This window comes from Gymnogyps californianus, chromosome 2 (genome assembly GCF_018139145.2).
Source record: "Gymnogyps californianus isolate 813 chromosome 2, ASM1813914v2, whole genome shotgun sequence".
Classification (NCBI taxonomy): domain Eukaryota; kingdom Metazoa; phylum Chordata; class Aves; order Accipitriformes; family Cathartidae; genus Gymnogyps; species Gymnogyps californianus.
Genome location: NC_059472.1, coordinates 94,818,594 through 95,076,631, shown reverse-complemented (window position 1 = coordinate 95,076,631; position 258,038 = coordinate 94,818,594). Strand labels below are relative to the sequence as shown.

At 43.1% G+C, this 258,038-nt stretch overlaps 3 protein-coding genes across 6 annotated transcripts; 1 reads left to right on the top strand and 2 right to left on the bottom strand.

The window, feature by feature from the left end:
* The first annotated feature begins 22,654 nt into the window (after positions 1 to 22,654).
* TXNDC5 (thioredoxin domain containing 5) lies at positions 22,655 to 49,369 on the top strand. Of its 2 annotated transcripts, XM_050891003.1 has the most exons (11): positions 22,655 to 22,716; positions 23,106 to 23,287; positions 29,814 to 29,963; positions 32,751 to 32,856; positions 34,152 to 34,248; positions 36,589 to 36,704; positions 38,963 to 39,049; positions 42,055 to 42,195; positions 45,103 to 45,185; positions 48,431 to 48,560; positions 49,163 to 49,369. In XM_050891003.1, exons 3-11 carry the CDS (start codon positions 29,875 to 29,877, stop codon positions 49,283 to 49,285), a joined length of 972 nt encoding a protein of 323 aa, XP_050746960.1. In that variant the 5' UTR covers positions 22,655 to 22,716; positions 23,106 to 23,287; positions 29,814 to 29,874; the 3' UTR covers positions 49,286 to 49,369. The 2 variants fall into 2 exon arrangements, with proteins under 2 accessions (XP_050746960.1, XP_050746959.1); XM_050891002.1 differs by lacking the exons at positions 22,655 to 22,716; positions 23,106 to 23,287 and adding an exon at positions 24,457 to 24,699.
* Positions 49,370 to 50,622: 1,253 nt separating this feature from the next.
* BMP6 (bone morphogenetic protein 6) lies at positions 50,623 to 146,270 on the bottom strand. Its single transcript, XM_050891000.1, has 7 exons — positions 145,826 to 146,270; positions 78,626 to 78,818; positions 64,166 to 64,314; positions 62,717 to 62,914; positions 54,718 to 54,794; positions 52,328 to 52,438; positions 50,623 to 52,237 (listed from the first exon to the last, which is right to left on the bottom strand). The coding sequence occupies exons 1-7, from the start codon at positions 146,268 to 146,270 to the stop codon at positions 52,088 to 52,090; spliced, it is 1,323 nt and encodes a 440-aa protein (XP_050746957.1). The 3' UTR covers positions 50,623 to 52,087.
* A 70,864-nt stretch (positions 146,271 to 217,134) lies between these two features.
* On the bottom strand, positions 217,135 to 256,477 carry DSP (desmoplakin). 3 transcript variants are annotated; one of them, XM_050890996.1, is made up of 24 exons: positions 256,092 to 256,477; positions 246,786 to 246,888; positions 244,920 to 245,068; positions 244,397 to 244,571; positions 241,593 to 241,721; positions 240,337 to 240,387; positions 239,220 to 239,381; positions 238,181 to 238,285; positions 236,846 to 236,941; positions 236,472 to 236,597; positions 235,444 to 235,596; positions 234,103 to 234,257; positions 233,578 to 233,704; positions 232,842 to 233,046; positions 232,110 to 232,327; positions 231,284 to 231,450; positions 230,824 to 230,962; positions 229,241 to 229,434; positions 228,205 to 228,367; positions 227,515 to 227,598; positions 226,493 to 226,600; positions 225,760 to 225,858; positions 222,617 to 224,908; positions 217,135 to 221,028 (listed from the first exon to the last, which is right to left on the bottom strand). In XM_050890996.1, exons 1-24 carry the CDS (start codon positions 256,283 to 256,285, stop codon positions 217,834 to 217,836), a joined length of 8,589 nt encoding a protein of 2,862 aa, XP_050746953.1. In that variant the 5' UTR covers positions 256,286 to 256,477; the 3' UTR covers positions 217,135 to 217,833. The 3 variants fall into 3 exon arrangements, with proteins under 3 accessions (XP_050746953.1, XP_050746955.1, XP_050746954.1); XM_050890998.1 differs by having other exon boundaries at positions 224,411 to 224,908; XM_050890997.1 differs by having other exon boundaries at positions 223,943 to 224,908; positions 256,092 to 256,331.
* Between the last annotated feature and the right edge of the window lie 1,561 nt (positions 256,478 to 258,038).

The window sequence follows — 258,038 nt, the reverse complement described above, 5'->3', positions numbered from 1 at the left end:
CTTTAGGTATTTAATAGTCAAGCAGATGGAAAATACTTCTGGTTCTGATTTAATGAGAAGATACACCTATCACATAGCTTTTCTAAGCAATGTTTTTCTTTTGTTAACTTCTTTGAGAGAACTTGACTGAGTAGTCCTACCAGCTTCAGGGGTGAGTGTGTGAGCACTTGCCGCATGCCAGCAGAGGTTGCAGAGGCGAGCTCTGTACTTAGCATCTTGAAGCAGATTCAGCATTTACAGGGGATCACTTGGCCAGAAAGACCTAGACTCAGCAGAGAGGTTTGCGTGTATCCGCAGTGTGTTCTGTTTGCGCCAGGGAAAACAGAAGGACAAATCCTGCTCCTGTTGAAATCTTTAGCAAAATTCCCATTAATTTCATTGCAGCTAGAATTTAGCTAGCGTTTTTGGAATCAGGCATGACTCTTCAAGGATGAAAGCAAGTAGTCCCTTTTTTTAATAATCACACTGAACTATGGTAAAGAAATGTGATTAATGTAATCACTATTCTCGTACCACTTAACTTTCATGCCAGTACTATTTAGATCTTTTTCAAATTGAATCTATTGTTGCAGGTTTGAAATTTATCTACTTATTTCTGTTTTATGAAATAACGAAAAGTGTAATCCTGTTTGCTGTATCAAGCTTTAATTAGTTCATCACAACTCAACACTAGCTTTTTCTAAGCATTTAAAATTTCTAGGCATCTCATCAATAATGAGGTCAAGTGCCTTTATCATGTTTCATGGCTCATGACATGCTTTGTGAACAGCAGACTGGTTGGTACTACCTGTAAAGTGTAGATAATAAGACTACCAAAATGTCACAGTGACTTTTATATGAACCAAAAAATAATTAATAAACAATAAAGTTTAAATTTAGTTTATTGTTAAATAGATCTTTCTTTTCCCACCTGCCAGCCCTGGATGCATAAACATGGATATATGAAGGTGAATTTCTTATTTTTGTTTTGCTTTCTGTATTCTTGCTCACGGTAAAAAGGTAATGTGCTAATAGTTTCCACAGTTGTTTTGGTGGAACCCAACAGGCTTCACTCCCCATCCTTTACAAATGGCCTCATAGTTGCAACTGATGGTAGGATTCAAGCCTGCCGTAGGACTTGATGCTCTGCTTTTCACAGGTACTGTCCCTTCGGCTTCGTTTCGGCTCATTGCCGAGTTGGCAATGTAATCTTAAAGGAGTAAAAGGTAGTAAACTATTTCTATTACTAAAACACCTTCAGTGGCCATTAAGCCAGTAACGGATGTTTAACTGAAAGGTCAGATAATTTACAATGTGGAACATAATTTCAGTTACCACCTTTCACAATTACAAGTATGTAGTTTACCTACATAATACTCTGAGTGTTCGTGGCTCCATGCAATTAGGCGTGCATGAACGATTATTAGCTAAAACCTGGGCTGAGAATCAGACCCTCACGCCATTATAGGATCATAAAGAAGAAAGAGGGAAAAAAACAGACTCAGAGAGTTGAGTAAAGCAAACTAAGAGTCATTATTATGTCTTGGTGTTCTATAATATCTTTATTGATATTTTGCTAAGCCCTTTGATCAGAAAAAATTGAACTGAGTGGTAAACAGCTAAAGATTAGATTAGAAGACTCAAGTGTCAGCTTCCTTGAAAACAAAGTATATTGTAGGACATATGGTCTGGAAACTTTAGGCAATCTATTTTTAAAAAAAAAACATGGAATTTATTAGAGAAGAGTAGAATTTATTATGTTATTTAATGTCTGTAGAAAACAGGATTGTCACCTTTTCTTACAGTGCAAATAATTGAGTCATGAAAGCTCAAAATTTATTTTCTATAAAATTGAAAGGGAAAGAAAAGGTCTCAAATAGTGCTTCTTTCCAACAGGTAACTGTACTGTGCATCCAAGGATAGTAGGGTTTGGGGGGGGGGGGTGGTTGTTTTTTTTCCTGAATATCTTACTGGAGTAGCTGTGTTTTGTGATAAGTATAATATCTTGCTCCTGGGTTCTGTATAACTTCTGTGTAAGGAAAAGGATAAAACCAAAGCTGTAGGAATAGTGGTACTACATAGATAGATAAGGCATTTGCAGTTAGATTCTCTTCCTATACTTCTTGCTATTAAATGCTATAAACGGAGAAGTGATGAAAGCTAATACATATTCAGAAAAAAAATTTCTTTCGCCTACCAAATGCATATTCATTTAATTTTTAGATCAGTGGTTGAGCCAGCATTTAAAATAATAGTTTAAAAAATTGAAATAAAAATTGACTTTCTGGGGGCTGTTGTGTTGTCAACCAGTGGCCGGATGCTAGGGCAGACTTTCCCCAATTAGCAGGTTGTGTGCCCCATCTGGTTGGCCAACTTCAGTGTTTATGCGTCCTACACATTACCGCAGTCGAGACTCAAAACAGTAAACGCCTCGGAACACCAAAAGTGCCAGAAGCCACCTTATTTTTGTTGTTATTTTCTGTAATTATACCTGGGAGGACTGGAGAGTTCTAGCACTCTTTTTTTTTCCCCTCACTTTGTTTTTTCTTTTTTATGACTTGGTTTTTGCATTTCATAAACCCTTGGCAATGGGTACAACAGTTGCCTTTGGACTTGCAGGAGACAAGATTCTCTAGGACACATACGCTTCCAGCAATGATCAGTCCGCTCTTTCACCATGCAGCGTGTCAGTGGTACGACCGAGAAAGTGGACATCATGTGTAAAGCCTCCTTGCGCGATGTGGGACTTGCCCTCAAGAGTTGTTTCCCAAGGGGTGTGTTCACTTCTGTGATTTTCCTCCCGTCGTTTCTGTTCTGTGCTTGACTTCCTAGTGAACAACGATGCCCTCTGAGCTCTAACATTCCTCTTTTACCCACCTCGTCCCTGACCGTGCCTTTCCTCAACAAGCCTAAATCAGGGGTTGCACAGTTCCGATTTTTTTTTTTCCTTCTTTTTTTCTTTCTTTAACATGAAAAGGTCAGTTTGGTTTACTTTATGGTAGAAGGTCTAAGACTTTATAATGGAAAAGGTGGATGCAAGTTGTTTTCATAGAGTTTAAGTAAGGTTAAGCAGAGTTCCCCCAAGGTTTGTACTGGTGCTGGCACTGTCTAATGTTTGATTTGGAGGAAGGCAGAAGCAGTGGGGTAGTAAAATCAACACATGACCAAAAAAAATTACTTGGTCACATTTAGAAAGGAAGAGAAGGAAATGTAGAAGGACCTAACAAAAAACAGGCAATCTGACATGACGATGGAGCTGCCATTGCAGTGTACTGTGATTTAGAGAACAATGTTGACTATTTATATATACTAGTTTTTAAATTTACTGAAACCAGCTGGAAAAAAGATACACACGTTGCTGTGAAGAACTGAGTGAAAACATCTCTTCATCGTGCAGTGTTGGCTGAAAAGCAGATAAATATATGGGAAATTAGGTAGTATTAACAGAAGAGTGAAGAACAATACTAAAAATAAAATAATATAATACCATGATGTAAAGTATGTACTCACATAGACTACTAAATACAGTCTGCTTCATCTCAGAAGGGATATGACTGAGATAGGAAAAGAAAAGGACAGTGAAAATAAAATGAAGTTTGGGGAAGTGTGTATGTAGGGAGAAACCTTTAGAGGTCTAACTTGGAGAGTAAAGTCTTTAACACAGTAAACAGTGCAGAGAAAGTAAATCATATGACTATCCACGTTTCTCTGTTATTCAAGAGTAGAGAGAAAAATGGATTAAATCTATTTGACGTTTACAACTGATTAAAGAAATTGTTTTTTACATAACACGCAATTGATTTGTAGTGCACACTACAGGTTGCCATTGACCGAGTGCTTTGTAAGTGAACTTTCTGGGAAAATTGCCCACGCTTCATTGAAGGACTCCACTTAGGAAACTTTCCATCGGCTTTTTTAGGCAAATTTCATCGTGACCTTTCCTAACTCTTGAGTACTATCCTTTGCACAGCACTTTCTAACACAGATGAGGGCATCTCATCAGACACAGCTTTAGGTAAAACTTGTCAGTGAGTACTGGGCAGGAAGAAGAACTAAGGCAGTGCTGTTTGTTAGAAATACTTTGTGGGAGGTGGGGTGGCTTTGGATCCTGCGTGGCTTTGAAAGGTGGTACAGGGGGTAACTACATGGTATGGTGACCTGGGGGAGAAAGAGAACGCGTGCTTCTATTAGGAAAATACAAAGAATCCCATTTTTTCCTGTAAAGCCAATACATCCATGACATTAGACAGACTTTCTGAGGCTTTGAAATAACCCTGCAAAGGTGCTGAAAGACAAGGTGGCTGCTGTCTGTGCCAAACTTGTAATACTTTGTTGCTCCTGCTTAATAGGAGTTCCCTGTAAATAAGCTTTCCACCTAGCTAGCTTTGCCTTATGTGGAACTTAGTAGTCCAGCAGCATATGTTTGTCTACAGCTAGTTTTGCTTCTAGCTTTTCTTCTAAAGTGTAATGTATCTGTCTTGCTTTATTTTAACATCACTGGAATAGCTGTGTGCTTGTGTGGGGACTGACTGTTGAAGTGTCTCTTGGAGAGCAAGATTGGCTTCTGATCATGAGAGAAGGGGATATGGCTGTGGACACCTCGCAGATGAGGAAATTGTGAGGCTTTCCCAATGCTGCTGCAAGAAAAGTGGTAGTACTGTCCTTAGGGGTGGTATAAGGAGCATCAAGCGACCTGAGAAGAGCCAGGCTTTCTTTTCACCACCGTAATGGTATTGCTGGACAAACACTAAGGCCCAATCCAAATGAAATCTTCCGTGGCCAACAGTGAGCTATGGACAAGGCTGCTGTTGTAAGGAGAAAATACAAAAATCCTCTCCTTTTTTTAAAAAAAAAACACAAAGCAACCCCCCCCACCAAAAAGCTGCAACCCCCCCCCCCCGCCTCCAAGTCCCATGTTCCTGAATCTGATTACATACTTCTGCTTCAACACAGAAGAAAATTTTGTGAGAATTTAGTACTTCAGTGTTGAGCTTCCCACAGAGCAGCTGGCTTGGGCTCCTGCACAGAGACAGGATAAGCAGTAGGTGATGGAAGGTTTTCCGGTTGGCATTGGCATACTCCACAAAGCAGAGAAGGTATAGAAATGGAGAAACAGATATAAATAAATAATTGAAAATAACCCACCTTCACCAGTAACAACACAGAAAATACTTTCCATGCTATGTAAGTAATACATCAACATTTAAGCTGATTAAAATTTGATAAACTACTAACTTCCCTGTTTTCTGATAGGAAGGCTGGGGCCCGAGATAAAGCAGTGTCATGCTGGGGAGGACAAACACCCTAGCATCCAATAAACTTTTTATGCATTTATTTTGTTAAGACTGATTCCCATTTCCTTTGTAACTCTTTGTTTATTAATGAGTTGACTCATCCAGAGTCCAGCAGCTTGTTTCCACACCAGAAAGATGGATTTGCACCCCTGCCAAGTGGAGTCAGAGGCAGAGATAACAGCCAGCAACAACAATAGTCTTCCCCGGTCCGTTTGCCAAGAACAATTGGCAGAAAGGACCCGGGGAGTAACTTATCACCAGCGCAGGGAGAGGCTGAAGCTCTGGAAGCACAGGGGTTGCTGCTTGCCTGCCGCAGATAAACAGCAGGATGCAACCAAGAGCCAAGCTCGCTTTGCAGGCTTTACCTGGCGGAGGAGGAGGCAGGCACCCATCAGTTAACATAACACTGTGATAACCAGCCGGTTATTTTGAGTAGCCTATGACACAGCAGACTAATGCAGCAGGCTTTTTTCAGGTGCCAAATCCACGCTGACAAAACCCTGAAGATAGTTTGGTGCTGAGGTAGGTATTGTTCGTGAACGCACACACGTCCTTGAATTGGTTAAGCTCTTCTCAGATGAAGCGCTGTATTTTTAAATGTGAGCGAGTCATCAGATCCTGCATTATGGGTGATGTGAAATATGCTCGCAACTGTTCATATTTGATATTTCAACCTGCTTCTCTCAAGTCTTGTTCTGCAAAGTGGTGAGCACCTGTTCACATCCACTCAGCTGTGTTTGATCCTGATGGCTCTTCTGCTTGAGAGTAAAAAATAGGAACACCTGAGGCAAATTCTCTTACAAAAATTATATCAAAGTTTGACCTTGTGACTGCATCATGGTTCTCTGAGAGAAGGTCCCCCTGCTAGCTAGTTAAATAAATTCAGACTTCACAAACATGGTAACTCTCAGACAGTTACAGCTGTACAGCTGTTATTTGCATGGCTTTTTGGGCAAAGCAGACATCTTATTAAATAACATTTTGAATCTAATTGAAACACCCATGAAGATAAAGTTCTATGTGACACAAAACTCATCGTGATTAATGAAATATGACTCAATATGTTTAATTTAACAAAAGAATATGGCAGGTTTTGGGGTTTAGAGTGGGAAGCAGCGTGAAATGGTATGTTGTGGATTGTCTACTACAGCTGGCCTTCATACTGCTAAACTCCCTTCAGGTTAAGGAGAAATTGGAGCGTGTTAATTTGTTCTGCGTTTCTTTATATGCCTTACCCAAATTTTCTTCTTGATCTGACTCAATGTCAGAAACCATCTTTCCAGTCTGGCTTGGTAGAGATTATTTTTTGTTATTCGTTCCTCTCCCCATCTATACAGCTAGATCATATTGAGATCCTTCCACTTCTTTTTCTGCGGACCTGTCTTTTCCATAACTTCAGCCAAATCTCTCATTTGAGCTTTTATTGTACCATGCGTTGCTCTTCAGCTCTTGCAACATGCTCTTTGCAAGTGTCACAGAGACACATGCTTTCCCCCCAAAACAGGTGTTATATTCAAACTCCGCTTTTATTTGTTTGATCATGCTACTTCTCACTTCAGATCTCAGAGCTGGCTTCCATGTAGCATCACATCCAATTTAGGACTCTAGTTCCTTCAACGCAAGGACACAAAATTACTGTTGCTTTTTAAACTTTAAATTTCCTGGTATTTTGAATTCTAAAGTTAGGCTTTACTGAACCATTAACATTATTTTTGGTTTGCAACTGGAAGGAGAGGGGTAAAAAAGAACACGAAGATGGTTTGCAATAAAATTTTTCAGAACCACTAGACCAAGAGATGAGAAAGTTACTGATCTGCAAGGTATATCTGAGTTCAGGGTGGCAAAGTAATGATTTCCTGTGAATCAATATTTTTATAAAATTTGAACATCCAGAATGTACTTATGCTGTAATCTTTGTCCATGAGCCCATCTCAACCTCCTCTCTTCTCACTCCCACTTTATCCCATCACATCTAAAGTTAGACTGTTAGTACTAGAGGAAGAGACCACACCTTTCCCATATCTTCTTTTTTTTTTTTTAAGAGCTTAGCCCATTTTTGCTTGCTCTATAAATAAATAATAGCCAGTGTGGTGCCAGGGAAGGAAAGGAAAAAGCTACATTAGATCACAAGGCAAAATAAGAAATTGACAAACTTAAAAATAAATATTTTCCTTACAAAATGCAACCACTCTTGGGAGAAATCAATGCATTAGGTGTTCTGTGAATGAAATTCAGCTCTTTGCTGTAGCACCCCTGTTCCTGACTAAAGAGTCTGCCATGATGTGCAAGGACATTTGGGGCACAGAAGTGACGAGGCAGACCAGCGCCACGGGCTGTTCGCTGAGCATCACCTTGCAAGCCGCCGGCAGGCAGTGGCTGCAGGGCCAAGGCTAGAGATGCTCCGTGGGCTGCCAAAACTCCGGGTGGGGACCGGCAGTGACCCCCACCTTCAGCTACTTGTTGCTGTGGTGTCCTTCCCTTGTGCTGGGTGTTTGCCAGCAGGATTAGTGCCCCGACGGGCTCTGCCAGGCGAGGGTATGCACAGTTGTGTCGGCACAAGAGGAAAGGGAGGAGCAGAGGAGAGAAGGAGCAGTGGGGCCAGGAGCTGCTCACATCAGCATGACTTTCTACTTACATCAGTGTGGTAAGTGGTGGTTGAGTGTCTGTTTGTCCCCAGTGTTAGCCCAGAGTGAACATGCCACCAACGTGCCTTTAAAAATCCACTAGTATTCATTTACCTTAAGGTATTGGTGTTTTCAGCCCATAATCTTACCTCATGTGTTTCTAAGCGTTCAGCCATCTAAATGTTAGCGGTGCTGCAACTTGTTTGGCTTTTGATGTACACCAACTACTTTTATTTTAATGATGTGCTATGAAATCAATTTGGCTGTTGAGTTTTCACTGTGCCTCTTTCCTTCCCATCTAATATCTCCTTAAGCCTCCCTTTTGTAGTGTCATATTAACCTTGCCTAAGATTCAATTCTGCTTTTCATTCAGATTCTAGTTGGTTTTCAAGGATTTGAGGAAGCTAGAACATGGGTCTCCATCCTGGGTAGATGTTATCTAATTCTTTAAAGTGTTGTAGATTTCTTGTCGTATCAGTAGCAAAATATAGATCAGGAACATGAACTACGTTGGATACCCAAGAGAACTGTAGGGAGTGAGGAAGCTAAACACCTCATGAGATCAGAAGGGAGCATTGTCATAAATGTGTTTATAAAAAGAGATCAAAATGTACGGCCACTTCAGGTGCAGCAGGACTCCGTGTAGGAGCGTGCTTGGAGCTCAGAAATGCTTTTGCTGGCCCTCTGACTTGGAAAGGCCATGAAACGGCAGTCAGTCCCGAGTAATAGTAGGAAGGACCCACACGAGAAGTTATGTTTCAGGATGGAGGAGATTTGGAAGCGAGGTGCCAAGACTGCCAGTTGTTTCCAGTGCAGTCAGGATTACCAGACGTATTGGACTGTAGTTTACCATTTCTCCCTCTATACCTGCAGGGTACGTTTGGCAGCTCATAGCACTTTTTATCCTCTCACAGATTACTGTGCTATATTCACACCAGAGCTGTCTCAAAGAGCTCGAGGGACTCTTCCTACCACTACTGGCATAGGGAGCATCCTGGTGTTTCAGTTTTGGGTGGATACCATCAGTGAATCTTCCACTTGGACCCTCAGCTGCTTCTTTTAGAGTTGCTTCTTCACGTACAGCAGTAACATTGGCTCAAAGAGGACTCTAAGCAGTCAGCTCATCTTCCTCCAAGCCCTTTCTCGCCACAAATGAGTTAAGATCACACCCAAAATGCATATCTGGTAGCTATGCCAGGTAGTAGCCTTTTGTTTTTTTAGAGTAAAGGACTCTAGAAGTTGGGTAACACTTACAGCTGCCTTCTCACTTCCTTCCCACATGGGCAGATGCAGCTGTTTGTGGTTTTTTTCTCCCCTCCCGGTGCGTTAATCTGCTAACACTCGGCAAATGCACCTGGTAGGTGTCTCTGAGACTGAGGAGCAAACAGCACTGAACATGCTCACTGCGCTGGTTGAGAAAGAGCACCTGGTGTTACTTCAAAATAGCATTTGAAAGTGGCAAAGGCAAATAACCCTTCCTCCAACTACAAGTCGAGATCTCCTCTAATTTAATCCAGCTCTGTAGGTTTTAGTGGAATCTGTCCCCTAACGGATCCAAACAGATCGGAGACCTAGAGATCTACGAGATCTCTTAACTTTTCAACAAATACTGCTATTCTGAGCTGCCTGTTGACAATGCCTTCCTATTAATAATTACATACTCTCCTGAAAAAGCAATTTTCTTTCTTGATGCAAGGGACACTGAAGGTTTCCCAGAGTTTCAGACATCATGCATACACAGCATCAGGACAGCCCCCAGCAAAAGAAAGCCATGTGTGGGATGACAGCTTGATTTGGAGGGACGGTTCAGGTGGTGATGGCTGCAAGCTGCTGAAATACCAGCTTGAATTTGGCTTCATTTCACAGAGTGTGTCCTTTAGTTCAGGGAGGACTCCTGTTCATAAACTATGCATGGTCCAGCATTGAAAGGACACCGTTTTACAGTGTTAAAAGGTATTTAGTTATTGCCATTGACTGTGCGGGGCTTAGCACAAGAATAATCTGTCTACATTGTTGTAATGTTCCAAGAAAAGTGTAATGTAGTGCCCTGATAAGATGGTGGGGAGGCCAGTGTTGCGGTTGCATTTCTGACACTGGCCTTAAGCAGTTGCTGTGGTTCCCTAGTACATGAGCATGCAAGGAGGAGAGATACAGACCTCAAATGTCTCCCTCACCTCTGAAGAGATGAGATCCCCAGTGTCAGGACTGCATTTACAGGGTCCTCTTGAAAATGCCCGTGGGTAGGTCAGGGCTGCGTGCTCCTCCCAGGCTGCCTTGTGGGGTGGAAGGGAATAAGGCTGCAAGAAGCGAGGGAGAAGAAGCTACTTTGATTTTTCTGCAGGTGTTCTTCTGGGACACTGCTGCAGACTTCAGCGTCTGATAGAGCTTTTACTAGGTCAGCCTGGGACTCAAGACACCAGCCTTATCCTTTACCTCGCTTTCCCAGGGTGTAAAGGGAGAGAATGATTTTTCCACCTCTTAAAGCGGCTTTCATTAATTAACATTTGAAAATGTATTAAAGATTAAAAATAATTGTAAGAAAGATTTTTAGTTAATATTTAGTTTCACCCTTGATGGAAATAAACTTTTGTGGCCAGTGCCTTGCTCTCTTGAATATTAACACTATTGTGGTGTATCTCTATATATTTTTCTATCTATATAGATAGATAAATATTAAGATATATGTATCAATATACCTGAAGAAGTATTCTGCTGAAGTCCATTAAATGAGATATTCCAGGTGCCTGATAATTAAAAATATTCCATTAATTTAAATACATGTACTTGTCTGAAAAATGTTAATTAACATATAACTAGCTGATTGAAGTTCCATGTGACCTTCTCTACTCTTCACTAGTTTAGGGACTTTTGTGTCATTTGCAAGTTTTGCCACCTTAGAATTCTTTTTTCCAGGCCACTAATTTAAAAGTCCCATCTGGAGGCTTTGCAATCCTAACTCATCCCAGCTATCCATGTTTTACCAGTACTTTGTATTGTTTTTTGCTTTATGCTACAGTTTATAATAGCATGTAAGGCTCCGGCCATGGGGCGTGTCACGTCTGTGCCACGTGCTGAACATACGGAGAAGCGCAGGAGGATGCCTCTGTCCCTCGACTGCTCCTCTCTGCAGACTGTTGTAGCTTTGAGCTTTTTTCCATCTCTTTGTTGGTTTCTGATTCAAGACAACAACATTTTTCTTCTTCCTCTGTCAGTGGCTAGTGTCTTCCATAGTCCCTTGAGAGTGCTTTCTGTCAAAGCCTTTTTCAAAATCCAAGTACGTTTTATGAACTAATTCCTTTCTCCTTTTCCTCCCTATTTCTTTGACAAAGTTAGAAAATTGTTCCTCCATCTGGCCTTTCTACCTACTATTTTAGTGATGGTCAGTGACTGGAAAAGCAATGTCTTAAGGTACCTGGTGCATCAGAGAGGTGCCTTGTAAGAATGGTTATAAACATGCAATATTGCACAGTATTACCATATAAAATTAATAGTTTACACCCTAAGAGCAGGTCCATTTTCTTCAGTGGGACTCCAGGCATGTCAGTATGAGAAATGCAGCATGTAAATCCCCACCTCCTTCTTCGCAGTGTCTCATTTCGGACAGCAGCTGAAGATGCAAGCAGCTAGAGGCAGTGCAGTACCTCTAAAGACGGGGGTGACACACAGCCCTTGATTTCAGTGTGCTCTCCAACTTTGCAGAAGTTTGAATATGCATCTCGAATTTATGACTCGGGTTCCAATCAGTAGTAATTGTAGTAATTGTAGTCCAACAGTAGTGATTGCTACGTTAGAGTATCCGAAATGGTAAGTCTCCTTTCACCATCAGATGTTGAGCATGTGAAGGCTTGAAAGAGTGACTCACTGTAATAAAGCCAATGACATGTGTTGACTTATGGAGCTGCATCAAGGAACTGCACTTCCTTCTTCTGGTATCTGAACTTTATCAGCAAACAGAGGTCCCAAGCCAGATCTCACTGTGATGACAGATGTTAATAGTAATAACAGATATTACAAAGCTTATTTTTCAGCATGATTTCTCATAATTATATTTTTTAAAATCCATGTTTTGCTCTTTCCCTGAACAGTAGGGATGTCCACAGTAGGGATGTGTGACAGCTGTAACCTCACCATAGTTTGAGTGAACGTGTTATAAGGAACAGGAAACAACAAACTTAAAGGAAGAATAAAGCAAAAGTTAATCATATGCTAGAAGTTGTTCCTGTATTTGCTAGCTGGAATGCTCAGCAGACCACATTTACTATTTATGATTTCCTTTTTCCAAAGTAATTTGCAAGCATTCAAAAATAATCCTCACATCACTCGTGGATCGAGTATAAATTTCTTTTCAGTGAAGAAAAAGTACAGACTTGTCACTGTACAGTGACTCACCAGAAAAGTTTTGAGTTTATTGTGCCTCTCCAAACCAGGTAGCACTGGAGGCTTCAGTTTGGATACTTCTGCCAATGATGAATGAGGAAGGCTCATGCAGGCAGTGCCTGTCCACCGAGAGTGCTGGAGGCTCACGTCAGCTGCCTGTCAGTCATATGCTGACAATAAAAGATCCACTTTAAAAGCAGGATCTCCCATTAAAAAATAACTTCCATTTCTAAACACGCTCTATGTACACAGCCTTATCTAGAGAACCCTATATTGCCTCCACTTTGAGATAACAAAGAAAGAAACCGTAGCCGGGACCACATCTCAGCAGATGAAACAAGCGCCCTTGTCACAAGTGCTGCCTGCTCAAGGAGGATCTGCTGTGCATCAAACAGGATCTAGAGCCTGTAAACACGTGGGATGAATGGCTTGTGCATTCCCTGAGGTACAGCCAAAATGTCTTTCTGTTCTTCTGGTACTTACACCAACCTGCTGATATTATGGTCAAAACAGTTTTTTCAGGCAGCCTTCATTCAGATCCATCGCATTCACACATGGAGGAAAAAGGTAGTTTCATCAATTGTTTTATGCCATTTCATTTTAATGTGGTTAATTCAAAGTCTGAGATTCCTTTTTTGCTGAAAACTTCTGCAGGTCCTAGAACCAGGTATATGTTTCCAAGCAAAGACAGGCTGTCACATGGGTCTTTAAGTAGAAATATTCCTTGACACATAAGCCTGAATGGTGAATGTTTATCACTTCTTCCCAGTTGTTTTCCCCGCAATACATTAAAGCATGGGTACTCTGTAGGCAGGAGACCCAGTTCTGTTCTTTGCTTGAGCTATTTCAAATTTACACTAGAATTGGAATAAAATATATGCAGAATGGATTCATTATATCTGAACTAAGTGTCACACTGACTAAATGTTGAGCGAACACGTTCTGCGTCTTAACCCTGGCTTTCCTCTCTCTCCTGCTCCTGTCATCCAAAACATGCTTAGCCCTTGCCTGTTGTTGTCCTAATGTTGGTGGAGGGCAGTGTAAAACTCCAAGATACTGTTTCAAAGCTGAGTCAGTCTTCCCAAAGGATTTCATATTTCTTGAAGATAACATTGTAATTTGGATAAAAAGTACATCCACTTTGCAGGGCATCTTGCTGATGTGTGAGAAAAGGTGCTTTCCTTTTTTTCTAGAGGGTGAGATGCATGCCTGGTTTACGCTGCCTCATGTGCCCTCTGCCAGTGAGAACGACTGTTAAATGCTTACGTTGTATTATTGATTTAGCGATAGGATCTGCTTGCCATCACAGACTCCACGTAGTGCTTTGTACACATGAAAAGCAAGTAGTTATGGCTCAGTTTCTGTTGTTTGCAGAGGTTGAGAGTTCTTTAGTGTAAGAGAAAGTCACACCCTGCGCCAGTTGCCGGTTTTGAGTACATGAAATCATCGATCAGTATAAATAATACAAGTTCAGTAAGCAATATGTGAGGATAAATACAATTTTAATATTGTAAAAACAGAGTAAGATTCTCCCCCTTCCCCTTCTCAAGCAGGAAGATGAGTAGTAGAATACGTGGAATAAAAGGCACTTTATTTACCTGGAAGTTTTGTAGAGAATGAAGCTTCAGAGAGGTGTTTGCTGGTGACTGACTGTCTTTAAAAGGAATCTTATGACCCCCAACAGAGCATGAGAAACTGACAGTAGCCCCTGGTGAAGGGTTTTCAGTTAAGACTGGGCTTGACAGAAAAAGGAATTTTGGTGGGTTATGCCACTCACTGAATGTTCCCAGGCTACCCTTGGTACCTCCCTGTTTCATGATCAAATGACACGTTCTTCTGCATGAGATGGAGGAATAAAATAGATTAAACTGTTCAAAGGTTGGTGGTACGATGTTCTGAGCCATCAGTGACTGCCTCTGCTCCAGCCTCTTCTCAAGCTACTGCTGTTTTCCTGCAGAATGCCACTGGAGTCTATATGCCTCAGCAACAACTCCAGTGTTATGCCCAGAAAACTGATTGTCTTTCCTTCATTTTCAGAATATTTCTCATCTCTCTTGAGGAAGAATTCATTGCCACAGATCCATCTGGGAAGAGGAAAAGAAGATAACTATGCAATTCTAGAGTAGCTGCCCTTGTGTGGTTGGCTGCTTAAGAGTTTCTACAAAATGTAAGTAAGTTGTTCAAAATGTATTGAACTATAACTGCCTCATTATAAGATTTTTAATTTTCTACGTGCAGAGCTTTAACAAATTGTGTTCGAGCTCATACCAAGGAAAAATATTGGATTTAATACTTTCTAGTAGCAGGCACACATACGGTCTATATATCTTGGCAAGATGGCAATCAAGGAAGGGTTTGTTTTTTATCACATAGACTGAGCCTTCACAGAAAAACTAGCATGTTTAGTTTTGTTAAACTGTTTGAGGTACCTGAGCTTTTCATTGAGAACATCAGCACGGAAAATTAATTTCTCCCTGGCTGAATGCCTAAAGCTACAGTCACTGATTTGGTCGTATTTACCCAACGATTAGATCAAAAATATAGGTACCTAATACTTTTCTAGCATGCTAAATGCACTAGAAACACACTCATGTTTCAGGAGATAAGATTACATTCTGTCTACAAAAAGAGCAACTTTTCTAGTTGAGAATGATGATTCCAAAATCTCTGATAGCTAAAGCAGTGTAGAGCAAACCGAAATGGCAAGGACACAGTTACCACTACTAAAACAGAAGTCTCTGCTTGGGAACCATTTGGATACATAAGGAGAATGACAGAAAAGCTGATGAAACTACGTTGGCTACAGGCATCCAAAACAAACTCCAAAGATCCTACCACAGCCCCTCTTCTTATCTCATGAAGGGCTAGTGGTAATAAATTTGTTGAACACAGTGCTTAACACGCATGATGTTTTGATTTCTTTCTCCACCAAGCAGGAGTTAAACAGATCACTCAGGGTGAGCTAGAAAAAGCTAATTTGGCTAAATCATTGTCTAGCAAAATTAGTAATATTTAATCACTGTTATCTGCAGTCCTCTCATTTTTTGTCTCACTTCAGAAATACGGTTATGCCCATTTCCAAACAGTTCCTAGACAACTGTCTGTCTTCAGGGGAATGATGGCATGCTTCTCTGCTAGCTTTGGCATCCTTGATGACTTCATCTTGTTTGAAGATTTGTCTTTTCTTGGGGTTTGTGACATTATTATTTCCCGTTTCCTCTCTCTTTTACTGCCTTCTTTGTCCACGAGTGGTGTTCCTTCCCTCTCCTTGGTTTCTAGGGAAATGTCTGACCATGTTCTGTCTTTGGCCTCGTCACCGTATAGCCAAATGCTTCCTGAGCACTTCGTGAAGCTCTTGCCTCCTGAACACCGTTCTTTACTCTCTAGGTTATGGCATGATCCCTTGTTTTAAAGTGCATGACTTTATATTTGACTTTGATAAAATGTCCAGCTTACCAAGGAATTAGCATCCTCTAAAATATTTGCCACTCTGACGACCTTTGCCTTATTCATGAGTATAACTATCAACAAACGGTGTAAGTATTGGCAGCCCCTTCTGAGAGCTCCTCTCACTGCAGACTGGTTGCTCCCAGTGAGTAACATTTTGCAGCGTGGAGTGCGGTGTGTCCTGCGGTCCCTGATTCACGCAGCAGACTCAGGTGGGGTCTCCCGGCCAGGGTAATTTACAGCTGCTCTCATGCTCTTAAGTTATGTGGGTGAACACTTGGCCTCCAGTCAGCTGACAGATCAAGAACAACAGACCTGGCCAGGCGCCATCTCTCCTGCAATATATCCTAGGTCCTGCAGCGGGCACACACAGGTTGCTGGACTCAGGTACCTTCTTTTAGATTGCTTCTCCCTTTGTCTGTATGGATAGACACCCTGGCTCCCCCAAACCACACGCATGTCTTCATGCCTTTCTACCTTGGATGTTTCTTCTCTTCCTCTCACAAATTCTTGTGCTCTGCTGCAGACCATGCCTGGTTACCTTTCTTCTTGTCTTACCCTGCTGCTCCCACCTTAACTATTTTACAAATTGTTTGCCTTAACTGTCGCCAAACTTTCTTCCTACCAGTGCTGTGCTGTTCCTCTGGTGGTGTGCAGTAAAGTCCTGTCTGCAGACCTATTCCTCTTGTGAACCTAAGGGAACCATGACCAGCAGGTTATTTTTCTCTGTGTCTTGGATGCGTTTGTCATGTGTGTGAAATAGAAAGGGGGTTGAATGTTAGCCTGATTTAGAAAGAAACACAATGAGTATTTAACATGTTTTTTATATTTCTTTCATTTATCACATGATATCTAGGGAATTAATGTTATAATCCATAGAATAGACAGTATAATACAGCAATTTCTCAATTAATACGCTTCCATAGCAAAGGAAGGGAAATACTGAGAAGTATGGGTATAAAGGTGTAATACAAAGCAGTAAGATGAAGAGCTAAAAATAAAGAAAGAAGCTGTTGGCTTGGTGAGAGCTAGAAAGAAAAAAGCCCTTGTACCAGAAATGCAAAATTGTAGATTGTAGGGACAGAAAAGCCAAGTCTGAAGGGAGTGAAGTGCACATAAGGAAGGCATTTGTGTTTAAATCCTAATCAGCTAACTCCCATTTAAAAGGTTGGCTATTTGCTTTATTCTTGAATCTCTCTCCATTCCTCTTTGCTTCTGTGAAACCGTAAATACTGCATTTGACATCAGCTGTTACAGGGAAAAGAAGTTCATTAGTGCTCCAAAACATCCAAATTGGATTATGTGACATACTGAAAGTATAAAACAAACATTAAGTAATGGCAGCCCTGTCAGTTAGAATTACAGTCCTCCATAGTTTCGGGTCTTCTTTTCTAGAGAGGGGTGGTGTTGCAGTTCAGAAGAGAAAAACGAAGGGAAAAAAATTGCTCTTATTGGTCCCCTAAATTGCAGCTGGCTTTGAAAAAGCAACATCAGAGTCCAGCTTTTCTTTGGGTGGATATTGGAGTATGCTGGTTATGAGCCACCAGAAGGGTACAGGGCAGATCAGGGAGGAAGTGCTGATTAAAAAATAATTAAAAACAGTTTTCTTGCTATACAGCATGTGGAGTTGGCCAGAAACTATGAGTGAGTAACTCTGTCTGCACAAGTGTTTTTAGGTTTCTTCTTTCCTAATCTTCATTCACCTTCTGGATATTTCAGGACACTTTAAAATTCTGCTCATGCCTGCAGCCCCTGTTTCTTGAGCTTCAGGTTGGGTTTTTTTAGGGTATGTGGAGAAATCACAGGGGCTCTGTAATGTGTCAAGTATCACAATGGACCAGCATTTGTACTGGCAGATAAAAGCAGCTGCAGGTTACTTAAGAGGGTGTGTGCAGTGTAATGGAAGAGAATTCAACCATGGAAAAAAATAGCCTCCAGTATTCCATCATTAAGAGGAACACATTAAAGCAGCTGCAGAATTAATAGACAGGAAATTCTTTCTTTATGATCCATGAAATCTTCAATCTATGTTATCCTATTCTTCCTAACAACTTCTAATTGCATAACTGAATTTCCCTGTTTATTAATTTTGCAGCATAGTGACTTACAATTGAGAGTAAATTGCCTGAAAGCAAAATTCTGTTTCATTTGACTGAACCGTAAGAATTGGAGGACCATGGAGTGAGTAGCATTTCCAGCAATTATATATTCCTTTCCTGCAGTCAGTGGAGAGAGCAACTATTGAAACCGGGGTTTGTGGCCACGGTGGTCAGAGTCCCACAGAGATAGTGGTCGGCCGACACAATGAGCATACGTTTCCTCCAGAAAGAAGAGCGCTCACTTGCCATGAGATTGCTCTTTCCTTACTGCTGTGCCATTTTCTAGGCTGTCAAACTCGTAACATTTTGTGGGTGGCAAAATGATGTCATTTTATTCAACAGCTTGTAGTAATTTCCACTCCTAACCCTTCATGAGAGGTACAAATTACCAAAGAAAAAGGGCTATAAGCTTACAGATGGCAGTATCGCTTTTCTTTTCCATTGAGATCACAATATCCTTCTTTCTAGCTGAATGACAATTGTGCTGTCACTAAAATTACATAATGCTACGTCCCCTGAGGGGTTATAGTTTGGGATTCAAAGAACAGCTGTCAAAATACAACTTACTCTATTCTGAGCTTTAAAAGTCTCTTAGGGGGTCGTACATATGAGTTTGTCTTTTTTTTTTTTTTTGAAGATAGATAGAGTTAACAGTGGAATGTAAATGAGAAAACTACATTTACATGGCAAGTTAAGTGATACACCTGAGATACAAGAGACACACTAAGATAACTAGTGTTTGCTGTAAATCATGGGGACCAAAATCAGGGCTAACACAAATGGCAGCACTATACTGACTCAGTGGCGTTTGGTAGCCTACGGTAAAACTGGGTTTTCCCTTTATTTCGTATGCTGTCACACCATACAATGTGTAGTAAAAGCTGCTCTGATTTTCCAGGTTTTTGTCTGATGTCTCGAAGTCAGCTGTGCTCTAATAGCCTCCACCGCTGTACACTGGCTCCGAGTGCCTGCCAATTACTATGAACAAGCATTAAACCAAAGAGTCTCAGTGCAGTCTTTGAATGTGATTGGAAGGGAAAAACTCATCTAGTTTTAGAAGATTTCCCCAAACAAGAGGAATTTCCCCAAAAAAAGAGGAAAATGGTTGGAAAAAGTATCTTGGTTTGGATAAGTGTTGTGGTTTAACCCCAGTGGGCAGCTGAGCCCCACACAGCTTCTTGCCCACTCCCTGCCAGTGGGCTGGGGGAGGAAATCAGAAGGGTAAAAGTGAAAAAACTCCTGGGTTGAAATAAAAACAGTTTAATAGGTAAAGCAAAAGATGTGCGCACAAGCAAAGCAAAATAAGGAATTCATTCACTACTTGCCATCGGCAGGAAGATGTTCAGCCATCTCCAGGGAAGTTGGGCTCCATCTTGTGTAACGGTGACTTGGGAAGACAAACGTCGTCACTGTGAATGTCTCCTCTTCTCCGTCTTTCCCCCAGCTTTTATTGATGAGAACGACATCATATGGTGTGTCATATCCCTCTGGTCAGTTGGGGTCAGCTGTCCCAGCCGTGTCCCCTCCCAGCCTCTTGTGCACCCCCTGTCTGCTCGCTGGCAGGGCAGCGTGAGAAGCAGAAAAGGCCTTGACGCTGTGTAAGCGCTGCTCAGCAATAGCTAAAACATCCCTGTGTTATCAACACTGTTTTGGTCACAAATCCAAAACACAGCACCGTAGGAGCTGTTATGAAGAAAATTAACTCCATCTCTGCCCAAACCAGTATAATAAGTCAATTATCTAGCCACTTTTCTATTTGAAGGAATGGAACAGAATGGAGCAATTTTTATGAGGGCCATAGTGACTCCTGAAATGTTTTTTTATTCCATCTAAAACCAAGCGTTGCAAAGAAGTGTGTACACGCCATTTTCACAAGATGAAAAATATTTAGTTAAAACATTTCTAAGTGACAGAAGGCAGCAAAGCTCAACATGGCCAACGCAGGTCTTAAAAGAGTAAACCTGGAGGCTCAGCTTTTCCTGCTCAAAGGACCGCGTTAGCTGGGCTGGATGACGTGTCTGGTATTTCTTCCCTGAGGGTCTCAGGCAGCTTCTTGTTTTCCCTCACTGCTTCCAGATATTAGCATCCTCTGCTGACACAACTTCAGCTGCTGTTGTAAAATACGTATCAGAAACAGGAAGCTCTTAAGAAAACAAGCCTGGCTCTAGCGAAGTCCTTGAAACAGGGGAAAATATAAGTGAGAAATAGGAAGCAGAGAAAAATAGAGCAACGAAGCTGCTTCTGAGGGGTCATTTTCCCCACCTGCAAATAGTCATGTATTACTTGAGTAGTACAGAAGAGAAAAAAGTGTGGCACTGAGGTGTGAGTGGATCAGGCCTTGGTTTGCAGACCACCTATTTCTGGACTCTGTCAAGCAGGGCAGTCACTTGCCGTAGATTGCTTTGGTTGCCAGTAAGCAAATGGCATTTAAAAAACCCCAAACAAACTGAATGCATACATAATACCATCTTTTCACGTCAGGGCCACAGAAGGGAAGTAGTTGTCTGTGACATGAATGGAAAGGGAAACATCTGCAAAATAGTCAAACTCTTAGATAAGATGCTAATCCCGTTTTAGGGATGCATTTAACGTTGGGCATAAGGCAACTAAGATGTACAGGCGTTGAAATGCATTTGCTGCTCAGCTGCATGTGAATGGATGAGAGGATGATTGATAGTTTTTATTTGCCAGTCTGGTTTGTGCAGAAGGTTTGTGGGATGGTACTCGTGAATGAATGGGAGCTGTTGGCTTGTTTAGTCTAGCAGAACAAAAGCCAAGAAAGGATGCCACTGCTACCTCTAAATACTGTCAGAGACTAAAAGAGTATTTCATCTAAAGGACAATGCTGGCACAGGAACACCCTGGTATGAATGAGCTATAAATAAATATAGGCTGACTATGAAAAAGGTTCATAATCCTCAGCAAGGAACTAACTTTCAGAGCAGTGTAGGCAAAAAAAACCCTGAGGCTTGTTTTAAAATAGAGCGAAGGCAGTTCACAAATAGGATTGTACGATGCGATTATCTGGCAGAACAAGGACTAAACTCTGTGATCTCTGAGGTCCTTCCCAGTCCTAGGCTCCCTTGGTCCTACAAAACGTTTACATCAGGCCTATGCAATGCACAGCCTCCCTGACCACACACTGCCCACCAAGGACTTTCTTTGGCCAAGCACAACATGTGGATAAAAGTAACTTGTTTGTACGATTTCACCTCTGCAGGCCAAAGCATCTGCGAGGAACGAGCCGGTGCCTCTTAGCCAGCGGGAGCTGATTGCCTGGGGAGTTAAGAGGCAGTGGGCTGGGTTTGAGGTATCAAGATTATTCCTCGGCAAAGATTTTGAGATTAATTGTGCTTCCAGAACTGAGGTCAAGAGCATGGAGGACCTTGGGAGATGGTGTACATGTACAGGGGCTGTAGGATTCACTGGGACTCATAATCAAAGTGACTGTTCACATCCAAGGAAGAGCCCCTCTTGCTGATAAACAATGCAGATTAATTTCTGTGTATTGGCAATTTTCTCTTGATTAGGCGGTTAGTTTAGATCAGTTGTTGCAAACATCAGCTACCACCTGTAGCTTGATGGGCTTTGATGCTTTTTCCCCCAGATGTATGTTGTCACCCAGAATGAGCTGCTATGAGCTGATCAGTGAGGAGCAATTGCAGTAAGCGTAAGCAGTTGCTGCTGGTGACTCTTTATCCTTGGGACCATTTGCCCCAGGTCCTGCCTGCTCAGCTGCTCCGAGGCGATGCTCAGGTGCTTACCCTGGGACAGGCAGCTGGGAAGTTCAGCTCCTGGGTGTCCATCACTTGTGGCTGGGAGGAAACCCCTGTTGATGAGCAGGGACTGATTATCCTTGGGAAAACATCTGGGGCACAGGAGGTGGAGGCTGGATGGCTGGAGAAGCAGGAGGATAGGTGATGTTGGTGTGCTGCACTGGGGGATAGTATGGGTGCAGAAGAAGGGTAAGAGGATTACAAGGTGGAAAATGATAGCGAGAGCGAGGGAATAGGGACGTCGGTCACTGGCTGAAGTCGTCTGCGTATCACCCCTTATCTGATGTACCTTCACCTTGTGTGATGGGACATGAGTGAAACCTTGAGTTGTGTGAAACCTTTGTGGGTGTTCTTTCAAGTAAACTTAGAGAGACAGCAGTTGCCACCAGGCTCCCTGCAAAGCTACTTCGACTGTTCTTCTCCCCGTCCTTGCTGTGTTCCCAATGCAGTTAATAGAAATAGGAGGACGAGAGCTAAAAAGAAAGTTTATCAGCTCCGAAGGCAGAGGCAGCAGGGAGCTGGAGTGAGGTGGTGGACAGAGTAATTGAATTTTAATCAACATCCAAATCAGCAAGCAGGAAACACTAATTTACATAAGCAATATTAATCCTATTAGCATTTTATGAAGAGCAAAGAGGTATTCTCAGAGGAAGATTTATTCTTATTGGCAGTTCTGACCTAGCAGTACTTCTTGCTAATTGACGAGAGCTTATCTGTAATCTCTACCTGTTTATCTTGGGAATGTTGAACCATTATACTCGTGTTTCTACTGAAAGTGATGCTGTATTTCTGTCATTTTTATGTGGTCTCTATCTTAGATAGAAACCTTCAATTCACACATTTATTAAAAATTATTTCAAAATAGCTTTTAATTAATCTATTTTTTATTAAGATAAGAGGATCATTAATTTAATTTAAAAGTCTATTTTTAAATGTGTTAGATGTACAGAGAAAAAGCAGACCAAAAATACACTTGTATGGAAAAGAAACCAGCTTGCTTAACGAGAAGAGGTACTTTCTGTGGTTAAAAAACTCACCTGGTTGTATCGGGACACTGTTCTTCAAGGTCTGAGAATTAGTCATTCTCACTCTCTCTGATACTGCCTTTTCGTTTAAGGAGGTTTGTTGGTATTTTTTCATATGCTGAAGTGGGGAAATAATCTGCACCTGTCTTTTTTTTCTTTTTTCATTCATGATTAGTCAATGACTTAATTTGAAGAGCACAGAAATAAACCTTGTTTAAAGAAAAGGCTACTGCTTTGTACTTAAGGTTACTGATTTGTACTTAAATTCTGATTCTGGTGATTAGCTACTCTTCTGGATAATCTAGGTTTGTCTTTTTTTCTAGCTTGGCAATAAATGTAGTTTGAGTCTTTTGTAATTGTTTCACATATACATAGTAAGGATTTTTGGAAGGCTGGTTTTGAGGCAGATAGCTTTGAAAAGTAATTTAAAAGTTTTAAAGAAAAGATATCTCTAATTTTTATTTTTACTTTTTTTTTTAATAAGTGATTCTTGTTGGCTCTAATGATGGCCCTTGCAAAGATGCTGTAGCATAAAAAAGTGAGCCGAGCGACCAGAGCCAACATTGGCTCTAAGTGGAAACCGACCCAGGCAACGAGACGGGTGTTGCACAACGTGTGCACGGGCAGTGCAGCAAGATCCTTCCTGGCGTTAGTCCTGCGGAAGAGGTAATGTTAAAGGGAAGCGTTCAGAGAAGAGATGATGTGGGGAAGGAGGAGTCTGGAAAACACAGTATGAAGTGAACTCTACCTGTCTGGACACATTAGTGCACTTGACTGCAAGCAGCAGCTTGTCAGAGAGAGGAACGGTGCCAGGCTGAGCCTGTCCTGCTGGGCGTAAGCCCTGATGTTACACAAGCACAGATGTCTGCAGAGATGGACCTGAGAGGTACAAAGGCCAGCCTCGTGTGCCTGTGTCTGCGTGTTTGTGTGCGTGCTGATTTATTTAGTTGCCTGACATTTTCATCAAAATGCGCTTTCCCGTTAAACTAGGTGAGCCACTCATTTTTACCCGCTTTGCTACCCCAAACTCAAGGACTTGTAGTTAAAATCTAAACTGAAATTAATTAAAATTGGAGCAATTACAGAAATACAAACCCCTCTCCCATGTTATATCAGCTTGCAGCTGTCTCATACTGATTATCTTTTAGTATTATTTGCTACTACTATTATTATTTACTGATTATTGTTATACTGCTGCGACTCGAGCATCTCCCAGTGGTGCCCGCACCCGTCCCCTTCCCTCAGAAGCAGGTGGGAAGCGCAGGGCAGGAGAGCCAAGGGACGGAGACCTCCCGGCTGGGCACGGCGCTGGCAGGGAGGACCTGGGCGGGAGGGCTTTCTCCCAGAGGCACAGCACCGTTATTAACCGGGCTGCTACCACCCTGCCTGCCTTTTTTTTTCACTGATTTACTTTAAGAAAAGCTTCATCTCGGTATGAGTGTGTGTATATATTTAAAAAATACAAAATTTATTATTAGTTCAATTTTAAAATATAAATGATATATTAATAGAATTAATATATAATATAAAATTAGATATTATATGTTATATATAAATAATATATAAGAGATATATAAAATATTAGGGTTTTTTTAAACATTTATTTCCAGAAAGAAGGGGTCCGGGGGGGGGGTGGGGGTGCGGGTGTGTGGGATGGGGGTGCCCCAGAGCCCGGTGCATGCCCGGGGGAAGGCGGGCGGCAGCAGGGGGCGGGGGCCGGAGCCGGAGCCGGAGCCGGCCCGGGCGCGGCGTGCGCGGAGGGCGGGCGGGGCGGGGAGGGGAGGGAGGCGGCAGCGGCAGCAGCAGGCGCTCGGGGCTTTGGCCGCTCGGTCTCTCGGCGCTGCGATGGCTCCGCTCCGCTCCGGCCCGGCCTGGTGGCGCCTCCTCTCCTTGGCTGTGCTCGGCCCCGTCCTCTGCGGCCGACCGGGGCGGGCTGAGCCGGAGCCGAGCCCGAGTCCGGGCCCGGACGCGGGCCCGGCGGCGGAGGCGGATCCGCACGGGCGGCACCTCTACAGCGCGGAGATGCTGCGGCACGGCGCCGCCGCCGCCCCCCACTTCGTCATGTTCTTCGCCCCGTGGTGGGTATCCGGAGCGGGCGAGCACGGCTCGGCCCGGCCCGGCCCGGCGCCCTCCTGCCCGCCTCTTCCCCCGTTGACGTGGCGGCAGGAGGCGGCCGGGCCGGCGGCGGGGGAGGCCTCGGGGTCGCGCCGCCCTGAGCCCCAACGGCTGGGGCCGGGCTGGGCGCCTTCCCCGGAGGCGGCGCGGGGGGGGGGGGGGCACACGCGTTAAATGGCAGCCGGGGGCTGCGGAGCGCCGAGTCGGGCCGGGTCGGAGGAGCTGAAGCCTCGTGTGTGTCTGGCCCGGGCCTCCGCGGCCGTGCTGGCCCTGTCGGGGGCTTCAGCCGGCCCGCGGTGGCCGCCCCCTTCTCCCAGAGCCCGCGGCAGCGGGGTGCATCGGCACCCGCAGCGGCCCCGTGGGCGTGGGCACCCGGCAGTGCCCCCCGCGTGGGGCCTGCGGGTGAAGTCGCTCTGCCGGGCAGTGAGGAGGCCAGCTGGGTCAGCCCCGGTTCTGCTGGGCTGGAGCCGGCCCCGGCCGCCGGCGGCTCTCCCTGTCCTTCCCGGACTGTGCTTCACATCGTTCTTCAAAGAGACGAACAGCGTGCAGCCTCTGTGTATGGCAGTAGTTGCAGTTTGGTGACCGTCACTGACCGTGTGCCCCCCAGTCTCACAAATACTTTCATTGCAGAAGTTATGTTCTCTTTGCGCTCACGGAATTTAAAGATAAATTTGCAGTGAAAGCAGTATAACGTAGTGCTGTGTCCCTGAGGCCGCAGGTAGCCGTTGCAGAGCTGGAGAGTTCTCAGATTTGCAAGAGACCTGCTGGGCTTTTTGTCCTGGACTGGTACGTTTGACACAAGAATGGTTGAGAAGAGTGGGAGAACAGGGCTTTGCTGGATGTTACAGCTGTCAAGAGGACAGTACTTCTTATTGCTGGGCCTTTCTAGTGGTTGTTCATATTCTTCTTTTTTCTTCGTGTCTTCCCCACCCTTTTTTATCTGACTTATTGATATCCAGTAGAGGTTATTGGGAGTTTTGTTGTTGGGTTGGTTGGTGTTTTTTGTTTGTTTTGGTTTTTTTTTCTCCAAGTTTTCTGAAACTTAGGTAAAATAAAGTTAAGGGAACAATGTGCAAAAGTTGTTTTGATCCTAAGTTATCTGTTGGTACACGGTGCCATTTAGGCATACTGAGTCATGACACTTTTTGAAATCAACAGCAGAAAAGGATTTCCTTTCAAAACTGAGGAACTACTACTTTTTTTGTTATTAACATCGACTTGTTTATGCCATACGAAAATGTTAAGCAAAAGCTTGAAAGAGCAGATGCCTGCCTTTGTTCTCTGAAGATCACAAAAGTGGAGGGTGCCTGACTTGCTGGTGAAGGACCTTTGCCTGAGAGTGCTGTGAGGCCTAAGAAATGTCCGTGCACAGCAGGAGTGCTTCTGCTCTGTTCTGTTTTCAGGTGGTAATATCTGTGTCTGTCCAAGCTTTGACTGACTGTTTCACAGGCATCCCTAAAACCAGATGAGCTTTTATATCTTGGCGCAGCCTTCGTAGGAGACTCTGTGCCAAATGGGATGTTGCAGAGTCCAGTGTATGCTGCACAGCCTCAGTGTGCATCAAAGAGATTGCTGGCCTTGCAAACCTGGACCACGCTGTGCCCTTGGGAGGGCTGAGGATCTCTGCCCAACTCAAGTGTGAGGGAGCTGCATCGTTTCCCAGACTTGTTGCGGCTTCTCTGGACGTTCTTCTCACCCTTAGCAAGCCTGCTCCAGATCTTTGGGTCTCGGCTTCAGGGCCCGTGGTCTGGACTCCTGGCTCCTGACAGGCAGCAACAGGGCCAGGTTTCGGGTTCAAGGGGAAGAGAAGGACAAAGGGAGTATCCAAGTGTTTGAGAGAGGTGCTTAGACATACCAGTGGTTTTATCGTCAGTGGGATCAGGCAGCAACCTGACAGCCCTGGCGTCTATATTGGAACCTCTTGCCCTGTTCCTAGGTGATGCTAATGTGCTAATCTCCTAATGCTTCTCACAGAGGCATGTGTTTTGGCACTCTTCCCTGTAGTTAGAAGGGAGAAGCCTGGCAAACAACCCAACGTTCAGCTAGGATTGTCTTTCAGATTGCTATGGATGCTGCTAATGTTGCATTGTCAATGCTACCAGTAGGAGTTGGGTTAGACCGAGCCGACGTAACTTTTCTCTTCTGGATTCTTGAAACAAATGTTGCTGAGGGCCTCACTCCCAGTAGGCAGCGGTACACGAGGTCCTACCTTTGTTTCAAGTATTGCAGGCTACTCCAAAAAGAGAGCATTCCAAGTCATTTGCCATCAGATGTCTAAGGTTTTCGATTATCAGGCTGTCCCCCTTGGTAGCTATGCTTGAGAAGGGACAGAACCATGAACAGGTTACTCTCTCAGTGGCACTAGGATAGTCTGAAGATGTTGGCCATGCCAGTTTTGTGTCTACAGAGGAAAGAGGTTCCCCTGGTTCCTTGGTTGGAAGGAATCTCAAATGAGTAGTGTCATTGTGTTATTTTGACCATTACAGATCTTTTCAACATATGTGGTCTCTTGGTAAACCTCTGGAAGTCCACTGAGCTGAAGCAGACTTGATCACCAGAGTTTGTTGCTGTTGAATTGAACTCTGTTGACTGGATTTTACCGTAGCTGGATTCTTTTGTCTAAAGCGAGACTGGTCCTGTGCTGCTTGTACCATTATACCTGTCTATCCCAGGGTCTACCAACATTTTTAATTGAATAATGATTTGTGCTATATCTTGCTGTGGAGCTGCCCTTGCTAGCTGCAGAGCTCAAGCTCTATTGGTGGCCTCCAGAAATGTTCATACTGACTTATCAGTAATTGCAGTTTTGACATGTGTGGTCCTTATGTACCTTTACATCCCTTCTTGTCATGGCCCAGGAAGTCCACCATCCAGTTTTCCAGATGAGAAGCGCTGATACTGTGGGAGGAGCACTGACCTGCCAGCGTGAGGTAGAGCAGCCTGGTACTCTTATAGATACTGCCACAGCAAAATGATCTCCAGGCATGAGCACTTGTGGCACACGGTTGCTCAGAGTTAAAATGGGCAACCTATCTGCAAACTCTTACAAATAACGTCCTTTCACCCATACCTCCTGATGTTAGTGGTGTACGAGAAGCAGGGTTTTGTTTTGGTTTTTTTCAGAAAGGTGGATCTTTCCTACGGCCTTGTTAGTCTCTTTTGGATCTTCATTTACGTCTGTAAACAGAGGTTATGAATGCTTGCACCTTCCTAGCCCCTATAGGGAGGGAAGAGCAGGACTCCTCATTGATGCCCAGGTCTCTACCGTCCCCAGTGGCAGAACTGGCTGCTCCTCCAGCCCCACTGATGTAATGTGGAGTGGTAGCAAGAAGAGACTGTGTAGGTACATGGGGCTAAGGGGGGGGCGTGTGATGTTGCGTGGTCTTGCTCTCTTTATTTTTGACTTCTCTGGTTTTATGTATTCTCAGCTACACCTTATGAATTTCAGAAAAAGTGTTTTGGGGACTGTCTTGTCTTGTATTTCCTTCTATGTAATACTGAATATTTTGAAAACGAGGACTAACTAGTTGATTACTGATTCAGATATGAGCATTTTTCCTGCTTTATTTTCAATTTTAGCTCATATAATCTGAAGAAGGAAGGGAAAGGGGAACTTTGTGTACAGCAGAGATCACAGTGTTAAATATGGACAAGGCAGCTCTGTTCTGTGCTTAAAAAACAGCGGGTTAATTACTTGAGATTGCCTTACCTAGTTTTCCATACTCTGTTCTTTAACACCAGTCAGTATTCATTCGGTGTTTAAAATCCCCACAACTGCTAGGGGAAGGGCCCAGGGAATCCAAAATGCTCCTCTTAATTCAAGCTCCCTGAAAGAGTTGACTATGCAGGGACTTCAGTCTGAAGTTAAATATTTAAGGAATATTTAATTTTAGTAATAACACATCATATCCCTTCGCCATGACAATTCAGAATAAGATCATATGGGAGGTCGTATTCCCGCACATAGTGGGAGTGTGTGTGACCCACTGCGCCTGACTGCAACGAGACCTTATTAAGGTCAGAAGACATTGTTTATCTTAAAGTAAATCTCAAGGTTATTTTTTTTGCCCTAACGATACCAGGATACCCAGGAAGGTATGAATCCATGCAGCTTTTCTACAAGTGGACTCAAAACCAGTTGTATAAGTGAAACTGTTTTAAATGGGAGCAACTTTCTCCTAACTCCTAATGGTGTTTTAGTTGTTACTTACAAAGTAGACTGTCTAGGTCATCTCAAGGGCAATAACAGCTTTCACACTGTCAGGCTGAGAATGTTTTCTGTTAATCCAATTATGTATTTTTAGATGTCTTGGAGGGTTGGTAAAAGCAGCTATTAGAGAAATTAAAATCCATTCCTTAAAATTTTTCATCGTAGTTACAGGAATAGGGTATTGCTATAATGACTTGAAAGACTAGGAAAACAATGAGAAGAATAATAGCCATTTTCTGCTTCTGGGGAGCTGCTGTTATAGCAACTGTATGAGGCCAGTTTTCTGTGTATATGCAGATATAATTAGTTGATGGTGTGCTGCTGGGGCAAAGCACGGTGTGGGAGGATTTTGAGAAACCCTGTTCAGAAATCAGTCCTGATGTGTTTCATGACTTGCGAGTTACAATTCGTGTGACGCACACAAGCACAACTGGCCTTACAAAGAGGCTAGAAACTGTTATCTTCTTACCTGCTGCTACAATATACAGTATTTTGAAATGCTAGAGCGGAAAGAAAGCTAGACAGCCTCGCAGGATTTTTCTAGAAATCTGGAGGACTGAGAGTGCTTTTCTTAATAGCCTCACTAGTTCAGGGGGTGTTCAGTAGGCTTTGTAATGTAAAAGGATAGTAGCAAGAAGTTTTCATCTCTTGACGATTTTTACATGAGATAAGTTTGCAGTGTTCTACAATTCTTAATAGTATTCACTGTTGCTTAGTGTAACAGTGCTCAAGTATGGAAGATTTTTGACTTAACTATTTTTAAATTTGTCAAAATCTCTGACCATTCTGCATATGACTTTTCCATAGATTCATTCCCCTCTAAACGTGAGCAACTATTAAGCAAATACCTTGTTCGTTCTGTTGCAGGTGTGGACATTGTCAGCGTCTCCAGCCCACTTGGAATGATTTGGGAGATAAATACAACAACATGGAAGACCCACAGGTCTATGTTGTTAAAGTGGATTGTACTACAGATACTCCACTGTGCTCTGAATTTGGCGTCCGAGGATACCCAACGTAAGTATAAAAGGGTGTCTGCTCCTGTTTCTTTCTTTTTTAGTTTTCCATGATCCTCTGCCAATTTGTTGAAGCTAACTTCTAAGCTATATTTTTTGGTGGGTTTCTTTGTAGCCCGTTGGACCTCATATGTTCATTTTAAGACTTTTTACCATGTTGCCAAGTATCATGTGATACATGCTACTCTTAGTCTTTTTTTTTTTTTTTTTTTTTTTTAAAAAGAAACTGTTCTGTGTCTTGGAAGGTGGCTGTGTTTAAATGAAGTCCAGAATTGTCCTTTTCTTTTCTCTGAGCAACAGTACATTATACAGCTGTGATATGTGTGATAGAACTGGTCTCTGGTGACAGTACTTTTAAAAATAACTTGTCACTAGTTCGTCAGTACACTGCACCATTCGTAATTAATGTATAGGTGATCTCTTAAATTTTTGAGTGAACTTGGTGCTCATAAAATGATAAATTAATAGTATCACTTAGCATAGCAGTGGCGTTGTTGTACAGACTTTTTCTAGGTAATTTTGCTTACATTGATCTAGGAGAAATTCGTTTGGAGTTTAAGGTAGTTAAACTTATCCTGTTATAAAGGATGTATGCCTTACTACCTCAGCTTTGGTAGGCAGAACATGATCTAGAATATCGATGAGAGGTCAGCCTGGATAGTGTTTTTGGGTTAGATATGCATGCTCCCTTTTTAGCTGCCAAAAAGGAGCAAAGGGATTTTTTTTCACTTGTGTCTTCTTTAAAGCTTCTTGCAAAAATGGATGGGGTCGTTTCAACTGCTTTACTAATTACTCGTCTTAGTGGGGATAAGTGGAGAATGTAATCATCTGTAGCCCTTCCACAGCCTGTATTTTTCAGTTTCCTTCCCTTTGCTCACTTTGTCTAGCGTTACTGCTGACCCCAGCAACAGCCTGAACTTGACATATGCTCCTGGCTGCACCCACTTAGACGCAGATGAGTGCGACAATAGAAGTTGAGAGTTATAAATAGCAAAGTCCTTGTTGGAATAGGAATTATCCTTAAGGGCAGTTTGTGGCTTAGTTCCACTAGAAATACCAAGAAACAATGAATATTACAACTCCATTTTTATATCCCCAAAAGTAAGCATTGGTCATCTTTGCATATTTGAATAGATTATATTGTGGTGCTGTTCCTTATAAAATAGAAAGAGTGGCAGATATTTTGAATAAGAAAAAAATGAATGGACGTGTAATTGCTTCCCCCCTGCTTTAAGGTCATTGAATACCTGGGAATAGTTAGTGCTCGCTTTCATCTACTTGAAAAGTATAAATGATAAGGCAGTCATCTGCTAGTTATAGAAATACAGAGATGAAGGGGAATTCATTATATCAATTCTCTTCCTGTCTGAGTCAGTTTTTAACTAGCCTGTTTTTAAAAACCTCCAGCAAGGGAAATTTCACAGCTTCCTCAGGCACAGAGGGATTGTCGCAAGTCCGGGATGTGCTGGTTCCTACACTGCTTTTCCAAACACCCATCAAAGGAAAGGCTGCATCCCCTTTCCATCCCCCTGAGAGTAAAACTGGCTGAGCAGGTCCCTGCGCTCCTTAGTACAGTTGTCTCAGGATTATTTGGTGCTGCAAAACACTCTCTCAACTGAACTAGAGGAAACCTACCCTCATTTGAAGAAAATAAAGGTGCAGCTGGCTCTTTAAGCTGATACCTTCTTTTTTTTTTCTTCTTGTTAATCTTCAAAAGTATTGCCATGAGGTGCATTTTAGGTGTTCTTCTGTTTCATTTTTGTTGTTTCCTTCTTATTACAAAGTTGCTTCCCCCCCCCCCCCCCCCCCCCCCCCAAATTTTGACTTTCTCTCATCACAAGGAACATTCAAGAATACCTTAAATAGAAAAGACGGTGGGAGCTCCTATCTCTTTTGAATTTGTTTGCATTATGTGGTTTTTCAACACTAAAATATGTTCATTTTTTCCAACTGTGGAACAAGGAGGGAAAAACATTTCAAGAAAAAGAAAAAGCAGTGCAAAATGCCAGCTTGGCAAGGGGAACTGAGGGCTAGGTGACAGTAGTAATTGAAACTATGATTTGCTTTAAAAAATAAATCTAGGTCAGAAGTTGATATTGCCCCTTTACCAAATATATTTCCAATTTTATCTTAAATATTTAATAGTAGAAGCTTTGGGTAGTTTATGGAAAAGTTTTGATAGCAATTGTTAAATGTTATAATCATGAAGAAGTCTTGAATCCCTACAAGCAGTCACTTATCTCCTTGTCTTATTGACTTGTTTCAGCGTGTTTTTAATCAGTTTAATACCACATGAAAAGTCCTACATTCCAAGAGCAGTCAGGGGACGAAACGTGAGAAAGAAATTCCTGGGAAAATAAGCATTGGATATTTTTCCTTTGGTGATGGAGAAGGGTGAACAAAACACGATTCATGCTTTTTGACAAACTGAAACAGGATTCATAGGCATAATGAATAATTAACCTTAGAACTGAATGCTGCAATGTTTTATTTGCTCTTGCTTATTGATCAAAGTAATATTAGGCTATGTTGATTTTTAACATGGTATTTCTTTTTGCTATTTTAAAAATCTCCTTTAAAAGCTTACACGGGAATGGAAAAAGTGTCCTAAGTTCTAGCGATGACCATTTAAGTTGAGGGAGAAGCCTGATGCTAATGTAAATAGTCAAGAGAGCTGTTACTGCAGCCTGAGCTGCGTTACTGTGGATTAGCAAAGCGTGTTAGCTTTCCAAGAATGTTCCTGTGTGAAAATTTTTGGCTCACTCTTTTCTACATTTTGATCCTTTAGCCTAAAGCTGCTTAAACCAGGACAAGAACCTCTGAAATACCAAGGCCCTAGGGACTTCCAGGCACTGGAAAACTGGATGTTGGAGAAACTAAATGAGGAACCATCTGTAAGTGAAAAGGAAATAAAAAAAGGAAATATTGCCTTCTGCAGACTTGCTTATCTATAATTTCTATAGGTTAAGTTTCATTTTCCAGGAGGAAATCTGCTCCTGAGAATAAAAGTCAGGTGGCAATAACAATATGGAACAGCTTCCACATAAGTCAGAATAGTAATTAAAACTGTCATCCTGTGATGTACTCTTTGTTTCCTGTATTTAAAAACTGCATTATGTATTGTAGTTTTGATGTTTAGCATTTTGACATTTTAAGATTCAATTCTTAGTGTCAATTCAGTTGACACCTGTAGACCATAACGTTTCTAGAATAAGAAAAGTGATTTAGCTATAATACGTTATAAATTGCATTTATGTTGGGCTTAGTTACCTCTTAAAACATGGATGCCATCTTTAGCTCAGTTACTATCTGATAATGTTATAGCCTAAAGAAAGGGTTTAAAATAATCGGTTAGGTGAGTTAGGCTAATACCGTCACTAGGAAAACCCTTGAGTTTAGGGGTAGCACTTACATATAGTAGCCAAGCCTTGCCTAAAATTAAATTTGTGATTGCTGTTTGTAATCAAGATAAAGCTTTAGCAATTGCTGAACCACAGCTAGAACGTGACTGTATCTAGACAAACATGGTATTTTTCATAATTAAACATTAAATGCTAAACTATTTTAAGAAATGTACTTTGAGGTTCTTAAATTCTTTCCAGCTCTGACCCTGGCATCTAGAAAGTAGTCACTTGCTTTTGCTGAAGTGCCAGTGGGTTTGCTGCAAGTTATACGTATAAAGTGTTTGCTCTTTTCGCATTTTTGCTGCTTCATGGAGCCGTTAGGTCCCTCTTTCTGGCATTAGGGGAGCGGAAAATAGCTTTTTCACTAGCTATTTTTAAAGAGCCCAAAGACCACTGAAACTGGTGTGATGGCAGATGTGGCTGATGCGTGATGCTATGGAGGAACTGTTATGTAATCTAAGTGTATTAATATGTGATGATGTGATGAATGCCATAGCAATTACTGTGCTCTGTGACTACACTACAGCACGGTGAAAGACTCTGTTATTCCAATGACTGTGATAGCTCTTTTCTGTGTGGTAGTCTTTTTCACATTTTGCTTTCAAGCAGTTGTTTGTTAGGAAACATTAGATACCTAAATCAAGCTAAATAAGGATGTTGCTTTAGGAATTTAAAATTTCAGAGTACAGGGTTTACAACACTACCACAGAATGGTGTGATACAGGAATTAAATATTGTGTACTTACTGTACAAGGCAAATTAACTTTAATTTTTCTCATGAATAGGATCCAGAATCTGATGTGGAACCACCAAAAGCCCCTGAACCTAAGCAGGGAATGTATGAACTCTCAGCAGACAATTTCAAGATGCACATAGCAGAAGGTAACTGGTTTTTTTTCATAAGCAAGAGATACTTGCTTACAGAGACATCAGTAGTGGGAAGTCTGCAACAGAAATGTTAGTCTTCAAGGTACCTCCTTCCCACTTTTATTTTCCAGTAATACCTAGTGAAAGAGGATGAAACTACAGACTGTGTAAAAATGCAGTACTTTAATTAGATGTTGCACACCATGAGAAAATTTAAGAACGGCATGCCACTCAGAAGGCAGTAAAATTAAGGCCTGTAATCACATGGAAGAAGCTAGTGGGGCTTGCTCGACTAAACTGTCTCTTCCCCCGAGTTACTTGCTCAGTCACAGCCTTGCCACTCACTTTGTGTTTTTGCAAGTCCCGTTTCCTCTCTCCCTAGGTGCTGGCTTGTTCTTACTCTCAGACTGCTGTTCTGGATAAATATAATCCCACCTGCTTCCTCCTTACTGCCCCCATACCGCTCCAGTCTGGCCCCTTATTTGATATTGTTTAGCTTCCTTCCTCCAGAATTTAATGTGGGCAAAACGCTTCACCTGTTTGGCCGTTTTAAAAAATATTTTGTCTGTAAGCTTTAAAATTAATGCCAGGAGTGATACCTAACATGGGAAGTTTCACCCCCCATACCATGCATTTTTTAGAGAATGAGCAAAATCTTAAAATATAAACTTTGGGCTGCCATAACAACAGATGATCCTACCATCTCTATCTGTTTTCCTAAAAACAAAGGGTGGATTAAATGAACTGTGCCCATGTGATACCACCGGTGAGGTAGATACTAGAGCTTCTTGAAGTAACCATTAACTGATTAGAAACATTTTCATGTGTAAAAGAGCATTTTGTGCAGCTAACTTAAAATTTCCCAGCCTGTGTGGCTTAACACAGAATTACATCAAAATTCTTCATGGATTCTTCTCTAAGCCATCAGGGAGATGCTAAGCATTAAACAACTTTACAGTCTGAGAAGACAGTTAAGTTTAGTGTATGTGTAATATTTTTATTGTAACATTTTTATTATGTATCCATTGGCATTCGTAGAGGAGACATTCTCATAGTCATATCCAATGGTTGAGCAGGTTTATGATCATCTGTAAAGCTGTTGTCCTCTCTTGACTTCAGTTATGAGAAGTTCAGTGCTTAAATTTAGCAGGAGGCTTAGCAGTTCCAGCTGGAAGGTTGACTTTTGTTCTTAAAAAGTCTCCCTTTACCTTTTTGGTGCTCTAGGGTAAAAAGAATTTTATTTTTTTTCTGTCGGGGAGGAGAGTATATCAGAGTATGTGGTATAGAATAGCTGATTTTGACTAGATGTTCTTATTCATTCATGAGAAATTTCAATTTGCATTTTACTTGACCAAAGCAAAGCATGTCAATCAGTTTGAAAGTCTTCCATGTGCAGACCAGGCAAGTTAGAGTACACTACTACTACAGTTTACGTTTCCTGTTTATTTTGTGACGTCTTTCCTCTGACCTCCTTTTGTGAATAAGCCCTCAAGCTAGAAATTAATTCTAGTAATATCAGCCCCAAAGCAGTCTTCAAAGGATTATGAATAATTTTGTTAAAAAGAGTTTTTCTCCAGTTGCTGGTGTTTCCTTCAAATTAATTTGATTTTTTTCCTTGTTTTAATTAAGAATTTTATTTCATATTAACAGAGCCTTGCCTTGATGTGTGCAAAAGCGTGCAGCATCTTGAACTAATAGTAATCTTAATTGAAGGAAATTACATATTCTGGTACTCTGCAATTAAGATTATGCTTTTAACTAAACATTAGTAGGAGATAGTACAGAGACTGAACTCTATAAAACACTGCAAAAATCTGCTAAAGGCAGCGATTTCTGAATAGTTGACATGAAAATACAAAGAGCAGGGCAGAAGAAGGAGAATGGAAAGCTGAACAAAATTATTTAGGTAGTTCATGGACTTAATGCAGTAGTGTTTCCCAACCTGTTTAAGTTGAAGTCTTAATACTTACTTTCATTTATGCTGTTATAAATACGTGTTCCTTGGTGGTTCTTTCTACTCTGTAATAGGGCAAGTGATTGACGTGGTAGAATTAGACATTGTAGCAAATGGTTAGGTTAAAACCACCAGTTTTAATATCTCATTTGTTGGCTTGAGGTTGTGAAGCTGTTTGGATTTTCAGGGAAACTGGCAACACTATGGGACTGCATACAGTATTGAAAACCTAATTGCTGAAGTATTCTGTCCTGGCCTTTGATTCACAGTGTTTCCTATCTTTAACTCAGGAAATACCATGATAAATTTGGAGTCTGAGATTAGTACCTAGTCTTTAATTGCAGCCAAATTCATTCCAAATGAGCTAAATCTTTTTTCTTTTTTTTTCTTTGACTTAAAAGGTAATCACTTTATCAAATTCTTTGCCCCTTGGTGTGGTCATTGCAAGGCTTTGGCCCCAACCTGGGAACAGCTGGCTCAAGCCTTTGAACATTCAGAAACTGTCAAGATTGGCAAGGTAGGTGAAGTGCTCTTAGTCTGAAAATGTGTTTTGTGTGAATGAATGTTTCAGCCAAGTATCATGCTTTTCATGCTGTGATTTGCAAATAACAGTTCTTTTGTTTGTCACCTCTTAAATCCTTTTATAGTCATAGTTTCTATTTTAATTTTGGGATGGTTGTTTTTTTCCTCACACATCCACAGTTGACAGGACTCCCTCATTTTAAGCAAGGACTTGTTAGAAACACAGCTAGCTCCCTGTGTTTCAGAGAGAGCTGGAAATAAGTCTTAATACTTCAGATGCAGGGAATAATATTTTGAGATTTGTTTTTTATTATGCTTCCCCTTTGTCAGAACTTGATAGACTTCAGTATTTATTTTGAGTGGGAAAGTGACTTCTAATTTGCTCTTTACAGCATTGGATTCCTTAGCAAGCTTTAGACCTACAGGGCTCCTTATGATGAATTATTTCTTGGTGGTTTTTTTTTTTTTTTTTGTTTGTTTGTTTTTTTACTCTTTACCCCCATAGAGCTTTCTAAAGGTTTCAGGGGATCTTCCACCCTAAAAACTGATATCTTGTCCTGCTTTACTATTTCCTTAGGGTTGATAACCAGGTTCTGTGGTGTATTTACCATGGGAGCTTGTTACTTGTACGTGGAGTGACTTCTGTGCAGAGGTACGGAGGTGGTCTGGCAATTGCAGTTACTGGCTTTATTTGCTGACCCATACCTAAGTCCAGGTGGCTCATGATGTGAACCCCTCTGTGTTTGCCAACGGCAGAAAACTGACCAGGCTCAACTCCCATGTCCTTAAGCTTTCAGAGTGGTTCCACTGATCTGAAAGACTGCGTAACAGTTAGCAGTGTTGTCAGTCCTGCAGAGGGACAAAACCCCAGCTATCTCCCCTGCCTCTGCCCTCGTAGCACTTCCAGCTGTTACTGGGGGTGATGAGCCTGACTGCCTTTTTTTTTTTTTTAATTATTTTTATTTTTAATGCTTTTGCAAATCTGCTAGTTCAGGTACGCTGTAGATGTACAGAGCAGGTCAGCATAGTTGAACTTTACAGAAGACATATATATATATATGATTTTGAGACCTGGTGGATATAAAATCAGATTCCCTCTGAGAATAAAACATGGGAGGCTATTTCTCCTTTGATGCTGTCTGTACCAAATGTTGCATCTGCTGATTTACTTTTTGAGAACCTTGCTTGCTGTCTGATAAAATCTTTGGTTAGCTTAAGTATCTTCTTGAAGTTACCATTCTCTGATACTCAGAGAAAAATAAACAAAAAATTCCCCAAATTTCTGTTTTATTCAGTTGTCTGTCGTGTTCGCAGTTACTATTACTAATAGTTGCTGTTTAAGAAAGCCACTAAGATTTGTCTCGATGCCTAGTCAATTTTGTGTAACTGTATACCTTGTGAAACTATTTGAAACATGTCTTGGCTAAGATTGTAAGTCTGTAAGTAAACAGGAAACACAACTGTTTCTAAGAAGGTTGAACCATGACCTTCATGTAATCTGGGGGAATAGTGTCTTAACAGCAACGATACCTACTGGCAGGATGCTGTTTAATCTTTAGAATTGATCTTCAGTGATCTGGAGCGAAGTAATTCAAAATCCAAGTGCTGTCAAGCAAAGGCTCCAATGCTTAAGTTATCTTTTTTTCTGCTTCAAAAAAGGTTATAAACTGATAACTTTACAGATTGGTTTATGACATATTAGGATTGAATGTTGCTATGCACTTGGAACTTCCCTTGGAGTAAAGTTAACTTGCTAGCTGTTGACATGTTTTCTGAAGTCTTTAAAGAGTAGTCTTGTAAAAAATGTGTGAGCCAATATATCTTCACTTTAAAGCGCTCTCATGTTAGCGTTTTGTGTCTTACTGTCCATGCAGTGATTTTATTCACTGAGAATACCAAGTACTTTTTAATTGGAATATTTAATTATGTCTCATTGTTCTTTGTAACTGTTACTACTTCCTTCTCTCCGTACCTCCCTCCCCGATCCTTCTTAAAAAAAAAAAAATCGAACACACACACACACACACACACACACACACACACACACAGAGCCTCCCAATTAGACAACCAAACTACTGTTTGGAAGGCAGACATAATAATTCTCAAGACAGTACTTGGTACTGAGTTTTGTCAAGCCATGTATTGCTTGTTCCTGTATTTTTCTGAGATCTTAAACATAAGGCAGGCTATGATGCTTGTTGTATGTTTATTTTATGCACTGAATGTTTTTGGTTTTTTTTTTTCAAAATGTAGGTCGACTGTACCCAGCATTACAAAGTCTGCTCTGAAACCCAGGTTCGTGGCTATCCCACACTCCTCTGGTTTAGGAATGGTGAAAAGGTGAGTCTGTAAGCTCAGCAAAAGATCAGACGATTTTTTGCTGAATAATACTTGGACTATGCTTGCATCCTGGGGAAAAAAGATCCAGTGGGCATATACGAAAGTCTGCTTGTGAGAGAAAAGATGTTGGAGGTTCAGTTGGGTACTGGAAGAGGTGTACTTCATCCACAGATAAAAGTTACGAGTTTTTTGCTCTTTGTGCTCTGCAAGTAACTGGTATGATGTTCATAAATCTGTAAGCAGTATCTCCAATTATGCTACTGTGTGAGAGAATTCTGGGTTTACTTTATCTTAATACCTTACCTCCTATGGAACACAAAAACATAGATGAAATAGAAATGATAAAAAAGTATGTAATTTTCACAATGTGTATCAGAAGGTTCTCATCTGTAAGTGGTGCCTGTCTGCTGAGTGATGTCAGTGATACAAATTTTCCTTCTTATAAATCTGAACACTTCATATGACACTGTGAGTGAGAGTCCTGTGGGTCCCGTTGACATTTTTCCTTGTAGCAATTCAAAGAATTACAATATTCTGAAGTTACGGGGAAGTAAAATATTTATAAATACCACATACATGAACAGCAGCAAGTAAACATATTATAAATAGTAGTGTTACTTATCTTGTGTTTCACACTTTCAAGATAAATTAAATGTATTAAATGGATATTAAAAATAGGTCTGCAAGCAGAGAACCCAGGACTCCTCTTTCAGATCTTACCCGCTAAGTTTTGGGGGGTTTTGGGTTTTTGCCCCATTCATCTTGCATTCTTTTTTGAACATCTACAGTATCAGAGATGTAAGTTTTGCTGCTCAGTCCAGTTTAGTGGCTGTGGCTTGTGGCAGTTTTCTGGCACTCTAAAGAGAAAGTGGCCATAAGTACATACGAGTGCATGTGAGGTTTGGTATAAGCACCCCTATGAGATCGGACACTCCAGAGAATTTAAATGAAGCAGCACCTCGATTTTTAAATCCCAACCTGATGCACACAGGAAATACATGGCCTTGTTACTGCTCGAGCAGCGGTGCCTGGCACATGTCAGAAGCAGAACTGGAAGCTGAAGGAGTGCTCAAGTCAAACATGGTGGCATGTCCAAGGTTAGAGGTGTTTTCGATTATTTAAACTTTTGTCTCTATGTGGCATGAGTCTGAAGATCGGGAAATGTTCTGCTGTTTCTCCAGAATGGTTTTCCACCTGCTTTATTTTTATTTTTCAGATAGCTACAGATGGCAAGATATCTTGCCAGAATCATACTATCTTGATCTAGAAAAGTTAGCTCTGGTTTTTCTCAACAAGCCAGATCAATTTTTTTTTTTTTTTTTTGGACCCTTTGTAGTTATTGAAGTTTGAGTTGCTTGGAGTTATTTGAATCAAGAGTGTGGTGAAAGAAAAAGTCACATCACTGCTGTTGTATTTGGTAAAGCTGAATCTCAGCCATTAGTCTGAACAATGTATTTCTGTTGACATCAGACTGACTTTTCTCCATTGGCAGTGTGGTACTCCCTGGTGGCGTACTGCCACCAGAATCGCATGTTCCTTCGTGGGCCGATACAATATATTTTAAAAAAACCACAAAACAACCTCAACTTTCCAATAATCTGACCCAGAAATTCCTGGAAATCTCTCTGGCTGCTGTTGTACTGTTCAGTAAGGGGGAAGAGGAGGAGGAGAACTGCTTCAGCCACCCAGCCTTTTTGTCTGTAATACCATCATCCCCTTTGTCATAATTGAAGTCTGGCATCACACCATCCCTCTTGGTTAGATGCAGCAGAAACCCAGGGCGGAATGAATGGGCACTGACCCTGCCCTGCTGAAATGGATACAAACAAGCAGGTACAGGCTTCTTGCATCATCTTAGATTAATTCCTTTGTGATTTAGACCCAGTGTGGGGAAAGTGGCTATAGTTTCAAGTAACGTTATCAATGACAAAAGAAGGAAAGCGTGTAGAAAGAGTTCCAAAGGTACAGGAAATAGTTGAAGAGGAGTCTGTTCTTCCCTCCAACTGACGGAAGATTGTATGCTGTTTCTTGAAGAGTATTCCTCATCTGCGAGAGGAGATACATCATGTAGCCCACATCTCACGGGACTGAAACTCAAGAATTCTATCCGAGATGGATATGTAGTGTCTCGAAGAGATGATCTCTCTTTTGAACAGAGAAATTAGTACTAATTTTCGCAGAGAGTGCTGAGGGCAATCATGCAAGAGCCAGTTTGGAGATGGCCAGCAGTGGATTTGAGACTAGAAACTGCTCAGAGGTGCTCTGATTTCTTGTTCTCTAGAGTTGTGAAAGTACCTGAGATATGGGGAAGCATCTAAGGCAAACTGTGGCTTCTTGAAGATCTAGCTGGTTGAGAGCTTTATGTGCAGGTTCAAAAATGTGACGTAACTTCCGTGAGAGTGGTGCCGTTGGAAAGGGCTGCCCCACGGCAGGCAGCTGTTGTCTCTTCCTCCCAGGTGAACTTAGGTGCCCAGAGAGCATTGCCTTACTTTTTGGGTTTTCCGAGGATGTGTGACAAATGTGTGGGCCAGAGGAGCGACTGTGCAGTCAGGCGACATGCAAGTCAAATCTTTCAGCCCTGTCAAAGCACTGGACAGAGCTGTCATGGTAAAAGAGACCACCACCAAACAGCGATGGGTATTTTATTGTTCCTTGCAGTAGCTTTACGTTCAAAAAAATAAAGCCTTGAAAAAGCCGACTAGAGTGAGAGATGAAGGTCAAAGTGGAAAAGTTTCTAAAATTTGCTTCTATGTTTCTAAAATACCTTTCATTTCAAGGAAATTTTAGATTGTTCCCTTTTGGTACAGAAGAATCTATGACAAATCCTGAAGACATGGAGTGAATGGAATGCCATGGAGAGGTTTAACGACTAGATAATCCTATTTATTATGAATATGCTTACACTTGGCAATCTTGTGTTTTTCTGGTAATTATTTATTTGCTAATTATTTATTTGCTAGATTAACTGCATATACACCCTTGCACAAACTATTTGATAATTGTAGGGTGACCAGTACAAAGGGAAGAGGGACTTCGATTCCTTAAAGGAATATGTGGATTCCCAACTACAGAGCTCTGGGAAAGAGCCACCAGCAGATAAACCTGCCGAAGCCCCGCAGCCACCCACAGAACCCACCCGTGTAGAGGTAAGTGCTCCTGCGCTCTGCAGCGGTGTTAAAAGTGTTCAAACTGTTTCAGCAGGCTGTCTGAGTGTTTCATGTGTTTCTCTCTCTCTGATAGCTTGACATTTTCTAGATGTAAACTGTACCAAATACTTTCCTGGTTATTTTTTTAGTAATTAATGAGTGGAATCAGACCATAAATCCTAGTGATACTTTTACTACCCTGATGAATTGGAGAAGGAAAAAAAAAAAATCTGGCTGCTTTTTTTATGGTTGCAATAAGTTCTTTAGATAGAGTGGCATAAATGTGGTCTTTTTGGTCTGTGGAACTGCTGGCACCTTGGTCTGTATGACAGCATATTTCATCGCTATGGAGATGAACGTTTCTTGCAAGATTCTCACTTGAACCCAGGAGGATGGCACACGCTGCTAAGCCCCTAAAAAACCCCAGGGTCCTATACTTATAGACTATCTGCAGAAGCAACCAACAAGGAAAGATTATGAAGACTGATCTAAATGTGGCAAGGTAATGTGTCCTGTGACAAGAAAACTCCACAGGTTTGGAAGCTTATTCTAATCCTGGTTGTAGGAGCTACAGGGGTTATGAATGTTGCCAAGGAATTGGTAGGAATAACTTTATCACCTTTGCATAGTTGTACTTCATGTCATTTAGTTTTCTGTCTTTTTTAATCACTTTGGCATTTCATCTGCCATTTTCCTTGTAGCTGAATGTAAAATTGGTGAGGTTGAGAAATTAGGGATGGTTTTCAAGCATACTTTTTCATGAAATGTGGAAAACATACTTCTGCCTAGAAAATAAAGGATAGTGATTTACACTCCCTCGTGATGTAGAATGAACTTATGTAATTAAAAAGCATCGATATTATTAATATAAATACAGTTTATATGGAGCTTCTCACAGGAGAATATTACCTTTCCCAGTTGACTTTTCTAGCAGCATTACTCATCTTGCATAAAGTAGCTTACCAAACATTATAGGCAACATAGATTTGCAATTTTCATACCCCTCAAATTTTATTTATTTTTTTTTAAATTGACCTCATATTTGGAAGATCCTAACAAGCTGGTGTTAGTACAATGCAGAAAGTAATGAGTTGTCTTTCTATTTTTATAGAAATAACACAAACCACATGCGATGCAAAATCCCACTTATGCCTTGCATGCACCAGCACACATACAAACAGAAAAGGATTGTGGGGGGATTTTTTTGCCAAGTAATAGTAGACACAGTGTAGGACTCATCTTGTCTTTGCAACTTTACACTTCGCAGCTTTGGATGCCACCATTTCTTGGTCGCTCCTCTTCAGACACCTTGGTTCTGGCTTTGCTTTCATGAATTTTGAAACAAGGGGCTAGCCCATGTAGCCAGCAAACACTGACTGCATTTACCATCAGCAGCCCACATCTGGTACCACAGGCAGCAAAAGCAATGAGTTCTGACTCCAAATTTGTGTCCCAGTGTTGAGCCCCTACATGGATTCCCCCATGTCTTACATGGGCCAAGTGCTTGCCAGCCCTTTCACGGAAGCTGTACTTTGATGTCCGTGAGACTTGTCTCCTGCCAGACATCGCTAAAGTTACTCAAAAATGATCCAGATGGATTAAGGTAGAGTGAGCAGCAGACACTCAGATTATGTGATTGCATAAGATGTCTTTTCTTAAGAAGCCAAACTAAAATTGAGCTATCTGATATTAAACTTATTTTTGTGGTTATATAGTTCACATTGCTATTCTGATAATAATCTACAGATCTTTAAAATTTGTTTTACTGTGTGGATTGTGAGGAAGACGTTATTTATGGGGTTTTCAGATGTGGTATCTTAGATTGTAAATGATGTTTGGAACATCTGTTTTAGATATCCATTTAGGAAATTCAGAATAGAAGAATACGTATTTACTGCTCATTTTTTCTTCATTTAATTTTTTGTAATTATTTAATAATTAGTATAACTTCTAATTTCTAAATAATTCTTTAGAGGTAATAACACTTCAACTTAATGAAATAACTTAATTTCATGAACTAACATTTACAGAAGTGTTTAAAGGTACTGGATAACTTGTAATTCCAAGTTTCTTTTTGGCTTCTCTTCATAAAACTCTTACTGGGTTTAAAGTAGAATTGGTAATACTGTCAGTTGCGCTCTTGTTTTTCTTTGGCTTTCATTTGAATTTGAAGCTTTTATAGGCATGAGATTTATTTATTTATTTTTAATCCCTCCCACCCTTAAGAGTCTTACACAAAAAACGAAGTTTGTTACGGTTCTGTGCTCTCATATGAGACTGTGTGTAAGCAATGTACTATCCTCCCATCGCTCCCATGCCATTGCTCGTGATGTTATCAGGAGTAAAAATTCTTCCTGGCGTCCATGCAAGTGTGATGTGGTGATGTCCTCTTGACAGGCAAATGACGTGTTTCTGGTAAAAGTTTTTTCTATGTATGCAATGCAGGGATATAGCAGAGGGAGAATAGCTGTCAGACATCACTAGTATGCCTTGAATACCTCATTAAACTCTCAGATGGCCATTACGGGCTTTAAGCCAACTCCTCTCAGGGTTGTTCCTTGAAACATTTGCATGACAGTGTATTTAAAATGAAGGTGATTTTTTTCCAACATCTAAAAATTTGGATACAGGCAAATCCCCTGAAAATAGGGATGTTTTGTTTCTCCAATTATGGATGAGATTCAGTGTGAAATACGCATTTCTCTATGTCTCTCTAGGGGAGGAAAGTAGCTGAGGGGTAAAAGTGAGGTGTGCTGCTGCTACTCTTGTTTATATTATCAATAATACTATCTTTTCCAGTTTGAGTTTCCCTTTCAGGTAGCTAAAAGCTCATGTGGCTGATGTTATATATACCAAAAGTTTTGACACTTTTTTTCTTTTTTTTTTTTTTTTTTTTTTTTTAAACAGGCTGCAGTGCTCTCTCTCTCTGAAAAAGACTTTGATGCAACCATTGCTAGGGGGATCACCTTTATTAAATTCTATGCTCCATGGTAAGAAGTTCGCAGCTGTTGTTCAGGATTATTGCTGGTCTAAGCTGTCAGTTCATTAGTTGCTGTAGGTCATTGAGTTGTGTGTAGTACTGTACTGGTTGTCTGGATCTAAAACGTGAATTAACTGAAGAATGTGTGTGTGTGTTGGCAAGAGTTTCAGCAAAAAAGCTCAGTCTGTTTTAGCTTTCTTGGGATGCCTCTCTGTGGAAAGGCTAACAGAGAAGCTTTACTGTGTCAGCCTCCAGGTAATGCTGGGGCACAAGGAGAGTGAAGCTTTCTTTGCAGGCTTAGTGTGCTTCTGTCCCTTGATTAGGGTACGGTGAGGGGAACATATCACTAGTGTTGAGAAAGGAGAGCATGCTGGCCTTTGGGCCCTCTCCTGCCACAACCAAACTCACTTGGAAGCCTCATTTGAGCGCCTGGGAATTGGTACAGACTGTAGAGCTATGGATAATTGGCTGTTACTCTTCAGACAAAAACCTAATGCGCACAAGTGACAATTTTGACATGTTCTTAAGAGTATATTTCATGTAATATGTTCTTACAGTGACCCAAGGTAGAAATGTCCAATGCAGATGGTGTAGGTTTAGACACCCAACGGAAAGCACTGGGGGGGGGAAAAAGTAATGTCCTATCTGGCATCTGCCATTACTGGCATATCCAGCAGAGCCTGGGACCCAAGCTGGGGTAAGACGTCAATATTACAAACTCATAGAACAAATATTTTCCCCCTTTCCTTACTATGCCCTTTCTGAGACAAAAAGAAAGTTTTGCGTTTCTTTGTCTCGTTTATAGACTTCATCTTATTGGTGCCTGGATTGAATTTAATGAAACTTGCATGCCATCTTTCTCATCTGTTGCCCAGTCTCTTAGCCAACAGAAGGAAGCCTAGTGTACAGGGAGAGATTAAAATTAAGCTGTGTTTCACTGTGTGAAAGATAACACATCTGTGATTTCATCACTAGCCATCCCATTAATGCAGTATATAAAATACAAAAAAGATCTTTTGTTTGGGGTAGTAAAATGTCACCATTACAAAGCCAGACAAGCAAATGCAACTCATATTTAAATGTGCTCAGGACTATCAAAATATTGCAGTTTAACTGTGACAGTAGGCATGAATGTGTTTCTTATTGTAGGCAAGAAGTAGCAGGGAAAGTTTCGTTTTACGTAATCTCAATGATGCAGTCTTTTCCAGTGTTGTCACCCTTTTTACCGCAGTGCGGTTTGCTGCTTGAGAGACACTTCTATGCTCTCTTACGTCTGAAAGATCTGCTTTTGGATGTGGGCAAGTATCTGCCACCACTGTGTTAGGAAATACACTGCCCGTACACACACCCACTCCTTCACGCTTACTGCTCTTTCTTCACTCCCTTTATGCTCTCTGTACACTGTGAGAGACTGAGATTGAATCTGTGCCTGTGCCGCTACTACGCCACCAGCAGAACTGGCTCATAAATGCAGTTTACACCTGTGCACAAAGCAGCTTCTAGTCTGATTTCTGAACCCAGGGCTTGTTGGCGTATGTAGGAGTTCATTATCTAAGAAACTTTTTCTGGAAAAGTTTGAGATAAAGAAATGGTCTGTTTTTAATTAACTTTTCTTAATAATACTGCACTTTAACCATCTCCTCATCTCATGAGATTCTAATGGGGTGCTGCTGGGTCTCACAGATATGATCACTGTTGGATGGCAGGCTGAGAAATGGTGGTTCAGGATGCAGAGAGTCAAGTTCTTAAACCAGTGTGTGCTCCCTGGCTGCAATGTTCAGAAAGCCACCGTTTACGAAAACACTTCCTATATTTATGTAGCTGGTATCCTAGTTTTAGCTCTGAAAGTCAGGCTTATGTATACAGTTGTAGTGCTCTGCATATAAATGACCTTTTTCTCTTCCAAGTGGATTAACTTATGTAGGGCTCAGCAAACACTATTATGTTGCTTGCTAGTTCAGTCTTTCAGTTAGTTTTGGATAAATATTAATGTTAACTTGCATAGTAAGCATAAAATCATCCTCTTCTAGTAGTTTTTGTGCATGGTCAGAAATGCTTTTATACTGTCACTGTGTATTAACAAGGTGGTTTAAATATACACTGGCTTGCATTGAGAAAACTTTTGCTGAGACATCTTTCATTGTTTTTGTAAATGCCCTGATCCAGCCTCAAGGCAATTACGGGGCTGTTTTAATAACCCAATTAAGGTGCAGCTGGATTAGAATAGAATGAGCAATGCAGCTTTAAAGTCTAAAGTGCTTTGGGAATTCTTCTTGAAGGCAGTAAGAAGTTCAAGTTATGAACTTAGCTAAGCCAAGTTCAAAATATAAACAAAATTAATACTTTACAATAGTTCCTGCCATTTTATAGTATCATTTTCTCTCTTGAGACTAGTGTTTCATTGTGTGTACTCAGTGGACTGCATTCTCATGTTTCTATAGAGACATAAGGGAATAAAATAGAAATAGGCTTTTTGGTGTTACTGATGATATAACTGGAATGATGCTCTATTTAATGCAAATCAGAATAGGGCCTGATGTGTTTTTTTTCCCATCTGCTAAGTGAAGCTTATTGACTGTCAAACAATTCCATTGCAGATCTACCTGAAAGTACAGTGGTAGTGGTTAAAAAACTTCGAAGTACCTTCAGTGAAAAAGTGCATTAAGTTACTGGAGTGTTTCATAAAAACAGAATCTGTGTTGACAAATGCCTCTATTAAAATTGAGTTTCCAGCATTGGGCGATGTACGTTGGTCAAGCAGGCCGTTAGGAACTGGAAGAAATTTAATGGGGAAATTAAAATCTCATTTAAATAATTAAACTCGGGCTATGTAGCTTTAGCATAACTGGCATACACTACCTGAAAACTTAATTTGTACTACAGACATTCTATGCCTTACTTAAAACATGTTTGTTTCTAAGTGATCTTTTTTTTTTTTTTTTTTTTTAAATATTCTCTGTGCTCGACTTTATTTGGCTTCATATTCCACTGTAGGGTAAAATGTTAATGCACCGACATCCAGCATACCATTCCAGACAAGACTAACGAAGGCCAGAAACTACTTCAGTGCTTAACTTACATATAATCACTTGTTTTCTTAGCTCATTTACTGACATAATAGTGCAAGGGAGTTGGAGGGCCAAATCATTAGGGGATAGGAAAGGCAGCTAGTTAAACTTACAGTTCTTGCAGCAAGACAGTAGAGATAAACTGGAAGGTATATCTGCTAAACAGATCTCTCTCTTTTGTTTCTAGGTGTGGTCACTGTAAGAACTTGGCTCCAACTTGGGAGAACCTTGCCAAAGAGCAATTTCCAGGTTTGACTGATGTCAAAATAGCAGAAGTAGACTGCACTGTGGAACGTAACGTCTGCAACAGATTTTCTGTAAGTGTGAAAGATCTGAAATGAACGGGATAGTATTGTGTACCAAATGTTAGAGGCTCCAGCGTGCAGCTGAGCTGGCTGCTGCATTGCGGGTGCCTGGTGACAGTGCAGCTGTGTTCTCTGTTAGCCAAAAAAGAGGTAGTTCAGCACAGCACCTGGTGACACTGTTTCTTTCCTGGAGTTTGCTCAGACTCGGTCATTCTCACTATTGGATAATGCTGAAGAAGTCCCTAATTTAAGAAGCCTCCCTCTGTGGAAGCACCAAAGCGGTCTTGTGGTAGCTGATGCAAAGTTCTGTTCCTAGAAAAAAAAATGTCTTTTGGTGCTGGTAAGCAGACAACCGAAGGCAGAGCTGGAGCTGCCATTCCAAAAGCCTAGAGGAACATGTGTTATCCCATTCACTTACAAATGTTCAGAAATTGCAGGTTGGCATTGGAAGTTCTGGTATGGTGTTTGGGTTTGGTTTTTTTAAATTAAAATGGCTTATTGTTTTAGAGGGGTTTGGTGGCTTTTCAGAGTCAGGTAAATGCAAGTGAAGGATACCAGTGAGTTTGGACATTAGTAACAAGCTTCTTTTTTGTGTGTGTGTCTGTCTTTTGAAGGTACGTGGTTATCCTACACTTCTGCTTTTCCGAGGTGGAAAGAAAGTCAGTGAACACAATGGAACGAGAGACCTTGAATCACTGCATAGCTTTGTCTTGCGTCAGGCAAGGGATGAATTGTAATAAAAGTCTGGATGCTCCGTCCCTGGCTGTCTTTGTACAGTAGCTGAGGGATTTCAATCATTGCTAACTTTCAAATAGTGTATTTGGGGGTGGGGATTGGGGTGGGGTTTTTTTGTTTTTTTTCTTAGGAAATTGAATGTACTAAACATTGGTATCTTCCCTCTGCGTGTGTGTTAAAGGCATGCTACCCTGCGTGTGAAGGAAAACTAACAAGTAGTTACTGTGCAAATTGAGAATATTTTCAGCATTGGTAGCATTACTGCATTTCTGCGTTCCCACAATGAAGTGTAAATGGTTTCCTTTGAGACTAAAATACATTAAGAAAACCAACTTAAGGGCACCAGTAGAATATTTTTGTCTTCAGGTTAGATTTGGTTAAAAAGTAATCCTTACAAACTGCCCACCATTACTAGAAAGGTAAAAGCTACAGCTGTGTTGAGTCACTTTTGCCTCTACAACTGTACTTAAACCCTATTTGTCTTAATATAGCTGCTGGTTAAGAAATGGAAAGTCACGGGAGGCTGAAAACACACACACCTTTGGAAGATACCAGGCCACCATGAGCTGGTTGTTTCCTGTTAATCCTCTCAGCATGGGAGGTCTAGCCATAATGAAAGTGATGGTACTGTAACATGTGCCTGAACATTACTGATGCCATAGTGTACATGTGTCAGGTGGATTTTCGTAGGCTGCTTCCGTCCAGCTCCAGAGGAGTAACTATGCTCTACTTATATAGAGCCAAAGTGAATAGGCGCTATTATAACTGCTCCGTTAATATTAAATGATCAGTTAGACTTCAGAGCTGATGACATATGTTTCCTACCCTCACCTGAATCCGGATTTTGTGCTGACCTGCTCCTTATTCAGAGTACTTAGAGAACAAGTAGTACAATGTTTTTAATATTTTTTTTTTTTCCATTCAGCTGTTCTACAGTAGTGTAAAATAGTTCCCCACTATTCTTGAGCCTTAACCTTTTTCCAAGCTGTAAGTGTTGATAAGTTTGAATGCTAGGACCATGCACTCTGTGGTGCCTTGGATTATAATATGGATCTCTTCTTTGGTGCATAAGATGTTCCATGTTAGACATAAGTGAAAGCCAAAGAATTTACACTGCAGAGACCATCACGACACAAAGACAACAGCAAACCAAGGACTGAATTCTGCCGTCTCGTGTGCACAGAAACTCATGGAATGAGGATGGCTGCAGGCTAATTTGACTAATCTGTCAAGATGCTGATTTTTGTCCATCATATGGAGTAGGTTGGGGTTGTTTTTAAAAAAAAAAAAAAAAAAAAAAAAAAGGCAAAACAGCAATGAACTTTTAGATCAGTGAATTTCTCCTGGTACTTCACTTCACTGTCTGTCCAGAACTTTTGATTCTGTTCAATCTAAAAATGTGTAAGGGTGAAAAAGCCACAGTGAAAGCTAAGTGTTGTACTGGCAGATGTATTAGATCAATGTACATACTTCTGCCTTAAAGGAAGCCTTTATTATCACGTTTTTAACAACTTTCTAGTGAAGCACAATCTCATGAGTTTCTTGTATAAAATCAAAGTGGTACAATTGTTTACACTGAGATTTTTCTAAATAAAAACTTTTTAAAAAAGCAGTCTTTCTATAAATGATACAGCACAATGAATATACAGTGACAAGTGCAATAAATTATAGCTTGTATTTACAAGAAGCCTTTTAAATGCAAGAATTAGAGGTAAGTAAGTGCATTTAATACAAGTTTAATATTGATCAAAACAATTTGCTATTAGCTTCTGCTAGACAAACTGTGGCTACACTGTGAATGTATCCTTTATACCAGTTTGTTAGTTGCGTGAGTTGAAGGGGAAAGGTTGGCCAAAGACTTGCATATGTTGTTGACATTCTGTCTTCTTGTAAATAAATTGTCCAGCTAGAGAATGAATGGCCCCTAAACTTTTACATCTGAATTACAGCTGTAGAAGCGTCCCGACTTCCTTCCTGGGCAAGTGGTAGTAGATGAGGCGGCTCCGCGTGGGGAGTGGCAGGAAGTTGCATAAGAACAAGTGTCTAAAGTTACATTGCTCAGTCAAATAGTCAACTGGAAAGACCAGCCAGGGTCTGAGTTCACGCTAGTGTTTCTAACACAGGGTGCAGCCAAGCCATCTTAACACTTGCAGGGTCAGACTTAAACTGTGCTTGGAGAATAAGAGAACTGAAACATTTGCTTTGGCACAATTTAAGATGCTTACTGTCATGACAGATTTCAGGAGGAGTCTAACAGTCTAGGTGTAGTAACTGGTCCTTCTAGACAAAAGGCAATTCCTAACCTTAGGAATTTTTTATTATCTTGTCTTGTACAAGAGATATGCTCTAAGTCTGAAGTACTAACACCACTTTCTTTACTCTAGCTTCCCTGTCTCTCCCCTCGTCTTCCCCCCCAAAAACCCTCACTTGTTTTGGGTGTTGGGTGCCCATCTGGTAAAACTGCAGCATGCATCCAAGCAACTGCTAAGGCCAAGCTGCTATGTGAGATTAAGACCATCCCAGCCAAATAAAGCGTGTGTGGGCATATTGCTGCTTTGCGCACCCCGGCTCTACAGAGTTGAGCAGCCACCGGGGCATAGGGTCAGTCTGTAAGAAGTCCAGCGGTTTGCTCACACCCGAGCGTGTGGTCCCCACACCCCTTCCTCCCACAAGGCACATACGTGGTGTTCTAAAAGGTGGTTCATCAATTATTTTTTTTCTCCAAGGTCAGGTAGTTCATGAAAGCGTGGAAGGTAGTATGGAAGTTCATGGTAGAATCACAGAGTCCAGGTGAAGACTGTTTGTCAGTGACATCCACAAGCTCTTACTACCATATTCCTGTATTTCTTCAAGATTACGTTAGAGTTATCATCGAAATAAAGAACAGATATGGCATTTAGCTTGGTAGGTGCACAGCATGGTTTGGGAACGTAATCGGGATTCATAAGATGAACCTGTTGCCAAAAAGAAAACACAACTGAGACAATGGTAACTCGTTTACAAATTCACCTATTGCTTTGGCATTGAGCTTTCTGGAGACTTACCAGAGTTTGTACAATGGCATGATTGGTTGCGTTCATATGGGCGTTGAGTGGGAATGAGCACTCCCCATCACAGTAGTTGGCTGCGTAGCCCTTTGGAGCGATTATCCAGTCCTTTTTAGGAAACAAACAGAACGTGATTCAAATTTAAAAGTTGCCAACTTGTACAGACAACTGCATGCAATTAAAAGCAGCTGAAAATTTTCCACTAACTTTTTTCTTGAGGGTGAAAATGTGTTTTCACTGAAACTGTTAGGGTTTTTGGGTTGGTGGTTTTTTTTTTTTTTTTGGTGAGCCATGACTTTTCCATGGACACACTGATTTTAATGTCCAAAGAATGGTGCACGTCTATGCACAGCTAAACTGCCATGAACTAAAAGAGTTTTATTCCTAAAACTCTTGCTGGATTGCCTTGTGGGGATTGTGGTTTGGATGCCTTTATGTTCCAACGTTTCCTGCAGGTTAGTCCCTCTGGCTGAACTACCTTTTCCTAGGTTGAGTCACAGCCTCAACTGGCGTCCCCTCCTGGAGAAAATCGTGTATGTGCATGCGTGTGCGTGCACACATGCACAGTTCAACCAGGGAGCTCCAGAACAGGAATATAAAACATTGGTGCGGTGCCTCACAGACATCCTTATACACTCTTATACAGGGATGCTAGTCTGCTAAGGCCACTGTGGGAAGTTGTAGCTGCGTAACAGCTTCTCCACCTCTGCCAGACTCCTCAAGGAGGGGCAGGACAGCCAGCCTGAGCTGCACGTGCAAGCAGGTGGCCCCAGTGGCAATCATCTGAGTGCCGTGCTATGGAAAACGGTGACTCTTCACCAAAGGGCTAATAAAAAAAAAATTACAGCTTCTCTGCTGCTGACACAAAAGAGCCAAAGGTAAATTAAAAGCATCACCAATTAGCAGGAGACATTTTGCCTCCTGGGTGTCAGGCTCTGCAGGTCACCCTGCAGGAGGATGTACTGGTACGCTTCACATGCACATAATTCTTAGACCATTTCCCCTTTACCTGACAACAATTACATTGCATTTTGCTACAGCAGGCCTGAGCAGCCAGACTGTTGCTGCAGCTTTGCTAGCCAAGTTTGCTGTTTGATTGCTAACATGAGGATACCTGGGCATAGCAAACCCACCCCTCCATTTTACTGTACTAGCTCACCCATAATTTGCTCCCGGTAAACTGAGCTGCTTTTCATAAGATAGTCACTCTCCTCCTACAGAAGCCAGTACAGACCGTGTAATTAAATTTGTGGTTTAATGCGGTATAGGAATAAGGGAAGCGCTCTGCTAACAAAAAATTGATGCTAAAAAAATTGATGGATGTTCTGAAGGAGATATAGCAGTGCCCAACAACTGCAGGGGGCTGCCGCCCTGCCTCCATCATCTCCCTACAACAAGAAGGAGCTGGATTCAACTCCTGCAAAGAGCCCTGCTGGTCTGTGGCCTTCCTTTGGCAGCATCTTTCTTACCTTTCTGCTCAAGCCCGCAACTAGAAAGGTGAAGGCAGTGCCTCCTGGAAGCAGGGCAAGCGAGCTAAGGAGGAGGTGGAAAGACTGTGCACAAGTAAAAAGAAAAGCCACTAACAAGTAATGGGGAACGGCGTCAGCAGGCAGCCACAGTTGTGGCTAGTGGGCTGGAGTTGACATAAGCGACAAAAAATGCTGCTGTCCCATTAGCTGGGAGAGGACTTGCCTGTGTAGGGTATTACAGAAGCAGCAGGGGCAGCCCTGGCATCCTGAATTATAATCTGGTAAAAACATTAGCTGATAGAAACAGGACCTCCTCACAAAAGTGCTGAATGAAAGAATAATAAAAAAAAAAAATTAAAAATTTTTAAAAAAGAGAAGATGAAGGCATTCTTTGAAACGTGATGTTTGATGACACCATGGCCTGGTCCTAAGTAAGTAACTTACTCTAAACAATTCTCTGGCTTCACGGTGTTGCAACTAAACCCAGTCTTTGGTCCACCTACTGCAGCCAGTGCTAATTGTGGGGCAGGGGTGGAGGATTTCAACACAATGGCCAAGGTTAAAATCAGGCTGATCACTAGAAAAAACTTGATTTGGTTAAAATCACTGCTTAACATCAGATTTTTTTCCTTATCATTAGAGGTACACAGATATGAGCCCTTGCCCATTCCATGACTCCCATGAGTGACAGAGAATGACTGTATACTTGAATCTCATAAAGTATCAAGCTTCCTCTGGCTCTTATCAAATGTCACAACTATCAATATTTATTTGCCCTTCCCTGTGACCAGTTTTAGTGAGGAGACACAAGGGACATTTTCAAGCATAATGGCAGCCTCGAGTGGAATTACCGTGACACTGTTTAGATAACATTTCATAACAAAATGTCTAGTTTACCCAGAGAGAAACATCACACACCTGCCATCCCAAGTCTTGGAAGCTAACGTAAAGCTCATGCTTTCTGCATGCTGTTTTTAAGTCACTGCTGTTGTAATCTGTTAAAAAAAAAAAAAAGAAAAACAGGAATTTAGAAAGTAAAACAGGCAGAGCATCGCTGGAGGGCACAGTTGGCCAGATGTGTGCACGCTGCGGTCTCAGCAGCGAGAAATGGTGAGCTCCCTCAGCAGCCAAAAGGATAAGGGTGTTGAGGGACATCCAAAGCAGGACTGACGCTTTTAAGATGCCTATGGGAATGGAGGCACCCAAGTAACAGTGACTTGGTTATAATTCCTTCAGCTGCCTTTAATAACTTGACAAGCAGTGCTTGTAAAACACCTCCAGTAAAATGACTTCTTAAACATAAATCTACTCCTTCAGCCCGGCACAGACTACATCCCTGCTGGGTGCTCAAACTCACCCCACTTCCTCGGCCGCGGCTTCAGACGTGTGCCGCCCTAGGTGGTAATCTCAAAATGCACGCACTTACCGAGAGAATTACAACCCCAGGAAGGTTAATCATCGCCTTGTGCCCCTGTACCGGTTAGCAGAAGTCCTAAACAGCTAAGATGTCCCATAGGCAGTGAAGCCATGTCCCTGTCCCTCTCTGTGCCTTACCCCCAGCCTGCCCCGGACATCACACGCAGCTCCATGCACCACCTCTGCTCTTGGACCTTTACAAGTCACGCTCTGAAAAACAAGTTTCTCCTTCCCATAACCCGCTTATCTGCAGACAACACAGGATTTGACACCCTCTCAACATTAACTTGCTCCTTAGTGCCAATACTGCACAGAAGAGTGGGGGCGCAGGGTGCAAAGCCCTGACCAGAGACCTTCCCCCTTGCTGTGGCACAATGTATGAGGATGTTTCAACCATGCAGGAGCTGCTCGTGATGGCCCTACAAAATGCAGCTTTTGACAGTGAGTGGAATTTCCCATTTATATTTGGAAAGAGAGGCGGCTCTGCACGCGAACACCTGGAACCGCAGCGAGCGGAGGAGCTGAGCCGTGACAGAGGGGCCTTTCACCCCTGGGTGGCTGCACAAATCCAGCCTTGACAGGCGGTGGCTGATTTCGTCACGCCTCAGGTGGCTGCCGGACTTCAGCGCAGCAGCCACAGAAACCACCTTTGCAGCGGGGCAGCTTGGCCACCGGCTATGGCTGCCAAACCCGTGCTTCGTGCCCGATGCGAAGCCCAAGAGGAAGAGATGGCGGCAAATTCGGCCGAGCAGCATAGGAGCCCAGGTCCCCGTCCATGCAGTGACACGTGTGTGCTCATCCCAGAGCTGGACCCAGACTGGCCGTGTTTTCCTCCGGTGCCTTACCCACAGGGGCCTCCTCTCCTCTCACACGCCTCATTTGCAAGTAAAGGCGCTTCCGTCAGCAGGCAGATGCCACACGCTGATGATGTGCCTGCCTCCTGCTGCCCTGGGCCTTTCGGCTAACCAGCCCCCCGGCGCCCCTAAGGCAGCTTGAAAGGGCACCCTCCCAGTGTAGCTTTCCCCCAAATGCGGCAGCTGGGATAGAAAAATATTTTTAGTGACTTTTTCCTTGGCTCTGAATAAGCCTTTCTTTTTCTTCCCTCCATCACCCCCCCCAAAGTTTGGGAACTACAAATGCAAATATTTATTCAAAAGAAAAACTATAATACTAAAAGCACATCCAACTGACATTAAGGGCAACACAACATTACAGCTGGGTACAGTTAACACTAAGGTCTGAAAAAACCCTACACCTCAAACCTAGCCTCCAAACCACCAAAGATTAGAGAGTTGTTTTTAGAAGCAGTTTGGGTTTTAAATGTTAAGGATTACATTTCAGACTTTCAATAGCTTCGCTTCAATCACGGATTTAATCAGGTGAGCAGAGCTGGTTAACAGCCTGCTGCAGCATAAACATTCGCTCTTTCAGCAGCACTCAGTAGCAAGGACAGAGGCGAGTCTCTCTATTCAAGCTTTCCATTTTCAAACCAGACATACCCGGTAGAAACCAGGGTGTGGTGGTTTTTTTCAGATGAAGCTCTTCAGTCCCTGGCTCAGCCTAGGAGCAAATTTCTAGCATGAGATGTTTCTAAATCATCTGGTCATAATGAGGGGAAAAAAATGAGCAGAAGATACTTTTAGTGGTCAAAGGCTTTCATTTAAGTACCTGAAAACACAACTTCATTGTTCTTCAATGGGAATATGTTGTTTGCTTAGGGGAAAACCATCTGTACTTGATAGGGAGTTACAGTGGAGTTGATCTCTTCACAACCGAGTGGGCAGAATGATGCTACGTTCCAAATCCAGCTACAACTTACCCAAATCGGCTACGGGAAAGAGGAGAAGGCAAGGGAGGCAGAGAAAACAGGAGTGGGAAGGAAGGCTGCGAGCAATCACAAGTTTAAGAAAACACAGGGGAAAAAAATAGAGCTGCTTAACAAGCTACATGAAGCAGAACATGTTATGAACGTGTCCTCTCTCACACTGCCTGAAATTGGCCCCCCAAAATGCGCCTCAGCTCGCTGGTTGGAGTCACCTGATTCACACTCTGCATTGAGCGCTGGCTACTCTCCATCCAAGGTAGATGCAAACAGCTCCACCTCCTCACTTGCCCCAAACTCGGCCCTTGCTTTCTTAAATGTCAACATATTAAACATCCCCTCTCCCAGGATTTGCGCTCTCCCCTTTTTTGCACTCCCCCCAGCTCCCCTGCCCTCTCTTCTTGTTACATGTTTGCCTACCATGCCTACTTTATGGAATCTACTTTAGCCCAGCTTTAGGGATGTTACAAACCTTTAATCAACCCTTAGCAGTGGCTTTCTGAATTGGGGGAAAAAATGCAGCAATACAGATGCGCATAATAACGATCCATTCCCTACAGTTTGGGGCTCGGCATATGCCCCAGAGCCACGTACGTTGGACGTACATCCAATTATGGGCCTGAAAAAAGAGGAATCCACACAGTAAAGGGTTTCTGGCGGTGAGCTAAAGCTCACTGAGCTACTGAAGTTGGCCTCCATGACACATTTTCCTCAAAGCCTGGAAAGCAGTATCAGCTACCCGAGGTCCAGCGTGCCCAGTTGTTTTAGCCCGAACTGCCGTTTGAGGTGGTTTGCAGTGCAAGATCCAACTGCCAAGAGGCAACAGGGTACGTGCCCCTTCCTGCCAGCCCTGCAGCGGGGAGCCAGGAGGGCCGAGAGGAGGCAGCCTGCAGCGGGGGGACGCTGCAAACAACTGCTGCAGGGCCAGCTTGTGCTGCCACGCATGACACCATTTGCAAGGACTGTTTGCCAGAGACCTTCAAAATCTCTACGAGTTTAGGGAGCTGCTTTAGGAGCTCCTACAGGCTCATTGTGGGTTTAGCAAAATCATCTCTTTTTTTCCCCTGAACGTACCAATTCAGAAACACTAGCTTGGCATTTACAAGGCACTGCATTTAATCACACCCCAAACTATTTTGTCTAAAACAGAGACTTAAAAAAACCCCAAACCCCTAGTTCTGCACTTAAAAATAACTTCCAGGGCAGCGCAGTTGAAACAGCACAGTTAACATGGCTTGTCTCTGCAGCTTGTTTGCACTGAACGTTGTCTGCCTTCACCAGAACCCAAGTCTGACTGTCTCCAAGCACAGATGTTTCTCTTAAGGCTGGACACTGGCATTTGTGTTGCTGAAAGGGGAGAGAGAATAGCCTGACCCTAATGGTCTTCCTCCTACAGATACTTATGCACCCACCTTAGATTTCCTGTAACCTCTCCCACGTTAAGTGCTGGCAAAGAATATATAAATATTTACTGAGGTCTGAGAACACCCTTGCTGCTCCCAAGGTGCCAGCTTACCAAATTCCACACAGTAATTAATTGCTTCTGTGATTCAAAATAGCTTTGACAGAGGTCTCCAAGGCCAGCCCCTCTTCTTGGTGTTTGACTTTGGTGATTTGTCCGGATAAAGCTGGTGTAAACCGATCACACAGTTAATAACAGCCCACTTCACATGAAAGCGATCTGCTTGGGTGGGAAGAAGGGGAGATGTTGGGCTGACGTGGACCCGCATGTGAAGGCACATACAGAAATGCCGGCCACACCGCTCCAGTTTGCATCCAAGCACTCTACTAAAGGGAAGATTGGCTGCAAGATAACAATGTTTATTAACAAGACCCTTGCCACCGTGAAAGCATTTGGCCTTATTTGCCTTCAGTGTTTGCGCGTGCTACCCTTTGCGGTATTTAGTTCCCGTACATGTGGGTACACGCAGGGAAATCTGCCTGGTGCCGTGCATGTCTGCTGGAAGGAAAGGCCACTTGGAGGGCCCCTCCATTTCTCATGGAGCACCTCACACGAGTCCCAGAGGCCCTGGGGTGGCTAAAGAGAAGGACCCCAAAAGGGGTGTTGCCTGAGTTTCACTCAGAGCAGCAAGTGCAGCCCGAAGTCAGACGTTTAAATGCCACTCTCTCCATAAGGAGGGGCTGATGGGAAAGGACGTGCCTGAAGGCTGACTCGCAGAAGAGGAGGGTTATCGTCACTGGACAAGGAGACAGCCCCGTACAGAAATCGTAACTCACGGAGGAGCTGGCTGTATGGCAGTAAAGTCCTTAGGCTTGAGGGTCACCGTCTGTTAGGTTGAAGAGAGTCCCCATCTCTTCAGGTTAACTAGAGGGTCAGCTTGGAGTCTGAGAGCACGCGCCAAACCCACTGCAAGACACGGCTGAGCGAGGGCCTCCAGATCTTGCAGACAACAGCAGAGAAACACCTGCGTGCTCCTCCCACCCACCTCGTTCCTCCATGTCCTGGGCCAGAGCTGGCGTATGATTTTCTGCCTCAACAGATGAAAATACTTCCTTTTCTTCCAGTTCATCCTCCCTCTGCAGAAGAACAGAGCTTGGCTCCAGGAATGCATTGACGCAGGACTCTATGTCAAAGCAGTTTATAACCATGGGGGTTACTCAGTTCTGCTTTATATAAACCAGTCATAATTACGTGTTTATAATACAGGGAAATGAGTATTCTTGGTGAAAAAATACAGACCATTGAGATTCTTATGCCACCGCCATAACCTTAGCATCTGGGCACTTGGTACTGACTGCAGGACAACAACTGCACATCAAAGGGAGCACAGTGGGGTCCCAATCCCGCACGTAGCAGCATGCCTTCACATAACCCCCCAGCTCCCCAGATCCAGTACCAGCCCAGCAGCACACTTCATGCGCTCTGAACGGCGGTACTTGAAATGCTTTCCATATTTAGATAGTAATTGGGACTCTTTTAAACACACTGCCCCAACCCAACTCACAGCATCTTTTGGGAAAGGGGTTCATTTTTGGACTGAAGGAAGAAAACCCTGTGTATTCACTAACATAGAGGAAGGAAGGTTCAATCTACAAAAAACCATCAACACCAGCCAGCTGCCTTGCTCTCCAGGAGAGAAACTGCCCTCAAGCCCTGATAGGCAGCAGCAATTCTGGCTCAGGGAAGAGTACGGACCAAAAATCTGACAAGACGTAAGATACAGTGAGAGAGGAAGATGCGCAGGTGGGGAGATGCACAGGAGGGGACCGCAGCATCTCAGTCATGCACCCACTTTGGGTCCAGATGCATCAGGGCACCCTCAGAAGAGCAAGGCAGCCAGGGTAACCCCCGGGCTTGCCTCCTGCTTCATCCTGGGGCGAACACTTCCCCAGCCCTGCCATGCATCATCAGGGCATGGATGTAGGAACTCACACAACTAAAAAAGAAAAAATCCCTGTGATCTCTTTAACGCTAAAAACGCGTATCGGTCATCGGTGCCTCTTGGGCTATTAAATCAACCACTTCTTAAGGAGAACAGAGTCTAAGAGTGTCACACTTAGCAAGGAAAATAAGCTGATGTAGTCTCTCTTTTCTAAACACAGAAACCAACCAAACATACATCTTAACTTTAAATTCCCCTCCTTTCCCCCGCCTTAAATCCACAGAGGCTCAACTATACCTTGTTGACTACTGAACTGCCAAATTCCAGGTTTTAAATTAAAGCTGGCTTTGAGCTAGAAGAGCTCAAAAAAGTCCTTGAGACCACAGAACGACGAGCTATTTTTTCCCTTTTTGTCGTTTTATAATTTTACGACCTGATGTGTGGTGTAGTCAAGAAAGCAGCAATGTAAAAATGGCCCTTTTTGACCAATATATCTGCTCCCTCTGGAGCTTTGAGTCACATTGCCTGATTTAATAGTAGTAAAAACTTGTTTTTAGCACTGCAAAGCTTGTGGAGCTGGGGAGAGAAAGTTGGAGCCTATCCTGACTCCGCTACCAGCACCACAAAAGAGCGACACAGCGAGTAACTTTCCTGAAGTGCTGTGAATGCCTTAAAAAATTGGCTCTCATGATGAAGGGAGCACAGCAACTGAGCCCACCTGAATGGGAGAATTGCATGCCGCCTGTGTAAAAGCTGGGCTCATTGCTTATAATGCCCAGAAGAATAAACTACCTATGCCGTTGGCAAGCCCATCACATGGGAAAGTAACCGAGCGAGCAGCCATGATGCCCGCCTTTAAAACTGCAGCTTGGAGGCCCCCAAGGAAAACCAGGACCGAAATCGGTCCCAGCAATTGGGACCAACAGACGGCTCCACCTGCGGGGCTGGCAGAGTGCTTTCATGCCAGATTGGACAATAACACCTCCAGCAACGCTATGCTGGCACTGGCCGGCCTCCCTTGGGAACAGGCTGCAGGACTGAGTTGCTTCTCCTGCCCTTAAAATCCATGAAGCAACATTTCACACCCAGCCGAGTCCGGCACTTGCACGGCATGGCATGGGAACCCACGGCCACGCTGTGGCACGCACCACGAGGACACGCAAGGGCCGCTAGTGGCCAACTGCTGCTGGCACGCACTAGCCCAAAGGGCAAGTCCATCACCATGCTGGGCTGGAGCAATAGGGCTGCATTGGCACACATCCATGCCCAAAGCCTGGCTGCCAGCCCTGCAGGGGCTCCCAACCTGGCTCTGGCGCCCTGCAGATTCCCAGTGCCATGGCCAGCACAGGGCCACCTCAGGTGCAGTGTGGCTCACCCACAACCCGGGCATGCAAGAGCAGGGGACAGCCTACGGATTCACACCGGCTAAGTTTCGGCAGTGCTGGCTCATCTCCCTGTGCTGTGCCTGGACACAGACTAAAAAATACAGCTGCCTCTCTTCCTTGGGGTATAGTCATTTCTAGACACGGGAAAAGCAGGGATCCTATTGGAAATGAAGGGGGCAGCATAAGCAAATTAATCAAGTAACTTGGAACGGGCTGAAATGTTTGAGAGGAAAGAAGGTACTCAGTGAATGAAGGACTTGTAGCACTGTGATACAGGGCAGAGTGGCTGGAAAATAGACAAGACTTAGAAGACAGGACACTCAATTTTTGTCAAAATTTCAGTTATCCTATTGTCCCACCAGCCCGCAACAGCACTCACAAGGCTGCTGTACAACACCTGCAACATGCAACCTTTCCACAGCAAACAGGCAAGCCTCTTCGTCTGCCTGGAAATGCAGTTCACCGTGTATACACTGCTGTTCTCACAAGGAAAGAAAAAAAAAAAGGATCTCGTGCTGTTCTACCAGGGTTTTTCCAAAGAAAACCAAAAGAGGACTCTGCTGGAAATGCATATGTGCAATACCACAAATCTCAGTGTACACAGAGATGGAATCTTTTAAATATTGCATTTCACATGGCATAATTCTAGGCAAATACTGCATAGCAAGCAACCTACAAGCACAAGAGTCAGGGTTAAAACACCTCACCCCCAATTCAATGGCTGCAATTTCACATGGAGGTCTGGAGTCCACCCTGGATTCAAGAGGACTCCTGTATGTGTCACTATGCGAGACCCCCTCTTCCATCCCCTTGCAGATGTAACCTGTTCCCCCAAGGAAGAGCATCCCACCTCACATCCCCCTTCTTGCTTTTGCACTCCAAAGCAAACAGAAACATTACAAGAAGTGGTCCCAGCTTGTGTCGCACGATTACCCGTGTTGCATGATTACCTGTGACACTAGACACCCTGGAAACATCCTGAGCCTGGGTGGAGCGGTTTCGACTCTGCTGCCTGCGCCTGCTCGTTGCTGACCTAGTGGTCCGTACGTGAACTTCGCTCACTTTGAAGAAGGCCACCATGAAAGGCTGTTTGTCGTAAGGGCCATCTCGGCCTATAAGGCCTGCTTCTCTAGGATTTACGCTGAAACCTTCAAGCCAAAGAGAAAAGCGAGTGTTAGAGAAACAGTGCAGCTGGATTGCGCCTTCCAGCATCGCAGCATCCCCATAAGCAGTGTTTCCTTTCTGCTTGCTCACACTCTTCTTTAATCACTTAACATTCCCCTCCTGCCACCATGACCTATGGACATTTTTACGACAGCACCCCATCCATGCCGGACAACAGGCTCCACCGCAGCACCTGGCTCCTTGGTACCCCTATGGCATCTCTACTCCGGTTTAGGCATTGAAGAGGTATACAGATAGATGTATAAAACACAAAGCCCAGATGTGTCATGAAATTAGTTCTGCTGCCCATGAAACACAAGAAGCAGAGACGGGATTAGAAGACCTCTAGGGAAAGCAGAGGGCAAAAAGATGAGGTGCTTTTGTCAGGAGCACAGGGATAGGCTCTTAGCCCATTTGGGGAGGTGGAGGTTGGCGCTAACATTTCCTCAGGGCGAACAGTGGACAGCCCCCCTGGTCTCACTTGACCCCACAGGTGTACCAAACTTCAGCATTAAGTGATAGGAAGAAAACATAAGGTTGGAGGCTGGCTCCTACAGAGGACAGATGTCACTGTCATCTTTTTGGTCACCTTCTGCTCATCTCGATCCTCTCCTTCCCCACTGCTTATCTTCCAACACTCAATTTCATGCTCTTTTGCAGTCTCTTCTCTCCTTTTCCACCTTTCGAAGTTTCTGTGGGCTGTGAAATGCTATCATTGCAGCTGCCCTCAGAGGGACCAGCCCCACACAGTGACCGCATCGCTTCTCCAGCACAGGGCTCCCAGCTCAGGTTTGATGAGATCCAAGCAGTGACGGCAGCTGCAGCAGCCAGGAGGGCTGCCATAAGCCCACATGGGGAGGCGCATACCCATATACCTGCCCTCTTCTCTTCCTTTCACCCCTAAATGTCACCCCACCTGGGATTCCAGCTCCATGCCTGCTTCCACCTCCAACCCAGGAACTGGGGCCCTACCCCAGCCCACCTCCGCAAGTTCATCCTGGTACTGTTCAGAGACACCTTACCTCACTCATGGGGAAAGACATGTCCATCATGGGACAGCCAAGAACTGACAGCCCTCAATCTGTCCCCTCAGACGCCTTGCTCATAGTGCTAGCTACAGCTGCCTATGAAGGCAGGGTGCTCACTCCCCACATCACAACTGGACTCTAGCACCACTTCTAGACAGCATCCAAGAGACTTGCGAGGTGACTTGCGTTAACTGGCCCATAACCTACCATCCTGGGTCACCACGCTCAGCTGCAGTCCCATGTTGTGCTGAGGGTTCATCACCCACATGTTACTGGTGGCAGTGACATCAAACTCCAGCCAGCCCTCCTCTGAGGCCCACACCGCCCGCGTGTCCAGCAGAAACAGGTCAGAGGCCCTGCAGAGAAGCATAATGACAAGATTGTGAGGTCTGGGATTTTCTCCTCTGGCTTTCGCTGTTACAGAAACAAAACCTGAAATCTTTAAAAGTGACATTAATAGCTAGAAAGAAAACAATGCCCAAAATCTGCCTGTTTGTATGCAGAGTTTTGCCATGAGATGCACATGCTTCCCCATGTGAAATTCAGGATTACAAAGGTTTTTCACCATTTTCTAGGCTAGAGGAAAGCAATCCTACTCCTCAGGTCTGTCCATTTCTCCACTAGCAAGGGATTAGTAAGGCACTCTTCTTCCTGAAGAGTGTAATGTTAGCCCTGGCAGGACAGTGGTCAAACTACCAGCATTTCCAGGCATTCAATGGTTTTTGTCAAAGGGGTTTCATGGTTTCAGCCCACCTTCCACAACACAGACCTACCACAATTGACCAAAATAAAAAATAAAAATCAACTAACAGGCCAACCACCAAACAGTGAAGGAAAATGAACCTCTAAAGGCCTCTAAAGACATTTTTCTGAGGCTTATCAACATGGATTAGAGCACCTGGTTCCAAGGCTATTGGTACTGGGTCTCCTTCATGGGCTTCAGGTTCAAATGCTATCAAGTCTATACCTTTTTTGCAGCATCAAATGCCCACCAAAACTCAGTTCAATGAAATCAGCTGGAGAAGCATCCAGAGAAATCTCATGTACATTTTCTCACTGTATTATAGGCATAACTTCCCTGTGCAAGAGAGCTACAGTTCCTATCCTTAACCTGTGGCCATCATCACAAAATGGATACCAGGTGTCAATCCCATCTTCATCTATGTTTGCCCTCTGGCTTATTTTTTTCTAACAATAACTTAATGGAAATGAGAAAACAGGGTACCTGCCCCTTCCACCCATCAAAGGTTAACTTCAGAAAAAAATATTTTGATTGAGTTACATTTTATTTTTGGCCAACTGCTATGTCATACTGCCCAGCAGCTTGGTTTGCATGAGATCACACATGGAAAAATAAGCACTTAAGTGTATTAGGGCTCCTAGTGCGGCTATTTTTACAGCATGGAGGCTTTCCTCCGCCTCACTGGTAGCCGCACGCTCTGTGGTTGACTCAGCAGCCTTTCCCACAGGAGTCTTTGCCACTGCTCCTCCAACGGGAAGAGGGTTCAGGAACAACTCTGACCTTCACCTCCAACAGCAGCGAGTAGCTGGGGCTGGCCAGCTGCTACATGTTTTGGAAACCTTAAGGTTGAAAGATTTGGGCTTTCCCAGGCAGGGTATATAAACTGAAGTGCTGCTTAAAGGAGACCGCAAACAGCAGCTGCAGCTGAGACCACTCTTCCCCTCTCCAGGTTTAAGAGAGGAATGAACTGCTGTATCATTCCCACCTCTGAATATGACTTACACATTGGTCCTCTCCAATGCTCGAAATGGACTATAGCTGAAAAGGGGTTTTCCTAGCACCTGTTCTGACCTTCCCCCTCACACCAATTGCTTTTTGATCTCCTGTCCCACCTCCTCTCCTCTAAATGCCATACTCTCCCCGGCACTGGCCCACTCCAGACAATGTCCCACTGGAGCCTCCAGACTACAGTAACTTTGGCGTTACGTCCCCCCAAACCAAACATGTCTGGCTGCAGAGCCGCTGGGAACTCTGTAAGAGCAAACCTTCATGAATACTCAACCACATGGGATTAGTCAGGTCTACAAAAACATGAAGAGGAGGCTCAGAGCTGGGTTTTTTTTGCCTTTCCCCATAATATCTAACTTAAATGCCACAACAATCTCCCCTTCTTATTAAAACAATGTCTTCAGTCTTTCCTTGCAAGCCACATTTTATAGACTTTGACTATTCTCATTGCTCTTTATAGACCCAACTCAGATCAACTGATGCTGAGTACAGTGGAAGGGTAATCTTGATGTGTCTCACAGACTATGCCTCTACTCATACGTCTCAGAATATGATTTTGGCTTCTTCACAAAACTCACACTGTTAACTCATGTTCACCTTGTGATCCACTATAATACTTAGATTCATGCTGCTGAACCGCAAAGGACCCAGTCACTTCCTAGGGTGTATTTGAATCACTGATTTTTCATGTCCAAATGCAGTTGTTCTTTCTACCAAATCACACTTTTTTTTCCCCCCAGATTGAACCTCCATCATTATTAGATTACTTAAAATACGGACTTGCCTTCCAGTGGGTCTCCCCCATCTTAGTGTCCTCCACAAATGTAGTAAGCAAACTGCCTGACCAAGGTACAATTCTACCAAATGAGAATGCTCCACTTTATCCCAGTATGTCACACTCACTTTGGAAAGATCTCAATTCCTTTGTGAAATGCAGAAAAATGGACAACCAGGCTTTCCAATCCAGTTAACCCTTTGCAAAAAGTTTCATGCAGGACTGGTTTTCAATCAGCTCTGCTATTCAACTGAGTTTTGCATTGTTGGACCGGATGAAGCCAACAGTGAAGGTTCACCCCACAGGTATTGTAGGTCATACTAGTAATGCCAGCAGGTAACACATCCTAATACTTTCTGCTTAAGCCTGTTTTCAATTAATGTTTGTCACCCAAACCTCACCAGGCTACACAAAATTGCGTATCATTTCTTACTAGTTTTGGTTTTGGCATGAAGGTTTTAAAAAAATATTCAGTCACCTATTTCCAAAGACAAAATTAGGGGGAAAAAAAAAAGAATTTACTCCCATAGAAAAGAATCCCAACTATTTAACTGAGAGTCTTTAACCACTCCTTTATTTTTTCAGCATAGAAATGTTGTATGTCCTTCCTCCTTTAAGAAAATCACCTCAAATTTGGCCAAGTAGTAAGTACTTGAAAATTGCTGCCCACACAGTCTCAACAGAGATTCAGAGCTTAGCAACAAAATCCTCTGGACTTTTTGTATGCAGGGAACATACTTTCCTCTCCTTTCCCCCTTGGTTAACCAAATACCATGTATCACCTGAGGGGAATCTGCTCTTCCCTACAACCATACAGCCGAGAAGAAATGTTCTTGCTACTCCTGCAAAAAAGCCATATGATGTCTGATCTTGGAACAGAGACTGGGAGATCTCCCAGGCTGGCCCCAGGTAGGAGGGAAAGAATAGCAAAGAAGGTAGCAGCGACCTGCTACACCTCTTAGACACACACAAGTCTATGGGGCCAGATGGGTACTAAGGGAGCTGGCGGAAGTGCTCACCAAGCCACTTTTAATCATTTATCAGCAGTCCTGGATAACTGGGGAGGTCCCAGTTGACTGGAAATTAGCAAATGTGACGCTCACCTACACGAAGGGCCGGAAGGAGGATCCAGGGAACTACAGGCCTGTCAGCCTGAACTTGGTGCTGGGGAAGGTTATAGAGCAGATCATCTTGAGTGCCATCACGCGGCACGTACAGGACAATCAGGTGATCAGGCCCAGTCAGCATGGCTTATGAAAGGCAGGTCCTGCTTGACTAACCTGATCTCCTTCTATGACAAGGTGACCCACTTAGTGGATGAGGGAAAGGCTGTGGATGTTGTCTACCTAGACTTTAGTAAAGCCTTTGACACCATTTCCCACAGCGTTCTCCTGGAGAAACTGGCTGCTCATGGCTTGGATGGGTATACTGTTCGCTGGGTAAAAAACTGGTTGAATGGCCAGGCCCAAAGAGTGGTGGTGAATGGAGTTAAATCCAGTTGGCAGTTGGTCACAAGTGGTGTTCCCCGGGGCTCAGTATTGGGGCTAGTTCTGTTTAATATCTTCATCAATGATCTGGACGAGGAGATCGAGTGCACCCTCAGTAAGTTTGCAGATGACACCAAGTTGGGTGGGAGTGTTGATCTGCTTGAGGGTCGGAAGGCTCTACAGAGGGATCTGGACAGGCTGGATCGATGGGCCAAGGCCAATTATATGAGGTTCAACAAGGCTAACTGTCTGGTCCTGCACATGGGTCACAACAACCCCATGCAACGCTACAGGCTTGGGGAAGAGTGGCTGGAAAGCAGCCTGACGGAAAAGGACCTGGGGGTGTTGGTGGACAGCCGGCTGAATATGAGCCAGCAGTGTGCCCAGGTGGCCAAGAAGGCCAATAGTATCCTGGCTTGTATCAGAAGTAGCGTGGCCAGCAGGACTAGCGAAGTGCTCGTCCTCCTGTACTCGGCACTGGTGAGGCCACACCTCGAATACTGTGTTCAGTTTTGGGCCCCTCACTACAAGAAAGACATTGAGGTGCTGGAGCGTGTCCAAAGAAGGGCAATGAAGCTGGAGAAGAAGGGTCTAGAGCACAAGTCTTAGGAGGAGCAGCTGAGGGAACTGGGATTGATTAGCCTGGAGAAAAGGAGGCTCAGGGGAGACCTTATTACTCTCTACAACTACCTGAAAGGAGGTTGTAGCAAGTGAGTGTCAGTCTCTTCTCCCAAGTAACAAGCGATAGGACAAGAGGAAATGGCCTCAAGTTGAGCCAGGGGAGGTTTAGATTGGACATTAGGGAAAATTTCTTCACCGAAAGCGTTGTCAAGCATTGGAACAGGCTGCCCAGGGAAGTGGTTGAGTCACCATCCCTGGAGGTATTTAAAAGACCTGTAAATGTGGTGCTTAGGGACGTGGTTTAGCGGTGGACTTGGCAGTGCTAGGTTAACAGTTGGACTCAATGATCTTAAAGGTCTTTTCCAACCTAAATGATTCTATGATTCTATGATAATATCTAATTAGATGGGGAAGGGTGAAGGATTTGCTGCAGTCGTGGGGGACACACGAACATGCAAGGACGAGATGGAGAGACCCTAGATAAAAGGAAAAAGTCTGCAGAGAAAAGGGAGTAGAAAGTACCCATGGCCACCACACCTCTGTGAATCAGGACTATTATTCCCGACTCAGCATCCCTCTGTTTCCAGAAGTAGATGGGAAACTACTGGCATCTTCCTGCACTGATGCTTCACAGAGGGCTACAACCTGCTACTGCTGCCATTTGCGGCAACACAACTGCCAACAAACACAGTGACAGACATCAGTGATGTGACTCTCACACTTCCAGTCTTGCCCCAATGTTCACAGGGAAACGCAGCCACACAATCGAATTTTTTTTTTTCCCCCAGTTCTGCTTTCTGAAGACCATGGAAAACACATTTACTCCATTCCTCTCCCACTACGGCTGCAAAAGAAAGACGGGAAGCATGAGAGCTAAAGCTGCTGCATAGCCTTATTACCACTCCTGATACTGGACTGTTGGTTGATTTTGGCAGGGACCATTTTTGCCATCGGTGTTTGCTTAGCAGGTCCACGCTCTATGGCTCTACCTGTTGCAAAAGTTGGAGCGCGTACAGCAGATGAGCAGAGGATTCCTGCAAGCCAAAGGGCGGTGCTGGAGAAAGCAAAAAAACATCTGAAAGTGGCAACTAAACCTAGCAGAGACAGTTGACCCTCACCAGTATATGCATCAGCTTCTCATCTGCACGACGAGAACAACGCCACTAGCTTCGCCTTATAGCTATGTCAGAAAAAGAAATAGTTTAGGAAGCAGTCAGATAGCATGCTGAAGAGTGCTACATACAAGTAGATGCAAGCCCATAGTCAAAGCAAAATCTGAAGAGTGGAAAAGAAGGTGAGAAACGGATCATATACTAAGCAAGTCGCATGAAACAAAGTATTGAATTTCTAGTCATTAAGTGATGACATTGATCCTGTGCAGTGAGGCGGGCAGCGGCCTTCCAAGAGAAAGCACGCAACCATGTACACGGTCACACTAATGGAAGGATATCCACAAACTTCAGCATTCGAGAATAACAGAGGCAAGATGGGACCTGAGGGAAACAGGAAGGGAGCGTGAAGAACGGGAAAAACTAGAAAAAGAAAGGCTGGAAGAAATGCATGAGCCAGCATTGTTGACCAGAGAGGAAGGAATATCTGCTCTCAGCACACGCTGAAGAAAGCAGAGTCAGTCTAGAGGTTTCATGCCCAAGCAACCCTGCATGTCAAGGACATCACAGGATCTCTGGCACCTGCACAGTCGGATTTTCAAATTCAGTGTACAGAAGATAAATTTCATCACCAAAACAGGCAGTTTCTTAACATCCTCTCTGCCTAAACCTGCCTCTGGGTTTTTATACAGCTACTATCATCTCATTGTCACTATGGTGCCCGACAGTCTCATCTTTATTTTCAGTGTGCTTAACCATCTGGATGAGTTCAGTTAATGATTTCCATAATAATGGTGCTGCAGGCATAATATGTATTAACCTTAGATTATTAAAGGGAAGCAAGTGAATGGGAGAAACTGAGGCAATGAGCTGAAACAACTTTCCTGAAACAAGAGAGGACTTTAAATGGGAAGATGCAAATTAGAGATTCCCAACTCAAAACAGGAGCTCTTTGTTCTGGATCAGGGCCCTGAAGTACGGTCTCAGGTCCCAAGAAATAAATGGAAGTGTTTCCATGGCCTTCAGGAGACTCTGGAGGAGGATGGAGAAGCAAAGGTCAACAGAGCAATCACAAGTGGCTCCAATAAACAGAAAGAAGTACACAGTTTACTGGAGAAATATGGCCTGTGTAATTCAGAAGGCAGGATTTAGCTCCAGTGTCCTCAGAGAGAGAGCTGATTTGTCAGATATAAATATCAAATATAGCTACTATTCTTAACGCCGGCATCCCAACCATGTACTCAGGGCATTTATAGGAGAAACAGCTTGCATTTAACTTCAGTGCTTTTCCCCCTGTAAGATAAATATTTTGTTAACTGAAACCTCTGTGTAAACCTTTCAACGAAATGTCTCTGGGTGTTAATTCTATTTAATTGAACACTAATTAGATTAGAATTTAGTCAAATTAGTAACCAGGTCAAGTGGTTAATCTTAGTTACTATACTTAGTGAAATGTTCACATTAAAATAATTTCTCTCTTCTGGGTACACATTACAACATGGAACTTTGCTACAGGAAAAACACCAAAGCTATAAAAAGCTAAATTTAAAGAAGCATCTGTTGAACTAGGTTTTTTACTTTCCCACCCTCCCTGGCCTTCTTTCCCGAAACAGGCAGAAGTTTTACCAGGGAGACAGTGAGAACAAACAGAAATCTCACCTTCAAAATGACCAAGTTAAAGGTCTCTTATTTTAATTACAGATCTCGGAACAACATTTTTGGCCCAACTTCAAAGCTCACAATTACCCAGGTGTTTAAAGGATTGTTACGCATCAACAGCCATTTACCAAAGCATTAATTACTATAAGTCTCTAAAACTTTCCTCAGCTGAACGTTTTTGTTTACTTTTCTTCAAAGACAAGTTGACATAATAGTCTAGACTGCCTAGCAGCAGTTTCTCAAAAGGGAACTTTGCACAGAAGTGTGTGGGATTTAGATTTTAATTAACGCACTTTCAAAATACTTTTCTCTTCTATGTACCTCAGGATCTGAGTCTTTAGCTTGCACTGACATCAACCTTCTGTAAAAATCATCCTGTATAGCAAACTAGCAGGATTATTTGCTCTTATCCACTAACGACGGACTAATAACTGCACTCACAACTGACTCAGTCTTACAGAGTTGAACAGAGCTCCACATAGATAAAACTTTGAAATCACAGCCTTTTCAAACCTGTAGATCCACCATCTCGCAGTAGATGCAAGCACTACTTTGAATGTAAATGTGTTTATTACTTATAGAACAGACTGTATGCAGAGCTCACACAGCATGACATACTGCCAACAGATGCAATACAAAACCTTAGCAACTTAGTATGTCTAAATGACCATTATTCCAAAGATTTAAAAGCACTGTACAAAATTTAATCAATCAGCGCTTGCTCTTACAGAGAGCCTCAGGCAGGGGAATGCCAGCACCTGGAATGAGCTGCCACAGAAAGCAAAGGCAGTCTCTATAATTTTAGGAGAAGAAGTAAGGCTCAGTTTAACTGTCTGGAAGAAGCTATACCATCTGTGGGCCAGAGAACCAGGACAGACATGCACATCCTGTAAGAGCTCCTTAGAAACACGGAAGGAAATATCAAGAGCTGTCAGCCTACAAATGAAGTTACTTCAAAGGTGAAATAGAAGACCAGCAACTGGGCACTAATTTGCAGGGACTGACAGCCAGTGGAGGAAAAAGCACAGAACGGAGATGCTGGGACACTCTGGAGGGGGTCTGCAATTCAGCACAGGGAGAGGAGAGCCACCCTGGATGCATCCAGACATGGGGACACACCAGAAGGGACAGGTAAGCTCAGCCTCACACCACCACCGCTCTCTCTGATAAGAGCTCCCCTGTGCTGAAAAGGATGTCCCACTGCGGGCATTGCCCTGGTGGTAAAGTCTGTGAGGACAGGGGTTTAAGTCTTGTAGACTCACTGGAAGAGCAGCAGCGTGAAACACTGGTTTCAAGGCTGCATCTGGCAAAGAGTGGAAGATCAGAGCCTAGAGCTAGAGGATGTGGTCTCCCCGCGCCAAGACTGCGGGAAGCTCAGCCTACAGGTCCATGATAATCCCCAGCAAAGCCAACACTGATATTTGAGTGCAAAGGTGTCCCCCCACATCCAGCTCAAGGTCTTGAGTTTCACAGCTTTGAGGAATTTTACCAACATTTTACCAAGAGGAACAGTGAAAAAAGAAAAAATCGTCCCAAGTCACAGGGATAGGAGATGTATTTCTCATTTCCTTGACTATGATTTAATGATACTAAGGGGTATTCTAGCTGTAGTGATGGCTACAGTACTACACCTCAGAGTTTAAATGCAGTTTGAGGCATGAAGATGGGGGAGAGGGCAAAGCGGTAGTATTTATCTTTGTCATTTAAGAAAAGAAATGAGGCACTGAGATGGTATTCTTTAGTTTTGGTAGAAAAAGCCAGCTGGTTATGGAACCAGTAAGTTTCATCCAGAATAACTTTGACTTTTAAACTACTAAAAACCAACCACCCTAAGACACAACAAATCGCATACCCACAGTGGGAGTTGAACTGAAATGCGGACAGACGCTCCTCTATAGCATCATGGAAACAGCTCTATCATATACAAATATATGCACACTATATACAAATCTGACCCCAACTTGAAACAGATTCATGCTAGCTTTGTCATTTGTATTACACAACCCATTCCAAAACCCAGTTGAGGACAGTTATTTATTTTCTAAGCTATAAACACTGCCGGCAAATCAATTTGCCCTTTAGATTAGAAGCTCGGATCACATTTGTATAAATATCCTGTTGCAAAGAGGAAGACTTTATTACCACTGTAACTGGCAGCTAAAAACCAGTGACTGCCTTAACCCTTACGGAATTGTGTTCAGCAGAAGAAGAACATACTCCCCAGGCGGTCGCTCTGCAGGGCACACCTATGTCCACACATGTCTTATCATGTAGGAGGAATCTTTCTGCACATCAAGTCCTCATATTTCATTCTGGGTGCAAACGAAACTGTTTAATAAACTTTGACCATTAAGGTACCGTATCTTCCTTTGATCACTAACACAGGCCACTGTGTTTTTCATAGATCAGTTGTTTGGACAGTGTGGGAGTGTTTTGAGGTCTGCATTAGCAGGATATTTACACTTGAAAACATACTGATGATCCAAACCAAGGACTAACATCTTTGATCAACCATAAACTGCCTTCCCTAGTCCTGACCTGACACCTCTCCGGGTGAAAGCAAGGAAGTTTTGAGAAAGAAAAAGAAATTAATGAGCTGTTTCCAGGGACAAACTCATTTCTCCCCTTCCCTTGTAAAGGTCTCTCTTACATGGCAATCCACTTCCAAGAGGTATCAGAAGTCACAGAGGGCTTTTGCTGGTCCTTCCACAAATCAACGCTACACCTTAGACACAAGCCCATGTGCAGGGCTCAGCTGTGCATCGATACCACCGAAGGGAGGAGAGTCGAGGCTGTGCAGCTCCTGCCTGCTGAAACTAAACACCCCCTCAGATATGGCCAAGGTGGGACAAGCACCTGGAAGCTGACACCACCTGTCTTCCTAAACTGGTGCTTTAGCAAATCTCCCCACTTTCTTCACATACAAAAGGGAAAAAAAAAGAAGAAAAAAAAATCCCACCCTAACCTTCAAACAGCACAGGCTCTTAAACTCTGGACGGTCAGAAGCTGAAGGGCAGCAGCATCTGGCAGACGTATCACCCGTTCCCTCTACCAACGTCAGCCCCTACAGCCCACAGCCTGTTTCAAAACCCAGAGTCATCCCTCTCAGAGCAAACGAGACGTCACCTCAGCCCTGTTTGGTGAAGCCTCTTCTCCACACAATCCAAAATGCATACCACTGATGGCTGGCCACAAGCTTGACCCATCCTGAGGATTTCATTAATCTCTTTGGAGTGTCCCACTGAGAACTCCAGCAGTTTGTGTTATGACAAAATGTGGCCATTAACTGCAGTTTGGTTAGAAAACAAAAGCCTAGTTTCTAGGCACTATTTTTTTTACCTTATGAAAGGGTGGAAGGAATGGGGAGGTGAAAATGTTACTGACACAAGTGAGTCAGTATTAAAAATGTTTTCTTTTTTAAGAGAGAATGTACTTAGACTACACTGTCCTCAACATGCATTTCACTGCCTGGAGCCTCCACGAGTATCGTTTTCATATTTCTGATGGCTTTGAACAAGGAGAGGGTCAAATTTCTCCCCAAAGGTTTTATGCTATTTCAATCAGCATTGATCTCTGATCATTCACGCTCTCTCCGCATACATCCCTATGTAGGAGACAGTCTTGAATGGGCCCATATAATCCTTGCTTTTAGCCTTGTCTACAGTGACAAAAATCAGTTTGATAATTCAGTAACTGGTAGAAATTTTAGCCTCAGGCTTTGTTTTGTTTTTAGCCATCAGGGAACGGCCAGCAGTGCCTTGCAATTCCGTTCAGCAGTGCACACATCTGGGCTGGAGTCACATGCTCATGCTGTTACTGTCCAGATGAACTTTTTTTTTCTTTGCTCAAGTAATACTGAATTAAGCCACTTCATTACACTTAATTGGAGCCAAGGGATACTTCCAGGCTCTGAGCTTTGGTGAAGATTTGTATTTACTGAAGTTTTCTGTTATCTCCTGCCCTCCCAAACTAATTTCTTTGAGAGGAGCGGGCAGGTTTCTTTTTCTTTGTATTTTTTCCCTCAGAGGTGCACACTGCCTTTCCCTTGTGGACTGCTGGTTTAAATCCATACACGCCAGATGCCCTGTTAAGAATTATTTGCACCCCAAAGTATTTTATTAGCTACCAATAATCGCCTCAGACAACTGTTAACCTCATAAAAGCCAAGATTAACATGGTGTCTTTGAACTTTGTCTGGAGACTGCCAATGTTGACTGAACAGGCACCTTCTGTGGCCTTCAGAGATGAATTTTCCTGACCAGAAGGAATATCTGTCAGCAGAACAAGGTGAAAAAAGGTGCTACGTCAACTCCTTCTGTTTCACCTGCTAGTTCACCAGCTAGACTTCAAGATCTGTATAGACTCTTCCTTATGCAATAAAATGTCATAAAATGTCAGGAAATATCAAGCTGTTATTCAAACCATTAGTCCAAAGGAAGTGTGACACAACTTTTTTTAGTATTTTTTTTTTAAGTCAAAGGCAGCTGTTATTTTCTGGCTCATAAGATGTCTGCTAAAATACAACAGAAGACTTACAAATATTTAGCAAGTTCCTTCAAAATATAGCACTTTTTTTCTTGTAATTCAACCTTCTAGTGTTCTCAACAGGAAAAGAAAACATTATATTCCAAATTAATCCACTGAGACAAAAGGGGGAGAAAAAAGCACTTTGGATTTTTTTTCTCCCCAGTAAAAGCAAGTAAGTGAATTGACGATCAAAAACCAAAACCACTCAAAGAATACAGCTCCTTAAGGCATACCAGAAGAATCTGAGGTATTTTTCCCCTCCATGCAGAGATATTAGTGAACAGCTAAATACAACTTTTTAGTATCTGTTTTCAAGAATGTTTACATGCCAAAGTCTACCCAGGTCACCAACGTGGCTGCATGTTTGAATCTGCAGCAGCAGTAGCCTATGGAGTCAGAACCTCAGCTGAAAGTAACACTGAAGAGCGGTAAGCAGCTGCTAGTATCTTACTTTAACTGTCTTTTAACATCTGCATATTTTTAATCTATAGAGGACAATTAATATAGATGACAATTAATATATATACACTTCTATATACAGATACAGAGAATACATACATGTGCATGTATTTATACACAAGCACACATGTTTTCTTATGTGCTTTTGTATTTTACATGTACATGAAAGAGTCCTTTAAGCTGAAAGGAAAAAGGGTGGAAAAGGGCACATCCTTTTTACAGCTCCAAGAATCTGTGAGCCACATCTTGCCCACCTCTGCACAGATGATGTGACAAGTCCCGCAGACTCACCCAAAGGGCAAGTTTCTTTAGCCAAATGTCTCCCTCCTTCCCACCAGTAAAAATAAATAAATAAAGAAGAAAAAGAAACAAAAAGGGAGCCTTGAGGGACTGGATGAGTCAGAGGTTAGTAATGAACTACAGACACTCATCCCTGGGTCAGCGGTTCACGCCTAGCCCATGTCACGAGGGACAGCGAATTGCTGGCAGTCTGGACCTGGAGGAAGCCGCTTTACGATTCCCAGTCCCAACAGCGGGATCCCCTCGGCATGGCCGCCAGCAGCGGCAGGAGGAACACGATGGAAGGGAACTGAAAGACCCGAAATACTCGCCAGCTCTGGAGAGAGACCATCCTGGTGATCCCCACCCGAGCTGCTGCCTCTGCTCCATCCGTAGGGAAGTCTCTAGCACCCAGTGATGCCCAGCATGTGCAGATTCCAAAGTGCCCAGCGCAATCCGATTTTGGCATGTTTCTGGCATGGTATTCGAAACAAAGATACAACGTGCCAGCATCATTGCTGCACACAGCCACTTTCAGAACAAAGAGTTTGCAAATTTGTCAGGAACAGGGTACGTTAGGGGCCATATCCTGTACTTTATTCTCTTTCCTGCATTGCTTTACTTGCTTGCTCAGTTTACTCTGAAAAAATGTTATATACACATAAAAGTTGACAGTTCTCCTACTCTGTGCCCTGCTTTGGTGACCGTCAGAGAGCAGCGTATCGATCGCTTCCATAGACACTTGGCAGAGGTCTTCCTCCAGCTCCAGAGGTGGGATCTCTACTTGTGAAATCTAAAACAGAACAATACTCACCATTTTTTATTCAATGTGGCTTTAAATGAACAATACAGCTAACATCTATGAAATCTGCGTGACCGTCTGGACTTCCATCAGCTCTTCAAGTGGGCATTGATGTAACATCCTAACCAGCAAGCACGTTACCCCAGGAGGCACTCCAGCAACCCGCAACTCGAAGTACAAAAGGAACACTGATCTTCTAAAACTAACACCTTCTTCCCCACCACCTGTATACCCAAGTACTTCTCTTCATTTCCCCAGAGGCCACACTCCCCACAGAACAACCACTAGCTATTTGATGTTGCCCTCACAACAGCAAATCATCAAAGGCAGATCCCCCCAAATGGTATCCATGGAAAGGCTGGAGAAAGAAGGACCAGAAAGGAAAACACCCAGGAAACCTTCACAGAGAAAAGAAATTGAGCTTTTTTTAAACACTGCTGTTTCTGATTTCTTTTTCTCTGCCTGCAGCAGAGGAACAGTTACAGTCCTGACATGTTTCAGCAGAAGTAATGAAACACTTTTGTACCACAGCATTACTCTGACATTTAATTGACCATGTATTTCCATCTTTTAGCCTTACGGGTTTCCCCATCTGAAACATTACCCTTTTTAAATTAATCACTCCTTTTACACTTGTTTGGATTTTTGTGCCACAGTTTCTACCCTGCCTCTCTCTTTTTTGCCTCTCTCATTGCCACTGAAAGCCCAGGCGTGATTTTGTACCTGTGGTCAGCATGCTGAATTTTCTTCTGCTTTATTTACTTCAATGTAAGTCCAGCTGAGAGCAGGTCAAGTCTGCACTAATTACCAGTATTTTTCAAACAGGCTATGCTTTTTATGCTGGTAGTATTAAGTTGAAAGGGGATATGTGTATTTCAGTACACAAGAGCAATGCCAGCATAATAACTTCGGTTTAAAAATCTACTACCTCCCATCAGATTCTTGCTCTATTTAAAGACAACACAAAGGTTGCAGCTAAGTGACACCCTGGGCTACGATACCGTGGACTTTCTCCGGCTGAGGTCCATTTTGCACTCTACCATGCCCATTTCCCACAAGGAAAGGACCATGCAATAACATAGCCCCGTTAATGTGAACAAAACTGACATTTATTTATCAGTCCTCTCAACATGAATGCACAAGCTCAGCCTACCCAAAGACAGCAGCTGCCGGCACGGAGTGAGCCCCCTCTTGCATACCTGTTCTGATGTTCCTGCAGCACTTGGTAGATGCTGATAAGGAAGGTTTGGTTTTTAAAGCTCCCCACAACGCAGTCCTTGTAGATCCGAAACTCAGCGGCTGTGACGGCCTCGCCCTCAGGAATCTGAGACAAATTAAATTTGAACTCCTTGTGGTGCCGCTGGTGAGGTGTGAATTCCTTGTCATACTCAACTGCAGATGGGAAAAGGAAAGAAAAGGAAAAAAGGAACCATGACTAAAATTTAACAACAAAAGGTTTCCACATGCTGCTACCTGTTCCTTCAAAAAACCAAGAATCCTATTTTTTTCTCCAAAGATAGCCTTGGCAAGTGCCAGGAAAGCTTATGCAGCTAAAGCCTTTCAAATACAGTACTAAGAAAAGATGAATGTTCCTCTTCTCTAGCCAATGCCTTTCAGATTTCCTATTTTTTAAAGAAAAGCCAGCTTTGACAGGTGAAATGTGACCATGCATTTTGCTCCTGTGTAAAACTCTGAAGCTGTGACTGCCCCCAGCATTTTCCACCTGTGGATCTCCGTGTTCTTTACGGCATTTTCTTAAGCTTCGCGCCTCTCTTGCAACAGAGGAGACAATTAGTTCCATTTTGCTTTAGCACATAAAGACACAGACAGAACTAAGTGTTAGCACCAGGTCAATCAATTCCCTAACTGTCCTAAAAACTGCTGTTTTCTGGCTCCTGGGTTTGTGTGTTAGCCATCGGACTGCCTTGTGAGCAGAGTAAGATTAACATGACGTTTATTTCAAGGGTTAAAGTTAACCAGAGCTCCCCTTCCTTTTGCAGAAGCTTATTTGAGAATGAGAGAGCTGAGGAGGAGTGACCCCTTTTGCTTTCTGGTCTTAGACCTCCTCAAGTACACTATCAGGTATAGGGTTTAACACAGACGCAAACCAGAACCTGTCCTTCTTCAGGCCTCAGGATTTGCATTTTCTCTGTTTGAGGCTCCCTTTGCAAACTCTACTTCTAGTCCCACTCTTGTATTACTTGATTACATCTTGGTTTAGTCTGACTTTGATTTATTGTTCGTTATTTCTTCTAATTTTCTATTAGAAATTGCTTGAAACATTAACATATTATATAAACATACAAAATTACATCTTTAAAACCCTGAGGGGAAAAAAAATAAAACCAAAAAACTGTTCCCACCACTGCAACTGAAGGAGTATGTGTCAATGATGAATAAGTCACCATTATATTATCATTAGGAACATGATTACATTTAGAGAAGGCGGCGAGGGAAGTACAGATCCCTTTTCATGTTTGTCTTTGTGCTCACTTTTTGTTGCTCCCCCCCTTAATACATCAGACTGCAAAGGCGTCCACGAGCTTACCCTCACAACATCCCATGAGGCAAGCAGCCATCCCCATTTTACAGCTGGGATACTGAGTCACCAGGAGAGTGACTTGTCCAAGGACAGGCAGTGGAGGCTCGCAGCAGAGCCAGGAACGACGGCCAATGTGCTTGAGGTTCGTTGCTTTACCCATGGGTAAAGCAGATACCCAGAGAGCAGATACGTCTCCCGGCTGCTGGAAACAGCCCACGGAGCTTTTCCCCTCTACCTTTCCTGACTGCCTGTTCCTCCTCATCCCCCAGTCCCAGTTTCATCTGTGTCCTCTCCCTTTCCTTTGGCAGCCCATCATGTGAGCTGCCTCATCTGGCTGGGTCCACGTCCTGGCTCCCTGCGAGACAGTTAGTCACATCCTTCTCTCTGAAGCTCGCCTGGAAATCTTTTCACCTCCGCATGACTGCTGCCGAGCGTTTTGTGGGACACCGCACTTGGAGATGCTGCATTAAGAGCTGCCACGGGACAAACAGGCAAACTTGCAACTGTTGTCAGTCTCGGATGCCGCTGCCAATTTTGGCAGCCTCGTGTTGCATCTGCCTGAGCAGTTTAGATGTCAAACAACTGACAAACGCGGGTGATAGGACCCTATGGCTTCCAGAAATGAGGTGATGATGCCCAGCATCTCCATCAGAGATTGCACCAAGGCAAACGATGGTACCGCTCACTTCCAGCGCCACCTAGGAATTACCTTGCTGGCCATCAGTTACCGGCGATCTGGGCTTCCCTTTGAAACACCTGCCCCTGCTCTTAATTGCGAACAACTCTGGCAATACTGGACTGGTTGGCGTCACTTGCATGTATGCTCTCAAAGAAGGGGCCCGAGCTGCCCGGTTACTCCCCATCCTGAGGTGAGCCCTGCAGGATACACCTCCCAAAACAGAGTGGCCGTGGACTTTCAGAAACTTGCAAGCATCCAGCCAACAAGAAACCGCGTTCGGCTGCTTGCAGCAGGACGACGTGCCCAACTTGGCCTTTTTACTTGCTGCTACAAGATGAGAGGATGTAATTAATGGTGAGGGAATGTCTAAATCCACGGGTTTGGAGAGACATGTGTATGAAGCAACGATTCTCAATTTAGAACTCGCTAAGTCCTTGCTCGTGGGTGCAACGACGAGCCGAAACCCACGTCCCCTCCCATGCTGTCACAGGGACGAGCTGACCTGTGGGCAAGATGCAGCGAGGCGGCTTTCCCCTGGGCTCACAGCTGAGGATGATAAAGAAGGATCAGGAGGATCAAGGGGAAGGACACAACCAGGATGAGCAGCAGAACTCCATCAGGGTGCCAGAAAACTAAAATTACACCAGAGAGAAACAGCAAAGGGAATATTCGATGCTTCCTGCCAGCTATGGCCCCACATCAAGATGCAATGTGGCCTCTCCAAGCGCACGAGGGAGAGCGTGGAGCCGTCCCACCCGGCACGGGGCTCAAAACGAGCCTAAACGTCACTTTTTGTTGCTCCTTTCTGATCTCAAGTGAGCTACGGTGGCCTGACCTCCACTCACCTCCACTACAAAATACGCAGTTTAAAAGCGATATAGCCAGACTCTGGTCCTTTAAATCAGTATTTTCCCATACTCCTCTTCTAAAAAGTCAAACACAAGCCACAAGAGGAAGAAAAAACCACCAAAACATCTACCACAGAGCATCAAAAGTAGCAGCAGGTATGATGCTTGACTCCGAGTACCCTTTCCCAGTTTATAACTTGCCCAATATATTTACAATAGTATTTTCCTGTTTTTTAAAGCTTTCTTCCTTTATCCCTGTCCTTGTCCGAATACCCTACACAATCACAGAAGCTGACTAAACTGATTACAGGGGAAACATTCAGACTGATTTCGTTATCAGGCTTGGCAGAATAAACAACCTGAAACACACAAACAAGGAAATCTTTTTTTAATCCTTCAGAGATTAAGTAATTTAGCTTTTTCGGTTTAAGAAAGGCACGTTCAGAAAGAAACACTATTAAGTTCATGGTGTCCTCCTCAGCTGTGTTCAGAAGCATCCCTACAACATCACAGGATGGAAAAAAGCCTACATTAAGCTTGTATGAAGCAAGTATAAAAGTTTAACGAGTTGGAAAGTTTTTCTGGCTATGTATCTTCCCATGATACAATGGAGGGTGGGTTTTTTTTTCGTTGTGGGAGTGGTGAGATATTTAAGTTCTATATACTCATTGTCACCCCATCAAGTTAATAATCAACTGTTTTCATTCAGCAAGACAGCTTAAAAATATAAAATGCCAACAGTTCTTCTCTGGGGGCTTTTTATCCCCTGGAAACTGTTCATTTTTAACAAAGAAGTCAAGTTTTAGAACAGTAAAATTTGGAAAGGCAAGATCCGAGCTGCCGGTTCCCAGGATTACCCAGTCTGTATTGCTATCGCGTTACAATGCATCAGATGACCTCGTATTCAAAATGCAGAGAGCGCATGCCAAAATGCAAGGCAACAGCAAAAAGGAGACATCGTTTCTCAAGCTGCTTTCCAATTATTATTTTTTCCACATGAATTCGTTCAGGTCGGTCTGACCAGTGACATGTGAAATCCAAAGCTAATTTCTGTCTGAAGAGGGACACATGTATGTCCCAACTGCGCAAAGCCCTTGCAGGGAAAATCAGGCAGCTCACAGCTGGGGCAGGTTGAAAGCAAGCAGCCCTGAGTGTGCTGGCCTCCCACAACCTCTCCCCAGTGCCAGCCGGAATGTCAGGACCGAGCCAGGCAAAACCAGGGATTGTAGGGTCATGACACGAACTATAGCTGTATGAAATTCATCCTCATGGTCAGACTATATTATCCTGAATATTATTATTCATTTGCCGGGGTAGCTCCTTGGACACTGCAGATCCAGGCATGCATGTACCAGGACAAGGTGGGAAAAGAGATGGCAAACAGGTTTTAGCCCATCATGGGTGTACATCCTCTGAGCCAAAGGGACTGTCTGCTCCACCATGCAGGTCTCTGCCCCCATCGTGGCTGGGGCTTCGGCTGTTCCTTTGCTTGCAACGCAAAGGAAGGTCTGAGCTGTGGACACCGGGAGTACTCACCCCTGAGTTTTCATTACAGCTCATTTCTGAGCAGAGCGGCTGAGCATGCACAAACAGTTAACAGAGAAGCCTGCCAGTAGCTCTTTACATTCCCCTTAACAAATATTTTTAAATACTACACAAACACAACACTATTGTTGAGCAGTTAAAAAGGCAAGAATGGCAAAATTAGGGTTACTGTGGTTTTGAATTTTGTGTATTCTAATTCTAACCCAGTGTTGCAATAGCCAATTTCAGCACAAAATGTCCTTGGTTTAAAAATAACATACTGCTTACAATACTTGTTACTTTAAAAACACTGCACAAAAAAAAAAAAAAATAATTAAGAAATTAACACAATGCATCTATTTTGGTAACTATACCATCCTACCCTAATGACAGTCATTGAAATAAACTCTCCTCGTGCATAGGAATTTTCAGCATTTCTTTTTGGATCTAAAGTAACTGGTATGCAGAAATAACAGGACGACAGTCTTTCCTGAGGAAACACAACTTTCACTCATAACACCAGCACCAAGTGTCATGATATTCCATGGTTTCCTCCAGTTCTCAGCTGTTGAGAAAAGTGTTAGGTCAGGTGCTCAGGTGAGAATCTCAATGGTGGCTTAAGACAGTCTCCAGCTCATACTCTAGGAGCTAAAGCCAAACATACTAACATGTATACTCATAATCTAGAGCTCCAAAAGTAATTTTTTAAAATAAATTGTCTATATAAATAATAGTAATTTCCACAACAACCTGGCTCCTTGGAGGGGGCAGAGAAGGAGGGGGGTTGCAAATGAATGAGGTATGATTATTTGGGATGGGACATTCTGCATCCTTCCTGTCCCCAAGCAAGGCTGAAACTTCTGAAGAATCTTTTGCACCCCAAGGTCTTCAGTGATGACTTGGTTTTGCAGGACCACTGCAACCACACTCCAGCAAAAGCAACCAGTACTCATAGCCTGCTTATGCAAAGTGAGTTTTGCACAAGTGTTCATGAATTCAGTTTGAGTACAAATATAAGCCGTTCCTACTCATTTCTTCTCATCCTTCATACATGACCCCCTCCCTAATAAAATGAGAAAGCCCCTGAACACTGGAGTTGTTAACAGGAGATTCACCACCATAGCTACATAATAAGCACAGAGGTAATTTCTCTGTTTTACGTCACCAATTTCTGCATTAAGTCAACAGCATTTATCACATCTGGAGCAATGAAGCAGTGGATTAGGCCTCATATACTTTAAGCATTACCACAGCTCCAACAGTCCCCTCTAATAAAAGGACCATGTACATATATGACTGATCTACTGCTGCAACCTTACAGCTGCATCACCAGAATTTCTTCAACAACAGCTGTCAATAGTTTGCACAGGACAAAATTTATGTAAGCTTAAAAAAAACCCTCAACCTTGGTCACAGTTGCTGTAAAAAGAAGCAAAAGGCAGTAAGAATCAAAGTATAGGGCAGAATTAATATAGAAGTTAGTAGTACTTTTATAAGACTAACTGACACATGGTCAGGGAGGACAGAAGACGAGCTTTCATGCATGCAAGACTTTTGTACATCCAAGCTGAGGGATGTCCAACTTCAGTGCAAGACTCAGTCTTCCTTTGGGTCTTACAATTTGCCTCCTATTTCACAAGAAGTGCTTATCTAGACCATCAGACACAGGGATCTACGTGGATGGGACCTGCAGCACATCCTTTTTACTCTGAAGAGATGCCCAGGATATGCCTGAAGGCTTGTCTGTATTTTCCAAATCTATCAGGTCAACCTAAAAAAAGCAAGTCTCCCAAACAGCCCTGCCTCACTGGCAGATGATCATGACTGTATAAGCAGTGTTACTATTAAAGATTAAAGCTGACCTTTATTACTAAAATAACCAGTATTTCCTAAATACTGTGTAAAAAAGAGCAAAGAGTACAACCCAAAGAGTAGAAAGTACCAGTTTAACATCTTAAAATGGGAAGAACAGAAGACTAAAAGGCTTCACAGCTACTTCCTGCTGTTTAACAAGGAAAGAGAAGTTAAGTTGTACTGAGTGGACCCGCAGATGCAACAGGAGGCCAGCAGCAAAAGCAGATAGCTCCTGGAAGTAGTAAGGATGCATCAGGGAAAGGATCGCTGCTGTCTGGTTTTCACACTTACATATAGTACGTGTCATTCTCAGTTGGATACCAGGCTAAAGAGGCATGCAGTCTAACCCACTGCAGCAACATCCTAAATCCACTACTGCTTAGAGATATGACTGACCACTTTCTTTTTACAGTAAGGACCCAAAAGAAAGCAAAACCTTCCCATTCTCCAAACTAAGATTTATTAGCATGCCATTTCACAAGTAGAGAGCAAGAAAATTCTTTAAAATAGAAGAAACTCAGGTGAGACATTAAAATAAAAGTTCTGAAAGCAAATCTTCCCCTGCCCAACATGCGCAAGGGTGGGGGAGATCCTTTCTTCCCACCTTGCTCTCAGCCCAGTGACTTCAAGTACCTTCCATATTGCAGCAACTCTACACAGTCCCTCAGGATCTCTAAGAAAAGACTGTTTCTTTCCATCACCCCGATCGTGGTGACAGATCCGTCCCCTACGTCAAGCACGTTGCCTACTGCTCCTGCTGGCACTCTCCTACGTGCCAGGTCTCCCCAGATCCCTCCCTCTTCACTCCCTTCTGAAACGAAGAATGAGCAAAAATAACTAATTTCAAAAAAGGAGCAATCCCTCTGCTTCCCAGACATCTCCCCTGGATTTGTAGTACCACATCCGCAACAAACAGACCAAGGTTTGTTCTCATAGATAAGATAAAAGCTCACTGGACATCAGTAATGAACTTTTGCCACTTGCACTCTTGGTGATAAAAAGCAGTTTTTAAACAGAAAAAACATCAAGATAATTATGGTTGAATCTGGCATTGCACCTTTTGTTGATCCCTCTGGGTCCAGCTGAGGTGGTCTAGAGACAATGGCTAGCTGTGCTACCATAAATATAATGCAATTGGAAGTTAAGGCCTAGACAGCTTAAAAATAAGATGATGATTCATGGCCAATAAACTCCAAAAGGGTGCTTTCTTCGAAACAGCTATAATATCACATCTGGGCCGCCACAATATAAAGTGGAATTATTCCACTAGCTTCAGTGGAGCAATGCCAGTTTACATCCAATGAAGACCTGGCTTTATGCTCGATAGCTGTGAGTGCCAGAAAATAATGACTCAGAAAAATAACCCGTCATTAATCCAATCCCAATGTAATTATGGAGATTAAATTTAAACAATAGCAAATCACTCTCTAAACATAACACTCTACAGAAGATCTTCAAAGGAGGAGGGCCTTTTACTTTTGGACGAAAAATACAACTGAGCTGCTCTTTGTTTCTTTGTGCTGGGAATCAAGCTGGAATTGGCTTGTAAAATCAGATTAAAACAGTTGCACAACAGCTTCCTTTCAGGATTCTTGAACCAAAGGCAGTCTAATAATCAAAATAATATACTAACCAAATATATAATACCCACGGGACACCAGCAAGTACTAAAAGGCATTTTCACAGTATCCACAAAGATGCCTACTGTATGGCCAGTAAAGCTTTTCCACTCTGCACTGGGGGGCAGGCAGCAGTGGGGACCAGCCTCACTCCGGCACACGATGGGAAGAGCTAAAGCGAAGGTGAGGAGGAGGAGAGCCCTTGGCAGAGAGCTCTGGGGGGAGCCAAGCCCCGGAGGCTGACTGCAGGCCACCGGCATCTCCACCACCAGCACTCACTTCTGGGCTTCCTGTGCTGTCCCCCCAGGAATAACAGAGATCGCTTTGCAACCGCAAAGGCAGCCGCCTCCTTCGTCCCCGCCCCACAGCTTCCGAACACAAACGTTAACAAAACCGGTGTTTGCTTTCCATATGCTGCCACATACGGCAGGTCCCTGCACTGAAAACAGTGTTGTATCTTAGGAAAACAAAACATCTTTCTGCTTAAGAGATGCCAAATTGCTTTATCAAAGGCACTACTGTTTGCATTTTTGTGGCAATATTAATGCAGTTCCCACTGAGAAGTTGATAAAGACCCTGACTGCAAAAACACCCCTCTGGAAGAAGTGATCTGGAGCTATTTCTGTATTGCGTTTCCAAATAATTTATGATTAAAATAATATTATGCTTTCCCAAAACCATTTCTACTTCACAGCCAGGTTTCATGCATGCAGACCCAGAGTTCGGGGAGGTGGCGATGCTGTCAGCCTAGTGGCAGGGATGCACAATAAGAAGCGCTTCGCAGCTACACACGTGGAGGGAAGAGGATGCTCCTACCACTCCTGTTTGCTCCCTTGGCTTTATGTTTCCTCCTGCATCCATGCCCACACAGTAACTGCCTGGGACACTTAGAGCCACCTGTGGAAATCTGCTCGCGGCGTTTCCCACCCTCCAGGCTCACCACAGGTCACGCCGCATTTCCTGCTGGCATGGCCGCCGGCATGCAGCTCCCTGGAAGCTCGCAGCTGCCCCTGATGGGGTGCACTGATGGGGTCTGGAAACGTTTTCAGGATTTTTTAAATGGTGTAGCAGTTGCCTGGTTTATCTCGCATCATCCCTCAAAATTAGCTGCCCTTCTGCAGGAATTTAAAGTAGTCCAAACCAATTCACTTGCACGTTTGAGCTAAATTTCAAAATCGAGGTTGCGCAAAGTGGAAAATTTTTTTTAATTTATGGGCATTTCCCTCTCTGCTTTTTTCACAGGGGAGGTTTTATGTTTATCAGTAAGACTGTGAATCAACCAGCAGCAAGTAGGAAAGCAGACAACATAAAAATGTTTGCAAGTTAAGTTGCACGCTTTCATTTTGTTGAGCACTCATCTCTTAGCATCACAGGCAGGTTTCAGCTTTTCATTTAATAGCCCAGCTGAGAAAGGTATCTCCTGAACACAATACAATCACTCCCTGTAAAAATACTGCCCAGAGCGCTTAAGGTTTTATAAATTATTGAACAGGTTTAATCCAGCACTTGAGACACCGATACACAGAAAAAATCAGCCGTGCTTCAGAGCTTGTCATGCTGTCCCGAAGCCTACGCCACCACACTGTAATGGTAGCATTGCTGACATGACTTGTGACTCCAGCAGACACCATGAAATGCTGTTGCATCACTTAGTATTTAGTGTTTAGTATTTTACACAGGGCTCCAATTTCAAATGACTGCATTAAACGGTGTCCAGCCAAAGGACCACCGAAGAGCACAGGCTTTGGGGAACTGGCAGGGCGCTCTGTGAGAGAGCACGAAGGACACCAGACTTGGTATCAGCCAGAGAAAAGAGAGGACATGAGCAAGAAGGAAGCCCTGCACCTAAGGAGGGCAGAAAGTGACAGCAGGGATAAAAAGAGTAAAATCATGGTCTGGAGATGCCACAAGTTCCCAACATTCAACACGACTACAGAGCAAACGCTCTCCGGGAGAGTCAAGGTGAGAAGACGCCACAGCTCTGAAGACTGAGGAGAGTGAATGTGTGAAGTGCTTGAAGAAACATGAAGTGTTCTAAAGATTATTACTCCTGGCCATGTATATTTGTCTAAGGAGCAGCATGGTTTGGAAGTGAAACCCCCTTGCTGCCGCCATTTACTGCGTGCCGGCTGGGCACGTCAATCTGGAGGAAGCAGCTCCAACATGTCACCAGGACAGGAAGCTCCCAGCCACTGCTGGGGTTGGGCACCACCATGGCACCAGGACAACTCCCTGTGCCAACCGGAAGAGCCGGAGCCTTGGAAGACATGGAGCTACACAGAAACACCAGAGCTCCCTTGCTAAACCCGCTATTTCTTTTGCCGCCCTTCTTATTTATCACTCTTTTCTTCCTGTCCTGCCCTGGCCATCCTGCCGGGCTCCCTGAAGGCTCAGGAGAGGCTTCCTCAGGCCTGGGGTGAGGGGGAGCGTGCTGAGGGCTCATGCCACAGCTGTGACTCATTTTGGTTCCTGCCTGCTTGCACACGATGAGGCCTCACAGGGGCAATGGCAGCAGAGCCCCCGGCAGGCACATGCTGCCACCATGTGAGGAGGCCCAGTGGGCAGTGTGGCACCCGATGGAGGAGCCCTGGGGGGCCTGTAGTCCCAGCAGCACGGGTCTGTCTGAAACTCTTCTTTCAGAAAGCTCTGACCAACACCTGCGTGGTGTCACATCTGGCCCTGGGGACTGGAGGAGACATAAGGCAAAGAAAACCCTCTTTCATGGAGACATAAGGAGCCCCAGCGCCGGCCACCCTGATTCCCCCCACTCTGCCGAATCCCCTGTGAAGGCAGACATGGCCTCTGTCCCCCACAGGTAACGAGGAGCCTGATTGCCCACAGCATGTGCATAACGCTGCTCCACAGAGCGCTCTTCTCGTAGGGCCAAATTAAAGAGCTGGGAAGGAGAGTGAAGGATGAGAAAAGAGGGATGGAAGAAGGAAAAGGAAAGTCTCACCACTTCCATAGCCTTCTCCAGCAAAGGCAGATGGGCTGTGAAGCCCCTTAAGGCTCTCACTGTGCAACCCTAACACATCTGGGAAGCGCTCAAGAGCTGCGACCATGAAAACTGAAGAAAACTTAACAAGAGACAGAAATCTCAGAATATTTTACAGCGATTACAGCAATGTGAGGCAACTGTCCCTCTTTCCGAAGCAATAACATCTTGCAAAGCGCTCTCCCCACACTTGCCCTATGTCACGTTTTGTCCCCACCATGCACACTTCTGCCCCCCGCGGCAGGTCGCGGCCTTGCTCCATGCCCTGAACGGCCCCAAGTTCACACTCCTCCATGAGAGCCACATTGCGTGGGACCGGCCATGCCTGCTCCAACCAAAGCTCCCTGCCGCCGGGAGCAGATGCCTGTGGAAAAGCAGAAGCAGCGGGCAAGCCTACCCAATATGTCCCCAGAGCCTTCTCCTAGCAAGCACCATGGTGTAAGCCTGGCACCACGTGGACCTCGGTTTAGACAAGACAAGCTCTGGGCACATTCGCCCTCCATGCAACCCACAGGAGGGATGCAGCTGGAGTCAACCAGAGGGAGCTCCTGGCGTGCCTTGGTCGTAAAAACGGAGGTCTCCTGCCCTACCAAACCACTGAAATCCCATTTTTTAATCTGCCCACTGGCCATGCCAGCAGGGCGCGATTTGGGAGGTGACTTTTTTACCTCTGAAATCTCATCTACTGTCGACCAATATAACGATGCTGCGGAGAGCCAAGCAGCCGTCAGACATTTAAAAATTTGCAGCCGCTGTGGGCAGTTGGAGCAGAGGTCACAAAATGGTCATTAATAGTTTTACCTAACCTGCAGCCTTTCAGCTTCTCAAAACATGGCTGTAAAAAGAAAAGAAAATGACATCACACAGCTTTAACGATCTGCGTAGGGGTAAAGAATTTCACCCTTTAAAAAAAAAAAAATTAAAATAAGAAAAAAAAAAAACCTTGACAAAAAGCCCCCTTTTGCCTAACAGCTTTTCTCTAAGCCTTCCTTTTTCATTATTTTTTATATTCCCATATCCCCCAGTGACCAGAAGCATACTTGGAATGTCTCTGTCCATCTGATAAAGCCATCAGCGGCTGCAGCCCTGCGCCGGGCCCGCAGGGGACACAGCTCCTCTTCCCAGCCGCAGAGCACGGTGCCCAGCCCGGTCAAAAGCCAGAGAGATGCAATGCTTTGGGAAAGATGGGAGAGTCCCGGTCAGGGTGGGAAATCCTAGGGAAAAAGTAAGACTTGAGGAAAAACACCATTAAAAGTACTATTAAAAGAGGATTTGTGGAATAATCCTTATTTCCACATAGTTGGCCTGACTTTAATACAGTAGCATAGCTGGGTAGTTCACCTGAAAAACATCCAGCAGGAAAAGAGACAGCCTCTGCCAAGTTCTACTTTTTTTTTTTCCCTTCTTTTTTTTCCCCCCTCTCACTTTCACCAAATACACAAAGCAATCCTTGGGCTCTAGGCATTTAAAAATCAAAGTTACATACAAATGGTCTTAAAGTAACAGCACATAAATTGACTCCAAAAGTCCTCAGGTTAACAAATAGGAAATTAATAAACCTCACTGGTTTAAAAAACAATCTGGTATGTAGGCATTTTTGGCTTTCAGTTTATCTTGACCCTTTTCCTTAAATTATCAGGTTCCTGGAGACAGAATTTAAAATGAACAAAAGAGAAGGTGTTAAAATTCTCAGCAGAGCTGCTTGCCCACAAATTAATTTTTAGACATTTGGCTTCTATATCTTCACTCTTTGGGATTCACGTCCTGGCTGTTTGGCTATCCCAGCATTTCCCTGCCCCACCCAATCCAGCCTTGTCATCACTGATTTTATTTTTCCGCTCCTTCTCTCTTAGTAATGCCCTCCTCTCTTGCCTTGACTGGTCACATGCCATCCTTGGAGAAAAACATCAAGACTCTTCCAACTTTTAGTAAATATATAGAGAGAGATCAATTTAAATAAATACCCACAACCAATTTCAAATTTTGGTCTTAAAATATGTCTTTTATCTTTTGTCATGCCTGAAGTGTTTTTAATGTTGTCAACAGCTGAATTACCCAGACACAGATTTTAGTTTATGACTCAGTGGCGAGCACACTGGTTACAAAAAAATTTGCCTCTTTTTTTTTTAAAAAAGTCTTTTAAAATCTTTTTTTTCTTTTTTAAAGTTACTGCAGGATGGTAATGCTATAGATCTGACAGTGTTAGCAAGACTCCAGAGAGACAGTTGCCATACCTAGTCATTTTTTGTTTGTGTTTTAATAAGAAAACCATCAACCATTAGAAAATTTGGATCAGGCTAGCATCTCAATGCACTCTCTTTACAAACATATAGACAGTAGGGCGATCTGACAAGCAAACCCCTTTTTAATGCACATCTACTAAAACATTTTTACCCCTGCACACTAAACCACCCTAACAAGAGGGGTTGTGGCTCACGTGAGTGAATGTTTTTACTGCCGTTCTCGTGTAGAGACAGCAAGGCTAAAGCTTTATATAATGTTTGCATGCAGAAAAAAGGCAATTAATTAAATGGTATGTCCTAGTAAAGAACTTCCTCCAGTCAAAATAGAACAGGAACCTAAATGTTGTATAATTGATGTTATTAGCTGCAGCTGCTATCATACTTGGAGAAGTCTCCAACTCAGAAACAGCAGTGATGAAGCGCTCCACGATGAGTAATAATATGCTTGATATTAAGGGAGGGGGATAAAAAGGATTTTAAAAAATGTGCTCTCTGGTACAATAACAGTGTCTCAGAGAATTGCCAGGCAGAAAACACTGCGGGATACCAAAAGAAAAACACACCACATTTAAAGTGTTGTCTCCATTAAACTGAAATTGAGGCAGAGGGAGAAGCGGGTAGAGAGGAAACCCCTTATATTTACCTAACCTACGTGAATGCTAATGCTCACATGTGTGTTGTAACAAGATTGGGAACTTTGAAAGCTCTAATCAGTAGGTGCATGAGCAAATATTTATTCTGATCCATTCCAACTCTCTGTGGTTTGTAAATCCCCAGGAAAAAAAAAAATCTGCAGAACAAACCAGTCTAGACCACAGATTTTGGCTACTTTACACTAGTTAGAAAATTACAGGAAATAGGCCAACTCCAAGGAGGGTTTTTTTGGTGGACTTCTTTGTTTGTTGTCTGAAGACCTGTGACTACCTGACGTACGTGCACTTGTTTGGGTAGCCGAGCAGAATTCTTTCGGGCATTCTTTAAAGCATAATCACTGCAATATAGAATTCCACATGCTTGATGTCTCAGCGAGGTGTTGATGTATGTAACCTCGCAGACTCATTCTGACCCACGCTTTTCATCCGAAGACATTAAAAAAAAAAAACAAACCCGAATAATAATGCCTTTGTATTTCAAGAGTTTCTAGCAACATTATTTCTCACCCTGTTACCCAAACGCATGGAAAGAATCACTCGATATCTTTCCATCAGAGGAAAATCTGAGCTGGAAAATATTTTAGATAGAAGGTTTATCTTATTGGGGATAGCATCCATTCAAAGTATTAGAAGATCTTTCCATCCAGCGTTAGAAAACCTTTTCTATGGGATGAAGACAAAGTTTCTGCCTTTACCATGTGGAAAAAATCAAAAGCTTGAGCAACTCTGCTTTAGGCTGAGCCAGAAAGAGTCTGGGTGAAACAGAACTCTCGGCTCCTACTGTAGGCACTGAGATAAGGCCAGGGACCAAAAAAAATACTGGTAAATACAATATATTTTCTAATAAGTATTTCCATTAGAAATGCTTTTCTCATAATTGTGCTTTTAATATTTTGGATTTTGAGTTGGTTTTTTTTCAATTAGGGAAAACAAAAAAACCACAATGAGATATTTTTAGTGGGAAGAAATATTTATGTTCAAAGACAAGATTTTATTATAAATACAAAAAAAGCTGATGCTCAACAACAGCAAAGCTGATACAAACCTTCTTGAGTACATATTTTAACCTCATCTTTCTGGCTCAATTTTATGAGAAGTTTTTTTCCTCTGCCATCGCCTTTCTGCCGTTTCTTCATAGCTGTTTGTGGTGGCAAGAGCAGCACCAATGCAGCAACAGCAGCTAGGATAGCTGCCCTGCATTCAATGCATCATTTGCCATAGGACCTACCCGAGTTGCATCTCACCCAAAAAGGCACTGGGCATGGGCAGTGGTCTAATAACCGACAGCCTGACCAACCTGAGATAAGGTTATTACCACCTGTGATTTACCACACATATATTTGATTTGGCTCGATGTGTCACAAATAAATTCTGTTTGGGTACTGTGGGATTACCAAGTGTGAACATCAAGGTCTTTAGACAGGTATCTGAAGCAGTATGACTATTTAGTTTAAAAAGAAGTCAACTGTCCGCTGCACACAGAAGAAAGCGTGATGGAAAGCCTTTGAAGAGACACTCAAATCTGAATTCTGGCATGGGAGCTCCCCTCCCTTGCCTCTAATTGCGTTCAAGAGGGGAACCATCTCAGCACACAGACTGCTGCTGCTCAGCACCTTCCAAGGAAACGACCTTCCCATGGGCAATCAGATTATTTGAATGCTCTGCAAATTAAACTACCTTCTTTTCGTTTTCCTTGTTCAATACAAAGCTACCAAGCCCCTACGGCAAGTCCCAGCTCCCAGCGCTGCCCTTCAGGCTGTCGCCACCACTTTTACTCCGTAGCGGGGCCAGACCATGCAAATGCTATTCCGATCTCAGTGTCTGCCAAAGCCCATGGTTGCTGGTCTCAAGGCACCTTGGAAAGCCTACTCCAACACTTCTCTGGATAAAGTCCAAAGGAATGGAGTGAAGGAAGATTCTCTTCTCACCTCCCTCTTCTAGTATTTTATGTGCGGCCGCTTTACAGTTCACTTTGCAAGGGATCTCCAAAAAACCCAAGATTTTGCCCTCTCCTCCTTGTTAAAATCCATTTTTAAAATCGCATTGCTTTCAGAATTGATGGAATAGAGAAAAGACAAATATGAGCTAGCCTATCCATAAATAAATACAAGTTTAGAAGGATTTGTTAAGGCCCTTTAGTTTTGGTTACATTGCTAACAGCAAAATGTGCACTGATAAACTTTCCAAACTAATACATATGTAAGGGTGGAATCAAGTACAAGTTGATTCACTCTGAATAAAAAACAGGTTTGCTATTGTAAAATAAAATATCTCTATAGATTGTCTCTGTGTGAGCAACTTTACCCACATTACAGCAGGACCTCAGGAGTCCTATAAAAACAGAAGCAAAACAGGTAAATGGATGCAAAATAAAAACTGAGAAAAATTAACATAATAGTTAAATGCCTTAACATTTACTATCTGCTGATATATACAAATGGCCAACTCTCAAGTTAACGCTCTGTGCTCCATTATTTGTGGTGTCCTACGTGCAAGAACAAGAGAAGAGGCTAAAGTTGCATTTCTGTACGGCTCAGGTAAGGCTGTGGGGTGTATTTTCACTACCTCCTTCCTCAAAGACTTGTATTTCTTGTACACACAGCTTTAATGTTGTATTTTCTGACACGGATTAGTTTTCTTCTTAAAACTGAATGTTCTTGAAAGGCTGCACGCTCTTAAATAATCAATACGGGCTGAATCAAAAGTCTCTTGGACAGATATATGTTCTATTCGGAATACAGCAAATATTACTTCTTTCCCCATCCTGCATTCCCTGTCCAAGGAGATACATCTTACAAGCTCAAACTTACCAGCATTAAGCAACAGCAAGAAACTGCATCTCAGAATCCCTTCCAACGCAGCCACCTTTGCTAGGAAAGTTATGGCCTTGCTTGATTTCCACATTACTCGAAAACAGAGCTTCAATAGGGAATATTACTGAATAAGCAGTAAAAAATTATTATTTTTCTTCCTATCAGAAATTCTTTACAAACTTTACAGATACCATCATGGCTTAGATGTCTTACAGGTAAGCATTAAAAGCTAAAGCTCACAGGAACATACCTAGTGATCTTAAAAAGACCGGGATTATGATAGGGCTAGAAATGGAGCTTCCATTTCCAAAACTTCAGCACTTCCCAGTGGATGCTGTTTAACGTCAGACTGGAACCAAAATATCACAAAGTTAAACTAGTGAACCAAAAATACTGAAATTATGTTTTGCTGAAGCAAGAAGTTTCATGCTAACAGTACATAAAAACTCAAACTTGTAAGAAAAATCACTCAATGAAAAGATACAAACGGCCTAATTTCACCTCAATTTATTCTGAAGTTGTATAACTGATTATTTTTTTAATGAAACCAGCTTGCTCCTGAGAAATACTTCTGTTTCAAACAAAACCGTATTTTTCAGCAGAAAAACTTTTGTCCCAAAATGCCCACCCAACCCCATCTGCAGCGCTGGGTGCTCCTTTGGGCTGCTACCTCCACTGAGGAGAGTCCCACCCCCACAGGGAGAGCAGATCAGCAGAGGGGCAGAGTGCTGTAGGGGTCAGTTCCTCCAAAACAGCACCAATCCCTTGTCCAAAAAGTTTAACAGCGTTGGCTGTATGGTGGTACCGCTGTACTTTCAAGGCACTGATACCACAACAGGTAGAAATACCATCACCACCACTAGGACAGCTTAGTCCTCTACGTGGAGGTGCATGGAGCACCATGTGTATTTCCTCTTACGGATACACTCAAAAAAGTCCTTTCCAGAGACACAGGTGGGGTTTCTCCAGCGATTTAAGCCCAGCTTTACGCAAACCCTGGGTGATACGGGGGTGGATTGCAGTGCTTGCGTCATGTTGCATGAAACTGCCCATAAAAGAGGTCAGAGCAATGCAAAGAGAAAGAGCTCAGGGAAACCCATCTGGTTTCACCAAAGGCTGCTGCTTTATAAAGTAGAATCCAAAAGTACACTTAAGCCATTTCAGATAATTCACAAAGAGCTCAGCTGAGCTGAAACAGTTATCAGAAACACAGAAGGTCTTGCCTCTGCTTGGGCAAGAAGGCTCAACCAAAACCATACCTGACACTCTTGAGTTATTCGAAGTACTGCAGTCAAAACAATCCCTCAACTAAAAGCTCTGTAGGACAAGTTATTTAACTGATGTAATAGCCACACCTTTCAAAAACCTGCAATAGGTAGGTTAAGAGTCTCGTGAAAACCCCTTTCCACTCTTAAGTCATTGTTAAGAGTCTCGTGAAAACCCCTTTCCACAAAGCAACCTCTCTCCCAGTTATTTGACCAATTGCAGGTATTTGCTTCGGACATAAAAACAAACACAAGTCTGTTTGCGTTTGGTTTTTTAAAAAAAAACCTTGGAAAGACCTTGGGAAACTAGAATGTAAATTATTTTGCAGCTTCCCTTACAATGCTTTTCTCTCTACAAGATGCAATATTTTGCTGGCATCTGTAACAAATCTATATTTTTAATACCAGTAGCATGCTGGACAAGCAAGGCAATTTAATGCTGGAAAATATTCTACTTGATTTTCCTCATTTCCCAATAAATTGGCTGAACTTTATTTGGCTGTTCACCTCCACCAACTAAAGACTGACATCTGCTTTTTGGTCTATGTAGGTAATAGAAAGTTTCCATTTATTTAGAGTTCATTTTGAACTCTTCATTTCATCATTCCTATAGATAGCAGAAAACTGTAACAAAATTTTGCATTTGCAGGAAATAGCATTCACATCACAAGGTACAGGAGCAGACATTCAGAAAGACTAGAAAATACCTGATCAAATACTGCATAATCTATTTAGCTCAAAACCTATTTAACCTCTTAAAAATCTACTCTCCACTGCTCATTTAGTATACATGCATGCACTTGCTACATTTTTATCTACCTTACAAATGTTAACAGTGTAAAAAATGTGTTTTCAGACCATTTCGTAATTTTTACTGTAGAGGTAACTGTGTTTTATAACCAGGAAAGAGCTCAGAAGCAGATGGTATCATCAAGTATCGGGGTAGGTGCACTAATAAAGGAATAAAACCCTCCCTCTCATTCGATCACCATATGCAATAGTATAACCACAGATGAACTGCGGCTCTTACCTTTCTTTCTCCTGCCTACCTGGCTGCAGCTTTGCCATGACCCGAAACATTCTGTACGCAGGTGACTGCCTTCCCTCCCTGTCATGGTTTAACCCCAGTCGGCAACTAAGCACCACGCAGCTGCCCGCTCACTCCCCCCGCCCAGTGGGATGGGGAAGAGAATTGAAAAAAAAACCCCAAACTCGTGGATTGAGATAAAGACAGTTTAATAGGACAGAAAGGAAGAAAAATAATAATAATAATGATAATAATAATAATAAAATGACAATAATAATACTAAAAGAATTAGAATACACAAAACAAGTGATGCACAATGCAATTGCTTACCACTCACTGACCAATGCCCAGGTAGTTCCTGAGCAGCAATCCGCCCCTCCCGGCCAACTCCCCCCAGCTTATATACTGCACATGACTTCATATGGCATGGAGTATCCCTTTGGCCAGTTTGGGTCAGCTGTCCTGGCTGTGTCCCCTCCCAACTTCTTGTGCCCCTCCAGCCTTCTTGCTGGCTGGGCATGAGAAGCTGAAAAATCCTTGACTCAGTATAAACACTACTTAGCAACAACTGAAAACATCAGTGTGTTATCAACATTATTCTCATACTAAGTCCAAAACATAACACCATACCAGCTACTAGGCAGAAAATTAACTCTATCCCAGTTGAAACCAGGACATCTCACGTAACCTGCCTGGAGTTAGAGCTCTCCCTGCTGCCCCTGGGGTACAGATGAACCAGCACTCGGTTTAATTCCATTGTGGGAAATGCCACAAGTACTTGTAGGTCCCTTGCAAGCACCACCGGTACCATCCCTGCCAAAATGAGGTATTGAAGCACAACTAAAGTGCCTTCAACACTTCCCAGAAAATCCTTGCCTTGCCACTTCCCTTCTTTTGGACAGGACCCATGACCATGTCTGCCTGCATAAGCAGATGTTCATGCTCCTGCCTGTAAATTCTTATCTTAGTGGACCTTTGTGCATGTGGTTCTTGCACCCTCCAACTGAGTTGTTTCTTTCCAAGTGTACTATCCCCCACTCTCACACGCTCACTAAACCAACAGTAGTGGGATGGGGTATAAATGCTTACATTCATTTTAGTGATGAGAGAGTGGTAATAGGTATGTCTACACAGATGTTCAAATCCACTATTTTCTTGCACGTCGAGTTTGCATCCACACCATAAAGCTCTTAGGTCCTCCATACCACCAGTTACTACCTAGGGACATGGCTTTGTATCCAGTTGACACAAACAGCGCTATACTAACTCCAGGCAATAGGCACTTGCCTCCATCAGGAAGCAAGAAGCGTCTCCATGGCAGATATACCCCATCCACTTCTCTTACCTCTTCAAATAAGAGATTAATACAATTGTTTAAAAATTAAATTTATATAAAGTTAAATCTTCCCTACCTTCTTGTTACATGCATCAGATCATTTGTATACTGCATTGTCGGAGACCACTGGTAAGATACTGAGAGGAGATTATGTGTGCCCCTCTCTCTAGCACCCTGAAAAGTCAGAGAGGGAAACAAGTTACTGGTTCCCTAGTCACCCCCAGCACATTCACCTGCAGCACCAGGAGAGCGGTAGCAAGGTTCTGGCTTTTTCTTACCAAGCACAGAGGTTCATCAATGGAATGAGCGTTTTGGAAACATGAACTACTTCTGCATGTTAGATTTAGCTTTGAACAGCTGGACAAGGAGAAAAGGTTTTTTACGTTATATAGAGAGCCAGTTGAAAAGCACACCGAACAGAATCAACAGAGCTGTGAAAAGCTTCTGAGAGTGAAAATGGGAATTTTGGCCTCTTTTACACGTGGGCAAGGCTAATGAGAGGACTGATGGAAGAGTCTGTTTCCAGAAGCTTGACCGGCTGCACCAGTGTTCATGCAAGCTCAGGGTGATTGGCAGGTGCCAACTTTGTGCAGCCCCGTGGCATGCCGTGAGTGCCAGGACATGGGCTGGGAGCACTGGCCCAGTTCCCAGGTGGGCAGAGCTCAGCCTCTGAATGCAAGTTTTAAGTGAGTTAGACACACACTACTACATATGACGTGTTGGAGTTGAACAGGGTTAAGCCACCTGCCTAGACATAGCCAACGATGCTTTGAAATAAAGCCTTTTAAAACTGAGACTATTCAGTACAGTATTTTCAAAATTTTATGCTACTGTACTCAAAGAGCTGGGGGTGGAGTGAAAACAGAGAAGACAAAACCCCTTCCATAAGGGCAGCTGAATCCGAGGTTTAGGTCTACAAATAATTTAAATCCCCAGGAAGAGCTTGCAAATGCCCAGCAGAAATTCCCCATTCTTTGTCTATTAAACCTTTTCCTACTATTCCCACCCCCTCCCAGCTCAGATGAAGCCTCAAGTTCAGATATAAACCCAACTCACCAGCTGCAAAAGCTTAAAAGAGATACTCACAATAAATTGCCCCTCCGGAAAAAAAATAAAGATAAAAATCTCTTGCCATTGGCTTGCTTATGGATTCTGAAAATCCCTAATGGGTGGTGAGTGGGATGTGGTCAGTGGTCAGCAGTGTCTCCTGCACATACATGCTTTCTGTGCAGTCCTCTGAGGAGAACAGTGGTTGTCTGCATTTGATTTCCGAACCACATTTTCATCCTTTTCTGCCTGCACCCAACCACAAAGAAAAACAACATCCATGCTGCGCATTCTTTTCCCAACTCGAGAGCTGCTCTTCCACTTCTCCTCAGGACAGCTCATCTGCTACAAAGCGCTTCATCTCACAGCCTAGCAAGATAAGCTGGGACGCAAACATCAGGACCGCCAGCCTTTTTCTGGGGACTGCCCGCCAAATTAGCGCTTGTGGGGATGCCAATCTATTTCTGTCTGCAAAGGGTTATACGCTGAAACCACTTCTGACAGCCCAAGTTAAACTGCAAAGAGGAGGAGGGTGGGGATGGGGTAGGGGGTGAAGCCCTTCCCAATGTATGGATCAAAGAGGACAGTGTATATCCTGTCATTGTTTGAAAGCACTGGAATTTTTGCCAGATTCTGTGTGGTTTTCAAAAGAAATGACTCTATGCTTTCTTTACAGTCTCAAGATTTCAGAAGTTTAAGGAAGCATCAGAAATAATGAGAAGCGGGTGACGCTGGTTACTGTGGTTCAGCCAATTGTCCAATTCTCCCTGTCTCTCAAAGTAAATAAAAATAGACAACTCTAGTGCCGGCGGTGAGGGGGAAATATCAACATTTTTCTTAGCCTTTCCGTTTCCTAAGAACAAATGTTAAATTAAAAAAAAAAAAAAAATTTCAAAACCAGAATCTCAACTGAGCTATTTGTTGCATTTAGTTCAGAGTAACAGATTGTGACATGCTGGCTTCAGCTTCAAGACACTGAAAAGGTCTCCGAAATAATGATTTATGAGATTCATAATCCTGTTTTAGAAACATCCCTCCATTAGGCCTTGCTGATCAGAACACTTCCTCTGGCAGTCAACATAGGAACAGCAAAAGCCATGAGGTGACCTCGACAGATGATACATCTAGAAGAAGAACATTAATCTTAAATTTTAAGACATTTAATTAATCGTGCTTCCTTTTACTAAACCATATAAAAAGTAAGCCACAAATCAATATACACTAATTTAACTCATCATCCCACTGTTTTATACAGCCACAGAACTCAACGCTGACATTATCTATGCCTTTCTGAAATAAATGTGCCAGTACTCTAGGTTAAAAAAAAAAGGTCTGAATGAAGAATGTTACCACCATAAAAATTTGTTCCTCTTAGATTTTATACTGCAGAGACTATTGCATTCCTTTAAAATTATGACTAAGGCAAATTGTCCTCGTGCCACTCCAAAAAAGGCAGTATATTAAGCAGTTTCTTAGCCAGTCTTTTCTGAATTATTAATACTCAACAAGGCATGATAAACCATCACAAAAGTAACATTGCTGACAAGATACAAGAAAATACCAATTTCTTCTCAGTTGTCCATTTTAGACATCCACCACTGCAGTTACAATGTCAAAAGTCACCAGAGATACTGTGTGGTATGTCGGAAAACCTCATCAAATGTTTTTAACCTGTGGACATTAGGAGGGCATTCTGTCTGCTAATTTTTGCCACAAAAATTGCAAGAATATGGGGTAGAAATCTCCACCCTTCCAGATAAGGGCTTTTTGGGGGTTTGGTTTTGTTTGGGTTTTTTTGTTGTTTGGTTGGTTGGGTTTTTTGGGTTTGGGGTTTTTTTAAAGTTTCAGTATGCGATATGAGGAATATGGAAGGTAAAGTCAGAAATGGGAAATTCTTGGGGTAAAAATAGCAGCACTTTCTTGCTTGACCTAGATTGGACACTTGCTCTCCTCTCATAGTCCAAGACTGACATGTTTGTGTAACATAATTCATCCTGGCAATCTCTGAGGATGCAAGAGCAGATTGCCAGGACCACTCTGTGAAGAACAATAGGGTTTGAGAAAAATATGTTCTTCTGGTTTTGTTTTAGCTCTCCACTGGCAGCAGTAATGGCACACTGTATTCCTTGAAACGGATGAATATCAGAAAGTCCCTATCACAGACGTCCACAGGGTTAATTTTGTATTCTCAAGGACTTAAGTTTAAAATGTATTAAACATTAATCGTTTGCAATGCTTTGAGCCATAGTGCTGACCTGATCCATTAAAACAGGGCAATCCCTACGGGTGAAAAGCGTGTAGTCTTTTTAACCTGACACTTCACACTTCAGCAGTAATGAGACTAAAACCCAAATGAAATCATGTGTTGCTTTGACTGGAGATAAACAGAGCTAACTCTGCTTTACTTGATGACCTCCCATAGTGTGGGAAGGCTCAGCCTGAAATTTTTCACATACATATCTAAGGCATTGAAGCTTTTGTGACATTTTTCATTGTACAGTATTTTTTGCTCTCATTTGAGTCCTTTGATGATCCTCTCTGGGATTTTATTTTGCCTTAAATGGTTCTGCAAGTTCCTTTTCGAAACAAAGACTGCTAAACCCACTGTTGATGCCATGCTTGTTTTCTTTCGTCATAATGAAGTATCAAGTAATTGACTCATAGTCATTCTCGTTACATGAAAACTTCAGCATGACCCTCAGTGGGAAAGATCTGGTTTCATTACAGAGTATCTGATGCACAATTAAAATGCCATCTATTTTGAACCATTTAAAACAGAGATAAGCTATGAGAAGAAAAGGAACCTGTGTAATGCAAAAAATATTAGCATCTCAGTGTCTGAACTGTGCAAAGTTATCATAGGGCAACAGTTAAATCCAGTCTCCTAGTCAAGCTAATTATTGCCCAGATAACAATCTCACCTGCGCTGAATGGATGCAGAGCCCTTCTCATACCTGTATAACAGTATATGATTTCATAATTCAAAAAACACGAGGCATGAACTACGCATTGTTAGAGACATTTACAATGAACTCACTTGTAGCAGTTCGGCACACCAAGGCCAAGAGAGTCAGCATCTGACAAAGGCTGGTTTGTTGTAAAGGAAAATATACATTTCTCCCTTCCTGTTTGCAAAGCAGGAAAACAATAGGGCATTAAATACCATAGATGTTTTAACAAACATCAAGTTTTTACAGTCATGACAGAAAGAAAAAAATAAAGAGAAGCCCTCAGTGACAGCTTCCACTACAGCAACCACCCTAACATCCATGTTGACCTTCACAGAAGTGATAGAGGAATCAAAACCCAGTGCAAGCGAAGCTGGTTACCATATTTCTGATCAATTAATGGAAAACTGTGAAGATTTGTTAAAAACAATGCTTTTGAATGATACAAATAGATGCACATGGCATAGTACAGACTGCGTGCGAAAAGCTTTCCATTGTATTTTTGTTTCTTTCAAATGAAGCAAGGCAGATGCTCTGCTCTGCTCTCCTCCTGGTACAGAGAGGAGTTTCAGGATGTTCAGTGGGTGATAACAGGCTCCCCTGTGCTGAACATCACACGTCTTCCCAGGGTGCAGGAAAACAATACCAATCCTCCCTCCATTACTCCAAAATATTTTATTCCTCCTGTGACGTTAGCTAAGCAGGCTTTGAATTGTCACTCACTCAGACTTCAGACCAGCAAGACAGACACAAAAAAATGAGGAAGGCAAAAACTTCTTTGTGACAGAAACAAGATAAATCTTTCGTATGAATGAATGAATCTTCCTCCATTGTTCTGTGAAATGCTCTGAAGACAGAGCAGCCAGTTCCCCAACCCGACAGCAAACAAGAATGGCTTCCAGGAGTTGAACAGGAAAGCCAGAAGAGGGACGAGCCAAGAACCACAGGTTCAAAGGGCAAGGCCCCTTGCGTTTCTTAGGGGAGATTACATGATTTACATAAGGTCAGAAGGGAGCCAAGGTTCGAGCCGCAATCCAAATTCAGATGTTTTTGGAAGCCTCATTTTTTGACACAGTTTAGAGTGTTTCATCTTATCAGAAGAGAGCCTGGGAGTCTGCCTTGATGTTCCCAAATTAAAAAGTGCTCAACTAACCACATGCCCTGCAATTCCTCTTTTCCTCCTCCCTTCAGGGCTTTCAGGGACAAGTTTTTCCCAGGACCCTCAATCCCAGTCAGCAATAAAAAAAGCAGGAGTGGTACAATCTACTGCACCCTGGGAAAGCACAGAGTAACCAACTGTGGGGGCAGTCTGTAGCCCACATCATGTCCCTAAGCTTCCTCCAGCACCAGTCCAGTATTGGCACACTCAGGCTCTGCCATAAGCCCACCAGCTAGGCTCTTCATGCCAAAATGGTTAGACAGGTTCCTACAACAGCCACCCACAGCTGCAGCAGCACAGGAGACACCTCAACATCAGCATCTGGCATCAGCACTGAAAATGTGCTGTGGAAGAAGTCCTTCTTCTGAAATGCCGTCTTTGCCTGTCCAAGCAAAGCCTGTTTGCTATAACTCTGCAGAGCAATGAGGATCCAGTCCTGGGGAGCATAAACTTTACCCCTGTGCTGAGGGCTAGCTGCATTTTTACAACCCTGATGTATTGAACATTGGAAAGATTTCTTTTTTTCCTTGGGACTTTTTTGGGTGGGAGGAGGAAAGAGTGCTTGCTCTTAGGAAAAAATCTGTAAGAGATTTTTGATGTAGAAGACTCTCGAGCATTTAATAAAGTGGAAAGTTAGTCTTTTTTTTGGGAAAAAAATAACATTTATAGCCTTCACAGTGTCTATGCCAAGCTAGACCTCTTCAGAAGTAAACTCAGTGTCCATCTGGCAAGGATTAGTAGATTATAGGGAGGAGTAGGGCGGAGATTATTCATTATGTCTATTGATTACTATGCAGCTAGTACAATTCAGTGTTTACTAACAGTGTTTTTACAGGTCATGCCTGAGTACAGCAGTAGACATGAGTGCCATCCCCAGCACAGGGCCAGGATGCAGAAGGGGAGATGTGACCATGGTGGCCTGCAGCATTCTCTTCTCCTCAGCCTGCAGAATATAATCTGCAAATTAAGGTAACAACTTTACCCCCCTGTCTAGTCTGCATTCTGCCCCAGGTCTGAAAAATCCCACCGCATCAGCGGATAAGCCCCCTGGGAGGTGCTACTAACCATCACTAGGAAGGGGAAGGTACAGCAGATGCCTGAGGAGAGCACCATGCAGGGTACGAGGAGATACCATGCCAGAAGCCCAGAGACAAGACCCAATATTCTTGTCTCAAAGTGCTCCATACGACACACATAAACACACTAAAAGCCGCTTCAGCTTTCAGCTAGGTCAAAAGCAAGACAAACTTTTTGGCACAAAAAAAGAGAAAGCAAGCAAGGCTTTATCATATGATTCCAATCACAGACAAGAGGCCTTTCAGCCCTCCAGAGATTAGCTTGAATGAGCAGCGTAGGTTTGGGGTGGAATAACTCTCCATTCGTTAGGAAGTTAATCTGTCTAATTTTGGAGGGGGGTGGCGAGGGGACTCTCCTCCTCAGGAGATAAGCTACTTTTATAGTCTTGGAAATTCTTACAGCTGCCAGGGATATTAACAAGCCTCATACACACAGTGTGATCTTCTCCGCTTTCAGTAAGAGCGGACCTAGAGCTGCTGGCAGCCCTCTTTACAGCCGTCTCCCTACAGGCAACAATCAGGTCACGCCACTGACAAACAGGTTCCCGAAGCATTACCAGATTGTTTGCATTAGTTTACAGGAGACTTCCAGTTGTGGGGGTTTTTTAATAGGAGGCAAGGAAAGTTTCAGCATTTCCCTCAAGCATAACTACGTTTCTGACATGTTAATTGCTACTCAGAAAGCCTGCAATTAGCCAAGCCTAACATCATTGCGCTCCATGTCTATCACCGAAATCATCATTTCAGACCAATTAAAGAAGCCCCTCACCCACCTGATGAATCAGGTCAGGCTCCTTTGACACACAAAAACCTTTTGTGGTGGATACAATTACTTGAAGGACGATGCTGGCCCTTTCATCTGTTGGAACAAGGCTCTTTCTGGAATAAAAGTTTACTGACAGAGAAGATCTGCTTCCTGCCTCTGACAGAAAGAATATAAAACTACTTCGGGACCATCTTCGAATGCCGTCCATCCCACTTTCTGACTGGCTATGTCTTACTACTCTGCTTATCAACAAACTCCATCAGTTTGCACTAGCATCTGAAAGGCTACTCACATTCGAACCTCCCCACGATTCGTGTCTTGTCACACTCCTCATAATCACCTTTCATTTGCCGATGACCTAATATTTTCGCCGCATCCTCATGATACAATCTCCGAACCATGGGGGTTAGAGACAGCAGCAACACGCAGGTCTCCAAGCCCGCCACCTTCCCATGCCTGTTCTGAACAAGAACAGCACCTCCTAATGTAACTCCATCCCCAGGTGCTGCTTCCCTGGTGTTTCTATCAGCATTTTCTTTCCCCAGGTGTGTGACAGAGTGCTCCCAGGATGACCACAAGACAGATGAGCGACCCTGTTAGCAATGTCCATTCGTATCAGAGGACTCAGTGCATAGTCCAAACACAGCATCTGCACTTACTCGATTTGGATACTCTCTGTAATTAGACTATCAGTGGAATTTGTCCGTGACCTCTCTTTAGCTGCCTGAAGTAAACAAAGCCACCCCAAATGCTTTTGCCTCCTGCAAATTCTCAGCAGTATCTCTTGACCCAGATTAAGATAATCCTCCGACTAGATAGGGGTTTTCTGAAGCTGCTGTCAAAATACGTAGGGATTATTTTCAGCTACATATTACCATTCTGTAACTTGGTTGCGGTATCTGTCATGGAGAAAATAAGTTTCCTGAACAAGCCACCTCCATAAATTCTGTTTGCACGTTGGAAGCCACTCTAGGGAGGTGACTATCTGTAAGTTTTATTCCTTCATTACTGCTGGTGATATGCAGAGCAACTGCGGAAGGGAAGTGAGGCACAAAGTCCTAATATTTATTTTGGCTCTTCCAAAATACATGCAGTGTTTTACTCTAAATTGCCTGAACAACAGTAGCATAACAATAAACTTACATTATGGCTTTGTGCTGGACCTTTTCAGCCGTTTCTTAAAACTATTGGAGGGTATGTTAGGAATATAAATATGTAGGCAACACGTGACTTGGTAAAATCCATTTGTACGCTGTCTCAGTATTTAATCATAGTAGATCACAGCTTCCAAGCTCTAATTCTGCCCCCCTTTGCCACAGGGGGAGTTGTAGAGGTGCATCTGAAGGTGAAATTTACTCCATAAATGTTGATGAAGAGGAAACAATTTTCCCTTCACCTGAATTTGCTTCCCCTTAAGAAGCATTCAGACCCAACGAGGCAAAAGCCAACTTCACAATGTGAGTTCTCACAGGTGTCTATCAGGTTTCAACACATTAAAAAACAATCACAAAGAGCTCAACTTAGCTGTAGCCACATAACGATAAAAAATGAAACTTTTAAGCATTTAAGAAAACAAAAACAACATGTTCTGTAGCAATTGCAACCTAGGTTTGAAAAGCACAGATGTCTGGCCATTTTGATATAGGGAAAAGTACGAAGGATGCCAAGGTGCAGCCTTAGTTAAGGTACACACCTTCCCTCCACAAGTGGTGGCAGTCTGACCTATGAGAAAAACCGCTTCTAAAACAAGAGCCTGCTGTGGTCAAGGCAAAGGAAAAATGACCCCAGTAACTACACCATCACTCTGGAAACCCAGGTTTGGCTGCTGTCCCACCAAGACAGCCAGAAACAAACATGGCACGGCAGGCACAGGTACGGGAGAGCAGCGGGAGGAGCAGACCTTCCCACCTGCTCCGGGTGGTACCAACAGCAGCAAGCCCAAACTTCCCCTCACACCACCTGCCTCGGTCAGGGGTGGCCAGATCCCCACCCATCATGGGGGTGGGGGTGGCAAAGCTCAACAGAAAAAGCAAACCCAACAGTTTCATGCGGAAAGACATAAAGAGTCTTTAGCTAAAGGGTGACAAAAGAATTACCACTTAACTATATTTGCTGGGAATTGAGGAAGTCTTTTTTTTTTTCCCTCCTCCTCTGAAGGCTCATAAGCAGAAAGAAGAAAACCTCCTACAGGTTAGTTAAAGGCAGCATGCTTCTGTACAAAATGCAGCTGGCAGCCCACCAGGTGTTAGCCTGGGGGTATTCCTTTCCCTGAGCCTTGCAGCTGAACCGCGGGGGATGTTGTGCCGAGGATGACTCCTTCAGTTCACTGGAGAAGCCTAAGCAGAAAATACCACTGTTTAATCACGCTCTTTCCTATACATGACACACCTGCTTCCTCCTGTGACTAATCCCCTTTTCTGTTGCAGAAATATCTGGTTATGAAGACAGCGTGGGCACAGAGAGGCGACTAACAGGCTACAGCACTTGCCACCAGTCCATAAACACGGGTAGTAATGGGAAGACCGGTAAGAACAAATACATCGCTCAGTGCCAGCATGATTAAGTACCAGCTGCAAAACACAGGGCCTAAACCAAATGAACGGAAGCTCTTCCGGCCAAAGATGCTGACGGCAGCCTTAGCAAGGGCGTTGTTACAAACACCTGGGCCGTCTCCCCACCAGCAGTACTGCTCGCAAGCCCCACCACCACCAAGGATGGTCACAGGAGCCCAGTACCTCCTCAAGTCAAGCCACGCAGGCTCGGTTTCTGGTTCTCTTAAATCTCACTCTACACAGAGTCTCATTTGGAGTTAGGGTAAGTGGAGCAAAGCAAAGGAGCACCCATCTGCCTGCAAGCTTGCCGCAGTCACAGAGAGCCTGGGACTTAAAAAGCTTCATGACAAATCACGCCGCTTTCTAGATTTCTGTTACACACAGAGGGAAGAGGCATTTTGCAGGATTATTTATGGGTGGGATTTTTAAGAGCGCCTGAAGCCTTTTCAAGGAGGTCCCTGCGATCCCAGCTGACAGGGGCATTCATTAGTCCTCATCTGTTCATGGTCCATGTCAAGTATCTTAAATCAAATCCTAACTTACCCATGTTCCAAGTCAAGATAGTGACTTCAACGTTCGTAAAAGCACATGTGAACATGTCACGCACAATGCATCACAAAGACAGAGGCTAAAAAAAGTTATACTCCAACTTGCTCTGCCTAATGAATGTGTGTATAAAAAGCTCTCTGACCAGACAGTCAGGATGATAAAAAAAGCACACTTAACATGCCAACAAAAAAAAGCAGTTAGAAAAGAAACACCACGATTTTTGCCTTTGGTTTCTTTTAGTATTGTTAAAATGTGCTTACGCCGGTCTTTAAATATTTTTCTGATCTCCAATTACTGCCTGGAGGCATCTCTCTGAAGAAGAGAGTTCTTTCCTCCCTGTCTCCAGTAATATCCTATGTTAAAAAGTGGGTTTTTTAAGAAGCCAAGACTGAATATAAGATTTAGTTCATATGTCCAGAGTTGCCAGAAATTTCTTCCTTTTCTTAACGACAGTAAGTTTGTTATGACACAGGTGTGCTGCAGAAACGGTGACGTTTCCAGCAGTTTCCACAAAGATTTCTCCTTACTGGCACTGCTGTGCTGAAGTGTGTCCTGAACGAATAAAATCCTGTTGAAATGTTTGTAACCATTCACGAGGGGGACAGTGATGGGAAGTGAAGTGGTTGCTCCCAGTCCATGTTCTAGAAGAAATGTCAACATCTGGAAGCCATCTCAGATGGAGTCCTTCCAGCCAACCTCTGTGGAAAAGCTCCTTAATAGACAACAGGGATGCAGCCACCATCTCCCCAGGTGGAGGAGAGAGGACACCAGTGGAACAGCATGGAGAAACGTGTTATTGCTGCTGCCCATCCCAAATCTGTCTCGCAGGACTGCTGAGGAGGACCAGGCAGTGGTTCAACCCTCCTGCTTTACAAGACAATATCTTCATTTTTCCAACAGGGCTCACTCCTGCCAGTGCCACGAGTTGCAACTCGCTTTTAATCAAAGGCAGCGGGAGGACCAGTAGCAACCTGGAATCATCGACAGGTCAAGGCATACATTAAATGCCCAGTCAAGGATGCCCAGTGGGAGTGTTATTAATGCAGAGACTTTTATTAGTGCTCTGCCTGTGTTTCTTTGCAGACTGAGCTGATGACAGTTGAGGCTGCACTATTTAGGTCCAAGACTCCAGCAGAGGTGTCTCCATTAGCTTTGCACTTGTCCAGGCTCTCACCAGGAGATCTTTCTACCATTGTAACCTTCATCTGAACATAGGTGTATAAATCCAACTGTGAAAGAATACAAAGTGTACCAGCAAAACAACGAGTCTCACAGCTTAAAATACTGCTTTCACACTTTTGCTACGAATTTTGGTTTTTTAAATGTGAATCTGGAAGCAACAAAAAACACCATGCTTTACGATTTCCCTCTTCCCATTACCTTTTGGCTTTTAGGTAAAGCTACTTATTGCATGTAGTTTTAATTAGACTGTAAACTCTCCTGGACAAGGATTGACCCTTATGTAGAGTGCCTTGCACAACAGGAGAGGCTCAATTCGGATCAAGGCTTCCAGATGTCACCATAACACAAACAAAACAGTATGTTCATAAATGTCAATGCTTGCCCTGGTATGGAGTAGCTCTTAAGGGGTAAAAGGTCATTTGTGTATGCACTTTCTTCACATATTTAGCCAGGAAAACTGCACTTCCAGTTGTAAGCCCCATAAAAGCGAAGGTATTCCCTGAGAATTGCTTGAAGACTCAGGAGTGGCAAGATACACATTCATAATTCTACAGCCATCAATTGACGTTTTCCTAGCTAATTAGGACACATACAACCAACATAAATCAAAGATACTAGAGCATACATCAAATTTTAATAAGCTTTTGGAATCAAACTGTTTGGAAATGTAGCTTCCAAGTTCATATTTAATATACTATAATGTTTCCAACAGGGAATAATATTTTCTGCTCTAATTCTATTATGTAAAAATATGTTTTCTCTGCCAGTAAAACATATGGGACAGTTTTTCTGTTGTTAATAACTGAAGTCATGCAGTACAGATTTTCACATTTATTATTCTGAAACTAAGCCCTTTTTGGTAAAAAAACTTGGCCAAACATAATCCTAAACAGAAGTGAAATTAATTGCTTTCCCAGCATCTTCTCTAAGGGTGAATTTACATACAGTATTTTTTTAATAGTCATTGAAACGCAACAATCATGGGCGACAAGCTTTCTTAGTGCAGATCTTCCACTGAAGTCAGTCAGTAACAACTCTGTAAGAGGAGAGGCTTTCAGGAAGATGCATGGTTATTCTTCTCAAGCTAAACAGAACAAAGCAGTGCTCTCATTCAGTTGAATCTAAATGCAAATTTTTGCTTCATCAGTCTGTGAATGCCTCAGTCCTCCAAAATGGTATTCATGTGCATGATTTTTCAAGTTGTATAAATTCCACCCAAACTTCAAGGAGTCTCCTCAGTACATAGGTATTAAGCATCAGCTTAAGCGTTTGTGCAATTCAAACCTAAATCAGAAGCAAGTAGGTTTTAAAGAGAAAGAGGAGATCCCTATCTAAGGTAGCATCTGGGCAAGATCGGTAGGTCTACATGAATTGAAAAAAGAAATCAGACCTCTTATTTATTAGGAATAAAGGTGCCTTGCTTTAGGATATAAAAAACCCCCGACTCTTACTGCTTAGTAAACCTTAACAAGTGGTTTTGTCCTAAAGAACATCTTTACAAATATGAAAGCCAAATACACCTTTCTGGCCTTATAATGGTTTTCATAGTGCATTTTCTCATACTGCAAATGCTGTAATAGTGAAGAAATTACAGGAAAAACTTGCTGCATAATTTCTTTGCTGTTGCCAAACTGCCTCTCACCACGCTGACTCTGAAGAGTTTACTTCAACAGCAGATAAGCTCTGAAACAAACCAACTGCTGTAGCTTTTGCCTGACAATAGAAAAGAAACAAAAAGAGTTCAAAGCTACTGCCAAATACCCAAAGTATGGAAGTGAGTTAACTAGCAAGTACCACCCCTGTTTTTGGCCCTCCTGACTCAGCAGGCAAAGAAATTGCGTTTTATTTTGAACGACACCATGTGACTCTGGCACGTTCAGCTTGAACCCACTTAATATGGCATGGGAGATGCAGATCCCTCTGACAGTGATGCAGAAAGGGGAGTCCTAACAGAAGTGATGCATCTCAAATGCCAACAAAAAGCAAGATGCAGAAGCAAAGAAAAATTAAACCCAAGAGCTCGTCAAGACTATATATCTTCTGTAATACATTTATCATGTCAAAGCAAGCTAATGATTTCTAAATATCTCGCTCAGCTCTGTAATGTACTTTGCACAAGGTTTGGAAACTGCTCAGATCTTGCCGGCATACAGAAAAGACCTAAAAACATCGCCCTTTTGCCCTATAACACTGTATCCCCTAAATATTCGCTAAATATCTCAACTGTGTGACCCACAGCAAACGCAGATAACCAATGTCTGTGGTCAGAGAAAGCAGGCACCACCTGACATCCTCCATTTTCAGGACACCTGAAATGGCCAGCATTGGTTTTATTACTTTACCTGGAAAGTTAAGAAGTTGATGTTTCAACCCTCCCAGCTCCAACTAGAGCCTTCTATGGCTATTACGGTCCGTTTATACGCTTCACTTTCAAGAGCTAAGCTGAAAGATGTTTCAAATGGGAATTCACCACCATCCACTGTAAAACTTGGGGACCCCCAACCATTTGCAAAGCAGTAGGCTGCGCAACAAGTGGAAGAGGGAACAGTCCATCTCTGACACAACCGTGTGAGGAAACTGGGCAACAGGCACTCCTCCATGGAGGAAAGGCGTGGGGATGTCTCCGCAGTGATTACCTACACATCCTTCTCTTTCATGGGCACTCTGACCCCAGGCCAGAAGGTGGGTGCCGCCACGTTCTTGCCTCGACCCTCCTAGCAGGGATCCCTGCAGCCCTCTGGCTTCCCTGCTGCACAAGCACAAACACAGTTTTGATAGCCGCCCACCCCACCCCACACATTTCTCCCCTACCCCTGGACAGGCAGGACCCCCAGCAGGGGTGCTGCCCCCTGGCCCTGCTGCTCCTCCGCTGCAGGCAACCTCCGCCTCAGCCTCTGCTGTGGATCTCCAGAAATAAGTTAAAGACGAAGACAAGCCTTCAGGCTCCCTGTCACTCCTCTCCAGGTCATGGAGCTCCCTGCCAGCTTGCATAACATTTATTCTATTCAAATTCGATTTCTCAGTGCTTTTTCCTTCCATGCCAGTGCTGCCCCCACTCCACACGGTCTGCAAGAAGCCAGAGCATGGTGGCCATTTATTAAAAGAGAATTGCAGCATCTTACACTCAGTTTTGCAAGACCACATGGTTAATTTGACTCAGCATGAGGGGCGACCAGTTGAGCCCTTCTACAAAAGAATCGCACAAAATGCAAAATCATTTTATCACTCGTTTCTTTATCCAGCAAACCCTTTGGTTTGGCATCCAACCTTCCAGCTGCCGCTCCGAGAATCCGCGCTGAAAAAATTAACCTTATTTCTCAGAGTTGCAAAGTTGTCACAAGTAATTATCTGCCTAGCCCAGACTTCACAACGCGATGACGAAAGAGCTGGCAGGCCCTCTGAGTTAACAAAGCCGGACCTGACCCTCAACCAACCAACTCCCCGAGCACCCTCTGGTCCAGGTGGCATTTGAAACCCGCCATTATAAAACCTGAAACCTCGTTTAGAAAAAAGGCAGCCCCAGGTTTATTGGCCTCACACAACAGAAGCAAACAGGGCTGCAACAACGCTGGAGCCTCCCAGCAGCATTCGCTTGCCTTGCATTCAGCGTTCAAAGCAAGGAACTGCCATAAAGAAAATTTAAAAGGAAAAGCAGCAGATGGAGCATATTCATAATTTTGCAAACCAGTTAAGAAACAAAAAACTTTGTTAGAGAGCAGGTGGAGAAAGGATTCATCTTTGGACTTTCCTCCCCTTAAACAATCTGCAGAAATCTGTCTGCTGAATGGGAATATGAATGGGAAAAAATCCGGCTCATGAGCCAAGGATTGAGGCGCAAATGCCTGGGGTTTTTTGTCAGCTGGCCAAATAGGGCACTCTGGCTTGCTTTCATTCTTCCTGCTTCCCATTACCTGCAATCGAAACATTTATATCGGTACGGGACAAATCTCGGCACATCAGGGAACACCAGCGGTCGATGGCAGCAGCAGGCGAGTGAGTGTGCGCTCTCCTCCGGGATGACAGATAAGGGATGTGCCTTGATATTTTAATCCGCGGAGCTCATTTAAGCACCAGAAGCAGGGCAAAAGCTATTCGAACGGTGTGCCCTCGAGGCAGAGCATGGCTCCGGCCGCCATAGAGGGGCCCTGGCACAACCGACCCTTGTCTCAAACGCTTTTCCATCTTTTTCCCGGGTCATTTTAGGAAAAGCTGTAAGTATGTTGGCTTGTCCGCCCAGGGCCTAGCCTACGGGCCCCTGTGCCCGGGCTCGCTGCAAGCTGCTGAAGCGAGCCCCCCTCTGGAGTAGCAGGTGCCACCCGGGGGTCTGCCCCGGGGCCCCGTGCGAGGGCTTTCACCGAGGGAGCCCCTGCCAGGGTTGCGAGCAGTCAGCCTTCCTCAGGGACTTGATAAATAAAGGAAAAACAGACGAAAGAAGGGAAAAGCAGCTGTTTGGAAATGAACTGTAAAAACATCTGTAGCGCACCACCGACTGCCTCCGGCTGTGGCCGCGGAGGGTTTTAAAGGGCCATGATATTGCAGCAGAGGACTAGCACTTTGCAGCCGCCCCGACTAGATGCACGCTGGCACCAAACAGCGCCCCAAAGCAAAACAAATAAACCAAAATAGAGGAAAACAGTTGTGCCACCACAGCGAGCCCTCTGCTTCTGGGGCCATGCAAAAGAACGAAAGAGGAATTAAACTATAAATAAGGAAAAGTCCTTAATAACACTGTACTACACCTCTGACAGTCCCTCACAGGTGATGCTCTTTTTGGCGAGTGGCATCAAGGGGAGGTTTAAAGAGGGCTTCGCAAACTTTTAATTTACTGCTGTAAGGCCGGCGGCTGCACTACTGGAAGTGGTTAGTTCACACACAGACGAACTCTGTCGCTGCCTGCACTTGACTAGCTGACAACATTCCGAAGAAACATTAAAATCAATCTATTTGGCTTCGGTGCGTATCATTCCAACACAATTTTATGCATTTGCTTCAGACTTAGCGGGGGGGGGGAGGGAGAAGGTTCAAGGGTCTAAGTAGCTCAATTTATTTTTCAGTAACTAAGTTACCAGAGACTTGTAGGGAGATTGTATTTATTTTCTGAAGGAGGCTCCAAGTTGGCAGAGAGGTCCTTGGAAGTACATATTTCTTCACGTTCTCTTGATCTCAGTGTGTGGAGATTCACTTAACAGCTGTTTTATGTGCAAATGTTTTTTCAGGCATGTCCTCTCCAACCATAAACAGATTTTTAAAGGAAACCCTCTTAAAAGAAGTTAAGAGACAACAAATCTTCTCACCCAGACCTGGAGATGAGATGTGAGCAAAGCCCAGAGGGTCTCCACACCACAAAAGGTTGGGGGGATTTGTTTTTTTGTTTGTTTGTTTTTTCTTTTTTCCTTTTTTTAATGTATCAATACTGTAGGGGCTCTTCCAACAGAAAAAACAATGCTCTGCCCTCTGCACAGCTGTATTTCATTCCTTTTTTTACATATACATGCATTCATACGCATTCGTATGTGCAATATCTATATTAGGTCTACCTACATTTAATCTCAAAATGACAAAAACGACGAGGTTTTTTGGAAATGCAGAAAGCAAGAAAGACAGTCATCTTACAAGAGCTGCAATGAAATCATGTAACCCTTTGGCTACCACACAAACTAGGCATATCCTTAGGTATGTATACGTGCGTGCATACAGGCAGGCATAGAGAATTCTGGAGGTGGGGGTAGGCCACCACTTCCTACCATTTTCTGGGGCACAGATTTAATAGAGGACACTTGGGGTTACTGTTCATGAACCCATCTCAGAACCAAGGTCCTACAAAAACCACCCAAAGGTTCTACATCGTACTACTAAATCATTTATGTTAACTTCTTCAGGTTCATTAGAACAAGAGAGGACTCATAGGCTGGGCTTCAAAATAAATACGTAAATTGTGCCTCTAATGATAAACTGTCAAGAATTCCAGCAAGAAATAAAACATGCAAAACTGTTTTGAAGCACCAAAAGGAAAAAAAAACCAACAAAAAACAGAAGGAGGAAAGACAAGCCATACTTTGAAGAGAGTAACAGCCAGCACCAGAAGAAGCACCTCGGAGGCCACCTGGAGAGCCAGGATGGCAGATCCTAGCTCTGAGAGCTCTGCCACATCCTACATCCTTTGGTGGCAGAGACAGTTTAGAGGTTGCTGTCTGCCTTTCTGCTTCCAGGATGCCATTCTAGACATCTCCTTATCCTCAATGGCTGTTGTTGGCCCCTCGTTGTGCTGAGTGAAGTGTCTGCGGAGCCAAGCTCCAGGTCAGATCTGCAAAATGATCTGGCTAATTTATTAGAGGGAAAGGGGTTGAAAATCAGTATTAATGCTGATACTGTGGTTTGCTGCTATGGTGAATCCAGCTTTAAAACTCTTACTACCAAATCAAAAAAATGTGATAAAGGACCAAGATATGGTAAAAATTTCCTCTGGTGGTTTAAGCTTGCTCCACTCTTTGCTACCTATTCGACTTTGTATTGGCAGGCTCCTGGCCAAGTCATCTGTCAGTCTGTGCCTCCCACAGGCAACATAAAGCCAACATAAAAGCACCAAGGTAGCATTAAATCCCATGTCGTCTGTTCACAGCTGATCCAGATCACATCCGTCCTGCAGAGTGATCAGGTCTGAGGCAGGGACCTGGGGCTGGACCACGGATCCATGGCTGAGTCATTGCCTCACATGAATGAGTAGGCAGGACAGTTGACAAAGCACTGATGAAATCTGCTTCCTGAATTTAACAGTGCCATTACCTCTTCTGTCCTGAGCTGTCAGCCAGTAATTAGGATCTTGCAGGTTGTTTCCATTAGGAGATGAAATCAGAGCCAGGTATAGAGCTGGCGGAAAAACAGGATTTCCAGTTGTCAGGGAATTTTCATTTCTTTCAAGTACGGTTTTGGACTAAATAGGATGTACTTTTTCTGCGGCTGGGGACCATGGTTAAGATCCTCCAGTTATACCTGCACTGTGACTGGGGACTCCAAAACTCCCAGCACCTCCTGCCACAGGGGAGGGCTGCCACATGCAACATGTTTCTCCTGGACTCTGGATTCAGCAGCAGCTCAGCAGCCCAAGATTTTTCAAGTGAAACAATCTAGGCTCAGCTACTGGCATTTTCTCCTTGCTCCTGACAAGTATTTCCTCAAGCTAATACACCTGATTTACAGAGGATTTATCCATGTGCAAAGTCGTACTCCCCTGAATACAGCGGAGGGCTCTGCTGAGTTCTCCAAAGTGCCTTTCGCATCCCCCAAACTGCAAACCAAATTTGTATCATCTACGTTCTGAACACACAGAAGTAATAAATGGTCACAACAAAATTCAAGGTCTGAGATAAATTGTCAGAAGCACCTAAGAGAAGTGTATGGAAGAAGCAAATCCTGCCTCTTGAAACCCATTGGCCCAGAGAATAAAGAGGAATGATGTGCGCTTGGCTGCAGATACCTCCCAGGTGAACCAGGGAGGGCGAGGGTGATTCGTAACACACTCGCTTCTCCTGAAAGGTGCTACGAAAGGTGTCTTTCCGAATTTTAACTTATGAAAGAAAAAAAACCCAACCCTTGAACTAATGCTCTTTATTTAGGTTGAAGTGCTCCCCGCCACCAAGCGCTGCTGTTCTCAGAGTTACTGACCCTACAAGGATTCAACGAGCCAAAAGATGTTACTCCTTTTGCCAGTCTCCACTTGCCAGTTGTCAATGAGTAGTTTGTGAACATCCCAGATCTGTTGGTTGGAATAATCCACTCCGCTGTTTTCTACAATTAATTTCTAGGGACTGTCAGCTGCAAACAGGCAGTTCACAGCAGCAGTTCACTGTCCGACCTACTGGCTTGTTCAGTGGACGCTAAATCTGCAGCTTCTTTTCATTCACATATACAACCCTACTAAAATCTTGCACTCTTATGCTTAGCATCAGCAACATGGACATTTTTGCAGGCTTCTGAATAGGGATCGATCTTTCTTCTGTTTTGGTCTAATAGTTTTCCAATACAAACACTTTTTAATTCAAAATTCCCTTTTTATTATCCCATGCTCAGCCAAGTTTTAACCCCTTCACCAACATCCCTGCCAATGTATTCACTTGTTTGCAGACAACAACGTAGGAGGAGGCACAAATACAGTTAAACAAATTTATTTTGCAAGAACAAGTATCTGTGAAACTTTTTTTCTTTTACCCAGCTCCATGTCCTTCTATTTAATTGTTGTCAACATAATTAAAAGGCACTCCTATTAGTAATAGCTAGTGTCAACATGATTCACATTTTCCAAGATAAATATTTAGAAATCCAGGTCCCAGCAATGCAAGTATGTCTCTCATGTAGGTAGATTCCCAATTGTCCACTCACTTGACCCAACCCCCCTCCCCCCCAAGTAAATTCTTGCAGGATCCAAAAAACACACAAAAACACAGCATTGCCCCCAAAACACAACACACAGCACGTGGACCCGGGCCAGTCAAAACAGCCCCATTGCAGGACCGCCGCTCAACAAAGGTGGCAGGACCGCGCGGTGCAGCCAGCAGCTCAACCCGCCCGTCCGCTCCCTATCCATGGATCAGCAATGTCCGTGGGTACCATTACAGTTTGCGCTGGCACTTGCTTTCTGAGTCATTTCAGGACTTTCTAAGTCAGTTGTAAGATCTCCCTCCGGCCTTGAACCAGAACTTGGCATAAAAAAACCCTGAACTAGGACTGGATGCTTTTATTCAAAACAAAACAAAACCTTGAAACAGCTGTTTGCACTTTTTTTTTCCCCTAATTGTAGGTATGTCCAAACCAAACAATCTTGCCTCAAAAGGTTACTACTTGTGTGTGTTTTCATAACATAAAGCCCATATTAATAGTGGGTTTACTTTTTTTTTAGGTCTATAGTCTACCACTTGGGTATACGCTCAAGGACCTTTAATGAACAGGTCTAGAACTGAAATAGTGGTTACTGGCATCTACGTATTTCTCATCAGCGTAACCCACCTCGCCTGGTGCAAAATCTGTCCAGCGGACCAACAGGAAGAGGTTTTCTGCAGCCACAGTGCAGCTGATGCCCTTGTACCATCAACATTGCACTTCATCTCATTCCCAAATCGAGGAGCTTTATCACGAGTCTTATAATACACTTACATTTGTTTTCACGTATTCAAAATCCTTGAGCCAGCCACTAAACTAAGGCCAACTCCTTTTAGTATTAAATTACATATATATAATGATATCTTTGTAGGGTTCTACAGGAAAACTCAGAAGAAAAAACAAAACCCAAAAGCAAAGAACAAAAATATTAAACATCTTGTTCTTTTCAGCCAAGACAACAACCTGAGGAATTTGATCTTTGTTGCTCATTTCTGCTCTAGAAATACACACAAAAGAAAGGCTGGCAATCCCACTCCCTGCAGTTTGCACGTGGGAAAAGGCTGACGGGGGTGAAGTTACAAAAAGCTGTGGTTGTGTGCCCATGGCAGTCTGCTCACAAGCTGCCGTCCTGACGGCAGGCTGCTCTAAGGCAATGCCCCAGCAAAGCCTCCCAGGAAAGCAGACCAGCAACAGGCGAGTGAAGGGACAATTTCCGATAAAGTGTCCCGACGCTGCTCTATGACGAGCTCAAAAGCTGAAGGGTCTGCCTCCGTTTCAATTGCTTAATCAGAATACACAGTCACCAAAGGCTGCTGCAGGGCTGAGGCTGATCCTCCGGTCTGTGACGTGACACTGAGCAAGTCACGCTTATCTACTACTCACATGCCTCAGCTTAGCCCTGTGCAGAGCGAGCAGCCACCTCCTGGGCCTTCTTGGTCTCTGGTGATCTGTAAAGTGCTTCGGAGAGAAGGTAAAGCCACAAACAATTAATCACCTTTGTCAAGCACTGAAATGGTTCATCATACAAACAGGTAAGACACAAGATCTAAATCCTTCCCTCGTGTGCACGATGAATTCACTCAGGAGCTCATCCGGGACACAAGTAAACATCCTTTTAGGTGTAATCTCAGAGCCTACACTAGGTTGAAAACTGTTGTTCTTTTCACCTGGTGGTTACCTCTGTTCTTCGGCTTTTAAAAGTATGAACTCTGCAGTCACGAAGCCAAGAGATAGGTAGCGTTTCCCCACGGGTTTCCACCATCATATTGCTGATGAGCTACATGCTGCTTGCACTACAAACTGGAGATCCCTAACCACACAAAGTCAGATTCACAAGATCATAGAAACAGCCTTAACGGACCAGACCAAAGACTCAGGCAGCCCAGCATCTTCTCTCCAAGGGTGGCCAGTAAGAAATGTTTAGGGATGAACACAAGACGAGAGACAACACAGAAGGACCTGTACCCTGGCACACAGTCTTCCAGCCATCAGAAGCTTAGCAGCTTCCTGGGAAATGAAGATCATTGCATTTATCAGTTACCAACAGATGTATTATCTCCATCCTTTTTCAAACCATTCATACCTCTGGCCTCCTCAACATCCTTTGGCAATGGCTTCCATAATATAACACTGGTGCACTATAAAGGGAGTCTTTTGGGGGGTGGGGGAAGAAATCGCATTTATAGGACAAACTGAACAGGGACTGATAATAAGATGCACGCAGCTCACAGGTAGACTGTAAGCCAACCAAAAGTTGGTAAAACAATGAATGCATAAGAACGAAATTAATGACAAAAACACATGTTCTGAGATAAAATCTGAGAAAGACAGCAAAGGAATTTTTGAAGTACTGTGCAAGAAAGTTATGAAAAGGCAAGATCAACACTGTGAAAGAAATACTTATGCATGACTGTATGAAAAGAACTGATTTTTCAATTATTTTTACCGGGAAGCAAAAAAATTTGCTCCAAAGTATAGCGACCTGGTTACTTTCTTTGCACTCTACAAGCTAACCTTCAAAAGATGATACTTTTTCCCCCTGCTGTTTTTCACAGCAAATGAGATGCACGTTTTCTGCATAATTTGTCTGGACTACACAGTTTAATCTATGCCCACTCTGTATCTTTTGGCTGGTTCTGTCATCATAATCCTACTCTTGCAAAAAAGAGGAGGACAACTGTTAAGCAGAGATCCACTGACAAAAATGGATTCAAGAGACCAGCTAGGTAGCTCCAATTGGTAAACTGAGCTCATAGCAAGAAAAACCCTCCAAAATGAAGTAAATGAAAAATGAGATTTTCCGTATTTAAAATATTTTCTCCAAGAAAAAATGGCTGGGTGCTCTTAAAAAATGAAAGAAGCTTTTACAAATATCCACCACATATGCCAGTAAAAGGATGGAAAAAAGAATCTTTCTTAATGGAAAAGACACTCTAATTTTTTCATTTTCTTCCCCTTCCCTTTTTCATTTCCATTTCAATAGAAAAATGAATAATGTCCTTAAAAAGCCCAAACCATAACACTTTAGCTCTTTTGTTAAAAAAAGCTGAAATGTTAATTTTTCAAAAAAATTGACCAACATTGCTGAAATCCAGCAATGCAACTCATGACAAGTCATACTCATGCAACACCAAAATCAATATTTACCAGAACTAATCAGAAAGACACCTCTCACCTCTGAAGGCGAGAAGTAGGAGGATTACTTTCAAGCCAAATTGCATCTTCTCACTGCTGGTAGCTACTGCCAGCTCAGACCCCAAAATCACTACAAGCTGGCGGCTCTCAGCACTTGCAGGAGAAGAAGGGGAAAGGAAAGGCCATGCCCAGCCCTCCCCCTCCATCAGGTATGCTGCAGAAGGGTTTGAAATAATTTTATACATGTGGCAGGGACGCTCAGGCTGATGCTGGGAAGTGGAGGGGACCAGGCTGGCACCCAACTCATCCCCCAGGGAGGACCGGCCAAGGACAGGGCAAAAGACGACCTGCAGCAGGAACCCTGCCACCCAGAGCCCAAGAGCCTTTTCCCCCTTCTTGCAGGTGTGGTTGAGACTTAGGTTGGAGCACCACTGAAAGTCAATGGCAGCAAAATTACAGCAACTTGCTTTGCAAACTTGTCTGCTCCTGCAAAACATTTCTCGTGGGGTAATTCAGCATCTTGTAACTCTTAAGAACGCTCGTTCAATTTCTTTAACATCACTATTTACCATCCCTTCCACAAAAAGCATTGCATTTCTGCAATGCTGTCCTAGCTACTGCCAGAAGCATAGCAGCACCCTTGCACACAGCCTTGAAACCCAACCTGCTCGCACAGAGTGCCGGTAAGCCACCGTGCTCGCTCCTGTGCTCGCTTACCCATCCGTCCAGGGATCCGTGCAGAAATGTTCTCACCTCCCGCTTGCTGACTCACCCATTTTACCAGCCCCACATGTCTCTCCCCTCCATCCTTGACCAACATGGGCACTGTCCCCAGCCTCTGGCCACTTTTTCCACCCCAGCCTGGCTTCCCGCTGGTCTCTTCTCACCGCCACCAACCAGGGGCCTGATTTACTGTCTGAATTCCTCACTGCCATGTATTTCAGAGGAGCCCATAAGCATCCACACTCGCCCCAGCACCCACCGTCTCTCACCCACGAGGGCCAGCAGTTCATCAGTGCAAACCACAGAGTGTACGAAGCCAGCCTAGAAGGCACATTGTGAACGCTGGCTGGACTGCGGTGGAGGTGGCTGCTTTCTTCAGAGTGAAGAACCGGAAGCCCCAGAAACGAAGCCCTTAGAATGAAACCTCAGCGTTTACGTAATCAGCAAACAAGAGGCTTAAATGGTAAAACCCGAGACAGTAAGAGTGCGACGTGGTGCACAGCCTCCCACGCTCGTCCACAAAAATGCGACCATCTCAGAATTACTTGATCAAATTACGAGCCGTTGCATAGCTGAACAGACAATGTTCCTCCACCAGGGCATGGACTGTCTTCAATTGCTGCAGATAGCCCATAGCAAAGAAACTCAGAGCTGAGACAAACATCAGCTTTACTGTAAGAAATGGGAACACATTTTCATTTCCGATCTCCTCAGGCAACTTCTGTCCATTGTTCACCCCACCTGGTCTCAGTGATTTCACAGTGTGGACATCAAAATGACTATTCATAGGAGGAAGGCCAGGAAGTCCATCTAGCAGATGCGGGAAGAATGTGCTCCTCACCTATGGGGAGCCCATAAGCTCCCCTGCAGAATATACCACCAAATGCAAAGCCATCCCTGCGACCTCTGAAGATGCCCACAGCAAACAGCGTGGGCAGGAAATGGCAGGTTACCTTTACCCCAGTGACTCCTTCGTGTCACTATCCCCACATGAACTCTTGCCATCCTCCCAAAAAACTAAGTTAAAGGTTCCTTTCCATCCGCATTTGGGCTTTGCACTGAAATAGAGATTTGTCCGCTCTCCTCCTGTTCAGTTGATCGACCTGAGTCCCTATGCCCATGCTCTCCAAAAAGCAGGGTGATTCTGTATATTCTGCTGAGACCAACTGTCAATACAGGTCCATCATTTCACAACAGAATTGATCGATCCCTCTGCTCTCCACCGAGCAGAGTTCAAAACATCCCTTCGTGATCGGATATCCAAGTTCTAAACCCAGACGTCACCAATGCCTCGTTTTCTGTTTCAGTTTCACCAACCTAAAAATGATTTCCATGTACACATGCCTCCCAGGAACACAGAAGCAAGATTAGGTATAGAAGACTACTCTGCATATACACAAACACATTTTGTCCAATCCTTACTTTTCCTTAAAGAGGAAAACAACATGTAGATCTCCAAATGTGATATGAAATACTGTATAACGCATGTTCCCGCATAATTGATACATAACACACTGTATTTCAAATAATTTGTTTAATGTGGGTAGCCACATATTTATCCGTTAATCTCTGTGCATTTTGTTACTCTGTCCTCCACCCCTTTTGTTACTCCTATCATCCCGTCATGTCCTCTTAGCTGTCAAGGGCAGAGCTGCCTTCTCTGTTATGTATTGGTACAACGCCCAGCACAGACTTCTCATTACGAACTCCAAGCCCTGCTGTAAAAGAAATAGCAATTAAACCCATGAATAAATAGATAAATTTCTGAAGAGAACGTACAATTTACATAATGACACAAATTCACAAAAATGCTGGTTTCGTGTCGGTCAGCACTGCAAACGCCAACTCCCTCGAGAACCTCCATATTTTATAGGGCTTTTTATGGTGCGCTGGGACAGAAGTGAGAAGATGACAGCCTAAAGCCAGCTCTTAATCAAATGCAGATTTACCTATGGAGCGCAGACCGATGACTAGCAAGTTACATTAGAAAACAGCTGGGGAACCAAAATGAGTCTTGGTGCTAACTAAAACTCAGCTCACCTGAATTTAAAATAAAACCCTTGAAGAAAAGACTCTTCAGTTAGGCATAATTTTTTATTACCGGTATGTGGGACACTCCCTGCTACAAATTCCTGCTTCTCTGGGTGGAGACTGATCTCTTCTGAGCCATTTCTTCACTGAGTCTGAACCACCCACATCTACCAGGAAAATTTATTGTGATGAATAGACCTATTAATACCAGCTTCACCCCACCCTATACTGCTTCAGAGTATGGAAACTCAATGGATGTATCTGGTTTTGGTTAATATGCCATGACTCTCAAGTTTTACAATGGGAAGGCGGAGGAAACACATTATGTATTTTATTGTAGTATTTTGGTACATTCTCCATAAAATGGAAAATTCAACCTATCAAGGATCCAATTTGCAGTCTTTGCTTACCGAACCTTACATCCTTCTTTTCCTTTTTTCACAAAAATTATTTTCTCCTTCATTCCTCACCTCCTTGCCAGGAGGAGCCAATAGCAAGCCTTAGGTCCTCCCAAGCTCTGGTAGAAACCACGTCCAAAAGGACAAGGAGGGGACAATGGCACTTGAGGCTTTGTATGGGAAGATCTTTCAGGAGCAGTTTTGAATGTGGCACGGACTTGCTCTCACCTCGCCTTTAAAAGCCTGGCCACTGCTAACACCTATTGACTTCAGAAATTAAATGCTGATTTAAAAATCAAGGTTATTGCAACCTGAGGAAAACCTTACACAGGTGTCACTCAGAGGAAGACACCCACACATAGGCAATGGCTTAGATTGCTGCGAGCTACCCCACAATTACAGATTTCAAATTATGGAGCAAAGAAAATAAAAATAAGCGAGACAGGACAACTGTGGTAACAACGGAGCCAAGTCTGGGCAGCGGGAGAGAGGAAGACACTGAACTGCTTTGGTTATGAGGCAAAGGGCAGGCCCACTAAACCTAAGAGGAGCGAAAGAAAACGCAACAGGCTTTCAAACCACATACACCTTGTTTAAAGTCCAACTCCTCAGGAAAACCAAAGAGTGAATTTCCTCCTCCATGGGTCAGCAGAGGCTGCTACAAGACAGGAGTCCAACACCCCTTCCAGCACTTCACCAACATGGCTTCTGGACAGGGATGCCCAAAGTACAGGACCTCAGGTGGGCTCTACAGAAATCCTCTCATCAAAGTTACTTGTCTGCCTCCAAGCTGCTAGAAAAAATTCTTACTTTTCTATGTTTCCTGGCACTGCAGGAGATGCTTGAAGGCCACCTCCTCAGGGCACAGGGACTTCTTGGCAACGCTTTCCAGAACAGCTTCATTTTCACCATTACTAGTGTGACTGGGTCCCACCTCTCCCTCCCAGTGAAGCAACTTCCCAACTGCTTCGGCAACTCTTGCTCCTCCAGGTAGGAAGCAGCGAACACCAAATGCGGGGAAGGGCAGGAGGAGTGAGCAGTGCTCCATCCTACATTTCAGAGCCACAGAGACCGGCCAGGACCCAATGCGGGGAGAAGCAGCATTGCAATGACTCCACTTTCTCTAGCTCATCTGATAGTGCCATTAGCACAACTGGCTCCCAGCCACCAAAGTGAGAAAAAGAGCAACTGGATGCTCATGAGGAATGATCAAATAAAAATTTAACGTCTGCATAAACAGAACAAAACATCTGGTGGGATGACTGCGATCCAGCCACACATACCGACGGCACCAGCAAGAGCTCCAGTGCTGCTCAGTGCCGCTGCAGCGAAGAGAAGCCTTGAGCTCAGGCTGGTTCCAATGCAGACCCTGTAAACAGTTTTGGGCCGCTTCTTGGCAGAGCTCTTCAATTTATTTTAGACCGCCGGCACTCGCCGGAGGGAACTATTGGGAGGCCCATAAAAATTGAGTTTCCTCTCCTAGTGTCAACTGATGAAGTAGTCTTCGCTTCCTGACCTCAGTCATTGTATAGTGCTACCGCCTGCTGTTACAGAAAGTTGCTGTGTGACAGTAAGCAAGCTGACACCTAATTGTTAAATTTGACCAAGTGTTTTAATTAAGGGAAGAGTGTCTTTAAAATAAACTCTTAGAAGGCTTTGGCCCACGTTCAGGAAAGCACTTAAGTACAAGCCTTAGACTGTCCCTATTCAGGAAAGCACGTGCTTAAGTGCTTTCCTGAATGCAGATATATTCCTGTCCTGGGGCCTTAAAAGTGCACTAAATAATAAAATTTATTGCAATTTGACTTCACTGTTTTCTTGAAATATTTATTTAGCTGCTTCTTTATTAAGAGTAGAGTCACTTAAATTTTGTATCTATTTAACAACCCTTACTGCTTGCTGATTGCATTCCAAGAGACAAACAATCTGTTAATGCTGTTTCAGTTAAACTCTAGTTTTTTCCCCTATTATCATGAAACTGTCTCATTTTCTTGAAAAATATCCCAATTAAACCAGTTACCCTGATACAAGGTACCTAGTGGCCACATACCACTTGAAATAATTTTGCATGGAGTTGGAGATCTTTTGAGTTCATTCTCCATCATATACATAATAAGGATATAATGTCAAACTTTATGTAAACCAACACTCGTGTCTGGGGCATTCATTGAACAATGACTTTCAGTCACTGCTTCTACAAATACTAATGCACGTGTTATTACACCAGTATAGATGTCACGAGTCAGACCAAAAAGCCAAATTTCAACAAAAGCAGATCCTTCCCTCCAGTCAATACACAGTACCTGTATTTTACATCTCTATCAAGCTACCTCCAACACCTTCTCACTGAAAATTTTGGGTTTTCCTAAGAGAAAGCTGATGGTGTTGAGCAGGAGGGGAAGAGAGCGTGAGCACAGCAAACACACATCCACGTGAAAAACTGGGACAAGAGTTGGGGTGTGCTTTGTCCTACTTAACCACTGCTCCTGCAGCTCCTGAAATAGGAACCCGAAACTTGGGAAACGAGGCCAGAGGTGTCAAATTTGTTAGTACTGCCAGAGTGCAATGAAGTGGGAGGTGATCATGGCTTTTCCCGTGTTCATTTGGCCCATAGTTATACCATACCACACCACGTTTCATGACTTACATCAATGGTCTGAGCCTTTTTTCCTGTGGTCCTGTGAAGCACCAGATACCGACCCAAGCTAGAGAAAGAGCCTCAGCACCTCTCATGGGGCAAGAGCCTGCTACGACCCAATTACTGAGTTACTGACAATCTCTCACACGCAAAGATAAGACCTGCAAAGGCTAAGACCAGCAAGGAAATTTTCCTCAAATCAAAGTAACAGGGAGAATTTGTGTGTTAGGTATTTTCTCTTCCCTCTATAACACTGAGGACAGTCCACGTCCCACCTGGGAACATCACCTAACAGCTGCTGCACTGCTGTGAGGACGCAAGACATCGGTGACACCGCTGATATCTCCTGCTCCCAGGCACATCTCCCCCAGCAGCTTACAGCTGTAGGCATTGGTCTTTAATTCTTTGCTCTTAATTTTTTTCCAGGGCAGCTGGCAGGAGTCCTGTGACCTGTGAGACATGGGGGAAAACTGGGAAGGATTTCTGTGGAGCTTGCTAGACAAAATGCCTACAACTTCATTGCCTGCAATGGCCCCGAGGGTCCTTGCTAGTCCCAATGTCAATGTACCTTTCTTGCTCAGATTTGGGCTTTTTGTGCACACCACCACTGCTAATGAAAGTACCAACTGTTGTACCTTAGGTTACTACCTCTGTGCTCCAAGCACACACAGAAATGCCAAAGCAATGGAAAAACAGGACATTTAAGTGTATTTACATAATCTGCACAATACCCAAAAAAAGTTTTCAAAGGCTGGAAAAAAATCTGCAAGATGAATTGTCCTCTGGCTACGTAGAGAAGCAGGTAAAAATATAGGTGTCCCAACTGTGACCAGCAGGTACATAATTAACGGAACACCACACGGTGACAGGCACTTAATTTGTTCAGGTGGCAAGGTTAACAAAATAAGCTCAGGGAACAAATGCAGCAGAAGTAGAATGACTTAAAAATGAAGAAAAAGCCGGTCAAGATGAATCACGCGTCTCAGTCAAATAAAGGAAAGTCAGCTTGCTTTAACCTCGACTGTAATTGGTTTCCCCTCACCTTCCAAAAATGTATTTAAAAAGGAAAACAGTGTTTATGGCGCAAGCTAAACCACAACCATTTTATTCATCAGTTGTTTCAGTTTTTCCTTAAGGCTTGCGTTTAAAGACAACCCAGAGCAGCCTACTCTCAGCAGCCTTTTAACACACACTGCATTTAACGAGAAAGAATAAAGAACATTACGATCAGGTCTCCTAGGAGAGGACATCGCAAGAAAAGCAGAACAGCATCATTTCCTCAGACTTCCCTCCCGGGCACTGCCAGGCAGAGCTGGCTCACCCCTCGCTCCGGAAGCCGCCCGGGGAGCTCGGCGGGACACCACCCAGGGATGCTCATGGGATCTCATGGACAAAAAGGCTTTCAGGACAGAGAGCGTGCCTGTTTTCTCAGCTCCATTGGTTGGTCTAATAAAGATGGTAAACCTCTTGCCCCTGTGAGCCTTGCCTCTTCCACGCAGCTCTGCTCTCACAGCAACGAGGCGCTGTTACTAGTGTTTACATAGGTCTGAATCATGCAAACTAGGAAAGATGGAATAAGAGGTAAAACAATCAAAAGCTGCATCAGCAAGAGCTGCAGTTTCATCCAGCTGAAACCATTATTTTTAGAAAACTAGAATCTCTTAGGCACTATCCCCCAAATTCACTTGCCTGCATGGGCAAGAGCAAGGACCTGCGCACGTACCCCTCTCTCTGGTCCAGTTCATTCCTCCTGCCCCCAGTGTTTCTCCTCTCCTCTGTGCCCATGAAGTCAGGTGTGCGTAGCCAGCCCAAGTGATCAGCTGGACGTGACCCACCCAAGACCAACTGCAGCATTTGCTCTGACACTGGTGGGGTCTTCCAAATTTTGCTTGTGATTGTATCTGACATTTTAAGGAGGGGGGGGGTGGGGGGGGGTGGGGTGGGGTTTCAGGGGTTTTCCCCAGTTGTGCTTCACATTAACTTCAGCCTCAGATAACCAAGGCAGTTTTCACAGCCCCTCTGCCTCAGAAGGCACTCCGACTTTTTTTCTCCTTGAGTACAGCTTGGGTTTATTCAACCAGAAAGAGCAGAAGTAGCGATGTGTGCCCTTCATGCCACACATAGTGGCAGGCAAATACCCTGCAACCCAGCCAAAGACGGTTTGAATTGCTGGATAATTGACTTAGAACCTTGAACTGAAATCTGGGTTGGCAGATCGCATGCAATTCTACTGAGGATTCCCCTCTTCCTCTACCTTGCTTCTTTGCATCCCAGTTAGCCTGAACGCACCCACATGCTCGGGGGAGCCCTGCCTGCAGCAGAGGACAAGGCAAAACCAATGGACAACTCTGCTACAGCAGCTCTGACACCAAGCATGGGGCAGGTAGCAATAAGACAGCAATAAGGTGAATCCCACCAGGAGACTGTGGGAGAGCACCGGCAAGGTCTTCTTCGGATTCAGGAACAAGCTCTTCTCTGCATGAATTTCTGAAGTTACTTTTCCCACCTTATCTTTGGGAACTGATACCGACCTCAGGTAACTTCCCGCAGGCAGGAGTGTGGCAGGGCAAGAAAACGTGTGACGTGGAGACAAGCCATGAATCCCAGGAAGGAGAGCAAGCATCTCCTTCCAGGCCACTACGACCTGGGCTTAGTACACAATCCCTCACCTCAGCTTTGGTTTTGTTTGTACTTGCTAAGAGCAGGTTTTGCTGTCCTTACTCCTCAAGTAGCATCAGTGAAATCTAGGGGACTCTTTGCAGACTACAGCTTTCTCTGGGTAACTGCTGCCTCTGAATCTGGCACGAGGCTGTACTTTCAGCAGCAGAAACACATTAGAAAGCCACTGTTTGATATCAAAGCCTTCAAGGTTTCTTAATAGCCCTTCATATTTTTCTGTAGCTTTGCAGAATTTTAGAAAAGTTTGCTAATTTAGAAATAATGTGTTTGTTTAACCACAATATCTCTCTCTCTCTTTAATTGCCGAGAGGATCTGTAGTACAAATCCAAGTTTTCTTCCATCTCAAACTGGTACAGTCCAAAGCCAAGAATACATATGTTGCTAGCTGGAAAATAAAGCGCCCTTGATTCCTAACTTTATTTTGGACAGTCCACTCCAAGTTATTAAAAGCCAAATTCAGTAGTGAGAAAATATATATAGCTTCAGCTGTTTTGTGTGGGTTTAAAGTAGTATTTGCTTTATGAGTAAGAGATTCAATAATGCATATATTTACATAAAAATAGTTTTGACATTTAAGTTAACTTCTTGCCAAGCTGGTGCAAAAATGGAAATGTAAAAAGCATAAGCACAGAAATAAGCCCCTATGCTGTAAGTCTGCTATTTACAGGTAATTTTTTTTTCTTGGCAATAAGACCTGAACGGTATGTTTTATAGCGCTAGACCTAGCCACTCTGAGTCAATTTAGTGTTTATGGAAAGTGCCAGACTGACAGTTCGAGATTTAAACTCTCCATGCCAGCATGTAGTTGAGCTGGGGCAGCGGCAAGGAGAGTTTCCAGAACCTGGGCCACTGATGGACCCCGGTCACGTTCCGCAGACATGACAAAATTCATGATAGCACCGTCCAGTACGCAGCAATGCGAACACCCAATTATTTCTCAAGCCCCAAGAGGCTTCTGAAGAGGGTGGCGCCACCGCGTGCCGCGGGAGAGCACGGAGTGAAGCACCTAGCACAATTCAAAGCCCCAGATGGCTACGAAACGTCCAAAACTGTCAAACCAAAGCTGTTCAAAAGACCAAGTCTATCTCATAGAAGATTTTAATACTACAAAGCAGGTGTAGATTTGCAGCAGGAGATAACCTGCCACTCTCGGGGCTTCTAGGCAGCTTGTGAAGGCCCCTGGGACAGGACGAGCAGCAGAGAGCCAGGAGCTCACGGAGACCTGCCTTGCAACTGCAGAGCCCAAAGCAAACCGCAGAGGAGCCAGAACGTCTGTCTCAGCTTCACAACCTCCCAGCAACACACGTGCAACCAAGCTGGCCAAGGACCAGGCAAATCGCCCGGCAAAAAGCCTTCACAGATAGCACCACAGCTTTGTCAGAAGTGAACTCTCACACGGAGCACGTAGGCCTTGCTACCTTAGCTATCCTCAACACACAACGTACGTGTAAGTGTGTTGCACTGGAGGATTCCCTAACAACAACTCCTCTGATCAATCATACATGGTGATTAATATTCTGTCTCACCTACTCTCCACTACTGTCCACCTGAACTATGTAGCTCCTTTAGCCTTCTCTTTTCTCAAAGCCAAGGAGGAAAAAGAAATCTCTTTAATGCTCAGTTAGGATAGGGGATGCACAATACGACGTCAAGCACATTACTTAATTGGATTGTGGCAGGCCATAGAAGCCCTACTCTGCTATATCTGGGGATGATCATGCAGCAGTCACTAACTAATTGATGCGATGGACAGAAGAGGTTGGAAGCTGTCTTTTCTACTACGGTAACCAAGACCGTTCTTTACTTCTTTTTTTCCCCAGAGCAATTAGTCAGTTCAGGGATGTCAAAACATATAACTGGGCCACAAGACAAATTACAGTGTAAGTGCTGCTGCTTTGCCAATGACCTAGCAGGCTTGGCCCCAAGGTTTGTAATGTCTGAAGCCTCATATCCCTTGTTCAGTATTGCAGTACTCCTAAAGACATGTTAATAAAGATGAAATGACAGGCAAACCTACCTGCATGGATCCTTCATATATATAAACAAATAACAACAAAGCCCAGATGACCAAATCGATGACATATTGATATGAAAAAGAGAAATATAAAATATGTACATATACATTCATTAAGCCTTTGGTCACCAATTCAGACCTTTTTGCAAAAGTTCATGACAACTGGCTCGTCAATACTTAATACTCTGACTGTCCCAGTTGAATGGTCTGGCAATTAAAAAGCCATCTTTACATTCTAGTTACCCTACAGCATCATAAATAGATGAAAATATATAAACAGAAACAATTAATCAGAGCTGAGGATAGTCTTGATCCTTACTGCAGCCTCATATGTTACATATTTTTTCTGCCGTGATCTCACTAGCAATGCATCACTGTTTTTAACCACTCTGAGCACTGATTCTACACTCAGCAGCTGTGTTTGTTTACAGGGCTAGAAATTAGCACAGGACAAATGGACTTCATCCAACCAAATTTTTTTTTTTTGCATTTTCCACTACACTTCGCAATATATTGGTCCTCATAGTCCAATTATGTATTTGCCACTGACGCTGGCCAAGGAGAGTGTGTAAGCAAAGACGGTGCTCGATAATACTGCACGAGGATGCTTTTTATTGCTCCAAATGCGGGCTCCCTAATTACTAAGCACAGTTCAGACACTTGTAGCCAGGAAAGTCCACTACTGTATTGTCCATACTTTTTTCACTAGGAACGTAAAGAATGTCATCATAATCCATCCTGCGCTTTGCACTCTGCCAGTTCAGTAAAAGCAATGAAATGCAATGATATTTTATACTTAAAGGGACCTGCCAGTGCCCTTCACACTTGTAACCGAGCTCCCAAAGCCAATTCCAAAAGACTGTAAGCCAAATTCAGATAAGTCAGCCCTAAAATCGTTTTCCATTTCAATATCCATATGCTTTTTCAGGGACAGTTACTTAAAAACAAACAGAAGAGCAGCCCTGTGCCCCTACGTACTTTTCATCTCCTTGACCGTTTCCTTAGCACAGCATTTGTTTTTCCCCATCCCATTCTAGAATAAACAATTAAAGAGGAGTTACTGAATTCACTGGGACATGGCAGCAAACACTCCGGGCCTAGTTCTCACACACCTGAAGGTAAATATAATCTTAAATGTTTGACCTAATTATTCAGAATATTTTTGTAAGCGACCCCTATTTATGCTAGAACTCACACAACAGATAAACAACACAGCGTGCATTAAGTTGTAGTTTACAGACTATTTATGTCTTCCACGCTGCTAAAAATACTTCAGTTCCATCTTATAAACTGTATTATACAGAAACTACCAAACAGCCTCCTGGGCAGCTGCTGAATCCTGGTATTCAAACAATTTCTCCATGCAAATATCCACAACTGTCCGTTAATTCACCAGTAAACCCTAATCAGGCACCTTACTGGAGAGAACAAGGTTAAAAGCACTATGCAACTTCTTGAAATATATGTTCTCTCGGGGACAGAAAAAGCCCATTTCCAGGAACATCTGCAGGGCACTGTGTTTCTGACGGACTGCCTCTCACTATTTTTAACTTTGTTTCGTGCAACAAAGTCCATATTTCTCTGATAATTTCAAATAATAGCCATGATGATGTTCTGACATCACAAGATGCATGAAGAACCCTGTCAAAGTAATATATTGCACTGCGCCATGTAATTATGTTATGTTGGAGCAGAGTGTTGGAAAACTTAGTATGATCATTAGCTGAGCGCTGAATGTTTTGATTGTCAGACAGGTTGTATATGATGCAAATATATGACTCAGAAATGATTTCACATAAACATTTTGGTAACAGTAATCTGACTCATAACCTCCAACACAGAAAATAACAAGCTGCACAAAACATCTGTGCGCTCCGAGCAACCCCAGCTTGTAGCAACCTTCACAAGTCTCGCCGCACAGAGAAACCAGAGGGTCCCATCCCAAGGACCTGAAGCCAAGAGGTGCTGAAATCTACCTTCCCAAAAAGAGTCAAAGCAGGAATAAAAAAGGCCGTTGTTCCCACCGGGGATCCCTGCCGAAAAGCTATGATAGTTTACACCATCTGATAGTCTGCCCGGTGGGCATTGCTTGGTTTAGGTCCGCATTTAATAGGGATAAGTCGGGAGGAAAGGTTTGTTGTTATTCAACCCCGAAGCTTCGCCATGTCAAGTATGCCACAATGCACAATTCTTCTTCTATTTATTTTCTCATTCATTAGGAGATGGACAGCTTCTTTCACGGCCCCTTTCTGAAGACAAATGTGCAGTCTTGAGTGACAAGGAGGATTTACCGTCTGTTATTTCAGAGGAGGTTTGCCATGTTTATTCTGGAAAGTGCCATGAATTAATGAACTATCTCTTCAAGCCTCAGTGAGTCGGAGCTGCCAGCTCTCTGGCTGCCAGAAGCAACAGACTGTTTTGGGACCCCATAAAATTGTTTTTACTGAGACTAGCGATAGCAAAAGTATCAGGCAGACCCAATCCCAATAGCTCCTGAAACATAAAGGAGTCATTATACCGACTTCAGCCATTACACTGTATTTTTATTCAGAGTTTCTCAACAAAACTATCAGTTAACTCAGAAGAACACCTACTATTAGCTTCCCTGCAGCATGGACATTACCAAAAGACATTACCACCCTGCAGCATGGACATTACCATTACGATGGACATTACCAAAAGTCAACCAAACCTTTACTAGGCTCTCCGATAGTTTCAAGTGAAAAATGTGCTGGCCTGTGACCGCTTTCATTTTTCCTATTCAGATCCTCGTGGATGCCAGCTTACGCCCATGTACAAGAGCTGCACTTCAACACATGCATAAAACCAGAGCCTGCCCACATGCTCATGCTACCACCCACTGCACCCAGGTGCCTCCTGCGCCGTTCGGTCAGAGACTGAAAAGGAAGAGCTGCTTTCTTGCAAAAGCCATCCCTGAGGGCAAAAAGTAGACATCATATACAAATGGACATCTGGTGGATATTCATGTTCAGGTAGCACCCATGGAGATCAGAGGTGTTACCAATGTTGAGCTGTTTGTAAGCACGTCTGAGGAGCCATGTCCCTAATGGAGCATGGTTGCAGAAGGCACAGATTGTGCAACACGGATGAGCAAGGTTCGCAAGCAGGAAGGACTAAAGTCTAAACCAAGTGAGAACCTGTGGGCTCCAGCTGACTGATGCTGCAACCTGAAGAAGGATGGGTTTCACCGAGTAAGACCCTACTGTTCCACCAACTCCATGAGCCACTTGGAGACCTGCCAGGATGGTAACACAGCACGCAGTTTCACCGTTAGATCGCAGGACTGGAAGGAAGGATTTCAGAGACCTTACCACAGCCCCGGTCCAGTCATGCCCTCCAAGCCTCAGCTTAGCCATTTGGAAAATGAGTATAGTAGCGATTTATGTTCGTCAGAGCATGCTGTGAGACTTCAACGCTTATGAAGTGTTTTGAGGTCCTGAATAAGAGACAGAGCAGTATCCTTACGTTGTCTAGTAAGTAACGAGCATTACACATCCTGCAGAATGGAACATTTTTGGACAGGACAGCTGCTACAATCATTAAAGTGTAAAAACTATCACATGCAATAGACAAGACAGACATCTCAAAGTAAAAAGCTCTATTGTAGTGTGTTAAACAAATGCATTTTCTCTCCAGCTATCTTCCATAGCATAATAAGTTGGAACTTCCTTAAATACAAGAACTTTTTTTACGTCTCCCTTTTTTCTTCACTCCCTTCCCCCTCTGCCTTTTTTTCTTTGTGGGTTAAAAAAAAAAGAAATTGAAAGGGCAAGCCAAGAGATTCACAATCACCAAAGCCTGCAGAACATACAGTGAATTTTGGCAGGACATGCATGTTTATCCTTTTCATATGCTGTTTAAATTATTTTTATAAACAAGTCATTATCTTGCATAGCCACTGCTTGGTCCCTTTCATGTCGAAGACGTTTGATGTTACAATAATTAAGCAAAAGGGTCTGCATGCTTGAAATGCGGTCTCAGGATGATGGTTTGTGGGCAAGAGAGACTGCTGCTTTTCTAAAATGAAGGGTTTCTTCTCCAAGCTTCACTGTTTAAGCCGAGCACCTGGATTCTGTACTTGCAGATCAAACCTTTGTGTAGATATTCAAATACCAATTTCATAACAGGCATACATTTTAGAACTATGCTCCTACTATTTTGCACCAAAATCGTGCACACAGGACAAGGCTCGCGGAGAAGCTTCTCACTGCTTGCACGCAAACGTGTTGAGGAACCGGGTTTGGCATCATGACGAAGGCACAGGTATATTAAAAGCTTATAAGGCCTCTTCCCGCACCAAGAAGTGCGTTTATCATGGCTGAGCTGGACCACGCCGCCAGCGTGGGCATAAGAACAGAAGAAATGTGAATGGGAAGCCCACGGTAAGTGACGGAGAAAAGGCTTCCTCCTTTTTTCCCCGCAGAGCATCTGGCAATGAAAGACTGCCGCTTCGATCTCTGCTCATCTGGATTCAGCCAGAGGGAGCTTGCGCCTCTGCAGCACGAGGAATTAAAGCTCCAACCACTTCTTTATTCCCCAATACAGAGTGTTAATCCAGCTACTTTTAACGCGGTTTGAAAAATATGGAAGTTAGACTGCAGTAAGTGTTCATGTCCAAAAAACTTTTATTACAGAGTTTACAAAGCCAGAGGCAGACAAGTCTTATGCATCTTGTACGTGCTTGTTACACTTCAACATTTTTTCCAACTCATTTGGACAATTTTATTCCTTGTAGGAGGACTGGGATTGACTGCTTACAGCTTTACTCTCCCGGATTTCTCTCTCAAATGGTCTGGAAAGCCCAGGAGACACAAGGATGCAAGAAGGCACCTCTGTTTCACACCAAAACTGCAGACCCTTTCCTCCCCCCAACACCTCTTGGCTTACGGGTGCGACTATCACAACCTGCCCACAAGCTCTAATCTGTTCTCATTTTTTAAGTGCTCCTTGTTGCCTAGTGTGGAGCTAAACGCCTGTGCTTCAATAGACATTATGTCACCCCTTAGCCCTTGTACAAACAGAGTGTCTAATACCTTGACCGTATATGCCGTGCGAACACGATGCAGTAAGTGACAAGATAAGAATACTGCATCTGCGCCTGCATACAGTGGTACACCACACCATGAACATTTGTGTGCATGCTTTAAACACAGCATATTTTACAGCCTGCACTTGATAAAAGCAATTGTGGCTCTCCATTTGCCACCGGTAAGATTTTGGGTTGATCAAATACATCTTCTTTAAAAGGGGGCTTCAAATAGCCAATTCATACATCTCTCATAGTGCAAACGACGTTAAAATACACAGAATAACACATCTTTGGAATACTGTTTGAAAAACACTTTCTCATTTATTATCGGGAAATTTGACTTCTTCGGAACAAGTGTTAACACTGTCTTGATTAATTTGTAAAGCTATTCAAGCCATGAAGTACATCTGCACACTGAGTATATTTCAAATACTGTGCTTCTGTTTTCATTTTCAAAATGTTTTTATTTATACACTAATATTTGACCTATGAATATTCCAAGTTTATATGGAGCCAGCTGTTCTAAATTCTGGTTATACTGAGCGTTCGTGCAAAACATCAGGTGATATCATTGGATATTTTTAAGGGGAAAGTTCATAGGAAAGCAGTTATGTATTCTTGTGATTAACACCACATTGGATCAAAACAGTCATGTCTAGCTCTCTGAAAATACAGCTACTGTTTTAGTTAGCAGAACACTTCAGCTCTGTCTACATTATCCTTTTTTGCCAAAAATTCCCACTGTTGCTACCACTGATTCAATTCTGTCATTGTGCTATGATGAACACTGCAACGTAAAATAAAAAGAGCTGCAGGCAGTGCTGTCAAAATCTTTGTGCCCTTAACAACAAAACAAAAAATATCTCATACCATCACCAAAAAAAGAACTTAAAAAACAAACAAACAAAAAAAACACACACCCCCAAAAAATCTACTCAACCCTGCAAGGCTGCTTTTTAGCCTGGGAGCCTAAGTAACTGCAAGTTCAGGAAATACTGGCCCCGATCCATAGTAGGTTTTAGGAATCAAAGTCCAATACGACGTATTAAACACCCCTGCAATCCCACAGGGGCTCAGTTTCTGTAATCTTTTTTTCTCCTGCAACAGCCCTGCGGCAGCTGCAGCCCCGTGCCCTTCCCAAAGCCACCGCCTTGCGAACTTGCTCCGGGTGCAAAGCACGGGGCTGCAGGGCTCCCCGGGGAGCAGGTGCCTCTTTGGGGTGCTGGTGCCGGCCACCCCTGCTGCAAGCGCTGCGGCCTCGCAGGAGGCGGCAGGAGGCACCACTCCTCATCCGCTGCCAGCCACGACCAGAAAAAAGGTGGAAAGAAACAACCCGCTGAACAGTTTTCATGCGCGTCCCCTCGCCCTCAGCGTATCACAGCTGCAGAATCCCAGTCCCAAACGCTCTCTCCGCACTCAGAATCACAGATGCTTTGGGCTGGAAGGGACCTTCAAAAATCATCCAGTTCAACCCCCCTGCCATGGGCAGGGACATCGTTCACTAGATGAGGTTGCTCAGACCCCATCCAACCTGACTTTGAACAATTCCAAGGATGGGGCATCCAGAGCTTCTCTGGGCAACTTGTTCCAGTGTCTCACCACTCTCATCGTAAAAAATTTCTTCCTTATATCCAATCTAAACCTACCCTCTTTCAGTTTAAAACCGTTGCCCCATCAAACCCAGGTGGGTCGAACCTAGGGAACCTAGGTGTGACTCAACACCAGCCTCCAAGAAGCAGGTGCACGGAAGAAGACTTTCTGGTCCTTCACCTCAGTCTCCCAGGCTCTGGGGTCTGATGCCTGCTAAAACAAACAGGAATCTCTCAACCACGAGCCATTTTTCCATTCAGGCGACAGTGTTTGCTCTCTGTTTCACATCACTATATAAATGGTCAAACGGAAATGCTAAATGATTAGTAGGTGCACTGTACTTAACAGCATTACTGTGCATCTGCTGGGATACAGCAGAAACACACGATGGGACTGTTTATGTCCCAAGTAACTCGTACCTTCCTCTAACCCCCCACAAGTCAGCAATGAGGCAAGATGACTTAAAAAGAATCATGCCTCCATGGCATGGGAAGTCTAAACACCACCTTCCTTCCTCCTAAGTCACAAACACCACTTAAAAGTTTAGATTTAAAACTATGAGAGAGAGCATCACTGCTGCTATGCGCCAGGCTAGACCCGTCAAGGACCCGCAGCTCCTCGGTGGAGGTGCAAGCCTGCAGCAAGAAGTCCCTGCAGGAGCTCAGCACAAGACATCAACAACAGAGCTGCCCAAGTGATTTTCTGATGAAGCCACGTTCAGCTGGAAGAAAATTGCCAAAAGAAAACCTTTTTATATGAAGCAGTTTAGTTTCAACTTTGTTTGAGGAAAAGAACTAGGAAGTGCTGCTTTTATTTTTGCCAAAAAATCCAAACAAACCAACCCCACACCTGGGTTTGTATTTCAAAATGCAACTTTTTAGTTATTTACACATACAAAATTTGACTCGAATCAATCAAGACTGCTTTGGCAATACTAACTTTTTCCAATTACTATCACTTGTTGTTGTTGTTGTAAGACTTCAACATTTCACCCAAATTTAAGACAGTGTAAGTTTTCAAGCTCTGAAAAGCTTTCACGAGACAGAGAATAGTCCTGCTAATGCCTCACAGTCTGGTTCCGTAGCTTAGTCCAGATGACACTTAGACCTGGATAAACTGCTTACATAAACGTGACCCTCCACTCATTTCAACAGTGCAGGTTTTGAACAGCAGCTTCTCTGGGAGCCACGCATCTTCCAGGGCTCCTGGCCAAAGGCAGAAGGATGACTGCAGTCCCTCAAATTCAGAGTCTGGAGGAGCTGAGGACTTCTAAAAGACTGTTTGCCCTTTCTTTACTCGTGTCGTCAGGCAGTTGCACGCTAGCAGGCAGCTCGCAAGCAACGACTACTTCAAGGAGATGACATAAATGAGGACCTTGAGCTGCATCAGTTGAACAGCAAACGTAAGGCTGCTCTCCAACACTTGGGATCTGTCTTGGCATCGAAGCCCAGTACACAAGGCTTGGCAGAAGTCAGTAAACTCATTCCTCATCATCAGCTTCATGATTTCTAACACTGGTCTGCTCTGGACACACGTGGAGGACGCTGCTCGCATGCCGAGAGCACGAGGCTGTACACAGCCAGCTGGCAGCACAGCCAGATCCACAGCATCACACACTCCAGTTATTCCCTGTGAGTAGAAGTCTTGACCTTTACAACATGTGGCCCAGAGTATAAACAGATGGGATGACAGTATGAATGGTACGGTCCCGTCAATATAATCACGCAACATCCCTGATACATCTTGGTTGCCTAATTTCATATCCCCTGACAGCAAGCATGATACCAGGAAAAAGACAGGTGGGCTGATCAAATCCTTCAGATGAAAAAATTCACCTGCTTTAGAAATGCACACGAGGATGCTGAAGTGCCGCTTCCCTCCTGTGAAAAGCCATGCGGAGCGAAGGCATATTGCTTGCGCCTTAGTGCTTGCCATGGATTTGTGCAAGATCATTCCTAGAAGGAAATCTGGTAGGCGATGGCTGCCAAAAAGATGAAAAGCCTGTTTGGAAGACATCACATCCATAAGTTGCTGCTTTATAGGCAAGAGGAGAGAGAGTATTTGTACAGCGAGCCCTACACTGACCTCCGAGCGGCTCCCTTGCACTGAAAGGGAGCACCCTTGCCCCAGCAGATACTTGAAGTCTTGCAGGGAAGATGGGGATTGCCTGGGGGTTTGGGATTCGAAGATAAAAGAGGCTTTTCACCATGGTCCCAACTCGAATCACGTGGAAAAGCTTCAGGGCTGCCTGGAGGCCTGCCTGGCAAACAGCTGGGTTTCCCCTCATCCTTTTGCCTGAAGTCCCCCCAAGAGACCTGTGGGTCTTATGATAAAAGGGAAAACCCTGTCTCCAAAAGTACAGAGATACAGTGAGTCCAAGGCATGACACTGTGGATAACCAGGCACCACACCCCACAAGCACACTTTTTACGGTCCTTATCTCTGGAGGATTTGACAGGTTCAGACTTTTCCTGCACAGCTATCCAGCTGTCAACAGCCCCAGATTTGGGTCATAGCAGAAACCCGCAAAGACTGTCATTGCATTCCTTGGTTTTTCTTGTGGGAAGCACGTGGCTTTTTTCCCTTGGTGTGGATGCCAGGATAGGAGGGCATGGGTGAGGACCAGAAAAGCTTCTTCCCCGTTTTGACACAGGATTGCTCCACAGCACCTTTCATTATACAGAGAATAATTCTGGCCACAGTTAAAGTAGCAAAGTCTTCTTGTTTCTGCTGCTACACATGGCACACACTACTCTCTGAAGACATCAGCCGGTGAAACAGGGGCTGGAGAGCAGCTCCCCTTCACAACAGCACTGATGAGCCAGAGGAGACCAGGGAGACTTTAGATCTGCCACACCTCCCGGCCCTAGTCTGCAGTTCGGTTTGAGCGGTGACCCCTCTCTCCTCATCTCCCTGGACTGAGGGAGAAGGGGTTTGTTGTGAGGAACTCGATACATCTCTCGCTAAAATAGTCTCGGCAGCAAAATATAGGGATGCTTGCCTGAGTCCAGCTGTCAATCCAGCGTCACTGCCTCAAAAAGGGATCTCCATACCAACCCCAGGTTGTTTTGCAAGGAGAAAGAGGAGATAACCCTATCTGGTGCCATGAGGAAGGTACATTAGTCAAATAGGAAACGTTAATAGATGTTATTTTCCCAATAGTGCTGTGTCAAGACATGCCAGCGCTACATTTATATCAAGGATGTTCCTACAAGAAGAGCTGAACAGTTTCACAAGGACACCCGTTGGCCCACAATGGCCTCCCTGGCACCACAACCCTGCTGTACAGCCATTCCCCTGGCACAGAAGTTCGGTACCCTGCTTGGTCTGATAAATCCCAAATAGAAAGATCTAAAATGCAGATGTTTCCATCTGCGTGAGATATCCAGACTTCCTATGTGTGAAATGGAAAGAAACAGGCACTTTTCGGGTGCCTCATCCTAGTGAAAATGCCCGAAATAGACACTTTTAGGATCATCTTCCCAAAATAGAGACCAGGTTTACCAAGGGTAGATTATATTTTCTGTCAAATTATTTTTTGGTATCTAACCTGATAAATTAAATTTATTATCTAAATTATCTGAACTGGTTTATATCTTATGTGTGTTTTTACTTGTAACTGGAACAAGTACTTATTTCTACTCCCTCATACTGCTCTCCAGGTGCTTTATAAAACAGAGTGCTAAGCATCTCCTGGAAACCCTGGACACTCGAAATCCCCCTATAGTCAGCCTCTCTGGGAATCATTGCCCACACCTTGCAAGTCTATACTACAGTGCAGACATCACCAGGCAGGCAAGATAAATCCCAGACTCTACACTTCGAAGACTGATGTTTCTTGTCCTCCCTCTAAGACAGCAGCTCCCTGTGTCTGGAGAACCTCCATGCCTCTGTGCCCCTCTTTTTTTCCACTTCTTTTTTTAAAAAAAGAAACCATCTCCCAGGACATCACCTTTGAGCCTGGGACAAGCCTGCGCTGCCTGAATAATCCGAGACCTCACCAAAGTCCCTCAGCTTTGCAAGACCTTGACAAGGAGGACTTGTACCCTGAGCACATATGGAAACATAGCCTTCCCCAGACAGAAAACACATCTGCTGTATCCCCAGACTGAAGGAGTATGTATGTTGGTCAGGAAGGGTTGGAGCACCGCACATTTAAAATCAGCAGGGACTACAAGCTACTGATTCTTTTTGGGCTGGAAAAATTAAACGCACTTTTAAAAGGACATCCACACCTGCAAACTTTCACGACAAACCAGGACTTCTCCACACAGCTAACCTAGATGATGGCTTTCCAGCACAATGAGATGCATCATCAAATGTTTACCCAGTTCTGGGCTGCAGCAGAAGCAATATCAGCACCTGAAGGCAGGTCACCGCAGCCACCTGCACTGACTTCACACCCACGCAGCCGCACGCGTCTTCAGGGCAACCTGCACCAGGTATACCCAGGTAATACTGTACGCTCCTGATCCTTAGAGAATGGCAAGGGCCCCTCACATCTCTTTGGTAGCTGCCCCTTCAGTAATGGAAAGGGAAGTCTTTAAGGTTGAACATAGACAACGCTCTTCAGAAGCTGATTTTAACCAAGCAGAAGTTATTATAGATCTGATCACATGCAGAGAACCCCGAATAAAATAATTCTGGCAGTGTCTGCTTACAAGGAGACTCCAGCTGTGGGTTTTCAGGGTTGCTTGGCATACGCTTCATTGGAATAGTCAACGTCCTTGAGGTCAGGAAGTCTTCCCTTTCTGCTGCGATCCCACCATCTTTTGCTGCATTTTCTAGACTACATCTGATAAGCCGCTTTGATAGATCACAGGCTGGCTTTCTCCCATCACACCTTTGGTTTCTATATTGCAATATAACCTTAGGCTTCCTCTAGTTTTCTGGCATGAATTATTGTTTAGTGGAAAAGTAAACGTCAATACACATGTGAAGGACCCCCAGAAATCCCTGACATGTCAGAGGAGCTACAGAAAACAGCCGAACAGCTGTTTGGTCTCAGCCCATCGATTTGCCAACACTCTGGTAACAAACAATCACGTTAAATGACATTATGGTTTATGACTCGGAACTTGGAAGTTGATGAGAAATTTCTGCAGTTGATTCATACTTCCTGAGACTCATAACTAGCATTTCAACCGTGCTATTTTACTACATTACATGAATAATTTTCCTTGTTGTTACATAAGTGTCTAGATCCAAATTATCAGAACTGATTTGAATCATATGAATGGGGTTTTTTATTTGCAAAAGAAACACATACTTTCAGGTCTACCGTCTAACACTGCTCTCCCGGTGCTTTATAAAGCAGGCAGCTAAATACCTTCTAAAACACCACATGCTCACATTTCTCCCTGAAAACAGCTCCTCTGGGAACCGCCCAGCCCCTTGCAAGCACCTTGCTCCGCATCCTTTAAATAAAACATGCTATGGCGATTGCTTACAGACAGCTACAGCCAACATGATGCTTCTGAAATTCGCAGCTCCAAGTATAGGTCCTGAAAGTCCTCAAGGCAAAGAACAGAGACAGTGGCAGCAGCTCTGTGTATTCAAAGGACAGAGAGGTTTGGGGAGGCTGGGAGGGGAGAAGCACAGAAGCAACTGCCTTTTGGACTCGAAACCCGTACAGTATTCCTACTTCTCAGGGTTCGAGCTAGACACAGACCACGCTGGCTTCATTGACGGACGATTTCACGATGTCTCAATCAAAAGCATCAGAGCTCTGAGATGGCGGCACCACCTAAACATCCCCAAGTTAATTTTAAATGAGAAGGCTGAGACCCTGACAGGTATATCCGCAGTACATGGAGCCCACGGGGCTCTGCACTGCTGCAAGGGCTGAGCGCCCCAGGCAGCTCAGCTGTGTCTGCAGGACTTGCAGTCACCTAGACAAACCCTTCAACAACCTTTTTTTTGCAGCGAAAGGGGGGCAATTCTGACCTACTACGGGATTTTCATCAGGTATAAAAATTACCCAGCTCTTGTTCTAAACACATACACCGTGGTACAAAGCTACTGAACACATCTACCAGTGCTGGGAGCCCAGAGGAATTTCCCGCTGCAGTGACATATCACTGCTGTAGATGAGGAAACGCACAACAATTCGTATTTTTTTTAAAACAAGACAAGCTGTTCACAGGTGTCATCGTTCTGGCACGCAGCTCTGGCAGCACTAGTGAAAAGACACAGTTTTCAGCCAACCGGCTAAGACAATTGAGCTTCACAGGAATTCCCTAAAAAAAGGAACTGTAATTTGCCAACTGAAATATTTTCATTCTCCACATTAGGCTGAATCTAATTATGCTGTTTCCTTACAATTGCAGTCTAGTATTCAGGGCTCTTTCAAGTAAAAAGCTTAATGGCTTTCCCACTGAAATGCCCACCTCGGAGCCCTTCACATCAGTAACACCCTGACAGCATGATTTGTTTGAAGAGCAGGTTGACACCTAACAGAATTTATTTCCAGATTTCCACACGATACAGACTTGTATCACGTTCCCGGGCTCCATCACCAGAATATCCTACACAGACTCACATATTCATCACCACACTAGCTCAGACCTCCTCAAAAAAAGAGGAGACGGGGACACCGTGGAGTAGCATGGGATGTACTTTGCTCCAGTGCCCTGCTGGACCTTGCACGGAGTGAATGCAACTTGCGCTCCAGCGTGGCCCCAACTCTGCTGCCCAGGAACCAGAGCAGGGCGGGTTTAATCCTGAACGATGGGCTCTGACCGCTATCATTGTAACGACGGCAAAAAGACTATTAAAAAAAGATAATAACACATCCTTTTCTTTTTTTGTCCCCCTCGGGTTCTGCGTTCTGAGGCTTTTTTTTTTTTTTTTTACCGTTTCCGAGAGGGACGGGAGGTTTTACCCTTCTTTGCCGAAGCGAGCTGCCCTCCCGGCCGAAACCCGTGCCAGCCCAAGGTGGGTCCCGTCCGGCAGCCGCCCGCGGACCGCCGCCCCCGACCCCGCCGCGCTCCCCGGGGAGCAGCCGCCCGCCCGCCCGCCCCCCCCTCCCCGGGACGCGGGTGCCCGCGGGCTGGCTGGGTGGGCGGGCTCCGCGCACCCCGGCACTCACCCAGGTTGACGAAGCTCATGACCATGTCGGCGTCGTTGAGGAAGGCGCTGTCCTGCGAGCTGGGCAGCGGCGGCGGGGCGGGGGGCGGCGGGCGGCCGCCCCGCTCCGCGCCCGCGTTGCCCTCCGCGCTCTCGGCCAGGGCGTGGTAGAGGTCCAGCATGAAGCGCGGCGCCGCCGTCAGGCGCCCCGGCGGCGGGGCCGGCGGCTCCCGCGGCAGCGGCCGGGGGCGGTGGGGCAGCCCCAGCACCGAGAGGATCTCCCGCTGCATCTCCCGCTTCTCGTGCGACTTCAGCCGCCGGTAAGGGAAGCCCGAGGCGGCGGCGGCGGCGGCGACGGGCGGCGGCGGCGGCTCCCCGCCCTCCGCGGGCAGCGCGGGCTCCGCGGGGCGGCAGGCGCCGCTCAGTAGCGCCCAGCAGCAGCACAGCCAGGCCAGCCGCCGCGGCATGGCGCTCGGCCGGGCGGAGGCAGGCGAGGTCCCCGCTTCCCCCTCTCCCCGGGGGCTCCCCGCCGCCCTCCAGCCCTGCCCCCCCGCGGCGGCTATCGCCTGGGCCGGCGGGGGGCAGCCAGGCCAGAGGGGCTCAGCGCTCGCCCCCGCCGCCGCGCATGGCCGCCCGCGGGGCACCGCGGTGCAGGCCCCCCCACGCCGCCGCCGCTCAGGTGCGGCGGGGCCGCCCCCGGCCCGGCCCGGCCCGGCCGCTCAGTTCGCCATGCCCCTGCCCGGGGGCGCCGCGCCGGGCCGCGGGCTCTGCGTATGGGGGAAGAAGGAGGAGGAGGAGGAGGAAGAAGAAGAGCAGCAAACTTTTCCCCCCTGCCAGGGAGCGAGCGAGCGGCTCCTGCGGCTGCAGCCCCGGTCCCCGCGGGCTGGCCGGAGCGGGGCTGCTGGCAGCGAAGGCAAATCACCAGCGCGCCCGCCTCTCGGCGGGGCGGGCGGCCGCTCCTCCGGGGCGGGGAGCGGGCGAGGGCGCAGGTAGCGCGGCCCCGCGGGGGCGAGGGGGCGGGCGGGAGGGGGGAGGGCAGGGGAGCAGGTTAAGAAGCGCCGGCCCCGTCGGTTGTCACCGGTTTGCTGCGCTGGAGCGGTGCTCCGCAAAACAGCGGCGCCGGCCGCCCGAGCCTTGCGTCTTTGCTGGCTCGTTGCTTTTTAAAAGAAGGATTTCGGCCGCCCCTCCTGCTCCCAGCCCTCAGAGGGTGTAGGTTATTTGTCCTGAAAATAGGTGGAGTGCTACCTATTCTAAATCTGAAAAAGCCTTACAGTTCACTTCAACGGGCTACAGCATCCCACAGCTTTTTCTGGAATACCTTGCACAACTGAGCATGGAGCGTTGGTAAATGGCTAGGTATGGGTACCCCCCACCAGCCCTCATCGATGAAGCACCAATCTCCGTCTGGGTACTGTGAAACAGGTTATACTGCTATAAAAGAACATACCTGTTCCTACAGTAAAGGTCTAAGGTTGCAGCTCTGATTTCAGCCCTTTCATGAAAGAGAAAAAAAACCACCATCCAGCACTCCAGTAACGGCAGTTAGGTTGAGCGAGAAGCAGCTCTTCCATATGCTGATCTCTGACTTCATGGATCTTGCTCGGGTTGGATGAGTAAATCCAGGCTAGCCCCGCTGAAATCAGTGCAATTGCTCTAGGTTTGAACTGGGATAATTTCATAGGAGTTGGCCCTGAGAATAATATCTGGACCATTTGAAGTCACTGGCAAAATTTCCATTAACTTTATTAGAATCAGAATCTGGCAATAAGCTCATATTCAGTTTCCCAGAGACACAGCTGAGAATATTCAAGACAGAATATGTTATTTTCAGAAGTGGAGGTTACACCGAGTGTTCACTTATGTGCAAGCAAGGTTACAGATGGGTGTTTTAACTGCAGCAGTCAAGAAACACCATAATACTGGGTATTTAAAAGCTTGTTTTGGAAGGGAAAAAGGCATCTTTGAGGAGATTTGAGCATAGATATCATGGCGGTGGGAGGGAAGAGTATGGAAGTTGCTTTTGCAACTCTCCCCTTTTTTTTCCAGTTTGTTAAGATACTCAGAATTTGAAAGTGAGGGCGCATGTGACAGCATGGACCCAACACGCTCCTTTTGCTATACTGGACCCCATTACCTTCATGAAAGAGGTCTGTGTCATCCCCTAAGGACTGGGAAAGGCAATGTCCAGGGAAACACTTGTCCTGCTGATTTGTTTATCCGCTTTTCTCAGCTTAGAGCAATGGGGCTGGCTTGATTAAACGGGGAGAGGAGGGCTCACCTCCAGAGAGGAGGTGACAACACCCCTTCTCCTTCTGCGAGGCGGTGTGGGATCCCGCTGGGAAAACCCAGGCTCCTGGGAGGAGAGCCTGGTGCACAAGCTGTCCTGCATCCCTCTCAGGCCACCAAGGAGGCATTTTATAGCCGCCTTAGGAGGGACATTTGGAGGCTGGGAGGAAGCGCAGGAGGCCCTGATGTCAGTGAGGGAGATTTCCCAGGCAGGTACGTATCCCGCAGGTGGTGAGGGAAGAGAGCAGCCACTTCTGTGCCACTCACTTCCCAGTCTCTGAGCCTGTTCGGATGTAGCTCATGTCACTGTCTCCAGCAGAGCTTTGTAGCCTCCACTTCCTGTTTTGACAGCGACAGAGGGAAGTGTCCCATTATACAGTTATCTCTGAAGAATGAACCCTTCCGTCCGAAGTGTCGTTCCCTGCTCCTCTTGAAGTCGTGCAGAGATGGTGCACATTTAGCAACAGACAGCGTTAAACTCCAGGGCAGCTGTTGGGCGTTTCTGCTTCTCTGATGTTCAAATGTGTATCACCTATACGTTTTTATTCTGAAAGAAAAATATTTGAAATATTGCCATTTGCTTAGGGGTTACTGCAATAAACAGCAGCTGTAGTAACAGTTGACAGCATTTGGCATCCAAGTTTGATGCAGTCTGGAGACGGACACACAGCAAACCTTCCAGTACTTCCCTGTTAAGTTACCTTATTCTTAAGGTAAGTTACCATGTGTAGCTAGGAAGCTAACACCCTCCTTAGGAAGTCATTGCACCTTTTGTTAAGTTTAATTTAAGTCTTTCACTTTTTTCAGCAGTGCTTCCCAGAGATGTACACTACTTATCCCTGGAAATGCCTCTCACCTGTAGATGTGAATGCTTTACTGTGGGTTTCAGCTAACGTTATCAGACCTACAAAAGTCACTCCGTCACTCAGCAACTCGCTGAGGGGGTAAAGAATTAAGTCTTCTTACAGATGTCACCTACGGCGACAGATTTCAGATATTCCTGCCATCTGAAAGGGCAAGTTTCTGCAAAGGATTTTAAGACTTCGGATGAGAGCTGAATACCTAATTCTCTGGAGGAGTGCAAAGGCTCTGTATTCGGCAACTGCTGCAGGCTGACACACAGGTTTTAAGAGTTAATTAAACATATATTGTAGTGCTACCGGCAGAAATTTTCGCTTGCCAAGGAGCCTTCGTAGCATATCGGCCATCCAGAACTCTGCGGTAACATGTACTTTCACTCAAACTTTCCTTTCGCTGTCATATCTTCAAAAATGCTGTGGATCCAGGCGTCTGGGTATCGTTCAGGTCATCAGCTTTCCCTGCTCATGACGGACATCTGGTGGCAAAGTGGAGAAACTCGGGTCTGTTCCTGGAAGTTTCCCTCGTTGGCAAGTTAGCAATAAAACCTTTTTTTTTCTTTTTCTCTAAAAAAACCCCAAAACCTAATAATTCAAAGAGGTCTCCTACCTCCCCCAGAAAAATCCTTATTTAATTTTCTGCCCGTAAGCCAAACTTCGGTCTGTATTCAAAAACCCGCACCTGCTCAGTGCTTCGTGGGGAACGTATTGTACACGTGGCTGTGAACAGAGCCTGTACCCCACAGGACTACCGTTCCAAGGTGTGGCGTGGTGCCAGCAAGGATTAACTACAGCAGTTAATTTCTTCTGGCAGTGCCAGTGTTTAGGTTGTATGCAATTAAAAGCTGGGCTACCTGTTTCTGGTCAAAAAGGATTCGTTGGTTTTCGGTTGTCTTCATTCAGCAAATTGTTCCTCACTCTTATTTACGCAAATTAGGTTTCTTAGTTGTTTTGTGCACAAGTTGTGAAGTTCCAGGCATATGAAGAACTGAAATGGTAAAGAGGTAATTTAACTTTAGCTGGAAGCTTTCAGAATAAAAAAAACAACCAACCAAAAAAAAAAAATAGAGAGGTTCCATTAGTATGCCTTAAAATACACCATCTCATCTATATTCATGAGGAGGTGTATGCAAAACATTGGTCAATGCTCTTAGGTGTCCAACTTACCAGGTACCAGGATTACACAACTCTAGCAGAATGATACGCCTTGAATTTAATTTTTTTCAGGACTAATAATATAATTTTGAATACAGTGTAGAACTTAACTATTCTAGTGATCCCTTCACCACGTACTGAAAACAGGAAAGACATTTGATTTTTGTAACTTTGCATTCCCGCCTTCCCTCCAGCTGAACCGTCGGTTGCCAAAGCGCCTGCGACAAACCCAGGCTCCTGCGCTCGGGGTCAGCGAGGACGCTGCAGTAAGGACAGCTTCTGTCTTCGCACTCATATTGCCAAGCAAAGGCAGGTATTTTTTTAAAGCAACGTGGAAGAGCTGTAAGTAATAAGAATGACGTTTGCTTTCTAAAAAAAAAAAAACCCTATGTTGTACAATAATGACATAGCTGGAATGGACTATTTGCAGTGCTGCACTTGGAGAGGTTGAAAATGCAAACATGCCTCCTAATTTTAGTGTACTGGTTTCCAAGGTCTGCTTGTGAAATGAGAAAGAGTGGTTGAGTATAATCTTAGTTCAAAGATCGAAGCAGGCTAAAAACACTATTTGCTATGAAAGCTCGATTTTTTCCTTTCGCATGCTGAACTTACTTTCTCCACTGCAAGTAAGGACAGTTGAAAAATAGTAACATCTTCTTATTTGCACAGAGCAAACCACTACTTTCTTTACTCAGAAATCTCATCTAAAAATACGCAATGATGATTTCCCAGATCAGAACACTTTAGAAAATGGTTATAAATATTAATTCAACAACACGACTGGACCACTATCCTTGCAAAAGCAAACAGTTAAGAGTGAAGTAAGTCCCAGTATGCATTTCACAAACAATTCCAACTCTGTTCCAACCCTGGCCACCATCTCCACCCTATCAAGGATATACTTATGTGCGAACAATTATAGCTTAAAGTTTATTTGAAGTCAACAGTATCAAGCATTAAGGGAAACTGACCTGAAATGGCAGCAATTAAATATTAATATATCGTATCATTAATATATTTTCTCCAAGTCTTTTCATGGTATTTGCTTTTCATTTTATTTTTGCTAGTAATGCTTTTTCAGTTTAAAACTGAGGAAAATAAATCATCAACTATAAAAGGGAAACAGCAAAATCTGCCCTGTACAGGCTGCAAATTAGACTTGGTAAACTAGCAAGGCAGTTACTTTTTATATGCAGAATTGAGACTGATGTAAGTGAAAGGTCAGTATATGTAGAAATACATTAGCCAACATGAGGTAAGAGTCTACCTTTAGCCTGCATACAGTGAAGACAGGATTTTAGTAAGAATAGGTCCCCATTTTTATCGCTGTCATAAGTAACAACAGTAGCAAAGATGCGTCTTGTAATCCATCTAAGCTGGGTTGCAGGCGTACCTGTGTTGTAATCAGATCTTCTGCCGCTGTGCAGATATGCCCACATCTGTTGTGTAATGATTACACCAGTACAAAAGACGCAGCCCCGCATCCAGCCTGCGTAGAGGGCTTCAGCTGGAGTTTGTGTCCTCCAGTGGGGTCTCAGAGAAAGACCTGAATTTCTTCTGAACCATGAAAACTAGAGAGCTACCTGGCTGTGAGCACGTGAATGCTGCAAAAAGAGACGACGAGAGGAGAGGTCCTCACACCATCCTCGGTTGGTGTCGGCTGGTGAGCTGTCAGCCAATGTACCTCCATGTACATTGTCTGGCGCACTGAGCAGAAAAAATTAAACTCTGATTGGGGTAGCTCATAATGTGAGGGTGAACTGGAAGACTCTGGTTTTAGCAGGTAGATCATGGCCTTTAGGCTCACGTGAGATATAATGAATGAATGCCAAGATGTCTGTATGATAAGTTAAGGTTGGGAAAGGATGAAAAGGTAAAGGGAAGTCCATACGTAGATCTTTACGAGACTCTCCATCTTCAAATATTTGATCTGGATTTAAGTTCTAATGCTTTAAATTAATAAGCATGCATTAGTAACCCTAACTCTGGCTTAATTTTTGTTTAGCAATTAGTTTATGTTTGTTCTTTTTTCATAGAGCCGCATGGAAATATAAAGCTTTTCTGTTAGGTTGGTTCAGCTTTAAACCTTGGCAAATTAACAGAAGGGGCTAAATTAACACAAGAGCCCTCTTCCAAGCGTTGAAAGCTCTTTCAAAGCTTGTAGGAGCTGCCATTTCTGCCCTTGTGCCAGTGGGTATTTCAAACGGTGAGCTCTGTGAGCTCATAAAAGCCATTGCAATTCAGTAAAGAAACCGCAAAGCTGGAAAAACATGAATGGTTTCAAATACCATTGATAACCTCGGAATGTGCTGTGTGTTATCAAAGGGGAGTTACACTTCACAGGTTTGGGAAGATTTTAATCCAAACAATCTGTCCACTATAAAGCTGTATGCCCAAGACACCTGGGTTTCTGTTTTAACTCTTCATGTTTTCTTGAAAGGGGAAGCACACTCAAGACAGTGCAGGACTCTGCATTAGCCAGTTACTAGAATTAGTGCATAATTTCTGTCTCAGTGTGGTAAGGATGGGGTTCAGGTGTACTCCCCATGCCATGCTGCCAAGGGTACTTGCTGTTCAGCCCTCTGACTATCCAGCTCCCCGTCAACAGAAGAGGAGGGTTAGGCAGCGCGCTTTGCTGAAACAACTCCCATCCACTTCTGCCTCGTCCTGCTGCCAGCTGCGAGCACGCACACCCCGGCGTGGCTGGTGCACTGCAGAGCGGCACCTAGAACTGCTTCCTGGGGCTGAACGCCCGAGTTCACCCATCTTCAGAGGTGCACATTTTTATACAGACAAAAGAAAAAGTGTGTATTTGAGATACAAGGACCTGGTCATCACCTTGTGCTTTGGAAGGGAAAAAAACCAAAGCAGCAAGACCAATGATAATAATTAGGGAAAGAACAGCTGTTAAGATTGCTAACAAATATTGCAGCATGGGACTGGAAAATATCCTGGAGAGAACAAAACTAGGGGAAAAAAAAAAGTTCTGAAATCTTATTTAAAGTAACTCTGATGAGGTCTGCTCTGACCAGTGTGCAAATTATGTCTTTTCAACAACACTTTTCAATAAAATGGGGATAGACCCAAACAGCATGAGGCCACAGTGGGGACTGCCAGATTATTTAAGTTTGAAAATACAAACACCATTCCCAGCAGCATCTCATTGTAGAGGTGGCTATACTTGGACTTTACCTCACCTATCTGCACACAGGGGTGAGTCTTCAAAGGCAACGGTCCCTAAACACCCTCCAAAAGTAAATGCTGGAGACCATTCCCTGCTGCATTAGGCTCAGAAGCCATTTCGTACCAGAAAGCCAGGCGGCCTTGCACCCACCCCACCCCAGCCCCGGTGGACGTCTCCCTCCTGGGTAGGGCAGCCGCAGGGAGCACGGCGGGCAGCTCGGTGCCTTCTCCCATCCTCGGCCACCTCCAAGGCTTCCCCGCTGCTGCTGAGCTGTGTGTGCCCTTCTTGTGGCAGAGCTGCCACCAAGGGGTTTTTCTGCCTCGTGGCCTCCTCAGGCTCTGGGGGATAAAACAAGTTTCATACAGTTCTTTGCTGCATATGGACATTTAGTAGACGCAACTCAAAACACATTCGCCTTAAAAGACACCTCATACAGTGCCAACCCAAACACGGGTATTTTAGGAAAAAGCAGGGTCTCAGAAGACACTGCACAGGGCAGCAAGTCTACAAAGGCATTTTTAGGCATCAAGAACTGTAGCAGCTTAAAAAATTTTAAAAACCCTATTGTCTTATAGCTGAGCCTTTTCTTTCATACTTCAGGAACAAAACACTCCCTCATCCCCCAAAAAGGATATTTTTCAACACCTGTACTTACTGTCATGGCTAATAGCCTTACGGATTAGTTCCTTAAGGAACTAATTCAGCCAGGAGGAAAGGGGACATGAGTTGTTCCCAAACACCATTTAACATTTAGATTTAAGGAGTGCACAATGCAATAATCATTTTGTTAACAAGTCAGGAGAAGAGCTGAGGTAAGCGGCAGCCCTATATCAATTTAAGCTGAAGAGATGCAGCTGCTACTGTGCACTAAACAAGTTTCCATGCCAGCTCAAGATGAGGTAACTCAGAAAAGAGAGTTGTCTTTTTTGTTTCTACAGGAAATGTTTAGAGGCTGATAGAAAAGATTTTATACGTTTGCCTTCTGGAGGTAGGTCCTACAGTAATCACAGAGAAAGAAATGTGGTCTCTTTAAAAGCTATTAGGAGGAGCCTTGTAAAAAAAAATCTATTTCTGTGTTCTTAGACTTCTCTAAATTAACAAAATCTCCTTTTTGGTGAAGCAAAAGTGATAACCAGCTAGTAATTGCATTGCTTATGGGAGGCTTCAAGTTTCCAGAGCAACAGCACGCCTGTAATGCAAGGCTTGTCTTTGTTGCACTGTTGGCCCAAAGCAGAGCTCAAATTTTCTGTCTTGGCCAGCTTGCACACAAGCTCCGAAGCCTCCATCCCTCCCCTGTGGGACGCCGGCAGCCCAGAGCTTGCTGAGCCCCCAGGGGACGCAGGCTGAGAGGTTACGGCTGCCAATGCTCGAGCTGGGAAAGCCAGTTGGGACACAGCCACTCTGTGTCATTGGGCTGTAACGCAGCACGACTGCTCCCTCGAGCTAGCACACCCACACAGGTCAGCACGACTGTGGGTGCAGGCTTGCAATCACGGCACTGAATAGCAGGTAAAACCTGCCCTTGCCAGCCCCGGCCCCTGCAAGCTGTTCGGGAGGAACTCGGGCAGCTGATCCGCTCCAGGTCCGCATGGGTCTTCACTCATATGCAAAAGGCTGACTTGCACAGGGCAGAAAGAGTAACCCCTAACGTCTTGTTACTGTTTTCATATTTAACAAGTACGGTACTGTAATAAATAATGTAAAACAATAAATAAATAATGTCAACTAGAAGATAGGATTAGCTTAAAACCAAGTACCTCTGGTGTGTAGGAGTACCTTGCCTGCACTGAGAAGGCAGCTCAGCTCAGAGGAGTTTTGGGGAGAGGGGAGAGCTGCTACGACCGCTCCAGAGCCGCATCCCCTTTTTGCACTGCGCAGATGGTCACGTTCAGAACAAGGTCTCTGCACCTTACTGATCCTTTGCTGTCAGACTGACACACAGCCAACTTCAAATAGCTTATTCTACTCTGCGCCAGGGGAGTCTTCTGGCAAAAAACGAACAGCCTCAGAAACAAGCAATTAAAAGGTCATGTCCAGGCGCTTTCGAGATATTCGGTGTAACTCTGAACACCACAGCTCAGACACCAGAAGCTGCACAGTTGCATTAGTGTGATGCTCTGCCCGGGCTTTCTAGCCGGAGCACTGTGGCTGCTGTCTAGCTCATTGAGCAGGAGCTGGGGTGGCGGGACAGCCCCTGCAGACATGCCTAGGGCTGCAGGACCCTCATTTTCCCTACTTCGAAATTAAATGTTGTCAGGACTGCTCTCTGGGACTGAGCCCCTGGGCCGGGAAGGCTTATGTCCACGCCACTGCTCCCTTACCCCCCAGGACTGCTGCTGGTCTGCACTATCACCCACCCATCTCGGGAACCATTTGAGATGGCGCTACCTGGCCCAGGCCAAAATAATGCCCGAGACCACTGTGTTCAATCGTGCAGACGATCCTGTCCCAGGACCTAGGAATGTAAGGGGGCACCTGCTTGATGTGCGGGCACAGACGTAGCGGGAGCACCTGCCTAACTGCGATGCAGGCTGGCTGCTTCGTGAGCATCCTCGGTGGAAGCCTAGGGAAGGGCACCACTCTTGGCCCTGGGCAAGCAGCTGCAATCTGTGCTGATGTGAATTAAAAACACCACTCATTTCAAAAGGCTACCTGAGGTTTTGGGCAGTTTTTTCTAACTGCTGGGCAAAGCTCCCAGTGGAAACACAGCGTTCGACTTGGGAGGGAAACATTTCTAAGCTAACTTCTTGCTTAGAGTAATTCTAGTCTCTTACGACGTCTTTATTTCACTCGGCTTTGAAGAGATAGAGGAGGCAGATAATTAATTATAAAAGACAGTTAAAAATAAATAAATAAATAACCAGTCATTCCAGAGTTTTACAGCCCCGAGACAAAACCGATACACCAGTGACAGCATATGGGCCCTCATTAGTGTGGAACCAAACGCCTGCAGCTGATCTCCATTAGAAAAGCCTCTGTTCACTTCCCTCACCCAAACAGATAGGGAAATCCATTTCATTTTCTTCAAACCATACAACAACATTTGGCAAGTTTTGTTTCCTCCCATTTAAAATAAAATAAAGCAATAAAATACGATAACAGTCCATCAAGTGATGTTCCAGTTTCATTTATGTGATGTTCAGAACAGTTTGTAGCAATAAAAGGAAGGGATATTTGAATGAGGTATTATGGTTAGCAGCCTGCGGGAAGATATATTTAGTTTAAATACTAATAATAGCCTAATAGCAGCAAGGCAAGATAATGGAATGTGACAGATGTTGGATGTTCTCTCTTTGCACTGTGCCAGATGTATATTTTAAATTACTGTTTGCATCACAAAAGGGCCAAGAGGCCTCAGTTTTGGATTCAGGGTCCCACAAGTCTGGACTCCGCAAAGAAGTGTTCAATCCCTTCCCTAAAAATAGAAATGACAAGTTACTTTTATCACGTATATCAATATTTTTGCATAGCCTCGTCTTCATAGAGCAGCCCTAAAGGTGGCACCGTCAAAAGGTTCATGTGAAAGCCCATTTATTTCCCTACGCAGGTCATTCAGCAGTAACCTTGGCCATGGGGAGCACTGCTTGGCGAGGTAAGGACTCCAGGCTGGCTGCCTGGACTGAGATCGAAAGCTCCTGGGGGATCACTTCATTTGGACAGTCAGACAGTGCCACTGGCAATTGGAGGAACTCTTTCCAAGAACAAAAGCGTACAGATATAATAGACTCTTTCTTTGAATTAGGTTAATGCCAGGAACACTCTGCACAGTTGAGCACTATCATTAGAAAGCTTTTTTAGTATTTGCCCTTCAGTTTCACATTTGAAGAGGCAAAAAGTTATGTATAATGTCAATTGCAGGTTCATGTTATAGCAACAACTCTGAAAATGACAGCGTTGACTTCTGTTTTCCTCCCACCAGTGATATCTGATACTCATTTCCAAGTTATTTGCCAGTAGTATGAACTCAGCCTGGATTTCTGGACTCAGACAGTGCCCGTTCCTTCACAGGCTGCTATCACTGAAAATGCATCATTGGTCCATATTATGCCCTGAAACATGTTTTTGTAGACTTGATGCCATCAACAGCATTTTACAGAAGTTGTAAACTAGTAAATCACGGGGCCAGCGCTGCAGAGTAGGAGTTTCCAGCTTACATCCTCTCTACCTTGTTGGCTCTACAAAACTGTCAGACGTAAAAAACAGACCTGCTGGGAGTTTCTGTAATCCGTGAAGTAAGACCTGCTTAGGGCTGTATTATAATTACACGCTGAGATGAGCTGATGTTGCTGGGAATAACTCCAAAGGGTCAGTGTGGTCTTCCATGTGGCTGCTCTGTGACTTGCTAAGTTACCGCACTCTTTGCTCTGACATCAAAGCTCTCAGGAGTTACAAGCAGTAAGCACACAGCTATCCCCCTGTCCTACCAACAGGCATCATTTGGGGCTGAATCACTCACGCACCAGAGGACATCCCCACCTCATGCCTCCAGTCACACCCATCTGAGCTCCTACCATCACCAGAGTGCCTAGATGTCCCAATGCTTAATGAAATCACTCTTACAAGCCTCTGTGAGAAAGAAAAGACCCATTTTCGCCTGGAAAACTAAGGAACGGGGAGAATGAAACAGTCCTTCCATGGTTAGATGGGAAACTGAGAGCTGAATCCCGTTTTTCTGATTCCCAACCAGTGCCCTAAACATTAGCCTATTTTTCCTCCAATAACAGATTCAAGCTGTGACAGGATTCTGACATATGGATTTCTGCCCCCCCCCCGCCAAGGTTTTTGAGCATTTGGGTTTTGATCAGCCACTGTCACCACCATGTTTCTTCAAAGACATGCTCTGAACTGTTCTAACAAGCATCAGCCACAATCTGAAGCAGGGAGAAAGGGAGAAATGGTTCACAGATCCTCAGAGCTACTATGCGGATATGTGCTTGGGATCAAAGGAGACTGCAGATGACAACAGCAGCGCATAAAAGAGATTTTGAGAGTTGTGTTTTCTTGCACAAAGTTTTATATAACCACACCACTTTGTTCTCAAATATTTGAACAGGTTAGTGACAATGAATAAACTGTAGTAATTATAACATGACAACATATTGAAGCCAGTGTGGTGAAAGTGCTTTGTATTCCCAGGCACCCTATGGTCGTCATCATCTTCAATATCTGACCATAACTCAGATCCAAGAAAATATTAGAACAAACCAGGCTGCTAACAAATGAATAATTAGATATATCCTTGATCAACTATTTCCTTTACATAGAGGCCCATATGTTGACTATACTACAGTGTCATCAATAAAAACTTTGGCTGCTTAAACCAGAGCACACAACTCTCTGTGCTGTGAAGTACAGTTGCAACATGACAACTCTTCACAAAGGTGTTTTTTAGTTCAAGCCATGCATGAGTTAAGGAAAATTCAGCTAAGGTACACCAAGCAAATAGTAGTAACAACAACCAATCAAAACTTTGCTTTATTTCCCACCAAAGGACTTCCCAAATGTCAGGGGGATTTCCATAAGAGACAGCCTACAACTCTCCCCTTCTTGCTCTTAAGCAAATATTTTTTTCTTGAAGTGTCTCAAAACAGTGTAGACTCTATATAAAGTTTCCTGCTAAATGACCAATGAGATACAAATAAATATGTGTTTGGTAAGAAGCTATCAACTCTTCTGACAGTTATTAGGTAGTTTTGTCGACTTGTTGGTGAGCATGCCTCCAAGGAAGATGATGTGAGCTCTGGACACGTGGCTCGGTGGGCACAAGCCATGAAAACACCACTCTCCAAAGACAGAATTCCACCACTTCCCTACTCCCAAATAATTTCCAGCAGTTGTCATACAGCTACTTGTCTCTCATCCCAGGCCCCTTCCAAAAATGACAGGGGCTTTACTGCTCGAAATAACCGAGTGAACAGGACTGAGTATTGCTGCCAGTATAGGAAGCTGCAGAAGTCTGCAGGACTGAGTCTTTCCACCTCCTTGCCTGAACCCTACCTCTTCCCAACACCCTGTTTCTCAAACTTACCTTTGCTTCTGCAAATCCTACCTGAGGCTCCATAATCTTACAACTCTCCCCCTCCATAACATATTTCCCACAAGGACAACAAAAGAAAATACTTCAATAATATGCTTTTATGCACTCTGCTTTCACAGGATTTCCCAGATATCTCTGTCTTCAAAGGATGCAGTATGGAAAACATGCAGTATGGAAAACACTGGGACAAAGGGTTTGCTTTCTTTGTTTATTAAAATGGAAAGTTATCTTTAGCTTTAGTTGTGGATAAACTATCATAGTCCTTTGTGCCATAACTTTAATTAAACACATTTAACATTTTTAATTTCCATTTTCATTGTCTGTGCACAAACTATTTTTGCTGGAAAAAGTGATAGCATTAAAGTTTAAGAATATTTGTTAGTTGCAGTTGCAATTGCTAGGTATGCTTTTAGTGGAATTTAAATTAACAGTTGCTTGATTTAAATTAACAGTAACTGCACAAATGAACCATCCTATGTCATGGTAGCACTGTAAGTGAACTATTTACTTTACAAAAGCTTTTGAATCTTTTCCAGGGTAGAGAGAATGGGAAGAGTTGCAGAAGAACAATAAAATACCATCAATGCAAGAGTTGGAGGGACTGGAGCAGGAGGAAAAACTGAGTGTGGGTATCGCCAGAGATGCACTGGGGGCTATTAGAGATGGTTCAACAAAACCAGCTACTGAAATCAGAGCCTGCCCTCAAAACAGCTCTGAAAAACTGCTTCCACAACTTCCCCCTGCTATTGCCCCTTACCCAAAAGCCTTCCTGGTTCTGTTCTGGGCTGCCTCGGGTTTTCCCATGTCTGTTGGGGAGTGGACCCAGGAGTCCCCATCTCTCATGTGTGGGAGGCCAGCACCTTCTAACTCTCCTCCCTGTGACCCCATGGCCAGATCACCCCGAGTACACCACTGCTCCTTCACCAGGATACCTGTCCTGGTAGCCTCTGACACCTGCATAGTGACTGCAACCTCTGTGAATATTAGCCATAAACAAAATCCAAAGGAAAGTTATAAGTTTTTCCCCTCAGGTAGTAAATAAGTGGGTGAAATAATATTAGTTCAGTCATTTAGGCTGGATTTTTAAACATATTTAAGTACCAAGCATGCTGTGAGGCACTAGCAGAATTTCCAGAATCACATCAGGAGTTTCCATCAATTTAAATAGGAATCAGGCAATTTAAGAACTTCGGAAAATCCCATGTATATGAGTATATCTCCCTGCAACAAGCGCTTTAGTATCTTAAATACCTTTAATACCTTAAATACCTTTAAAAAGTATCTTTTTACTCATTGCCACTGCAAATTGGTGTGTTCAAAATACAAACTTGAAAATATACTTTTATCACTATATTCAAATAATTACTTAGAGTATTTAACTGACCTAATAAACGATTCTCCTTTGTTTCACTTTTAGTACATTTGGCCTTTTTAGCAGCATCATGGATCCATTCAGTCCACTGCAGAATAGACCAAATGATAGTCTTTTCTCACATTCCTTCCCAAACCCAGCATAACAGCATTTGCAAATTACCTCTTTCTTTTCCTGTTTATGGCTCTGACTGATTATAATTTACGGTCATCTTGGATGACTACATATTAACAAAGTCCCTTGCTAACATTGCCGGCACGTGTTCAAGGTCCATTCAAATTCAGCCTCTTTGCACTTATCACTATATTAGCTGAAGTCATTACAAGGTTTCTTGTTTTTCAAGCTTGCCTTAAAAAGCTGGCAATTAAAAAAGCTGACAAAAGAGAAAGTAAGAGTGGCAAATCATGAGAGATGAGGTCTTATTCTCGAATGGGTTTGCAACCTTAAGTTTGCAAACACAGAGCACACATAAACCAGATGCCTGTAAGTTTAAGAATGCAATTTGCAGCAAGATAAAGGTTTTGCCTATGTAAAATCTGTGTGTGTGCATATGTACGCGGAAGAGACTGTGAATCTAACAGCATTTTTAGATATTCAGCATTTGTCTTTTCTATACACACTTTCTCAAAAGCTCACCAAAGTGATGCACAGGACTCCAAAGAGCTCTTTCCTCCAAAGTGTGTCAGCCGGCCAGAAGAGATACTTCAAGTCCACTAGCACTGCATACCTGCTTCTGCTTAGGGAAACTTCCGTGAGGAAGAATGCCATTGAAATTTTAAAAAAATACATATATATACATTTATATACTGTTTTTACAGAAGAACCTAATTCCACAGAAACACACTTCAGTGGATAAATAGGATGCAGGATGCAAAGATTTCACCCTACACCTCAGACCTGTGCCTGACCTAGAGTATTTGCAAGCTTGTGCATTGCAGTAATTCTGTTTGCAGCTGCTGCACATCAGCTGTGCATGCTGATCCCGGATTTGTTTTGACCAGTTTATGTTTTTATTAGTACAGTTTGCTTAGCTTATTGGAGAGTGCTCTAGTGTGATACATCCCAAACACCTATCAGTGCAATAAAACTGAGTGAGAGCAACTCCCATTTAATCAGACTTGTATGAGGGAAAAGGTAATCCACCAAATGACGAGGATTTTACTGATGGTTAAGCAAGAGTTAACAGCTGTGTACTTCTAATCTCCAACACAAAAGCTTCCCTACACAGGGGAACAACTGCAAGTTCAAACACATCCTCAGGTGCATCTACACAACCCCACATGTCTCCCCAGTAACAGCTGTGTAAAGTCTATTAGTCTTTTGGCTGTTAACATGTGACTGTAGGATAAACTTTAGACAAATTATTTTCTTTTCTTTTTAATTTGCAGATTGCTAAAGTTGGTTGTTGTGTTTTTTCCCAGTAGAAGTGCAGCTCTGAAAGTAAATTTAAGCCTACTATCAAACAGGCTTTTCTTAGTTCCTTTTCACAGAGGCTTAGAAGCCATCTGTGGAGTCCCTAAGATCTGAGCATCACAAGCTGAAAACCTCTATTTTAGACAATGCATCTGCACAAACTGCAGTTTGGACATAGGGACTTTGTTACTGGTTGTCACATAGATAGCAAAGAGAACCCTCTTTGACTTTCCCAGCCCAGGTTAGGATCTTTAGGCACTAGCAGCTAGAAAAAACAGTATTTTTACTTGTAAACTGAACAAGAAAGTCCATGAACTTGAAGGTTTTCTCACTGCCTTTTCCATTGATTCACTCTTCAGAATCGAACTGAGCTTTGAATTAATGCACAAATCTGGCAAAGGACAAAACAACTTTTAAATTACCATTGATAAATACCCAGCCAGAAGTAATTACTTCTTCTGCTGTGGCTCATTAATAAAAAGTTCCATTAAAGCTGTAGAGTTAAATAATGAAGGAGATGAGAGAGTTAAGGTTCAGCGTGCTACTGCGCAAATGTGAAAATGTTTGTAAAATGCTCAGATCGTACTTTTAAAAGGCTGGATCTTTCTCTCTCTATTTCCAACCTACCTTAGTTCTTCCTAACGTCTCCTTACTGACAAAGAGAACCTTGTCATTTTTGCCTGGCTGGAGCTGGAAGGAACCAGGCAGGCTATAAAGGGTTGCAGGGAGATGGTAAAGGGGAGAAGGAGCACTGGGTTTCAGAGGACTTAGGCTGAACACCACTATGGCTACTCTAGCTGAGCTCAGAGTACAAGAATATGTGGAGAGGATGTGTTTGAGCTGGGAGCGTTAGAAGGGGCTGGATATTGGGCTGCAGAAGGAGCTCAATGCCATTATATAAAATAGGAAGGTTAGAGTAGGGTGGCAGTCTAAAAATGCTGGATAACACTGACTGAATTCAGATAATCAGGTTCTTTTCTGCATGATGGTTTTGGCTAGGTATCACAGCCCTATAACCTTGTTGCTACAGTAAGGAAAGACAGTGATAACTGATACAATATCATCTTGCTTAACAGCTTGGCTTGATTTCTCCCATTGTGCTCCAATTTCACATTGCAATATCTCTGCAATAACTAGGCAGAAATGGACAGTGCTAAGCACTGAGCATCACTGACTACTTAGTAGAGAAATAAACCGTGTGATCGTGTCCTGTGGCCAGCCCACAGAGTTTTACACTTCTGGCATACTCATTTCATAGTGTCATGTTCATTAATTTATCATGATTCATCTTTCAAGTATTTAGTCAGTTTGTTCTTGCCCCCATTACTCCTATTGGAAAGCTGTTCCAGAAGCCCAGAGCTCTGATACTGGGAACCATCTTATTTACAGCCTAAAGTCATTCATGGTCAGTTTATACTCATGCTTCTTATTTGATGCTGGAGACTCTGCAGGTGGAAAGTAAAAAGTCACAAAATGCAATCCATATTCTCAGCAGGCCAGTACTTTAAAAACAGTGTACAGCTCTTAGCCTATACCTTTCGTTAGGCAACCTCAAACTGGTTTAGAACCCTGCAGCAGATTTCTTACTGCCTTTAGCAAAAGAGGGAAGAACAGAAGCGTGATGCTGTTTGCAATGATCCATGCACACCTTTAAACAGCCCAGGTATTTTGCTCAGTGGAGGTATGTTGAGGCTAAGATTCTTAGGATTACATGAATAAAGCATCTGGAAAACTAACATTCAGGAAGCAAACACTCTGTATTAGTTACATGGCTTTGTCAAAATCCAAGAGCGATCTCCAAATGAGAGAAGCTGCTACAAATTTCAGGTGATACAACTGCCCTGTTTCCATTTCAACTGGAAAAGCCTACTGACCTTGCTGGCTCTAACATTACCTGAGGTGAGACCAGAAGAGATACAGTGTTGGGTCAATAGATACTGATACCTGCGAATCCAATACTGATACCTGTGTATCTAATTCAAGCGTTTGCTTTCTGAAACTGTATCCACCTGCATTGCTTTTTATTAACAGGCCATTATGAACGTGCCTCTGGCAAATTCGCTGCTAATGGAAATGTAAACACGTCCCTTGATACCGTCTAAAATGATTTACAAAGAATGGAGAACGATCATGGGACATGCGGCAGTGAAGAGGTCAGAAGCACTGTAAAAAAGTCACTCGCCCAACACTCCCTGCCGGTAACAGGCTAGTTTGTCCCAAGCATCTTTGGTAAGACAGAAGTCCTTCCACTGCCAGCTCTGAAAGCACAGGTCACTGGTTTTAGGAGCATTTGGCTCTACAGTCAGCCTTTATCCCCCTGTGAGGCAGGGCAGATCTCCTAACATCTTTGCAGGAGGCACAGTGGAAAGGACTCCACCCACAAAAGCCGAGGAGTGAATTATGTCTTTTAACACACCAGACAAACCCTGCACCCTGCTTGCCACCAACACTGCAAAAAAGAGGTCATCTGAAGAACTGGCTCAGGAGCTCTTACTGGATGCCATGTCTTCTTTGCCCACGCTAAGAAGTATCTCCAAATCAATGTCAACCAGTTTTCCAGGGCTTCAGTCTAACTCTTGGTCTCAGGAAGACAGAACATATACATTAGCCTGATCCTAACAATCTTTAGGGGACACCACACATACTCTATATTTACTTCCCATTTACAGTGGAAAATTTCATCTAAGCGTGAAATTTTGTGCAGAGGAGGCATTCCTAGAGATGAAATAAGCCACAGACTACCCAAAACTTGCAAGGCTTTTGGGAAAACTCTGATGAAATTGGGGAGGGAGGAACAGATTGGGAACAAAACTTTTTGTCTACAAGGCAATAGTCATGACATTCCTACTTTATATGCATCATATTTGGACTGCCCAGAGCTACCAAATTAGGGAACTCTATCAATTCTGTCTAAGTTTCCTCAGAGACATAAGTTTCCTGCAGGAGACATAAGGCAGTAGAAACTGAAGTCCAAGGATATAGAGAATAAGAGCAAAAACATAACAATGTCCTGTGGTGAAATTAAATTTGACAAACTCTCAGCTTAAAAGATAGAAAGACACCTAGCCAGAAATATGTATTTCCACTGACATACAGAAACACGATGGTATGACAGAGAAAAAAACATTTCAGAAGACAATTTATTTATGGCTTAACGACATTTAAACCAACTATTAAGTTGGCTGAAATGAAAAAGAAATCACTGGCAAATTGGAAAAGAACAACCCTTAGGTCAATCTGACAAATTTGTTATCCTGCATGTGGGAAAACATCCCTTGCAAATTTGAACTCCACAGCTGGATGAGAACACATAAGCAAATTTAATGCAGAGCATAAACTGTTGGTTGTCACCATCAACAACAATGTACAATCAGAGCACACCATGTAAATGAGAAATGACCGGCCCCTCTCCCTTCATTTAAAGCTGCATGGAAATCCAGATTTACCAGCAAAACTAGGGTGTCTCCATTTCACGCTGGGCCAAAGCTTTCTTGCAGATGTACTCAAAGCCACTTAACGTACTGTGTTTGAAAAGGGTTAAATGGCAGATCCTAGAATCCCCTCCATCTCTCCATAGCCTCTGCCTAGCAGCATTGCATTTCCATTTGAACTACAAATGACCCTGTACACACAATCATGTAATTCATATTTATATAAACAGAGGGTACAGTATGTATAATTTGAAAGATTTCTGGGAGGAGATGCATCATAACTAAACTCTTACTTTTCCCTTGGGGAAACAATCCCATTTGGTTTTAGTTAACTTCAAAGGAGAAAAGTATTTTCCCTTCTGTGTCAATAATTTAACAGAAATTTGTCATTTCTGTCCACAAATCAAACTTTCAGAGTTGCCCTGTTAGCAGTAAAGCAGCGACACACACACACACATGCAAGCGCGCGCACCCCCCCCCCCCGCCCCAAACATACAGAGCACGACAACTGCAACACAATGAAATGCTCCTGCAGCAATTTCTAACCATGGAAATTGAGTTTAGTTTCACTGAATTGCCAGAAACCTCTCCGCACTGGGGAGCTGTATTTCCAAGCACATACCATGGGACCAGGACCTTTGGTGACATGTTGTTCCAATTTGATTGAGGTCGGGTTGCGGGCCAGCCCTTTCAAATCATAACCAGCACAGAAATTACCTCCTACGAAACACTGCGGAAAAGTGAGACTGTGCAGCAGTGAACCTAGGAAAGCTTCATTTTGGGGTCAGTGCAGCTTTAAGCATCGTTAACATTTTTTTCCCCTCAGAGTTTGTCCAAGAGCTGTTTTGGGGGAGGCTGAAAGGACACTGTTTGCTTTTATTTGGAAATTTATGTCGCCCTGACTGCCTAATTCAGAATTCGGGGGAGAAAAAAGTATGAACATTTAAAGCGACAGATTTGGATTAGAAAAATTTACATATAAATCTTAGGCAATCATCACTTTTTTCCAACCCATTCACTGTCTGCAGCACAGAGCTAGGAAGGCATTATTTTCAAAACAAATTAATAGGAAAAGTGCAGCGATGTCTATTGTCTATAATAAAGCATACAGTTTAATTCATAGTGAGTCAAACTCTCCCAATTTTAAAAACCTGCAAATGCATTACCCAAGCCGTGTAAGAGCTGCAGCTGTGCCTCAATGGGAGCAATTTTAACCCTGGACGTCACCAGGTTGATATTCCCGTGCTTTCAGATCCCTGGCTGTCAAAGCCGCACCGTGGTCACTGCGCATCATTTACAACTGAGCCCTGCTAAGAGCTTTCTCCAGTTATTTGCTTCGCTGCAGAAGAGGTTACTAGCAGCTTCCTCACCAGGAAACTGATTTTAGGTCAGACTACAGCATTTCATAATGGATTATAATGTTTGATAGACCTGTTCAAACATAGTGAAAAAACCTAACAGCTAGAAATACGTTCTTAAGTACATGCTAATCATGTACCCTGCTTTCAAGTGTTTTAGCTTCATTTAGAAATTATTTGAATTATAAAATACAATGGGGCTTTGGGCCCTATAAATAAGTAATATTTAGAGATATAGGGCCAGTAGATTCGGGTAGTTTCCTTGACATATCATTGAGATTACACTAATTTTAAACTAGCTGAAAATCTGGCTCATAAATTAGAGATATTTAAACGGGAAGTAACAGTTCTAATACAGCTCTCTTTCAGCTGTATAAAGTATAAGCAAGAGAAGTACTCCGTTCTTACTTACATCAATGCCTGTTTACACCACCGTGGAAATTCGAAGGTCGTTACAAAGGTATAAGTTATATCTCAAGACTGCAGGAAAAGTCATAGGATATTCTGAGCAGCTTGCAGCAGCACTCCATTTCTCACTAACAGCACTGTGTGCTCAATAACATCCATGTCCTTAAGACTGCAATATGCTAAATGCACGTGTAAGATTTTCTGTACATCTATTAAATAGCTTGTTGGAGAACTAGTGAGTGGTAAATGAAGCAAGCTCTAAGCACTAATGGATATAAAAGAGGGCAAAGGAAAAAGTTGTACAGGCAACCTTAATTCTTCTCTCTCATAGCCTGATAGTTCCTCTTTCCACTCCTCACTGTAGTGCTCTCTAACCCAAGGCAGCAATGAGGGGACAAGCCTCTTTCCTAATGTGGGTTTGCCAGATGTTTGCCACCTCCTGAGGCCCTTTTTCATTGGATAAGCATGTGCCTCAGCACATGTTACAGGAGTCATGAATCGCGACTCCTAAACTTTTAAATGAACACCTCTGCCTTCACCCCAAGCAAACAGCTCTATCTGTGGGGCTAAGAAAAGTTTTGCGCAAGGCCCTGCCCCAACAGCAGTCAGCACATCCCGTCAAGTACAGATGTGCCAAGGTATACCAACAGAAAATTTGGCTCACTGCTTTGCAAGCAGACAGGTCGGAATCCATGATCTGCGCAACACAGGGATGGATGATGGATGGAAAAAAGCACATCTCTCCAGGGAACGGTAAACCCATCCAAAGAACCTCATTCGCAGATAAATGGCGTTCTTCCTTTTTGTTGGGATCCCTATTGCTCAGCTACTGCCCGTATGGTAAAGTATTACAATGAGAGAAAAGAGTACTTCATCTTCCCCTGAGGAAGAAAGCACCTTTTCCAGACATAGATGCATAAAGGAAAGCTGAAAGAAAGAAGCCTACAAAGACTGAGTGCCTGCCACAAAGTGCTACAAGCTTACGGGGCCAGCTAAAGCCCAGTTACAAACAAGGATACAAACAGCTGATTCAATCTGCTAAAATAAATTAAAAAAAAAAAAAAATTAAAAAAAAAAGTGTAGATTTAGGTTGAAGCTTTTTCACTGTATGTATGACATCAAGAAGAGAAGATGAAACAGATTTTGTTTTCCTGCACCATGAGCAATGCCAAGTCGTGTCGCCCCATAATGAACAAGGAGGGATGTTCTGCTCCACGACAGGGATTCTCCTGGAAAGACAGTATGTTGACTCCTAATGAGGTGGTTTGCCTGCCAATAGGTTAAGAATGAATTCACACCTTTGGACTATCTTCTGAACCTTTCTTGGGCATGTTTTGAAAGATAAGAATGTATTCTCCTGAGCATAGGAAAAGGCCCTTATATTGAAAGTGGAAAAACACATGCAAACAAGCCGTGATGGTTTGTTGGTCAAAACAGAGTTCAAAAACGTCCTTGAAAGAAGAGAAAAATATCTCAGCATACGAGTTAGTCCCAGTGCTGTAGCAGATTAATAAATGCATATGCAAATCTCTCATGAAACCACTTTTTGGAAGACATTAAAAAGGAGCACTTCATGAACACTGAGAGTCAGCAACAGCTGTATAAACCTAAACGCCTACCTGCATCCCAAATTGAAAACAGATTAAAAGATAACCAAGATTTTTTTCACCCACGAATGCTAAAGAGATGCTGATACAACATTAACTTTTTATTCAAGCTTACAGTATGAACAAGGTGAAGAAAATATCAGGTGTAGAAACGTAAAAGAGGAAAAAAAGAAAAAAAAAGAAGAAAAAAGTTTCATAAATGGTTGAAAGAAATAATGCATATTCTGGCTAAAAGAGTCTCCAAGAACTACTGTTCAAGAGTATTAAATCTGTGTCTGTGAAAGCCACATGATAAGGTTCAACTATTGCAGTTAAGCAGGTTTTAAAAATGATTGTATCTGAAGTAGGCTCTAGGGCTATAAAGCCACTCACTGTGGACCAGACCTAATAATGTTCAAATATTATGTTCTAGCCAGGGCCTTTGAACTTTTAAGATTCCTAGGGACATACAGGATCAGGCAAAACATACAGTTATATATTCCAAATCAACAGTCAATACAGTATATGGTAGCACTTATGCAGGAAAGGAATGATTTACTTTTCAGTACTGCATCCAATGAACCACCGAATATAACATTTTTTATTTCTTGGTGGTAACTGTCAAAATGCATTTAGTTTTGGGGAGATGAAGAGGGAATGCACAAAGAAGCGTAGAATAATTATGTGTTGAAAATTAAAGCCAGTTGTCTGAACTGAGAAGAACAATGTAATGTACCAAAGGAGGTCTAAAGTGTTTTGGCCAACAAACTTAGAGGTCATCCAAGATGACATATTTTGTGAATGAGAGGCAAAGGCAGTTCTCTGTAGTGCACTCCTCACCTCCGTTCTTCAGTTCAGGTCTATGTTTAACACCACTGAATTCATAGTTTAGTGGCATAGGGCTGTTTCTTTCACACCTATCCAAAAACAGCGGGTAACATCCAAAGACACAGAGGCAGGCCCAAATTCTTAGTTCATGGATGCGTGTATGTGCAGGACTCCAGAAAGAGATTTTAAAGAACAAATTCCCATTCAAGAGTGGCATGAAAGAAGGAATTTTCTTCCAGCTGCAGACCAACAGCAATGACAGAGTTGGAAGAACTATGAAACTCAACCTCTCCAGGACGTCTGTGGAGCCGGGGATCTACTGGCAAAACTTTTAACTCCCAGTCTGTGTCCTGAACAAACCTGCAGCACAGGCTCTCGAAGGCCCAAAGGGTCCGTGTCCACCATATGGAACACCTGAATTACAGTCTAACACACAGTTTCACTGCCAGAAATTCCTGCCACCCCTCCTAAGAAGCAGTGGGAAGAAATCATTGTCACTGTGGAGCGTCCATGCAAAAACCACGGCTCCCTGAAAGGTAGAAGGAAGATGCCAAATGTCTTGGTGCTGCAACCATCAGTGCTGTGACAAGACTAGAGAGATATAGCATGCGCTCACTCTGATTAAGACTTTGCTTCCCAAAAAGCAAATATAACAATTAAACAAAATAAGATGCTTGCTATGCTGATGGTGGAGATTCTTGCCTATCAGTAAGATATCAGCACTGCAGTGATTTTTCTGGTAATCTGTCCCATGTTCTTTTCTTGCACCCTGACTGATTATGCCCTGAAGAGATACTACATTCCACAAAGACGTGTCATTGAAAAGAGAACAAGCACAGAGCCAAAGCAAGTCTTGCAATGACTGGTGCCAAGATGAAGGCGTACCCAAAGGGAGGTTAGGCAAATGATGTAATTTGAGCGTTTTGGACAAGGGAGGATGGTATGCGCTTCTCAAGGCTGTGTATATACCACAAAAATACAAAGGGAGACTGCAGGCATGTAACTGCTATGTGCCCTGCATTTTAAGGATGGATACACAGAATTAAAAGTTTAACATATTTCCAGAGAGTTTTGACAGTGTATGCCAGAAATATATCCCCTCCTAATCCACAGCCATATTTCTTCATCAGTGAGGGTATACCTCCTCTGTCCATGCAACCAGGCCAGACAGAGAAAACTAAATTCATTCTTGGGTGACTGAGGTATTGTTATTTTTAGGTGCTGCAAGAAAACTCAGCTGCTAATTAAACCACACTGATGGAAATCAGAACGCAGCATTTACTTTAATACCAGACTGTATGACAACACAAAAGAAATATCTCCAAAACATGAAAGGAAAGCGGGAATGTCCCTTGTACAGCTTAACAGACAGAATCACTATGAAAGGCTGCAAAATTCAATGTTATAATTTTCTCACTTTAGTTCATTTGTGTGCTATACGTAACTCATACGCATGCCCCAAGAAAATAAAGGTGTGAATCACACATAAGTCCCTTTCTTTTTTCCATCTTTTCTTTTTTTAAAGTTTGTTACAATAATTTTCATAAATTTGTAGGACTTACAATACCACTGCTTCCAGTTCCTTCCTTTCACCTCTTCTTCCTTTTGATAAGAAGTGGCATGGCTTTGTAATTATGTACATATTAGTATTGTTATCGTGTCGTAAGTAGTATAGAATAGAATAACCAACAGTCTGGAAACCGAGGAAAAAAGTGAGTAGTTAGGCTCAGGGTGAAGTTTTCAAAAACTACTTGCCATTCCCAGTGTTTTTGTTCCAGAATGCTCAAGTTAAGGTATTTTAGAAGGGTTTTGATTTTTTTCTGAATAGGTGGTCAGTACTCCTTTGCGTTACACCTCTGTAAGGCATCTCAGGCCATGCTCATTCAGACACTGCGAACAGTTAAAAGGCTTTCTCTACCTCACTCCAAGGATGCCAGCAACTGTCCCAAAGGCATACAGACAACGGCTCTGCCTGAGCCAAAAGGTCATGCTGACTAGCTAGTTTAAAGCACAAGTGGAGCAATTTTGCATTTGTTGATGTCAGACCGTGTAAGGATGCCATCAGCTTAGCACTCCAAAACCTAAGAAAGAGTTTCCCACAAAACAAAACATAAACAAACAATCTTGTGACTTATCTTTTCTGAAGCAGGTGGTAACATCAGGAACACAGAGTTTTTTGCAGAGAATATGATGTCATTCTGAATAACAGGAATATCTATGTTTTTCAAGATTTTGGGGTTAACTAGCCTTGCAGGAAAAAAAAAAAATTGTGAATCACACTACAGAAACCATGAGACATGAGAGCAGAAAACACAGCTAAATTCATAGAGGCTGTAACTCTACAGAGGTAAATGAAGGTATTGTCTACAGAAATTTGGCCCAGCATGTTTTTCTTGGAGTGAAGGAACAAAACTGTTCCAGGGCTGGGAGGGGAGGGGAGCTGTTCTTCCCAAAGCTCCAGGCTGTCTCCTCTGACACTCATGGGATGATAAATCAAAAGGCTGACACATGTATCATTTTTGTGTGTCTTTGAGAAGTAGGATGACTTACATCACAAGTGTGTTCCTTGCTAGTTGCTATACTGCCACATATATGACTTCAGTACAAATAAAAATCATAGAAAAGCTAAGGTCCCAGCAGGTCGCAACCAGCACGGTGCTCGTATCTGCGGTTACCGGGTAATAAGCTATTATACAGTTGTCTACATTCTTTTTTGGTATAAATCAAAGTAAAGATAGATTAAGTTTTCATTTGATTTTTCATTTGATTCACTAAATTTATCAGAATGAACTTCACTGTAGAAGATTAGCTTACAAAAGCCTGGCCATCTCCAAAATTAGAACTGTAATGTTAGGTTGGGTGTTCAAACTGCCTCTTCCCTGAAATAACTGTTTTCTCTCAAAAATGACAGGAAGATTGGATTTGGACTTTTCCAGTTCAGAAACACCAAGTGAGTCTCACTCATTTAGTTTGTATTTTTAAAGTGTGTTGAAAATTCACCATATAAAAATGAATTACTCCATTTTTATTAATGATATTTAAAAGGCCAATAATCAAGGTTTGATACTTTAGGGTCCAGAGCTTATGCATATGCACCTACATACATTACACATAAGTCCGTATGCATATCTTTCATAGTATTTTAAATTACAGAAAAGAGATTAAAATGCTAAGTTAGTTAATTTGGGGGCAGAATATGCCTTAAATTTACTCTCTTTGCATTTACAGCAGTGATAAAATCAGCTCTGAGGCTGGATAGTTTCTAAGGTAAACCAGAGGACAAGAGCATACATGCAAAAAAAGAAGTTAATATAATAATAAGGGCAATTAGTTATAAGTACTGGTCCTACTGAACCAAATGCAAGATGTCATTGCTAAGATTTTACCCTGCAAATGTAAATAACCGCCTTTGAACTAACACTGCAGGAACTGCGGCAAGCATTCTTAATACTTTAATGATAAACAATAGATACAAATGTTCCCCACCTAGACAACAGCACGGCACTTACTTCTAATTAGCAATTAATAATGTCTCTCCCTGTTTTGCTATCTTTGTTTGACAATTCATAAAAGTTCTTTGATATATTCTTTGAAGTGGCGTGCAGGGTTGCAGTTTCCACAGCTGGGTTTTACATATCACCTGTCCACTATTCCGCTGCTAAACTTTCAAGATAAATGAATACAGTAAGAATAAGATGGACATGTTAAATCACATGCACGCTCTTTCCCTATTTTGGGTTTCACATTCACGTGCCTCTGGCTATGGCTACACTAACAAGTACAGCAGCCCAAAATTGTTGGTGCTAAGGATCCGATGTCTGTGCTACACACACTTCAAGGGGGGTTTACTTTCCTTTAGTTCTGGTGTGGTCCCATGGAGGGAACACGGGTCAGTGGATGGAGCATAGCCGCTGGAGTGCATCTTCCAGTTCAGCATCATGTGGAAGCAACCTAGCTTGTATACTTAAGACATGAAAGAAAACACAGTGAGAGAGGGCATTCAGGAGCTAGGCCTCAGGAATATACCCCTGTTGCAAAGTAATTTGCTAACTGAGATGCGTCCTATGTTTCACTCTCACAAATGTGCTAGCGTGGAATGAAACAAGTCACCAGAGTTTTCTGCCATTTCGTATAAGCTATGCCTCCATGCAAGGACAATGAACATTCTCAGAAATCACACAGTACCCCAATCACTATAATTAAAATAATTACCAGGTTAGACTCTTTGTGGGAGAAAATTAAGGAAGCCACACTGTTCTACAATGGATGAGGCTCAGATACTGAATTTTCTGATTAACATGCTGCTCTACATCTTTAAAGAGAACAAAAATAAGACTTACTAGTTCAAAACAAATCAAAGATGCATTTTACAGCAAACACCAAAGAAAATCACTGTAGCATTTTTAAATGTTTCACTTAGCCTCAATTTTAATTTCAATACGTGAGTGGACTTCTAAGAAAAGTGTTGAATATTTCATAATCTAAGCTTTTCATATGCCCATTTTCGCCCAGTTGTTGAAAAATGTAGAGGATTAAGAACTTTTTGCCTTAAATAGATGCAAATCACATTTCATTACTTATTCATATAATCATGTTTTAGGAAGGGCAAGGAGACAGTAGAGGTGTAAAATAAACTCATTCAGGCCTTTTTAGTTCCTAGTGCCCAACCATTTTAGCATCTTCAGTGATGAGGAGATCACGACAGAGGTTTTTTTATACTGAAAAGTCCAAATTTCAATCTTGCTGGGGGGGGGGGGGGGGGAGAAGAGGAAGAAAATAGTCTCACATTGTTTAGAGAATAATTCTTTCATTTTTTGTTCCTGGAGAATTACTACTTACAATTACAAGAATCACTGCGTGTTAAAGCATCCCCTTGACAGCAAACACTGTCGAAGTAAAACCGGGGCACCGTTGGCAAGTGCCAGCAGAACGGCTCTGCCACAGTGGAAGAAAAGGATTCAACATGGCTAGAACCCAACTGTCTGCCTAGCTATCCCTAAGGAAGAGCTGGTACAGTAAAAACTCCCCAGCAAAAAGCCAGAAACAGAAGAGCATTCACAAATGAACTCCTTTAAGCACAGATGCAACCTCATGAAGAGAGCCGGCCTGGGGCTTGAAAGAAATGCTGCAGTTGGAGAAGCAGGAACAAGAACGGCTCTGCATATTTTTCTCAAGCATAGTGACCAAAGTCCTCAGAAGCCTCTGGAGCAGTAAGGTGAGGGCTGGGAGATTATATTCCCCTGCTGCTCACTCTGTTGTGTCTGTAACTGTCTTATGTGGCTTATGAGAAAAGCCTGTGCCTTGAGCAAGTTCTTTTGCAAAGCACACACTTTCTACTTTAACTGTGATTTGTTCTTGACCAGCAGGATGATAAATTAGAGTGCTCAAGGAATTAGAAATCCAGAAAAAGCCAAACACCAGCTGGGGGAGGAACTACGAGAAGTTCAGTACTTGCTTTAAGGCCTCAGGCACACAAACTAAGAGGACCTGCATCGCAATGAAGATAGCCAGGCACAGTCCCAACAACTGGAGAATATGCACCTGAGGAACCGAGAGACTGGAACTGGTTTTTGCCCAGACTTATCTGGCTAGAAAGCACACAAGACCCATAATGAGCTCTCACTGTAGTAATCTGCTGACTATTCACCGTCAGGGTTGACAGTCCTAAGAAACTTCACCTTTTTCAGGAAACACAGCTAGAGCAATCCACTTCAAACGTATTGAACGTCAGTAAAAATAAAGCAGCGGTTTCCTGCTTTATGGCATTGCTAGCTTCTGGCCTGTTAATCCCAGTTGTCATAATGGCTCAGTGCTTTTCCTTGCTGACATCTCTCTTCCCATGTAAAGACAAAAAACAACAGCCAGACTAAAAATGCATTTGGGTTCAGTAAGAAGGGTGTCTGGGATGCTTATGTTCTCCCATTACATTTACCATGACACTTCAAAATAAACACCACAGGTGAACCTAGGGTATCACTTTTTTAACCCCACAGAAGTTACTTCCTCACGAATGTGATCCCTCACGAAGTATGATTTCAATTTTTACACTATCGTGTTTAAATTGATTTTGCTCAGTTTGTATTTAAAAATCCACAAATTAGAACATAGGCCATTTCCTGGGGATTAATAAGAATGACCAGCTGTGAAGAATGGATGGTCTCAGGCACAGCTGGGGACCACTAATCTCCCTGCACAAAATGAAAAATATTAAACTTTTCCTTAATGCCTTAGAGAGATCTAGTTGGGTCTGTAGGCATGCACCATCTGTAGAGACTTAGTTCACAGAATCCTGCGTGCTTCAAGTTGCTTGAAAACTCTCTTGGTAGTCCCCCTTCAAAAAACATTAACTTCTAATTAGGCAGTAATCGGGATTAAATGAGAACAGAGAAAAATTAAGTTTTCTTGAGATACAAGAACTCATATGTACCGAGAAGTGAAATCCAGGAATTAGATTCTATTCTCAGGGTAAGGAACTAGCCTGCAAACCTTCTGGGAAGGGATTGTCCTTTAGTACATGTTTGAACAGCATCTAGCAAAATGGTTCAGATTTCTAGGCACTATTGTAACACAAAACAATAAAAATAACTGCAGGAATTTACACAGAACTAATCCAAACAACTCAAGTGAAATGGTGAGTACCATTCAAAGATGAAGGTACATTCCTTGTAAATGTTTTCACCGCATATAGTTGAAAATACAATATTTTGCCTTTAAATAGCACTACGGAGGGAGCTGATGCTTGAAATTCGGAAGGAACAATATGGCTGATTTTCAGTCTGTTTCATCCTACTTTCCTCAATACAGCCAGTTGCATTCACACAAACTAAGGTTCTGGCCTTATTACTCATTTCTGATGGACTTGTGGACAGACTCATCTCTCTTTCTGCCTTGTACTGGTAGAAACGTTAACGCTGAAAACTCTTCCACTAGAGAAAGAGGGCAGGGAGCCCCATGGCAGGACATACTCTGCGAAGCGGTCTGTCAATCCTGCACAGCTATCTATTTACACACTTGGGGATAGAAAGGCTAATAGTTGTGGGAACAGGATATTTTGTCATATATTATTATTCTGGATTGAGAGTGAGGAAAAACTGCTGGCTTTCCTTCTAAAGTTATTGTATTTTCAATTGCTCGCAAGGTCTCCTGGAGCCCAGAGAGGTATTCTGTTAAACACTGAAATAAATAAAAACTGCTGTCTGATTGGCCAGAGATGAATAATTTCTACTACCCCCAGATGTATCCATCTAGGATGTGCTTATTTGTATGATATGTGAAGTAATTGTTTAACACTACCCCAGAAAATAGTATTGTTCACCCAGAGAAAGCTACACAATAGAAATTTATTGACTCATCACACTACTATTTTTTAGCCAATTATGTGCCAGGATTTTTCCTTCGGATATATAACAATAGCAGAAAGATGCTTCATTTCCTTGGGACTATTACTCTGCTGGGTGGCAAAATTAAAATCAGCCTCTGTAAAACACACTTGTGACAGCTTACAGCAACCCCATACAGCACAAAGGGCATCCTTTATTCTTATACGCTATTAGTGGCCATCTGGAAAACTGAGGGGGCTGTAGAGGGGGTGCCGTGCAAAACCCAGTGCCGTGTGGGCCAGCACAAAACATTTTCGCCATCTCTGTCCCACTGAAAGCTTCCACGCAGGACAGCAGCCATCACAAACAATGGGGTCCAGAGGCGAGGGGATGGCGGCAATCGCAATAATTACTGAATGACGAGACACTTGGTAGCAAACTGTCTTGCCACTGTCCTAAAAAAAAAAAAAGAAAAAAAAAGAAAAAAAGTGACCTATTCGTTTTATTTGTTTGGCAACAACTGCCAGGTGGGAGGAACCGCAAGGCCTTTCCCTTTCGCTCTGCTGCTGGGGGAGGCTGGGGGCAGCCGGAAAGGCCCCGCACCAGGCCGCAGGCCGGCCTCACCCTCCCGCCCAGCACTGGGCGAAGGAGGCGGAATTTTCCCCCGGTTGTCCCGTTAAATAGAACAAAACCCGCGAGCTTAGCAGGAAAAGAGACATATAAACGCGTGCAAACGTACACGCGTGTGCCCCGCACACGCGTGTGGAGTAGGTGCCGGCCGCCGCCGCCGCAGCGCCCTCTGCCGGGCGCCCGTCGCCGCCGCCGCCGCCAGGGCGGCTGACACAGCCAGGAGCGGGGCAGCTGCTGCTGCGCCCCGCCGCGCCGCCGAGGGGCGCCCTGCGGGGCCGGGGCCGGGCGGGAGCGGGGCTGTGGGGGCCGGGGCGGGCGGCTGGGCCTCGGGCGACGGCGCCCACGTCCCCGACGCCTCTGCCTGGCTGAGGCCTTCGCGCTGCCGGCAGGCCTTTTGGTGGAGCCCCTGACTGACAGCTGGGTTCAAACGAGCAGCCGAGATTATAAAAAAAGAATTATATATAAAAATATACATATATTTGCACACACCACACCACCGCCCAAATCCCAGTCCTCAGGACGTGCCTCGGCGAGTGCAAGGTGGGGCAGAAAATTTAATGGTGTTACTTCCTGGGTTAGACAGCATGGTTGTTCATTTAACTCTTCCGTTTGCACAGCTTGTGAAATACGGAAGAGAGTGGAGGGACAACTTTCGGTAACAGCGTCTCAGCAACTGCTTGAATGGCACAGAGGCTCAGGCTCATGCACCCACAGCACTGGAAACGATCCCCAATAGCAGGCTAGACAGTTGTTTTGGGGTTTTTTTAAAACTTCTATTAAATCTAGCAGACAGCCTTGTGCATTCCCTCACGGCGGCTGTAGCTGCTATATCCACTAATCCAGGGACGCTGGCTTCAGTAAGCGTAAATGTGCAGCCCTACGGAAACGTCTCTGGCCACCTCGTGCTAAACCCATGCTGTTGTTTTCTGTGTGCCTTCACACTGACAGCGTCCCGACTGAACAAGCCGTTTGGGCAATCAGGAGGCTGAGCAGTCTGCACAGGATCCTGCTGCTCGGGGTCTAGCGCTTTTATCGCCCCTGCGTAATAACTTCGGCAGATAACCTACAACTCAGACATCCCAGCACGAGAGTATCCGCAGCTGCAGACATCACATAATAGCATATCTCTGCAAGGGAAACTTTTATGCCTTCTGCAGATACTCCTAGCTTGATTTTTCCAAATTCCTCTCCTTCTTAAGAGAGATCCTGTTGAAAGTCCTTTTTTCTCCAAAAACACCCACTTTACTTTTGAATGCCACTAGTCTCAGCTCACATGAGCAAAGCCAACTTTGCTCTTAACTGGTGAAGGAGCAAAAGTTTTCAAAGTTAGTATTTTGAGCATTTTCCTTTATGAGATCTCAATCGTTTGCTGGTAGATGGCCTTCTTCAGGCCATTTGTGAATATTCCTGCTTGCTTTTTCTCCATAGCTTCTTACTAGATAAAAGAGACACATCCAAATAATAAACTTTGTAGGTCAAAACACATATATGTGTACATCATTACAGAGTGGATCCCCAGCTCTTGTAACCCAGCTCTGACTTGAGACATGGGTCCTTTACTACGTTTAGACTAGAATAGTGCTTTGGAGTCTGTTATGGTACAGGCCTGTTGTGATACAGAATCAGCTATAGCACTGCCTGTTAGTAACACACACACTCCTCACTTCACATCATGCATGTGAAAACTTCCATATGTTCAGCTATCATTTTTAAAATGTGGTTTCCTGTTTGCTTTTTCAGTGAATGCTCTTCCTTATAAAGTCTGCAATCCATAAGCACTCTGCAGCAAGTCTGGACTAGATTTGAAATATCACTTCTAGGTACCATCCCAATATCTGCTGTAAAAGACATACTTCTCTTATTCTTAACCTGAGTACGTGTTTAGTCCTTAATGCACCAAATACCCATTGCAATCGGTCTGTGCCCTTCTATTCTGTCAATATATGAGGAAAGTTTTGGAGAAAATCCCTTAGAACTCATTATATCCAATTTATTAAATTTACCTTCACTTTCTGAATTTTTATTGATTCTACATTCTCCTGTAAACAAAACAAGAGGATGAGGGAAGGGAAGATGGTCTTCATTTCACTAGCCAAAATTTCATCCAGAGTTCTGATCTTCAGGATGACTAAATAATTGGTGCCATTCCCATATACACCTACTGCCTTTAACAACTTTTTGGCAGAATTTGTAGTCTTCTACAATGGCAAAAGATAAAAAGACTGTTCTTTACACTGCTATCAATCTGGATACATCATTTGGCAAATTGTAATGCCTTTTTAATTATTTTATGTTAGGGAACGCTGTGTCTCTCCAGAAAGAATACTTGGCCAGGCGCGGAATTCTCTAGGTTTCCAGTAAATTAGCTGGTGAGTAACATAGGTGGTTACGGTAGCCTCTCTTTACTGCCTGTAGAAAACCTCCAACAATTTACTTGCAAGGGGCTTGGCCATGACCCAGAGCAGAGCTCTGCAAGCAAGGAGCCAGCTGCATATCTAACTTGGACTAATACCTGGACCTTGGGGAAGTGATTTAAGAAAGAAGTGTACAGTAGTGTGGTATTTTAAAAGGCTGTGAACAATTTTTGACATAGAAGCCCTGAAAACATCCCCCTCCTAAGAAAATAAGAGAGACGGAATCTTGGACTTTTGTCCAGGATTATTAATGCTGCTGTTTTTCAAATGACAATCCAATGCATGGTGCACTGCAGAGCCTTGTGTGATGTTAGAGGTCGCCTCTTAGTCTGTGGCATCATGAGGGAAAAATCTATCGGCTGAAGCTCCCCGTGGCAAGACTGTGGCTGGCTAATGTGGCTACAGAGGGGACCTGAAGCAAGTGTATTTTCCTTGTTCCCCCTTGCTATGGCTGGAAGACATAAGAACCTCAGCATGGAGGACATTGGAGTCTGCTCGTCAGGCACCTTCCCTCTGGGAACAAATGAGTTGGGAAAGGGCATGAATTTTGCCCAGAGGTCCTTCTCCCACCCTGTGGAAGAAGAGCAGGCAGGCAGTGCCTGAGGGTGCCTTACATCTCCTGGTGACACCTGCCAGTCACTCTGTTATGGGGTAGTCCACCAAAAAACTGTCTCCCTCCTGAAGCAACATGTCCTTACACCACATCATACCTGAGAGAGAAGTCCTGCTAGCTCCAGTCAAGGCTGCATGTGTGTATGACTAGACAAAAGGCACAAACGCACTTTGGCTATAGAAAGGGAAGGAGCAATGCCTGGGCCTCATTTTGGCTAGCAAGCTTTAAATATCAGCTTGATCTGGAATTTCTCTTCCTCTACTGGACTAGCCAGTATGAATCGTGCAAAACCTAAAGATGAAACTATTTTGTAGTACACTGATTTCCTTCTCTTATTTCTCAGTGTGGGGTATGCTGGCAGTAAACAGTAGGCTCCCGAGAGCAAAGCTTTTTTTTCAGACTGGCAGAGGCAGTGGCAGATCCCTAAACACAAGTTTTTCAGCAATGAGAGATTCAACTCTGGTGTCCTGCCTTATCATCCCTTCAGTCCTCCCTCTGCTGAGGCTGACAATTATTGCAAAAATGAAAAGGGACTCCGTAGTATCTCAGCATAAGATTTCCTACTGGTTACACTTTTTTTTTCTTCTTTGTGAAATACAGCAACAAATATAACCAGCTCTATCAGTTCACTAATTGATCACCTATAGGCAGTAGATATATACAGGAAAAGCACCACTTCCTTGGTCATCCTGAAGATCAGAACACCAGATAAACAGTTTGACAGTTGTTCGCCTGAGTGCTTTACCTCAGAAGGGTTTGTTTTACAAACTTAAAGCTAAGTACGAACAATAAATGACAAACTGCAAGGCCAATTAGCTTGTTGGCCATGTACCTTGTTGCCTTTGTCCCCTGGCTCTCCAGGATCCCATTCAAAGAGAAAATAATTAGAAAATTGCATTTGAAATTACTCTCAATGTCATTAATGTGATGCGTTCTATTTTTCTCCCCACCATATTTCAACCACATGTCTCAAGTTTCTGTTTCCTAAATGACTGTGCTGAGCTCCCCTCAAGCATGTTCATAGGCCATGTTTTAAAACGAAACACGTTTTAAATTAAGGGTCATATGACTGGAACTTGAGGAAGCATCTGCAGCTTGCTTTTGCAAATGTTCTGTGGTGAGGTGAAGACTTTTTTTGCAAACTTTCTGGAAAAAACTTTGCTTTTTGAAAATGTTTTCTGGGAAGAGTTTCTTTCATTTGATAATGCTTTTGATTAGAGAATGAATATCCAAAATATTTGTGTGGGAGAGGCAGGAATACATCAATTTTTTAGCAAGATTTTATGCATCAGTAGAATTAGGAAAAAAACAGCCTTCTTCTCTAGCCTTATGACTCCTTATCACTCACATATTCCTCATTTCAAGGGACATCATTGGTTTAATACCAAAATATCTATCAAAACAAAAAAAATGGTGTTGCTTCTTAATGTTCCAGATGTAACTAATTTCAACTGTAAAGATCAAGAATGTGTAATCTTGAACTAAATTAACAGAATTATTTCCATGGGACTAAGATTCCTGTGTTGATGGTTCTTTGTGGGTTCTTTTCCTTTCTTTTTGGATTTTTATCATATGTTATATCATTTATTTGGGTCTTAGAAGATTAAGAAGTATGTCTAGGCCTCAACACCATGGTGCCTGAGTGTCTCCTAAATTATTAAAAACAGATATAGCAACAACATGAACATCTATTTTTATGTATAGTGCAATCGTTAGTACTCTGACCTCAGTTCAGAAAAGGATGTATATCCAGAAAAAAAAAAAATCAACATATGTTTAACTAAACATTTGTATGAGCCACATGGAAGTGGCAAAATTTAAGTGCACAACTGGAGCTAAACAAGGTATTTCTGTGAATCATGTATTTCATCGTATATTCAACTACCAGTGCCACAAGAAAGTAGAACTGCAGAAAAACCCACTTGCTTGATGAGTATAAAATTTCTGCTTATCTAACTGCTTCTCGCAGAGTTTGTATCTTTCTGCAGAGCTTCGCTCATTCTGACGGGTATGTGTAAATGGAACCAGGAGTGAATGGTCCATTTACTCCAGCCACAAGAGAACAATCCAGAAGAAAATTTGAGGCTTAAATTAGTGGCAAGTGAATTAAAATTATAACCTCTGAGAATGATTTGTGGTGTTCTGAAACTGTAAAAAGATGAAATAGTACATTGATTTATGTTGGCTTACAACGCCTTTGTCAGTTGCAGAAAAGGATCAGTAGTCAAAGTGATGATTTCTACAAGGAACTAGTGCCAAAACTAAGAACTCTAAACTATACAGTAATAAAGCTACTAACAGCCTGTATAGAATTCAGTGACTCTTGGGAAACAATGAATTCAGTTTGAAGTTGTTACACAGAGCTACAAAGCTTTTGGGTTTGCGTCAATAGAATCTGGTTGAAAACAAAGTTTGGTTTCCTTTCTCCAGTTTTCTAGTCACAAAGTGACGCACTGCATCCGAACAAAACTGCCACTGGTTTGTGAAAAGTCTGCCGCATCCAGTTTGACCCAGTTATTTTGTCCCTATATTTCTAAGAAAATAAAGCACGTCAGTGATTTTCACTCTGTCTCTGAAGACCCTTAGAGGTCTGCAGTCAGATTTTAAGGTATTGAAGAACAGCAATTCAGAAAAGCACCTCTATTACTGATCAGCTGAAGTTGGGGATTTAGGGGCTGTTGTCTTCCTGGAAAAAGTAGAGGGCCTGCCAACAGAAAACTAAAACTCAGTTATTTCTATGTGCCTTTTATTTATATATCTCTGTACACACTTCCATTTTCACACCCAGGTGCAACAGCTAGATTCACATCCCCATTCCTGGGGACATTTGCACAGGTTTCCCTGTTCCAGTCATGTCTTCTAGCCGGGCCAGGTTACAGCATTTGCCCTGCTTATTGCACGCTGCGAATAGCTACCTAGGTCTCACCGCTGACCGCCTTGACTCTGAAGGCAGCGTGGCCTTTGGCCTGGCCCCAGATTGCAGGGAGATGAACTTCACTTTCCGACACAAAAAAGCCTATGGAGCCACTAGATGGCACTTTCAAAACATGGTTTTGCACACTCTGTCCAGCTAGCTCCCGATCTGGGTCTGAATTGCAAGGCGCACTGTAAACCTATATAATAAATGCTGTTCTCTGAAGCGTGCACTGATTGCCCTGAACAACAGACATATTTAAAAGGTTGGCAAAGCAAAGCCTCCTTTTTACCAAAGACAGAATTTCTCCTGCCTTCCCCTGTAGCGTCATCCTCTCTGGAACGCAAGGCCGTGGTATATAACCATGGGCATGCTTAGTATGACATCCAATAACCCTTATAGCATCTGTATGGAGAGAAACTTCATAGCAGATGAGATACATGGCATAGTGGGAGCAGCAGTCTCCTTCCTAGTTTGGAAACTGAGAGACCAGATTTTCCAGCCGTGAGATTAGAAAATCTATTGCATTTTGAGTATATTTTGTATGCTTCTTTCCTGTTTTATCCCTTCTCAGCCACTCATGCTAGAGACAATATTGATGAAGGAAGTTGGTTTTAAAAACAGAAAACAAAAAGTCTTATTTTAGGCAATAAGTTCTTCAGGGCAGGGCTGTCTGTTTCTCTGGTGCTCAGCACCGTGACAGTGCACACTGAGTGAGGTCTCAAAACTTTCCTGCAGGGTAGATGATTACCTTGAAAATAATCCCATCATATAACATCGCAAGATGTTGCTAATTAGCCATTAGAAGTGTAATGACTACTTCTTTTACCCCAGGGCAGAAAAGATGGAAACATGTTACCAGTGCAACAGAGGGCCACAATCTGTTTAGCCTCTTTATAAGAGGGTTTCAAATCAAGATAACCTTGCAATGCCTGAAATACAGAAACTGCTAGGCTGTGTGCTGCTATTGAGAATTCATCGCCATGGATTGAAATTTTCTAGTTTTATTTTGACTTTTATCACTCATTGCCTACTCCTGTCTGTAATATCTACCAACAATATGTCAGCAGACACTTTCAGTCCTTGAATCTTGTTAATTTTTAGAGTTCTGGACGCATAGTACATGGGATTAGCTGGGGTTTAATGGCTCTAGGTGTCTTTGTTTTCATGGTAGTAGAAAGACTACCCTTATAAAATCTATATGACCTCAACTCTTGAAGGATTTTCTGCAGATGGAGTAAAATGGATAATCCATGGAAATACCTGTAGCGCGCTACATATTTGGTTGTTCAAGAGATACTAGGAGCATGAAGCTCTGGGGGAAAAGTTCTCACAGTTCCAGACTTCATGGTCAAGAAAAGAGGCAGAAGATAGCTGTGTTCATGAACCAGACAAGCTTTTTTCCATTAAGACAGCATTTCGGATGGCATATGGAAATCTCATTAAGTGTGGCAGACTGCTTAATCTGCAAGGATTTGGAATTTTTGTTAACAAGGAAGTATTTTAAGTGTTTTCCAGGGTAATTTCTTTGTGCAAACATGAGGAAAGACAGGTTTTGTGAAAATAAAAACATATTATGAAAATATGTTTCACATACACAAAAAATACTAAAAGAACCTCTTTAAGGTGCAAAGTTGAGCATATCAGCATCAAGAAATACCAGAATTAAGGTTACTTATGGACCATTAACTTGGTTCCTTTGAGTCTACAAATTCTGTTAGTCTAATTTCATTATAATAGGTTGGTGGTGTTTCTTTCCATGCCAACCCTGTTTTATTGAGCATATATAACTGATGTCATGTTACTTTGTTATCAATATATATTTTGCCTGCTGTCATTCAATGTATGATCCTTATTTGCTGCACATTATTTAAACCCTTCTAGGAATTTGCTCATTAACTTTTCTAAAGCATTCAAACTCTTGAATAGCTAAGTGCTTCATAAATCATTTATTTTCGTAATACCCATGTAAATAGAGGGCAAATGAGACAACAAGAGATCTTACAGATGGGAAAGGAGGCAGAGAGATTAAGGTTAAAAACATTCCTTTTCGCTGCTTAGCTGGCAATTCCTACAACATGACTTTTTGCATATTTACCATTATGTGTCAGTTTACGTAGTCAGGCAGGAGTCTACTGGTGCTCATGCAGTAAATGAAATAGAAACTATTTTTTCATGAATCCTGAGTGACTCATTAGCATCAAGACTAGAAGCAAACACGTTCAATGAAGCATGTAAGTCTTACCCATATGACATCTTTCCCCTTTTCGCAACCTTCTGCTTGATTTCCTGAAGTGCGTTGTCTAACGTGTAGCAAGAGACAAATCCAGACACAAAACCATGTCTTCGTTATATGGCCTTAACAGTAAAGATGTCACGGTAGCAAAGCTGGCATTTTCTTTGTGAATCAGCCCTACAGGGAACTGCAACATAATACTTTGCCTGAAAAAGGGCAAACCTCTGGAATGACCTTTTGGTGAAGGAGAGAGCGTACTCTGGCAGCCACAGATTCCTTTACCCATTCAAAAAGGACCAGTTTCATTCACCAGTCCATATCACGCCCTTGTCCTTATTCATCTTTGCCATCTTCTCCTTAGTTCTAGTCTCCTTACCTACTAAGCCTGCTTTTGACTTTTCGCATTGGTTCCAGTCTCCGTGCCTTTTCCCTGCTAAGCTCGAGTCAGGGTCTCCCTCATTGCCTTTCTAGCTCCCTTCCTCGTGTCTTTGCCCAAACACCCGAGTTTCCTGTTCCTACTTCCTCATTCAAGCTGTCTCCTACTACCCCACCAATGACTCCCACTCTAAGTCTCCAACTCCAGGCTTGTTCAATCTCAGCAACTCTGACTTTGTAATGCATTTATTTGTATCCTTCCCTGGATTTCCCTGGGGAAATCTTCCTCTAACGCATGTGTAAAAGAGAAACATTGTTTTAGGATTTGCCAGGTAGATCCTGTAACTTGGGACAGTTGGTCTACTGTAGCTTTTAAAGCATTACTTTTTAGTTAAACTATATTCTACAAGTGTAGATGGTTTTTATCAGAATAAGGATGCTTTAATTCAGTGTTCTGAACTTACTTGAAATTCACATATGTCATTAATTTATATCAGGTATCCTGACTGTCCTTATGTGTAAAAGAGACCTTAGGAGAGGAATCTTTGAACACAGAATGAGCTGGTGCCTTTGAGTCATCTTACCACTTTGCATCTTTCACTAGCTTAACGCTTGACTTTTTTACACCCTGAATAGGATATGATACAAATAAAACGTGCAACGCCTAACTGTAAAGAGAAAGTACAGAGGGTTCAGAGACATCATTAATGTGTGTGGGAGGGGGGTGTCTCGACCAATGCATATTTTCCTTCTGCAGCATTTTCATGCAAAGCTACTAGTAGTACTGTATATTTTCTCTATTTTAGAATTTTCTCTGTGGAAGTCATCAAACGCAGAGCAATGTCTATAAAATCATCCTATCCACTCATACTATCCATTATGATCTTCTCACCATTATTTTTGCTCCAAGCAAGCTTTTGTGCAATTTGGCTAGTGAATAAGACGTAGGATAATTATCAAGACTAGGAGGTGACACAGAATAATGCAGGAAAGACAAAAATCTAAGGAGCAAGGACCAAGGAACCATTTTATACAAGACACAGATTACAATACTCAATGTACTTTTTCTCTCTCCTGTCATATGGTTCCTATACGGAGAATTAAGACATTAAATAAAGATGACACAAAGGATAAATTTCTATTTTTTTCCTTGGGAAGAGTGAAAATTAGGTGTTTCCTTGGTTTTTTTTTTTTTTTAAGAACTCACATGTCAGTTAGACACTAGAATAAGGGGCCAAGTTCTAAAAATGCTTTCCAGACTGAATAAATGTCTCTGAAATTCTACTCACTGCAGTGTGATCAGTACTCTAGGTACTGAAAATTTCTGCTTATCCAAGCACAGAATTTGAACAAACCACTGTTAAAAAATACTATGTAAATTATATGACTAGTAGGTCTTACGGAAAATGCTTTGGTATGCAAAATTGTTTCATTGTAGATGAAAGGTTATTATCTTAGAGTGAATAGCTGTGACTCACAGTCTGACTAATCAGAGTCTGAGTGAGAAACAAAAGGCAAATTCAGTGAATCTGGTTTGCATCTGCTAAGGAACAGGCTATTTCGGTTCAAGTTTTGTTTATACCATCAGGTTGTTGGAGGACACAAAGCTCTGAAGTACGCGGCTTACATGTTTCGGCACATCCCCCGTTCCTTCTCTGGATCTCCCTCTTCATTCATTTCCCGCACGACGAAAGGAATTGCCACATCCATTTCCAAGGGACGAGCTGTCCGGTAAACAACGTGCAGGCAGAGGCAAGGACTGCTCACAAAAGACCTGGCATGTGCAGTACACCAGGCCGCTATTAATCGTGAGGACACCGGCATCGCATCCGACCAACGAGAGACCTCAGTTTGCCGGTGGCAGGAGCGGCGTGTGCCCTCGCACCTTTTTTTTTGGGGGGGGGAAGGACGGACGGGGGGGGGGACCCCGCATCTCCCGACCCCGCGTGGGGTGGGCGCAGCCGCGCTCCGCCCGCCTCCCCGGCCGGCGCCGTGGCTCAGCACCAAGGACAGCGCCCACGCCGCGCCGCGCCCCGCCCCGCCGGGGTCTGCCCCCACGCGCCCGTCCCGCCGCCCCCTCCCCCGTGGAAACACCGCCGCGGTACGGCGGCCGCCCACGCAGGAGCGTGTCTGCAGCCAGCGTGCCGTTACCCCGCGTGTAGCGACTGCGGCAGCGCATGACTTCGGGCAAGGGAGGTCGCAGGCAGAGGCGGGAACTGCTGTGGGGCCGAAGTGCAGTAGCGGGCAGAAGGAGACGAGGTTTTTTTTTCAGTACCGACTCAATTCAAGCTCTGCTGACGCCTTGCCGAGCTCATGAGAAACGCACGCAATGCGTCATTTGAATAGGATGGCTCCTAACAGCTGAGCTCCCCGCACACTAACTTCTTTTCCCCTTACCTCTTTCCGTATCTTATTAAACATACAAGATATAATCAGGTACCAAAGGAGAATACTGAAGCAATGTATTTGCTGCTGATGCACGCAGGATTAACCACAGATGACAAGACAACTAATAAATATACAACATGGTCTTTTTGTCATTTTAAAACCTGAAGTTCATCAACAAATCTGTCCATTTAATGATAACCTTCTTTCCTTTCAAGTAAAGTTGCTAAGTATTCTATTTAATTGCATTTGTCTGTCAAAAGACCACATAGTATCATTTTTCCAAATAGTTCAGGTACATGAAAAAAAGAGTTCCACATCACTGCTATGTTGGCTATATTGCACATTTAAATACACTGTACGCTCTCTGATAAAAGTAGTCTTGATCCTGCAAATAATGATGTAGTTCTCTTCATGAGTTGCAGAAAAGCAGCAAGATACACCCAAAAAAAAAAAAAAAAAGGGGAGAATATGATCACCACCTGCCACAGTAGCAGTGAGGTCCTGGAAAGCAGAGATAAGCGTTTATCATGAGGGACAGCAGGAGATCTTTGTGAAGACAATTCTAGTTCATTATAAAAGATGTAGGGAAAGGATCTAAGAAAGAAGTGGAAGAGGAGAGGTCAAGGCAGTGAGGTGAAAGGGGCAGCTGGAGTGAAAGAAAGAGGTGGAGTCAGGACTACTTTTAGGAGAGAACAGAGAGTCTGTGAAGCAACATATATGGAATTGTGTGTGTTACGGAAAAGCTTTTATGTATGTGTGTCCTATATATAAAAAGACACATATTTGCAAAATATATCAGAAAAGAAAAGAAAATATTTCATATTTGAAATAAGGCTGGATTTAAATTATTCTAGGAATGTTAAGTGTCCTTTACTTGTCATTTCAGCACTTCAGTGGGACAGGCAATATTCCTCTGATATGGGTTTTTGCATTTCCTTCTTACAGGAAAGAATAATGAAAAATACAAAAATCGTATGTACTAGTTAATCCCAGATCATGCTGAGGTGAGGGGTGGGTAAAAAGACAAGAACTGAGCAGAGAAGCTAAGAGAGTCAGACACATTTGCATTTCGGAAGCAGGTATTTCTCAGCATTTTGAGAATTGCCATAGGCATGGCTGGAGCACAAAGATGAGCACGCAACAGTCGCCAGACAGTTGCTGATGGAAAACTGCCTTGAAAAACCATTTTACCAGGGAAGGGGCAGTCAAGGAAGACAGAAAATATACACAGAGATGAAGCTATGAATGGCAAGTGTTAAAAGAAGTTGTTACTATATGTGGAATTACTGGTACGTATCTGGCCAGTGCCTTTAGAGGCTAGTAATTGGGAAATTATGCCTGACTCAAGTACAAAGGCATAGTAAAACCTCTTTTCCCTTTTTAACATTTTTTACTAATTATAAGCCTGTTTGTATCTCAGCCTCTGAATATTATTCTCAAAATTAAATGTGGAAGACAGTGTGGCTTTTAAAATAATTTATCCTGGTGACGGAATCTTACAAAAAAGATTTCATGAAGTGTACTTAGGCTATATAATTTTGGACTGATCTTGCATTCCTATGGGCATCTATTTCCATGTCATATGGCAAGCTAGTCCTGTTTCTCTATCTATTAAGCTAATGTTTATGGCATTTTCAGAACTGCATGACAGTAAATTAGACACTTTATGTGACTGGAAAGGACAAAAGTAAAGTGTATTTTGCATGTGAAGAGATGAGCAAATGTATTTGTTGTTCTAACTTCAGGCTAGAAAAAGAAAAATGGAGGGAAAAAAAGATGCAAATATACTCATCCTACTGTCCTATAATCACCTATAATTAAAGGTGGACTTGCCTGCACAGTCATCTATGAGGGACAGACTCTCATCCTTCCGCTCCAGTGGAACCTAGATACAGTCATAAATCTTGGCTTTCTAGACACTCTGGCAATGGTATAACAATGTATAGAATAGCTGCTGAACTGTCAGCATGTGAGCAGCCTCACTGAGATTTGCACCTGGGAATATTCAGACCATTTTTTGACCAAGCCAGCTGAAGCTAGTAGGACTGTTCAGGAACTGGTGTCACTGGCAACCATGGTTCTGGCTCCTTCCCTTTCATAGAAGGGCAGTTGGAAACATACGTATCCTTTCCAATATTACTTTAACACATCAGGGCTGTATTTGCCACAGCATTGCTCTGAGACTGCAAATGGGCAATGGTGTGATCCATGAAACAAAACTCCTCTAAGAAGTGATTCCAGTACCTCTAGCTCAGTATTTTGAGTCTCTGTTTAACTCTTCACTCTCTGGGCCAGTAAGAAATAAACTAAAAATTAATTCGGCCACCCTTTCCACCAGAGCAACTGGACTGGACCTCCTTCTGTTCACCTGAGATCAGCTCCTTTAACTTCCATTTCAGCAGTTCCCACATCAATGCAAAGTGCTGAGTTTAACAGCCTAATTTGAATAACTTTCTACCAAACATCTCATTTAAAATGAAATGGAAATATTTTCATGTCCCAAGGGAGAATGCTCAGACAGATTGATAATCTGCAAGGCAAAACTGTACCTTAAATGTTATTGCGGTGACACACACACATCTGAGACACACTGCAGATTACTACGCGCTGCTACCTTTGGTGGCCTACTTGGGTAAGCAGTTGCTTTTCATGTATTACAAAAGCCTATATATATATGTAGATATATCTTTATATAGTATATACATACACACGTATTTATCTCTTATTATGACATATATTGCAATGAAAAAATAAAATATCTTACTTTTATCAATCTTAGTAAGAGATTGTACAAATCAAGTAACTTCTACAAAGAGCTGTAAACTGTTGGCTTTTAGGACTTCTAGCCTAAAAGAGTAACATGTTACCAAATAGCTACAGGGTCAAGAATATTTTCAGCCTGAAACAAAAACTGGGAGACAGAAAGTTGCTGCTTAAAACTGTAACAACCCCCCGACTTTCTGACATATCAAGGGTAACAGGAATAAGTTGCTGCCATTTCAGAATTTTAAGCCCCTGTGACTGAAATAATTTGTTATGCTAAGTTTTGTTCTACTTTTAAGAAAATTATTTCAGAGAACCACTGAATCATTAAAGTTGCCTGTTTTCATCACTGTGTTGATCTGTATTCATTCATGCTCAAAGGCAACAAAGCACTTAACCATGTACAGAATTTTAAACATGTCTTCAAGCTCCATAGCATCTTAATTCAAAATTAAACCTGGAAGTGGTGCACTGAATCAGTGCTTCCAGTAAGTGACAACTCCTTTCTCCCTCCCAACCTTTTAAGAAGAAAACAAGGCCCCCTTCTTATACCTCAGAAGGATATTAAAGTAAGTGACCATCCAATAAGAGGCAAAATAGCGCTACAGTTAAGAAACTTGCCAAACAAAGAGGAAGTCACTTGCAACATAATGAAACAGCAGAAAGGAATCCCAAAGTCCATAGGGGAGGAATGATTCTGCAGAAGATAGGGATTAACAGTGAAGAGGCAAAATGTCCAGATGACGCAAAATTATTTAGAGCAATGAGAATTAGAGAGATTCGTGGAAATTTCAGTGGTCATTTTTAAAGATCAGGAGGCACCAGAGCTGTTATAATTCAGTGTTGATAAAGTGTGAGATAAGGCACATCAGGAGCAATAACATGCAGGAATTGCTAGGTGCCTATAGCCATCTAGTGAAAGAGCTGGTCATTCCCATAAGCCTAGCTTCCACTGAAATCACATTAAAATTGATTTTTAAAAATGTATTATCAAATATTTTTGCATCAAGTTTTATGTCATAAGGCATTGCAAGTTATTATGTCTAGTGCCTCTAGTGTCCAGTCCTGGGCTCCTCAGTACCAGAGAGACATGGAGAGAGTTCAGTAAAGAGCCACTAAGATGATGGAGAGACTGGAGCATCTCACATATGAGGAAAGGCTGGGAGAGTTGGGACTGTTAGCCTGAAGAAGAGAAGGATTGGGGGCGGATCTCATCAATGTATATAAATTCCTGAAGGGAGGGTGCAAAGACGACAGAGCCAGGCTCTTTTCAGTGGTGCCCAGTGACAGGACCAGAGCCAGTGGGCACAAACTGAAACATGAGAGGTTCCCTCTGAACATCAGGAAACACTTTTTCACTATGAGGGTGACCGGGCACTGCCACAGGTTGCCCAGAGAGGTTGTGGAGTCTCCATCCTTGGAGATACTCAAAAACCTTCTGAACATGGTCCTGGGCAGCCTGCTCTAGGTGACCCTGCTTGAGTGGGGGTGGGGGTGGGGGTTGGACCAGATGATCTCCAAGATCCCTTCCCACCTCAACTATTCTGTTAATCTGTGTTACTAAATGAATGTTAGTGATTGAATTTAACCTGCACTCATTTGTAAACACTACAGTTAAAGGGATTTTCATTGAGATTTCTGGGCACATTAGCCAAGTAACAAACCACTAGATAGAAAAGGCGGGCAGTGAAAATTACCATGTGTCACAGACCAAGACACTTTAAATAACATTTTAGCTGAAACCATTTTCTGTTATGCTTTGCATTTTTTAAATGTTGACATTTTGTTAAATTTGGTCTTTGTCTGTATCTCTGTATATAGATAAAAACACTCTATTCAGTAAAGATGTTGGATCAGAAGCAAAACCAACACTAAGATTTTGCCTGTTGATTTCAGAAATTCAAACAAAGAACCAATATATCTAAGCAATGTTCAAAATCAGAAGCTCTTCCTCTGTGTTCATAAAAGGCTCTGTGTAACCTTCTCCTGTGGACAGGAATGTCTAGTCTTGCTGCCAGCTGATCTCGGTTACTCACATTCCTGACCAGATTCAGTAATTAATAGTTCCTAAACACTGGGGAAAATTGTAACTCAATTCCTTCTTTCTACTTACAATTTAAGGAGTATCTTCAATGACGTTATTTTTAGTAAGTGACCAAAAATTAGATAGGGAAGCACAAAAATAAGTCATGAAGAAAATTATGCTAACGTGGTTTTCCTTAATATATTTTCAAGCTTACCTTAAAAAAAACCCAAAACCCCAAACTTTATTATTAGATATCATTATTAGATATAGATATTGTTGTTAAAAAAATAGAGAAATGTAAGAAGAGTAACATTTTTATTTTTTTCCTAATATTTATTTTTCTTCCAGTTAAAGAAACCATCCAGTCTCTGAGATTATTTTTTTTTTAACTCACAGTAGTTTACTGAACTATTACACTTTTTGTAAGTGATCTTCAGGTTTTACCACTGATTTTAAAAAGAACTGCAATTCAGACAAGTGCCTAAGCCTAGTACTTACCATTAGACGTGCACCCACGCTCTGCATACTCCAGATATTATAGCTAAGATGGTAAAAAGATTTCCTTCTCTGGGGGAAACATATTCTTATACTGTGGGTTAGCATTAAGCTCTCCCTGAGGGCTGCAACTCAAGCTGCTAGAGGTGTTTTTGTAAAAGAGCGAAAGACTAAGTCCTCCCTAGAAAAAAATCTGTCTGAAAACGCTGTGCTCTCAGCACTGCACCACCAATTCTGAGAATGAAACGTCTACGAGAAGCACGTGGCTTCTAAGTGATTCCTAGCAAAGAGTTGACATTGGTTTCAGCTAAGTAAGCCTCTGTGCCGTAACTGCCATGGTAGAGATATGTCACACCTCTGTTACAAATTCATTTTTGAGTTGTCAGTTTCTCTCCTCTAAAAATACATCCTATGACAGCTTTTGCTGGTATGTAATAGGTCACTGAAAACACAGGCAAGTGCTAGTTTAAATTTCTTATTAGGGCAACTGTTGTCGAGCATCTGAATTCTAGTTGCCCAGAATTTACTTTTATAAGAGAGTTTTGCATGCTTTTTCTGAGAAACAACACACTTCCAATATTTGCAGGAAGCCATTGACACTCACCAAGAAAAGAATCTACTGGGTTTATAAAAATGCTTTTTCTTTATCCTGCAATACAGCATTGTATTGCATTTGCAGACCAAAAATACTGCAGTATTTTACCTTGCAACAAATACGAAACAATATACATTAATGGAGGTAGTAAGTCTCCCTGAAGAGTAACTGCTCTTCTTTCTTTCACTCTGTAGGTTTTTACATTGTTGTCTTGGCTTAGTGTATCATCATAGGATTATGGGACCAGTCAGGTTGGAGGGGACCTCAGGAGGTCATCTAGTCCAACTGCCTGATCAAATGCAAGGCAACAGTATGAACTCAGAACTCTAAAACTTCTGAAGAGTCCGCAAAGACACCCTAGGTTTGCCATGAGCTGGAAAAGTTTGTCTTTCTAATCACACAGGTCCTGAGTGTCTCTGGCTGTACCAGCAGGCTTCCTCTGAGATGTGGATAACAGTGGGGACCTGGACTCTAGTCTGTCTTGCTGTGGAGTCATTCCGTGTCAAAGGAGAAGAGCTGTCTGCACACAGTTCAGGTACATGATATTAAATCAATTGACTTAGCTTGGCTAAAGGCAAAAATAAACAGAGAGTACTTTTATTGTTACAATTTCCAGTTAGTTTACTGATATTTTCAGTAGGTTTCCTAGTGTTAAACTTAGACCCTACTCTAAGTAGTCAGACAGTGAATCCAGTTACTGAAACGCCAGTAGATTAAGATGCAAGTGTACGATAACAACTGTCGGTAGGCTATAGCAGAAATGAAGCCAGCATGGAACTGACAGTCATAGCTTGCAAGGCTGGGATCTGACTTTAACTCTCCAAAACGTGGGTGCCTAGTCTAAGCCGATCACTTAACTTACCTCCAATGGGTAAAAATAAAGAGACAGGCACTGCTGATATGCACTGTGTGATTCAGCAAGCTTATTTAGATATGGTCTCTCTTTTTTTCCTCTGAATATAGAGGATGCTTAGCTAACTAGCTTAATGTAGCCACTTAACATTTAGATGACTAAAGCCAGATGGGATTAACCCTGCCTTTGCTGTGCCATAAATTCAATTATACATGCCTGTAGACCTTGAAGTCCAATGGGATTTCTACAGAGGTATATACTGCAGGATGAAAGCCCCAGAAACACTGAGCTAACAGGCTAGAAGAAGAGCTTTACTGATGTGCAAGAGAAATTCATCTTCGTTGTTACCAATACCTCACATGCGTATTAGGTTATGATGGGACCGATAGGCAAACAGGCTCAGAATCCTTCCCAGCTGCCCCTGAGCCTGGAAGTACACCCTTCAGTAGCTATGAATCAGGGAATAAGCAAAAGATGACCACCACAAACATGCCTTACATCACAGACTATTCTGACACATATTATGTGGAGGAAACCACTCAAGCCTATCATGAGTCCACATCTGCTGGGTATGACCCACAGAAAGCAAGCCATACCTATCCCACTCCAACAGAGACCTACAGCAATGCCAGCAGCATCACAGCCTCCACACTGTTCAACAGGAAGAAAGAAGTCGCAAAGGAACAAGGTGTGTGGCATGCTTATTCCTATCCTCCAGTATGTAGTGACAGTCAAATACAACATCCATGTGGCAGAACATCCAAATGCAAGTTTTCATGGACTGAGAATATATATGGCTGAATAAGGCAAAGAACATTTTATTCAGGTAGTATTTCAGGCTCATTGTTTATCTCTCTGATATTAGACCTCTAATACAAGCAAGACCATTTGGAAACTTAAAGAAAAAAATGTTAGCTTTCTTATGTAATTACATTTCACACTGAAAGATTATTATACTTCTGATCCATAAATCTGTACTGTCAGGTCCATTTATTTTCAGATAGCATTCCAAGTTTGGTTGTTGTTGGGCATATTTTGTGGTTTGTGTTTTTAAAGTTCTGATGTCTCCCTCTTCTCTAGTTGAAACTAACTGGGCTACTCTGCTATTTATCTCTAAGAACACCTACTGTCTCGGAGGCGGCTTTTCATCCAAACTTTTCAAATAACATATCAGTTTTCCTTTCTTTTAAAAAACCTCTTTCAAGTATGCTTTTTAATTTTTTTATTATTATTTCTTATCTACTTCAGTCATTGATCTGTTGGAACAATTCAATGTAGCCAATGGTTTTGGAGCCTACATTGTTCCAGGATCACAGGGTGACCTGACACCATATCGTCTTGGGCCAAGTGTGCAAATCAGAAGAAACATCAGGTACACAAGGTGACATTGGTGAACACTTGGGCTTTTATGCAGACGTTATACAAGCCCTTCCTCCTACTATGACCTTTGTCAGCAGTGAACCCAAGCATAACTGACTGCCAAACTACGTACTAAAAACAACGCACTGTATCCATATCTCCTGAAAATCACTATCTCTCCACTGGGTTTAGTGGAACCTGCAGGTCCATTTCCTTCTGATTCAGATTTAAATATATGATGATAATATGAGATTTACAATATTTTATTTTACTCATTTGTCTAGGTATTTCTCCTTCCTCAAGAGTGTTACAATACATTTAAAGCCCTGTTTGGTACATTTATTCCCCTTCTACTGACAACTATAATTCCCCATGCCAGGTATCATTAATGGAAAAAAATAAATATTTCAAGAGGGCTTCATATTGTTGCAGTGACAAAAAGAATAAATACTTCTAAAATTGTCCTGAGGTATACTCCAGAGAGAGGACGCTTCTAAGATGAGATGGACCTTTGGGAGATAAAGGACAGAGATGGGGCTGACCAGTTCAGGCTACATCTCCAAGGGAGAGCAAGGCAATTAGTATCTACAATGCAGCTGGAGAAGAATCTGGCAGTGAGAGCACCATCTTTGAGAACATGGGGAAGGTTTTTGATGGAGCCTGGCACAAACTTGCCCTGAGTGCTAGGGGAAGCCAGCTCACTGTGTTTGTAGACTGCCAGCCTATCAGTCACTACAGAGCAAGGAGGGCAGATGGAGATGGCGTCCTGCAAGGTGAGCCCAGGACAATGTTACTCCCTGGGTGATCATCAGGGCCTTATTGTGTATGTAGAGCTCCACTTGACCTCAGCTGCCAAGAGTAACCTGATGCACAACTTTGGTTGTGTATTGAAATAGCAGGAATTTATTACTTCATTAATGTTTACCTTTAGGATTACTGTCCGCTAGAAGCGGATCTGCGGTTAGCAGTCTGAATTTAGAGTCTGGGAACAGTGTTTGTTTTATTTCAGGTGCAAAGGATGTGCTCCACAGTAACTAGAAGTGACTGGTTGAAAATTCTCCAACCCTTCTGTTTAACAGAAGAGACTGATGAGTGCACTCTGCCCTTTGCTCTGGTTCCTCCAAAATACAGAACAAGTGTCTGTCCCATAGCCAAAATAACCCTGGAGTCTCAAAAGAGCAGTCATAGCATTTGCCTTCCCTCTGTGGCCCTGACTTGCTACAGAAAGCCACCACTGGAACAATACAGAGCCGTCCAACCCGGGAAAAGTAACATAGGATTTCATAAACAAAAAAATTCTAGAAACTCACTCCCAGCTGAGATCACTTCAGACCTTAACACTCTCCAAACTAAACACACAAGATATTTCCTTGAGGTTTAATATTTCCACAATTAGTTCTTCAGATGCAAGCACCACAGCACCAGAAATCCTCTCTGTCCCATGCAGACAAATCCACAAACAAACATACTAAGCTCCTTCTTCCACAAAACTGGGAATTAATTATTGCACTTAGTCCTGTATTTGGGAAATGCTCATATACACTAGCGAATATGTCCGTATGGATAAGCAGACAGACCGGAGCTAGATTGCAACTGTTCAGGAATTTTAAAACCTGTCTTCCTATTGACTTAACCCGTAGGTTGACGTGCAACAGCTTGAACTTCATGTAGATCATAACGCGGCAGCAGAGGAAACCTACTGTGAAGTTCCTGGGGTGGTGAGCTGACTGACTGCAAATAACACATCCTTGTGGTTTCTTTTCCCTGAGATTTTAATTAAATTCATTTGCCTAGTTTTCACTGTTGTTCTTTCCTTCACCTATTCTCTTCCTTACAGGAAGATGAGCAGGCAAGTTTCTTACTTTATGGATTTGTAAATATGGAATTAGACATACATATTTTCTCCCGCTTGGAACACACAAGGAAAGTGTATGTCAAGTACTGCTTAGGTGTGCCAAGTTTAGCCTAGCTATGCTCTACTAATTTGCTTTTCTTGTTGCATGTTTCTTCCCTTCCCCGCAAGGGTGCTAGTTTGGGATATGTGGAAACTCCAACAGATTGCAGGAGTGTTTTTAGAGAGCCAGGTCATGCCAGCCCGCCTGGTAAGGAAGACAGACATTTACCAATTAAAGTAAAGCAAGCCTGTAACAGCACATGAAGCATTAGGGGGGTTGCAAAAATGTATTACTCATTTGCTTAAAAGATTGAGTTTGTTTGAAAATATTAAAGGACTAAGGTGAAAAACTGGTCCCACTGGAATCAGTAGTCTGTTCCCTGTTCTTTTTGTAGAGCCAGAACTTCACCCTAGACCTCCAGGAGGCAAAGTCTCTCTCCTTATGGCTGCAAATCAAAGTACTTCTAATTCCCCTTAATTTACCTAAGATTACAAACAGGTGTGGTTACTCTGACTGGGACCTGTATTTGAATCTGAGCCTAAATTTCAGCTCTAGGGCCACTGCAAATCTAAGTTTTGGAAAAGAGAGGCTTTTTCTAGTCCCTGAATGTCTTCCTTTCTTAACTGTTTACAGGCACATTAGCTTTTACCAATAGTGATGCACACTGGATTGGGGGAAGGATTCGTAAATACCAAAGGCAGTAAAATATTAGTAACCTGCAGCCCATTCACGCAACACCCTTAAATATTTCTGGCCTGAAGTCTCAACTCCACTCTCCTGTCTCCATGACGTATGGTGCATTATCATGTTGCAATGATCCATCAGAAGCGCTGATGTGTAGTATCCCAGTCCATTACTGATTTATATTCTTTGTCCTTCGGTATGACTCTGGAACCGTTCCTTCACATGGGACTCATGCAGCGTAGTCTGAAGCACTTATGTCCAAGGGAAGTCAGTGGAAGTGAAGACTGATCAAATGTTCTCACAATCATGTCTTACCCTCCAGAAAGGTTCTTGTGCTCTTCATCCAAGGGATGAAAACGAAGGGCATCTAGATACTGTAGGGAAACTGGAGCAGCTCACATTTGAGGAAAGGCTGAGAGAGCTGGGACTGTTCAGCCCAGGGAAGAGAAGGTTCAGGGGAATCTCATAAATTTGTACAAATATCTGAAGACAGAGCCAGGCTCTTTTCAGTGATGCCCAGAGACAGGACCAGAGGCAGTGGGCACAAACTGAAACACAGGAGGTTCTATCTAAACATATGGAAGCACTTCTTTACTGTGAGGGTGACCAAGCCCTGGCACAGGTTGCCCAGAGAGGTTGTGGAGTCTCTCTCCTTGGAGATACTCAAAACCCCATCCAGACATGGTCCTGGGCAATCACCTCTAGGTGGCCCTGCTTGAGCAGAAGGGTTGGACCAGATGATCTCCAGAGGTCCCTTCCCACCTCAACCATTTCGTGATTCTGTGACTGTAGGGAAGACAACCATGTAGTCACACCTAGGAATAGCAAATAATACTTACCTGTCAGATGCTTAGAAATGAAATAATTTTTTTCATGCTTTAACTTTATTCCCACTACAAAAGCCAGTACCCTGCTTTTGAACTGCAGCTAACAAAAAGTGATAGGGTCTGTTAATAATATGAAATGCCAAGAATTGCTATCAGAAAACAGAAATTACAAAAAAATCAGTGATTGCAGTATGAATTACATTTTTGACACTGCTGCCCACTTCTCCACCCCACACCCCCACAAGTCACTAACACCTGCATTGATTTTTATCTGGACAGCTTTTCATCTAAAATTCCTTCTGTGTTTAGGTAGCAAATGCTTTCTTTATCAGATTATAATCCTTATCTTCTGGCTGGCAGTACTAAAAAGGCAAGTCTGGTAGCTTGGCTGAGCACCGAGAACATCCACAACTAACACATCAGGTATGATTCTTACACAGCCTCTCAATGAAACACTACAGGATCATTAAGGTTTAAGATAGAAGCTTTCTTTTCCTATTTATTTCCCTCCCCAACAACCTGCTTTTGGACTAGCCTAATACATGCATATACATAAAATCATAAGGCATATGGTATGTATGAGTTATTGCAGAGCATATCACCATTGGGCACCAAGTGGTGTATAACTACTTTTTACAGAAGCACTTTCATCCTTTCTCCATCTTTCAGGACTACTCATGGTACCAGAATGTCAGCTTGAAAATGATTTCATCTTATCTGTGATGTCCCTGCTCTGGAGTTACCAATTAGTACTTGCTTTATAGTTGACAGGTTGACTCAGACCCAGTAGGCTCTGAAAGATCCTCTGGCTACCCAGGAACTATGGTAAGTGATCAAAAACCTTAAAAGACACACATAATTACAAACCATGTCGTTTCAAAACATATACCAGTTGCTGTGTTCTTTTGTTCCCTTCATTAAATATTATCTTTTTTCGTTATCAGATGCCAGGTACCAGGGATTAGGCAAATCAGTTAGCGGGACTTCAATAGCTTTGGTTTTGTGTGGTTCCAAAGAGAGACATTTTGCCACACAGTACATGGGTTCGAAACTTCTTTCTTGTATAAAAATCACATGAATAACTGTTGGGTTTTCTGAAGAAAAAGGTGAAGTTGGTTCTCAAGGTGGGGAAGTCAATATTTTACATTGCCTCATATCTCACCTTTAATACTAAGCTTCACTTATTTAATTAGTACATAACCATATCACCCTTGTTTACCTGTCTTATTCACTTGCAAATTCCTGTCCTATATTTAGATTGTGGTATTTCCCAGTCCAAGGCTATCTTCTGTTAGTTGTTTTGATGAAGCCAAGCAGCGCAGGGCTCTGGTAGTTCATTGACCTTTTCCAAAGTTATTTTTGATGAATTCATACTCAGTAAGGAACAACATCTAACTATGTGTATTGTGATCTTGAGAAATGAAGAAACAATTGATTCAATGTGTCTATTTTTAACTGTCTGAACACTCCATCACAGGGAGATCCTAGTTTGCCAGGTCCACAGGGTACATCTAAACCAAAAGATGACAGGATATACAATTAATACCTTGCATTTTTACATTGTTTGCTGGAAGCAGCTAGGTAAGAATCATTGTAATCATACTGCTCATTCAAAACCCAAAAGTAATAGCTGTTTTTGCATTCTAGGATGGTATTGATAGGAGTGAGGGAGATGGTTGCTCGTGTGCTACAGAGAAGGTATGAAATATCAGCCTAATTACAATTTGCATTTATGAGATTTGATCTTGTTGCTGTGTTCATAAGAAACAGAATTCCAAAAAAAAAAAGAGTATTCTCAGTAGTAACATTTCACTGCAAGTAGACATTTAATCATAATACCTTTTGGCAATGTTATCCTTAAGATAAATTTCAGTTCAAACATCTGTGTGTCTTCTCCTCAATGCAAATGACATATTCTTTGTGTTTACCAACTCCCACCGATTTAGCGCACTGAGACACATCACTGCTCATGAAGTAGCTAAAACGGCCACTGGGGCCCACCACAGCTCTTAGATATTCTCTTTAGGTGTGGCTTAACAGCCAGCAGAAGCCAATCCTAAATCCACACCATTCCTGAGCAGCTATACCTTTTCTATGCTTTCTTTTTCTTTTTTTCTTTTTTCTTTTTTTAAAAGCATTGGTTTCCAGCTGCACCTGTTCTCTGCTCAGGTGGTATAAGAAAAGTCAGCAAAAGCAGAATGAATGCAGGATTCCCCTGTCAATCACAGCCCACACATAGAACAGCATAATTTGCATGTGAAACTACATCCTCAGATAATCTCAGGGAGCATGAAGAATACATTGGCTGAAAAACATCTGCTTTGCTCAGAGACATCAGTGCCTGAGAGCACTGGCTAAGCCAGAAAATTTGGCCTGGATTTAGAGTAAGACCTTCACAAGAAATGGACTAAAATAATAAAATATTGGTTTAGGTTTGTATTTTGGACTAGAATCCTGGAAGAACACTGAGAAAACAATGATCTCCAAGGATGGATGGACCCAAGGTAATTGGCTGATGGCATCACTGCAGCCTACCGAATCCAGCTAGATGTAAATAGAATTAACTTCAAATAGCCTTTTAAAGGAAGAAAGCAGCAAAAATCATCTCAAAAAACAGCTCAAGATGAAGCTGAGGTTTGGCAGAAGGATTTGTGTAGACATGTATAAAAGGGAAGAAGAACTGTCAGTACATCTTACATTGACTGCCCCGATCTTTGGGATATGAAGGTCAATAGGCCAAATCTCCAGCTTCGTTGTTCTCCAGAAATAAAACAGTTGCTTTTATAAGGTTAAGGAGCAAAAGGAAAATAATCCTTTACTGGTGGTACAAACCTGGGAACAAGGACGAAGAAGGGGAAGACCTGCATACGAGGGCTTCTATTGAGTCACTAGGGTTCTTTGACGATGTGGCACGTTCCATTGCTTGGACCTGTCTTCAAACTAGGGACTTGGCCTGGCAAGAACTGTAAATTGTTTCTGAACATCATCGAGCATGGAAAGAAGCAGACTGAAGTTTCAAGTCAATGTCCAAGGCTAGGAATGTGGGTAATGCATACTGCATTGAGAGGCCTCCTAAAGCAGCAGATTTTTCTCCATACAACAGCTCTCCAGGTGTGGCATGCTATCTGCACTGCCCAGCTCTGGCTACTCCAGCCCTTTCCCTAGGTGTGGTAGTCCTTGCAGTGAGAGGGACCCAGATCCCTAGGGATGTGCTGCTGTGTGCACCTCTATGTCCTATGTTCTGCAGTTTGAAGTTTTGAAAGCACCAGACCTCAATTTTGCTAAACTTGGTGTCACTGACTGGCACATGGCGTCAGGTGAATCTAGAGTGAAACGGGGCAAGGAGAGAGGCACTTGAGCCCAATTTGAACTGAACTTGCCCTATTCCTTTATCATATTAAATCTGGTATTGTTTTGAGAACTCATCATGGTACAGAATTTGTAGTGAATTCACAGAGGGCTGGCTGTGGAGGCTAAAGGGGTACAAATATAATTTAGTGAGGAATAAACAATTGTGTTGGAATAACAGCTCTCCAGTCTTCATCCCAGGGCTGCCCTGGTGCTAATAGACCCAGCTGTCTACCTGGAGAGATGGTAAGTCTACAGCAGGACAAACCATGAGTTGTGCCTCCGTCAGTGCTGAGAATGGACATCATGAACATGCAAATCCTTCATGTGTTCATGGTCAAATAAGTTCACAGAAATCTTGCAGAACTAAGTCACAGCAGATTTAGGCACTATAGCCCTACTATATGCAGAACTATAATTTGCTTTGGTGTGTGCTCACTCAAGTAGTCGTTAATGAAACCAGTAGGATCATTAGCAATGAGGCAGGGCTTATCCCAGTGCTGATGCTCCCAAGAGGCCCAGACAGGCCCTATAGATCCTGGCTCCCACCACTGTAACAAAAATGCCTTTACAGGGACCAGGTCACTATTCCTGCTCACTCATGGAAATACCTTTCCCCAGAATGAACCCTCCTGACTCCAGCAGGGCTGAGCACTCAAGGACTTAGAAGACCACAAAAATCAGGCTTAAGGAAGGTTTCGGTGACTTTCAGCAGGCTTAGCTGAAATAATAGGACTACCAAGAGCTATCTACTCTTTAGGTTGCTATTTCTGCACAAGTTACTTAAGAAGGGCACAAAGCACTTGGGCAATCTCGTTTGATCAGCCAAAGGACAGGATTCAAATATACAGCTACATGGTAGACAGACACACTGTAGCCTTGAGGAGATTTTATTCATTACTGTAAAAATTAAGGAAATTATTACTATACAGGGTGATTAGTCCTGACTGTGGTCTTTGCAAAACAGCCATTCTGAGATTGAAGACTGATAAAAGCTTATAAAATGTGATTTTCTGATGCTTGTTATTCAAAGGATCACAATCTTTTTGATGTCGTACACTGCATAACACACAAAGTTTCAGGCAACTCAATTAGACATTTTTTTTGCTTTACCTAAGGTTATACAGGAGGTACGGGAGAGACTAGAGAAGATGAGCATATGATATAAAACAAGCTCTATTTTGAGTTCGGTCCTATGTCATTGATATCAATGGTGCCAGAAATTTCTGCAAAAACAAATGTAATTTTTAAAAAGTGATTTTTAGGAATCCATAATGAAGACATTTTATCCTATTTTTTCCCATTTTGGAAATTGCCAGCATCTTGCTGTGAACAGCACTTGTTCTTACTTCTGGAAGGACTTCACTGCAATACTTCAGCTTCACTGCATAATGTTGTGCAGAAAATGCCGTTTCCCTGGTTCGCTGAAAGGCTAACAGGATTTTCTCTTGGGGAGTGAGCTGAAGAACAGAAAGGAACAAACTGTTCCATACGTTGTTCAGTTGGCCTAAAATCAAAATTCTTCTCTTGTGTCTGAAGATAGCTAACTGAAAGCATGTAAGTGGAACATGGGTAAACTTCCAGCTTTGAAGCAGTTCCTATTCTATGTTGGAAATAATTGTCTAGTGGTATCAAAGCAGATTATTGGAGAGCATTAAATTCACTTAGATATACAACAAAACCAAAAAGATCCTCCATGACACTGAGAAATAACAAGCAAGATGGGAAGCTTTATTTGGAGTGCTTTGTTATTTCCAGAGTGATGAAGGGCATGTGGGATGTCAGGAGTGGACGGCAGTCCAGGTAAGCATGCGAACTGGGGTTCACTTCAAAATGCTAATGAAGCCAGTTTTCAGGCACTAAGAGCATACCCTGACAAAGATTTCATTGTTTCCTCAGGGTCCCTTGGGGATCACAGGGCTAGGGGGCAAGACAGGATCCCTGGACCAAAAGACAATACAGTGTGGCTAGCACATGAAATCAGTTTTAGCACTCACAGTAATTGGGACACAGAACAAAAAGAAGCAAAATGATAGCAGAAAGTAGCATCTTCCAGGCCTTTACCTTCCAACAGTACATGACTGACTTTACAGCTAAAAGCCTTGCCAAAAATCTAAGAGTGGCTAAAGAACTCCAGATGATTCCTACAGCCTAATTTTTACTATGATTACACCAAGAGGCTTGCCACATAATCCAGTAATATCCTTGGCTATTGCTGCTGCCTTCTAAGCTTCTCCTTTCCTGCTAGTCAGGGTTGCTGTAAAAATGAGCTAGAAATAGAGATTTTATTATTCCTCCAGAACTAAAAAATAAATAAAAGTTCCATAAGCCATGATGAGTCCAGCTTAATAACTCTTAAGATTCACCTTAACTGCATAGTGAGCCTGGATCAAAGTCTATTACCATTAACTGCCCTTTTCCAGAAGTGAACAATCCCAGATGTTTTCAACTGCCTTGGCAGAAGCTAAGGGTGAGCAAGGTCAAGGATGTTCCCCAGGAAGACCAGGCTTTATTGTGCTACGCTTCTTCAGTGGTGCAGCTTGGGTACCAGTTTTAGGACCCAATGTGGTACAAATATGTACGTGGCAGTGCATGCCTGTCCATGTGCCAGCACAGTAGGAAGCAGCGATTGTTTTTAATTTTTTTTTTTTTTTTTTTACTGCGTCAAATGCCATTTTCAGGCTGCTGGAAAGCCTGAGCAGGAAAGACAGCAGTCTGGAGGGAAGCTCATGGATGGCAGAGGATGCCATGGTGCTAAGGTCTAACTGCACCTTCTCAGGCAAACACACAACTACAATTTTCTTCTGAATGATGTGGATATCTGGGGTGCAGCTGGACTAAGGGAAGTGTCACCTCCCTGCTACAAGCTGAGTCCTACTGATTCCTGGGGCAGATGTGCATGGCACTGTTGAGCTGCCGCTGCTGCACAAGGCATGATAAGAAGTGGTCACCTGAAGGTGCTTCCAAGGTTGCCAGCAGGAGGGGCTGTTTGTAGGAGCTGCTTTTGTTTCCGGAGGGAAAAAGGCAAAAAAGTCTTCTTGAATATTTCTGGAGACCTGCTCACCACAATTTTGGGAGAGTTCAAGATCTAAGTCTGAATTTGACTTACTTAAAAATACAGATATTTCAAATATTGAAATTAGTGAACTGTAAAGCAGGCAAATCTGTAAAAGAGGAAATCTGCCCAAAAATGACCTCTGGAAGATAGATAAGCCAAATCTTCCATGCGGGAAAAAAAAATATCAAACTTACAAACATCTCACTAAGTACATGTAAAAATAACAATAAGGTAACGTATTATTAATGTTAAGTAAAATCAAGCAAATGTGTAACTGACCTTTTAAGCAGCCTCTGTGCACATTAGTGGAGAAGTCTAGATACAGCCTGCTATTTTATATCCTCTAGAACAAGTCTCGTTTCTGATTAATTTAGGACTCAGACACACAACCAAGTTAGCAGAGTCTAATAAGTCTCCTGAGCCACACGCAAGCCATATGCAAATGCTTTCAGACCACAGCAAAGGTAAGATAATTCAACTACTTTACCAGTCATGAAAGAGGGATTAAGTGACATCACTTTTTATTTGTGGAAGACAAGGAACATGCACGACCCGCGTTCCACAGCACCATACGTATATGGTAGCTTGTTACACGCTAAACTTGCTACCTCTGAGCTGACCTGGTTTTAACTTGATTTTTCATTTCTCTTGTGCTGACTGAGGCTTTGACAGCACAGCGACACTTCTCACAGCCACTTCTGCCACTGTTATAGAGCAAAAAAGGAAGATAAATCCAATTACTCTGACTTTAATTGACCTATGAAAACCTGTCTGAATTCTCTCAATGGCAAATTTCTCTTTTCCGTTCAGGGCACCACAGGTGAGGTGGGAGATCCTTGCCCACCTGATAAACCAAGTCTCACAGGAATAAAAGGCCAAAAGGTGAAGTCCTACGGTTAACATTGAATGATCAAAAACATGTGACTTCAACCTACCCAAGAGTAATTTCAGTTTGGGCAGGATTAAGGTGAGACTGGAGATGATATCCAAAGGTATGGCTAGTTATTTGGTCTTGAAGTAAATCCTTGTAAAACATGGCCATAGGTGAGCTATTGCAGAGCCACTCTGCGTTTGTGGTGCGTGTGCACAGGGCTGTGTGTTCCCAGCTGATGGAGGATGGGATTTTCAGGAGCATCCCCACAATGGTTGATTTCTCTTAGGACTTTGGTGGTACTTACTGCAAAGGCCTGGAAGAGTCCCAGGAGCTCTCATATTCCCCTCAGACCCAACGTGCCCAATGGGGCACAGCATTTCTGTGGGGCAATAGAGCGGCTTTTGGGACAAAAGGGTGCTTAGAGAACATTCCAGTATCCCCCACTGGCAAATGACAGATTGGGAAGGCAGCTGGGCTGTGCCCTGCCTGTAGGAAGGCTCATCCTAGCCCCAAGTCCTTAGATTAGCAGGGTAATGGAGTTACACAGTGCTGGCAGGGAATAAATCTTTCCATCTACAGATCTCAAGCCTAATGCAGCACAGGCAACAAGCACACACAGCTGAATTTAAACCTATTCATGTTTAAATATTTTCTACATCAGGGGAGAAAAAACTATAATGAATGAGGAAATCTCTTTATGGAGAGAAGGTGCAAGGACAGAGCTGGATTCCCTCTTTTAGAGGGTGATACTGTAGGAAAAGGAGACAGGGATGCTGGATCAAATGTAGTACCAATGTTCTTTGAAGTTCAAGTAATTGGTAATTTCTAATCCTTGTAAAGCCCCTCTTTTTTTTTTTAAATCATGATGCCTACTGCAATTGGTCAGAAGCTGAGGTGGGGTGACAGAGGAAGGAATAAAATTAATTTCCAGTCCTACTCCCTATGCCATTGCTATAGAAAGCTCTTATCCAGAGACAAATACACTTCCAGTAAGGAGGTCTTTGGAGCTCACGTACAATTCACATACACTTAGTACATGAATAATAGCCATGCATTAGTCTCATTCAACGAGGCAACTACAATGCTTGATGGCTCATTCAAAATGGCTGGTTTATCAGAATCCAGTTTTCCCAGCAGGGTGATGGATGTAACACAAGTCTGCCTCAGATTTGACACTAATCAGAGTCTTTACTGGCAGCCTCTGGAGAGAGGCCAGCAGTGAAGACGATTTCAAAGCTCTGCCACTCTCTCCAGGCTTTTCTTCAGCTGCTCTACAAGCCAGGGGCAGAGAACAGGGGGCAGAGAGGGGACTCCTGACTCCCACCTCCATCCTGGGCTCACACTGCCCAGGTAGGTCAGACCTCCTTGCCACACTCCTCTGGGGACGGCGCAGCTGCTTGGGGGGTTGGGGCATGTAGCTCTCAAACTGCCTAAGACTCTGTGGTTTCACTGCAGCGGGAGTAATGCTGACATTGTGAGCGAGTAGAGAAGGAGTTAGAGCAGTACAAAATGGGGCACCTATGAGACCTGCAGCTGGAAAGGTGACTGCCACAGTCTCCATGCAGATCACAGTACTGGTTCGGTAAAAGACAGGGAACACTCACTGCAGTGACAGTACCTCTGCACTGTTGATCTACCCATCACTATTTGTAACCTTTGAAGGGAAGGCGATAGCTGGGACACACCTCGCCCACACGTGGTTACCAAGAGTTAGCACAAACAAGAAGGGCAGCTGCTTCCCAGTTTTTGCCACTGGTTATTCATCGTTCGTTCCACTCGAGCAGCCATGAGCAAGTACAAGGCAGCAATAGCCAGCTCCCCCTTCCCTCACGCAACTATGACATTGGTCTAATAAAAAGCCTTTCTCTACAGCCTTGCCCAAGTCAGATGGGATGGCACACGGCTTCAGGGACCGTTCTCCACATACAGTGGGCCGAACTGAGCAACACACAGACTAACTCATGAGCTATGTATCACACATTCAAACTGATTTATTAGGAACCCCTTTGGGGCACATTCAGCTAGAATCAACAATATTTTGGTCACATTTAAGCCTATGTTTTCCTCCTAGGCTCCAAGTGTATGAACTTTGTCAGAGCATGGTCAAAGCTTGGATAGCCAAGTACACAGCTGGTATCCGATACATGTGTGCCAGTGCCTGTCCCCCTACCAAAGTGACAGTATCTAGTTCCCCAGGGCCTCCCAGGATGGTAAGGCCACGTGGGAAAAAGGTGAGAGCTGTGCCAGCATAATGCAGCATAGACCAAAACACAGTCCTGGCTCCAATGACAGCTCAGTCACAGGGACCAGAGCTCAACCCAGAACAGCGATAGTCTGTGCTGACTCCCCACAAACTGTCATGGCCTATTACAACATAATATAGCAAGTACTCTCACCTCCATATTACACACAGCAGGTAAGCATCCAGTATACTCTTGTGGAACTAGATATTGGATGTGACCAGAGCTCACATGTACCACCTTGGAGAGCCAGCAGTAAGAGGAGGTGGCAACTGCTAGAGAAGATTTTGCACCCTGTCTTCGAACATTCCCCACTAGGAGCTCACAATGGGTATAGCATGTTCCTTATTGAATTTGGAAGCTCTAATAGCAACCTGAAAGAAACGGAGGCTCTAAAGTTCCCAGGCTGTGTATCAAACATATATAATTTATACATGTTCCTTTTCCAAGTTAAGTAAATGTGGCCCATCCGCCTGAGTATGGCTGGTGACTGGTATCTGTGGGAAAGATGACACATCACAATACTGAGTCCCTTTTCATCCCTACATACTATCATGCCTCTCCCACCTCTCTCCTTCACTCCTCATTGGGGTCCGGCTCCTGCCTTAAAAAAAAAAAAAAAAAAGACAAATCAGTTCATTTACAGTCAATTAAGATTCTACAATAATTCTTGCTTGACTTGCAAATATATGTACAGTGTCCACAGATGTAAACACAGCCCAATTGGAAAGGCAACAGGTAACCTTCTCTTGCTAGGAACTTGAGTCCTAATTCAGCTAGTAGTCTGTAATTACCTTCGTAGCACTTCCCACATGCACCTATAGAAAATCCAATGAATTTTATATTACTGGCATTTGTCACCTCCTGGACTTGCTTCTTTAGATGTTGATATTTCCTAACTTTCTCAGCCGCTGCATCAGCAAGTGGTGATGGTTTACTCTCATATCTAACAGTTACATCCACCACAAAGGCCTGACCTCCCTTGACAAATATCAGGTCAGGTTTATATAATTCATTCTGATGATCTTCTTTTAAAAGAAGTGGCTCCTGAAATATTACCCATTCTTTCTTTTTAGCTTCCTCTGCCAATAGTTCCCATAATTGGTTGTGTCTCTTTACCCTAGCATCTTGAACTGCAGGGCAATACCCAATAATATGCAAGCGAGTCTCACTCTCTGCTTGAGAATGCCAACAGTTCTTAATTTGAGCATCCTGCCTACACCTTGCCAAAAATGTTGGGTAGGTGGTAGCTTAACTGTAACACTGTGATGAGCTTTCTGTGAGGAATGCCCCTGTAATATTCAATGCAGTTGTTACTAATTTTATCCTTTTCAAAGCTGGTAATCCCACAGCCCTGGGACAGCAACTTGGTCCAATTCAAAAATTCCTGCTTTCGCCAGTCACAGGTCTCAGAAAGATGAGCTTCAGAGCAGGTATCTCCCATCCTGAGACTAGTTCCTCACCACCCACAACTTCTGAGATCATGACGACTGCTCTGGGGTCCCAAATAGATAGAATTTTCTCTTAATCACCACCTGCTGCAAGCCATAGTTTTTCAAACTCTTTCTCTGTACCTTCTGGCTGAATGACCAATCTTACAGCATCATCCGATGACTGAGCAATTCAGCACAGCCTATGGACCTGCACAACAGGAACCAGTCCAGAGAGTCTGGCAATATCCCACCCTCCATCCCGAGTGCTGGAATACAGGATGACATCACAGATACATGCAGGTAGATAGGCGTAACCAATCCTTGAAGGCTGCTCAAATTGGCAAATCAAGGGTTTGTAGGTTCGGGGCTTTCACATCAGCTTGGTCTGCTAAGTACATCAGTCATGGGATAGTATATCCCTTCAAGACATCCACTTTCTGAAACAGCTTCAATGGAGCCTGCCCAATCCACTTTAACCATTCATTCAGTTTTTCTAGTAGTTCCAGCTTAGATATTCCAACCCAGATGTCTATATGTAGGTATACCCAGCTATTTTTCAGAACTACCTGGATCAATCATATTGAGGGGTGTGCCATTTATTGTCCATACTGAACAGTCATTGATCATATAAGAATCCTTCGTAGGCTGGATGTAAAGCCATGGCACTTCACCCCTTGTGTTTTGAGGCCTGTTAGATTGCAAAAGACCTCTAAAATGTCAATATTTTTCTGGATTCCATCCCAGGACTCACTCAATAGAACCAAGTCATCTGCAAAGGCCAAAGTTGTTATATTTATGGAACAGTGGTGGAACCCACACCCTTCCTCCTCCAACTTGCACAGCAGAAGGTCCACAGATAAGTTGAATAAAATTGTAGACATTGGATCAGAAGCTCTAATAGCAACCTGAAAGAAATGGAGGCTCTAAAGTTCCTAGGCTATAGATAAGTGCATTCCTCCTCCTCCCGTCCATCCCCCCCGAATTATTTGCCAGAAAGCCCAGCAATGCCAGATCAATTACAACTATTTTGAAACTTGTGCTAAATGCCATGAATAGCTTTACAAATAAAAAAGCTAGAGAGGTTTAAAGATTTTTCCTGATATTTCCTAAATGCAAATGTTTATAGCAACATTTTAAAATTGAACTAAATTTAATCATAAAGTTTTAAAAATAAAACCATATGAAAATGAAACATTGGATTATGTTTTAAAACTCCTTAGCTCAGCCAAGAAGCCAACCACTATCCCAGTTCTATCCTTGGTTGCTTGTAAAAAACTTTCCAATACTTTGTTCTTTGTTTTACTTTTTCCCTCCTATGAAAACACACACATTACTCTTGGCCTAGTTTAAAAAAAAAAAAAATCTGCAACATTTTAAAAAAGGGAAAACCTGGTCTGCCTGGACTTAATGGTGAGCCTGGCCCCAGAGGACCTATGGGATTTCCTGGAGTGAAGGGAGCAGCTGGGAAACCAGACAGGAATCCAAAAGCCCCTAGGGTCAGTTCACAAGGCAGAATCGCACAGTGGCCAGACGTGCTTCTCCTCTTCTTTTGTGTCATGCAGGAGACAAAGGCTGTAAAGGGTAGAACAGCAATTTGGGCAGGGGTCTCCCTGGCTTTGATGGATGCCAAGGTCTCTGAGGTAATGTGCATGTTGAATGACAACTGCCTCTTATTGAATAGTTTTATCCTCTATTTACCATTGATTCAGCCATTAAATGCAATGTCATAGGAGTGGGAAAGCTTTTTATACAGTAAAGGGCTTATTTGTAATCAGATAACAGTACTCAGCAGCAGCTCCTCCTATATATTTACTGGTTTAACTGTGTTGGAATCACAGTACTCATTTGACCTCTGTGAGAAACTGAGTTTGTCTGACAGTTGCCACCACGAAGGCAGATAACGGGATGTGTCCCTAGGGCCTTGGTGAGAGAAACGGCACAAGCGTGTCTGTTGGCACGTTGAAGGAAAAGGAGAGAAACCTGCTTTGTCTCCCACCAGCCTTTTCAGTGCCGGGTAACTCAGGCACCCTCATTGAGGTATCTGCTGTATGCCGAGTGAGCGACGGGGACCCCCAGCCCATTTGCATGAGGAGGGTGCAGCACATGCTGGAGAATTTAAGAGAAGGCACGTCCCTCCTCAGTGCTTTGCTGCTCAATTCCCATTGACCTCCGAATCCTCACCATTTGCTTGTGTTACTGATTTTTCTCTGAAGCATGTGCTGGACCAAAAGCCTCCTCAAATTTTACAGTAGTACATTTCCACCACTTCTCATGGAGTCACTCCTGGTCAAAGAAGCATGAGCAGATTACTTTGTGGTACGTGGTGGGGAGTCAACTCTTTCAGCATATTTTCATTATACAGACTCATTTTCCCTTTTCAGGGTCTCCTGGATATCCTGTGGCTGCCTGAGGTAGGCAGCCAGGCAAAACACATCCCCCCAGACACAGTGGCCACCCTGAGCATCCAGCACTCCCTGGTTCACCAGGTGCACCTGGACTGTGTGAAGCAAAGGATTGCATTACATACGTCTCCAGCCTGCCACCAGAACAAGAATCTACAGAGGGATCAGCTACTTAAACATCTGATGTATTAACAGATGGATATTCAACTCTCCTAATGGAGCCTCCCACTGGATTAACACTACCGTAAAATATTTTGCTGATAAACTACTAAAGCTGAAACTGGCTCTGAAAGATAATGAATGGAGCCCCAAATATTGTTTTTTCTTTATTACATCATGCAGTTATATATATATATACACCAACTGTGCATTTGATGTAACTGTGAGGACAAAAAAAAAAAAATAAAGTTAACTTCAAATCACAGGTGCACAATCATTAAACACCAGGCTAGCAAACACAAGTCAGAAAGAAGCAGAGAGCCTGTGCACAGCCTGCCTTGAGGGGCCCAGAAATTGGTCTCACATTGTTTCGGCATGTAAAAAAAGTATTTTCAAGTGTAGCATTATTCTGAGAGAGTTACACATGACACGTAAATTCTGCTCATCTCAGAACAGCCTAGGTTCACAGAAACTTCAGCAAAGTAAATGACTCTTCCAGATTTATATTGTAAAAGTGTATAGATATTGGTACAAATCCTAAAAAAAACCAAAAAGCAATCAAAATTCACCCTCTGCATAAATACTTATAATTTAATAATAATTCAGACAATTTTACACTAAGTCACATAGTCACTATTCTGTAAATCTCCCCACCCCTCTTTCATATTCATAAGGCTGGACTATTAATTGAGGCATGTGCGCATTTCCAAACAGCAGACAACAGACAAAACTCTGGCTTGAGCACTGCCGTGTTGTGCAAACCATATGGTGCCTTACATACATTGGGTCCTAAGCAGCAGTAATTTCCCAGCCTTGAGCCAAAGGACAGCAAATTCACAACATCAAGACCATTAACTCAGCCAATAAAACTCAGAAATAAATCCCAATCCTGTTCAGAGCAAAGGCCAATTCTCTAGGGAGTTGGCCCTGCTAACAACTGAACCCTCCCCAGCCATAGCAGCCGAGTCAGCATGCTGGGCACCCATTTGCCATTGAACAGGGTGAGCATCACCTACCCCAAGGCGCAGGGAGGAAGCAGGAGACAGCAAATTCAGAGGATTGACTGCAAACTACAAGGCTGCTGATGGGTACACCCAGCCCAGCACTCCTCCTGCACAGGGAAGTGCTCACAGCCACAGGCTGGACTGACAAGTTTATTCTGGCTTTTCAGCACTAAGGAATCACTGTCTCAGCAGCAGAGATCATCCAAAGTTGCCAGTATTTCTTTTAAAATACACGAACAGAGTTCATTCCACCTTTGGTGCAAAAGAGCTACAGAGCCTATGAACACCCTGCCCCAAATCCACAGCAGCAGCCCCACACTCACCTGTGTGCCCCCACCACATCACACTGTAACAAACCACAGCCTGCCTGCCCTTCAAACCCCAGGCATGGCTCTTCTGTCTCAGAAACACCAGGCACTACCGCAAACCCGGTCTCCTCGGCCCCACAACACCCTGCCCCTCTGGGTGTGCTCACCTGCTGCGCCTCTCTCTGCTGGCTGACCTACCCACAGGGTTGCAATTGCCAAACCTCAACTCTGGAAGACAGAGATTCTTCCTGAGTGCCTTCCTCAGCACCTTTTTATGGTAGAGAAAAACTCTCCACTTATCTCTTTAGCACCCCACGTTAGCAGTATCCTGCCCCATCTGCTGCCTACTCTGGCTCAGCTACTACTCAGGCCCTGGGCACCTGGGTCTCCTGCACCAAGCACCTCTGGCCGTGTAAGGCCACCACTGACTAATGCACAATAGCATCTGCTGCTGAGGTGTATGCAAGGAGAAAGCAGTGTCATCATCATTTCTGTGAGGTGATCGTCTATTTAGGCCACTATGATAGGACAAAAGGATGACTGAGCAGTAAGAAAGGTAGTATATAAAGATGGAGCTTTAAACAACCTAATAGAGATGCCAGGAATGCCTTGTGCAAAAACATAAGCCCGGTCCTGTGGCAATTCTGCTGCTAAGAGCATGCAGGATTTCTCAGCCCATGCAAACTGCAGGGGTGCATGCACCCAACAGCAGACTTTCCTTCAGTAATGACCAGTTTTACTTTTACTGTAGAGCCCAGGAACCTCCTAGTCATTTAAAACTGCAAAAACAGTCTGGGATTAAATAAAGCAGTGATGTTTTTTACAGCGCTGTTTCTCCCTAGCAGTCAGAAAGCCATGCAGACACTGGCTCTTCCTCTACGGTACAGCTAATGAACTTCAGCTGTAGAGAGAAACCTCCAAAGCTGTGGAGTTTCCTAGGAGATGGAATGCACTTTCTCACCTACTTTCTATAGAGGTCTCTACCACCGACTTGTACCAGTCCATTTAATTTCTTAGTCCAGTAACTGAGGATACTTTATATACACCAGAGATTTTATATACAACTCTCATCTTCAGAAAACACTGGAAATGCTTTTCAGGCTAGAAGGTACACTTTAGCCAGAGACAGCAGTATCAAACCCCATGCAATTCCTTGCTGTAGAAAATGAACATGCTACAAAAATTAGGCAGTATCATTAACAGTGATTAGCATTTGTGCCTATCACCTTTTCTATCTGTAGCAACTGATAAAATTCATAGACAGGTGGAGTTCCTACATGGTACATGGCTAAAAGCAGGTATGTGCTTCAGGCAACGCTTTCAACTACTTACAGGAAGAATTTATTTCAGGTACTAGCAAATTATACTAATAGTTTTTTTATTAAAGCTCTGCACTAGCAATTGTCTAAAACCATACTAAATTCTTGTAAGTGATCACCCTGCTAAGAACATAATGCCTATGCAGAGGCATCTGCACTGTCTGGTGAATGGGAGAGGACAGGACAGTCTTGATGTATACAAATCATTTACTGCTCTGGCTGAAGGAACATTCATGGCAGCTGAAGTGGTTTCAAACCACGTTGTGTCCTCTAATCTTGTGGTCACTTAGTCCTGCTCTGCTTTCTCAGCTCTATAAAAGGAGTCAGCAGACTGCCAACAGCAAGGCATCATGCAAACACTGATAGACTCTTACTATTTTCTCAACCTAAGCTTTCAGGAGCCAGCAGAAGAGGTGGGAGGACATTACAGGAGGTGATTGTTCAGGTTTTGAAAGATCCTCCTGTGCCATCACAGTGGTTGGCTAAGTCCCATCACTGTATCTTTGTTCTGCTCGCTGTCCAAAGTTACAGTAACGTGTAAGGGAGAATCTGACTCAGTCCCTCGTAGCTGCAGAGACAATGGGCTGGATCATGAGCAGAAGAAATACGCTTCTGGTCATCATCAAGTCTACAACCAACTGCAGAAACAGGCTTTCTGCTTCTGGGGGCATAGTTTCCATTATTGGTGCTACCTTCATTTTCCTATTGAAAATGCAGAATCAGAAGTCCACATTCATAAAAATGATGGATCAGCATCAGGAAAAATAATGTGCCTGTACACTATTTTTATGACAAAGCTAGTACTTGTTACTTTTTTAAATGTTTCTTCCTCTAATCTGTACCTCCAAGAATGTCCATAGCTAAATTTAATAAGCACACAACAAATACTTTAAAACTTCAAAAGTTTATTGCCCAGAATAGCTCACTTGGTGCAGTTAGATTTTTTGTTTCGTTACATGGAAATCAAGCAAAACAGTAGAACATATATATGGGTAACAGTAAAACAAAAGCCCAGCCTAATAATAGCCCTTTATATCCACCACGTTATACTTAAGAAAACGGCTAGCCAAACATAGAGAAGTAGAGCATCTGGAAGACAGAGCTTTTCATGTTATAGTATAGATTCTAAACCAATATTAAAGGCATTTTCTGTCCATATTGTTAGTATTTTTTTCTTCATAATAGCAAATTGAAAAAGGTCTATGTGGAAAAAAATTAACTACTGCAAGACTTTCAAACCTCAGTTATCACCTTATGGGTTGACAGTTACAGATAACAGGAGAAGGCACATGACAGAGTATTTAAAATATACAGAGACCAATTAAAATCCAAACACTAAGAGGAAATGGGAACCGAAACTCAAAATGCACAAATACGACTTTTTGCATCCCCTAATCTATATTCCATAAATCTGCATTCAAGCATTTTACAGCTTCTTCAGAAGAGAAATTAAACACACCCAGAAAAGACTTAAGGGTTTTGCTTTGGGTTGCTTTGTTGTTGTCGTTGGGGAGGGTGTTTAGGAAAGGGGATATAGTATAATCTAAACGGTATTAAAATGCAGACACATTCCCTCACTTGTTATTAGCGCCCAATAGACCCACTGCTGAAGGTTGAGTATGAGTAAGAATATGAAGAGCTTGCTGATGCATCAAAACTTCCCCTCCTAGATCCACTGCGGGAGCCTGAACGTGAACCAGAGCGAGAACCAGAGCGAGAGCCGGGTGCTGAGGAGACATTGTAGGGACTGGATATGCCTTTAGATGAAACGGAGGCTGCTTCCAAGAGTTTAAGCCCGGTGATGTCTTCCACCATTGACCGATTCATTGCATCTTTGTAGGATATTTTCAGTTTGGTCTTGGGGCAGGTCAGAATTTTGGGATAGCTGTTTGTGTCTTGCAATTTCTGGGCAGCACGTCCATCAATCAATCCATTCCTAATGGCTTCTTCAGTACTTATTCTTCCACGCACTTCTGGGTCCACAAGACCTCCAGTGAGGTACTGGAATTCAAGGAACCGCTGCCCAGCCTCGTAGGGCAACCATTTTTCCTTCACCGCTTCAGCTGCTGACATCCTCTTGCGTCCGCCCTTTATGCCTTCGAACCCTATGAAGGCCTTCTGGGCTGGTTTGAGACGTGTGGCCATATCCTGATCGATGATGCCTTGACTAGCGGCTTCCTGAAGCGAAAGCCTCTGGCCTGTGGTAGGGCTTATTATGCCCCCTGTGCAGGCCTGGGCTTCAAGTAACCGTTGCCCAGTGATGCTATCCACAATGCCCCGCTGTATAGCTTCTGAAATGGAGATTTTCTCCAAGTTTTCTGTGTCAAATATGGCTGCAATAGGACTGCACTCTTCTGGGGTGTCTGAGAAAGAACCACTCCTGATCAGTGAAGAAGAACTCCTGACACTCAGCACTGTTGGAGACCGAGTCACCGACTCATGCCGAAACACCTCATCAGTGCCGTTACGGCAGGAAATCATATCTGCAAACTGCGTCAGGCTTAAACTGCCAGAACGGTACTGGTCAAAAAACTTCCTCTCAACCAGACCTTTATCAATAGCATCTTGGATGTCATACTGGCTACCTGTTTTTCTGTCAACAAGGACTACTCTACTGCTACCATCTGATCCTGTAATAGTTATTTCTTCCCACTCGCACTCCTGTTCAGCCAGTTCTGTATAGGTGTCATAATCTATGAGGCCTTTGCTGTATGCCTCCTGCACGGACATTTCCCTGTTTGTTTCTGGATCTACAATGACAACCCGGCGCTTCCTAAGGGTGTTCTTCTGTGAGGTGTGCACCACCTTCTTCTTCTCTCTCAGGGGTAGAAGGCAGAGCCCTGTTGCTTCATCCTTTATGCATCTTTCTTTCAGCTGCAAGTAGGTCAAGTTCTCCTCTGTGTTGGGATCAAAGAACCCTTTGGTGTCATCACTTGGATCACTAAGGATCTGGTTGAGCTCTTCATTGAAGTAGCCACGCTTGTAGGCCGTCTCTACTGGCAAGCGGTAGCTCTCTTTGGGGTCAATGATTCCTCCGGTAGCAATCTGGGCCTCCAGCAGACGAATGCCATGGCCTCTCTCTATGAGCTCTTTGTTCATTGCTTGAAACAGCGAAATGATGTTTCCAGTTTCTGGGTCTTTGTACCCAGTGACAGCTCTTTCAGCAGAGAGCAGTTTCTCTTTAAATTCAATTCCAACAAGGCCTCTTTTGTAAGCTTCCTCAACGGGCAGCCTCACATTGCTGACAGGATCCACTATGAACCCTGTGGCTGCCTGGGCTTCTAGGAGTTCAAGGGCTGTCCCCGGTCTAACCAAACCTATTTTCATAGCCTGGTAAATGCCAAGTTTCTCTTTAGTAGCCTCATTGTAGATACCCGCAATACAGCTAGAGCCCTGAAGGAAATCAATAATTCTCTCACTCACTTCTTCCACTGTAATTGCACCTCTTTCCAAGTCGTTCCTTGTTGATTCCTTAATAATTCCAGCCTCGAGCAGTGCATCTGCTGAGACGGGCTGCCTGATCCCTTGGAATGACATACTCCTCTTCTGCACTGGGAGGAGCAGCAGGCCAGTGTGTGGTTCAATCCTACATTTTTCCTTCAGCTGCATGTAAGTGACTGCCTTTTTGGTGGTGGGATCAATGAAGTTCTTTGTAGTGCCTTGGCAGTTGTTTAGGATCCTGTATAGGTCTTTGTCAATCAAGCCACGAGATAAAGCTATATCTTTGGGTAGGAAAACACTGTTGACAGGATCAACAATCCCTCCTACAGCCAGCTGGGCTTCAAGCAGACGAATCCCAGTTTCTCTGTCAACCAAGTTTTTCTTGATGGCTTCAGATACTGACACGGTTTTGCCTGAGAAAGGATCTTTAAATCCTGTAATAGCCTTTTCTGCTGTATAGATTTGTTCTCTGTCATCAAAGTCGATCAGATCTCTGGCGATAGCACTGTCCACGGTTAACATCTCATTTCGGTGTGGGTCTATCACACCTCCTGTTGCTGCCTGGGCTTCTAAAAGCAGGACTGCGTTTTCTGCTGTAAGCAGCTGATTCCGTTTGGCCTCAACAAAAGAGTACTTCTGTCTGGGTGAAAGAGACACCCCTGCAATAGCACCTGCCCCTTTGAGGTAGGGTTCAATGTCAGCCGTGACTTCTTCCACTGACCTCTGCCCCTTCAGCAGTTTATCCAGTGTGAGTTTGTCTATCAGTTGACACTCGTACAGCTGCATCGCTGTAATCTTCTTCCGCAGCCCACTGAACAGCAACTTGGAGGCATCAATACAAAAGTCTTCCTCAGTCTGTGTAGACCTGTGGGACCCATATGGGCGTTGCTTGAGCTTCTCAATCTCTCTTTGCAGCCTGAGACGCTCGGACTCCAACTCTGACTGGCTTTTGACAGCGGTCTCTTCCAGTCTGCACCGGTATCTCTCCTCGATCCGTTTGATCTCCATCTGCAGCCTTTCAATCTCACTCCTCAGGGTGTTCTTCTCCCTCTCGCTCTTCTCTCTCTCACACTGGATCTTCCTTATGGATTCCTCTGTCCGGGAGTGTTGGCTCTTCCACTGATTGAGGTCATTCAGGATTTGTTGCTTCTCACTTTCCAGGCGTTGCTTCAAACGAGACTCTGATTCCAGAGTAACTTTCAAACGGTTCAGCTCCTCTTCTAACCTCTGCAGCCTGGCTTTGTCTTGCTCCAAAGCACTCATTTTTATCAGCAAGGTTTCTCTTTCTTGCATAATGTGAGTATACTGATTTTTGGATTCTTGAATCCTATTGGATGCCTACAATTTTAAAGAAGAAATAAACCAAGAGAGGATGGTTAGAGTTTATGCTGGTTAGAGTTATGCTCTCCCCTTACAATGCTCTTCAGCCTGTCATTTAACCTGCAGAAAGCTGCCACTGGAAAACATTCTAGTCGCAGCCGTACCTTACCCAAGACCATTGATACATATAAACCAGTGAAGGTACATTGTCCCTTCACTGACAGTGTCTCTGGTACCACCAGAGACTCCATTCTGTTACCTATAGCCTTGATTTTCTGCTGATTTAGTTAGCTCTTTACAACTTTTTAATACTTCTCATAGTACACCTACACATACACAGAGCATTCAAGACTCATTAAGAGTCTGATGCTCAGCAGATGTACCCTGGCATAGTCCTGCTAACCTGAGCGAATTTGTATCAGCTAAGGACTGGTCATACATGGATAAAAAGGAAATATATGACTCAGTTTTCGCTTTCCTATTAGTTTCCCATGTTACTCCAAACAATTTTACCTGTGTTGCTTTGCATTTTAATTCACTTAATGTCTTCATGTATGTATACACATACACAAGCACCTACAAGCATGCACATTTGTATGCAGTCCATATGAAACAGAATACAAGTTTATGTATTTGTAATACATACATATATATAGATGCACAGATGTCAGATAATCCTAAATGTTAATATTTTTTAAAAATCAGTATTAAGATTTTCAAAATAAAGGAAAGAAAAACTGAATAAAGGAAAGAATAGCTGAGAATGGGAATGAGAAAAGAAATATAAAGGGCAAGTATAGGAAAAAGCAAAGAAACATTTTCACAAGTGCTCACTTGTATATATTTAAACAGTAGCTCTTTGGAGAAGAAACCAGGCAGAATGAAATACGAAAAAATGTTTTCTTTAACTTGTTTAAGCTATCGCCTCAAGTTTAAGAAATACGGGCCAATAGTAAAATTTGCAAATGCCCTTAGTGACTTAGGAACATAAATCCCCAAAACAGTCAATGAAAGTGTACCTTTCTTTGTACCTTAGGTACAGCTTTAAGTACTTAGGTACAGCTGACAACATGATCTTTAATCCTCACTTGTAGTCAACACCTTACCCAGCTAACCAGCACTTTGACAACTTGTTGGTTCTGGGGTTTTTAGCTGGTTTAGTTTGTGATAGCACTCAGGTCAGCCTCAAAGGACTGCTTTAACCCATCCTGGCTGAAACAGCCTGGGGAAGCACACAGCCAGCAGGGTACAGCTAAAGCACAGTGGTACTCCATGTACTCTCGTCTTCCCCTAGGATGGTTTGGTGGAGACTGGCACAGACCCAGGGTTTCTCCTGGGGCAAGGGCTGAGGGCAAGGCTCAGCTAGATGGTAAGACAGCTTATGGCTCCCTAGCACAGCTCCCAGGGAGTAAAGAGGCGAAGAAAGTGGCCAAATCTTGCTATTTTTGTTTCAAAATGAACAAGGGGAAGAGCCATAAAGGGGATATTAGTCACAAGTACAGTGAACTTAAACAGCAAAGTGTGAATTAAGTTGATTCAAATGGACACTGCAATTAATTATATATCTGAGAGACAGTAAAGCCGGGATCAAAATATGTGTGAATACCTCTAGAGCTTGCTTTTGGAATTTTTCAATTTCCTGTCTCAATTTTTCCCTTTCTTTCTGTAAATCATTAATCAACCCCTGAAGTTCCAGGGTTTGCTTGCTGCTCATCTGAAGCTGATTCTTTAGTTCAGCAATGGCAGTATTTTTCTCATCAACTTCACTTCTGACCACTCTGAGGTCATCGTACTCCAATCTAACATTTCGCAGCTCTTCCTCCAGTAACAAGTGTTCCTTGGTTAGGTTCTCGGTGAGAGACTGAAGCCTTTCGATTTCTATTTTGCACTCATTCAAGCTTTTGCTTTTTTCCTCAGAGGTTTTCTGTAAGTGCTCATATCGTAGATGAGCCTGTTTTAATTGCTCCTGTTCTTGGACCAGCTGACGGCGTAAAGTCTCAATATCAGATGTGTATTTTCTTATCTCCTCCATGTATCTCTGCTTCTCTCTCACATGACCGTCTAATACTTCTCTTTGGTGTCTAAGGTCATCTTCATTCCTCTTCTTTACAATAGACACTTCCTCTATCTGCTGTGTGAGATTAGTTATTTTAACTGATTGCTCTCTGAGAGATCTCCTCATGCCTTCTATTTCTTCCTCCAGTTTCTTCCTCCTGGACGTCTCCTCCATTAGATTTTTATTCTGCCTGCAAAGTTCCTCCTCCAGCTTATGTTTCTGGATCTGCAAGTCTTTTACAGTGCTCTGGAACTTTGCACTTTCTTGATCTCTGCCTTTTTTCTCTTGCGAAACTCTTTCATAGTCAATTTTCAGTCTGGCCAGTTCCTGCTCTTGGATCCTCAGCTTGTTAATTGTCTCGGTAGCACTCGTGTTTGCTTTCTGCAGGTCAAACTGGACTCTTTTTAACTGACTGTTCTCATCCTCTAGTTCTTTTCTCTGACTTGTTTCTACATCCAACAACTTTCTCAGCCTTTCAATCTCTTTGTTTCTTTCCTTAATGGTCTTAGAAGCATCATCAAGCGACTGTTTGTACCGCATGCTTTCATCAGAGTGCCTCTGAATAACTTGTTTTAGCTCAATCTCCAGCTGCTGTTTCTTCTGAGAAAGCTCTGAGCCAGCTGCCTTCTGCTGCTGAGCATTCTCTTCTATCTTCCGTAGATTATCTGTTGTCTGACTTATTGTATTCTTCAGTCTCCTAATTTCCTCACACAAATTCCTATTTTCTCTCATGGCATTATCAAGCTGTGTTCTATAATTATTTGTGTCCTCCTCCTTTTGCATGGTGACTTGGTGAATTGTGGTCTTTGTGATATTAATCTCAGTTTCATATTTGTTCTTTAAACTAATAATTTCCTCATCATAACTGTTCCTTACCTTAGCCAATTCATTTTCAAGTTCCCATCGGCTTTTAGCCTCTTCCTGAAGCTGAACCTTTAGCCTTTCCAGCTCCTTAGTTTTATCCTGAATGGTTGAGGCAGCCTCCTCAAGAGCCTGCTTGTATCTTGAGTTGTCTTCGCCACGAAGCTGAATGATCTGTTTCAGCTCCAGCTCTAACTGGTGCTTTTGCTGTGACACCTCAGAACTGCAAGCCTTGTGCTGAAGAGCATCTTCTTCTGCCCTCCGCCGTTGATCTGTGGTTTGCAGAATGGCATCGTTCAGCCTCACAATCTCATCCTTAAGGTCTCTGTTTTCTCTTGTCAGTCTGTCAACCTGGGCTCTGAGGCCTTTTGCATCATCATCTTTCTGTGCAGCTATCTGCTGGATTGTGGTCTTCTTAATATTAATTTCTGTTTCATACTTGTTCTTTAAATTACTCATCTCCTCACTAAACTGGTTTCTTACCTTAGCCAGCTCATTTTCATATTCCCTCTTCCGTGTGCCTTCGTCCTGAAGAAGAACCCTTAATCTTTCTATCTCGTACTCCTTCTCCTTGATGACCTTCTCAGACTCTAACTTTTGCCAACCAAGGCTGTCTTTCTCGTTTTGTCTTGTTTTCTGCAGCTGGTCATAGTCATTCTTCTGCTGCTCATATCTATCCTCCAGCAACTTCCTTTTCCTTTTCTCATCTTCAGTCTCGTACGTCAGCCTGGTTATTCTGTCATTTAGATCCTTTATTTGGGCATAGCATTTGTCCAGGTTTTGCTTAGCAGAATTTCCATCCATTTCAGCTTGTCTTTTCATCTCCTCCAAACTCATCAGCTTTGCCTTCAGCTGAGAAATGTCCATCTGGTACTTCTGCAGATTCTGCTCCAGGAATTTGTGTTTGTTGCTTGTCTCTGAATTTGAATCCCTGGCAAGCCTGAGTTCTTCTTCCAGGAGTTCAATTTTGGTGTTTTTCATCTGCAAAATGATAGCAGAAAAACAAACAAACAAAAAAACCCACATAAACACTTGTGACAACTGTTCAAAAATGTTCAAAAATCATCACATGCAATACAATACACATTTGTAACACTGACAACTTACAAATCATTTTTTTCTCTGCTTCAATGAGAGCTCAAAATCCTTTTTTATTTAATGTCATCAACACAAATTCTGGAATCCTTACTTATTCAGAGTCAAACCTTATTCAGAAATCAGCATAATGACTTTCAGAGGGGAAATGGTACTTGATGGGAGGAGGGAGATGCAATACAGAGAGTAAAATCTGATGTACCAAAGGTTCGCCAGCAAAGTATTAAATAGCCTTCTTTAGAACCTCCACAATTTTCAAACAGGTGATTCACATTCCATATATGTGACCTCTTAAATGGGCCTGTTTCCACTGATCTGTATCAAATCAGGAGTTACTCCATTTAAAACACTTTAGATATGGCCTGAAATGAGGTGTGGCCCCTTAACCATGAGAAGCAAGTTTTCAGCACTGAGATAACTGTACCCTCACTGAGGTCAAGGCTGTGATGGCCAGAGAAGGACCTCTTGCGTGCTTTGATGAGCACCTCCTATTTACCAAGAAGGCTAGTGTTCTCCACCTCACACATCACCTTGGAGGTAACTTTGCAAGACACTGTACTCTTTGACAAAAGATGCATGAAACTGCTTATGTGCCTCCTTCACAGGACACCACTGATCTCAGGATTTAGTTTTGTGGGCTGTTTTGCACTATACTTAAGCAGAAAGTCTTTGATCAGTGATAGCTTGCTAACCTGTAATAAATATAGAAGGAAAAGAAAATAAAAGAGTCAGATTACCTTCAAGTCCTCCATGCTCTTTAACATTTCACTTAAGAATCTGTAATAATCTCCTGATCTTGTAAGAAGCTCTATGTAGCGAGACTGAGCCTCGCTAGCCTTGAAAAGAAGGAGAATTGTTAGCAGCTTGTACTACAGAGTTAGATATGAACATACCTATATCTCAGATCATTTAAAGGACTCCAATCCACTTGAGAAAACATATCAGTTGACAAAGTAAAAAGCAAATTCTCCTCCTCGCAAATTCACATGACTTTCTGGGGACCCCAAATGTATAAACTCTCCCTTCTGATAAACCCACACCTTCTTTTTCAAGATTATTTTCCCCCACGGCTGATGTGATATTAAATCCAAGGCTTCACCCCCTGGTTCATCATGCTCTTCCTGTCTGACAGTCACAAGTAACCTAAGTTAAACTTTTAATAGTGGTTAATTCCCAGGTTGAAAGTGACTAAACCACTTGGGGCATGAATCTTACTTTCCCACAATACGTACGCAATGGACATTGAATAGGAATGAGGTAAATTCCTGAGGGCTAATCTACTGTCTAAATGAGCCCAAGTATGATTTTACAGCACAGTGACTATTCTGCACTAATTCTTTGTGCTTACCCGCTTAGCACACATTACCATTGACAGTGCTAATTATTAGAATACAGCTGGATATGACTCATAATGGCTCACAGGGACAAACAAATGTATTCAAAAGATTGATGGGGAGGAAAGAAAGATACCTCTTGTAGAATCAGCACTGCAGGAGACTGAACCACACTCTTCTTGATAGGTATGTTGAGCAATGTTTCTAATCCAGAACTGTAGGAAGCAACCTGTAGTTCATAATCCTGTAAAACAACAGGGAAAGGTAAGACCCATGTAGCAACTGCCAAGGAACTCTCTGGGAATCTGGATTTCCTAAAATGCAAATAAAGCTTTGGGGTTGTTTTGGTTTTTTTAATAAAAAGCTACATTTTCCCCTATTTATATCTCTGGCCATGTACAGATGATCCTCTATCATAAACAGAAGCTCATCAGTCCAGATACCACTGTGGAGACTCATGGAGGAGAACGACAAAGGGAAAAAGAGAAAAAACATTTTACAAAAAAGGGAAGATACGTGTTTCCGTTAGTTGAGGGCTACCCGGAGGTGAAAAAGATTCATGGGAGCAACTGGTCCAGGTACTGTTATCAACCAAAACATCAGAAATAACTGTCTCTGCATCTCTTTCATATCACATATGCCATGTCATGTATATAGCAAGATCTTTGTCACAGAAAGTAAGAATGAGCTGGAGAAAGCACAGATATAAAGGTGACATAAAAATGCAAAGACCACAAAACCATTCCCTGTCTATCTTCTTGGTTTTCATGGCTATTGCACACCATTCCTCCTGCTAATCTGCATTTGTCTTGCCTCCTAGACCAGATCCTAATCAGACCTAATTCCTAAGCTACCAATCTGTTCTCTACTCCCTTATTTTTTTAACATGTGAACTGGAAAGTTTGGTCTGGCTAGAAGAAGGCTTCGATTCTCCTGAAGAGCAGCTCTCACTGGTATCTCCTGCATCACCCTGTAGTCTTCAGGTGGCAAGTACACAAATTGCTTTCATTATATTTTGTACACACAAGTGTTTCACCCCAGCAATTTCTGCACACACACATCAGGGAGCCAACATTTCACCTGCCAGCAGAGCAGAGACAATGGGATGCGCCTGACCACGAAAAACCACACCCCATAAAAATGCTGAAATCCAAGTACCTTAATTGCAGCTGAGCACTGATCTGCATGCTTGAGAAGCTCCTCAACTTTGTCTCGCTTCCCACAGATTTCACTGTGCAAGTTCTGTCAAGAAAAAAGTGAGCTGTGAAGCACTCCCTCAAGATTTACCAGTATTTCCTCCTGTACACGCTGCCTCCTTCAGAAGGCACCTGCAATATGAGACCACTGCAACCCCAGAGGCTGAGACCTTAAATGACCTGCAGCCGTGCAGTTTTTACCACAGCAAGCTCTCTGTGCATGAGAAGGTTATTCTCAGAAAGAACACCTAGCAACTGAACAACCCCCAGAGCCGGGGAGGGAGAGTTCCTTGACTTCAGCTTAGATGTATTTCCTCGCTTTTTATTTTTGTGCTATAATTTGTCCCATAAGTTGCACCATCACACAGTCCCTTGAATTAATTCAAAGCTGATGTGTAAAAGTGTCAGTGATCGTGTAGGAGCCAAAACCAGTCTTGTTCATAATCTGTAGCAGTGCTGACAGAAAGTAATGAGGATAATAATATTTCCTCTCTCCTGCCTTCTACACATGTGGTGTTTTTTGGTAGCTTGCGTACTTTATAATTCAAAACAGGCCACTGTATTGCAGACTGCATTGATACTGATATTTTCGGAACAGCACAACAATTTAAAATCCAGATAATTGAAGACAACTCCTTCAGGTGCCACATACCTTCTGATCATGTAGATATCTCATGATCGTGTTGCAATCGCACAGCTTCATGGACTCGATAGCATCCTGCCTGCGCTTGGCATCACAGATCCATTTGCACAGAGCCTGGTAGAGATCTCGGTAAGTTTTCAGCTGTTTGATCTGCCTTTCTAAATCCCATGATCTAGAAAATAACAGGGAAAACTGTCAAAATGGAAAGTGTATTCTCTTTCTCTCTCTTTAAACATTTTTCACAAATAAGACACAGTAATAAACTAGGCAAAACTATGGGAAGCTCTAAAAGGAGATTCTGAACAAAAATTTCAAATAAATGAGAATTGTACTGGTTATTAGTCACCCAATATTGAGTTTTTAGTGACTCACTTTTGAGTAACTCTGCAATACACAGAGCCCGGCACTTCCTGTCAGCTAAGTAAGTGAGGGATGGATAAAACCTTGCAGTGATAAGAATCAAGTTCACTGATTTCAGTACTCTTGTTCTCAATTTTCACCAAAGCAACCAGTAACTGGTCAATTTTTATTAATAGGACTAGATTTTGGCCTGAAGTAAAAACAAATCAAAGCAAATCACACCCCAAAAAACCCCACAAACAATCAGAATACGCCTTCAGTTCAATAAAGCATTACAAAAAAATTGTTGGGATTTTTTTTACTTAATTCTTAGTGTTAATTTTTTAACCCCCAGGTATAGGGTATTCAGGAATAAACATGGTTGCTTTGTTTGAGGGGGAAAATGCTGACTGGAAGTACTTAACCCAAGAACATTAGCAAGAATAAAAAAAAATAATTAGAACAACTCCTTAGCACATAGGTTAGACATTTACATGACTTAACTAAATTTTCCTGCTTGGTCTTACACAATCCCTTTTAAAGTATGTTCAACCTGCTCGCAGTTGCTCTAGTCTTATTGCCCTGAAGTCATCATTTGTCCTCTGGAAGTGATGATTATTGCACATCAGTTCTTTTAGACTCACTGTTAAGATGATCTTAGTAGCAATAGCAATAAGGAAGAAGCTATTAGGAAATACAAGCAAACCTGTTATCTATCTGCTTATCAGCTCTCTGCCAGCGGTCTATTAGCTGGGTAACTTTGTCACAGAACTTTCCAATGTCCATGTCATACAGGGTATATGACTGGCAAGACTGTGAGTGAATCTGAAGTGTTTTCTGCAGCTCACTTTCCAGGGCATTCAGTAGTGACTTCTTCATGTTTAGGTCTGCTTTCATTTTCTGGAGAAAAAACAAAATGCTGTCATACATTTTATTCTTGAGAGGATACTCAAATTTAACCATCAACAGCATGCACAATGTGTTGGGATCTAAAGATTTTGTTTCTAATTCAGTAAGGTATGTACACTGATGTCAGCTGGACTTAATATATTTAAAGTGAAACACCTACTTTGGTAAACAGAGTTTGACTTAAAAATGTGTTTAAAGTTAGACTCACTCTTAAATAATTTGCTAAACCAAAGCCCTCTGCTGTCATATTCTGTACCTAACATTTCAGTTTCTCAGAACTATGTAGAGCAGTTACCAAAAAAAAAAGGAAGAGCCTGCCTTGTTTGTTCCTAGAAACAACTGACTAGAAAATTTCACTGAAGTATAAAAGATTCCTGCACTTGCAACAGCTGTGGAATCAAGCCTCAGGATTGGCATATCCAGTTTTTAAATGTTATCTAAAAATCTGCACAGATTTTTTTTTCCCCTCTCTTTACATTTTTATAAACATCTTTCATGGAGATGTTTCTTTACGCACACACTTGTTTGTGTGCACATACTCACATACTGTGGGGTATCACCAAATGGCATATACAGTGCAGGCGGTGGTCTGCCTTGTATCCCTCAGTCACAGGGATGACTGCATCCTTCGATAATACGCTCAAGCATTTTTTTTTTTTTGTGTAGCTCAAATTTACACCAGCTAAGAACAACTCCTACCAACTGAACTGCAGCTCTCATTAACATGATAAAAAGGTAACCTGGTTGTGCTCCATTTGTGCCACCTACACACTTTTTCCCTACTACATCTGAGAACAGGAAAGAATGAAAGAGTTCCTATTCTCCCAAAGGCATTCAGTGCACAAAAGGACCAGCTCAACGCCAGATAAAGACTGGTTCTGCAAGCCAAATTTGTGCTCAGCAAAGAAGTTACTTTTTGCCTTCTCCCCTTGTACAGGATGGATAGTTTTCACTGTAAGATTTAAAATGGACTCTATGGCAAAATCGGGACACACAATAATACTCAAATTTACTTGTTACAACTAGATGACAACAAGGGCAATTAACAAGCCTTTTTGCAAGAAAGAAGGTATTGCCTTCAAATCTAGCTTCAGAAGTGATACAAATAAACACAGATAATTTTGTACAGAAATGGATTATGGAGACCTTCCATGCCACTGGCTTTGCTGTGGGGGCAGCAACAACCAGGGGATGGAAGAAGTAGCAACCTGTACATTCCTTCCAATAATTTGCAAAAGCATTGTATGTCTATGTCATAAAATACGACAGGATCAGCATTTCCATCTCCTGTGGGTTTGGAAGGGTTTCACCCAGCTCAACAGACCAGTGCTCGCAGCTATGAATTTTGCCTGGCTGTGTCCTTGGGTCTCGGCCTCTCACCTTCAGACAAGCCCGATAAGCCTCCACTTTATCAAGATCCAGAGGAACAGTCTCCTCTTCAGACAGTCTGATTTCAAAAACTCTGATCACATCTTCTGTTTGTAGAATAATCTGGAGCAGACACCTCAGTGCATTCAAGCTAAAATAAATAATACAAGACAAATCCATTATGGACTGGGGCAGGAAGGGTGATTATTTCTAATTAATTGCAGATCAGTAGTTAAAGAGAACAGAAAATACAGAAGAAATTTCAGTGATACCCATGATTCTCACTTTTTTTTTTTAAAAAGTCTTCCAGAAAAGAGAATAAATTCAGATAAGTGTCTGTTTCTACCCACATGTACAGCATTTGTAGAAAAGAAGGTGTAATTTTACACTACTGGTAACAAAAGGCAGGTTTCTGAACCAAGAATTATGGAAGAAAGTGAATGTTTTATTGCCATAACCTCAATTTTCTTACCTGTCTAAGTAGCCAGCAGAAACACCATTAATATTTTCCAGTTTTTGAAATAGAGCATTTATCTCTGACTGCAAGTACACATACTTTTCACAGCCTCTGAAGTTAGGCAGCAAGTCCTTATGCTTATTGAGGGTTTCAGCCATTATTTGAGAGTCATTCTGCACACCCTAAGGAAAGAGAATGCCTGATTTACGCATTTTTGGTGCCTGAATGATCATTCTAACAGCACATATGCAATTGGTCTCCTTATCCAAGTAGTCTGTTGTTATCTAACCAGCTTGACTGAGGACTGAAGCAGTGCCTGAGCTTGCTTTCTTCAAGGTAAGTAACATTGGGCGGTTTCTTTTTTGCACAGTCCACAACAGGTAATACCTCTTTTTGAGCACCTCGTCCACTCTGTAACTCAGCTCTCTTGAAAGCAGAGCGCTTTCCTGCCAGCTGCCTACTGCACTCAGTAGATGTGCCAAGGTCCTTCTGCTCTTAAGACCTTTGCAACCTCATTGCCTCAGGGGAATTTCTCATATGCTGAACTTGTTCTCTTTTCTTATTAATCTTCTCCCTCCAGTCTCCTTCAAATCTTAATGTCCACTTGACATCAGGCTTTCTGTATTCTTTGCCTGACAGAATTTGATTTCTAAAATCCAAGAGTCAACTTTTTCTAATTAGGAGCTAAACTCCAATCCAAATCATCATGGTTAACTTCCAATTGAAAATTTTCTGCACAGGATGTGTGTCTTTCCCAGCTGATCAGAAATACAACTGCAGTATGCTCTGCAGCAGAGTCATACTGAGCCTGAGATGCTCAAAGAAAAACATCCACAGTTACCTCTAAATCCTTTATTCTGACTGAAAAGTCATGCACAGCCCCTTGATCCACTCCAAGAGGAGCTCTTTGAACCATCTGAATCTCACAAGCTTCAATCTGACGCCGAAGTTTCTGAAGCTCCATCAGCAGCCAGGCCTCCTGCTTATCATGTTCTCGGTTTCTCTCATTAACGATAATGGTGTTTGAGGAACCCACAGGACAGCTCTCAGTTGGGACCACTGTAAAATGAAATGGGTAAATGTCAACTGCCAGAGAACTGAGCACCTACATATAGAAAGCCAATGTAGTGCCCAAGTGACCTAAGCACTGAGGTGATCTGTAGAACTGAGAACAGGAAGAAGATCTGGGCCCTTATGCAGCTGTTTCAAGGAATGAAATCTCTCCTTCACAAAAAGACGAACTTGCTTCCTCAAATGCAGCAGTGAGATTTTGCTTCCTAATAACTGAAAACATATCAGATGGACTAAATTCCTCTCATTTTCCCAGCAAGTTCCATGAACTTTGGAGGACTATTCCCAGATTCACAACAAAGGAAGGAAGAACAAAACATACTCTTCCCTGTGCATGGCCAGTTTTGTTGTTGGGAGACAGCAGTACAATTCTTGAATATACTGCCATTCATATGTTTACGAGAACATTTTCACATAAAAAGAATGCACCACCACCCACCACCACTCCCAACAAAGCAAGCCAAGCAGTCCAATCTCTACAAAAAACAGGAGGACAACAAACCTATTTGTGGCTGCCGTGGTTGATTGGGCAGTTGTATAATCAAGGTTTGGTAGTGCTTCTGAGCATCAGTGAACTGAGTCTGGATCTTTCGTTTGTCTTCATCACCAAACATCTCTGAGCCTTGGCTGTTCCTGAGGAATTCTTGATAATGGATCTCCAGGTCAGTTATTATTTTTTGGTAATCTTCCTTACGCATTGTTTTCAGCTGAAATGACGAAGAAGAGAATTTTGAAAAAAGAAGCAATTGGGGAGGGTTTATGACTAGTTAATCATTAAGGAACAAACTAATACACCTCTATAAAAAAAAAACAGAAGGAATCGCATTTTAGAATAAAACCTACCTGGGCTGCCTCTAAAAGTATGGTGCTAAAAGTGCCCTTTGAGCTAATCTATTCTTGTTATAATCATTTCATAACTTAAGAATAGTTTGAAATTCTATCTCTTACTCTGTCTATCCATGCCCTTGCATAGTGGGAACAAGTACAGCAAATATGTAATAAATCCCCTTAGGTAATCTTCCCGTTTATCCATATCATGTTTGAATGGGAAAGCATTTTGCTTCTCCTTTAATAAAACGACAATTTCCATATATAATTGTTTGTGCAACCCAGCAAAAGGAAGGCCCATGGTTTTGCAGAACATACATCTGCAGAGGACACAGCAAGCACTGTTTGGGACAGCAGAGGTCAGGTCATGGATGTCCCTGGTCTACAGGTAAGGCCAGCTGGAGTCTTACCTTGGCAATAGTCATCGCTCTGATTTTCTCAATGTCGATCATGCAATAATGCCAAGATACCAGGCTCTTCATGTTGATATACAGCTGGTTCCACAAAGCCAAAATAGCTTCATAGTACTGCTCAATTCTGAGATAAGAAAAGAAATTCCATGGTCAAAACGCATCTGTCCTTGTAACATAGCTACAAAACATCCCAAGAAACACCCACCAGATGTGGAGTGTGTTAAGGCTTGTTCTCTACTTGAAAAAATCTTGGAAATGCATTTATCCATGACTTTTGTTATTAGAGATGAGAAAAACCTTGTAAAAGTTAATTTTGAAATATTTTTAGATCCCAACCTAGATCCCATCAAGCTTCACTGAAGTGAATTTCCTCAAGTCAAGGGTCTAGTCCTTAATCCCCCACCCTTATGGGGGGGGCACTCTGATCAAGGCACAGACCAGATTTTGTGACTGGTTGCTATTTTGAGTGAACTCTTCTATCTACTCTCAGTGGTAGGTGTCCAAACCCAGGCAGCAACTCACTTGGTAGCAAGATCCACTGCTAACGGATTGGGGGGTGGGATGATAAGACTAACAGATGGCACCAGCATATCCACTCCTCCTGGGCCAGTCACCAGCCACTTGCTGCGCTCGTTATTGTCCTTCAGGATACATTCATCTCCTTTGCGCACCGTTTTCTGTAAGGAACACAGAACAACATTTTTTTCTTTAGTTAAGTAAGATGGGGTTTCTAGGAGAGACAGACAAGGAAGATGCATCTACATCACAGAAGTGGGAGCGATTCCCAGCTGCCAGGTCTGGGTGTGCATCTTGGCTTCATACTGGGGCAAGAGATCAGTACAGATGAACCCCTTCTCCCTGAATCTGGTTTCCATGTGAAGAAAACCCAAGAAAATCAAGTGGGAGCCACAGAACACTCTGAGCAGTTGCCAGTCCAGTTGATCATCAGACTTGGGGCTTGCCATGACAAACATCAAAGACTGAATGTGGACGCATGGCCACAGTAAGCTATGCAACCATGTATAGCTGTAAGCCAGTGAGCTGGAGGCATAAGGATGCTTAGTGCTGCATCCATATTTGTGAAGGGACTGGGAGCGAGGGCTTGCCAAGTGCTTGCCAAGCTGTCAGGTAACCATTGCCTAAATTTTTTTAGTTTTGCTTATAGCAACAACAAGTAGTTATTCTGTGTGGGCTGAACTTCTGTGACTCTGGAATAAAATGTGGTATGGAAGAGCGCAGAAACCCCAGATTGTAAACACAAATCACAGTGGTCAACTACTGGTCACTACAGGAGTGCAACCTAGTGAATCAGGTAAAACAAGTTTTACAGATAACAGAACAGAAAAATTGGGTAACTGGGAACCAGTGAAGAGAAAGAGCACATAAGCAGAAAACGCATCTAAGCCTACTGTTAAGAAAAAAATACAGAAATAAACCCAAGCAGTCCCAGTACTGAGGAGGAAGAAAAACCACCACCATCCATTTCATACTCCATCGAGCAAAAAACTGGGAATACCAATGACTCACTGTACATTCCTCACCTTTTGTTAGATGCTGGGAAACATCTGTATAACAATTTTAACCCTATTATCAATGAGATTTTTCTCTGCTAATTTGAACTATGAGTATTAATGCTATTTAAGGAACTAATAATAATTTTTACTAGACTTATTAACCAACTAGAACCTAGCTTGTTTATTCATAATTGCAAGAAAGTCAGAGCTTTTTTGTTGAAGAAATTTAAATGCTGACCAAAAGCAGACAAAGGGGTTACACCTATCAGCTCAACAGTTTGTTTACTAAATCATTTGCCATGTTCTAGTTCACATGATGTTCATTCTCAGCCAAAAAGGGATACAATACCAGATCCTGTTTGTAGTCACACAGAGCCTTGAGGATAATGGGCTTGTTACTCCGGTAATCTGGGTTCCGTGGCTTTAGCTGCACAATCTTCTTGGATTTATTCACCAAACTCTGCACTTGCCTCTTGTATTCAAGAATTCTCTCTCGTTCATTCTGCAAAGATTAATTGTATGTTAAAAATTCATTCTAAAAAGAAACCACATCTAGTTCCCACTGTTTTATTAAGAGAGGTATACATCTGGAGCTCATGGTAGGCAAAACTTCCTTTCGTTCCAGTGGGATGAGTCTTTGGCCTATAATGTAAAACTGCAGTTTTAAAAAAAGAGAAGAGAAACATCAAACTAAGTATCTTTGCAGCTCTGGCAAGCTGCAAAGTTTGCAAAACTTGCAAAGCAGGTTTTTCATACAGATCTGCAATGTTGTTAAAGTGATGTGTAAGAAACACAGGAATAAATGGAAAGAATCTATTATAACATGAATGCTAACCAAAAAAACCTAATAACTACACTCTCAAACCTGACTTCATCAATTGCCCTTTTACATCACCAATGATTTTTTCTCCAGTATATTCAATTTGGAATTGTAGTACCAGTTGCTTAATGATGAGCAAATAGTTAGCTAAAAAAGCTGAGTTAAGTCCTTTCAAAGAGACTACAGTGATACAGTGACATGATGAATCATTTATTAAATGCACTTATCCTTTGAGGCAAAATCTGTTCTACCACCTATGAATGAAAGTCTTTCCTTTTTTAATTCTTTAACATGTCAGAAACTTGGGAATTTGTTGGGCTCATTCCAGATTTGAAAAGAAATCAGAGTTCCCAAACAGTATTACACAAATTAAAATAACACTGATCCATTTGTAGGCTTTCCTAAGAAATGGGCAGGAATATACCCTTATGGTTTCAAGTTCATACAGTACTGTATATAAACACTGCAGTACACCTGGGTTTACACTTGGTATCTGAAGAGGACAACTGATTTCCAAGCAAAGCAGAGCATAACCTGTCAGGTGGGTGCGACAGTACCTCCAGCTCTTTGATCTGCTCCAGCAAAGATTGCAGGGACATGCTCTTATCACAGATGAACTTCTTTCTGATGGAGTCTTGTAAGTTTTTCAGGTAGCACTCTGTGGCTTGGGCCTCTTCAAAGAACTACAGGAAAAAAGTTGTGATTTCAGTTGTACACAGCTCTTAAAAATGTCTGCTAAAAATCAATGGATTCCTTTCATGAGAAATCCCAGTTCATATCTGGCACAATGGTAGCATTTACAGTATGGTAACAGTGTGTTATGAATAACTGTGCACGGATTTAGAAAGATTTTGGTACAAGAAAAAAATATCTGTGAAGGGATTCACACTTTTTAACAAAAGCAGTGTGAATTCTCCACATCACTACTCACCTGAAAGTAAGCCGCATTCTCCTTCAGATGAACATCAATGCATTTGGTGATCTGAAGAATCCAGCTCCACTGAGTTTGTAATGTATCCATGTAGGCCTAACAAAAATAGTAATATACAGAACTCAAACCATCACACTGATCTCTCTCCCATACCTAGACTCAAACAAAACTATTTATGCTTCACATAAATGCAAATGAAAAATCTGCTAAAACAAATTAATGCACACCAGAATAATGTAAATAGTTCATGCAAATAGTTCCCCAACTTCTAAGCATCTACCTAACTGAAATGAGTTAAATACCTGCTTGTGGGATGCAGAGAGAAATTTGTTCATGACTTGAATTTTGTTTGATCAGCATAAAGCCTGAAGTGCATGAACAAAAAGGGGTGAAATGCACAAACAGTAGTGCAAATAAAATATTTCAATTGCAAATTGTCATGCTTTTCTTCCAAGAAACACTGTCAAAAATGATTTTTTTATGATGGCTATTTTTAAATTCAAACTTCTCAAGTAGTCATCATGTATATTCTTTAGAAAATTACACACAACTTTTACTTCACTGCTGGAGCTTACGAGGATCTTTCCTTTAATGCAGAAACCGACCACAGAAGAAATATGAATCATGATTTTACACAACATGATAACAGTGTAAATACACTGAAAAGGAGAAAGGACTCTTTTTTTTCGTATTAGCTTCTTTCAGTTTCAGGGTTCTTATGCACTCTTAAAACTATAACAACTACAGCATTTCCTAATAAAATGAGATTTTCCAAATAGTTGCAGCCTTTGTAATTGAAAGGTAAATGTACACCAAGCTGTGAAAGCAAAAATGTGTTGGCTAAGCTGTAGACATGCACTATGAATTTCAGTTGCAGAAAGTATTTGCACCTGGATTAAATATAAACCCTCAACAAAGGGTGTGGCTCTCTTCAAACCATGCCTACTAAGATAGCAGAAGAACAACGACATGCCTTCCTACCATAAATTCCGCTGCACTGTAGTCAACTCAAACGAGATACAGCCATTTCAATACACTCAGACAACTCCCTAAGCCTCGTAATTAATTTTTACATGCTTCTATCATCAAATTTGATAGCAATAAGAGCTCTCCCCATAGGTCTTAAGAAGCCTGCAGTTGTTGTGGCCAGGTTTGTAGAGGAAGGTAGTAACATTTATTAGAACAGCTCATACAACTGGATAAAAATGGACATGTTTTTTGGCAGATAAACCCTTCTCAGGTCCAAATGCAGCATTTCATTTGTGGACTTTCACTGAGAACTTTTCCCATGTAGCAACTAAAGGAGCAAGTGAAATCACACAAAGTCTAACTCACCTCGATTTTGTCTGAAGCAGGGTGCTGGTTGAGCACTAGCTGGTCACTTTCTTGCTTTAGCTTGTTGAGTTCTTTTTCTTTAAGCTCCAGTTCACTCATGCGTTTCTAAACAACCAAAACACAGCATTAAACAAGCCCCCAAACGTACACTGCACAGCATGATTTACTTAAAATTTTCCAGATAGTTGTGATAATGTAGAATTATCCCTGCCAACACTACATAGTAATTCTATTCAGTGTACTGAACTTAATTATGAAGACAGTAGAATCAAAGAAGGTACAATCATCTCAGTTCTAGTCTCTAGGCTTGCCGCTTCACAGAGAAAAACACCAAAAGTTCTGCCTTTCCTAGGAATGATGGAAGCAAAAATGACTGCATCTTGCAACATCCAGAACAACTGAACTAAAAAAAAGAGTACCTCCTTAACAGTGTGAACTTCCATTCCTTTTTCAATTTGGTGATCAGCACCAATATTGGTTAAAGAAACGCACATGCTCAATTTCCTTACATGCCCACAGAAGACAAGGAGCAGTGCAAACTACCTGTGACTGTGTGCTCAACGTGCTGCTGGCAAAACCGTCAGAGGAAGAGAGCAGTTCCCTCTGCTATAGCTCTGCTTCCTGGTGACAGACATCAGGGCCAAATACGGGGACCCTCTAACCCCTACATAGTCCTAATAGGGAGAATTAAACTGCTTGATTCAAGTCCCTTAGTTTAGCATGCCAACACAATGACTGCATGCACAAGCTATATGTGATTACTAGTCTACAGTGGACTGTACTGATAAGGCCAGCTTCCAAGGTCCAAAGAAACCATGACAATTGGTTGAATGGGAGCACAATTTTCCAATAGATGTCCAATCTTGACTCAAAAGGTTGTCACACAGTGCTTAATCCAAAAGTGTTGATAAAAATCCCCAGGAACTTCAAAAGAGTGAAGAAACGTCCATCCTGTGATCAGTCCCCCTGAGCCAGGCTGTTCCTCCCTCACTATCCCAAGAGGGCCCATGGAAAGCATGGGGAGGTTGAGCTGTCTTACGGAGAAGGCCTCCTGCTTCCTGGCGATGTCAGTGTTCCTGTCACTCCAGTCATAGAGAAGCTCCTCTTCCTCACAGTCATTGATCCACATGATCTCTCTGCTAGTGGCTTGGATGAGGTTCTGGAATTGACGGAGCTGATCCATTCTCTCAAAGGAGTATTTCTGCAAGGAATTCCAGAAATGAGAAGCCATAAACACAGAAATGCCTGTGCTGGGTAGAGAAGGGGAAGCCAAGAGCACAGCATGTCCTTTTTTTTTTTTTTTTTTTTTAAACTAAAATAACAGTAAAAACCACACATCTATAAAACCTGTTGGCAATGGACAGCAGATAATGTGCCTGGGTTTATAGAGCTATGAAACCTGCTGGCAATGGACAGTAGACAATGTGTCAGGATTTATAGAACAATGGGAGCCTGAAGCCAGCAGCTTCCAAAAGTCGTTTCAAACACAAGTGTAGCAGACACGTAGGCAGGCAAGCAAAAAGGCATGGGGGAAGATACAAGAAATGTCTGAACATTTAACCTCACTTTTACTTGCAGCAGCACCTTTTGCACAGATGACACTTCATGAAAAGATTCCTTCTCTGTCCTTACATCGTAATACACATCCTGTTACTTGACATGTGTACAGGAGTCAGCTTCCAATCCCCAGGGTTAAATCTACCATTTGCACAAGATTTTCACTGTATTTTACCTGAAGATCCAAAGCGGGGAAGATGCACAGCCCTACACAGAATTTGCTCCTAATCCCACCTTTGAGTAACTTTTTAAGCTTCATATATAGACTAACTTCATTGCTACGTTTACTCCCATTAAGGAGGTACAGGTCTACTCTTCACCTGCTTAGTGACCAACTCCCTTCACCAGGTGCAAACTAGAAACCTCCTTCTGAGGGTAAGTCAATTATACACCAGGTAATGAATTAATCTCAAGTTCATGACTCAAACTGAACCTTATAGAAACTACAAAGCTCTGTCAGTTTACTGCTGAATAGAATTATTTAAATATGCAACTGTCACTGTTGAAACCTGAAGTGTCCCTTGACTGTCACACCGGTGTTAAAGCAAAAAGAGCATTCATCATAGAAGGTATCAGAAATGAACACATCTCATGCTTACCAGCAGTCCTTCGTATTCTTCCTCCAGCTGATGAACTGCAGCCTTCTCCCGCTGAAACAGACAGCAAATATTTAGTGAGCCTTTTACAAGTTGCCTATTTGCTGATATTTCCTTTACAGTGTCAGTATCATAATGTTATAACTACAGGTGGTAACCTGCAAATGCCTGCAAGAGACATAGGTTAGCAGCAGATCTGCAACACTGGAGGACCACAAGAAGCATAAAACCAAGGCTTGGACAAACTTACTTCCCTCAGGGATGCTTAATACCTAAGCAAGGTTGCACATAACCCCTGCAATACCAAAACAGGTCCCAAAAATGGATCTCCTTCTGTACCAAACTCCTAGATAGCTGTGGGGAACCAGCTAGTCCTAGAGCTACCTTTGGAGATTATGAAGTAGTATAAACTATGATGTGAGCAGGAGGCTCCAATTTTTATCCCCATTTCTATGACTGGGAACCTGCACAACCTTGGAACTGGTATTCCATAAGGCCAGACTATCACCTTTCCTATTTGAAGCAGAAGGTAAAAGAGAGTAACACCCCTTCCACTCTTCAGCTTGGCTAAGAGATCAGAGCTCCAGAATGGAGTGCCTTTTTAGATCCAACTCTCTCTCCTCCTGTCCGTGTGAGCAATTAACAGAAAAGAAGAATGGGAATGAAGTAAGCCTCCTCTCTCCTATACCTAGCTGCTGGGCTGATAGGAGAGGAAGTTAACTACTGCATTTTCAGTGACTTCTTTATTCTAATCACAAAATCCAGAGGGGAACAGAAGCCTCAGAGGGGCAAAAAAAACAAAAAGAAAAAGAAAAAAATCCACACCTAAGAAAAGCTCTAAGCTTAGCCCAGAATTTGGGCATTTTTCACAGAAATTCCCTCATTACTCAAGGCTGTATCTAAGCACCCACGTTATCCTTTCACTTTCTTGTTTTAACATACCCAGACAGAAAGTAAGAATAATCATTCTTAGCCGTTCTTCTCACAAAAAATGTTGCAATATTTATTTGCCAGCCTTGGTACACAACAACAAAATGTTAAATAGCTACTAAATTTTCATTTTTAAATTCGAGGGAAAGAAGTGGAACACAAAATAATCATGAAGTAATAAATACTAGGGTTGAAAGTGGTTGCTATCATGACACCAGTGCTTTCTGAAGAGAAGCTGAGCTATTCAGCATTCCGTTTTGTAGTGGAACACCAGTGAGCCAATGATATAAATCTAGACTAAACAACCTGTAAGGGAAGACAGTATTTACCAGATCTGTTTTGACTTTGTCCAGGTGCCAGCGATAGTCTCCAATGGCATTGTGAGTTCTCCTATGGTCACCAATTTGTTGCTCAATGGATGCTGCATCAAACCCCCATTTCACTAGCTCCATTTCAGCCTAGGAGAAAGAGACAGTATTTGTACTTTCATTTCCAACATTATTATCTAAATTGGAGCATAAAGGAATTGAACTGAAGGAAACATGACTATGCAGTAGAGAGTAAAACTGAACAAAGGGAAGTTCAGAATAGGGGGTTACAATTTCTTAAAATTGTCATCACTTAAACTGTGTAACAGGTTCCCAAAGCAGAAGCAGCAAAGTAGGGAAAATATTTAAGTTGCTTAAAATTAAACTAAATGAAGCACACTCAGTAGTGTCTTTTCATCTGTTTTCTTTGGACCAAACTGTAACAGTATAGTTACATTCTTATCACTCTGAAAACAAATTATGACTTTATCAAACAATGCTATTCATGCAATTCATGTGAAAATACCCAGCGTCAACTTCTGTAGCCCAGTACACTACATTTCCATTTTAATTATGCTCATGTAAACTCCAATAACTTCAGTTAAATGCAGTCAAACTAAATGAAAAAACAGAAGATAAACTGAAATTATTATAGAATATGTTGTTTGTCTTGCATTTTGGCAACGTTTACTGTAGGATGCCGAGTGAAAATCTCTAGGAATAGCCTCTGAAAAACAGTAATACACCTGGATAATTACTAACTCAAAAACTATCTGACTGCAGTTCTCTTGTTTCATTATTTTCAAATATTAAAAGCCACTGAATTCACAGTTCAGCTCCTCAAACTCCAAATCATCTTTTATGCTGTAAAGACACACTCCGTCTCTGTCTGAATGCCTGTCTGCGCACGCACACAGTAAAGAAATAGGTATCTTAATCTTGGGTTGGGACCAAATTTGGTAATTACCAGCCTGGAGCCAAATCTCTATGAGTCAACAGATGACAATAAAGCCCAAACCACACTCAAGCGTAGGGGTTCAAAGGCAGTGTTGAAAACGATCCAAGAAACAAAACCATTTTGCATTTAGCCATCTAAAAGTTACAGGACTTTGACCCTTCTCATTATATTTAAACAGTCTAAAGAGTCTGTAGCAACAGCGGCAGTCCTGGCTGGCTGCCAGTACGTGAACAAAGGCTGTCTGGATTTCACTGCACCTTCCCTAATTCTGCACTGGAAGTTTGACTGACCCTCCTACCACTGGATTCTCCTGTCAGCAAACCGTCCAGACTGAAAACAGAAAACCACTGGCAGAAAGCCACAGCTGCTCAGACCTTTTTCCCACATCTCGCCACGTTACTAGGGGAAACATTATCCTAGTCCCAAGGCGAGCAGGTAATGGGACACAGTGAGGCACGATGGAAAGAAAAGGCACGGTGGAAAGTTCAAAATAAATTTTCCCTAAAAAAACCCTCAAAAGCCCAACTGGGAGCTAAGTGCTTACTGGCCCCACCACAGCTTTGCCTTAGGGACTGAAAAAGGGAGAGAGAGCGCCTTTTACTTTCACAGGAGGTTTTGTGTGGGAACACAGCTATAAAACACTTGCTTATGCTTCCTGTGCTTAGCGAGGGGTTTCTGAGCAGGGTGTCACATGGTGTCTTTGGGAGGTGCAACATGTTCACCATCCTTCATCGCTGGAAGCATGCCCAGTGTCTGTCCAACATCACTCCTCAAACCATGGCAGGTCTGACGATTAGCCTACTCTCCCACAGTGTGTGTAGAGCAATCATATCTCCTGTTGCTGTCCGGGCACAATGCTTATACACGTTACCACTCAAGGAGTGCATCTCCACTTCCCCTTCTTCCTCCAAAACATGCCATGCTATCGCAGGTCACTGAAAGACTAGACTATGACTAGCACTCACATAAAAGTATGGGAACTGTACACAGCTCTCCCCTCCTCATCTGGTTTGCATAGCAGCCACCTAGCAAACACCACATGCAGATAACAATGACAGGATCACTAAGCAACAACCTAATAAAGAGAGATAAAAATAATGCAATTTCAATTTACAAGGAGTCTGCAAAGTATAACTTCAGCCACCTTGTTCCATCCTCCCTGCCTGTCTCTCAGAAAGGGCTGTCCAACCACAAACACACAACTTTCACTTCAGCAGCACAAAAACAGACTATGGGCTCTCAATGTGTGTTTTCTACTCCAGGTTACACCATCAACAGCTGTGCATAGGCAAATTTATTCTGGGAATGCAATAGATAGCAACTTCAGCATTTTCGTGTGTATTTTGGCAGTGACTTCTGAAAGCCTAGTCCTGTGGCAATCAGCACTACCTTCTGGCTCCCACTGTGATAAGAATAGATTAGAGGGGGAGAACAACTGTAAAATACTGGACAATGGTTAAATCTGTGAAGCTGGTCCTATCTATGTAAAGGGTTAAAATAAATATGAATCATAAAGGAAATCTGTGGAAGGAAGGAAGGAAGGAAATATCGAGCATATTAATCTCTAACGCAAACATGCCAATGCCTTTTGTTATGTTAACAGCTGTGTCTCATTAGCTTTCAAATCTAACTTCCACACTTTTTCCTCTGCAAAAGAAGACCCCAAATCCATGTTCCACATTTCAGTGGAAACTCACTGTATGTACAATACCGAAAGAAAAAAAAAAAAAAAAAGGAACTTGGAATAATATACGAGCATTCATGCGTACTTTTAATTTTCTACTGGCACCCAAAACATTACTACACGTGAGGTGACATTCATAAACACCAGATGTTAGCATTGTATCTGGGTTTTGCACAGATTTACCTTCTGCTGCCTCATCCAGTTTAAACATTCACTTGTGACACGTTTCGTGTACTCATCCCAACCTGAGCCACTCTGAGAGGAGTAGCAACCACCGCCTTTGGAGCTGGCCCTTCTGGCGCGGGGAACACTGATGGCTTTGTACAGGGCACGCATTTGCTCTTGAAGTTGAAGCAGCCTGAAAGGGAAGGAACCACTTAGCATCTATGAGGAAAACACTCAGAAAACACAGAAACAACGCAATTCATCTCTCCTACTGGACCACCAAGTACTCAAACCAAAGTGCTGAAAGCACAGGCTGTGGAAAAAATATACTGACTAAAATTTCATGGGGACAACCAAGGTGTGAAATTCTGTAAGAAATATATTACTGCAAGGCCCTTCGCCATGTTAGCATGCCCCAAACAGATTTAGTTCCACCTTATTGATTTCTGTCACATCCTGCAACACCAGGGAAGGTGAGCACTTGAGACACCACAAACTTTTCTCAGCCCCATTCCCTCCCCCAACCCTTCCCTGGCAATACCTTTTCTGATACATTTCACAAGGCTGGCCCATCTGCCTCATCTCTCTGATGAGTCCATCCAGGATATCCATTTGGTCATTTGCCTGTGCAAAACACTCTTCCAGATCTCGGTTCCCTCTAATCTGGACACCATCCCCATATTTCAATTCCTAAAACAAACAAACAAACAAAAAACACACACCAAAAAAAAAAAAAAGAGATGAGAGATTAAATTAAATATTCATCACCTAAGCTTCAGCTTGGTTGTTTTAAAAGAGGTATTATGAAGGCTGATTATTTTTAAGAAGTACGATAGGTTTCAACTGCTAGGTCTCTGATTGCCAGTTTTAACCGGCAGAAGGCAAATTAACAGAGGATGCAGAGTCATTGGAAAGTCCTTATTACAAATAAAATATGAAAGAAAATTATTAAAACATAATATCAACCAAACCTTTCCATAAAGAACAGCACATCCTGACTGATGTTTATTTCAGCAGAGCCAAGGCTTCACACGGTGTGCTAAGTTTTTAAGACCTTATGCTTTTGTGTTTAGAGGACGAGAAGCAAACACTGTCCCAGTGGGAGTTGGTGGATATTGCTCCTGATTTTTCAGAAGTTTCCCTGAGGTTCTAAGACTTTCCTCCCCTGCAAAAATGCAGACTGCACCCTGTCTGCCTGGGACCAGCTCCATGCCCTGTCAATTTGCATCCCACCTTATCACCCAAAGTCTAGGTAAATTCTCCATGCACCCTCTCAGTGCAGTGGACCAGCATGGTCATGGTGCTTCAAGCAGGAAAACACAGCTTTTTGATCTCATCCCACACTGACACAGCCATGCTGAACAAAACATAACCCAGCTGTGATTTGATTTTGCAAATAAAATGTTGATGGACCTCATTACTTTGTCCCTCAGAAAGAAAAGAAAAAAACAAAGTAAGCAATGCATGTTGTGGCACCAAGCTGGAACTAAACATCACTTTCTTTTAACTTCACTGGAATAATATTGATCCTTAACAAGAGGCAGTATTTACTCTGGCATTGATTTTTATATAAACATGCTCACACTTGCTGTATCTCTGAAAAGAAGATGAACTGCTAACCACAGAGTTCATTCCTGAAAGAATTTTCTGTCCACAGAGGGTCCAAAACTGTGCATTAAATCACATCTACTGCCAGAACTGTGAATGTGTTTTGCATCTCAGTGGCCTCAACAGCAGGATGCACTCACCACCCTGCACCTCCTCTGACTTCAGCAGGAACAGAGGACATCCCATGTTCACGAGGACCGAATCTAGCGTCAGTGAGTAACCCACCCCCAGGCACTATGAGTTTATATCAGTGTAGCGTACAGCAAAGATCATCTGTATGCATTTGGGATAAAACAGTCAAGAAGATTTTAATCTAGTTTCATATACTTCTTTAGGAATCATCTGGAAAAATAAAATAAAGGTAATGAGGGTTTTTCCTATGGTGGTGCAGGTTCATTATGGCCCAGAAAATGATGACGATATTCTACAGGACACACTAGGAGAGTATAAGTGGTCACAATATTGTTAACAGCTGTTTACACTGACAGTGGTCTTGATCTAAGACTGAAAAATAAGATGCAGTAGAATCTGTTTGAAGGGTGGGGTTTTTTTTAAATCAAGAAGTCCCCCTTTTCTTAATCGGATGCATTTCAATCAGTTTTACTGAACACTGAGTGTAGATGGAAGAGGGAGACCTAGGAAGGAGGTATGCTATTCCACTCCCAGTTGCCTCACACAAACAGCTGAAAGAGGAGAAAAGAGATGAAGAAGCAGAGCCTGTGAGTCCAGAAAACAACACAGCATTCATTCCCTGTAATATTCATAATCATTTTTGATAAGAAGAACAAGAAGCACTCACGGGTTGTACTATGAGCTCAGCTCGCATCAGGCAATCTGAACAGTTTTGCAAAAGCTCCTGGATGGTGTTCTGGCGTCTGGACACTGTGCAGGTCCCATTCTGACTGTTGTGGGGGAAAAGAAGAAGATGAAGTAAGTACAGAGTAATCGCACATTTTGAAGAGACAAGAGAAAGACAAATTTGGAACAGCTAAGGGAATTTACATGGAATAATCCACCTCATTTAGCTTCACAGAAACACACATGCTTTATCTGGCCCTCCTGCATAACTGCACTGTGAAATTTTAATGCCGATTCCACGATGGCAGAACTACTTTATAATTCTGTAACAGCAGGCGTGGACTGAGTTCGCCACAGGATAGTGTAGAAGGTGGAAACTGGCATGCCATAAAGGAGAAAGTTTTTCTTTCAGTACAGGTATTTGTAGCTTTGGTAGACAAAACTTTGGCAGTATTACAGTGAGAATGGATTATTCACGACCTTTGTTAAAGTCAATACATTAGAACGTAGCCTTTGCGTGATGTTATCGTATGTGTTATCACACCAGCCATCAAATGTCAGAGCATAAAAGGAAAGCAGGATCCTCTGCTACACAAGTGCAGGAGCACACAAGTCCATACAAGCGTACAAAGGGCCCTTTTATCAGCAGAAATGCATGAAGCTAGCGCAGTGTCTTAAGAAGGAATTGCAAGATGCACAAGCTACCACAAAAACAGATGTAGGGCCTGGAGTTAGAGGACATGCTTTCTTACAAATAAATAAAGTGGGAGTTTGGGGGTTCCAAGTAAAAGTCCAGAACCGAAAACACTAGAGGGGGAAAAAGCCAAGATTGATAACGGGGCCATTATTGTTGTCTTGCACATAATCTACTGCATCCATACTGCCAGAAGGTTGCTCTTCCAGCATTTGGGATTCAGCCACCAAAGCGAGCCACTGCTAGCTGAATGTGGGTGAGGCGCTTCAAGCAAGGAACCATTCCTTGCTGATGGAATCAGAGCTCCCAAGCAAGCCCAGGCGGCTCCCAAACCCAAGCACTTGCCAGTGAAACTAAAATAAACCACTACTAAGAGATGGTAAGAAACTAAGACGCTTCCAAGCCTTGCCTAGTTTTCTAATTCCTGTGCTCACAGTAGGTAACCTTTTCCATTACAAATCAATGAAGGTTCAAGCCTTCCATACAACACTAACATCAAAAAGACTATCGGTGCAAACCTGTCCAGCTCAGAGCCAGAAAGTCATCTGGATTCAATGGAAATCTTTCCATTGACTTCAGCAGACTCTGATCATCCTTTGCAAAAGGAACTGTGACAATGTAAAAAACTTGGCAGAGCTGTCCTTGGGAAAATCACTGCAGTGGTGAGAAACGTTCAATGGTATATTTTTAAGACCTCTTCTGCAGTGTGTGCAGTTGGTGCTTCAGCAGCCTGCCATTCTCCTATCAGCTCTTCTTGAACAAGTGGAAAAAGTTTGAGCAACTTTTCACCAGCTTCCCTCAATACCGGGGAGTAGACACTCAAAGACACAGAGACAGGACTGGAGAATCACTGGGTGACTTGAAACAAGCTGTACATGTGCAACTCCTGGCTTGCACTGTGACCCTTTGGCTGCACAAATGCTGTGCCCTACTGTGCTATGCACCCCTGTATATCTTGGAAACAGCTTAAAGAAAACAATTGTGAAAAATAACATATGGGTCTGATTTTGTGCCAGGCTTCCCATCAGCTTCCTTTTCTAAATCATTCCTCCTCCTTAGGCATCGCTGTTGTGTTTGGATCTAGAAGTATCTGACAGCATCTAAAATTTACATTTAATTATACCCACAATTATTCTTATGAATGAATCATAATAAAGAAGAGAGAGGAACCTTCCAAGCAATTTTCTCTTTTTAGAATATCAGAAGAGTATTTTTTCTTCAATTGCTTTTTCAATAATCTCCTGACAGCTATAAATGCTGGATATCCATTAAAGCCAAAGGAACTATAGATGGGGACCAGACTTCTATTGTAATAAATCAGCATATCTCCACTGGCTTCAGTGTTACTTCACTTTACACTGAGAGGAGGTCTAAACAACGGCTGTCATAGTTAACATGCTAAGAAATTGTGAAGAAAAGCTATTTTCAAATAAATAAAACTACTAAAACAATTTAAAAGATAGAAAAAGTAGAATTACAAGTATTTTGTGTTCATCCCAATGATGTTTGAATATCACGTCCAGAATTATTGTCCAAATAATAAAAAAGTTGGAAAACTGAGGGTGGTTTAATGTAGATGCACAAAACTGTTTCAAAGGCAGGAGCAGATGCCTTGAAGTGGGAGGCTTAAGTGCACCCTGTTAAGATCTTCAAATAAAGATCTACCAGTTACTTGTTTACAGTTCATGGGGACCTTCACAAAAAGAAAGCAGCAAGCTTTAAGGCTCTCCAATCTAGTAAATAAAGACATAACCAAAATAATGGCAGAAGTTAGAGCAATACACACTGAAACCAGAAAAGAGCACAGTATTTCATCAATGCTGCTTTTAACACCTTGGATGTCAGTTCTGTTGTTAAACAACTAACCGTTTTGCTAGTCAAAATACTGAGATCAATACTAAGATAACAGGTGAAAAGGTAGTGGCCTGTTAAAGGCAGCTGATGACACTGGGCAAGCTAATGGCTTTCAAATCCGTCAGCCGACCAAACGGAGCTACACTGGGTTACGGGGCATACCCAGAGACAGCAAATGCCAGTACAGGAGCTGATGTTTGATGGCATAGCTCCACCAAGTCAACAGGACTCAAAGACTTAACATCCGAAGAGGATTTAGCTCTACAAACATACTCAAGAAGGGCATAAATCAATCTCCGAGTTTAGAAAATAAAAATACTTAGCAAGACAATACCTCAACATATATTGGTTGACACATCAGATGGCACTAGCACAATCTCACATGGACACATCTTCAATACTTTTCGCCCATGTGACAGGAGAGTATTTCATAAGCAATTTCAAAGGCCCTCAGTGTAATATTCCTCTTATTGACACCAACAGGCCTTTAATGGGAATGAGTAGATCAAAGCAGAAACCCCAATGCAGAGTAAGGAGACATCCAACCTTGAGGCAGAAGGAAACAGCCAGCCAAAGGAAAACCATATCCAACACAATGGCATAAGGAAAAAAAAAATACTGGACTAAAGAAACTGAGGCAAACCCTAACCCCTGAACATGCTACATGGCATCATAATGTGGAGGCAAGAACGAAGCTGGATCTTCAAAGTACAACCATGTAACCTAGATCCTATATAAAAATACATTTATGTCCCTAAGAAAGATGTAGAACCCAAACAATCCTCATAGGACACAGATTAAGCAGATTACTATAGATGGTATTTTGTCAATGTCTCTCTTGCTTCATCTGTTTTTGTTTACATGAAACTGAATGAGTTTAAAGTAATGTTTGGTCATTGTAACAACTACTGCTGCTATGATGACAACTTGATTTGATTTGAACTCTGGCAGCGTCTAAAGCTCAAACCTGTGAACAGGATCCCGCTGCACCAAACGCTGTAGGCACACCACACAGTGAAAATATGGACAGGTTTTTCACTTGTTTTACTGCACTCCTGTAAATACAGCATACATTTTCAACCATTCCAGCAGAAAGGGTAAGAACTGGAGCTTGGTCTTTTAGCAGGACTTGTAACACAAGAGTGCAGGGACTCCTACTAATAAATATATGCATTTGCAATAATCTGACTATTTGCTGTACGGCCTTGGTTTTGTAAACCCTACAGAACAGCACTGAGTGAAACAGCCTGGACTGCTTCAGACTTTAACTACCTATTTGTCCCTACAACTCAAAATTTTAGACCTTGACACTTATTTTGAAGGCAACTTATGAATTTCAAAAAGATACTATTAAGCTGAGTTCTTTATTAAAGTGACTTAGTTTTAATAGTCATTAACTATTAAAGGAACAAAGGAAAACAAAGGGGGGGTAGCGTCTTTGTTTTAAAATTATGAGAATACTTCAAAACACAGAAGAATCACTTTTATTTGTGATCTTAAAATGTAGCCCTGTATCACTCTACTGCCAGAAGAGCCCTAGGAAAGGCACAGCATCTTCACGTTGTCATTCTGTACAGGAGCCACCCTGCTTGCTGCATGTCAAGGCAGAATACACTGCTCCCTCGCTATACTGCCCTCTTGCTCTCCCAGAGAAATGAGAGGACAGCCGAACCCCTGCTGCCACTGGGATTTGGGCAGGACAGTAGCTCAAACAACATCTCCCTGCTGCAATATACCCCACCTGAGCTAAACTCAGCCGTTACCTTACCAGTGAATCCTCAATTTCTGAACTAGGATTGCACTTAACTGTTAAGCAGTACCAGTGATCCTCATGAGACCCCCAGTTCTACAGAAACAAGAAATAACTATTCCTGCTTTTTGTAAACGGGACTGAGAAACGCGCTCGAGGCCATGCGATGAGTTATGAGAGTTGAGACAGACAGAGCAAACCCAGCGGTGCCCACATCCCTGGAACACAGCAGGGCTGACTACTGTTGCCACTGACTTATCCAAGCAGTCGAAAGATTTCCTAAGCGATACTGTTTTAATAAATTATATATCCTCTGTAAACACTCGGCTTGCACCCTTACAGGCCCAACCAAGTTGTCATTACTGCAGAACCCGAGGGGCAAGGAAGAAAGCCAGCTACCTTCTGCTTTCTCATTTGCCTCCTGCTGCTGAAGACCTGCACACCCCCAGCATAAATGCCTGCAACATGGAGGCTGCTCTGGTTTCTGCCTTTGCCAGTACACATCAAGAGGCTGCTGTGTTATCTGGGGGGGCGATTAGCATCTAGAGAAGCAGGGCGAAGGAGACACACAGAAGCACATCCAGCAGCTCTGCGGAGCCTTCCAGCAGCTTCACAGCTCCTTAAAGCTTTGGAAGCACAAAGGGGACACTCTTGGCCCAAAGACCTGATTTAAATTGAATTAGAATAATCCTTGTTAAATTTTCTGATTCCTCCACAAAACATTTAGCCTTTTAAAATTCAAAGCATTTTTTTTTCATTCAAAAAGTAAAGGAAGCTTTAAAAAAGGTCTTTTTGCAGATCTGAAGTATTGAGCGTCTCCCATAACTCAAGAATGAGAGCAAAACAATAGCGCTTCTTCTTTTCCTCTCCCCCCCCCCCCCCCCCAAACTTGTTTGAACAAGCAATAGATTCATCAAGGGATTACCTGGTATGCCCAGGGTAGGCAAGTTAGAAGAAAAACCTGACCTGGAATCTCCATTCCCAGCACACAGCCTGCACACACCACGGGACTAAACCACCACCCATCTGCCACCGCCTGCCAGTTGGGTGTGTGTGCCCCTGAAAATGCACAGGCATACGCTGGCATTAGGTGGTGAAACACAATATCCATAAGAATATAACCAGAAATTAAAATACTGTAACACAACTTCCCCCCCCCCCCTCTCAAATAAGGTGAATGTAAATGTCAGAAATCATTGAGATTTTCATAACTGGGTTCTCCCCATACGTCTCTGCTCTTACCAGGACCAGTTTTGGCACACCATGGCCTCACCAAACGAGTCCCATCTGCCGAATATGCACATAGACTAAGGCATGATGACAGGAAACCTCAAAAGATGTCTGCATCTTGCACGATGTGCAAAAACTTAAGAGTCGCTGGTAAAATCTTAAGACCCCTGAGGTCAAGTGCCTTCAGAGCAAGCAGGGCTTCACAAGGGATCCTGCCACACCTATTCGCAGAAAATCCTCGCACCTTTTCTCACTGGTATTAATCACCAGGAGCAATGGCACCGTTTCTAAAGGCCGTACCTGCCCGGTGCAGCAGGCTGCAGACATGCTGCCTCTCCCACCTCCGGCTCTGGGAGAGGGAGGTGCCAAATGCAGGGTCCAGCCTGGACCATGGACACGTACCTCCGCCGGAGAGCAGCCGCTCGAAATGCCAGCAAATCACTTGCCTGACAGAGGCTTTCACATGTGCAAAGGTATCTAGCTTGAAATCTCACGCACGTACCTATGAAAAGATGAGTTGGGATAGGTACGATCTGTTTTTTTTCTCATGGCGTGGCAGCGTCACCAGCTGTTGCTGAAACCCGTTTCTTGGCCAGCTTGAGCACAGCACAGGCTCTGCCGGCGTGGCAGGTATTCGGCAGCAATTCAGACACATTCCTCCCTCTCCTCTGCCCATGTTTTTGTTTGTCACGGGGCAGTCGTCCGTCCGTCCGTCGTCATCCGCCCCCCCCCCGCGCAATCCTGTGGCAGAGGAGCTCAAAGGGGACTTACACGCCAGCCCTATCACCACTCAGCTTGGCCAGGACCCTGGAGATCCCTGCGAGACTGATGGGAAGGGCACAAATGCAGCTTTGAATCTGTTTTCTCCAAGTTTACTTTGTCTGTCAGTCCCTGAAAGTAATGTCAGGGCACGGGACGTGAGTTTCTAACTCCTTTTCTAACTTAAAGCACAGAAGTTACATTAACTCTTAAGCAGAACTGTGTAAATTAATTTATTTTCATATCACACTGTGACCATGAATCCTAGACTATTGTTTTCCCTAATCTCAGCAATGACAAATAAAACTGCACAACTTGCCACTTTTTTCCTTCTCACAGCGTATCAGATTTTATCTCTCCGTAGCAAAGACATTGATAAATATTTGACTGATGAATTGGCAGTTTAGGAGTGTGTGACTCACTGTCAAGCTGAGTACTTGGGGCCCAGCTCATCCTGAGTTCCCAAGCCAGAAGAAACCGGGAATGTGGTAAAAGCACCTTGCTGAGCCCTAAGGGTAGGGAGCGTCTTATATTGCTCTGTGAGTAATGTAATACTCAGCACAGACTTGTTTGGCAGAATACGCCCCAAAACTTACAAGACTAGACCCTAAGTTGAATCCTACTACATTTAAAACTAAGGTACAGTAATCTTCCCCATTGGAAAAAGAAGCCTCAGTTTTGTAAGTTCAGTAACTGCCACTATACTTGGGCACTGAAGATGTCAGGCTGAACGCAATTATTAAAACCAATTCCATAGATGATGACCCTGATCCTGCAAGCACAACATGCACAGGATTTAGTGGATTTTCTGCACACAGCGCATGAGCAAGGTAGGGCAGGATTGCTTTTTTTCATTAACTGGCAACAAAACCCTCATTTTGTATTGTGGGGGACATTTTTATTCAAATCAGCACTGATTAAAAATAAACCTATGCAACTCAGTAAGGTGCAAACACATATATTGTTTTGCAAATAATTATTTAAAGTGCTTTGAATGGTCACATCTTTTCACATACAAAAAAACTGTATGTAAACATATATATATATATGTATTTTGATCTCATTAACAGGGGTCTTCAGTTCCATTCAGAAGCCTCGCAATAAAGTGAACAGGAACTTTCATTGCAATCTCATTGCCAGATATGCCTTCCAAAAAAGGAGATATGAATATTATATTATAGAGAGTAAATGAAAGGATGTTGATATGTTTTTAACCTCTTGATCAGGCCTGTACTTTCCACTCTTGCTACACCACCATAGAATACTAAAGAAAGAAGAGCCTAACAAACTATGGACTCGTTTAAAATATGTAACAAAACCCAAAGAATGCTAAATTAAAGGAAGGTATTTCTCCTCTAGTGAAAGTCAGGACTAATAGGGAAGTCACTCTAGTGAATCCAATATAGTTGCACCAGAGTAAAGTCTGGAAAAAGAGAACAGCCAGGAAGTAGCATGTTCTGTCATTAATTTTTCATGTCTGTTTCTTGTAAACAGTGAAGGTATTTGCAGTGGAGCACCACTAGCAGAACAGATCCTCACAAATGCAACACAGTGATGGCATTTTGGTGTCCTAGTATGTGCACTCTCCCATGGTAAAGTATTGAACTGTTCTAATTATATAGCAATAAATAGGTATTCTCATACTACTGGCATAGTAAGTAGACATGTTATAGCTGTAATTCATTGTAATTAACTTACCTGTGCACACACCAAACGGAAAGTCAAATGAAGAACTAAAACTAAGAACCAGGGAAAGTAATAAACAAAAAACTGGTAGAATGCAAGTTTTGTCTTTCATTCAGTGGTCCTCCAGCAACAGGTCTGACATACCTAAACAGAGCTTTCATGCTCTCTAGGGTAATCCTAATTCTCTACAGCCATTTATAGATCTGTTTGATATAATAAAGCCTGCTTGTTCTCATCTGCTGTTTATTTACTATATATGTTTAATTCTCATCCTTCTGCAATCTAATCATGATGTACTATCTGTAAAATTAGGGCTTAAATTCTAACACAAATCACATGACAGCACTTCCCAATCAATCCCTAAGTCAGTGGCATCAATAATTAGACCAACAGGTTTAATGGAGCCATTCCACATGTAAAAAAAGAGTAATCACCAGCAGTGTTTTGTATAGGTCCCTTATCATACACCAGTGCTGTTTCCTTCAGTGACTGTAACTGCTGCCTGCTTTTCAGTCCCGTGAACTCCCAGATGAGGGGATTAATGGAGAAGTCTTCATGACCACTGCACTTATTTTGCCAGAATCGATCTGCGTGGATTGCTGGTACAGCTGCATCCATGACAGCAGGGGTTCTCCAAACCAGGATCCACAGCCAGCACCCTGCCCGCGAGATTTTCACTGTGCTCACAGCAACACAGCAAACAAAGTTAAGAAGGTAGGGGGGGGAAGCAGACTGTATCTTTGCTCCCCAGCCACCAAATATCAGGGATCACTGCATAAAAGGTCACAGCCTTAAACTTCCGGGCCTTGCACAAGCTAGAAACTCAAAAATGAATACAAGAATGATTCCCACCAGTGAAAATTGTTTTATAGCCCTAGTTATGCAACTGCGGGTGAGGACAGCGAGAGCTGAGCCTGGGTGCATGAGGTATAAAGCAATTTACCTCACCACAGCTTGTTTTGCATCACTGAGCAAAGCGGGGTTTTATCAGCAGAGAACTCTTGGGTCAGTATAGCCAGCACAGACGCATTTACAGCCCAGAGTGCAAAGGGGGGACGCTGAGATTACCCTTCTGCCTGTTACCCCATTACTCTCTTCATGGACAGTCCCCACCGAAAGTGTTTTTAAAAAATAAATTAAACCAGTTCTTTACTTGCATTTAAAGAAGACTTTTAGAGGTTGGTCTCCTTAGGGAGGAAAAGAAAGGCTTGCAAGCTTGAACACCTAGGAAATTAAACCGCGAGCGGCTCACGGCAGCGCTCCTAAGGCGGGCCCGAGGGAGCGGGACGGGGGCCGGCGGGGCCCGCTCCCCCCCCATCCCGGCCCGCACCTACCCATATCCGTCGGAGGCGTAGTCCCCCCCATAGGTCTTCTGGTAGTAGTAGGTCTTGTGGGTGTGGGTGCCGCCGCCGCCGCCGCCCCCCACCACATGGGAGCTCATCTCGTAGCGCAGGTCGGTGCCCGACTCGGCCCGCGCCATCCGCCCCAAGGTGTTGATCCGCGGGTGCGAGCCGCCGTTGATGCTCATGGCGGCGGGGGAACGCGGGGGGCCGCTGCCCGGGGGGAGAGGAGACGAAGGGAGAAGCGACGGGGAGACTGACCCAGACCCGACGGGGGGAAAGGCATTCACCCCCGGGAGGGCACGCCGCCGTCCCGCCTCTCCCTCGCAGCCCACCGAGGGCCGGGGAAGGGCCGAGGGCCGGGGATCAGCGCGGCCCGCAGGTGAGGGGAGTGGAGGGGAGGGCAGGGGAGCCGCGCCGCGAAGCGGTGTGCGGTGGCGGGCGGGCGGGCGGCGGAGGCTGCTGGCGGCGGCAAGAGCGGAGGTCCCGTCCTCTCCCCTCCCCGCCGGCAGAGGAAAGGCGAAGCCACACCTTTCGGCGGCGGTTTTAAGCGGCGCTCCTGGGCGTGGAGCCGCCGCCACCGCCTCGCCTGCGTCCTCCGCGCCTCCTCGGCGGCCGCCTCAGGTTTCTCTGCGGCCCCGGCCCCCGCCTCGCCGCGCCCGGCCCGGCCCGGCCCAGCCCGGCCTCCCCGCGGCGGCGTCCCTCCCCGGTGGCCGCCCGGGCACCGCAAGGCCTCTCTCAGCCTCGCACCGGTGTTTCCACGTTCCTTGGTGCGTGGACTGCCCTCGTAAGTTGCCAGGGGAGGTCGGAGCCCATTAAAAACTTCCTCCTGACCTGTATCGTATCTACGAGCTTGCGCTTTCCCCGTAGCTGTCGCAGAGGCCTCGGGGCATGGGGCGGCTCGCCTGAGGGCTGGGAGCACTGCGGTGAGGGCGGCCGGGCAAGGGTGCCAAGACGCCAAACACCCTCGTGCCACCCCAAAAAGCAACCGGCACCCGAGCAAGGCAGCGCCGGTTAAATCGGCGCTGTTACGTCGAGGAAGGGTCCGGTGCGCCGGCAGCAGCCCTCTCCCCCTGCGCATCACAGGGCCCGCGTGCTCGTCGGGAAGACAGGGTAAATGTTTGTTTCGTCAGCTCTGAAATACATGGGGTCCCGCATTTGGGAAGGCTGTCAATACTCCAAGCCCAATGCGTTTCTGAAACAACCCTGAAACGTGTGCTCCAGCACATGAAATGTTTGAATTGTGGTGTCAAGCACTGACTGCATCTGTGCGTGAGAAAGAGGATATCCAGAAACGGGTGTTTAAACTGACTTTTTCCCTTACTTTTTCTTGATTCCTGCCTTCTGGTGCCCTGAAAGTTAAGCTTTAGTCTTAAAAAATAAAAAATAAGCCAGATCCTAGAGGCAAAATCGTTTTAATACATTTGTGTGCGTGCAGGGTGTCGGCAAAGGCAGTTTGCTGTAGGATGCCTAGCAGTGCCTTCGTTACCAGCCATTGACCACTGGGTCAGTCTCAAGGGTCAGCTGGGAACAATTTCTTAGCTACACTCAGTGGCACTGCCTCAGCTGGTCTGGCCACTTGTCCATGGTGTTAGAAAACAAAGAGAAGATGGCCAGATTTTAAGAAGCAGCAGTCACTCGTGAATAACCCTGCCAAGCTTTTTTGAAATAATCCCAAGGCTTTCATCCCAAAGTGCCGTACGGGAGCCAGCCATATCAGTCATCTGATGCTCTGCGACAATGCAGGTGCTGTAAGTTTTTTAAACTTGTGGGAGATCACCAGCAGCCCAGACCATGCATAAATTCTTGGGCCCGCTTCTGTCTTCCCTGCACTGATCATTTTCCTGGTATTTTAAATCCAAGTGATAGGCCACAGGACTATAGTAGTAGTAAATAACAACCGCACAAACATATCGAAGGACAAGACTTTCTGAACTGTTC

What these genes read in the sequence shown, in the direction of transcription:
- TXNDC5 (XM_050891002.1), top strand. Translation starts at nt 24,467, where the DNA reads ATGGCTCCGCTCCGCTCCGGCCCGGCCTGGTGGCGCCTCCTCTCCTTG. An exon ending in GGCGTCCGAGGATACCCAAC is followed by an intron (nt 29,964 to 32,750) that starts GTAAGTATAAAA and finishes TTGATCCTTTAG; the next exon opens with CCTAAAGCTGCTTAAACCAG. An exon ending in AACTAAATGAGGAACCATCT is followed by an intron (nt 32,857 to 34,151) that starts GTAAGTGAAAAG and finishes TCTCATGAATAG; the next exon opens with GATCCAGAATCTGATGTGGA.
- BMP6 (XM_050891000.1), bottom strand. Translation starts at nt 146,270, where the DNA reads ATGCCGCGGCGGCTGGCCTGGCTGTGCTGCTGCTGGGCGCTACTGAGC. An exon ending in CATGAGCTTCGTCAACCTGG is followed by an intron (nt 78,819 to 145,825) that starts GTGAGTGCCGGG and finishes TCCCATCTGCAG; the next exon opens with TTGAGTATGACAAGGAATTC. An exon ending in GAGCGTGGTGACCCAGGATG is followed by an intron (nt 62,915 to 64,165) that starts GTAGGTTATGGG and finishes TTTGGCTTGAAG; the next exon opens with GTTTCAGCGTAAATCCTAGA.
- DSP (XM_050890996.1), bottom strand. Translation starts at nt 256,285, where the DNA reads ATGAGCATCAACGGCGGCTCGCACCCGCGGATCAACACCTTGGGGCGG. An exon ending in TACGCCTCCGACGGATATGG is followed by an intron (nt 246,889 to 256,091) that starts GTAGGTGCGGGC and finishes CCCCCACAACAG; the next exon opens with TCAGAATGGGACCTGCACAG. An exon ending in CTGCTTCAGACAAAATCGAG is followed by an intron (nt 236,942 to 238,180) that starts GTGAGTTAGACT and finishes TATTTTTGTTAG; the next exon opens with GCCTACATGGATACATTACA.